Source organism: Phascolarctos cinereus, unplaced genomic scaffold, assembly GCF_003287225.1.
Source record: "Phascolarctos cinereus isolate Bilbo 61053 unplaced genomic scaffold, phaCin_HiC Scaffold_1;HRSCAF=81, whole genome shotgun sequence".
Lineage (NCBI taxonomy): Eukaryota > Metazoa > Chordata > Mammalia > Diprotodontia > Phascolarctidae > Phascolarctos > Phascolarctos cinereus.
In genome coordinates, this window is record NW_027555514.1 from 160,390,590 (window position 1) to 160,678,947 (window position 288,358).

Genomic DNA, 288,358 nt, shown 5'->3' on the forward strand with positions numbered 1-288,358 from the left:
CCAGGAAAACCTTAGGCACGACTTAGGGGCTGAGGCGACCCAAGAAGTGAAGGTGAGCATATAAGGTTTTTATACCACAATAGGTATGTCAGAACCAAGTCACCAGGAAATAGCTCAAAAACAGATGCAGCCTGATAAAGGAATTAGGTACTATAACCCTTAGGATATTAGGTACTATAACATAGGATAAGGCACATAAGGCTTGTATTGCCAGAATGCCTACTCCTCCATGATCTCTGCTGCTCTGGTCCTCTGGATCAGTGTTACCAAACTTACATAGAAATGGGGACCACTAAACCATATATAAGGATCCCTGTGGGGCACAAATTGACAGGAAACCACAGGTTTACATATTTCTTTTTTTTTTAATCATTAATACATCAATCAGATAGGAACTAAATTTTAATCTGATTTGGGCTGTACTCAAGAGTGTTGGTGTGTTCAACCCCTCTGCTCTGAACCACTACTCAGCCCTACAAGGGGACCCCATCGCTTCAGGTAAATATAAATCATTAGGACAGTGTACAGCTATCAGTTTGGCACAATCCCTCAGCACTAAATTAGCTATAAAAAATGAATATAAGTTCTGTCAGGATGTTAGGCACATATGGGAAAAGAACAAAATGAAAACATATTGACAAAACAGGACTCCCATCTATATGATGTTCATTTGATCTCTATTCCAAGTCCTCTTTGACTTGATTAGCACAGGATTGAAAACTGTAGGATATGAGGCATGTAGAAAGCTATTAGATCATCCAGTCCACTTTGGAAGACAGCATATAATTATTTGTTCCCTATAGAACTATGTCCTAGAAGTTTGTCTAATCCAATTCAAATGACTGCTGTTAAGAAGCTTGAACCACTTTTCTTGGGAGATTGTTCCCACTAAGTATACCTTAAATATCTGACAGGTTTTTTCCAGCCCTTCTATCCTAATTTGTCTTATTTTAATTCAATCCCATTACTCCTAGTTAGACCCTTTTCTCTTCCATTCCTTGTAGATAGTTATCATGTTCCCTTTTAGGCATAATTTAGCTATGCTCTACACATTAACTGGAGCAGACAGTATATGGTATAAATTACAGAAAACAGCGATGTGTGAAGACATTCTGTGGTGAATAAATTAAAGCATTAATTTCAGACATATCAAACTAACACTCTCTTAATTTGTGGTTCCTATAATTTTCAGACCAGTTTCCAGACCAGTTGCCAACTCTTCCTCATGGGAAAATTAAGTGGCGAGAAAAGAATAAAATAGATTCTTTCATTTTATAGAGCAGAGAGAACTTCAGCTCCTTTCAGGATAGATTAATTTTAAAGGGTCAAAGGTGATGGGGAAAGATACTTTAATTAATGCACCAGACTGTAAAGTTGGAAATCCTATGGACTATATACAGTTTTCACCACAAGGTGATTTTCTGAAATGGATTTTTCTTTTTTATCTGCAAAATTGGTAAATAGCATCTACTTACTTCACAGAGAGATTATGAGGATTAGTTAGATAAAAATCACTAAGTGACTAAAATTTCCACAAGATAATTAGTATATAAGTATATATGTGTGCATATATATACATATATGTTATATACATGTATGTATATGTATGTCTAAATGACAGAGTGAACCAAATAACAACATGAAAAATTTGGGAAATGTGAAAGGAAAAGATTGTTACTTCTTCCTCATTTTTGCTTCTTACTTATTAATAAAACAAATTATGACACCTAGGGAATCCCTTCTCACCCATAGGGTCCTCAGAAAAGGAACTCTTATTCAAGGTATTCTGTCTATTGTTCAAAAGCACCCACCGATGTGTCTACTTTTACTAGTCAACCAAAGGTCACAATTAATTCAAGGCCCAGATGACTGATGAAACAGCATAATATGGTAAGAATTCCCCCATGAACCTAGGGTATACTCTCCTACAAATAAACATATTGGTGAGAAGAGTAAATATTCAAAGGCATCATGCAGGTGGGCATATGTAGGGGATAAGTCCAGGGAATGCAAGGAAACATTTTACAGATGGTTCACATACTGTTATCTCTATCACAAATTCCACAAAGACATTATTGAACCAGGAAGAAGCTTTATTAATGAGGTGGTTAGGCCGGGCGTCCCACATGTGTGAGAGCACATGTGTCAACAGATGCACACCTTATTCCCTATTCCCCATTTGAATTTCCTTGCCCTGTTTTCCCATTGGCTGGGTACTATAAAGGTTACAGCCTATCCAAAGAGCCCTAATTTCCCCATGTGAGTCTCTGCCCCAACTACATCTCTTACTCCCCACAATTCGGCCACCCTGGCCCTTATTTAATTTTGCCCTTATTTGGGTATGCCCACATCCCCTCTGCCTGGGATATGGATGTGTTAATCTATGCCTAACCTGGTCAGTCCATTCACCCACCAATTCCACTTTTATGGCTTCCTTTGTTCAACTTCCACCCAGCCCCAAAGACTGCACCCCTGTGGAAATGAAAACCAGCCATTTCCCACGCTCCCTCCCAGTTCAAACTGACTCCAAAGCTGTCACATAGGACACAACCCTTGAATGAGTGATCTGCGGAAGCAACATCCCTAACTACATTTTTCACAATACACAAAAGGGCAACTCACTCCAACCCCAAAGGGCTGCTGTTGGTGTCTTCCAACGATGCCATCAAATTGTTCCCTCTTGAAGTTTCATTGTATCTCTGCTGTCCCCTACTGGGTGTCATATCTTTGCTAATCATCATCTCTTGTTTTGGGCTTCTCTGCTCTCTGCTGGGTATGTCCCTCCACTAGTCTCCTCCTTGATACCTACATTGTTCCTAACCAATCAATGAGAATTTATTAAATATTTACTATATGCCAGGCTCTATGCTAAGCACCAGGGATAAAAAGAAAAAGCAGGAAGAGTTCCTGCTCTAAAGGAGCTGACATTCTGATAGGGGAGTAAATATGTATATATACATATATATCTATGTGTGTGTGTGTGTGTATGTACATATATATATATATATATGTATATATATATATATACATATATACATATGTACACACACATATTGGATTTGTTCTGAGACTTAAAGAAAGCCAAGCATTTTACTAGTTGGAGGTTGGGAAGGAGAGCATATGGGGGAGTCAGAAAATCTATTGAAGCATGTGGCACTTGAACTAAACATAAAGGGAGTTCACAGTTCCAAGAGGGTAACACTTCAGACATGGGGGGAGAAAGGGTAACAGCCAATGCCATGTATAGGGACAAACAAGTAGGCCAATTTGGATGGAACAAAAAAGATAATGTAATATAATATAAGAAAGATAATACAGAAAAATGTGAAATTAGTCCAGAAAAATTGATTGGAATCAGGTTGTAAAGGGCTCTAAATGCCAATCCATCAATAAACACTGATTAAGCATCTACTATACGCCTAGCCCTGGAGATAACAAAAACAAAAAATGGAACAGCTCCCACTCACAGGGGATAAGCATTCTACTGGGGAAAGCAACATGAACACAATATAAGAACGTACAAAATAATTACAAGGGGATTTGGAGGTTGTGGAGCTTGTCAAGAAGGAGTGATATGATCAGGCCTGTCCTTGAGAAATATCAATTTGGTACCTGGGTGGAAGATAGGTTGCAGAGGAGTGAGTGTAGAAGCAAAGAAGTCAATTAGGAGGCCATTGCATTAGTCCAGGCAAAAGATGGATGCCCACTCTGGCTAAACCCTTGTGCCCTGGAGTGACATTGAGTAGAATTAACTTGAGCTGGGATTAAGGTGAGGTTTGATTTATTACCCCCCAATCAACAAATCTCAGCAGCTCTACCCCACAGTGCCCCAAAGCTGAGTGAATTAACTCTTCCAGGATAGAAGGTGGGGAGGGTCTCCCAAAATCCAAAGGTGATGAGAGAAGAGTGATGGCAGAGAAGATGGCTAGATGCCCATTCTGGTTAGACATTGGTAGTGGGACGGTTGAACGGGATGAAGTTTTATCTGGGATTAAGGTGAGGTTTGATTTCCAATCAAGGACTTAGAGATGGAAGAGAACTTTGAGGTCTCTTCTTCAACGTTCTCATTTTATAGATGAGGAAACTGAAGTCCAAAGAGATTAAGTGACTTGCCCAAGGTCAGGTAGCAAGTGGCATAGTCAGGATTTGAATTCAGGCCCTCTGACTCCAAATCCAACACTCTATTTCTATATTATCATCAAAGGACTTCAAAGTTCTTTGGTAATTTTTGCTATGAGCCCTTCAGATCTAAATTGTATCCTGCCCACAAACATATAACATGTAGAGGGGCTCTCCTGTACCTAAAAAATAAAAAAAAGTGATTAGTACAGTGCCTGCCATAGACTAAATAGGCTCTTAACAAATCTTTCCTTCCTTCTTTTCTTCCTACCTTCTTCTCATTAGTTAGCTTGGGGACTTTTTTTTTTTACTTTTCCTGGTCACTAAGTAAAGCATTAAAAAAAAAAGGGGTGGTTGTAATTATACCTATGTCTTACTGTCAAGGCTGAAACAAAACCTAGCACAGGCCCTGAGCACCATTCCTCACTCTGGTAGAGATGACAATGGACAGCTATACTTCATATGCTAAGGGGAGTGCTTTGGCTGCCCAACCGGCAGCACATTTTGCTGAGCTTAGCCCAGCCGAAGTGGGCAGAAGCAACATTTTTCTGGCACAGGCAGACATGTGGGTATGGCACTTGGGTCCAAGCGATGGCAGCATTCATGGCTGCACTTTAACTCCAGAACAGGGTGGAGGTGGGGAGCCAGCAGTGTGATACAGTGCGCAGACTCAGGCTGAGGCATAGTGGAGTCGCAATAGGCTCTATCATTGGGAGCCAGCACTCAGACACCAGCAAAGAGGAACAGTGCTCAGGCCCTGGAACAATGGGCAGTGTAGTTGGCCTCAGGGACAGTGGGCAGCAACAAAGACAGGTCCAGCACAGTCCTTTGCTAAATGTAATGTGAAACTACTGGAGCTCTTCTATATTGTTTCCAACATAGTTCCCAGTGATCTTTGGTTATCTCCTTTCCAAAGAGGGCTTAGGACCAAGGGATGATGCTATTGGAAAATGGTTTGTTTTCTGGCAACAGGGCAAAGCCTCTGGAATAAGGTGGACAATTCCTCAGGAGAAACATCTAAAGGGACAATGATTTTGGTATTTCCCTCTCCTTATGGGGCTCCCAGGAATATTGGTTGATGCGCTAGGGAGCACTTTGAATAGGTGGTGATGACAGGGTATGGGCCCAAGCTCAGACCTTTGTCCCTTACCCCAAAAAGAATTTGTCTATGGGATTCTCCTTGAATTCACCCACTTGGTCAAGAAAGTCTCTGGCTACTGGACTTTCCTATGCCCGATCTCCTAATTCTTTGTTACCCTTAATTGAGCCTAGCCCTCTATTGTCTATTACCTCCGGATGGCCCTGGATTACTTCCTACCCTTGACCCTATCTAGACCCCATTCTCAACCTCCTACTCACTCCCATCAAGATCCTCCCTAGACCCTTCCTTCAAGTCATCCCAGCCTACTGGCCTCCTCCATCAAAATCCTCCCTAGATCCCTCCCACAGTCTTTCTGTATATAAGGTCCATCTTGTCTCCATTAAAGGGCTTAGATTTTTACAATCTCGCCAATAGCTCACAAATGTTCAGATTCCTTAAGAGTCTGACCTGAAAGAAGGCTTGGGTCAAATTCATTCAAGCAGGACCCACATGTCATGATTTTGGAGTTCCAGTACCCCCTAAACCTTGGAACCTCAATAGTGATACAGGATAATCCTCAGTATTGATTATGGCCCTGGATCAGGCTTCATGTTTAATGACCTCATAGCTACCTTACTCAGATGACCTTGATTTAAGATGATTTGTGATTGTACTGAAAATGTCATAATCCACTCTGCGGCCTTGATGTTTTCTGGGGCTTCTTCTGCTGTCACTACTTTTCATTGGGAAACTCATTGTGAACTGCAAAGATCTGGCATCACCCACCACCTAGACCAGATCATTAACAAATGGGAGTCAATCCTTCCAAAGAAGGAAAGCAAAGTCTGGGATTTCTGGCTTTCATTCTTTTCTATATTCAGTTTCTTTTTTAGGAAGCTGCTATGTTCTTCATCTTTTTTTTTGTATCATTCTTCTGAGGTAGTTTTTCTTTTTCTCCTCCAGTGCTGCTATCTCACTTCTCAGACCCCTGAGGTTGGGTCACCCACTAACAGTTCTAAGGCCAAGTGGTTGAATGTCCTCTAGAAGATCTTTAGGACCTTGTCACCAAGGAGTGGGTTGTAGTAGGATCAGTATTTCCTAAGGTCCTGCCTAATAGGCTAAAATAGCTTTTCCTATATACCTACCCCCATTCAGTGTGAAAATGTGAAAAATGATTATGAATAACCAATATCTTGGGGAGGCTCAGAATTTCCCCTCCCCTTCTTCCAAAGTCCTGACTTTAAATTCAGTTTTTCTTCAGAAGGACGTTAATGATAATGAGATTGCAATGACTCTCCTTATTCTGGTCAGACTCCTCCCAATCTTGCAAAGAATTTAATCTAAGTAGGGAAACCCACAGTGTTCTACTCAAACTTGGGTGGAGACAGATTCTTTTGTCTAGACAGCCCAAGACTGGGTGTGGTCTGATATAGGGACATTTTCTCGGTCCAGGGGTGAAATGACGATGGAGTGACAACAGCCTCTGTTGGAAGGGTATATAAACTGTGTAGCCTAACCCCAAAAGTGAGCTCAGTTGCTGACTGAAGCTCCCATGTGCTGAGGTTTAGAGTTGGAAGAGCTGGTTCGGGTGTGAAAGAATTCACTTAGATATTCTCTGTAAACGCCTGGAGCTTTATTACATGAAAGCTTCATGGGCCTGAGATCAGCAAGGAGTTAAACAAAGATCCTGATATAGGAAAAACCCCAGGCTTATGTAGAAAGAAAGATATACAGCCTGTGGGATGATGGTGTAATTTTAGGGTTTCTTAAGGAGGTTGAAGTTTAGGGCTTCCTAGAGAAGGAAAAATTGTCATGACACTGGTTGGGGAAGATGAATGACAGGATAAGGAACACAGGATATGGGAGACAAAGGCAATTCTTCTGGTACAAGTTGTATGTCATTTCAAGATAAGAGGAAAAGGACTTGAGAAGCTCGCAAATTCCAGGATCTCAAGGTACAGGATGGGCTTCAGAATGAGCCTAAATTCCCTCAGGGGGCCTGGGAAAGTAACCCTTACCATTATTTTTAATCCTAGGGCACCCTTTGTACCCACACCACATGCATTCACATGCATGTCCGCCTGCTTTGAGAGAAATAAACGTGCATATAACCTAATTGTCGTTCTTAGACCTAACTCTGGAGGTTGACATCAGGAAAGGTTAATTTTTCCTTAAAAGGTATCGAAACCACTCTCATGATGTAATTTTTTTCCAGAGGGCTAAGGCTCAAATCACTGTGGTATTATACTTCTGGTCACCTAAGGACAAAAGCTAGCACAAGAGTTAGAACAACCCTCCTTTGATGACTTGCCTACAAAGCAGCATGGTCCATACATAGGTAGGGAAATTGCTGCTAACTAAATTAATGCTTTTATCCCCGCTAAATGCTAGTGCTAACTAAACTTTCTTTTGCTTATTATTAGACAGTCTACAAGTAGACATCTTTTTGTTCTAATCCTACACCTGAATCACCAGACTGGCCTGAGTCAATCTTGGACTATAATAACTTGGACTTTCTGACTTGGAGGTTTTCTTCTTTCCCTTTCCTACCCTGTCAGCTTTGGTGACTGTGGCACATGGCAGCAAGCTGGTATGCTTGCCTAGATAAGCCTATAGTATCTGACTGCCTCTTCAACTTTGTGTTTCTTTTCCAGAGCACAAACAAAAGAACAGGAATCCTGAAATGGCTATTTCTATCCTCTGTGGCAAACTCATGGGTTTGAGAGACTGGGAGTTCTTAGCTTTTTCAGATAGTAGAGGAAAGGCCTGGTGTGCTGTGGTCTACGGGGTCATAAAAAGTTGGACACAACAACATAGTTTTGAAGCCAGGAAGCCAAGTCTGAGAGAGGTGTAAAGTCTGGCCTGGGCCCCTCCACAAAATCAAGGCCACAGGAGGAAGTGATCAATGGGAGAAGGGAGAAGGTCTTACAAAAGGATATTCCAGGTTGAGAAGGCTGAAGAAATGGTTGGGTATTTCTAGAGCAGGAGGCCCTAAGCACAGAGGTTAAGTTTTAAGTCTTTGTCAATGCATGTTAGCAGTCTTTTGTGTTCTTTGCATTTCTCTTGTAATTGAGAGAATGACAGCTCTATAATTGATCTGCTTTGTACTTTCTGGGAGTACTTTTCTGGGAGGGACTCTAATAATCCCTTTCTGGTAGGCCACCTAAAAACTTTAAGTGATTTTGCCCTCAGGGCTCCAGGGTGGGATCATAATCAGAGAAAAAGAGGAAAAGGATGAACCATTTCCAGAGAGCCTGGACTACTGAAGTCTATGTGAATTCAGAACTGGGGACCCTTGACGGGAGGGGCGCTTTTGCTCCCTGGGCCACTAGATCTGTTACACTTGCAGTACCTTCCTTACAGAGATATTTTAAGTAAAGTACCTTGTAAACCTTTAAAACACTATACAAATATCTTTTAAAAATTCTAAGGTGGTAGTTGCCACGGATAAGTCAATTTTATAATACGTATCTCCAATAAGAAGGCAACTAGCTGGCTCAGTGGATAGAACACTTGGCCTGGAATCAGAAGGATCTGAGTTCAAATCCTGCCTCAGACACTTACTAGCTGTGTGACCCTGGGCAAGTCATTTAACTTCTGTTTGCCTTAATCCACTGGAGAAGGAAATAGTAAACCACCCTAGTATCTTTGCCAAGAAAACCTGGAGGACAGTATTGGTGTACTATGGTCCATAGGGTCATGAAGAGTTGAACACAATTGAACATACAATATTCAATAAATATAACCAACACTTTTTTTTTAAAAGCTAGCACGTGTACTAGGAAACCTGTCAAAAATTGAGTAACTGTTGGTAATATCTTACCTCTACTCATGCTTGGCCTTGACCTCCACCATGCCTTTCCTTTTTTCTATTTGGATAATTATTATTTCTCCCTCCCGCCCAAGGCTGATAATGTTGATTTAAAGAGAGTGAGTAGTGAGACTGTTTTTCACTTTTCCTCCTTCATCAAGAGTTCTGTTCTAATAACTACTATCTTCATTCCTCTGGGAGTCTGCAAGAACATGCTTTTGGAACGAACGAGCAAAAAGCCCCAAGACAGGACGGGGAAATAACAAAAGCTGTGCAGGTGAAGAAATCTGGAGGTGTTTCTTTTTTTATGTTTACCTTGGCAAGCACTTTCTCCCGTAGGCCACGAAGGGCTCCTAGAGTGAGGAGGCATGGCAATCTAATGGAATTTTCTGGATGGCCATATTGGCTGCAGCAGCCACGGCTGATGCTGATGTTACCCGAGGATCACGGGAAGAAAGCCATTGGTATTTCCCCAATCAACAGTACCCAAAGGACAAACAGCAACCAAACACTCAACAGTGCCTAGAGACACAGATGACTGACATCCTCCCACTGGGGGCAAATTGGTAGCAGAAGAGACTGGCAGATCCTGAAGTTCTTACTGGTTGGTGAAATGGATGGGAATAATAATTTATAATCCTCCCACACTTCCCTTTGGATTTCTTCAGTTTAATTCTGAAACCTGGAGTCTGGGTCCTGGGCATACACACACACCTTTCCTTAAATCTTTTCTAGAGCCTTTGGATGAAGGTAAAGGTTTTTGGATATACTTAAGATAGAAGGCTCCACTTTGGAAGCCTTAGTTTTGCTTTCCCTTTCATATAAAATAATATAAAATACGATTCTTACACATTCCCCTACCTCTAATGCCTTTTAGCAATGAGCAGGCATACATCAGTAGTCAATGTGAGTTTGTTGAGGTGATAATATGTTAAACATTCTACATTTGAAGTTTAGGCTTGTGTAACTACATGCATTTTGTAGTTAACCACTACATTTTACAAAATAACACTTTTTCTCAACTTATTTGGTTTCTAAGGTGATTTAAAAAATTATTTCAACGTGTCAAAACTGCTGATTTGTTCATATGTGTGTGTGTGTGTGTTTATCCCAGTGGTATATAAGCAAATATGTTTTTAGGAGAAAAAAAACCATACTAAATATATGAGAAGTAACATTATGTAGCAGAATAAGTTTTAGACCCTGGGTTTGAATCCTACCCTCAATACTTACTAGCTGTGTGCAAGTCACAAGGGCAAGTCACTTCTTTCTAAGCCTCTTTTCTTTCTTTCTTTATTTTAATTAATTAATGTTTAGTTTTCAACATTCACTTTTATAAGATTGAGCTCTAAATTCTTCCCCTCCCCAAGATGGCATGCAATCTGATACACATGATAATACAAACATATTAAAAATATTTCCACATTAGTCGTGTTGTGAAAGAAAAATCAGAACAAAAGGGAAAAACCACAAGAAAGAAGAGAGAGAAAATAGTATGCTTCGATCTGCATTCAGACTGCATAGTTCTTTCTCTGGATGTGGAGAGTATTTTCCATTATGAGTCTTTTGGAATTCTCTTAGATCAGTGCGTTGCTGAGAAGAGCTAAGTCTATCCAAATTGGTCACCTCACAATGTTACTGTTACTGAGTACACTTTTCTTGGCTTAGAGCTGTGCTATACTGACTTTTATCATAACTTGCATCAGTTGAATGCAATCTCCTTGAACGTGGGGTCTGTGTTTATTTTTGTAACCCCAGTACATGATGTCTGGCACGTAGAAGGCACTTAATAAATTCTGGTCAAATAAATGTCTGTAATTATGCAGACATTTTATTTCCTTTATTTTATTTTATATATTACTTTATTTACCAGTTCTTTACCTATAAATCCTATAGGAATGGAATTTGTTTCAAAGTTAAACGCTTTTTAAAAAATTAGCAAATATCTTAATCAAGGGTCACTAGCATTGTATTTTCTAGCTTGTTACCCTCACTTTATAGGTAAGGAAGCTGAAGGCCAGAAACCTGAAGGGACTTGCACATGGTCACACAGCTAGAAAATGTCAGAACCAGGTTTCAAATCCAGGCCTATACACTTCTTTTTTTAAAATCAATTAATTTTTTTAGTTTTCAATATTCACTTTTATAAGATTTTGAGTTTCAAATTTTTCCCCTCACTCTCCTCCCCACTCCCCAAGACATCATGCAATCTGATATAGGCTATACATATACAATCATAGTAAACATATTTCCACATTAATAATGTTGTGAAAGAACAATTAGAGCAAAAAGGAAAAACCACAAAAAAAGAAAAAGAAAAGAAAATAGTATGCTTCGATATGCATTCAGACTCCACAATTCTCTCTCTGGATATAGATAGCATTTTCCATCATAAGTCTTTTGGAATTGTCTTAGAAGAGCTGAGAAGAGCTACGTCTATCAAAGTTGGTCATCGTACAATGTTGCTTTTACTGTGTACAATCTTTTCCTGGTTCTGCTCACTTCATTTAGCATCAGTTCATGTAAGTCTTTCCAAGTTTTTCTGAAGTCTGCCTGCTCATCATTTCTTATAGAACAATAGTATTCCATTACATTCATATGCCACAACCTGTTCAGCCATTCCCCAACTGATGGGCAACTCTTTGATTTCTGATTCTTTGCCACCACAAAAAGAGCTGCTATGTTTTTGTACATGTGGGTCCTCTTCCCTTTTTTATGATCTCTTTGGGATATAGACCTAAACCTCTTTTCTTAAATGTAAAATATAAAACATTTTGTGGTTTTATAATATATATAGAATATATAACATTTATAATATAACAATATAAAATAATTATATACAATATCTCATTTGGTCTCAATCACAAAGGTTCTATGAGATAGATGCCAAAGAAGTTATCTCTTATAAATATTATTTAATAATCTATTGTGATTATAGATTATTATAATTTACAAATTGTATGATATATCATAACTTATAAATGATCACATTATAGTTTATAAGAGGTAACATCTATTTCACAAAATCCTTTGGGATTGGGGACCAAATGAGATAATGTATATAAAGCATTTTGGAATTCTTAATTTTAAAATATCAGTTATTATTACTATCTATAGTTAAAATTAAGCTAATTATATAAATGTTTTTGTCTATATAAGCTAAATAACAAGTTTATCTTTTTTTCCCACTAAGTTGGATGAATAGTAATTTTGGCAACATATAAACAAATAATTTTTCAGGTTCCTACTTTAGGTAATTCAATTCTTGAGCAGAGCACCTATATTAGTAACACACACACACACACACACACACACACACACACACACACACACACACACACACACAAACCTCTTAATAAATTAATGAGTAAAATGCTGTTGCCAGTGATGTCTGGGTAGTTTTGGGGTTTTTTTTTGGTTTCAAATGTTGCAAGCGAATCACAGATTCTTCAAGTTTGTATGGGACTTTAAAGAATATGTAGCCCAAGCTGTATGTGAGGAAGGATAAGTGATCATCAACTCTTTGCTTAAACATCTAAAGTGAGGGGCCCTTCTTCTATTTCCTGAGGCAACCCACTCCAATTTTGTTGTGATTGTCGTTCAGTTGTGTCTGACTCTTCCTGACCTCATTTGGGGTTTTCTTGTCAAAGATACTAGAGTGGTTTGCCATCTCCTTCTCTGGCTCATTTAACAGACGAAGAAACTGAGGCAAACAGGGTTAAGTGACTTGCACAGGGTCACAGAGCTACTAAGTGTCTGGGGCTGAATTTAAACTCAAGTCTTCCTGACTCTAGGCCTGGATAGAGTCTGCTGTGCCACCTAGCTGCTCCAATTCTAATTTTGGAGAGTTCTAGCTGTTAAGCAATTTTCCCCCAACATCAAGTTGAAACATTCTTCTTTGAATTTCTCCCCACAGTTCTTGTATCTGACCTCTGACATGAAACAGAACACGTCTAAGCCCTTCTGCATGAAAATCCTTCAAATATTTGAAGATACCTCTCCTGATCTCTTTCTTAGGCATAGGGCATAATTTCGATGTTGCCTTCCTCACTGTCTTCCTCTGGACAATCTCAGTCAATTATAATCGTTTATTAAGTGCTTACATGTGCCAGGCATGGTGCTAAAGCTTACGGGTACAAAGTAACCCAAAAACACTATTCCTGCCCTCAAGGAGCTCAGGTTTTAATGGGAGAGACAATGAGTCAGTAAGTAGGTCCATATGAAATACACACAGAGTAGATGGGAGGTAATCTGAGAGGGGTGGTCACTGGGGCAGTGAGAAGAGTCAAGGTATGGCAGAGGTCCAGAGGAAGAGCATACCCGGGCATGGAGGACAACCAGTGAAGAGGCAGGAGGAGAAAAATTGGGTTCTAGTAACATCAAGAATGCCAATGTCACTGGATTACAGAATACATTGAAGGGAGTAAAGTATTAGAAGACGGTAAAGGTGGGAAGTGGCTAGATTGTGAGAGGCTTTTAATGCCAAATAGATATTATATTCAATAATAGTAACAATAGTTAGCATTTACATGGAATTTTAAGATTTGTGAAGGTTTAATTCATTATCTCATTTGGTCCTCAAAACGACACTAGTATCACCACCATTTTGCATATGAGGAAGGGCAGAGTGGTTAAGTGACTTGTTGCCCCTCTCCTACAGACACACTTAATACAGCTGAAATGCATCTGAGGAGGCATCATTCACACTCAAGTCTTCCTAACTCAAGGTCCAATGCCAATAGAGAACCACTAGAGTTTACTGAATGGGTGTGGGGGAAGATGGGTGATAGGGAGAGAACAAACTACATCTTATCAATGTCCTTCCTAAAATATGGTTCCTAAAACTGACTACAATACCCCAGCCGTTGTCTGACCAGGGTGAAGTACAGAAGGACTATCAATACCTTATTCCCCAATACTATGCTTTTCTTAATGCAAGACAAAATGACATTAGTTGTCTTGGCCTTTATATTACACTATTGACTCATACTGAGCTTATAGTCATTAAAACCACCAGATCATTTTTAGACAAATTATCTAGCTATACTTCCTTTATTTTTTATTTGTGAAGTTGATTTCTGAACCCAACTATGACTTTATATTTATCCACATAACATTTTATCTTATTAGATTCAGCCTAATTTCTTAATAGATTCAGTTCTGTCCTGTCAATATTTTTTAAACCTTGTTCTGTTTTCCAGTAGGTTAATTATTCCTCCTAGTTTTATGCCCGCATATTTTATAAGCATGCCACCTATGGCTTCATCCAAATCATTGATAAAATGTTAAATAACAGAGCCAAACATAGATTTTTGGGGTACTGCACTAAAGACGTAGAACAAGTGATGACTACTGTGTATGTTCAGACATTGAAAAAACTCTGAATTCACCTAATTGTACTACTGTCTATCCCCATCTCTCCATATCTTTCACAAGAATCAAAACTTTTTGCTAAAATCTAGGCAAACTTTTACTGTTGAATTTGCCTTCATTTTTTGTCATTACACCCCAGCACTGTACTTGGAACATAGCAAGCACTTAATAAACTATTATTAATTGATTCTCCCCTGAATAGAAGAAACCAACCAAACAAAAACCAAAAAACTGAGAGCAAAAAACTTTCTTATTATCCTTAGTCTTATTCAGCCACACTTCGTTTTAAGCTTTTCTACTACACTATTCTTTTAGAACTACAGTTAACCCTTCCACATCGAGACATTACCCATCTTGGTTTCAATATATCACAGATTGGCATACAAAATTAAAAGGGAATTTTTCAGAAGGTGCAGAGAATACATGAAGGCCAGTGGACAACTTAACCCACATTTTACAATAAACCCATAAAAGAAAAAGTTGAGACTTCTTCCTTGGTATGAAGGGAAGGCCAAAAACATTTTACCTGGATTTTTCAGATCACTGGGGCGCTGGGTCCCTATCCCTAACTATGTGGAAAGGATAACTATACCACACTTTTTAGTCATCTTCTATTATCTGCCCTTGCCTCCATCTTCTTCATAGGACCACCAGGTGGAGGTGCTGAGCAAGGTTAGTCAAACAGTCAATCACCCCTTAGATTAAGGGGCCACCCTGGGCAAATGCTAGAGGCAAAAGCTTTCTTTTCAAATCCAATGATCAAAGAAATGGCTACTTTCTTGCTTATCAGCCTTAGGCTCACTTTACCAAGAGTATTTTTCTGGTGGATGGGGTTTCTCTGTTTATGTCTCTTTTTCGGTTTTTGTCTTTTTGTCTTTCTCTGCATCTATGTCTATGTGTCTCTTTTTCTGTGTCTCTGCCTCTTCCTGTCTTTCTCCCCTCTCTCCATTAATACTTTGTTCCATGGGATCCCATCTATTCTTTTTTTCTGTGAAATCTTCTTTTACCTGTGAAATTTGCTCTCCCCAAATCTAGGACGCATGTCAGATTATTCTCAGCTTTCCTTTTCTCTACCACAAATTATAAAATGAAACCGTTACTTCCCCCCCTCAAAGTTCTGATCATTGTCACCTCATCAACCAGATCCTCTTTATGGGTTGGAATCAGAACCAGAATATAATTTCCTTGTGTGTTTTTTTTTTCCACTTCTTGGAGGATAAAGTGATCATTAAAGAAAGGCAAGAAATTATTAGCTGCTCTGCTTTTGGCATGAAGAACTCCATCAGATGTCCAAATAACTGAAATTCCTAATTACTATTATACCATGCTTCTCTGCCAGGCTTTTGATCTGTTTTAATAAAAGATGGAGAGATTTGGGCTATGTGAGAACACAATTAGCAAGATTTGGAATTATTTGTGTCACCAGACACCACGTATTCCTCAATGGTTTGATGCAGACTTGGAAGGAGGTCTCCAGTAGAGTACCCTTGGATCTATACTTGGCCCTGAGCTATTTAACATTTGTATCACTGACTCAGATATAGGTAGAGATGGCATGTTTGTCAAAATCACAGATGAGAAAAAAGTGAGAATGTAGACTATTGGATGACAATATCAGTATCCAAAAAATCCTTGAAGAACTAGAGCACTGACTTGAATCTAGGAAGATAAAATTTAATGGGACTGAAGATAGTCTTATTCTTGAGTTAAAAAAAATCAAGTCTCAGTAATATCTATGACATCATATTTGCCTTCTTATATTAGGATCCTCTCATTAGTTAATCTCATTATCCATATTTTGTACATTTACGTATAGACACCTGAGGCCATTGAATTAATTATTAGTACTTTACTTCATTGGATTTTTCCTCCTGTAAACTTCTAGGTGTCATTAGACACCTAGATTTAGAAATGATCTCAGATACTTTCTAGCTATATGACCCTGGATAAGTCATTTAACTTATCTGACCCTCAGCTTCCTCATCTGTAAAATGTGGATAGCAAATATATACCAGGGTTGTTGTGAAGATCAATTGAGGTAATACATTGGGTACTTTGTATTTTTTTTTGGGGGGGGAGGCAATTGGGGTTAAGTGACTTGCCGAGGGTCACACAATTAGTATCATGTCTGAGGCCAGATTTGAACGAAGGTCCTTCTGACTCCTGGGCTGGTGCTCTATCCACTGCGCCATCTAGCTGCCCCTACTGGGCGCTTTGAAAATCTTATAACACTACATGAACATGAGTTACTACATGTACTACTTATTATTATCACATTGTACTTATTCTCTATGATATTTATCTTAGTGGATATACATAGGATTATTTTCTCCTTTTCCTTTTTCAGTTTAAAGTCCTTTTATTAAAATCATTATTTCCTGCCAAAACCAAAAGTGTATACATTAATTTTCTAAAAAGCATAGGGTATTATACAAAGTAATTTTTCAATAATTATTTGTTGATTTGATATGGATATTGACATGATCCAGAGTCTGTGGTCCACCTTTTCAGAATAACGTCCACAGACAATGTTTTTGAATAAGGTAGTCCCTTCCTGAGCCATATTCTAGTCCTGGGTCTCATGTCAGGCAAGAGATTCAAAGGAAATCCAACTGAATTATCCAAACCATTCCATCTGGCTTTTATTCTTAACTACACATATACTATTCTCTATGGTAAGTGGAATTCATATTCCCACTTGAACTTGAAGTGCTAATTTGTTAATAGCTTCCCTAGGGTTTTGCTAGGGTATGACAACTTCAATGATTTCATCATAGTTTAAGTGTAATAAAACCTCATTCTATATTCACAGGTATTAAAGTTCCTAAATGTTTTTTAGTTAGTCTGTTTCTCCGTTTTGTTTTGGTCAGAGATTTTAAAAACCTTTAGAAAGACAAAGTTGAGTACTAAGACTTCTGACTTTCAATTTAGGCTGGTCAGGAAGAAAATAGGGAGAGTAGAGGAGAAAAAGCACAGGAAAGACAAGAATAGATTTAGTAATGTATGGATTTGATTTGAAGGGTTGAAGATCTGATACTACACTCACAAACAAGACCTCCAAGAAGGGTGAATTCATTACATTCCAAGGTAATGTAAAGTAATTTTTGGATGGCTGTAATTATTAGGAATTTCATCCTTCTAATGAACCTAAATTTTCTTCTTTGAAATTCCTATCACTCTTAACTGCCCTCTTGAGCAAAACATAAATTGAGTACCTCTTCTATATGGCAGCCCTTTAAATACCTAAAGACTACTGTTTTGTCTTGCATATATTGTATCTTCTCCAGGCTAACCATCTCCAGGTTCTTTAGTCTACACCAAGTCTTGAATTTTCTTATCATACCGATTTCCCTTCTATGGATGGGCCCTAGCTTTGTCCTAGATTCCTAAAACATGGTGCTCAGAACCTGAAAACAATCCCCATACGTAGTCCAAGAACATTTCCTCTTCCACCTCAATCAGGCTGTGTCTGGTGCCTCCAAAGCTCTTCCTCTACGCTACCACTCTTAGAATCTTTAGTTGTTTAGTTGTTTCAGTCATGTCCGACTCTTCTGGTTTTCTTGGCAAAAGCTACTGGAGTAGTTTGCCATTTCTTTTTCCAGCTCATTTTACAGATGAGGAAACTGGGGTAAATAGAGTTAAGTGACACATAGCGGGTAAGTGTCTGAGGCCACATTTGAATTCATGAAGATGAGTCTTCCCGATTTCAAACTCAGTGCTCTATTCATTGACACCTAGTTGTTGCTTTTACAATCAAGTTCCCTTCAAGGTTTTGCTCAAGCACAACCTCCTAGAAGAGGTCATTCCTGATTCAACCAGGTGGTGCTCCTCCCAAAATAATTTATTTTATACATATTTTGTATTCATTTACCTGCGTAAGTATTGTTTTCCCCTAGTACTATAGAAACTTTGAAGGCAGGTATAATATTTTGTGTCTATATTCCTAGCACCCAGCACAGTACTTTCTACATAATAGATGCCTAATAAATGCTTTTTGAACTGAAATGGAAGTGTGGGGAGGATATAACCTCTCTTCATTCTAGTCTAGAGGCTGGCAACCTTCTTTTTTTATATCATAGTCCTATTGGCAGTCTGGTGAAGCCTGTTTTGAAAGCATAAAATAAAATACAAATGAAACCAATTATATTGAAATATAGTTACAAAATATTAAAAAGACAAGTTCACAGACTCCAGGTTTAGAACCCCTGTTCTACAAAATAAGCTTTTCTTAATGCAATTTCACATTCCATTAGCTTTTTTGGGGGGGGCACTATAAGCTTATATTGAGCTGGAAGTCCACTAAACCCCACAGCTCATTTTTATATGAATTATCTAGTCATACCTCTCCCTTCCTTTATTTGTACAGGTAATTTTTATTCCAAGTACAGAACTTCAGATTTATCCCAATTGTGAGAGGTTCTCTCACTTAAATAGCTCATGGAAATATGAGTATATGATGCCTACAGAATTCCTCTCCTGTATAAACTATCAAAAATGAACTAAGGAGGGGCAGCTAGGTGGTGAAATGGATAGAGCACCAGCTCTGGAGTCAGGAGGACCTGAATTCAAATGTGACCTCAGACGCTTGACACTAACTAGCTATGCAACCCTGGGCAAGTCACTTAACCCAGATTGCCTCACAAAACAAAACAAAAAAATGAATTAAGGTTAGTTTGGTAGGAGTTGTCATTTATTAACCCATAATGGCTTCTAATTGATCTCTGCTGTACTTCCTAAGTATTCACAAAACATGCCTTTAATAATGTGTTGGCGCCTGTTTGCTAAAAATCAGCCTACTGAAGTGCAGAGACAGCAATCACCAGTAGTCTGGCCACAGGACTAGCAATTCTGCTATGGTAATCCACTAAAGTAGGGAAGGAAGGACCTGAAACACAGGCAACTGTCAATCAGTGTAGAGCAGGTATCAAACACAAATCAACACTCCTGAGTGTCTAGAGGAGAACTAGATGAAAACAGAATCGGGAAATATTTAACAAAATAAATAAAAACACAATAGAACATAGATAACATTAAACGCGGTTTCCTATGTCAATATGCAACCAGCAGGGATCTTTTTATAAGCTTCTATATGAGTTTGACACCACTGGTATAGTCTCATTGGATAGGGTCCATGGTGTAAATACCATGATACTGCTATTCACCATGTCTTCCAATCCTCACTAGCCTTTAAGGTGACCAGGGATTTGTTATACCTGGTGTCCCCAAAGACTGAATGCAATTTTAAATTGCACCCAGCCTTTTAGGACATCTCGTATTGCAGCCCAACTATTCCTCCACCTAAAAGCCTCATACAAAATGACCATGGATCTAGAAGGCTCCTCAGAAGTCATCTGGTCTAACCCTTCCTTTTACAGAAGAGGAAACTGTGGTCCAAGGAGGTTCTGACTTCTCCCCACCAACCACTCTCTCCCCTCTCCTGTGTCTTTTTGGATGGTCTTTTTTCTTTAGATTGTGAGCTCACTGAGGGCAGGGATTATCTTTTTATGAATTGTGTCTGCAGTGCCTGACACGTAGTAGGCACTTAAAAAACATTTATAGGATTTATTAGATTGTATTGTCCAGTATCACACTGGGAATAAGGGACAGAGGTGGAATCTGAATACAGACTTTTTGACTCCACCTCCAGTGGTCTTAACCACCTGTACTGTTGTGGCTCTCATTCTAGTGCTGCACATCCCAAGAGCCATACAATTATTTTTCCCTCTCTCCCAGAGGGTGTTATGAAGAAGAAACAGTGTCCTTGATGTGCTCTGTGCTCCTTAGAGATGCCCTTAATAAGTCTAATGAAATGCTTATTGTTTATTCCTTTTATTTTGATATCATTTCGCCAGTCTTTTGCATTTGCCTTAGGGATTTCTTCCTTAAAGAGGCAACAGAATGCAGAACCCTCAGGGATGACAAGTTTTCTCAGGACGACCCTCAATCCACACGTGTTCTCTAAATTCCGGGGCCACCCCTACGAGACCTGTAGTCGATTTTCGGGGCTCAGTGTCAATGCTCTTCTCAATAGCGTTGGTTCATTTCATATGAAGTATTTGTGGACAGGAGAGTTTTCATCTAACAGCTGCTTAAAACAGGGGCTCCCTGGTTCAGGAATTTGAGAGTGGGAGGCGGTTTCGGGGTGGCAAGGCATACCACCCTCCCCGGGACTGAAGTAGATAAGAGGGGAGGACCCCACAAGACTTGGAGTCTCGAAGGAAAAAGAAAGAACAAGAAGGATCCTGCCCCTGGGGGGGAGGCTCCCCAGAGAGCTCCCAGGCGCGGGGGGTGGTGGTGGTGACCTGGGCAGCGCTCTCCAAAGCCGGGGGGAGGGAGCCCCGAGCTCTGACCGGGCGGCGGCGACGCGCAGGGGGGGGGAGCGGGGAGGGCGCGAGCGCGGGCCGAGAGCGCGAGCGCGCGGCGGCCGCGGCTCCCGGGAAGCCGCTCAGTCCGTCGGTCAGTCCGTGGGTCCGTCTGCTCGCGCGGCCTCCGCCTCCTCGGGATGGCGTGCGGCCGGGGGCCGAGCCCGGGGAGCGGCCGGCGGGCTCGGCTGGCTCCCTCAGCTCGGCCCCCAGGGGGATGGCGGAGGCGGGGAGGGGGGCGGCCCGGGGCGCCGGTGCGAGGGCCGGCTCCCCCCCAGCAGGTGGCACCGGGGTCCCAGGCAGCGCGGGCGCTCCCTCCTCCGCTCCTTCCCCTCCTTCCCTCCGCCCGCCCCGGCGGGGGGCAGGGGGGGGTGGCGAGCGCCTCTGACCCGGCTCCCCCAGCTCCCCCGCAGCAGCCGCCACCTCCTCCTCCGGGCCCGACCCGACCTACCGCCGCCGCCGCCACCTCCCCGGCCGCCCATCGCCGCCCTCGCGCCGCCGCCGCCTCGCGGGGAAGGAGCAGGAAAAAGCGCCCGGCGCCTGCCCGCCCCCTTCCCAGCCCTCTGCTCCCGGGGCCAGCCCCGAGCCAGACCCGGGCCAAGTCCGGCCCCAGCCGAAAGTTGTGGCGGAGGGCGACGGGGCCCGGGCTCGGCAGCTTCCTCGCCTTTTCTCCGGGCCGGGGGCCAGGGGTGCGGGGCTGGGGGGCGAGAGCAAAGTGGCAACTTGTCCCGGGGAATCCTCCAGCCCCGCCCACGCCCGGGTCCGAAAGCGCCCGGGGGGCCGGATTTATTTTGTTGGTTTAAATTATTCTTACAATTATCATTCCGGCTGATTTGAGAGACGGACCTTGGTCCTCCTGGCGGCTGCTGCTGAGGCCGGGTGACAAGAGCCGCCGCCGCCGCCTCCTCATCCACCTCCTCCTCCTCCTCCTCCTCCTCCTCCTCCTCCTCTCCCTCCCCCCGTTCCTCCCTCTCTGTCTCTCCTTCTCTCTCTCCCCTGCCACATTCCCTTCCTCCTTCCTTCTCCCGAGCACCATGGAGTTCTCCGAGAGGAAAAGAAGCAGGAAATCCCAAAGCTTTAAACTGGTGAACCAAGGTAAGAAGAGAAGAGAAAACAGAGAGGGAGAAAGAGAGAGAGAGGTGTGGGGACGGGCAAGGGGTCTTCTCCCGGGTGGGTGTCAGAGACCGGGAGAAGGGACTTTACCGGGGTGTAAACATCCCCCCAGCCGCTGGCGCTCTCCAAGCCTCTCTCGCCCCCTCCCTTGTCATTTCCCTCACCCTCTGTTGTTGTCAATGCAATTGTATGTTTTCAGGTCAGTAACTGTATCTTTAAAAAAGGTTTTTTATTTTTATTTTTTTTTAAAAGAACCCGCTCTAAAGCGGGGGCGTTTTGATGGGGGGGGGGCAATGTTGATGCTTGGCGGCGAGACCGCTGTACACAAAATAAAGTTGTATTGTGAAAGGGGGGGGGGGGGGAGGCAGGATGTTGTTGAACGTAAACAGCCCAAAAAGCAAATCAGGAAATTAGCAAACAATGACACTTAGGGAGCAGAGAGCCTTCTTGTGCATTCAACTACTGTGACCAGGTTTGGGAAGTGAGGTGTTTGCTATTCCATTTTAGTGGTGTACAGAAATCTGGACTAATGATTCCTGCCCTTACGGCCAAGTTCGGCCCGCCCCCCCCCCCCGCCCCAAATTGTGGTGTTTAATTTTTTTTTTCAATTGTGAGGAAAAACAATGATCATGCACAAGGAAAAATTGTTGCTGTCTAACTTGTTTGGAGGTATGATTGGTGTAGGAAAAGGTGTTTTAAAAAGAATTATGCATCTGGTAAAATCTATTTTTAAAAATTCCATTAAATCTCTCAATGATTTAACAAGTGTATATCTCAGCTGCTTGGGTTTAGGTTATTTAGAGGGGAGAGGGTAGTAGGACGGGGAAATGCTTTTCAGGATGAGTTACTTCTTAGAATCTTAATTTTTCTAATTTGGCTTAGAAAAGACAGAAGAATTAAAGCCCAGGGCAAAAATGTAAGATATATCTGTTAACTACCTTGTGTCTTGTTAAATTCAAAGCAGGTGATTAGTTCAGTGTAATGTTACATTTATATTTTAAGGGTTCAGAACATCTTTTTTCCTTAAGCCTTTTTGAATCAATCTTAAATTCAAACACAGAAACCCAGAACCAGTCTGTTTTTCCTCTGCTGTTTTATGGGCTATTAGGGGTGGGAGCAAACCAACTGTTTTAGCAATTTTTTAAAAGTCATCATATAGACTAATGAAAAGTAGAGGGCTATTTGCAAATAACAGAGTGTTTTCTAATTAAACCCCAGCTAAGCTAAATGTTAGTGTGGAGTAAATAAAGCCTACTTTCAGTTTGTTTGAAAATTCATTTGATTATATGTTTTCTTCTTCCCATGTAAACTGATTTAAATAGTTGAACAAGTGGATAGAATTTGGTGAGAGGGGTTTTCAGTCACTGTGCCTATTCAAAAGATTGGGTTCTTTTTGATTCTTTATAACTTTGCTCAACAGAGTCGATTGCTCGGTTACTTGAACTTTTAAAAGTTTCTCCATATATATATACATACATATGCATATATGTATATATATAAAACCTGCCTTCTTTTTTTTTGCTTGATCCATACAAGAATAATATGTTACTTTCGTTTTTCTAACCTCAGATAACTTATTACTGTATCTTGAAAATGAGAGTAGTTGTGTAGATATTGGTCTGTAATGTCCAAGGCCCCCAAAAGGCGTGAATGGAAAAAGAAACTTACATTTAAGGCAGATATTTAGGTGATCCCAATTTGTAGGAACTATATCAAAACCATATGAGCCTCTACAGAGAGGCTAGTGAAATACTGTATTTTTAAGTTGGACTGACATAGCAAGTTTCTAACAAATTCTGAGTCTGATTCTTTTCTCTACTGTGCAGGTGCATTTTCAGAAAATAAGCCACTGCATATTAAAGTGCAGTAGCTGAATGCAAAAGATACCTTTGTGTGAAAGATGAGACCCTGGCTTCCTTATTCAAATTCTACTCTGTTTAAAACAACAAATTAGTATTTTTCATATGGCCTTCCTTTTAGACTGCTTTTAATTCCCAGTATTTTTCAATATTAACTGTTAAAATCAAGTGTGTTGTAGCTAAATATTGGGAATTAATATTAATATGACCTATACAAATTTAGTTGTAAAGTTAAGTGTAAAAGACTTATATGACCTGGGATACAGCACACTTTCCCTCTTGATTATGAATTTACTTGCTGATGAGCTTTAGAAAAATATCTGGACTTTTATGTTGACATAACTTGTCAGTGAAAACTGACATAGGTCAGGTAAAGCTGTTCTCAAAAATCTGTGAAATATTTCTGTTTTGTACAGTTTCAGAAATACTGATAAAGTTCTTGGGTGCTGCTATAGAGTTCATATTCTGTGGTTAATTAGATTTTTCAAAATTATAATTACAAGTTAAACTGTAGAGTTTTAATACTATATGTAATAATAGTATTCAATGCCTTTTTGTATCTTTAATGTCATTAGAATTCTAATTTTTGGTTGTTTCTCTTCTAGACTATCACCATGAGATATATAAGGTTTCTGGCTTCAGCAATGATGTTAATGGAGAGGCCAAAGAGACACAACCCATTTTTTTAGGTAGGTTCTTATGTCGATTAATTTCTGAGCAAAACAGTGTGGCCATTTGCAATTAGGAAAAAAAAAAGGATTGTGCAAGAACGGGAAATGTCTGCCATTGCTTAATGTATGACATTCTTTTCAAGACCTTTTATTTTACAGATTGCCAATATATCCCTTATTAACATTGCTAAAAGTTGTAATTTCAGACATAAATGTTTATTAGTGTCTACACACAGTGCTAATTATCACTCACTCACAGAGCCAGATGCTGACTGTGCAGTTTTGTAGCTCTGTGCTCACCCCATTTACATTGCATATTTGCTGGCATGCTTCACTGGCAATAGTTTGTGTAATTGGGGTATTACATCTTTGACATCTGGATAACAGAAATTCAATTTCCAGGAAGCTGCTATTTGTTTGGTTTTGCTTCTGCCTTGGGTGGGATAGAGGATTAATGTGCTGTCATATTGTAATGTCCCTTCACCTCTGTAGCCTGGTTGCTAATCCTGCCATGACAAAATTAAATTAAATCTACAGTTTTAAAAGTTTGAGGAAAACAGAAGTATTGCTTGCTTAACTATCTCTTGATAGTACTAGTTATCACCGAGGGGCTCATCATTTCATGTGTTTTGTATTCATTTCAAGTGAACCATTTATTGAGTTCCAGTTATGTACAAGGGTATTACTGTAAGGATACATAACATGGCCCATCTTAAGAAGCTTTTGGCATACGAAGGGAAAATAAACATGTACACAATTATTATACAAATCAGTTATAACATTGTAGGTGAGGAATAAACAAAATACTAATAGAATTCAGAGGAGGGACACATAATGTCTGTCAGGCAAGTCATGGGAGTGGTGACATTTGAGATGAGCCTTGACAAAAGGGTAGGATTTCATTAAGTGGAGATAGAGGGATAGTACATTGCAGACATAAAGAATGGTACAAAGAAAGGTGGGAGAAGATAGGATGATATCAAGAATAGTGTGGAATCTAGTTTGGCGAAGGTATAAAAGTACCATACACAGGGGGCTAACGTGGGATAAGAGCAGAAAGGTAGAGTAGTTCAAAGGTTGGTGCAGAATTGAGGAAGGCCTTAAATGTCATGACAAGGAGTTTGGGCTTTGTTTGATAAGGAAGGTTATTGAAGGTTTTTGAGCAGGGAAGTAATTAAATAGAGCTGTGCATTAGAAAAATTAATTTGATGACAATGTGTAGGATGGATTTGAGTGGAGAAAAAACTGAGGCCAGTTTGTAAGTGTGCTGATGCTTTGGAGAGAGTATGAAGAGAGGTTGATGGCCATAGAAATGGAGGGGGAAAATGGGTTGGAGAGAGACTGTGGAGGAAAATTCCTAAAAGAACTGTAGGACTGGTTAGTTGAAGGATGGCAGAGATAAGCAAGAGAGAAAAAATGGTCAGAGATGACCGAGTTTTTGAATCTGGGTGACTGAGAAAATTGTTTTACTTTTAACAGAAATGGGAAAATTAGAAGAACAAGTTGTTGTTTTTTTTTAAATGATGGATTCGGTTTTATACCTGTAGAACTTGAGCTGCTAGTTGTACACGAAGTTGGAGGTGGCAAGTAGGTAGTGGGAAATGTGTGTCTTGAGGTCAGGGAAAAGATTAGCACTAGAAGTATGGATTTAGGAATTATCTATCTAGAAGTAATAGCTGAAGCATGAGAGTGAGTAAGAGTATGAAAAAAGAGGGGAGAGGAGGATGTAGGACAGAGTCAGAGGGAGATCTACATTTAGAGGAGGGAAGGAGCAGGAGAAGGAGGAAGGGAAGCTATGAAGAGATAGAAGAAGGAGAACAGCCAGAGAGGCAGGTGGAAAATCATTGAAACCAAGAGAAGAACTTCAAGAAAGTGAGGGTGGTCAATTGGGTTATATACTTCAGAGAGTTTTTGATCTGAGCTTTCCTCTTACCATCCTCATTCCCAGCTCACGTAAAGGACAAGTAGAACAAAAGCAGCATCTCTGACTGTCCTTCAAACAAGTAGAGCTGCATGACAGATGGGTAGGTAGGAAAAAAACATTTCCATTCTTCATTTTTCATCTTTGGTACAAATATTGTACCTGAAGATCTTAAAATTATTGTACATTGACTCGCAGATATTTTGTGGGTCCTAGTAATTTACACAATAATTGAGATTTTACATGGTAGCCTAAAGCAGTGGGGTAGAAAATAGAGTAGTCCTGGGCCATCAAAGTCTGTTTTAGGCTTTGCCTATTCTAGCTTTCATGTGCATGCAATGAATGTTATGGTCACAACGCTAAAAGAAAGGGCTAATGCAGAACAGTAAAGAAATAACATGTGGAAAGGAAGAAGTGAAAAAAAACTACTGGAAAGTATTACCACTTGAATTGGGGAGAGCAGATGGGTGAGTGACAACAAATGGAAGTCTAGAGTGCAAGCTAGGACTGGTTAGCAGGACTGCTGGATAGGCCCAGACTAGTTGGGACTAAGGTCAGCATGTAATTGAGCAAACCTTCCTTTCCAAAACAACAACACAACAACTTAAGGTAAGAGAGGATAGTTCTTGCTTAGGTAGCCTTTATTTTGTGTCCAAACACACAGACACAGACTTATGAAAAATCCCTGTATAAAAGGGTAGAAGAAATAGATGAAACCTATGTATAAAGAAGCAAGACCAGGTGGAGGACGTTTCAGTATTTCTTATATCACTAAACGTATATCAGTTATATCTCATTACCTTTTTGTCAGATATGCAATACCATCTTTAATTGGTGCTAATACAACTGAAATAGTTTATTCTGTTAAAGGAGGCAGTATTTCTATGGTGAACATAGCTATCAGTATCAGTTTACCTTTCTTAAAAGAACTACCTACCTGAGGTAAAAGTTTCAACCTCAAGAAATTTCAACCAGTTCACAATCAAATGAAATTTTGTGACCTACAATCAGAATATTTTTGGATTGTAGTTTTTTCAGTACCCCTAAATTTAAACAGTTGGAATTCTTTTTTAAGTACTGCCTTATTCAGTCTTTTGAAATGAAGGACTAGCTTTTTAGTGTAAAATCAACATTTATCATAAAAAAGGGAACATGATGTCCTTGATTTAGTTATTCTCCAAAGAAGTGGGCTTTTTTTCTGTGTACTTGGAAAATAGTAATGACACTGTCAAGTGCCTATTTATTTTGGGTATGACAGACTAGAGGCATATAGATTGAGGAGCATGAAGGATGCTAATGTAACCAGTCTATAGAATGAAATAAAATGAAAACTCTTAAAGATGACATCACTGATTTATTTTTTTACAGCCAGAACCCATGAAGATAAAGTACATGAAAAGAAAGATGAGTTTTAGAATGCATAATTGAAGTTATTGTTAAATAAGGCCTTTTCTGGCAAGGGCAAAAAGAGTTTATGCTTTTAGTAGTATCAAAGTATACTAGGTGACGTTTCTCAAAATCTTGCTTACTTTGAGGAAAGTAAGATGTGTTTCTCAAAGAATTTCTTGATTTTGTGGTACCTAGAGTAATAAAATAAGGTAGTAAAGGAAGAAGTGATTATAAAATTAATATTTCTAAAGCATCTGAGAGTAGTTATTGACAGCACCCACAGGTTCATTAAAAATTCTGTTGCTGATAAGAAAATACGTGCTTTCAGTTTATGTTGACACTTCTCAAAATATATATTTAAGTAGTATTTGCTATACAGTTTACTGAAGCATAGCTGTGACACTACTTAGCTTGGAATTCAGTGATCTCAAAAGGAGTTTATTATTAAAGGTACCAGAAGGACAGTTATAGCACTGTTATTCAATACTTAGAACTGAAACATGGACCCTCAACTTAATGTTATATGGGGCTCCATTTATGCCAGTTTGTAAGATAGTATACTTCACATTGATGAGATTGAAGTTTTTTTTAAAAAAACAGATTTGTTCCATGCTTTGGAAGAAGTTCTAAAATCAAATATACTTCCAAAAAATTGTATAAGCTGTTTACTAGCATCTTTCATGGAGAGGAAATTCAGTTAGTTTTCTTCCTGGATCAAATAAAACATTGTTTGGCCAAGTGTTTTGATGTTTTTCTTAAGTTTTGAACCATATTAGACCAGGGTAGTTCACTATGTAGACTTGCAAATTCTATGAATAGTTCCAACAATTTGAACACTCATGCAGAAAAGTTCTGTGAGAAAAGAGAAGTAGGAATCCAAAAGAAGTATGAAATATCTCCTGACCTCACGAAGCTTATAATCTAGTTGGGACCTATAGAAATTCAAGTAGCAATTAAAATAATGATATAAGGCAGGGCTGTTCTGTTGTTCCCTTTGTATCCAACTATTTGTGGGGGGTTTTTTTGGGATGCATCATGGAGTAGTTTGCCATTTTCCTTCTCCAGCTCATTTTACAGATAAAGAACTGAGGCAAACAGGATTAAGGGACTTGCCCAGGGTCATATAACTAAGTTAAGTGTCTGGGCCAGATTTGAACTTAAGAAGATAAGTCTTCCTGACTTCAGGCCCTGCACTCTGCCCATATGGCAAAGTATTCTGTGATTAATTAAGTACAATAGGTAAATGCCAAAATGAGTAATGTAGGCATTAAATTCTTTAGCAATTCAGAGAAAGGAAAGCAGAGTGATCTTATGGACTTCAAGGAAGAGATGAGATCCAAAATGGGCCATGAAAGATAGGACTCTCAAAGATAGGAAAGATAGGATGCCCATCAGATATTGGGGGAAATGGCTTAACAAGTTGTGGCATATGATTGTGATACAGTATTGTTGTGATATAGGAAATGATGAGGAGGATGGTTTCAGAAAAACCTGGGAAGGCTTATGTGAACTGATGCAAAGTGAAGTGAAACCAGGAGAACATTGAACACAGTAACAGCAATATTGAAACGATGATCAACTGTGAAAGACTTAGCTGTTCTGATCAAGACAGTGATCCAGGATAATTCTAAAGGATCCATGATGAAAAATGCTGTCAAGCTCCAGAGAGAGAACTGATGAAATTTGGAGTGCAAATTGAAGCATACTTACTATATTTTTCCTGTTGTTTTTTCCCTTTGGTGTGTGTTTTGTTTTGCAACATGGCTAAGATGGAAATATGTTTTGCATAAATAATTTCACATGTATAATCGATATATTACTTGCCGTCTCAAGGAGTTCGAAGGGGCATGTGGGAGGGAGAGAACTTGGAACTCAAAATTTTCAATTAGGAAATATTTAATGAAACAAATAAAATATGTTTAAAAATTAAAAAAGAAAGGTCAAATTTGAATAGGCATAGAGAAGGGGGAGGGAGATGGGAGGAGATGGTAAGAAGAGCATGGGCAGAAGCACAGGGGCCATGAACATGAGAAGCAGAATTATGTAGTGGAGAGACTTGGATGTAAATTCTGTCTATGATACTTCCTAGTTCTATTAACTGTGGATAAAACACTTAATTTCTCTAAGTCTCAGTTTTCTGATCTGTAAAATGGAGGTAAAAATAACTGATTCCTACTTCATGGTTCTATTGTAAGTACAAAATGAGATAATATGTATAAAAGTTCTTTGTAAGCCTTAAGGACCCATGTGAATTTCAGGTGGTGTTATTATAGTGTAACCTAGTGTCAAGGAAGAGAGATCCAGATTAAGTAGTAAAGAATGCTGAAACAAGTCTGTGGATATTTTAATGAGCCAACTAATACTACTTACAACAATGATGTAAACTCTAAATAGAATGTGTTCTTACACAGAATTTTAGTTTGGGTGTTTGATACTAGGCTAATACACTAAACAGCATAAAGTCTTGAAACTGTACTTACTGCCCAAACATTTGAAAATGTTTTGATTATTTATGCCACATTCAAGTCAAATGAGAGACATATAGATGGGTTTTAGAGACAATTAGAAAATTCTTTGTTGAGTCAAATTTTAGAGATTTTCTTGAGGAAACAGAGTTTTTATTTAATGATGAAGAGAAGCATCAAATGTTGCTATGCTAACCAAAGTACTTACATGACAACTAAAAAAATTGATGGCGGGAGGGTGGATTGTGACTAACACATTATTAATGTAGTTAAGAATCAATAACCATACTTTCTGTCTTTACTCTTCTGTCTCTTTTAGCTACCATCCTCTTTCTTTTAATGTTGTCTCCATTTCATTTTCTCTACATCTTTACTAATCAATTTTTACTTCATTAAATTTAGTTTCTATTTCTCCATCATATCTCTTACATACATTCTTTCCTTTCCCTTCTCACTTTTATGACCCTAGTTTATTAATACACTCTTGTAATCTTTTACCTAGATTATAATAATAACCTCCAAACTGTTCTCTCTACATCTAGACTTTTTCCTAGCTTATTCTTTTTTCATACTATTGTAAGATTGAGGTATAATCTCCTTAAAATACTAAATTATTCTCCTGGTCATTTCCTCCCCTTTAACCTCTAGGATAAAGCCCAGACTCCTTTTCCTGGCCTTTGAGGCCCTGTACATTCAGCCTCCAACCTACCTTACCAATCTTATCTTGAACTATTTCCTTATGACAACCTTCTCCCATAGTCAGAGGGTGATACACCAGATGAGAACAAATGCAAACATGTCCTGTGAACACACCTTGCCCTTTCTCATCTCTATGTCTGTTCTCAAACTATTTAATCCTGTTGATTCAATAATCATTTATAGTGCCTTCTGTGTTCCAGGCATTGTGTGTTAGTTCCTGGGGATAAAGACAAAAAAGAAACTGTCTGTGGCTTCAAGGAGCTTATATTCTGTTGGAGGCTGGGCAGGAAACAACATGTATAAACAAAGTCAGTAGAAAATAAATAGCTATTGTATGTTTGGAGGACACACATCAATATAAAAGGTAGTTTGTTAACCATAGAATGGGGGTTCCCCAGAACACCGTGGAAGGGAAAGATAGAGTAGGAAAGGGAAATGGGGAGGATGAGACTGAAAGACATTGGTATGAGAGCAGAGAACAGTGACCAGGAATGGGCGCTTTGGTCTGTCAGCTCACTATTTGCAATCAGAGGACTCTGAATGGAATGAGGTGATGGTAGATTTCTATGCTTTTCCTGGTAACAATGGTATTGTTGATTTGATTTCTTCTCCTGCCTCCCTGCCCCCACCTTTCTTATCCCTGTCTGTGAACATTCTTCCTAGTCTTGAGGACCAGCTCAAATCTTAACATACTTTATAAAGAACTTAATTCTAACCACAAGTTATTTTTTTTCCATCTCTGAATTCTTATAGCTTATCTCTCATTCATGTGGCACTTGCTATGGACTACTTTATGTTGCTTTTTTTTGTATGTACATATATATCTTGTTTCTTTAGCTAGATTTTAAACTGCTACAAGGCAAGAATTTAGGCTTCTGATTCTTTGTGTTGCCATTCTCTTCTGCCCCCAATTTGTTCTGAGTGTCTAGCATAGTATACGTGCTAAGTGCCCAAATAACTGTTAAGTGAATGAATAAATACATTTGTTTAGCTCTTGAAGAATCTAGTTATAAATTCATTCTTATCTCTATACAAATAGAGACTATTGAGATTTTGGAAACTTTAGTCAGATAAATTATGTTATGTTTTATTTAAGAAATCTTTTTGATCATCTAAATCAGAGTAGAAATTTGTTGACCTGAGAGAATTGCCCAGAAATGGAACAGATTAAAACAGTTTTTATCAAGAGGGATATGAAGGATATATAATCAGGAGGAAAATGCATATTTGAAGAATCAGAAATGAAAAAGTACATGGCCAGTACTTATTCAGAGTATGGCTATACATTTTAAAACATTATGGACTTTTAAAGTAGTGCTTATGACAATATTTACCTGACTTATAAACTGATTTTGACATTGTCTTGTACTCACTTGGCATCTGAAGAACAAGTTTTTCTAACTTAACTAGAGTAAAGGATATAAAAAGCATACCAAAGAAGATTTAGAGAATTTCATGCATATAAACAAAGTGTGGTTCACATGGGAATATAGATTTCATACACTGAAGAGAATATTATAATCATGCTTAAAATAAAATGAAATTATAACAATAGGATAGGCATCTCATAGTAAAACATTATGCAGAAATATGGAAAGTATCATATTAGTTGAGGGAAAGATTACCTGATTAGGAGTGTAAAAGAAATAGAGACACTATTTAACTAGAATGTATGGTTCAAATTTGATCTAAATTTAGAAGAATGAAATAGGCCATTTTGAAATAGCACCCACTGGTTTTTGACAGGTCTAAACTCTGCAAGCAATGACCTGATATGAAAATTTGCTTTGCCTGTTTATATATTTAATTGGATGCTTATAGTTAGCATATGATTGTATATTTTTCCATTCATCAGAAGTATATCTTTTTCTTCATTTCTTCACTTTGGGTGACAATTCTTTTTTATTAATAGTTGACCCGAAGTATAATATACCAAATTATAACATTGGGCCAGGCTAGTTTTCTGTTAGAACATGGTTTTAGTTTAACAAACATTTATCTTCTACTATAGTCATAACACACTGTGTTGAGTGAGACAGTCTTTAGGTAAGATACAATCCTTGGCATTTTGGGAATTATAGTCTAAGTCAAGGTTGTAACTTCAGTCTTTATGTAAGTCTTTTAGCTTTGGACAGAAATTCTCTCTTATTTTCTACAGATTACACATCTACTTCTAGTCAGCTGTCTTTCAACTACATAAAAGTAGGGGAACCAAGAGAATGAATATAAAGCATTATTGCAAATTCTTCACCATTACTAGCAAAAGAGATCAAAGGGTATATTTCTGTTGGTGGTTATAGTTATAGTTGATGGTTGATAGGTAGTAATTCCTGTGCAAAGACTCATATTATGGTATATTAGATTTAAAAATCATAGCTTAAAAATCATAAAGTAGTTAGATCAGATTCTTATTCAATATTCCTAATAACTAACACTTTTATAAATTAGAATAATTAAAATTGGTTTTCTTAGAATTACAGATTATCCTTTTGCAAATTTGTGGAAATATACTGTAAAGAATTTTAATTCTAGGGTTTTACAGTATTTTATACTTGAAAATCAGACTTTGCATTTGAAAGGTTAATGTAGAAAACTAATTATACTATCTGGTAACCAAATGTGTGATGAGACATTTGTCTTTGTAATTAACAGCAAGGAACTTTTATAGTTTCATAAAATCAAATGCTACATACAGTATTCTGTGTGCATTTGTTTAGAAGAGATGTCCAAACCAGAAATGTTTATAGATGATATAAAGTTGTGCTGAAATGTAATGCAGGTGTCTCTGCATCTTACAGCATTTCTCATTGTTGAAATGGAAGCCAGAAGATTAATAACTTTACTTTGTCATGATAAAATAAGTAATGTGTTCTTGGAACAGTAGTACAGTACATAAGTTACTCAGTAATTCCAAGAATTTATTCTGTTCCAGGAATAATATCCGTAACAATTTATTTTTACAGAAAAAGTTGATCTAACATAATAGACCATGAAATTGCTTGTATGTTTAATGGAATTATATCACAAATGTGACTTTATACCTCCACATAAATGTAAATGTAACAAAAAATGCAAGGTTAAGGCACAAACTTAAACCTAAAAAGTCAAGAAATGCAAAAGTTAAGGTTCTTTTGGTAGCATTAATTCATTCATATTGTTCATATATAATGTTTTCGATTACTAGTGGGACTTTAATGGGTAACTGGGTATGCATTGTGTGAAATATAAGTGAGTAAATGTTGTTATAAGAATGCATTTTTAGTAGTTTTGCACTTAAATTTTAACCTGATTTTATTTTAACAGCAATATAGCCTACTTTATAGAACCCTCAGCTAAGAGTTCTGTTCCTTCCAGAGTTGCTTTATCTTGAACCAGCTGTCTAAGTTTTCTCATTTGTTGGATTGGAGAAATATTCCCTGCCTTCTCTTTTTTGGAGGATTAATTAGAAGATTATGCTGTAGAATCTACAGACTTTTCTCAGGAAAGTGGAGTGGCATGAAGGCATATATGGCATTAAGGAACAGTCTACATATATTGAGGGAAAGGAAGATTTTCTCTGCACTCTATGTAGAAGTGTATGTCTCCTGTACCTCACTGGTAGTTTTTAGTGGTCTCCAGTATATTTCTTCACCCATGCTTAATATTTTCCCTTATTTTCTTAAAGCATATACTTTTATTGATACCTTTTGTCTTTATGTTGGAGTCGTTCCTAGAAAAAAACTCCCTTTCACCTCCCTTCCTATTGAACCTTCCCTTCTAAAAAAGAAACAGAAACAGCAGAAACACTTTTGACATCTGACAGTGTATACAACATTCTGCCCTGTCATTCCTTGTCCCTCTGCCCTGCTGAGAGAGATGTTTTATTTTCTATTCTCTGGGACCAACATTGGCTTTTCAGTTACTAAGAGTTTGGCTTCCTTTTTTGTGATTTTTTTCATTTATGTTGTTGTCATTGTATAGTTTGTTCTTTTGATTCTGCTTATTTTACTTTGTGCTGGTTCATACAAACCTTTCTGTAGTTCTCCAAATTTATCATATTTGTCCATTCTTGCAGCACAATAATGTTCCATAACATTTATACAACCTGCTTTTGTTCAGCCATTCCCCAACTGATTGGTTCCCACTTTGTTTCTAGTTGTTTGCTACAACAAAGTGCCATTATGCCTCATACTTTCTTGTGCAGTTTTCACTCTAGTTGCTGCCTCATGCCTAGTATTTCTAAATTTGTTGAAAATGTAATCATCTGCCATCAGATGTGCCCTTATACCCAAAGTCAGTAAAGTTCTTTTAACTTCTTGGAAGGAAGGCATTGTATAAGGAGACGTTACTTCTGTAGTAATCATCATTGATGTTTATATTGAATATGAAATTGTTATATGTGTACATATTTTATTGCTTAGATTTTTTTCATTCAGCATTCAATGAGTATCTACTATAGTAGGATTTAATAGTGATCTTTCATACTTTGCCACTAATAAAGATTTTTAAATAAACACTTCATTAAAGAAAGGAGAGTTTATACCTTTTTGTTGCTAATACTATTCTGAAAAAATTTTCTACACAGTCAGTTTAACAGGGAAGTAGTGTATCAAGTCGCATTGAGTTGTCTGTTACCAAGATAAAATGATAAAAATTATATCTTTTGTTAAATGAAAGCCTATTAGACACTACAAGAATATTGCAAAGGTAGTAGATGATATTTTTAATTCACTGCTGTCAGTAATTTTTCTATGATATCTATTGTCACTTCTTTGAAGATTTTTTTTCTACATGTTTCTATGAAATATTTGTGTAAGTTCTATTTCTTTTTCTTTCTGGCCTTTAATTACAAACTTTGTAGGTCTAAAAGTATTGACATGGTTTCTACTATAGGATGAAATGTATATACTTTGTTAGCATGGCAATATAAATCATGTTCATTTTAACAGATAATGTGAATATGCTAGCATACAGCAGATTCCTCCTAGGAAAGGTTTTATGTTTGGAGCAATCAAATAATTTTTATTTGCATTATTATAAAGAAGGTAGTTAGAATAAGTTATTTCATTGTTTTTATATTGTATCTTGATAGAACTATGGTTAGACTAATACCTGTAGATACTACCTACTACATGCAATAATATCTTTCTGAGAGCTATGCATTTTAATTGATTAGTCCAGCAGAACTCTGAGGGTTCTGTGCAGTATAAATAGGGGCTCCAAGCAAAATTTTTTGGCTTATTAGCTAGGGGCTGTTCCATTCAGCAGAGAAGCCTTCTTAGGTGAGAAGAGCTATCCAGCCTTTGGGTCCCTTTTCCCTCTCCATGCTCAGTTCCACCTTCCTTTCTAGATCCAAAGGGACTGTTGTTTTTGATGGGAAGAAGCAGACTAGGTGCCACAACCCCATCTCTTCTTTTTTTTATTTTCCTACCAACAGGTTTCTCTTCTCTCCAGCTTAATTGTAGCATAAGGCAATATATCTTCTCACCTAGATTGTAAGATCTTGGAGATCAGGGACCTTATCTTATATTTATTTGTATCTCGTGGAGCACCTAGCACTATGCTTTGCACATAGCTCAGTATTTGTTAAGTAAATAAATAAACTATCCAGATATTCTTTAAATCATTCGAAGTAGGACTTAAAATAGGAACCCGTATCACTTGACTACATTTGACTGTTTAGCTTTTTCTTACATGTGTTTTTTTTTTTACCACCACCAAAGGGCTCCTAATAGGTTCCAATTTTATTTGCCTCTAGATATCCCATATCTAGATATACAGTTTTTGAGTAAACCAGTCAAGTGACTCACTCCAGTTATGAGTCCCAGACTCATGTCACTTGTAAACATGACTTATACCTGAGGTTAGCAGTTGAGACCATGATAACATCTACATGTTGATATGGGTTTGAAATAAAGGTGCTAACCCCAGCTTTGTTATTTAGAGTAGTTTCCCTCATATATCACATAACTTTTCCCTTACTCTCATTAGTTAAGAAATTCAGGACTCGTGACAGGGCCCTACTTGGAACTCTTTCCTCACTTTACTGTTTTTTTTTTTCTTCCATCCTTAAAATTTAAAACTCTAGAGACTGGTATGTTAGGTGGACACCCAATGGCAGACTTAAGAAAATTGTGGGCTGGAGTTAGATAGGATGGACAGGCAAGGATGGGGAATGCTTGTATGAAAGAGAATTAGAATACTGGGGGGTCCTTTTTTTCCTTCTAACCCAGCCATATCTCTATCTTCTAGTTCTTTAATTCTTTTTTTTAAATTTATTTTGATTTATCAACAATCACTTCCATATGCTTTTGAGTTGAAAATTTTTCTCCCCCTTCCTCCCCAAGACGGTGCACAGTCTGATATAGGCTTTACATTTACATACCCATTAAACATATTTTCACATTAGTAAAGTTGTAAGTAAAAATTAAAACCAATAGGAGGAACCATCAGAAAGATGAAACAAAACTCAACAGAAGGTAAAAATAAGTGATAGCGATTCAACTTCCATAGTTCTTTCTTTGGATGTGGACAGCATTTTCCATCCCGAGGCCTCTGGAGATGTCTTAGATCCTCGTAATGCTGAGAAGGGTTCAGTTTAACAATCTTAGTCATTGCATAACATGGCTGTTATTGTGTACGAAGTCCTCTTGGTTCTGCTCACTTCATTCAGCATCAGACCATATAAGTCTTTCCAGGTTTTTCCGAAGTCAGCCTGTTCATCATTTCTTATAGCACAATAGTATTCCATTACATTCATATACCACAACTTGCTCAGCCGTTCCCCAATTGATGGGCATCCTCTCAATTTCCAATTCTTTGCCACCACCAAAAGAGCTGCTATGAATATTTTTGTACATGTGGGTCCTCTTCCCATTTGTTTGATCTCTTTGGGATATAGCCCTAGAAGTGCTATTGCTGGATCAAAGGGTATGCACGTTTTTGTAGCCCTTTGGGCATAGTTCCAAATTGTTCTCCAAAATGGTTGGATCATTTCACAACTCCACCAACAATGTATTAGTGTTCCAGTTTTCCCACATCTTCTCCAACATTTATCATTTTCCTGTTTTGTCATGTTGGCCAATCTGATAGGTGTGATGTGGTACCTTAGAGTTGTTTTGATTTGCATTTCTCTAATCAATAATGATTTAGAGCATTTTTTCATATGACTATAGATGGCTTTAATTTCTTCATCTGAGACTAGTTCTTTAATTCTGTGTAACAAACTAAGTGCCTTCTGTGTACAGAAAGCTATACTAAATCCTAGGGAAGATATAAACTTTGACTGAGACTTGGCACCTCCTATCATGTTAAGTTGGTAGATAGGAACATAGAAAGATAGCTATGATAATGGATCATGAAATGAGTGGCATCTATCTAGAATTTTAAGGCTTACTTAATGCTCTTATGTATATTATCTCATTTGATCCTCATAACAACTCTGTGAGGGAGTATAGTACTATGGATATTAGAATTATTTTGGAAGGAAACTGAGGTTTAGGTTAAATAATTGTTCATGATCATATAGCTAGTCAATGCTAGAGAAAGGATTGTGAACAGAGGTCTTCTTGAGAGTACCATGCTTTCTTCCATGACGCCAAACAGTCTCTCTGACTATAACTTTAAGGGATCTGTGATCTCACTCTAGTGGGCACTCTCCAACAATGTAGATTGTTAACCATCCATGCCTTACCATCCTGTGCAACTCTTGTCCATGTCTTTACATAATTCCACCTCAGGGTCCGTGCAACATGCTGAGGCCTTTATTAAAGTTCAATTGCTATTGTTTCATTATCAGCTTATGCAAAATATTACACCAGAGGTTCAAAAAGAATGCTATGAGATTTAATGGGAGAAATGCCATTATTGATTGGGAAGATTAGGGAAAGCTTCACAGAGGAAACTTCAGTCAAATGATGTTTAAACAGAAATAAACAGATAAAAAGATAAACAGAAATTTAAGTGGAGAAGTGGGGTTGAGGATAGTATTGTAGGCATGCAGAACATTGTGAACAGAAACATGGAGGTGGGAAACCATTACATCTGTGCAAGGGTCATTGAATAATTTAGGGAGGGTAGTATGACCAGAATTTTGTACATATGTAACAAAAACTGAGGAGATTCAATATTCAGTTTTAAATCAGAATTTGTGAATGGTCTCTAGATTCTAGGCATACCTTAGAGATGTCGTGGGTCATGGTAAAGTGAATCACGCTAATATTTTCGTTTTCAAATGCATGTAAAAGTCATGTTTACACTAAACTGTAGTCTGTCGTGCAATAGTATCATCTAAAATAACAATGCATATACCTTAATTTAAAAATGCTTTATTGCTAAAAAACGCTAACCTTCATTTGAGCCCTTCAGCTAGTTGTAATCTTTTGCTGGTGGAGGGTCTTGCCCTGATGTTGATAGCTGCTGACTGATCAGGATGGTGGTTGTTGAAGGTTGGGTGGCTGTGGCAGTTTCTTAAAATAAGACAACAATGAAGTTTGCCACATCGATTGATTCTTCCTTTCATGAAAGATTTCTCAATAGCATGCAATGCTGTTTGATAGCATTTTACCCATAATAGAACTTTTGAAATTGGAGTCAATCCTCCCAAATCCTGCCGTTGCTTTAGCAACTAAGTTTATGTCATATTCTTTAATATTTTTATGTCTTAGGGAACAGGGAGGCCCAAGGAGAAGGAAAGAGATGGAGGAATGACTGATTAGTGGTAGCAATCAGAACACACACAAAATTTATCAATTAAGTTTGCCATCTTATATGGGCATGGTTTGTGGCACCTCAAAACAATTACAGTAGTAAAACATCAATGATCATAGATCACCATAAAAGATATAACAATAATGAAAAAGTTTGAAATATTGTGACAATTACCAAATATCAACACATGCTGTTGGAAAAATGGCACCAATAGATTTGCTTAGTGAAGGATTGCCACAAATCTTCAATTTGTAAAAAAGCAAAACAAAACTGCATTATCTGTCAAGTGCAGTTAAGCAAAATGCAATAAAACAAGGTATACCTGTACTTGAGGAACTTTTTACATGGCCAGAAAGTTAGGATACTCTCAGATTGTGCAAAACCTTGAATGCCAGGCTGTGAAATTTGAACTTTACTTAGAAAGCATTGGAGAACAGGTGAAGAAATTAAAATAGAATAGTAATATGATCACACTTTTGCATTAGAGAGATTAATCTGGTAGTTGTGTTAAGGATTGCTAGGAGAGGGGGAAGAATGGAACTGAAAAGACAAGTTGGGAGTCTCATACATGTGGGTATAGGAAGGGCTTGTACTAGGGTAGTGGCATTGGAACTAGTTAGGGAGAGGGAATAGTTGTAAACAGTATTGTAGACGTAAACTCAGTTTAACTTAGTGAGTTATTATGTATAGGAGGTGAGGGAGAAGGAAATGTAAAAGATCATATACCAGGGGCAGCTAGGTGGTGCAGTGGATAGAGCACCGGCCCTGGAGTCAGCAGGACCTGAGTTCAGATGTGACCTCAGACACATAATACTCACTAGCTGTGTGACTCTGGGGGAGTCATTTAACCCCAATTGCCTCACCAAAAGGAAAAAAATGATCATATACCAGTTTCACATCTAAAGAATCGAATGAATGAACATTGATTCCACTAATAGAAATTGTTAGGTTTTTGAGGGGAAATCTTTAGACCATCTGTTTGTTTTGAGTAAGAGAAGATGATAGGTCTTTTGATATATGAAACATTTTTGGCATGTTATCGAAAAGTGCAAAGGTACAAAGATGGGAAGGAAGAACAATAAAGCAAATTTTATCTTCCCTAGAATGAGGTAAAAACATCACTTGACCAAACACTTGACATTTATTAGCTGTGTGACCCTGGGCAAGTCATTTAACTCCAATTGCCTTAAAAAAAAAGTAATCAGGAATCATTAGGAATTTTGAAGATGATAGTGATGTGATGAAACTTTTCTTTTCTTTTTTTGGCTAGGCAGTGGGGTTAAGTGACTTTCCCAGGGTCACACAGCTATAAGTGTATATATCTGAGGCCAGATTTGAACTCAGGTCCTTCTGAATCTAGGGCCAGTGCTGTATCCACTGCACCACCTACCTGCCCCTTGATGAATGTTTTGTAAAAGTTTCAAGTGAAAATGGCTTGTAAAACACATAAACAAAACTACATGTAGTATTGTTGGCACATGTGATTTCTGTAATGACTACGTATTATTCCCTGTGCCCTATTTAGTAAAACACAGTATCTGTTACCACCATCACCACCACAAAACAAAACAATAAACTATTAGCAACAACCACTGAATTAAAGTTTTGTGGGCAGCATATTTATTTTTATCTATTCCTCCAATTACAAAATTAAGCCTCCTTAATACGTCCCCAGTTTTCTTGTGAATGAGTTCTTATAGATCTTCTGCCTTCTCTCTAAACTTACTTTGCATCCCTGCCACTTAACTGAAACTTGGTCTTCCATTGATGATTTACATGCTTCAAGTTCTGTACAGTGGAAGTGTTACTTTTTCCTACTTGCCCAAACTGATGGATACGGGAGTTGTTATGATTCCTTATTAACCCCCTGCAGCTTCTAGACTATTGTTTAACCACCATCGCCTCAAACAGCTTCTTTTAAAAAAGTTATTATGAACTTGACAAATGTTAACAAACATCAGCATTTCTTTATCCAAAGAACAGAAAAAGAGGATTGTATATAACACTGTGAATCTCTCTTAGGGCATTTTTTCTTTCAAATGTGTATTAAATTTAACATAGTTCTAACAATGTCCCTCTTGTGTGTCACCTCTTATGAGAACTTTCTTCTGTTCTTTTATGTGTATTTTTCAAATACTTTATTGGTTCTCTCTCTCTCTCTCTCTCTCTCTCTCTCTCTCTCTCTCTCTCTCTCTCTCTCTCTCTCTCTCTTTCTCTCTCTCTCTTTCTTTCTCTCTTTCCCTCACTCACAGATAACTATCCTCTTTCCTCTCCCAATAATCCCTTTTTCCTCCCTCTCAAAAAAAGTCCGGCCTTATAACAAATAAGTCTAGGCAAGCATCACAAATCCATAGGTTGGCCATGCCTGGACCATGCCATTCTTCATTTCTGTGACATGATTTCTGTGCCAAGGGGTAGGATGAAGGATTCATCATCAGTCTTCCAGAGTTGTGTGATTGATCATTGAAATGATGATAGTTGAAGTTTTTCTCACTTGTTTTCCTTTACCATATCATAGTCATTGTGTACATTTTTTACTGGTTCTGGTTCCTTTGCTTTGCTGCACTTCATTCAAGTCCTCCTAAGTTTCTCTGATCTATATACCTTTCCTTTTTTCCTATGCTATAGTAATATTCATACATGATAAGTTGGTCAACCATTCCTAAGTTGTTAGGTACCCACTTTGTTTCTAGTTCTTTGCTACAATAGAAAGTACTGTTATAAATATTTCTGTGCATATGTGCCTTCTCCTTATCTCTTTGGAGTATATGCATAGTAGTGGTATTGCTGGGTTAAATGGTATGGAGTTTTGTAACTTTTGCGGTATAGTTCCAAATTGCTTTCCAGATTGGTTGAACTAATTCATAGCTCCATGATTAGTATGTTAATGAGTTTGTCCTTCCATAGCTTCTCTAACAATTGTCATTTTCCTTTTTTTTGGTCATATTTGTCAGTCAGATGGTATAAAATAGAAACTTGTCATTTTAATTTCCATTTCTCTTTTTTAAAATAGTGATTCATAGTATTTTTTCATATTGTTGTTAGTATGCATTTCTTCTTTTGAGAACTGGCAGATTCTTTGAACATTTTTATCTGTTCCTTTATCAATTTATGTGTTTTGGTTATCAGCCCTTATCAAAGAACTTTTCTACAAAGATCATTTCTCAGTTAACTATTTCCTTCTAATTCCAATGGCATGAATTTATTTTTTTGCAAAACTTTTTTCATTTTATGTAATCAGAATTGTCTATTTTATTATCCTTTAATCCCTTTTTTGGTCAAGAACTCTTCTTCTATCTGTAGTTGTGAAAGGCTTCTCCTTTGTTCCTCTAATTTGTTAATAATATGACCTTGTATATATATCTATATATATATATATGTATAGGTCATTTTTAGAACTGAAAATTATCGTGACTTATGGTATGAAATGTTGGTCTAAGCCTAAGTTTGTCTAGTCTTACCCTTGCAGTTGAAGTCCTTGGGTTTATTGAATGTTATTTTTATCTATGCTGTGCACTTAATCGGTTCTACTAATCACATTTACTTTTTTTTTTTGATTATTACTGAATGCTTCTCTTCTTAGAAAGTCCATCCTTGTCATTTTTATTTGCTAATGTCAGTAACATTCCCAAATCCTTCTCAGTGACTTCTGAATTTGGTTTACATTCCCTTTTCTCAGTCAGCAAGCATTTAAAAAACTACTTTGTGCTAGACACTGCATGGTAGGGGGGACACAAAGACAAAAATGAAACAGTCCCTATCTTCAAGGTGCTTGTATTCTATCAGAGGAGATGGTGTGCAAATCTTTATAAATATATGCAAATTAAATACAAGATAACTTTTGGAGGCAATACCAGCATTTGGGATAATAGAAAATGTAGGAAATGACATTTGAGTTGAGCTTTGAAAGACACTAGGGATTCTGAGATGTTGCAAGTGAGGATCAGATACATTCTAGGCCTAGGAAACAACCAGTACACAGGAGGAGGTAGGAGTGCTTGAGGAAGAAAAGTAAGGTTAGTTTGGCTAGATCATAGTGATTATGAAGGGAACTAATATATGATAAGCATGTAAAAATGGATTGGAGCCTACTTTACCAGTCTGTCCTGTCTTCATTACTTCCCCACCTAACCTGGAAGTTGTGGTCTACTATTTTAGATGTGTTATCCAATCTCAGATAGGCTCTTGCTAGGAGCCAGTTAGGTGGTACAGTGGATAGAAGCTGGATCTGGAATCAAAATCAGCTTCAGTTTTACTAGTTATGTGACTCTGGGGAAGCCTGCAGTCAGGAAAACCTGAGTTCAAATGTGTTCTCAGACACTATCCGTGTGACCCTGGACAAATCACCTAACCTCTGTCTACTTTGGTTTCCTCACCTGTTAAATGTGGGTAATAAAAGCACCTACCTCCCAGGATTGTTGTAAAGATCGAATGAGATGAGTATAAAGCACTTAGTAAAGTGCCTAATACATAGACACTTAATAATGCTTCTTTCCTTCCTTGCTGCCTGCCTACCTGCACTAAGGTAGGCCTTTTGTGGCCTCCATCATTGGTTCATCATCCTACTACCTGCAGAAGTTACTCCATACCTTCTCTTTTCCCAAGCTTCCAGTACTTCCCCCTTCCTGATCCCTTCTCTCAGTTGAGGACCTTGCTTCTTCCTTTACTGAGAAAATTCATGTCATGTGGCATGAACTCTTTCATCCCTTTCTCTTCATCTCAAAACCTCTTGACATATTCCTCCACTCTCTTTACCTTTCCTCCATTCTCTGAAAGAAAGGTGGCTCTTCTTGCAAATGCCAACATGTATCTCAGCCTGTAGCATCTTTTCTAACAAAATTGCAGTCTCAACCATTTCTTCTGTCTCTGGAATCTTGCATCTCTCATTGTTTACTGATTCTTTCCCTGTTGCCTTCAAACATGCCCAAGTTTCCCTTATCCTTAAAAATCCTGCATTAGACCCAACCCTTACCTTAAATTATTTTCTTACAGTATATCACTCCTTCCTTTTTCAGCCAAACTTCTTTTAAAAAATTATTTTTCACCCAGTTATATGTAAAACAATTTTTAAAAATTCATGATAAAACATTTTTGAGTTTCAAATTCTCTCCTTACCTTATCCCTTATATATGTACAGTCATACAAAACATGTTTCTGTGTTAGCTATGTTGCAAAAGAAAACACGGACAAAAAACCAAGAAAAATAAAGAAAGTAAAGAAAAAGTATGCTTCAGTAAGCATTCAGACTCCTTTAGTTCTTTTGCTGGAGATGGATAGCATTTTTGATCATGAGTCCTTTGAAATTGTCTTAGATCATTGTTTTGATGAGAATAGCTAAGTCATTCACAGTTCTTCATTGAACAATATTGCTGTTACTGTATACAGTGTTCTTCTGGTTCTGTTTGTTTCACTTGGCATCAGTTATATAAGTCTTTGTAGGTTTTTCTGAGAGCATCCAGCTCGTCGTTTATTATAGCACAGTAGTATTCCACAACTTGTATAGCCATCTCCCATTTGATGGACATCCCCTCAATTTCTAATTCTTTGTCACCATTAAAAGAGCTGCTATAAATATTTTTATACATGTAGGTCCTTTTCCTTTTTGTTTTTTATCTCTTTGGGATACAGATATAGTAGTGGTATTGTTTGGTAAAAGGGTATGCATGGTTTTATACCCTTTGGACATAGTTCCAGATTTCAGCCAGACTTATTGGGAAAAGTTGTCAACACTTGCTATGTCCATTTCCTGTCTTCTCCCTTGCTCCACAAACTTTTATAGTCTATTTTCTGACCTCATCACTTAATCTGAAACAGCTCTTCACCATTTCCAGAGGCCACTTATTTGCTAAATCTGATGGTCTTTTCTCATCCTCCCAACTGATCTGCTGATCAGATAGTTGACACTATTTGACTACTCTCCCGCTCTGGGTTTTCATGACAACCTTTTTTTTTCTGGTTCTCTCACTCATCTGACCACTCCTTTGTCTCCTTTGCTGGCCGATCATCTATATTACATTCTTTATTCTTGATATACCACAAGGTTGTGTCCAAGGTCTTCTTCCATCTTTATATGCTTTCTCAGTAACCTCATCGGCTCCCATTGGTTAAATCTTTATTCTCTTTGCAGATGATTCCCACATCTACATATTTAGCCCTAAGCTCTCCTCTCAGCTTCAGTCCAGCATCATCACTTCCTGTTGTACATTTCCAGCTTATATCCTAGAGACGTCTCAAACTTAACATGTCTGAAACTGAACTATTACCCCTTCTTCCCACCCCCACTCTCCAAATTCTCCACTCTCCTGAACTTCACTATTTCTGTTGAAGATACCATGATACTTCCAATCTCTCCTGAACCATACATATTCATTCTGTTATCAATTCTGTTATTATCCTCATTTTACAGTTGAGGTAACTAAGACAGATATCAATTGCTGGAGGAACAAAAGGAAGAAGAAGAGGGTTATCAAACATTGAATTATTATATGTGATTGCTTCTGTTTATTGTTTACCTGTCTATTCTATTGCTCAACTTTTCTATTTTAAAACAAATACTTCTTATGATTACTTCTGGTAATCATTCGTAGTGTTAGGCCCCTTTAATTTCCTTTGTTTGTGATTTCACTTGAGATTATTGATCTTTTATTACACTAGGTGCATTTTGTTAATATTTTGTCTAGTTCTGACCCTTTGTTAGTCTGGTATGACATGAAATCTGTGAATTAATTTAGTTTCATTTTTATTATATTGCTGTGGTCCAACCATAAGTACTGAATATCTCTCCAGTTATTTAAATCTTCTTTTATTTCCATCATCAACTTCATCACACCAGTATCATCATAGCTACCATTTAATACTTTAAATATGGTTTGCAAAGTAGTTTATATAAATAATTTCATTCAGTCTTCATAGCAATTATTATTGGTGTTATGAGGGCGTGTTGTTATTCTTTATGAAGGTGGTATTATTAATATCCCCATTTGACAGATGAGGATACTGAAGCTGAGAGAAGTTAAATGGCTTGACCAAGGTCATGTAGTTAATGAGTATCTGAAGGAAGATTTGAATTAGGTCTTTCTGACTCTAAGTCCAGTACTTTACTACAACATCTTGCAGCTGTAGAGAGTGTTTAGCAATTGTAATCATGTATGTAAGTCCAAGATATTTTACACATGTTGTAGTTATTTTTAGTGGGATTTCTTTTTCCATCTCCTCCTGCTAGATTTTGTTGTTAGTGTTCAAAAATGCTGACTTTTAAATGCAGCTCTACTGAAGCTACTAATTGTTTTGATTTTGTTGTTGTTGTTGTTATTGAATCTCTAGGCTATTTAGAATAAACTATCATATCATCTGAAAATAGAGATAATTTTTTACTCTTTGTTCATTCTCTCAGTTACTTGTGTGTGTGTGTGTGTTTATGTGTTTCTTATAGATTTGCCATAGATTTCTAGAACTATATCTGATAATATCCATGGCAGCTGGAAACCTTATTTTATCCCAGGTCTTATTGGAAAAGCTTCTAGTGTTTTCTCCATTATCAATAATGCTAGATCATGGTTTATCATATTAAGGAACAGTCTGTTTAGCCTTTAGCTTTTTCATGTTTTCTAATAGCTTCAAGTGTTATATTTTGCTTAGTTTTTTCTGCAATTATTGATGTAATGTTGTGATTCAGAAATTTTTTTCTCATTCTATTTATGGTCTAGCAGAACAGGTTATTTTCCTAATGTTGAAGCATCTTTAGTATAAATCCTTCCTGGGCATAGTAAATAATCTTTCGATTGTGTTGCTGTAATATCTTTGCTAATATTTTATTCATTATTTTTACATCAATATTCATTAGTGATCTTGGCCAATGGATTTCTTTCTCTTTTTTACCTCTCCATGGTTTTGGGTATTAGAATGACAGTTGTCTCTTAGCAGTTTGATAAAATGTCTTCTATCTTTTTTTCTTTTTGTAAAAATTGTGTAATATAGGAATTGATTGCTCTTTGAATATTTAATACAGTTAACTAATGATGCCCTCTGGGTCTTGGGATTTTTCTTGGGGGTTTATTTATGGATTGTTCAATTTCCATTTTTGAGATCGGGCTATTTAAATTCTTTATTTCTTGTTCTATAAGGCTAGGTATTTTGCATTTTTACAAATATTTATATGTTTTAGTTTAAATTTTCTGCCTTATTGCCATACAATGGGGAAAAGGGGTTGTATGACCATAGAGTTAGAACTAGAATTGATCTTAGAGACTTTCTGTTCTAGCCCCCTCATTTTACAAATGAGAAATTGAGTCAGAGAGGTCAAGTAACTCATTAGTGTCACAGAGGTAGTAACAGAGCTAGAATTTGAACCTTATTCCTGTCTCTAAATCCGTTATCTTTATGGTATACTACTCTTCTTATTTCTTCCTTATCATTATTAGTTACCCCTTTGCAAATTTGATTTTTATCTTCGTATTTTCATTTACATTGTAAATGTAAATTTAGAGTCTCAATTGAAAACTCCCCTTACTATTCTCATTGCATCAATTTTGTTTTTGCAAAAGCTCTTCGGTTTTCTATAATTTAAATATCTGATTTATATTTTCTAAATGCCTCTGTCCCTTTTTAAATTAAGAATTCTCAGTAACCAACAAACATTTATTAAGCATCTACTGAAGTACAAATACAAAGAATAAAATAATCTCTACTCTCAAAGAGCTTGCATTCTAATTTTTTTATTGCTCTAAATTAATTGAAGTCCTATCATTTTTATTCTACAGGGTAGCCCAGCCAAGAGCCATGAACATCTCACAAATTATTTAAGTTTTTCTTTAATGAATGTTTCATAATTGTATTTATATAAGTCTTGAGTAGACTGACTGCCAGATATTTTATGCATTCTGTACTCATTTAGAATGGGACTTCCCTTTCTATTCTTTTTTCTTGAGTTATTTTCTTGCTTTATGTTTAAAAAAAATTGTTGATTTGTATATGGATTTATTTTATATCTTGCTATTTTACTAAGGGTATTAATTATGTCACTTACTTTGCCAAATTTCTGAGGTTTTCTAAGTAAACTGTCATCTCATCAACAGATGGTGATTTTGTGCCTTCTTTGACTTGTTTTTGGCTTTAATTTCTTTTTCTTGTTCATATTGCTATCACTAGGATTCTAGAACTGTATCAAATAACAGTGAAGGAAAAGTTAATCCTTGCTTTACTCTTTTATTTAGTGTGAAAGCTTCTAGTGTTTCCTCATTGTGAATAATGTTGGTTGGTACCTTTCAAATCAGTAAGTTTGCTTGAAAGTTCCTCAGAACTAGGTTTTTTTTCTTTTTTAAATTTATTTTTATTCTGAACTTAAATGTCAAATAAAATAGCCATTTCCATATATAGAGTAGACCATAAAAAAGAGAATTATACAGGAAACTACAGACAATTATTATATACAGCTCACTTTTTAAAAAAATATATTATACATTCAGCCTATAGCTTCAGAGCTGTTTTATTTGTTTTTGTTTCTTTTGGGTTTTTCTTTTGATCTCTGCATTTTTAAGAAAGATACTTCAGACTTACTTTTCTTTTTTTCTCTTCTATTCTTATTCCCCTTTCTACCCAACCTCCCATTGGAAAAAAAAATAATTTTAACAGATATATGTAGTCAAGCAAGACAAATTTCCACATTTTCTGTGTCTGAAAGTGTATGACCTATTTTGCATCTCTTTGAGACTATCACCTCTCTCTCAAGAAATGGTTAACATGTTTGAAGCAGTCCTCTGGAATTATAGTTTGTCATTGAATTGATCAAGACTTTTAGAATTTTCTTTATAATTTTGTTGTTGTATAAATTGTTCTACCACTGCTTATTTTACTCTGTAATAGAGAGCCTCCCAAATTTCGCTGAAACTTTTGTTTCTATTTTGTCTTCTATTTTTTTGTCTTCTATTATGAGACAGTAATATTCAGTTACATTCATGTATCATAAGTTGTTGAGCCCTTCAACCCTCTTAGTTTTCAGTTTTTTTCTATTACAAAAAGAGCTGCTATAAATAATTCTGTGCAATATCAGTCCTTTTCTTCTTTCTTTGATCTCTTTGGGGTATAGGCTGAATAGTGGTACCTAAGAGCTACTTTTGTCACAGGGACCTTAAGGGTCAAATGCCTTTCATTATATTATTGATTTAGAGCTGGAAAGGACCCTGGTGATTGCTGAGCCCATCCCACTCATTTTTTTCAGCGAGAAAACTGAAGCCCAGAAAGGTGGTAACTTGTCCAAGGTCAGATAACTAGTAAGTAACCAAGCTAGGAGTGATTGTAGATGGAGCACTCTCCTCTGTACCATGTAGAAAACATTTTATAGCCAGTCAGTGAATATGGTTTATCTATGCAATCTTGAAGATTAAACTTCCCTGTAATAGTCAGGGAAAATGCTTAAGGCATAGTGCTTGTCTATGGTCTTGTTTGATATAATTCCTCTTGAAAATATCCCCATACTTACTTGGGCTGGTGATTATCATACTAATCCTATCAGTATTAACACTCTGTGAACTCAAGAGGCATATGTCCCATACTTACATTGACCATCTATCTCTTTGCATCTTCGTTGGTTTTTGTGACACTGCACTATTTTGGTCCTCCAATTCATAGGATCATTGGAGTTTACATTTAGAGCTAAAAGGGACCTCTGAGGCTATTTAATCCAACCACCTTACTTTATAAATGAGGAATTATTTTTCTTTGTATATCCAGAATTTTAGTATTAACCTACCAAGAACTTATTTCTGTTAACTTTTAAATTATTTTAATGGAAATATAGGAAAAAACACAATTGGAAAACTATTTTATGGAAAAAACTGTTCTATGGAAAACTCACACAGGTCCAGTCCATAAAAGAACTACAAATGACATAGATGCTCATTGATTGAAGAATGGTTGAACAAACTGTGATGCATGAATATGATGGAATGTTATTTTCTGTTAGAAATGATGAATATGAAGAATTCTAAGAAAGGAAAGACTTATATGAATTGATTCAGAATCAAATAAGCAGAGGCCCTTTGCCTGTGGCTAGTGATTGAGAAAAAGATCAGAGGCAGGTCTAAGATGCTGGGAGCAATGTCATTGTATCTCCTGGCTGTTGTCTTTCCTAGCCTTTTTAATATGAAAATGAGTTACTCTGAAGCCTCTTGTTTTTTAAAGAAGCAAATAAGCCTCACAACATTTTTACATTCTTTAAAAGGAGCAGAATGATCCCCTCATTTAAAAGAGGCTTACCTTTTCATTTCCTTGTTACAATTACTTGCCCTTTTCTTCCTGCAAATTTGACAAAGTTTGAAAGGGATGCACACTCACTTATATAAAAAACAGAAGAAGATAAAAAAAAGGATTGGGAAAATTGGGAGAGCAACAGGACAGAAATGAGTTTTGATTTACTTCTTATACATTCTACAGTGAAATCCAAATCAATGGACTAAGGAAAAACATAAAATCCTGCAGAAAAGAATAAATAGGCAAGGTTTTATTGTTTTTGCTTAAACTATCAGAAGAGGTTGAGGAATGTTCGATGTGGTGTTTGCTGTCTGATAACTCTAGAAGAAATGCCAGGAGCAGAATAGAGGTCTGTACACAGTGTTTGATACTGTCAGTCATGAGGGCTTATGAAAAACTGTGTCAAAATTTGGTTGTCTGGGGAAGTTCATCAGCGTTGTGTGTCAATTTCATGATAGCATGTTTGCCCGGATTCTGGAAAATGGACAATGCTCTCGTGCTTTCCCAGTCACCAGTGGAGTGAAACAAGGCTGTGTGTTTGCTCCCATGCTTTTTATTTATTTATTTTTTACTGTCTCAGTTTTTTTATTCTTTCTTTTTTTTATATAAATTTATTTATTTTTAGTTTTCAACATTTACTTCCACAAGATTTTGAATTCCAAATTTTCACCCCATCTTGCCACTCCCTCCCCTCAAGATGGCATGCATTCTGAATACCCCTTCCCCTAGTCTGCCCTCCCTTCTATCTCTCCCCTCCCTTCTCTTATCCCCTTCCCCTTCTATTTTCCTGTAGGGCAGGATAGATTTCTGTACCTCATTTCCTGTATTTCTTATTTCCCGGTTGCATGTGGAAACATTTTTTAAAAAATATGTGTTTTTAAAATTTTGGGTTCCAAATTTTCTCCCTTCCTCCCACCCCACCCACCCTCATTGAAAAGGCAAGCAACTCAGTACAGGCCATACATGTGCAGTTATGCAAAACACTTCCATAGTAGACATGTTGTGAAAAACTAACTCTGTTTCCCTTAAGCTCCCATGCTTTTTAGCATCATGTTTTCGGCCATGTCAGATGTTTCAATGAGGATGAATACAGCATCAAGGTCAACTACTGCACTCGTGGTAAATTCTTCCATTTGAAAAGGCTACAAGCCAAGACCAAAGTGGAGGGAGTGTTGGTGCATGATTTTCTGTCTGCAGATGATTGTGCACTCAATGCAGCTTCTGAAGCTGAGATGCAACAAAGTGTGGATCTACGTGTGCTAATTTTGACCTAACAATTAATACTGAGAAAACACAGGTGCTCTTCAGCCAGCAACACACGATCCATATGTGGGACCATCTGTTATAACAAATGGAAAAGTTTTGAATGCTGTGGATAAGTTCACTTACCTTGGTAGTGTACTTTCCAGGGATATACACATTGATGATGAGGTTGATGCACACGTTGTGAAAGCTGGCTCAGTGTTTGGGAGGCTCCAAAGAAAAGTATGGGAGAGAAGAGGTATTAGACCCGCTGCCAAACTGAAGGTCTACAGAGCCCTTGTGCTGACCTCATTGTTGTCTGCCTGTGAAACCTGGATACTATACCCGTGTCATGCCAGAAAACTGAATCACTTCCATTTGAATTGTCTTAGGAAGATTCTGAAGATCACCTGGCAGGATAAGATAAGAGACCCTGAGGTCCTTTCTTGAACCAAACTGCCAAGTATTCAAACTCTGCTTCGGAGACAACTCTGATGGGCTGGCCACATTGTTCTAATGCAAAACATACGCTTGCCAAAAAGACTGTTTTATGGAAAACTCACACAGGGCAAGCGTTCACGTGGTGTTCAGGAGAAGTGATACAAAGACATTTTCAAGGTCTCTCTTAAGAACTTTGAAATTGATTGTGTGACATGGGAGACACTGGCACAGGACTGCTCAGCGTGGTGTGCCCACATCATGCTCAGTGAGCAAAGCAGAATTGAAACAGCTCAAAGGAAACACAGGATGCGCAATTTAGAGAATCCATGCCGCAGAGTACTGGCTCTGGAGTCAGGAGGACCTGAATTAAAATCTGGCCTTAGACACTTGATACTTACTAGCTATGTGACCCTGGGCAAGTCACTTAATCCCAGTTGCCTCACCTAAATAAATAAATAATAATTAAAAAAGAAAAATAAGTAATCTAGAGAATCCATCCCAGATGTTCACACAGACTCTTTGTGCCCAACTAGTGGTAGAGTATTGCAAGCTCTTATTGGTCTGATCAGCCACAGTCAGACATAGTGAAACTTTACTCTAACATAGTGATGTCATTTTGGTCTTCTTCAGGAATGAAGGGCAACAACCAACCAACCTGTTAACTGCTGTCTATGTTTTCCAGTCTTCACAGCATCTTCCATCCCATCCTATATACTGTTGCCAGAGAGATCTTTCTAAAGCATAGCTTTAATGATATAGCTAGGAGCTCAGAAATCTTGAGTGGCTTTCCATTACCAAAAAACTAACGTCTGCCCATCTTAGTGTGATGTTAAAGTCACTGTTTGCACTGACCTCAATACACCTGAACAATTAGCTGAGACATGAGGAAATATCTGAGCTGAGCTCCCTCCTTAAATAGAAATTTTAGAGTTCATGGCTCCACCCCAGTCAGAGGGGCAGAAGGTAGTGATGAGGTTGAGTAGCAATTCGGATGAAGAGAGAAGATGGTTAGCCTTGACAAATGCTGCAGAGAGGTCATCATTAATTATCATTCTTATGTAACTAATATTATACTGAATACAATGTTATTAGTTTTATTAACAATAAGAGTGATAATAACTCATCTTTATATAATGCTTTAAGTTTTGTGTGTAATATAATAATCCTGTGAGGAGGTTCTGTTATCCTCATTTTACAGTGAGGAAACAGACTAAGAGCTAGTAAGTGTTTTAGGCAGGATTTGAACCCAGGTCTTCCTGATATCTGATTCCAAGTCCAGAACTCTACCCACTATAACATGAGGAGGACTGACAAAAGGAAATTAGCTTTGGCATTTAAAAGATCATTGGTAAACTTGGAGAGAGCAGTTTGTTGAGTGATGACAGAAGCCAGCTATCACCTTAGTTCAGGCTCTTATTGCCTCTCACCTAAATTACTTGACAGCCTCCTAATGGTGTCCCCACCTCAATTCACTGCTTGCTCTAGTCGTCTTACGTGGTGCTGCCAAAGTAATTTTCGTTAAGTTCTGACTGTGTGAATCCCCCAGTCAATCAACTCCAGTGGCTCTCTATTATAAAATATAAACTCCACTGTTTAGTTCTTAAATCTCTTCACAACCTGGCCCCAACCTGCCTTTTTAGCCTTATTTTACTTTATTCCTCCTCCCACACCCTGCATTCCATTTCTTTTTTCTGTTCCTTATACATGACACTAACAATCTACACACCTTTGCACTGACCAGCTTTCCCATTATGATTCAACTCAAGCATTGTCTTCATGAAGTCTTTTCTGATATTTGTGTTGATATTTGTCATTCTCAAATGATCTTGTATTGAATTGCTTGGTGTATATTTGTATTTATTAATTTTGTATTTATGCTGTGTAAATTTTTATCTCTCCCTGTTTCTCCCATTAGAATGTAAGCTCCTTGTGAGGAGGACTTGTTTCCTTCTTTGTAGATTCTATTTTGAAGGTATTAAGAAGGGAAAGAGAAAGGAGGTTAAAAGGCATGTAGTATTGGAAGAAGTGGAACTTGCTATTTCTCATAATTGCAAGAAGGAGGGTTTACAAATGTGGGGGGACCGGTGGGACTAGTGGGCATCAGATAAACCTCATGCTTGTCTAAAATGGACAAAGGTAATCATGCACATATATACACAAAGAGTTTGGTATAGAAATATATCAGACTCAATAGGGAAACCAGGAGAGATTGGGTGGGGGGAGGTGTTAAGGAAGATAATACTAATGGGAAGTAACAATTGGAAGCAAAATAAACTTTTCAATCCTTAAGGGGAAAGGAGAGAAGAACCAAAATCTAAGGGTAGGTACCTTAAATGGCCTTTTAGACACTTGGGGGAGCAAATTGTGGTGTGTAAGTGTATTGGAATATTATAGTACTGTAAGAAATGTCAAAAAAGATGGTTTTCATAGATTCCTGAGCAGTGTGAATTGATTCGAAGTGAAGTGAGATAAACCAGAGGAGCAGTTTATACAAGGATAGCAACTTTGTAAAGAAAAACAACCTTTAAAGACTTAAGAATGTTGACCAGTACATTGAACAACCACGTCTCCAGAGAACCTGTGATGATTTGCCCAGGGTCTTACAAAGAATTAATAGCAAAGTCAAACTTGAACTTATTCTTCAAGTTACTTTCCCGTCTGTGAACTTAAAAAAAGTCTATAATAAGTTTCCTTTGTATTTCCTATGTATTTTAATTTTATATGTTTATAAACATTATTCTGAAAAGGAGTCCATAGACTTCAACAAATTGTAAAAGGCTCTGTGACACCAAAAAAGGTTAAGAACCGTGCATGTTTAAGAACTCATGCTTAAGTTAAGAATTTATGCTGTTTCTGGGAGCTTCCAACCTCATGGGAGATAATATGAAAATATAAAAAATTAAATCACAAAAATTTAAATAATAGTTTTAGGAGGTAGCAGGAAAGATGATGACACACAGTGCTGTGATTATTAGTAGTAGTACTATCATTATTTTATTAGTGATTATAGAGATATTCATATGTGTTTGTGAGTTTATCTGTATTGGTGTAATAGCAACAATTCATCTTTTGGAAGTAGCTCTTTAATTTACTAGAAACCTACAAGTTTAACGTTGCTTCTGGTTTATAGGACAACAATATGAATGTAATGATATAATCAAAGAAGAATATACTCAAAAATAACTCTCCCTGAACAAATATCTTAAGTTGCAACTGATGATTTAAACTTTAGGCAGGCAGTAGTTTACAGAAATTCAAGATACACTTGTATCTTGATATAATACAATATCCCAAGCAAGGGTCTTTATAAAAGTAGCAAAAAATGTCTTACGTATAAGGTAGCCCTGTGGAGTGGATCAATAGGACAGAATTTTAATGAGGTTTGTTGCTGAAAAGAATCAAACCTTACTACAATTCTTTTCCTGTAACTTTCCCTGTCTCTTAGGTGTCCTGTCTAGACTTATGAGTGCCCACTTCTCTGGTGTCCTGTATCTCTTCAAAAGGAAAATGCTGAACTTCTCAGACTTCATTTTTAGTCTTGTGATTTTCACAGACAAAAGACGTCGATCTGTATATCTCAAGGCTTTCCTAATGTCAGTTGGCTCTTGGAATTCACAAGAATCCTTAGACTTCTTATCCAGACATAGCTGTACAGTCATACTTTCTTTTAGGATTCCTTTTTATATAAGAATTAGCTATTGGCAGCAAGAGATAGAAAGAGAAACTCCATTTAAAGTTGCTGTAGACATGAAACATTTGGGAGTCTATCTGCCAAAACAAACCCAGAAATTATATGAACACGATTACAAAGCACTTTTCACACAAATAAAGGCAGATCTAAACAATTGGAAAAACATCATTTACTTGTGGGTAGGCTGAGCTAATATAATAAAAATGACAATTCACCTAAATTACTTATTCAGTGCCATACCAATCAAGACTACCAAAAAATTATTTTATAGAGCTAGAAAAATTAACAAAATTCATCTGGAAGATAAAAAGTCCAGTATATCAAGGGAATTAATGAAAAAAAATTCTAGGGAAGGTGGCCTAGCCATACCAGATCTTAAGTTGTATTATAAAGCAGCAATCATTTAAAACTACTTGGTACTGGCTAAGAAATAGAGTGGTGGATCAGTGGAATAGGTTAGGTACGCAAGACACATAGTCAATGACTATAATAATCTATTGTTTCCTAACCCCAAAGACTCCAGCTCCTAGGATAAGGACTCAATATTTGACAAAACTGCTGAGAAAACTGGAAAAGAGTATGGTAGAAACTAGGCATAGACCAACATCTTACACTATATATCCAAATAAAGTCAAAATGGGTACATGATTTAGATAAAAAGGCCGATACTATAAGCAAACCGGGAGAGCAAAGAATAGTTTGCCTGTTAGATTTATGGAACGGAAGAATTTATGACCAAACTAGAGATAGAGAACATTATGAAATGCAAAATGGATAATTTTAATTACATTAGATTGAAAAGGTTTTGCACAAACAAAGCCAGTGCAAGGAAGATTAGGAAGGAAGCAGAAAACTGGGAAAGAATTTTTATAACCAGTATCTCTGATAAAGGCCTCGTTTCTAAAATATATACAGAACTGAGTCAAATTTATAAGAATACAAGTCATTCCCCAGTTGATAAATGGTCAAAGGATATGAACAGGCAGTTTCAAAGCTATCTATAGTCATATGAAAAAATACTCTAATCCACGATTGATTAGAGAAATGCAAATCAAAAGACTCTGAGGTACCGTATCACACCTGTCAAATTAGCTAACATGACAGAAAAGGAAAATGATAAATGTTGGAGATGATGTGGGAAAATTGGAACACAAATGCATATGCTGTTGGGGGAGTTGTGAACTGATTCAGCCTTTTTGGAGAGCAATTTGGAACTATGCCCAAAAGGCTGTAAAAATGTGCATACCCTTTGACCCAGCAATAGCACTTCTAGGTCAGTATCCCAAAGAGATCATACAAATGGGGAAAGGACCCACATGTATAAAAATATTTATAGCAGCTCTTTCTGTGGTGACAAAGAATTGGAAATTGAAGGATGCCCATCAGCTGGGGAATGGCTGAACAAGTTGTGGTATATGAATGTAATGGAATGCTATTGTGCTGTAAGAAATAATGAGCAGGCAGGCTTCAGAAAAACCTGGAAAGAGTTGTATGGACTGATGCTGAGTGACCTGAGCAGAACCAGGAGAATGTTATACACACTAACAGCTGTGTTGTGTGATGACTAACTTTGATAGACTTACCTTGTCTCAGCAATGCAGGGATCTAAGAAACTCCAAAAGACTCACGATGGAAAATGCTTTCCACATCCAGAAAAAGAACTATTGGTGTCTGAATGCAAATCACAGCGTATTATTTGTGCGCTCTCTCTCTCTCTCTCTCTCTCTTCTCTCTCTCTCTCTCTCTCTCTGTCTCTCTCTCTCTCTCTCTCTCTCTCTCTCTCTCTCTCTATATCTATATATATATATATATATATATATATATATATATATATCTTTTCTTTTTGTAATTTCTTCTTACTCTTGGTTTTTCCCATTGGTTCTAATTCTTCTTTACAACATGACTAACGTGAAAATAGGTTTAATATGAATGTAAATGTAGAGCCTATATTAGATTGCATGTAGTCTTGGGGTGGGGGGAGGGGAAAGATGGGGAGGAAATTTGGAACTCAAAAGCTTATGGAAGTGAATATTGAAAACTAAAAATAAATTAATTTAAAAAAAGGATTAGCTGTTGGCAAATTTTCCAGTGCTATGCTGAGGTTCAGACCCCTTTTCTTTTGGCTTGTATGTGTCAGGTAGGTTTGGGGAGTTGAAAAGGTTTATAATAATCTCATTTGGACCACTGATATGAGATGAGGAAAGAGAAGTGGTTGTCACTCTTTATAGGCCATCCCAGGACTCTTCATGGCCTCTGAAGGTAGAAGGATAAAAGCATTAGGGAAAGATCTGAAATGCTTTCATAGTTCCTGGAGCTAGAGAATGGCCAAACTGATTTCTCAAGGCTGAGAGATGTTAGTGGGCCCTGTGATGAAAATTACAGGTGTGTGCTCCTTCCATCTCTCATTTCTGAGAATACAGTCCTTCCTTACCTTCACTTATTAGAATCCTTAGCTTCTTTAAAACTGAACTCAAGACCATCTACATGAGGCCTTTTCTCATCTTTATAGTTGCTAGTGAAGCTTTTTCAAAATTGTCTTGTGTTATTTTTGTGAAAATTTTAATATTTTTTTCAGTTTACATGTAAAAACAATTTTTAATTTTTTTTTTTGATTTTGAGTTCCAAATTCTGTCCTTCCCTCCTTTCCCTCTCCCCTCCCTGAGGTGGTAAGAAGTTAGATATCAAAATAAATGTGAGTCATGCAAAACACATTTTCACATTAGTTGTATTGCAAAAGAAAACACAGTCCAAGAAACTCCAAGAAAAAGAAAGTTTTTTTAAAAAGTATGTTTAAATTTGCATTGAGACTCCATCAGTTTTTTCTCTGGTGGTGCATAGCATTTTTCATCATAAGCCACTTGGAATTGTCTTTGATTATTGTATTGCTGAGAATAGCTAAGTCATTCACAGTTAATCATACATTATTGCTCTTACTCTGTACAATGTTTTCCCGGTTCTACTCACTTCACTTTGCATTAGTTTATGTAAGTCTTACCAGGTTTTTATTAAAGTATCCTGCTTGTTATTTCTTTTAGTACAATAATATTCCATCAAAATATTATGCTACAACTTGTTCAGCCACTCTCCAAATAATGGACATCTCAATTTCCAATTCTTGGCCACCATAAAAAGAGCTGCTATAAATATTTTTGTACTTATAGATCCCTTTCTCTGGATACAGACATAGTGGTTTTAGTGCGTCAGAGGGTATGTAGTTTTATAGCCCTTTGGGCATGTTCCAAATTATTCTCCGGAATGGTTGGATCTGTTCACAACTCCACCAACAATGCATGAGTCTCCTAATTTTTCCGTATCATCTCAAACATTTGTCATTTTCCTTTTCTGTCATATTAGGCAATTTAATAGTTGTGAGGTGGTACCTCAGAGTTCTTTGAATTTGTATTTCTCTAATCAATAATGATTTAGAGCATTCTTTCAGATGACTAAATAGTTTTGATTTCTTCTTCTGAAAACTGCTTGTTCGTATCCTTTGTCCATTTATCAATTGGGGAATGACTTATATTCTTATAAGTTTGACTCAGTTCTTTATACATTTGAGAAATGAGGGTCTTTATCAGAGAAACTTGCTGTAAAATCCCCTCCCCTCCTAGTTTTCTGCTTTCCTTTTCATCTTGGCTGCGTTGGTTTTGTTTGTGCAAAATCTTTTTAATTTAGTGTAAACAAAATTATCTATTTTATATCCCATAATGCTCTCTACCTCTTGTTTGGTCATAAATTCTTCCCTTATCTGTAGATCTTATGGGTAAACTATTCCATATTCCCCTGATTTGCTCATGGTATCACCCTTTATGTCTAAATGATGTACCCATTTCGACCTTAGCTGGGTATATGGTGTGCAATGTTGGTCTGTAGTTTCTACCAAAGTGCTTTACAGTTTTCTCAGTGGTTTTGGTCAGATAGTGAATTCTTGTCCCAAAAGCTGGGATCTTTGAGTTTATCAAACACTAGATTGCTGTGGTCATTTGCTACTGTGTATTGTGTAGCTAATCTTTTCAGCTGATCCATCGTTCTATTTCTTAGCCAGTACCAGATTGTTTTTATGATTACTGCTTTGTACTGAGATATGGTAGGGTTAGGCCACCTTGCTTCGTATTTTTTCATTATTTCTCTTGATATTCTTGACTTTTTGTCCTTCCAGATGAATTTTTAAACTACTTTTTCCAGCTCTAAAAATAATAGTTTGGTAGTTCAATTGGTATGGCACTGAATAAGTAAATTAATTTAGGTAGAATTGTCATTTTTATTATATTAGCTTGGCCCACCTATGAGCAGTTAACATTTTTCCAGTTGTTTATATCTGACTTTTTTTGTGTGAAAAGTGTTTTATAATTATGTTAATGCAGTTCCTGGGTTTGTCTTGGCAGATAGACTCCCAAGTATTTTGTAATATCTTCAGTTATTTTAAACAGAATTTTTTTTTGTCACTTGTTGCAGCACTTTGTTGGCAGTATATAGAAATGCCATGATTTATGTGGATTTATTTTATATCTTTCAACTCTGCTGAAGTTGTTAATTATTTCAACTAGTTTTTCACTGATTCTCTAGGATTCTGTAAGCATACAATCATATAATCTGCAAAGAGTGATAGTTTTGTTTCTTCATTGTCTATTCTAATATCTTCAATTTCTTTTTCTTCTGTTATTGCTATAGCTAGCATTTCTAGTACAGTATTGAATAGTAGTGGTGAGAATGGACATCCTTGCTTCACCCCTGATCTTTTTGCAGTTTCTGGTTTATCCCCATTACAGATAATGCTTGCTGATGATTTTGCTTATCATTTAAGGAAAGCTTTATTTATTCCTGTGCTTTCTTTTGTTTTTAATAGGAATGACTGTGTTGTATTTTGTCAAAAGCTTTCTTTGTATCTATAGAGATAATCATATGATTTTTGTTGATTTTGTTATTGATATGGTTAATTATGCTGATAGTTTTCCTATTATTGAACCAATCCTGCATTCCTGGTATAAATCCCACCTGGTCATAGTGTATAATCTTTTTGATATATTGTAATCTCCTAGCTAATATCTTATTTAAATTCTTCACACCTCTTGTATTTATTTTAAAGTATATTCTGTAATTAATTTTGGTGTTGATGGAATTCTCCTCTTTCAATAGCATATACTCATATATTGCATGTACTTATATAATGGTTGCTACCATTTATATAGCAACTTAATATTTGCAGTAATATGATTTATATGTAAATATACATGACATATGTGCATAATCTAGAACATGTATATACATACATATGTATTAAATCTCATTTAAGTCTAATAAAAACCCTGTGAAATAGGTACCATTGTTATACTTGTTTTTCTCTTGGGCCGACTGAGACTGAGAAAGGTTAAATGACTTGCCCAGGCTCACACAGCTGGTAAATATCTGAGGCAGGATTCTAGCTCAGATCCTGTGGACTCCCTAGTCCAGTGCTGTATGTTTTTGCATATGTAGATAGTATAAGTTTTTTTTTTTTGTCTCTACTTTATAGATGAAGAAATTGATGCCCAGATTTATTTGAACAAAGTAACACAAGCTGAGACTCTAACCTAGGTACTCTGATTGCAAATATGATTCTATTAAATAGCTCTCAATAGGGGTTAGCATTCCCTAATGGTGTCATCATTTCTTTAAAATACTTTATAATTGCATGGTGCTTCATAATAACATCAAATAGCGTTTTGTAATTGCCTGTAGGGAATGTATAGCAGACTAATACCACATTTAAAAATCCTTTGAGTACAAAGCTTCTCTTAACAAAATTGATTTGGGTAAGAAGATGGTTGAGAGAAATTCTCATTTCCTTGCTAGTTGCAATGTAATTGAGAAAGAGTAAGCCCTGAAGTTTGGGTCAGGGGCCAGACTAGGCTGAGGGGAAAGCAGTACTTCAGAAGTTTGAATGAATCAGTCACCTAAGATTTGGGAACCTGTAGTTTTTCCATGTTCAAATATTCTAAAATCCTTTCATCTGAACATAATCTGTTGGCTTTTCACCTCCCACTCTGCCTTCCCTTATATAACCCTATTCTTTATCTGTACCTTGACTTCTAATCCCTTGACCCCTCAGTTCTCTCCTAGGCGATCACCCTTACATTAGCCACTCTCTCCTCTTCTCCCCATCTTGACTCCTTGGTGAACCAGTTCACCTTTATCCTCCTGTTTTGAATCCCTAGCCCCCTTATCGTATGGCCATTTGTATCCAGCCAAGCCTCAGCTTGGATCACTCCCACTATTCACTCCTACACAAGTGCTGCCGAATGAAGGTGGGGAAAATCATGCAACTGTTGTGATTGGATCACTATAAATTTATGTTACATAATCTCAAGTGGGCCCTCACTGCTTCAAGGAAGTCCTATAATACCTCTCTTATCTACTCACTATTCCACTCTCCACAGCAGCTCTTCAGTCCTTCCTCAGACCTTCTATGACTCCCCTTCCCTTCACTCTCTCAACTGAAAACCTTGCCTCACATTTTCAGGAAAAAAATAAGGCCATTTATCATGGCCTCCCTCATAATCTCCTTCATTGCCCTCTTCCTTATTTCCTATCACTCAGCAGGTGCCTTCCTCCACTATCTCCTCCTTCATCTTTAAGTGGCCTTACTCCTTACCAAGGCTAACCCCTCTTCTTGTTCAAGAAATCCCATTCCATCACATCTCTGTCGGATTGCCCCCTCTCTCATCCCCACATCTTTCACTTATTTCCTTTTTTTAAAAAATTTTATTAATTTATTTTTAGTTTTCAGCATTCAGTTCCATAAGCTTTTGAGTTTTAAATATTCTCCCCTTCATTCTCTACCTCCCTCCGCAAGACAATGTGCATAGGCTCTATATATTTTCACATTAGTCATGTTGTAAAAAAGAATTAGAACCAATAGGAGAACCACAAGAAAGAAGAAACAAAACAAGAAAAAAAAGAGCAAATTATATGCTTTAATCCATATTCAAACTTCATAGTTCTTTCTCTGGATATGGATAGCATTTTCCATCGTGAGACTTTTGGAGATGTCTTAGATCCTTGCATTGCTGAGAAGAGGTAAGTCTATCAAAGTTAGTCATCACACGACATGGCTGTTAGTGTGTACAATGTTCTCCTAGTTCTGTTCATGTCACTCAGCATCAGTCCATACAACTCTTTCCAGGTTTTTCTGAAGTCTGCTTGCTCATCATTTCTTATAGCACAATAGCATTCCATTACATTCATATACCACAACTTGTTCAGCCATTCCCCAACTGATGGGCATCCTCTCAATTTCCAATTCTTTGCCACCATAGAAAGAGCTGCTATAAATATTTTTGTACATGTGGGTCCTTTCCCCATTTGTATGATCTCTTTGGGATACTGACCTAGAAGAGGTATTGCTGGGTCAGAGTGTGCACATTTTTATAGCCCTTTGGGCACAGTTCCAAATTGCTCTTCAAAATGGTTGGATCAATTCACAACTCCACCAACAATTCATTAATGTTTCAGTTTTCCCACATCTTCTCCAACATTTATTGTCTTCATGTTTTGTCATGTTAGCCAACCTGATAGGTATGATATGGTACCTCAAAGCTGTTTTGATTTGCATTTCTCTTAACAATAGGGATTTAGAGCATTTTTTCATATCACTATAGATGGCTTTAATTTCTTCATCTGGGAACTGCCTGTTCATATCCTTTGACCATTATCAATTGGGAATCTTTCATTTATTTTCAGTCTCTCCCTTTGTATCAGCTCATTTCCTACTGCCTGCAAACATGCCATGTATCCCCATCCTGAAAAGAAACTCTTGCTTAATCAATCCTCACTATAGTCCTATATTTCTTAAACTTGAAAAGGTGAGCTGCAATAGGTACCTTTACTTTCTCTCCTCTCACATTTTCTTAACTCCTTACAGTCTGGCTTCTGACCTTATTATTCCACTAAACTGTTCTCGCCAAAGTTAGTGATGATCGCTTAGTTGCTAAATCTAATACCTTTTCTTGATCCTTATTCACCTTGACCTTTCTGCAGCCTTTAACACTATTGATCACTTTCTTCGATACTCTGTTCTGTCTAGGTTTTGGGGACACCAGTCTCTTTTGGTTGTCTTCATTCCTATCTGACTGCTTCCTCTTTGTCTTCTTTGCTCCTCTAGATCGCACCTTCTAATCATTGGTGTCCCTCCGGGTCCTCTTCTCTTCTTCCACCATGCTATGTCACTTGGTTATCTCATCAGCTCCTATGAGTTAAATTACCATCTGTACGCTGCTGATTCTGAAATCTACCTTTCTGTGCCAGTTTCTCTTCTGACTGCCAGTATTGCATCTCTAGCTTGCCTTTCAGAATTTCTAACTGGATGTCCACTACAAATCTTAAACTTAATATGTCCAAAACAGAACTCATTATCTTTCCCTATAAATCCTCTGCACAGCCTTTCTTACACTTACCCTGTCATGTGGAAGGCAACACCATCTTCCCAATCCCTCAGGCTTGTAGCATAGGAATCATCCTGGATTCTTCACTATCTCTCACTCCCCATATCCAAACTGTTGTTGAGGTCTGTTGATTTCATCTTCGCAACATCTCTCAAGTATACTTGAGTTTCTTCTCTGACATGGCTACCACTATACTGTAGGCTTTCATTACCTCACACCTGGATTATTGCAATAGCCTGTTGGTGGGTCTGTCTGTCTCAGTTCTCTCCCTACTCCAGCCCATCCTCTATTCAGACACTGAAGTGATATTCCTAAAACACAGGTCCAGTGGGTGGGAAGCTGTCTTAAGAGAGGCCTCTTTGTCCTTATCTAGGGAAACAACCCTTGGTGCTGTGGGTAAGGGAAAGAAGAGAGTGACCTTAAGGTTTCTTAAGGAGGAATCTCATTTTTTAAATCAATCCCAGTGTGTTCTTTATTATTTCTATCTCATTTACCAATTCATTAAATAATATTTATTAATTACCCTCTACAATGTATGGTTTTCTTTGCTAGTTATTAGGAGAAAATACAAAATATGATGTAGTCCCTGCCAGTGTGATAGAGTAGAAAGAGTTTTGTATGTGCTGTCAGAGCAGCTAGTTCTGCTGTTTGCTACCAGTGTGATGGTCAACCAGTCAGTTGATCTCTCTGGGCCTCAATTTCTTCACCAGTAAAATGTTGGTCCCTTCCAATTCTAAGTCTATGATCCCCAGGAACTTACAGATTGTTAAGATTTTTTACGATGAAAGTGTAGAACACATTTTTGTTAACAGAAGTGTTACTGATCCAAGCACTTCATAAAACATTACAAATGATGCAGTTCTTATCCAAAAAAATATTACCTCCTAATGATTATGAACTCTTTCTCCAGACACTTGCTAGGGGGTGGGTAAGGATGGAACAGGAAGCCTGGTTAGTATTGTCTATATGTATAAAGTAGTGAAGTGACCTAGCTAGGGTTAGAAAGCAAATGAGTGGCTATGGTGTGATTGGAAGGCTTTTATTATGCTGCCCACTCTCTCCATATTCTTCAACCTTATGCTTACTTAGCAGAAAACAAGGTGCTTTCTTACAAAGGACTTGGAAAATATTGATGAGATAAAGCAAGTTCAGGAAACCCTTTACCATGAGAAAAATCAGTCTCTTTCTCGTATAGCTAGGATGAAGTTAGTAGGTTTATTTTATGCATTATTTGTATCACTGTAACTAGCATCAGAAATCAGTAATTTCATGTGTGGGGGGAGGCAGAGGGAGTGCTTTCTTTTTTCTAATTTGCAGTGATAACTCTGGCTCTGTTTTCATTAGGAGATGAAAGCATGGAAATTAAAAAACAAATTACAGGGATGAGAAGATTACTGAATGACAGCACTGGAAGGATCTATCAGCGTGTTGGCAAAGAAGGAGAAAAACTAAAGGAAGAACCTCAGGATTTAGACTTAGTCTGGGCTCAAAGTTTGAATTCTTCCACTGAGGTCTCACAGAGCCTCCATCCTTCCCCCAGTGGTACATGGAATGAGTTGCCATCCCAACTTGGCCAATTCTCAGGCCAGTATGGAACCCGATCAAAAACTTTCCAGACTCAGTCCAAAACTACTGGAGGATCCAATGGTATGATCCTAATTTATGTTCTGATTTTCATTGTTAAGCTTTATGTTCTATGTGGTTTATTTGTTTGGGTTCAGTAGGGTAAACCCTTAATCATATTTTTAACTCACTTTAAGAATTAGGCATTGTTTACTTGACCAAACTATGTTACAAGTAGAGGTACTATCTTAAGAAATTAAGCTATTCATGATTCTAATCTGAAAAACATTTATTAACACCTAAAGGGTGTAAACCTTCTAGTCTGTAGGAGGTATCTGTCTGTCTGTCTGTCTGTCTGTCTGTCTGTCTGTCTGTCTGTCTGTCTCTCTCTCTCTCTCTCTCTCTCTCTCTCTCCTGTAATATAAGTAAAGGGTATTAGAGAAGTACAAAGTAAAACACTATATGCAAGATCCAAAGAGTTAAGTGATTTCTGATGGAGGTGTGTAAGTGGGTGTGTTCAGGAAGACTTCATGGGGTAGGTAGCATTTAGAGAATGGATGAGTAGGAATTCCATGGGCTAAAAGGCACATTCCAGGCATAGGGAGCAGAGTGAGCAAAGTCGGAAACCATTCCTTCACATGCATGATAGAAAATTGACCTTTGCTCTCAAAAGAGGCTTCCTAGTGAAGTGATGTATTTATATTTCCTTTTGCTTACTCCTTTATTTTTCTGTAACATCAGCGTAGAGTGTGCCAGTGATACTGAATTCATAGCCAAGAAAAGGACTTTATAACCCTTGATCCAAAGTGGCACCACAGCTTTAATCTTAGCCATCAGCTATGAATTTTTTACAGCTTAGCTTCATTAGCATTGAAAATAATTCACTTAAAGGAAAATTCACATAATTACAGTGTCAGTTTTTTTCATGGGAAGTTTTGAAAGAATGTATATGGGAAATAATAACTAGTATTTCTTCACATTTTGACATCCCATCCATTGATATATTTCCTGTTTTCCTTTATATAAATTATACATTGTTGAAGCCTTAATTTGTACAGGAAGAAGACAAATAAGAATATATTTGAAAGGAAAGTGCATTTTCAGTTTCTTTAGAGAATAAAGGTCCCAAAGATATTTTTCCTTTTGTGTTTTATTTTGCTAAATTCAGGTTTTGTACCTGGCTTTTTAGTATCCTTCATGAAAAAGAAAACCTTAATCTGTTCTTGCTATTTAAACATTTTTATGATGTTTCTATAATCTTCAGTAACTAGTTCACATGCAAGAAAACTACTATAAAGACACCTGCTGATGAGACAGCAAGGTTGTATTTGTATCTTCTCTTTCTTTCAGCTATTATACAAACCAGTACCAAATTCACATGCTGGCTTACTTCCAAGATGATTGGAGATGGCTCTTTAAAGATTCCTCCATAAAAATAAAAAGTCAGTTCCCTTTAAAATTAAAAAATGATTTATAATAAGTTGGAAAAGGTTGCCTTTGTCCTCTAAAATTGATAAAGAAAGTACCTAGGGACAGTGACTATATTAAATGACTGAGAATATTCTTCTATAAGATGATCCAAACTCTGTTGATATGAAGAATGATTTTTTTAAAAAATCCCAAAATATTCTTATGTATGAAGTTTGTAGGCCCTTTCCTTCATAATTGGAAAGCAAGATCCCATTTTCCAATTTGCAAACTTGATAGTGGATTTACATTAGTAATTTTGGTTATAGTTAATAGGAGTTAACACATAAATTTCTAATATACCAGTGTCAAAACATATTTTTTTAGCATTTATTGTATACATACTTTTATTAGATAGGTGTTGACTATTTATAGGTATATCGTTTAAGTCATATGTAGTTTTTAAGTCTTCACATGTCAGTTTGCTACAATTTTGAATCTTAGGTTTCCTGCTACTCAGAATTTAAAAGGCATTTCAAGAATATAGGAGTTTTACTATGGCCAGTTTTCTAAATGTATTCTTGGTCAGGAGAAGCTACATGGATTAAAATTTATATAAACTAAATTGTATTTAATATGTAAGGTGTCAGTCAGTAAAGGCCCAGGTGTTCTTACATACTCTGCTTTTGAGAATGGTGAGTATGAATAGGGACATCAGAAGGACTTTCATGGTAGAATGAATTGTGCAATTTTGCCACAATGGCTATGGGGCAAAGTTGTAGCCTATCAAGAAAGGGAATATGTGAAATGAAGGGGAATTAAGTGATGGGTGAAGGAAAGCTGGAGGAAAGATATGTAAAAATGTAGAACATCCTTTATCAAGTTGAGAGAGTACTATACACCTACATTCTTTCTCCCATACAGCTATGACTCGACCTTCCATATTCTCTCCTATCCTAGAACAAACTCTCAGCTTTTATTTTACCCACTGTTACTTGTATTGTGAAGCATTTTTCTTAGTATTCAAACTATTTTTGAGTAGTTAGATTCTCATTTAATTCTTAATATAAACCTTTATTGCATATACAACTACCAGTTCTTTGCAAGTCCATTCTTTCTTAGAGTCACTTTTTATGCATAATACAGTGAGAGTGTTTATAATGAATTTCTATGCTATTGTTATCTTAGATGAACTAGTCTGACAATAGAGAAGCCTGCTGTGAGGTTGCATTGTGTTCATACTTGCATGCAGTCTTTGCCAAACCACGAAGCAGCATGTATCTTACAATATGGAAGTCTGTATAATTGGATAAAATCAGACCCCAAAATTCAGGTTGTGAAAATTATTGGGTACATTTTCCTTAGGCATGGTTCCTTAATAATAGTATATGCATCAGAATCCTGTCAAGATACATTTTTTTCTCTCTTTAAATTTTATTTTTTGATTTGGAGTCTGTCATGTTTTTCTTTCATGCTTAGGAGAACTTCCAGCAGTGAATTCATCAATTGGATCAAACTGCTGTACTTGTAACTGCCAGTCAACCTTGCAGGCCATTCTTCAAGAACTCAAGACCATGAGAAAATTAATGCAGATTCAAGCAGGTACAAAGATAATGGCCTTAAACCTGGTTCTTTCAACATTTAATGCACATCTGACATCTTTAGGAACAGATGTTTATTGTGCCTTCTTTATTAATCCCTCCCACCTTGCTTGCTTATGGTGTTTCTTCATGTTATCAATTTTATTAGTTCTTTCTGCCTATGTAATCCATTCTTCCTTCAGCATATCAAAATTACTTTTTTTCTTTCTAACAATGTTCTTTTGTCTTTATTCACTGCATGTCATCCTGAATTCTTTAACTACTTCACAAGTATTAGTTTAATTGAATTTCTGAATATTTCTTCTAATGTATGTGATGTTATGTCTGTTTACTGTTGCAAACCAACAGTAAGTTTCATTCAAAGAAGGAAAGAGAAGGGGAAGCCTAGCTCATTACTTCTTGATATGCTTAGGTTCAGGGCTTTATATATTTCCTTCACCTAACATAATATCTGAAAATCAAGAGGGTTATCTGAAGCCATCTAAAACCTATACCCGTGTAGGAATTTTCTTCTACTTTTACTGTACCAGAAACCACTGTAGAAGTGTTCTATGCCAGGTAGTCTGTGAATGTCTACACTGCCCATAGAGAAGTCCCTTTGTTTTGCTACGTGTACGTAGCTGCCACCTAGAAAGCATGGGCTCTAGTGTGACTCCCAGTGGTACAAAGACATATAGGAAGAGATAAGTGAGGAAAAAATACTGGGCCTCATTGATCTTTCCTCTAATTATTGCTCATTTCATTGGCATCTAGTAGGTAGACATTGTGTTCCTGATGGTTCAGAGAAATTAATTTGTCTGTATTCTTTTTTGAGGTGACTCTTTGTTATAGTTCTTTGAGGCATTAAAAAGATGGGAGATTTGTATTTGGTCATAGAGCCTCATCAGTGGTGGAATTCTAGAGTTCCCAGGATTTTAGTTCTTAACTACATCAGTTATATTTCGCTTTCTTTACAATTAGAAAAAAACAGAATTACACTAGTTATAGAGAAATTAAAGACTTTCAACAAGTCATGAAATGTCTGTTTTGTCAAGGAAAAAACAGCCTCATATTAGCCCCAAGATGAAAAATGGAAGGAAAAAAAAAGGATGTAAAAGTATTGTACTACTATCATTTTAGAATTTTAGTACCAATTGGGGAAGGATTTTTTTTTGCTTGCTTATAGAAGAGTAAGATATTTCACGTTTTTTTTTCTGGCTAGTTAGCGAATTTTAATAAAATCCTAACATTTAGTGATGTGGATTTGATTCTAGAAGCTTATTGTTTAGCATACTAGGCACGCAATGTCATATGTACTGAATTCTACCTTTAAATGGGTAACATGCTCTATGAAAAGTAAAATGGTCATTTTTAGAGTATTTTGTTTTATTTTGGTTAAGGATAAGAATTTTACTCCATCTGTTCAGTTATAACATAATGATAATTGCAGAGACAGCATGGTAGGTAGAAAGTTGACTTGACCAGGAGTTTAAAAAATTGGGTTTAAATGCTGCCCTTGACACTTCCTGGCTGCATGACTTTGGACAAGTCACCTAACCTCCCTAAACCTCAGTTTCCTATTCTATAAAATGAAAACAGTAGTATTTGTACTACCTACCTCATAGGACTTTTGTGAGGAAAAAGCTCTGTAAACTTTAAAGTGATATATGGAAATTATCTCAATAACCTGGTACATAGTTAGTGTTTCCTGAAGTAGAGAGTTCATACAGAAATAACAATTACTTTTATAATTCATGTAGGATTTTTTCCTCAGAAAAAGCACTTTACTTGCATTTTAGTTTATAAAATTCTCATTTAAGGAAGCATGCACATGAAAATATAACAATGATTTTGATATTTCAACTCCTTGCTATTGAAATGACAAGCTACACAGTATAGTTCTTTAAATCCCTAAAACCTTTTTTACCCTAGCCGGAGACATGCCACCTTGTCACCATGTTTTCTTTTTTGATTCTTTAGAGATTAGGATGGTAAACTGTACACCAGAACTTCAGGATTTTATAATGCCACTGATCCTATAAGATCTAAGACAGAATTAATTGTTTCCATTTTCTTTAATTTAAAAAATTTAAAACTTTATATTGTATTATGCATTTGCTAAAGATGTTTTGCCTCTTAGACTTAAATTTATATTGTTTTTAAAAGTTCTAATTCTATTTCAAGAAAAAGATAAAGGACAGGAATCAGTATTAAGTTTGGGGGTAGGAGATTAAGCTATATCAAAAGAGGCAAAGTGAGCTGCAAAATTTGGACAATTCCTTAGCACTTCAAGTTAGAAAAATTTGTCCGTGAAGAATTCCCACAGCTAAAGCAAGAACAGTCTGAGGGACAGAGCAGGGCAGTGGAAAGAAAGCTACCCTGGGAGTCAGAGCACTGAGCTTCTTTTGCTACTTTATTCTGTATGACCGTGGTCAAGTCACCTCCCCTCTCTGGGCTTCATTTTTATCATCTGTAATGTGAAGGGATTGGACTCTGACTTTTAAGATCCTTTCCTGCTGTATATTTCTGTTCTTAACCATTGTGATAATTGTCTGAGTAACCCATTTCACTTGATGTATGTGGACATAGCAGAAATATCAAGATAAATTAGGTAGGCATTACTATAATCATGGTCAGCAATTTTTCTATTTCTATGCCTCATGTTGAGGATGAATCATTTTTTGATCATTGGACAAAAATGACAAAGTATAACAGGTTTCTTTTAGCTTAATAAGAATTCTTTAGACTTCATATCTTATGTTTATTTATGGATTTATTACAGGCATGCCCAGTAGTCACACTTAGCAATGTTTTGATGCTTGATGGTATAAATAATGATGTGTCTTTATGGCAGTTTTCATTAAAGGGTTCCAAAACGAGTTGCAAACTTTAATTATTTTTTCAGAGCAAACTTGTAAGGACTATAGTTGTTGTACTGTAATTCATCAAGTATTTATTCAGTATTAGTACTGTTTTACTTGTGTGGTGTCTTTCATTTTTGAATTTCAGAGTGTTTTATAGCTTGCATTAATTCACTTATTAGTCCATGAGATATGGAAACATTGTTCCCATTTTCCAGATACATAAGACTGAGGTGCAGAAAGATGAAACCATGTGGACAGAGCTATGAACATGGTGGATGCTTAGGAAATAATATGTTAATGTGTGAATGAATCTAATAAGTCAGTAACAGGTCCTGAATTTAGATTCTGCCTACATGCTCAGTGACAAACGTCACTTGTATTGTAAAATAATTCCAAACTCAGTGTTTTGCTCAGACTTACAAATCATATCTGCTAGTACAACAGCATAGAGTTACCACTTCAGTATCTTTACCAATCATGGAGCTGTGCAGAGAGCAACTGATTAGTTAAACAAAATGCTGCAGTTGAAGTGTTCATGGAATAATCATAATAATGATAGTAACAGTAACAACAACAACAGTAATAACTGAGAGCTAGTGCTTGAAGTTTTACAAATTGTTATACTCATGACAACCCCAAAACATGGATTGTACATATATTATTACCATCATTTTATCTTTGAGGAAACAGAGGCTCAGGAAAGTTGTGATTGGCCCATGATCTCATGGCTAGTAAATAGCAAAGCTATTACTCAAACCCAATTGTTTTGATTCCAGATTCACTGCTCTTTCCATTACATTGCATTGAGCATTTTTGCTGCAGAGTATGAACAATATATGCTAAAGCTAAATTCCTAGAGTGATTCTCTTATGTATTAGATAAATCTCATTTATAAAGATATATTTTAAAATATGATGCTTTTTAAAATACCTCATAACTGCCTCTTTCCTTGTAACTTATATAGTACTAGTAAATTCCACCTGTAATGTTTTGCTTGAAAACTAGTAGCAAGGTTTTTCTCCTAGATGGCCTATCTCATTTAAAACTTTCTTTGGCAGCATTCCAGAGCTTGTATTAGGTGACCACCAGATTTTTTTTTATTAGCTTTTGTGTCCAGCTCTAAGTTAATTTTGTATTTTATTCCCTTAATCCATGTTGCCAGGCCATATTTGAGGTCCTGATATGAAAGGGCTTCATTTTAGCATAAAATTTGTAAAATAGTAGGCAGCGTGATTAGAAGTTTTAAAATGAATTGGCAGGTTCCTTTACCGTACTTCTGTTTGTTTGTTTGCAGTTGGAAGTCAAAACAGACAACAGCCCCCAATTTCCCATCTATGCTCCCAGAGAACAGCTGTGTCCCGAAAAAGAAATAAAAAGAAAAAAGTACTCCCAAAGATCACTGAACCTATTCCTATGAATAAGAAGCCCAGTGTAATAGAGAATGAAAAGACAACAGTCACCTCTGAACAATCTGTTCTCCAAAAAGCTGAACGTATCCCTGCTGAGGAGAATCACGTTTTAGGATTTGGCATTGTTCTTGAATCACCATCTTCAGATGTAAGTTGATATTTAATACTATAGAATCTGTGGTTTAGCTTGAGATAAATTTGTAGTACTAACAAGTTTCCCTCACTAGCTAGTATAAAATACTCACTACATGGGGAGGAGTAAGAAGATAAGTTATTATACTTTTTAATGAAACAGGACAAATTATTGATATATTTGAAAGTGAGATGAAGGAAATAGAGATTGTAAGTAATTTTTTTCTTTGTTTGAAATGTTCCTTTCCTCATATTTTCTCTCTTAATAAAGTTTCTTTTCCTTAACCTTGAAGGAAAGAGGGTGATTTATTTGCTTTGTTGGTCAGGATAGTGACATCTAGGGGGGAAAAAAACTCCTTAGTAAAGAATCTGATCATTAATTTCTTTTATATTTTTAATTTTGAAGTGGCAGTTTTCAATTTTCCTTATCGTAGAGAACTAAAATAACATGATGAAATCCTTTTGTAGATGAGCATAAATGAACAGGACCATGTAGATAAGGTCTCACCTTTCCAGAAAAAACAAACTAATGATAAAAAGGAAAAATTGTGCCAAATCTATGTTATAGATACAAACTACATTGCTAATTAGGTTGCAGTTTCTTGCCATTTGTGTAATAAGAGGTTAATGTTCTTTGGAGGTTTTTCTGTCTTAATATTATAGCTAAAAATGTTGTTACAGTTGTTGATATTTGATGACTTGTAAGTATCCTACTGACCATATTTTTACTTAGCAGTTTAATAAGTTAGCCTCTTTAAAATATTTAATATTTATAATTGATATTCTATTTACAACACTTGTTCATACATTTGTGTATTCTGAATCACACATGCTATGCAAGCTTCTCAATTGAACAAGAATGAATAGTTTTTTACTATGAAATTATCAGGCTGTAGCCTAAGGATCTTGCTAAGAACTCCTACAAAGTTTAATAATGACCGTACATACTTTTAAAACATTTCAAAAATAACAATTTATTTCTTATCTAAAAATAATTTGCTCACTTGTCATCCTCAGACACCTTTTCAGTCACTGCACTGCTCACTGGTGTATTCGTTGTAGAAGCAGAAGTGAACGAGTGCCATTTTATATATGTTTTCAGCAAAGCCACTGGCTAAAGAAAGTCATCATCTGGTAACCAGTGACCTGGTGATGAGCTTCTATGCGTTTAGTTAGATTGGTTCTTAGATGGCAGATTTATAACCTGGTGCTGAGTCTAGATATGAAGCCTTTCCAGGCTGGTAGAAACCCTGACTTTTCACTCCGGTTGTAATAACCTTCGTGAATCAAATCATGCCACAGTGAGGTGTTGTATTATCATGGTAGTTCTAAGAATCACTCAGACCAGTTTTTAGACCATTGTTAATTTAATTTCTGATAGTATTCTTAGTACATAATGTCTGATCAGCAAGCAACAAGTTCTGAACAGTTTGTATTTTGACATTCTCACTACAAAAGAATGATAGCAGCTGAATGAATGTCTGGAGTTGATTTCATCATGGGGCCAAAGGCAACAAAAAACGGTTTTCATAAGACACTTTGGTCACCTCATCTTACACTTGTTCAATTTTTTGTATTTGTATTCCCAAAGCCTAGCATAGTGTGAGACACTTAATAGGTACCATTTTTATGATTGATTCATTGATTATTTATGTTTATTTTGAATATAATCGAACAGACCATCTTGAAGAGAGAGAAATGCAGCTTATACAGCAGTATACATTACAGAGGGGATAATGAAGTAGGGCATTTTTATGAAGAATTACCAAGTTAAGTCATTGTATGCTTTGATAACTTCATGACTTAAGTGTGAAAGTAGACATATAGGAAGCACCAAAAACTGTTTGGAAGTATGTGCTTTGTACACATATGTCTAGTCAAGAAATGAAAGAAGCCAAAGGCCTATAGACTGATCAAAAACCTCTGCCGAAGATGTCATGAATACTTTAAGAAGAAGAGTTAGAAGGTGTTGTATATAGAAGGAATTGATCGTCATAAAAAATGAAATTGATTATATTGTATTAGACAGGAAATAAGCAGTTATATACATAGCAATCATTTCAACTGTCTTTGTATAAGTAAGACCACTGACTAGTTGGAGAAGAAGTTTTAAGGAAAAAAAGGATCAAGCATACCATATACAATTGTTAGTAACTTCAGCCAGCTTGGTTTATCTAGGCTGTCATTAATGAGAATGAGAAATGAACAAAAGAAGACATTGTCTCTAACTTTATCATTTGCTAGAGACATTGACTAATGTAAAATAGTTGCTCCAACAAAAAAGCTGATAGAATTCAGAAACTTAATCAACTTGGTTTGCCAAGTGTATATAAGTATATGATACAAAGGAAAAAGAAAACCAATCCCTACCTTCAAAAAAGCTTACTTTTTGCAGAGGAATAAAACATACCTATAGAAAAGTACAAATACAATGTGATTTACAGATGAAGAGAATATAACAAATGAAGGCATCAAGGCAAGCTTCACAGAAGGGCATTTGAATTAAGTGTTGAAGGATGGTAAAGATTGAAAAGCAGACATGAGGAAACAGTGCATTTCAAGCAAGGGAGCCAGTCTTTAAGAAAGTACAGAAATGAGCAAAGCAATGTCCAATTTAGGCAGTGATAGTAATCCATTTTGGGTGAAATGTATTATACATATATGAAGGTGAATAATATGAAACAAATCAAGAAAGGTTTGTTAGAGCCATATTGTGGAGGATTTAGATGTCAGACAGTGATTTGTATTAAGTCATGAAGTTATCAAAGCATACAATGACTTAACTTGGTAATTTTCAGGAGAATGGCATGGTCACATCTGTGCTTTGGATAGTTGTTCGGGCAGTTCTATGGAAGATAGATTGGAAAAAGAAAGACCACAAGTAAAAACACAAGTGGAAAGCTATTGTGGTCCTTTTCAAAGGTGGTAACATCTAAACTAGCGTGGTAGATGTAGGAATAGAGAGAAGATAACAGATGCAAGGAATATTGTGAAAGTAAAACCCCTAGGATTGGGGAATGTTGGATTTGACAGTGAGATAGAGGGAATAATTAAGGACTCTGATTTTATGTCTTGAGTGACTGAGGGGTTGATGGTGTTCACAAAATAAATAGGAGATTTGTGAGGTTGGGTGAATTTAAGGGCAAAGATAATCAGTTCTTTTTTGATTATGTAGTTTGAGATGGTAATGGGATATCCAGGTAGTGTCCAGCATATAGGAGTAGAGTTTAGAAGAGAGATTTTGGCTGGATGAAAAGAGTGAGAAGTCAGCAATATAGAGATAATACTTGAGCCTTTGGAAACCATTGAGGTCATCAGGGAAGAGAGAGGGGAATCATCAGGAAGAGTGCTGGGGAATAATACTCATGTTTAGATGATGGGAGATAGATGATTTTGCAATAAAGAAGATTGAAAAGGACCAAGTATATACTCTGTCCTGGTTCTCATCCTACCCATCTGACCACTCTTTCGTACTCTCCTTTGCTGGGTCTTTGTCTAGGTCGTGCCTGGTAACAATGAATGTTCTGCAGGGCTCTAACTTGGGCCCTTTTCTCTCTACACTATTTGTCTTAGTGATCTCATCAGTTTCCATTGATTTAGTTATTGTCTCTATGCTGATGAATTTCAGATCTACTCACTGATCCTACACCTCTTTCCAAAACTGATAGTTCATTTACAGTTGCTTATTCAAAATCTCAAGCTGGATGTCCCATAGACATCTTAAATTCAACATGTCAAAAACCCTAATGCATTATCTTTCCTCCCACCCAATTTTTTTATCTTCCTACCTTCTCTATTAGTGTTGAAGGAACTACTGTTTTCCCAGGCTTTCTTAAAAATTAAGTGTCTTCCTTGATTCATTACTCTTTCTCACACCCCATGTACAATCTATTACCAAATCCTATTGATTTCACTTTCATAAATCTTTGATATGTGCACCTTTCTCTCCTCTGATACTACCACTACCCTGGTACAGGCCCTCATCACCTCACACCTAGACTATTAACGTAGCCTTCTGGTTGGTCTCCCTATCTTAAGTCTCTCCCTGCTACAATCCATCCTCCACTCAGCTGACAAATTGATCTTCCTAAAGTGCAAATCTGACCCCATCACCATTCTGCTCATCTCCATTCAGTACACTTCAGTGGTTCCCTCTCTCTTTCAGGATCAAATATATCATTTTCTACTTGGCTTTTAGTCCTTCATAACTTGGTCCTCTTATACCTTTCAAGTTTTCTTACCTCTTATGCTCCCCCATATACTCAGCAATCCACTGATACTGGCCTCCTGGCTGCATCTTCCACAAGACACTCCATTTCCAGACTCCAGACATTTTCACTGGTTGTTCTCCATGACTAGAATTTTCACCATCCCCATCTGTGCCTCCTGGCTTCCTTCAAGTCCCAGCTAAAATCTCACCTTCTGTAAGAATCCTTTCCAGATCACCCTTAATGTAGGGCCTTCTTTCTGTTATCTGCAGTTTGATCTCCAGCAATTTTTTAGAGTTTGTATTCATTACATTTATAACCACATTTTCTAAAGACATTCCTTGCTGAAAGATACTTATTTTCTTTCTTGTTCTTTACTACTACAAGAAGTTCGGTCATAAATATTATTGTACATATGGGTCCTTTCCCTTTATCCTTGATCTCCTTGAGATATGTACCTAATAGTAGTATTCTGGGTTAAAACTATGTAGTAACTTTAGGGGTTTTGTTATAAATTGTTGTCCATAATTTTGAATCAATTCACAGTTTTACCAGTAGTAAATTAATTTGCTTTTTCTCCCACAACTCTAAACACAATTACTATTTTCTTCTTGTGCCATCTTTGTCAATCTGACAAGTAGGGCATCAGAATTGTTTTAACTTATATTTCTCTAATTAGTAATGATTTGGAGCATTTTTCTTATATAATTGTTAATAGTTTGCATTTATGTGAGAACTACCTGTTCATATTCGTTGACCAGTTATCAATTAGGTATTGACGCTTGTTGTCATAGTTATATCAACTCTTTAATTATCTTGGGTATTAGACCGTTATCAGAGACATTTGCCTTAAATCAGAGATTTTTCCCAGTTGTTTTCCTTCTCCTTCTAGTTGCTGTCATTTTTGAGGAAGAAAAAAAAACTTCTCAATTTTACATAATAAATTTGTCCACTGTTTTATTATTGTATTTAAATTTTTCTACTTTATCTCTTATGATAAATTCTGTCCTTTTTATAGGTTAGAATTCTCCCTTAGCCATAGTTGTAAAAGATCTTTTCTTTACTTTTCTGTTTTTTATATGATCTTTTATATTAAAGTCACATATCTAATTGGAGTATATTGTTGTATTGATATAAGATATTGGTCTAAACCTAACGTGCTAGCCTGCTTTCCATTTTTCTCTCAAATTTTTGTTGAACAGGGATTCATACTTACCTATCTAGGTTTATGTTATTCCCAAATAGAATATGAGAATGCATAAATATCTTGAGGGCGGGTTTTTTTATTTTTGTCCTGCATAGTACAGTGCCTTACAAATTGTAGGCATTTAATGAAATGCTTATTTAATTGAATTCAAAGTTTTATTAATGCCTTTTGTTTTTTACTGGACGGACATTTCCATGTATTCTCTCTCTCACCCCAAAATAGAACTCTTCCATGTTTACAAAGAAAAACAATCAAGCCCACTAACTGATATTGTGATCCATATGTAGACAACCTTTGGTATTTATTTTCTGCCATGAGGGAGGGAAGTTTTATCATGTGTGGAATAATTTTTGGTCATTGCCTTAACCTGAGTTTGGCTTCCTTTTCATGTTTACATTACATTATTGTAATCCTGCCATTCTTATAGTAATGTGCCATGTTCTTTTGTATTAGTCCTCTATTTATATTCTTTTATAGTTTGGCACCAAATTACCTTTCTAGACTTACTTTATACTATTCTCCTTTACACCGGTCGTATTTCTGTTCCCACAACTTAGACATTATCTCTTGCCTTACTGCCTTTCCATAGGCTAGTTACCATGCCTGTATGTATTTTTTTTCCTCATTACTTCTACCTTGTAGAATCCATAAGCTCCTTCCGGACTCAACTCAGGTACCATCTTCTATAGGTGTCCCCTTCTTTTGTGGTCCCCTTAGTTGTTAATGCCCTGTCCCTCCTCAAATTGTCTTTCATTTGCTTTTCTGTTTATTTATTATATACCCTTGTAGAATTTCAGCTTCTTGAAGAGGGATTATTTGTCATTTTTGCCTTTTGAATTTGTGTTAATAAATGCCAAATTCCTCTTGAATTGAATAGTCTTGAATTGTTCTTTAGCTTACCTAGCTTCCATCTGATGATGTATTTGCCTTTTTATATCTAAGTTGGTTTTACATCTAGGTTCCCTGTCTAGCCATGTTCCTCCTTTTCCTACTCATCAGATTTATATCTCTTAAGAATTTCATCCTTGAAAATTTCTCAGAGATGACTTTCTCTGTAGCATTATAGACTGTGTGTAAGAGTTTACCCACCCTTTCCTTGAATCTTTTAATATGTGCTTTCCAAAAATCTCAAGTGCATGTTGACTACATCAAACTTTAGTCTCCTTTGTTATAGAAGCTTAAAATGACAGTAGTGGTTACTTCCCCTAAGGTTCCCATCGTTTCCAATCCAGCAGGTAGTTCTTTCTTATTGATTAGATTTAGATCCAGGGTAGCAGTTACCCTCACTACATTATTCTCCTATTGAAGACTTACATTGTCTCTGTCAAGCCAGTAAATTATTAGCTGCTCTGCTTTTGACAGAGAGAACACTCCAGAAGATGTCTAGATAATTGAAGTTCCTCAACACTATTATATTTTTTTGCCTTTATGCCAGGCTTGCGTTCTGTTTCTTGAATTCTTTATCTATTTTCTCTTTCTGTCCAGTTGGTCTGAATAGTAGTATTTACCAATACCATACATTCTTATTTCTCTTAATCTTCACCCAAATATTTTCCATCATGTTTTCTCCACTCTGGTTCTTTGGATTAAGTCATGTCAGGGAAAAGGAATAAGTATTTATTTAGCACTTACCAGGGGCCAGGCCCTGTGCTAAGTGCTTTACAAATATTATCTCATTTGATCCTCACAATAACCCTATGATATAGGGGCTAATTATTATCATCTCCGTTTTACAGTTGAGGCAATTGAGACAAACAGATTAAGTGACTTGCCTGTGGTCACATAGCAGTAAGTGTCTGAGGCTGCATTTTAATTCAGGTCTTCCTGATTCCAGGCTTAGTACTCTATTCAGTGGGCCACCTGGCTGCCTCTAGCTGCTAGTTGAGTATATCTTCTTAATATACTATTAGTTTTCTAAGTTCAATTTTTAAAAAATTTCCAATTCCAAACTCTTTCTTCCCCCCTCCCTTAACCGCTGAGAGGCAAGAAAAGTAGAAGCATTATAAATATTTATAGTCATGCAAAACAAATTTCTACATTAATCATGTGCCACCCCAGCCTCCAAAAAAAGAAAAAGAAAAAAATGGAAGGAAATATTCTTTATTCTGCACTCTGAACCCATTAGAGCTCTACGTGAAGGTGGGGAGGATGAAAAAAAAATAATATGCTTTTTTTTTTTTTGGTGAGGCAGTTGTCGGTTAAGTGACTTGTCCAGGGTCGTACAGCTAGTAAATATCAAGTGTCTGAGGCTGGATTTGAACTCAGTTCCTCTTGACTCTAGAGCCAGTGCTGTATCCACTGTACCACCTAGCTGCTCCCTTAATATGCTGTTCTTTTTGTTTGTTTGTTTTTGGTTTTGTTTTTTAGGCAGTTGGGGTTAAGTGACTTGCCCAGGGTCACACAGCTAGTAAAGTGTCAGGTCTGAAGTTGAATTTGAACGCAGGTCCTCCTGACTTCAGGGCCAGTGCTCTATCCACTGCACCACCTAGCTGCCCCTCCATCCCTCTAAATTTCAGTGATATCTGTGAGGCCTAATTTGTCTCTTGGCATTAAGAAATCTGGTTTACTTTGATTGTTACCCATACTTTTTGCATTTGCATATAGATATTTTTAACAATAGGTGTTATTTTGGGCTTCTTTCTTGGATTTTTATCTCTTTTGAATTTCTGGGCTTCTCTATTATTATTTTCCTAATCTTATATATTCTCTCTCTATAGTAAATAACTTCATAAATACATGTAAACAGTTTTCCCCTTCACTCTTTGTAGTTTATTTTTATTTTTTATTTGTGGTGTCACATATAGTCCTTTTTTCTGTTCTTTTTTATTTGGAAATGTTTATGTTCGTCCATTTCATAATAAAATTTTAAAAAAACATTAAAAAGAGATACTCCTACATAACATTTTTGCTACTAACCATTAGGTTAATGATAATACTGATACAAGCTATTTGGTAAATACTGCATAATAGCTTACAAACTGCTTTATGGTTTTGGCACCCAAAATAATGGAAGAGGAGGCAATTCTTTGTGAAAACATAGTATTAATTGTCAATTTCATATGGCACTCTTCAATTCTAGAAGAAATTTGGGTTTAAAGTTCTCTCAAAGGGAAAGAACTGGAATGACATACTGGTATTAAAAGGAGTAAAGATCTCAAACTCCTCTGCTATCTGGTTTACACAGTGGATTCCTGAGATGCCCTCATCTCAAGAGAATTGGAGAGAGTGGCATTCTAGTTATTGTTCAGTCATTCAGTCTGTCCAACTCTTTGTGACCTCGTGGACCATAGCACACCAGGCCCTTCTATCCTCCACTATCTCTCGAAGTCTGCCCAAGGATGTTTCCATGGTACCATCCATCTCACCGTCTGCCATCCCTTTTTCCTTTTTACTTCAATCTTTTCCAATATCAGGGTCTTTGCCAGTGAGTCTCATCTTCTCATAATATAGCAGGTATTTACGCTTCACCTTCAATATTTGACCTTCCAATGAATAGACTGAATTAATTTCTTTTAAGTATTGACTGATTTGATCTTGCTGTCCAAGGGACTCTCTAAAGTCTTCTCCAGCACCACAGTTTTGAAGTGTTGATTCTATGATGCTCAGCTTCCTTATAGTCCAACTCTCACAATCATACTTTGCTATGCGTACTATGCTTTAACTATATGGACCATTTTTGGCAATGTGATGTCTCTGCTTTTTAGTGTGCTGTCCAGATTGGCTGTAGCTTTCCTTCTGAGGAGTGAGCATCTTTTAATTTCATGGCTACAGTCACAGTCTTCAGTGATGTTTGAGCCCAAGAATATGAAATCTGACACTGCTTCCATTTCTTCTCCCTCTATTTGCCAGGAAGTGTTGGAATCAGTTGCCAAGACCTTCATTTTTTTGATGTTAAGCTTCAACCAGATTCTACACTCTTCTCTTTCACCTTCATCAAGAGGCTTCTTAATTCCTCTTCACTTTCTGTCATCATAGCGGTATTGTAAGCATCTCTGAGATTGTTGATATTTCTCCTGAGAACTTTAATTCCAGCTTTTGATTCATCCAACTTGGCATTTTGTATTAGGTACTCTGCATGTAAGTCAAATAAATAAGGTGATAATATACAGCCTCTTCTTACTCCTTTTCCAATCTGAAACCAATCACTTGTTCCGTGTTCGATTCTAACTGTTGCTTCTTGGTCTGCATACAGGTTCCTCAGGAGACAAATAGGATGATCTGGTACTCCATTCTCTTTGAGGACTTGCCACTTTTTGTTGTGATGCACACTGTCAGAGGCTTTGGTGTAGTCAATGAAGCAGAAGTAAATGTTTTTCTGGAACTCCCTTCCTTTCTCCATAATCCATTGAATGTTGTCAGTTTGGTCTCTTGTTCTTCTGCCTCTTCAAAACCCACCCTTGCTTTTCTGGTGATTCTCAGTTCACATCTTGCTGAAGCCCGCCTCGGAGAATCTTGAGCATGAAAGCTTGCAAGCCTCAGTGCCCACTTTGAAGTAGGGGCAAACAGTTTGTTGTTGTTCAATCACGTCTGACTCTTTGTAACTCCATGGACTTGTCTGGAGGGTTTTCTTGGCACACAAACTGGAGTGGGTTGCCATTTCTTTCTCCAGTGTGTTCTCATTTTACAGATTAGGGACTGAGGGGTTTTATGACTTGTCCAGGGTCACACAACTAGTAAGTGTCTAAGGCTAGATTTGAACTCAGATCTTCCCAGCTATACCCTGTCCACTGAGCCACCTTACCTGCCCTAAAAGCTTATTAATTAGGTTAACTGATAATCAATAAATGGATGTTCAGTGGTTTAGGTAACCAAAGACAAAACTATGAAGATCCCTGAATGCTTAAATACTTTTAGAAAAGGGGGTGGCCCTGACAGGTGAAAATCAACCCTGATTGGTAAACAATTATTGAGGGGGTAGACTTTCAAATGAGGAGGTGGGCTGAAAGCCTCCAGCTCCTCCTGCAGAGAATGTGTCCTGATTATGAGACTCAGCCACCTCCAGCAATCTGGACAAAAGAATCTGGTTTTCTCCTTCATGAGCTGGGTTACCCTAAACTCCAGTGGGGTGGAGGGGCTGCAAGCGCATTGACTTAATGCTTTAGGGCTGAAATTCACCTAGATTAGATTCTGTTTACACTCTAAATTGAAGTAAGGTCTCCTGGTTGGGTGGGGTCCCTCCCAAGATCGTGGAGCATGTACTGGGGAGGATTAGGCCGATCTTGTCTGTCAGTCTTGTCCTTTAAAGACTGGCAGAATGACCTACAGGGGCTGCTCCCTCAATGAGGAAATAGGAAAGAAAAACCTTAATCCTAATTTAACAATTGGTTATTAATATAATAGCAAAATAGTGACTTCTCTCAGAACCATACCACCTCAAACTATGGTGCTCTGTCTTCTCCCATGCTGTGGAGAAGCATTATTGTCCAGTTGAGTCAGATTTTTCATGACCCCATTTGGGGTTTTCTTGGCAAAGATACTAGAGTGGCTTGCCGTTTCCTTCTCCAGCTCATTTGACAGATGAGGAACTGAGGCAACCAGGGTTGAGTGCCTTGCCAGGAGTCACACAGCTAGTAAGTGTATAAGGCCAGATTTGAACTCAGGAAGCATTATAGTGCTCTCCTGTGATGCTTTTGAGGCTATCAACAAAGGATGAGGGGGCAGCTAGGTGGTGTAGTGGATGGAGCACCGGCCCTGAAGTCAGGAGTACCTGAATTCAAATCCAGCCTCAGACCAAACACTTGACACTAGCTGTGTGACCTTGGGCAAGTCACTTAACCCCAATTGCCTTAAAAAAGCCCCAAAACACCAAAGGATGAAATATGAGAGGGAAGAGAAGGGAAGGATACGGTAGCCATTGAATTACACACATACTCCAAATATTATTCTGTATTCTTCTCTGGACCTACTCACAGACCAGTTCAGGTCCTCAACATCTATCACCTAAACTATGGCAACAGGCTCTTAATTAGTCTCCCCCTTTCCAGTTTCTCCCTCTAGAACCAATCTGTCCCCCACAAAACTGCCAAGATAATCTAAACCATAGGTCTGATCATGACACTTCCCTGTTAATCTTTAGCAGAGTCTAGGATAAAACACAAATTCCTTAGTCAAGAGTATAAAGTCCTCCACAATCTGACCCTAGTCTACTTTAACAACTTTATCTCACATTATTTCACATCACTCACTTGTTTCAGTGAAATTGGACTTACCATTTCTCCCCTCTGTGAATTCTCACAAGTAATCACTGATGCCTAGAGTACACTCTTCCTGCATTTCCGCCTCAGAATCCTTTATCATCCTTCAGTGCTCAGTTCTCATCAGCTCCTTGAAGACTTGCCTGGACTCCTCAGTTTCCAGTGGTCTTTCCCTACTCAAATTACCTTGTATTTTTTTTTTTACTTTTTTTGTGTATATGCCCTTGTTAGACAGTAGACCTCTCTGTTATTAGTCATGTCAATAAATAGTCGTATCAGGTCTCCCTGCTGTTATTTGTGTCTTCTTTTTTGACTTTTACTGGATGAATCCTAATCTGCTGCTTCTTTAGGGTATCTAACTCTGCCCTTAACAAATAGCCTTGTAGCTATTATCTTGCTGTAAATATTTTGTGGCCCTTCTTCCTTTCCCTTCTCTGTCACAATCTCATGCCCTCCAGCCTGTGGACACTTACCAGTATTCCTTCTCTGCCCCTTCAGATTCTTCATGTTTTTGTTTTTATATTGAAGACCTTTGCTATTTTTAAAAGGAATACTCTACTCCACCTGACAACCTGGAAAGTGGAGAGGCAATCCACAAATTCCTTTACTTTTTTTTTTTTAAAGGAAGATTACCCTGCACTTGGAGCATAGACAGAAGTTACGTGACTATTTCAGAAAGGTAATTGTGCACTCTATTCAGGTCACTGCAAAATTTCTCCTCTCTGTACTTGCTAGAAATCCTCTCATTGCATTTCATCAGAATTTTTATGATTGTGTGACACTGAGTATATTATTTTTCCCTCCAAATGGCCCTACCATTCATTTTTTCATGATTGGAGCCTTGGTGCTATCTTTGGCTTTTTCCTCTCTTATTCCTCAAGTTTCCAAACTGTTGTAGGTAAAGTACTGTTGAATCTACTTCTATGTGTCTCCCAATCACTTTCTTACTCTGTGTTCCTACTGCTACTACTCTAGTACTGACTCTTTTCAATAGCATCCTAACAGGTCTTCCTAACTCTTTTTTCACTGTTCCATTTAATGCTCCTCTTATACTTAGCATCCTGTACATGATCTGGTCATAACACTTTTCAGCTCAAAAAATGGCACTGTAGTACCTACCAAGCAAAGTTTAGATTCCTTTCCTTGTCATGTGAGGGCCTCACCAATGCACTTAGGTATTATTTTGTATAGAAATTATTTGTTTGGGTGCCATATCCACCTACAAGACTACATAAACTCTCTGAGTAGGCAGAGACTACACTTTGTTTAAACTGTGTATCCATGGCAAAGCAGATAGGGAGCCAGCCTTGGAACCAGAAAGATCTGGGTTCAGGGTCTACTTCTGACATATTCTTTGTTACCCTGGGCAAGTCTCTTAAAACTCGATAATCTAGGCAGCCCTCTAAGACTATGTGTTGCAGACAAAATGCTGATCTGCACTGGTAGAAGTTTCCTAATTGTGAAGTTCCATATACCAATAATATCACAAACCTAGGTCCTTTATCTCTCTCTTAGCACCAAATAGAATGTACAGAGAATTTTATATACCTCTAAATAATTTGTATGATGGTAAAGGAGTGGTTCTGCTATTTAAAAAATCACCTAGAAATGCCTACATGTTGCTTTTTCTTGTTTTCACCAAGAATGCTCTCAGTGCATTCACTGACATATCATGAAGACTTTCTAAAAATGGAAAAACAGGCATGTGTTGATAGTTGTGGAAGTCTTTTTTTCTGAATATAACAAGTGTCCAATAGATGTTTGTTTACCAAACTGATCCATGTGAATAAAAAAAAATGCCTTTTCCATTAATCCACTAAGTACTGAATTAACCAACAAATATTAAGTACCTATTATGTGCCATACACTATCCGAGGGCCTCTTGAGATACAAAGGATAGAGATACAAAGAGTTAAATTCCTACACTCATAGAGCTTACATTTTAACAGGAGAGAAAACAAGTCCATATATAATTGTGTACAAAATAAATATAAAAATAATAAATACAAATAAATGCACAGTCATAAAATAAAGGTAGTTTGGGAAGATGGGAGTTAGCAGTTGGAGGATCACGAAGGCTTTATGTAGAACATGGTGCTTGAGTTGTATTTTGAAGGAAGAGAGTGATTCTTTAAGGCAGAAGTGAGGAAGGGGAGTGAATTTCAGGGATGAGAGACAGCCAGTGCAAGGGCACAGAGATGGGAGATGTCATGCTATCTGTGAGAAGTAAAGACTAGTTTAGCTTGACTGCAGAGTGTGAGACAAGGAGTAATGTCCAATTAAGCTAGCAAGATAGGATAGGGCCAGCTTGCAACGAGCTTTAAAAGCTAAACAGAAGAGCTTACATTTTATACTAGAAAAAAACAGGGATTTGGAATTGATTGAGTAGGAGAGTAACATGGTTAGATATGCACTTAAGGAAATCGCTTGGCAGCAGCCTTTAGGACGGATTACAGTGGTGACAAACTTGAGTCAGGGAAACCATTTAGGAGGTCATTGAAATAATCTAGGTGAATGGTGATAGAGACCTGAACTAAAAGGGTACCTGTGTGAGTACAGAGAATCGATCAGGTGTAAGAGATGTTGTGGAGTTAGAAATGACAAGATTTGGCAACTGATGGTATATGTGAGGTTAGGGGAGGCTTACTGCTTGGCAGGGTCGGAAGACAAGTAAAGCTGAATTCAAGTGCAGTGTTGAACAGGGAGATAAAATGTCCTCCTTATGATCCAAACAAATGAAAGATTTGCCTGGATTCCCCTACCTTTGTGATATTGGGCAGCTCATTTAACTTTTCTGGTCCTCTGTTTCTTCATCTGTAAAATAAGTGTGAATAGATAAGATGGTCTCCAAGTTTCTTTTCAGCTCTAAATCCTAAAATTACCTATGAATGAGGGTGAGTGAGGGTGAACCTATGTGGCTTTTATAATATTTAAATGAATTGTTATTATTCACCATTTTGATTTATCAGTATCCTTTCTTACATATGGAAAGGGCCTTTTAGATATTCATGAAATATTTAGAGTAAAATAGAATTTGCTGGCTATTATATTTACCATATAAAAGTTTCAGCATTCAGATTTTATTTATGTCCCATACATGAAGAATTTGCCTATTGCTTCTTTACTTCCTGATTATTATTTACTAACAAGCTATTACATTTGGTAGAGTACGTTGAGCATTATCTGTGAAAGCTCAGTTAGGCACTGATTATCTTTGATTGGAAAATCACTTGCTCCTAAAGAAAAGCAGAAATAAATCAGTATTTTATCTCCAAATTATGTAATTAATATACAGATTGATTCGTGTTTTCAACAGAAAAAAATATCTAAACTAAAATAAATAAATGAAAGCATTAAATAAATGCTTACTATGTACAAAGTGCTATGCTAAGCACTGGGGATATAAGTAGAGACAGAACCTGCTTTCAAGGATCTTATCTACTAAAGGGAGAGATAACTCTTGTGGCTATAAGTCACGTGAAAAGATCCCATGGTCCTTAGGGTGCATTGGTAAAGGAGACGGTAATGCCTGTTAAATGTCGTTTTACTGATTAAAAAATTATATCTGTTTTTGATGTTGAACTATTTGACAATCCCAAGGACCTTGATGGAAAGAATTTTCTTTTTGGATCTTTGGTAGCTGTAGCTGTAGCACTTGGAGAAGCACTTATCTTGACACAGGGATTGCTTGCTAGATTGATAGCTACACTCATGAAAAACATATTTTAAAAATAATAACATTAGGTAGTTAGTTCTGTAATTGCAATGGGGAATTCTGTCTGTAGCTCTTATTAGCATTAGTAGAAATTTCCTGTTTTGTTCCTTAAGAAGTAATAGGAAATGAAATCCCTTGGTTGGAAACATGTGCCCATTAAAGCCCAGGTATGTAGATGCAATGCTTTCTCAACTTATTGTCCTCTAGCTATAAGCCTTCTCAAATCAAGAGGAGCTTCCAAGCAGGAAACAAAAATATACTGAAGAAAACTTTTCAGGGAGTGTCTTGAGCAAGAAAGTAGGGAAGGCATGTAGGATTGGGTGTTTGGGAAACTGGGCTCCCAAAAACATACCCGATGGTGGGGCATTATAGCCAGAGCTGGAAGAGGGCATCAAAGGAATAAAAATGTATTTCAGTGAAAAAGGATCCTAGAGTGTTTGGGGGAAAATTTTAGTTTTGGGAGGACATCTAAGAAGTATTCCACAACTTATCAGTAACTGTTTATTGTTGTCCCACCATCACCTCTAATTCAACTTGTCTGAACAGTTCCCCATCTCCCAAAGCCAGCTTCTCCTCCTGATTCTGTGTTTCTTACTAATCCTATCATCTTCACCAACTTCTGACGCCAGATAATTTTCCTAGTCTCTTAGGCATAGAACTTTGGCATCAACATTGATTCTTTGCTCTGTCTTGTCCATTACTTCCACTCAGTAACCAAATTTTGTTATATGTACCTTCTCAAAATCTTTCTCATAAGTATTCTCTTTTTTTGATTTTTTGTTTCATAAATTATAGGCTTTTATTACTTTCTACCAGGACTGTTGTAATCTATTAATTTGTTTCCCTTCCTCTAGTCTCTTCTCACTGTAATATATCACTTACAGTTCCTTTATTAATTTTCCTAAAATAGTCATCTTATTTGTGCTGCTGAAAAATATTCAATGGTTCTCCATTATCTAGAGGCATTGTAGTGTAATAGAAAGAACACTGAACTGAGTCGAAAGACCTTTCCCTTAGACAAGTTTTCTTAACTTCTCTGAGACTCAGTTTTTGCTTAGATAACATGACCTACTTATTTCACAAAATTGTGAGAATCAAAGCTTGTGAAAGTGCTTTGAAAACCAAGCTGCTATAAAAAGTGTAAGATAGTAGTATTGTTATTACATAATAACCTCCACAGTCCTGGAATTCAAGGCAGTATACAACTTGGTTCCAACTACCTTTTCTACCTTTTCTACTTCCTCCCTAAGTTGTGCTAGCCAGATTGATATGCTCACTCTCCCATCATTTTACTCATTTCTTCTTCTGTGCCTTTCATCTTATTGTTCCCTCTACCCAATATGTCCATATTTTCCTGTTCATTAAGTTCTAGCTTAACTCTTACTTACTACATATAATTCTCTAACAATTGAAACCCATGGTGAGCTCATCTTCTTAAGAAACTTGTAGTACTATTTTCTGTACCACTTATTTGGTATCATGCTATTTCTTGTAATATTATTTTTATATAAATATACACAAATACACATATATACATACATAAATGTATGTACACATGTATATATGCATGTGTGTATATACATGAATACATACTTGTGTGTATAAATATATATACACACATATATACACATCACATTTGTGTGTTTATCTATATGTGCACACACTTAAATCTTATATTAAGAAAAAAGCACTCTGCATAGGTGAGGTCAGTCTTCATTACAGCTGTAGGGTTGTGTAGAATAAATGGATCAACCAGAACTCGATGAAATTAAGTAAGGCTTCTTAAATATGAATTGAAGCAGGATTTTGGAAGGGAAGGATAGATTTAATGGAGGTGAATTGAGAACATTTCAGACAAAAGGAATGGCATATATGAAGGTTTGGAAAGAAGTAGAAAATGGCTCACTTGCTTTACTGTAAATGTACTAAAATTCTATAATTCATGAAGTAGTTTTCACAGAAGTAAATAAGAAGTCATTCTAGACTCTGCAGAAATAATGGAGCTTTTAAGTTCTTTATCAGAGTATCGCCTCTACACATACTGCTGCAAAACCTCATGACAGCATGAAGATGGCCCTAGGTTTATCATGTTGTATTAGGGAGTGTAGGCTGGCCATTGGTAGATGAATCCTTTGGCCATAGAGATCCATAAAACAAAGAAAAATAAAAAGTAACCTTCAGTTTTGTGTGTTTTTTCTTTCACTTCTGTTATGACAGTGGAATGTTCTGCTTCCTCACCTCTGCCTCTTTGTCTCCTTGGCTTCAAGACTCAGCTCAAATCCCAACTTATTCAAGGGTCTTCTCCTCTCCCTTCACCCCCCATCCCCAGTTGCTAGTGCCTGTAGCTTATCTTCACTTTACTCAGTATAATCTCTTGCATGTATCTAGTTATTTTCATGTTTATCTCTCTCTTTAGAATGACAAATTCTTCAGGGCAGGGACTGCTTTTGCCTCTCTTTGTATTCCTAGTTGATTTGCACTACACCTGACACATAGTTGCTTAATAAATGCTTGCTGACTGACTGACTAACTGGTAGAAAGAAGGAAAAGGAGACAGTAGTTGTTAATAATCACAGATTTTCATTTATAAACATTAAATTAATAGTATTCTAAATGTGGGATTCTTGTCCAGTGACTAGCTAGTATGTGCCTTACAGGAGAAAATAAATCATATCAATCTTATAATTTTCTCTAAATGAATCCAGAAAACAAAAGGAAATTATATCCAAATGGAAGGATGGCATGCAGTTTCTTCTTGGAGAGACAGTTAAAAAAATAGGTGAAGATGATTTTATCATGCATCCAAAGGCAAAGAAATGCAATATTTTCATGGTATAGTTAACTCATATTGAAATGCTTATGATTAGCATTTGCAATAAGAACCCTGTGAAAGTACTTTCAACTTATCAATTTATTTTGAGAAGGATAGCAAAGTAGACAAATTATGAGAACTTGATAAACATACATACAAGTGCATGTACTTTGATGCAAGGATGAAAATAGGTGAAGTTGGTGAAAAATATATTGAAAAATATGAGAAGGCATGTAACTAGGGAAAATTCTTTGCAGCAATTTCTTCTAATAAAGGTCTAATTTCTAAGCTATCTAAGGAAATAATTCAAACATAAAAATAAAGACCATTTTCCAATTAATAAATGGTCAAATGATATAAAGTTTTCAGAAGAATTACAAGCTATACTAGCCATAGGAAAAAGTACTCCAAATCTCTGCTAATTAGAGAAATGCAAATTAAAGCAACCCTGTGGTTCTACCTCATACCCATCAGATTGAGACAATTGACAAAAAAAGAGCATGAGAAAGGCTGGAGGGACTTTAGGAAAACAGGTCCTGTGAACTGGACCAGCCATTTGGGAAAGCAATTTAGAACTATACCTGAATATTACTAAACTGTACATAATACCCTTTGATCCAGCAGTATAACTGCCAGATCCATACCCTAAAGGGATCAAAGAAAGAGGAAAAGGACTCAAGTGTACCAAACTATTTATGGTAGCTCTCAGTGGCTAAGAACTAGAAACAAAGGAGATGATCATCATTTGAGGAATGGCTTAAATTGCGGCATATAGATTTAATGGAATGGCATAATAGCATTATGCCATAAGAACTTATGAAAGGTGTGGGTTCAGGGAGACTTGGAAGACTTTTATAAATAAAAACTCTTATTTCCCCACAAATCCATCCTTCTTCCAAACTTTTCTGTTACTGTTGAGGGCACCACCATCCTTCTCATCATCTGAGTTCACAGTTTTGATGTGATCTTCATTTCTCTCTTACTCAACTCAATACCCAGTCAGTTGCCAAATCTCTTTTTGGTGTCCACTACATCTCTTATATATGTTCCTTTCTTTCCACTCACAGCTATCAGGCTAATTCAAGCCCTGATAGATGAGCTGTCACCTGCACTATTGTAATAGCCCCCAGTTTGGTTTCTCAGTTTGGTTTTTGGTTTGCCCATTCCAATCCATACTCCATGTAACCACCAAAGTAATTTGCTTTTTTTGTTTTTTGGTGTTTTTTAGGCAATTGGGGTTAAATGACTTGCCCAGAGTCACACGGCTAGTAAGTGTCAAGTGGTTGGTCTGAGGCCAGATTTGAACTCAGGTCCTTCTGACTTCAATGCCAGTGCTCTATCCACTGCACCACCTCGCTGTCCCCAAAGTAATTTTCTTAAAGTGCATGTTTCACTGTGTCACACACACACACACACACACACACACACACACACACACACACACACATTTATTCAACTCCAATGCCTCCCTATTATGTCTGTGTTTATGTATTAATTCCTCTGTTTGGTTCTTACATTTCCATTCTTTCATGTTACTTCTCCTTCATGTACTCTGTAGTCCAACAATATTGTTCTCCTTGTTCTTCTTTATAGGGGACCCCATCTCCCCTCTCTGTACCTTTGCATTTGCCATCCCCCATTCCTAGTGTCCCTCTCTATCTCTGCCTATTGGAATCTCCAGTTTCCTTCAAATCTCAGATCAAGCACTACCTTCTTTTCAAAGCATTTCCCACTAATGCCACTAGTTGCTAATGCCCTCCTCAAAACTACCTTTCATTCAGTTTATGTATGTTCTGAGTATACGTTTTGTCTCCCCTGTTAGAATATAAGCTTCTTGAGGGCAGAAATTGTTCTGCTTTTCTCTTCATGTCTCCAGTGATTAAGAATTAGAATAGGACTTTAGTGGATGCTAACATAAATATCAAACTCAATATAAGACTTAGTTACGCATTCAGTTCAATAAACACAAACAACATAGTGAAGTCTATCAAATTTGACAGTAAAAGAGCATAGTTTCCTTATAATTCTTGAGCTCATAAAAACTTATACGAACTGATTCAGAATCAAGTAAGCAGAACCAGGAGAACTATTTACACTGAACAATGATGTTATAAAGACAGCTTTAAAGACTTAAGAACTCTGATTTATGCAGTAACCATCTAAGATTCCAGAGGATAAATAATGATTCAGACTCAATTTCTGATAGAGAGGTGCTAAACACAAGATTTAGAATTAGACATACATTATTGGACATGGCCAGTGTGGGAATTTGCTTGACTGTGCATATTTGTCACAAGGGTTTTGTTTTTCTTTTTCTTTTTTTTTTTTCCAGTGGGAGAGAGGAGGGAAGGAGAAAAGAAATGCTTATGATTTTAAAAAAGTAAAATAAATTTAAAAAAATAAAAAGTAATTTTTGAGCTGTATGATATTTTAAATGAAATTACTGTTAGGGAAAAGACATAGTTAAAGTAATAGAAGTTGCCCTTTTTTTCCATGTAGTACCGTTTAATTAGCATGTGGGATGCCTACCTATGTGTAAGGTGTTAAAGAAGGTACAGTTCTTTTTCAGTAGGTTTACAACCTAGTTTTAATTATTTTAAAAAATATCTTAATTATGAATTCCAAACGAATTTCCTGTTACCTCTTAAAATATTACATAGTTGGGTGATTTGTAAGTTTACTATATTTAGACAATATAGTAAAAATCAATTTAAGTATCTTTAACTTAAAATAAGCCCTAGTCCAGTCTTGACATTTACCAATTAGTCGTTAATTTGAGAGGAAAAAAATTTTTTAAATTGTCGAAAGTTTCTGTTGACCTAACATGCAAAGATAATTTTCTTGGGCCAAAGTCTGCCGCATCCTCCATAAAGGTCATTTTTTTCCCTATTCTTGAATACTTACATTGGTCAGTGAGATCAACGTGGGTATTTCCTTCATCCATGCAGAACACAATTCATTCATGCCTTTTCATCCCATGTAATTCTTGTCTGTGTCCTCCCATAAATATTCCACAAGGGGCCCAACTATTAGGTGAATGTCTTCCTCTCTAGACATTGCCATTAAGCATGTCCATTGGTTATCCTGGAAAGGGGCATATGGATCAAGAATTGTTGATATATTCTTGCTCATTTTTTTTGCTATTAATAAGGTCCAAGGTTTGAAGGTTTAGGGTTTAAAAGGTTTAGTATTTTTGTCAAGGGGCAGCTGAGTGGTACAGTGGATAGACAGAGTGCTGGATGTAGAGTCAGGAAGACCTGAGTTCACATCTGCACTCAGACACTTAACTTGCTTTATGACCATGGGCAAGTCACTTAACCCGGTTTGCCTCATTTTCCTCACATGTAAACTGAGCTGGAGAAGTAAATGGCAAACCGCTCTAGTATCTTTGCCAAGAAAACCTCAGATGGGGTCATGAAGAGTTGGATGTGACTGAAATGACTGAACAACAATATTTTTGTCAAGCCTTTACTGTATCCTCATTCTCTTTCCCACCATATCTCTCTTCCAGACTGTTTCATTACCGTCAAGGGCACCACCATTCTCCTAGTCACCCAGACTTACAACTTCAATGTCATCTGTCAAATTTTGTTGTTTCTTTCTTCACAGCAGTTTTCATATGCCTCCCCTTCTTTCCAGTCACATAGATAGCACCCTAGTACAGTCCTTGACTACCTCTCATCTATGCCATTGCCGTAGTCTTCTACTTGGTCTTCCTGATTTGCGTCTTTCCCTGCTCCAATTCATCTTCCAAAGTTATTTTCCTGAAACACAGATGTCCATCTTGTGATTGTGCTTTTGTACCAAATGTCATCTATGCTTGAAGTGCTCTCCCTCCTCACTTCTTCATCCTAGCTTCCCTGGCTTTCTTCAAGACTCAGCTTAAATCCTACTTTCTATAGAAGGCCTTTTCTAGTTCCCCGAATCTCTTCGTGCTGCCAGTATTCTTCTATTACCTTCCATTTCCACTGTATGTATCTTGAATTACGTAGTTATTTACACAGTCTCCCCCATTAGAATGTGAAATTCCTGCTAGCAGAGAGTCTGTTTTTTCCTCTTTCCATCTCCAGCACTTAGCACACTGATTGGCACATAATAGGTACTTAATGAATTCTTGTTGACTTACTGATTATGGACAAGTCATTTTACCTCTCAGTGTTCCAGGCAAATCTCTAAGGTTGCAAAGGAGTTTCTGCATTTTAGAAATCATTTGAGAAATCAAAGGTCCAGACCAAAACCTAAACAAACTAAAATTCCTTAGGAAATGGTGATTAGCCTGTGTCAAAGTCCATACTTTTATCTATTTCCCATTTTTTAGCATCAAGAACCTAGTAAATCAGGTTGCATTTGCCCAAATTATATTACATATCTTCTCTTTTTTAAATCTTTCTAATTTGGTATTGATTTTGATCTTTTCCTCCAACAAAGTGATAGTCTGACTGTATGCATACTGTTGATTTTGAAGCAACTACTCCGTCAATAACCAGTTTTCTCCTGTTTATTAGAATAGAATTAATTTCATTTTTGTGATATTATTTTGTGTTTGTCATGCCTGGTGTTTCCCAGTTCTCTTCTCAATATAGGTTATATAGGTGGTAGACTTCAGGATAGTCTATAAGCCTATTCTTTGTTTCTTTCTTGTTTCTTATTTTTGAGTCAAATTTTACAACATTTTTTTAAACTTTCTCCCCTATAACAATCTTTCCGTTGAAGTTACTGTGTATTAGGGTATATATATATTTCTTAATCGTAGAGTCTTAGTGACTTCTTCATAGAATTTTATTATTTCCTTATCTTTTTAACAGCACAGAAACTAGTGCTTATCATGAATACCAAATAACTTGTGATGTTTCTTGTTGCCCATGACTGATAAATAATAATTCCTCTATTTGCTACTCTATGGAGAATCTATCAGTATTCCTTCCATTTAGCTATAACTTTCTTTTATTTTTTTTATTTCATTTCTAGTGAGAATTTCAAGACTTATACTATTCAGTTCCTCTAATAGATGAGTTCTTCATTTTTGCGACCTTGACCCCTCTGGCAATCTAGGGAAGTCTATGGACCCCTTCTGAGAATAATGTTACTAAATGCATAAAATAAAATACATAAGATTATAAAGGAAAGCAGTTGTTTTGAAATAGTTACCAAAATATTTTAAAATCTAGTTAATGGTACCAGATCAAGAACCCCTGTTCTTCTGGTATAATGTTACTGTTCAAAGATGTCACACTTAGAATACTAGCAGCTAAGTTAATGCTTATAGATGATGGCCATCATCATCATCATCATCATCATCATCATCATCACCTTTATATAGTACCTATTATGTGTCAGGCACTATATTAAACACCTTATAAATATTATATCATTTAATCCTCACAACAACCCTAGGAAGTAGACGAAATAATCACCCCCATCTTGTAGTTGAAGAAACTGAGGCAAAAAAAGATTAAGTGACTTGCTCAGGGTCACAGAGTTAGCAAATGTCTGGGTTTGTGTTTAAACTCGGGTCTTCCTGACTCCAGAGATGATCTTTCTACCACTCTAACAGTATAGAAGCAGAAGGGGATTGAGGGCCATTTTGTTTCATGGACTGCCATGGCCCAAAAATTCACTACTCAGTAGCCAGGCATGACTCTCCATATTTTGCTAAGCTAATCTTTGGAAAATAGACATAGGCTGTTTGCTACAATTGTACTTGAAACCTCATAGGGCCTGCCAGAACATTCTGTGATGTCATTGGTAGTCTTCAAAAACAAAACACAAACAACAACAAGCCTTTGAGAGCCCATGTTCAGCTTCATACTCCAATATAGTCTTGAAGTAGGGCTTTATGGATAATTTTTTTCCTTGTAGACAAAGAATTCCAAAGATATGACTTTTTAAAGACTTCTTTTTTTTTGTTTCACTTCTAATATGAAGCAAAGATATGCCACTTGGGGGGCAAATAAATAAGATTTATTTATTAAAAAAGATTTAAAAGCATAGTAATTTACACTTAAAGTCTACCAAGCAATGGTTTTCACATGGTTCCGTGGCAGAAAGTTTCTGCAATACCCCTTTTTACATAAACCGCCCAAATCTCAACTGTTTTCCAATTTCTCATATATTTTATACTAATACACTAACACAATTTGGAACTGGCAGTGGGAGTGGCACACTGACACATACTTGTTGTGGAGCCCAAATCACTTAAATTCATGGTGCTCTAGGCCAATCTGCATTTGTAGAAGACATTTCTTAATTCAGGAGTTCCTCTTTGATGAAAGCCAAGTCAGTACCCATCCCTGTTCCTCTCCACAAAATCTTGATATTCCTTATGCAAATAAGGGTTTTCCAGAAGAATATCCTAATCCTAGCAACATATTACCTTTTATAATACTGACTGTACAGTTGTGTCTGTCTAAATGGAAGTCTTCAATATCAAAACTGGCTTAATTTCTCATAATTTTCTTCACATTCTCGAGTCTCAAATCTCTAGGCCCCTACAACTAACATTTAGAGTAATTTATTTAATTTTTCAGTGAAGAGATAAGGAATGGAGGTATTGAGGGGTGATTAACAAGAGGATATTTACCTCTGTCTCTTAGTACTTCTGTCTCTTGCTATTGCTGAACATGGATCTGACATTTAGCATCACAAAAATTACACAAATATGAAATAAGGAAGAGATCACTAGATGGCAAGTCACGTGAAAAAGATCTGGGGTTTTAGTTGACTCAAAAATGCATTATGGCCACCCAAAATAGCTAGGACGATCTTAGATAGCATTAAGCATGACAGTGTTCCGAAGAACGTATTAGTTCTGCCTTCTAACAGTGGGATTATTTTTTTTGTTTTGATGACTTTTGGAGTACTGTAAGTAATTATGGAAGTGACCTCAGAGGCTACCTAGTACCTTCTATATTATAGACAAGTGGTTATTCAGCCTTTCTTTGAGGACCTCCAGTGATGGGAAATCACTGTTTTGTTAGGCTGCCTTTTCCATTTTGGATTAGCTGTTAGGATGATTTTCCCTATATCACACTTAAACTTTCCTCTTCACAATTTCTACCTACTATTTCTAACTGTAAGAGATGACTATCATTTCCTGCTCATCTTCACCATCCTCTGGCCATGTCTTTCCTTCTTCAGGCTGTACTCTGTCTGCACTGGTCTGACCGCATCTTTATTCTTGTGTTCAGTTATGGCTGCCACACTTTAGGCAGAACTTTAATAAATTGGGGTCAGACCAGAATGTGAACAAGGTGGAGACTATGGCGTTATAAGCAGCATCTAAAGGAACTAGGGATGTTTAGCTTGGCCAAAAAAAAAAAAAAACCTTAGCAGGAACTTGGTAGCCATCTTAATTTATTTGAGGGGTTTTAGAGGAGAGTTTTATTGATCTACAATTCTGCAATAACAATAGTAATAAAAAATTTAAGAATAATAACTTATTTAAGTAACACATACTGTGTGCTAGGCATTGTGCTAAGTGTTTTATAAGTGTCATCTCATTTGATCCTTCAAACAGTCTTGGGAGGTAAGTGCTATTATTATTCCCATTTTACAGATGAGGAAACTGAGGGAAACAGAGTATAAGTGACTTAACCCAGAGTCACACAGATATCATGTGTCTGAGGCCAGCTTTGAATTGTACTATCTAGCCACTGTGCCATCTAGCTGCTTCTAAGAACTAGGAACAATTAGCGGAAGTTACAGAAAGGCAAATTTGAGCTTTATAAAGGGGGAAAAAAACTCTAGTCATCAGAACTGTCAAAAAATAAAGTGGGTTTCCTTAAGAGAGAGTGGGTTCCAGTTCCCAGTGGGGTCTTCAAACAGGAACTAATATATCACTTGTTAGTAATATTGTAGTAGAGATTCGTTTTTAAGTGTGATTCAGATGAAATAACCTTCCAATTCTGAATCTATGTGATGATAATGTTCATTCAGGTAAGAAACCCTAACATCTAATGAACTCTTTCTGAGGTACCTTAGGATCAGGTAAGTCATTTCTTCTGAGTCTGATAGAACATCTCCGAAATAATTTTTTATTCTTCTAGTTAGAAGAGAAAGTAGGTGCCCCCTACCTTATAAGAGGACCTATGTAGTAGAAGCAGTATTCTGATCATAATAACTCTTTTGTCTAAAAAGACCCCAACATTTTGTTTTAGAAACTTCAACAGAAGTCAGGGATGGTAGGAGTTAGGGATAAATCTGTTATGAGGTTCCTTTCCTTGACTGCTCATATGGCCTATAACAACTCAGAAAGTAACCTTGACTCTTTACATTTCTATTTAGAACAGTTAAAGCAATGCCTGACTTCAACTCAACTCAATAACAATTCATTAAGCTCCTATGTAAGCCCTAGCACCTATGCTAGGGCTCTGGGGATACAAAGATGAAAAATAATGCGGGTCATGTCTTCAAAGAACTTAAAATCTAATTAAAATCTTTAAAAACCTTAAAATACAACAGAAATACAAATAAGTACAATACAAGGAATAGTTTAATGGGGCAGAGGAGAGACTTTCAGACTTAAAAGTGCACAGAATATTTTATAGTAAAAGCTCTAATGAAGAGCCTGTTTAAATGAAGCATTTTTCTTTTTGATTTTGGAAGTTGTCATTTTTAAAATGTAAATTGATTTATATCTTCAAAGTTACGGTAGGCTAGCCCTAGTTATATTTCAACATATTCAAGTTTGAAACAATCATAATAGGTTTTTGTAATATAGTTTTTTAGCATGTTTATTTCATAGTGTCATAGAATTATAAAGACAATCTTAGTAAGCCATTTTAAGACAGCTCTAATAATTAAAAATAAAGATGCTTTTTAAAGCATTTAGCTTTTTAATTTGGAGTATAAATGGTTGTGCAAATCAAACTAGAAATATTTGTATGCAGAAACTTGGGATGAATCATATGTATATGTATGGGCATTTCAATAAATAGCAATGTTTTGTGATGTACAAATGTTCAAATAGAATATGAGATAATGAGATAAATATACTTTTTAATACAATATTCATGTTCTTTTGGTAGCCAGAAGTGCAACTTGCTGAAGGCTTTGATGTGTTTATGCCTAAATCTCAGCTGGACTCTATATTGTCAAACTACACTCGCTCAGGAAGTCTTCTCTTTAGAAAGTTGGTGTGTGCATTTTTTGATGACAAGACTTTGGCAAACTCGTTGCCCAATGGAAAGAGGAAAAGAGGACTCAATGACAACCGGAAAGGACTAGACCAAAATATTGTGGGTGCAATTAAAGGTTGGTCTGCATCATTTCATTTAATGGGTTTTTTGTTCAGTTGCTCAGTTTTATTTTTATTATTCAATAAGATTTAGCTGGAAAAAAAGATAAATTAAATGCAATAATAGTAAATTAGTTCCAAAAACTAAAAATTTTAATCGACAAGGTATTTACTTATGAACATTGTCACTCATGACTTTAAACACAATCGCTAGAGCTGGCTATTTGCTTGGTGAATTTGTCTGTTAATATATGTTAAGAGTCAAATGGAACAACTGCAGCACCAAGAAGGAAGAGAAAAGTGTGTGTGTGTGTGTGTGTGTGTGTGTGTGTGTAACTTGGCACTTTCAGTAAGGATTGATTTAATACACCACATAATTACTAATTGTGAACTTAATTTTTTTAAAAAAACCTTTATTTTCATAGATCTTTCATTTGTTTTTAAGAATTAAAGCTGTGACATATTCTTAAAAAGTAGTTGAAATTAAATATAATAAACTCAGGACACAAAAATTCTTTTCCCCAGGTTAATGCTACTTAGGAATGTTTAAGCTTAGTTATTAGGCTATGAAATAGCGCTTTGCACTCTTGTTTGTTTCTGACCTGTATTGCAGCCTCATTGTTCATGACAAGTATCTTAGCACATGCACAGAAAAACATGGGTCCTTTTGCCTTAAGTAATTTCTTGAACATATAGCTATGTTCTGTTGTCTTAATTATGGAGAAGCATGCTTCTGATGAATTTACAGAATGTACTCAAATGCATTATAAGCATGTAGCCAGCCATAGCCAATTCCTTAGCTCAAATGCATTGGCCAACTTAGAAATGTATCCAGTAGCAAGGATCTGCTGAAGGTAATCATCAAGCACTAGGTTTAAATATTTAAATGTTGTTTGAGAAAAAATCATAATCTAATTCTTAAGTAGGAGAAAAACCCATGAAAATGAAATTTTGGTTAAGGTATTAATTAAAAAGAGAATAATTTATAAAAAACATTTATTTTCATTGTTCTTCTGAGCCAGATGTCCCTGGAATGGAACTACAGGTGTATACACATATGCACATGTGTGTATAAATATTATATATGTGTTTATATAGCTGTAGTTCCTTTCCATGGACACATGGCACAGGTATTCTGTCTGTATAACACACATAATGAAGGATATACATTTATATATTCTTTCCTCTCCAGTCATCTTGCAAAATAAATTAATTTCATAGCAATAAAAGGATATGTGGAAATTGACTGTTAATTTTGCAAAGTAGAAGACGCTTCTCAATAGAGTTAGTAAGTGCCAGATGCCCAGTGTGTCTCTGCTATAGCTTCCTTTGTTTATTGCTGAAACTGAAACCTTTATTAATACATAACTTCTTATTCTCCATCAGAATTTTTTTTTTTTGCTCAATGTGACAGCTAAGTTGTAGTTAATATGACAAGCTGCAGAGATGACACAGTCTGTTCCATTTCAGGACAGGGTGATATTGTCTGAAGTGACACTGAAAATAGGGTTTTACTATCTGAAAAATGGTCAGTGATGTAACTATAGTTTGCTGAAGGAAAGATGGGCCCCATTTCAATTTAATTTGGTTGGTATCTCCTAAAAACTTTGCAGTCAAATCTGAAGATGCTTCTTGTTGCTGAAGCTTTTAGATACACTGAATAGTAGCCAGAAATTGTTTTAATTTTCCTTTTTTTTTCAGGACAGTATATTAACATTATTAAAGAGATTGGAAATTAGGAACCATAAATGATCATGGCCCATTTTAAAAGCAACATTTGAGATATCCTAATAATGGATAGTGGATGAAATTTGTCATTGCAAGTAGACAGATACAGGTTTGTTTTCTCATCCATTTTAGATTGAATATTGGACATTAAGCAAGTGTTTGGAAAAGGTACATTATAAAAGGAATATCAGATGTGCCTTGATTCTCTCAACTTCCCACTCCCTGGCTAGAGATTAGAATAACCTCAGGACATTCATCCTTGATGGTATTTATCACAGTGAAGTGTTAAGGCAGTTGTCTAGATAATTCAGACTTGAGAAACAATTGACCCAAAATATTCAAGTAATGGAAATAAATGTAGTTTTTATTTGAATTATCCTGATGATATCCTTAAAGCCCACTCAGGTTGGTAGATACAGCCTCAGTAAACCTAATTCATAAGGTACACTAATTATTGTTCCAGTTTGTTCTTCAATAATTCCCTATGCCTCAGCTTTTACACCATGATAGTAATATTTCTCTCCTCTACTCAGTTTATCTTAAAGGTTTTTTTAAACAACTTTCTTTACAATATTGGTAAGATCTACCAGCTAATAAATACTGATAAACATTTTGTAAAAACAACAACAACAACAATAAAACCGGTATATACAAATGTTCATCCTGTTCTCCTAACACTTGTCTAAATGTCGTGTCCATCTCATATAGCTCTTATTAACTTAAGGTTGATTAACCCATATATCATAAGGTGTGTTTTTTTTTAAAGTTCATTTATGCAAAGCTTTTGTGATTATTCTTAGAGATAGCAGATATTAGTAGGGGAAAAGAAGAAAGTTTATTCTTCAACTCAAGTCTGCTATATCAGATAGGTTATGAGAGTTTAGTGGAAGTTTAGTGGGTTTTTTCCTTCTGTTTATGTAAGCCCGCCATTCTGTCACAAGTCTCCTGTATCATTATTATTACCATTTGACATATGATTTCAAAAGATTTTATAAACACCTAAAAACAGAAATTCCATACAACATCCTTCAGAGCAAAAAGCAATATTATTATAACCCTTTGTAGCATACTGAAACTGAAGAACACAAAAGAGTCCCTAGAGACTGACACATCATAGCACAAATCAGTAATACAACAAACAATGGGGCTTGGAGGAATTTTAATTCTGTACATAAACTATAGTGAGACAGAAGTCTGAATTAGTAACTGTCTTAGAATGCATATAATTTGTGACACAAGTTGGTTAGAAAGGTAATTGTATTACTAGTATTGGTTATTAATAATCCCAATTACTGATAATATTTTAAGAATTTAAATTCTTTGTATCTTAAATTTTTTCTTCTATTTTATGCTACATAATAAATTTTGGTAAAGCATTAAATATGCATTTAGAATATTGATCAAGATAATGATTGGTAAAGGAACCCTTAATCAGTCATCCTCACCTGTGTTCTTTGCAGTTTAACTTTGGGAAAGAGATAATCATTTCATAATTAATTCATCACATAACAATTATACTTACTTTCTTCTCTCTATAAAATCTTTATGAGATTGATCTACAGATGTGTCAAAAGATATCCTTGATGAAAATATGAGGAGCTATAGAAAAGCTTATACAAAATACAGCAGGCATCATACAGTTACTCGTATTTACAGTTGACTCAAAGGCACAGAAAATAAAATACCACTGCTTTTATTTTTTGCTGATCATAAGAATATTGACTCATTAGAGTAAAACATACCTTTAAATGTTCTCTGAAAAGGTGTTTCATGTATATATTAAGATATAAAAATTCCTTGATAAATAAAACAACAAAAATAATTAATTTTGTTTGGCAACCCTCTGATTATCCATATCAAGTGAGGCATGAAACAGGGTGATGGATATTTGCCAAAAGTATTTGCCTAGGTTATGGAGGATGTCCATCACAGAATCCAAATGAAAGAGGCATTCATTCTCTCTGAAGTTAAACTCCTCCAGTTGCTATTTGTGGTTGATATACTGATTTTTATCAGCCTTAGAATACTATGAATAGCATCCTGAATGAGATCAACAGCCACTCAAAAGAATTTTGCCTAACATTTTACACAGGAAAAATGCCTGTTGTCCAGGCTATGATACATAGATGACTGGACATCCCGTTAAGCTAGCCTATCAGTACATACATCTTGGACAAAGAATATAGGTATACAGTGTGTTGTACCTATATAGAAAAGGAGGAAGAAAGAGGATTGGAAATTGTGTATTTTTTTTCGAGAATCTTAGCTGCATGCAGCCATGTTGACTTTGGTCCTTACCATAGTCTTTGACTCTGACCTATTCAGAATGCATGCTCCTTGAGCAGTACTGAAATAGTCTCCATGGTACATTTATTCCAGGTTCTTTTCTTTTTAGAGATGTTAGCAAGAAAACAGTTTGCTGTGGCTATGCTCTGGGCGTCTATTTTAGTGTGATCATGGGGGAATAACAGGGTGTGATTGACTACCAGAGCAAAGATTACTTTGAATTCAACTTGTTCTTTTGCAGTTTGAGTTTGCCATCTTGAAAAGCAACTCAGGCAGCCAGTGTTTTTTTCAGTTGATATTTGCCTTATTGAATTTCCCTTGCAGATTACTTCTAAACCACTTCAGCGTGGAAGAAATTAGAAGAAATAACAAAAATAATTTTTATACAATGAAAAACATTGTTTCCAAAGTAATAATAAAATATATAGACAGGAAGAAACAATTTTGTATTAAAAACCTCAGGAAAAAAGGATGATGTCAAAAAATCTTCATGGAATTGCCACAAATTTATAAGAATAAGAACTATTTTTCAGTAAATAAGTGGTCAACAAATATAAATATACAGTTCTTAAAAGAAGGAACGTAAGTGATCAGCTGCTTAATGCTGTAAATAAAAGAGTAGGACAAAAGGATGAATTAGTAGCTGTTTTAAAAGGTTTATAATTTGGGACAGAAAGTGTCCAGAAGGTAATTGTAATTATTATCAGTATTACTCATAATGATAATAATAGACAAATAGATGTTTTAGTGGGTAGAACATTGAATTTGAAGTCAGAGACCTGAATTGGAATCCTGCTTTTAGACATTTACCAGTTGTATAACTCTAAGCAAGTCACTCAACCTTCAAGTGAAATAATAAATGTAAAACACATTGTAAACCTCAAAACACTGTAAAATGATGGCTATTGTTATCATTATTTACATTAGAACAATTAGAGAAATATAAGTTAAAACAACTCTGAGGTAGTATCTTATACCCATTCAACTGACCGAGATGATAAAATATAGTGGTAATGAGTATATGAGAAAACCATTTTGAAAAGCAGCATGGAGGGGCAGCTAGGTGGCACAGTGGATAGAGTACTGGCCCCAAAGTCAGGAGGACCTGAGTTCAAATCCAGCCTCAGACCAAACATTTGACACTTACTAGCTGTGTGACCCTGGGCAAGTCATTTAACCCAAATTGCCCCAAACCAAAAAACAAACAAACGAAAAGCAGCATGGAGTTATACAGTCAGCTCAAAATTCATGTTTTTGACCCAATGGTCTTATTTTGGATTTACCCTAACGAGTCACAAGAAGGTAAGACTTACAGGTACAAAAAACATTATAGCATTATTTATGTTTCTTTTTTGCTTTTTTTGCTAGGCGGTGGGGTTAAGTGACTCGCCCAGGGTTACACAGCTGGTAAGTGTTAAGTGTCTGAGGCCAGGTTGAACTCAGGTTCTCCTGACTCCAGGGCCAGTGCTCAATCTGTAGCATTATTTATAACAGCAAAAAAACCTGAAAACGAACTACATGCCTACTGATTGGGAAATGGATAAATAAGTTGTAGTATATGAATTTAATGAAAAATTATTTCACTGTGAGAAATTATGAAAATGAAAACAAATGAAGAATACAAAATACAAATGTTGGAAGATTTAAATGAAACAATTTAGAATGACAAAAGCAATATTTGAGTGGCTGCCATGTGGAAGAGGGATTAAATTTGTTCTGCCCCAAAGGGCAGAATTAAAAGCAGTAGGGAAATCATGTAATCCATGCTCCAATATCCCAAGCACTAGGCTTACATAGAAAGAGTTAGTCATGGGGTCTTCCCTTCACATCAGTCTTTCTTTGCATCATTTCCCCTTCAACTTAAAGTTGCCTCTAGGAAATCTCAGAATGTAAGTTAACTATAGTTCATCTGGGCCTTGAAACATGTGAGTAAATTGGTTCCCATCCAAAGCAACAATATCATGTACGGGACATTTTTTTTTATCACCCCTCTGAAAATATAGAAACACATGAAGACCTGATAGTAGCTGATAAAGAACCCAGTTCAACTCATAGTTCTGTTGCTCTCTTAGACCTCTTTTTTTTTTTACAAAAAATGAAGATAAGAGCAAAAGCCTGACTGCAACCGACCTACTTTTTTGTTGTGCCAACATAGTAGAGGCCCTTCCCCCAAAACCTTTCCCTTCACAGTCTTATCCAACAAATTAATTCTTAATCCATCCATACTGAGCTTAAAATGAGTCAAATAGTTATATCCATAGCACTTCTTTGGGAGATAAAATTGAAGTCCTAAAGATTCACTTCCCGATAAATTCATCATCCCCTAATCAGCCTCCTCTAAAAAAAATTTAGGCTTGATATATGGAAATATTTCCTGACAATTAGAGGTATCAGGGAGCAGAATGGGCTGCTTCTAGGAGTCATGGGATTCCTCCTTACTGGAGGTCTTCAAGCTAAGACATGTTAGTTGGCTATATTGTAGAGTGAATTCTTGTTCAGTTGTGAGTTGGATTAGGAGGGCTTTCAAGTCCTTTCCAACTTTGAGATTATGTGAGTCTAGAACAAAACATTTTAATACCAGTATTTTTCCAGTGATGCTATGTGGCTGAGAACTAGCAATGACTTGTATACCAGAAACACTAGGAGATATCAAAGGGATATATAGTCACATATATATTCATATATTCATAAATATATAAATATATATATATATATATATATATATATATATATTCAAATCCACACATATATTCATAGATTAGCTGTTCATGTAGTGAGACCAGTGTATAACAGATGAATAGCCCAAGTACTGGTATGCATTGTAATGTCCTAAGATCTAAGGGAAGGGTCTCCATGTTAATTGATACAGCTGTAAAAGATTTAATGGACATAGGCACACAGGATAAGAAGCCATGTATGGATTGTAATATGCCCTTTTGGAAAGAGTTGTTCAGCCAGTTAGTTGTGTCTGACTCTTGGTGACCTCTTGAACCATAGTATGCCAGTGCTATCCATGGGGTTTTCTTAGTAAAGATACTGTAGTGGTTTGCCATTTCCTTCTCCAGTGGATTAAAGCAAGCCTTTGTTGCCTGTTTTAACACAGGTTAAATGACTTGCCCAGGGTCACATAGCTAGTAAGTGTTTAAGGCAGGATTTGAACTCAGGTCTTCCCGACTTCAAGCCCAGCACTCTATCCACTGAGCTATCAGCTGCCTCTTTGGAAAGAGTACCCATGTTAATTTCATTATGGATCTATTGAAGTAAAATATAATTATAAGTTCATGATAAGTTACTTCTTGCTAGGGTTAAGCTACGTAGGGAAGAGGATTACATCATACTATAACTCAAGATTTTTACCTGAAGGTAAAACCAAATATTGTGATTTGATTTTGGAACATAATTGGTAACCCATAACCAGATTAGAATATTTCATTTATGTGTTTACTCCTTACATAATGGATTACTTCATTCTGTACCTACTATGCTCTGTAGACTATGCAATTATCTAAAAAGATAGATAGATAGATAGATAGATAGATAGATAGATAGATAGATAGAATGTACAGTGACTATCTGAATGCTCTACAGTAAATTTATTTTTCCTGTGATCTAGGTAATGATTTTAATTTGGACTAATAATAATTATATTTAGGAAATTTTATCATTGCATTTTGTTAGTGGTGGAAATCCAACTGTATTGGATTAACCCTATTCTTGGATCCTGTGACATTTAAAGAAAATTACAAGTGAATCAGAGAGCACTGGTTAACTACTTTTATTCACTGAAATAAGATACACAAACATCTTGGCTTTCTTGGGGAGATGCTAGCACCGATGGTCTGCTTAGATAGCAATAACAGATCAGAACATCCTCTTGGAGGGAACACTTCTTGGTGGTACTCCAAGAAATGAACTATGATTCCTGCAAGATTAAGAAAACTGGATGTATTTGGCTTATACCCTGCCTTGAGATTTGCTAAAATGGGCAATTAAAGCCTCAGACCTCTGGATATGTTATGATCTTATCCCACTGTGTTCATATGTTTGTGTGTGTGTATGTGTGTCTATCTTCCATGAAGTATTTAAAAATTCACATGGACTCTTTGTTTTCACTTTTTGATTTGTTATACTTATCATTCTTTTTCTAGAATTTGTTTAAGAAGATTGAATGGCTACTTCTTTATAACAAGAATAGAAATGGCGCAAATTTTAAAATTTGATCCTGTAGGCTGTTTTAGTTCATCACATTTGGAAAATAACATGTAATTTGATATTTCTGATTTCTGTTATTTCTTGCTGTTAAATTATATGTATTCTCATAATAATCTCAGCTAGGGGGATGGTAGAGATGTGAGCTCAGATTTGGTACCTCTTCCTTGTTGATCCTTAAACTACATAATCATACAAGCCCTAAAAGGAATGTATTACTTCTAGAAGCAAAATGAGTTGTCTTAATGTTTAGAATTCCATCTTATAATGTCCCTTGGTAAGCTTGTTGTTACAATATTGTTGAATTTGTTCCAAATTCACTTTGGAATGAGCAAAAGCAGTCCTAATGTTTCGTGTGGCCATTTGGCTTTTGGTTTATGTCAAGCATATTCAAAATGGATTTCTAGTTAAGTAATGTATGAGCCATGCCCATTTATTGTATACAATGAATATGGGGATAGATCTTACCTTGGGTAACGGAGAACACAAACGGCAATCATCAACCTGAGGTGACTACATACAGAAAGGAGTTGACAATCTCAGCCATCTTCTTGGCAAATTGACACAGACAACTGAATATTTATATGTTTTAAAGATGTCTATAAACAGTAATAAGAGATCAACCTAGTGTTTTACAGTTAGGTATGTAGGTATTTTTATTAAAAGCTTTAGTTTGATCATAAATAATTAGGTAGCATAGAACTGTAAACTATATAAGTGTTAGGTGCAACTAAAAATGAAAGAACAGTCTTCACGATGTAGAGTATAAAAAGCATTGTTTTTTATTTATTAGTCCACTAGAAGTACTAAAAATTTAGTGATAAAATTAAAAATTATGAACAACTCATTTTTTTTGAAAATTCTTTAGTTGACAAATTGCTTTAATGGTTATTCTTGTTACTTAGTGCAAATATTCCCTATTATCACATGACTTCTTAATCCATCAATACATCTTTCTCTATATATATTTACATGATGTTCGTCACCATAGTACCAGGCCTTGGGTAACTACCTCAACAGAATGTGAGAGCTTATTTTTTTATTTAGAACAATGCTGTGGATTAGACTCTCTTTTCTGATTAGTGTTGTTAAAGGTCAGAGCAATAACTTTTGAGTTTTTTCCTACATTTATTTAATAAAGACAAGGCCATGGTCACTGAGGTGACAGCCAAGCGTGTGGTTCTGCCACTGCTATTATCACTACCTACTGTCTACCCTGCATAGCCATAGATGAATATTGTGAGGTGTATATTGATATGTTGATCTGATATGGATGAGAAGGTGTCACACACAAACAAACAGATCTTGCCATCCATTTTCAGTAATGCATTTGGATTTTTTTTTTAAATAGCAGATGTTAAAGGAGAGAAGGGGACCTTCTCAGGTGCAGCAAAGCTCATTTTGGTCCTGTAAGAGTTATTGTCACATTAGCTCATCTTGAGATTAATTTGATACCTCATGGATGGAATATTACGACTCGAAAGCTATGAGGTACTAAAGCAAAAAAAAAAAGAAAAGAAAAGGTAGAGTAGAATATTGAGCTAAAGCCAAAAATAAAATTTAGTAGGGGGAGAAATATAGATAGATATATGTATGTGTACACACACACATATATATATATATACATATATGTGTATGTGTGTACAGATATATACATATGTGTGTAAATATATGTGTATGTGTGTAAAGTTTTAGAGCTGGAAGGGTTCTCATAAGCCCTGTAGCCCAATCTCCTCATTTTACAGACGAAGGAACTGAGGTCCAGTGAAGTTAAGTTGTTTGTTGAGAGTCTTGTACTTGGGTTAAAAAACATCAGCACCATACATATAAGATGGGACAGACATGACTAGACAGTAATCTGTCTGGAAAAGATCTGGGAGACTGCAATGGACTTCAAGTTCAGTTTGAACCAGCAGTATAATATGGCATCCAAGAAAGCTAATTGCACGGTTAGGCAACATTAAGAAACTTTTAAGCTAGGATGAGGGGGGTGATAATTCCACTACACTCTTCCTTGTTTAGACCACATCCCAAATGGTGTATTCAGTTTGGGTTGCCCTATTTTAGGAACAACATTAATAGCCTAGAGAGTCTCTAGAGGAAGGCTACCAGGGTAGTAAAGCAGATCAGGTGAGGATCTTTTGAAGGAAATTAAGATGGTTAGCTTGGAGAAGAGACCACTTGAGAGGCTTTTGCAGTGGCAAGAGGTGTTCAGGGCCTGCACTAGGACATGGATAGAGAGAAAGGGGTAGATATGAAAGATGTGGAGGTAGCACTAACAAGACTTGGCAGCTGATTGAAAGTAGGGGATGAGCAAGATTAAAGAATCAAGCATGGACTTAGGCTGTGAATCAGACTGACTATAAATACATTGGTTCCTCAGAAGGAAATAGGAAAGTTTAGAAGAAAGGCAAGTTTAAAGGAAGTGATAATGAGTTCTGCTATGGACATGTTGAGTTTGAGGTGCCTATGGGACATCCAGATGGAAACATCCAGTGGAGTTATTATTGATGTAGTACTGGAGCTCAGGACAGAGGTTGGTGCTGGATATATTGATTTGTAGGTAACGTATTTAATCTGCATAGAGATAGCGATTGAACCCATTGGATCTGATGATCACTCAAAGAAGGTATAATGAGAAAAGAGAAAAGGAACTAAGATGGCTCTTGAAGACCTGTATGGTTAGGTATAAGTACATAAAAAAGCAGACTGAGGAGTGGTCTTACTGGTTGGAGAACCAGTAGTGAATAGTGTCACCAAATCAAGAGGAGAAAATATTCAGGAGGTAGTTAATCAACAATGTTGTAAGGTACAGAGAAGCTAAGACATATGAGGAATGGGAAGAGAGTGTCAGATTTAGCACTTAAGAGGTTGTTGGTAACTTTGGGGAGAGCAGTTTCATTTTAGTTATATGGCTGAAAACCAACTTGAAGGCATTGAAAAATAAATGGAAGGCGAAGAAGTGGCAGCAAGAAGTCGAGGTCGCCTTCTAGCAGTATGGCTGTAAAAAGGCATAATAGAATGAGGGAGCCGAAGGATCAAGCAAGGTTGTTTTAAGAATGAGAGTCTCTGAGAGGCCAGGTACACTAGTGAGCCATTGGTGGAGCTGTGAATTGGTCCAGCCATTCTAGAAAGCAATTTTAAATGGTATATAAAAAGTCACTAAACTTCTGGATGTCCTTTCATCCAGCAATATGACCACTAGGCATGTAATAATATATTCAAAAAAAGATTAGAGAAAGAGGAAGAGGACCCTTACGTATAAAAATATGTATAGCAGTGCTTTGCGTGGTAGCAAAGAACTGAAAACAAAATGTGGTACCCACCGTTTAGGAAATGGCTAAATGAATTATGGCATGTGAATAAAATGGAATATTATTGCATCTAAGAAATGACAAAAGACATAGATTCAGAGAAATTGGGGAATATTTATATGAATTAGATGAAGAGTGAAATGAGGGAAACTAGAATAGTTTATTAATTTTGAAAGACTTAAGAACTCTGATTAATGCAGTGCACACTCTTGACTCCAGAAGTCTAATGAGGAATCTTGTTTCCCATCCATTGGCAGAAGGATGGACAAGATATGCAGAATGACATGTATATTTTCAGACATGCCTAAAATATATATGTATGTATGTGTATATATATACATATATGTATATATAATTTTTTTTTCTTGATTACACTTATCTGCTATAAATGAGATTTTTTTATTTGGAGGTGGGATATGACTGAGAGTGGAGCTAGGTAATCATAGTAGTGAGGCAAAATTGAAGAAAAGGAACATAAACATATTTTTACAAATACACAAAAAAGAGCAAATGTAAGCTTAAAGGGGACAAATAGAGTACCATATTAAATTAAAAATATAATTTTAACAAGCCATATGGGATAGAGATTCATGATTTTATATGTAGTACTCTTTCTGTTCATTTTATATTGAAATAATCATGTTTGTTCATATTTGTCAAGTTTATAATGAAAAAGACAACTTTTTAAAAAGTGATGAGCTTCTTTACAAGCATCAAGGGCAACCCCAGTAAGTTAGGAAAAATTGGATATGTGAGAGTGAACAGTGATGATCAAAGGGGCATGTGCCCAGAGCAAATAGCAGGGTATAGGATAAAGAGCATGAACAGATCAGTAGAAAAGAAAACAACTTTAAGGAGTTTTGATGTGTACAGTAAAGGAGAAGGGAGAATTTGTGATGGATGCTCTTTTCTCAATAAAATGCAAAGCAACTCCTTCTACTAAGAAGGTGTGATAACGGGAGAAGATAGAAGGCTTGAGGAAAGAGAAATTTTGGAATTGCTGTTTACTAGAGTGTAAGAGAGTATCAATCAGGGGATGAAAACATTACCATGAAATAGTGAGGACCCCTTTGAGATTATATAATAAAAATTTGTAGTGAACCCATTTAGCATAGATGGGTGACTGTTCAGTGATACTCAGCCCCCAGCAAAAAAGAGCAGAGAAGGAATATGGTAGGGACAAGCAGGGATAGGGTTTAGCAAGATTTGAGAAGTGATAGAACAAAGGGACAAGACATTCAGAGGCAGGGAATGGTATGTAGTAACTTTTATTATGCTCAAATAGATTTGTTAATTTTTGTTAGGCTCACATGGATCTGCTATCTCATCAATTTGAGGGTTCCCTCCAGTGATGAAGATCACAATCTATCCATGCCTGCCCACTCTCTTGTCTGTGTTCTCCTATAAGTTTGCCACAAGGGTTTACCCAACATACTGGATGCCTTATTTTTCTCCTGACACAGCAAAGGTATCAGTAGAGTAGGCTTTTTCCTTCCAAACGTACATTTTTTTGATGACATATTTTTACTCCTTTTCTTCCAAGTTACACATCAGTTACATGTTACAAGCTTCTTCTTATCTATCATGTACCTTTCCATTGCCCTCTTGTGATATTCCTTTTTAATTCTTCAGAGGCTGGTATTCCATGTTTCACTGCCATAAATCAGTATCAGTAGAATGCGGGTATTAAAAAGATGGGCCTTTGTTTCCATAGGAAATTTATGGTCATTAGAGGAACGTTGCAATTATCAGAAAACAGTCTAGCCTGTTCCCTTTCTTTTGTTCAGCTCCAAGTCAGATCCATCCATCTGTATGGATATATGTGTGTGTGTGTGTGTGTGTGTGTATACACACACACACACACACACACACACACACACACACACACAGAGATAGATTTTTCTCTGAAAATGAATGTTGAAATTTGGACAATAAACATTCTTCAGTCCACTCGGTCTTTCCTGCGTGGACTTTCATGCCGAACACATTTGAGTGGTTACATATCCCTTAGAGAAGGCTCAGCAAAATTATAGGGCTTATTGCAATCAACTTAATATAATTCACAAACAGGAGCTTTAGGGAAATTTCACTATCCACAGAGAAACACTCTTCAACTTGGACTTTGCACTAGATTTCCTTTATCATAGTGGTCAGCACCTTTGTGGAGCAAACATCTCCATTTTATGCCTTTTGTAGAAGCAGCTTGGTAGCATAATGGATAGAGTACTGGGTCTAGACTCTAGAAGACTAGAATTAAAATCGTTCTGATTTGTTAGCTCTGTGACCCCGGGCAAGTCACTTAACTTCTGTCTGCCTCAGTTTCCTCAATTATAAAATGAGGATAATAATAGGACCTACCTCACAGTGTTAATGAGTTCCAAATGAGATAAAATTTGTGAAGCGCTTAGCACAATGACCGCAGATAGTTGGTGCTACATAAATACTTATTACCTTCCCTTTTTTCCTTCCTTTTGATTATGTCTTGCAAGGAATCTTGAATGATTTTAGTGTATGTACTAGAGACACCTTGTTAGAAAAGAGCCTTTATACTTATTTGATTTTAATGAAGGGGAAGAGGAAGTGGGTTGGGGGGGGATGGTGATAGTGTTGTCCCTGTGAAGAAAGAAAAGAGAGTTATTAAAGCATTTAAAAGAAAACACACAGAAAATGTACGGAAAAGGAAGTTTAGAAGGAAACACAAACAAACCAGACCATTTTAAAAAGTAAGAGTTTGAATTAGTTATGTACTTTTAAAAACCTATTTGTACATAATGGAGGTTCATATTTCATATACAGTCATCTTTTTCTGATCACTTTGTATTTACAAATACAAAGTGTGTTCAAGAGCTGAAGAAAAGAAGAAAAGAACCCTTAGTATAGTATTTTGCTCTAGTAAATCAAATCCCTTTTTATTATTAAACAGTAAGCACAATGGGATCTTATCTTCTCTACATCTTTTAGTTAATCACAAAATAGTAAAGATTTAGGTTCTGCAAACTTCTGGTCGAGATAGCTGCTTGAATACAGGCAAATAGCCTTCCCAGCTCTCATATACTTAGTCCAGCAAAAACCTGAAAATTGTACCAGACAAAATAATGATCAAGAAATCCATTGAGAAACTATAGTTATTACTTATTCTACCCCAGAACTGAAAAAAAGTACCTAGAAGCCCATGGTTATTAGGAAAGGGGGCTCACCAGAAAAGCCAGTGCCAATGCAGGCAGAAACCTGTTAACATGACAAGAGACAAGCTTTAAACACCAGTAGCCTACAAGGTTCTGTATCCTGAGGCAGCAAAAGAAGACTTCCCTGTGAAAACTCCAGAATGGTCAGAAACCCACATTGTAGCTGTTGGAAGGCACCAGAAGCAGCAGAGCTTAAACATCAGGAGCTTCAAGGTCCCTAGCACTGTCAAAAGATGCCATGAAAGCATCAGAGCACTCTAAAGGTCTAGTGTTGTGAACCTTAAAGATTCAAGGGAGCCCAATTCCAGGAGAGAATAAAATCTACATAGGTACAGATTGTTTTTTTAACTAATGTTCACTATGTGTCTTTGAATTGCCCTTGAATGATCTGTGATTTAAAATTATTTTAAACCCAAAATCGCTCTGGCTTTCATTGATTGGCCAATAGTTTGTCCTAGGGCAAGCCCTACATGGTCGTCATTTGGGCCCTGATTGGCTCAGAATGAATGTAAATAGCAGTCGTTTCTGTTTTGGCTAGAAACTCTGAGGTCTTCCTCTCCCAGATCTATTTTTTTTAAGAGGTCATTCTTTGCCTCATTTCTCTTTAAGCACTGAATGGGCTTTGGCTCAATCAAACTGAGACCTGTTGAAGACCTTAGCTTGAAAGGGCCAAGGTCCCCCAGTGCATCCTGGGCCATCTCCAGTTGTCCTGATCTTTATCTGGCCACTGGAACCAAATGGCTCCAGAGGAGAAACCAAGGCTGGTAATTTTGTACAACGCTCCCTCACTTAAATCCAATTCACTTGCATGTCATGGCATCACCTCTCTGATGTCATGGGCCTCTTTGAGAACAAAGGACAAACAGCAGCAACAGCAGCAAATCCAGGAGATGAAGGTCAGCACATGAACCCGAGTAACCAGGCTGAGACCAAGCAGGACTGACCACACCATCTAAAAGTGTAGCAAGGGATAGAGCCTGGTCCTGACACAAAACTCCCATTCAGAAACTATGACTAGAAAGATGAGTATCCCAAAGAAGATCCAGATCACTATAAATGATAACAATAATAGTCGCAGAAATAATTAAAAAATCAAACCCAGGAGAGTAACTCCATAACAACTGCTGAAACTCAAAGCAAAATGGATTAAAAAAAACTATAGGAGAAGCTAAAAGAAGTGAACCAAGAGATAAAATGTGAAATGAAGTCTCTAAAGGAAAATTTAAAAAATAAATAGCTTAAAACAGAAAGTCATAAACCTTATCCAAGTAATAGACTCCCTGAAGATTGGAATGTACAGAAATCAATGACTCCACGAGACAGCAAGAAATATTAGAACAAAATTAAAAGATTGAAAAAAATAGGGGAAAAAGGTATCTCTTATAAAAACAACTGACACAGAAAAGGAGAGACAAAAGGTCTTGATACTATATTTCAAGAAATCAAAAGTGAAAACTGCCCAGATCTATTCAACCTTGAGGGCAAAGTGAAGATAGAAAAAAATCTACCAATTATCTACTGAAAGGTACCCCAAAAGGAAAAATCCCAGGAATGTTGTTGCCAAAATCCAGAGCTTCCTTATCAAAGAAAAATTGTTATAAAACTCTTGGAGTAGAATAACTTAACTGGAAAGCTGAATATAATCCTGTAAAGGGAAAAATGGATTTTTAATGGAACAAATAATTTTCAAATGTTTCTGAATTCTGAGCAGAGTAGGAACTTTAAAATGTAGACGCAGAAGTCAAGAAAAATATAGAAAAGGTAAATTTATTTGAGCAATTAGAACGGGGTGTACAATGAAGCAGAGTTAACATTCTAATAAACCAGTATCCTTTCAGAACCTTAATTGTCTCAAAGGGTATTGAAGGTATTAAATAAGAAAAACAAAAGGATCTTAGTTTGGATTGGTTCTGTTCTGAGGGTTTTAGAGGGAAGAGAAAGGAGGGTAGAGGAAGGAATATACTAATGGAAAAAGGAAGAAGAGAAGGATGGAATTAATCATTTCTCTTAATTGGGGAATTCAAGAAGAAAAGTATACAGACATGAAGGAAGAGCTAAGGAGAGTGGACCTTAGATAAAACTTAGTCTTGTCTGAAACATGTGAAGGAAGTTTGAACTCAGAAGGAGATCTGAAATACATGAAAATCAATAGGGAAACAGCAGGGAAGGAAAGTAAGGTTAAGGAGGGAGAATAATCCAGGGGAGAGATAGCCAAAATCAAAGCAACTTCTTGATGCTGAAGGTGGGATTAAAAGGGGAAAAAGAAAAATATCAAGAAACTAAAGGGCAAGTGCTCACGCATTGAGGAATGGCTGAAGTAGTGTTTGAATGTCATGGAATATTATTTTCCTGTAAGAAATAACAAGAGACCCAGAGAATCCTGGGTAGGGTGAATTGATGCAGAATGAAGTGAGTAGGAGAACAGTTTATACACAGAGACATGGTGAAGAAAAGCATCTTTGAAAGATTTAAGAACTCTCATCAAATCAATGAGGACTCATGAAATATATTAGTCAGCTCTTAACAGTGAGGTGATGGACTCAAGGTGCAGAAAAACAAACATTTGTGGGAAATGGCTTTATTTTGCTTGACTGTGATTATTTGTCACAAGGGTTGTTTTTTCATTTTTATTTGGAGGAAGAGTTTGTGGGGAAGGGGAAGAATTAACAGTAGTGTTATGAAAAATAAAAAGGCCATTGAAGTACTGTTTATTAATGTATGGAAAGAAGTACAAATAAGAGGACAGTGTTAAAGGTAATATGTTGAATTTATTATATATATTTTTAAAAACAAGAAGTATGAAATGGTTTCATATACAATCCTTTTGTGTTTTGCTGTGTATAAAATGTCCTTTTTTGGTGTTTATGTTTAGAATTTTAAAAAATAATTTTAAAAAAACTTGTAAAGATATGGTTCATTGTTGAATACTTCTTGCAAAAGCCTAACTGTTCCTGCTATCTTTATCAAGGCTGTACCTGATTCATGAATCAAGATGATGCTTATAACATTTTTGTATATGTGAGAGAGTAGGCATATAGATAGTAATCTTTGATCTTCTCTTAGGTGTCCTTTTTGGTATTAATAAGGTTCAGTATTTTTCTCTGTCATCTCTTTTCTCCACCTTAAGATATCTTGCGTATTGTTCTTACAGAGCTTTCATAACTTTATCTCCGCTAGCAAGGATCTCCCCTATCTATTCTTGGTTCTGGAAGTGAGGTGCCTAGGTTCTCGACACTTTCTTTATAGTCATACATCTCTTTAATGACATCTTTCATGTCACTTTTACATACCTCCTCTTTGTTGTACATTGTAGCCTACTCATGACCTCAGTGTGTTTTTCCGTTGCCCTTTGGGTGACCTACCAGCTTAAATTTTTTATTTAAAGGCAATTGCGATTAAGTGACTTGCCCAGGGTCACACAGCTAGTAAGTGTCAAGTGTTTGGTCGGAGGTCAGATTTGAACTCAGGTTCTCCTGACTTCAGGGCCAGTGCTCTATCCACTGTGCCACCTAGCTGCCCCTTAATTCTTTATAGACTGTTATTCTATATCCCATATCTATATTACATTAACAGAAATTTGAGGTTATTAAAAGCATGGTTTCACAAAAGCAATAAAGCCTGATACCTTCTTCCTGTTTAGTTTTGGGCCAAACCCAGTATCCGGCCATACAATTTGTCCAAAATACAGGCATATGTGGATAAGCTCTATGGATTTTTTTTATCCAATTGCATATTATAGTCCACTCAATAGATATTCTTAGTCTACTTGATGTTTTTTAAAATTTGGAATAATGAACTCTTTTGACTGATAATAAAATTTATTTAGGAGAGTGTAACATTTCATGTCTCAGTGTAATCAACACATTGTTAACTGCAAAGAGGAATCACCTGGATAACTTTTCTTCTCTAAGGAATCCCTGGTCCTTTTGGATTTGTGTGGGACATCTGCCAATGTAATGGCAAACACCTTTGGCAGATATGTCCCTCAATTTTAAGTCCTTGGTATTTGTAAAAAAAAAAGTCATCTCCATTATTGTATCTTTAAAGGAATCTTGTGAGTTTGACATATCAATCAGCAAGCGTTTATTAAGTGCCTTCTATGTACCATGCACTGTACTGGGCATTGAGGATACAAATACAGTAAATGAAACAAACTCTACTTACAAGGAACTTACCACTAAAGACAGTTTGCTGGAGGAGAGCTTTTCAAACAGAATTTTCCTGAACTGAATGAATTTTTTTAATAGTAAGCCAATAAGTACAATGGGCTCTTGTATTCTCTGTGTCTTTCAGTGAATTGTGTGTCTGCAAAGATGTGGCTTTGTATAGATTATTCCTTTGTAAAAGCCAGCCTGTCCTCTTCTTAAACCTTCAGTGCCTCAATGGATGTATAGATGATTTTTATTGCATAACATGACCCAGTAATTATTGCTGTTTTCTTGGTTGCCCTTTTTTTGATAACAATGAAGTCCAGAATCTGTTTGAAGATTTTGATATGCTTCTTTCTCGTGCCTTTGAAACTGCTTCCTCAGCACCTACAAAACTGTGCCACTCATGATGCATGCCTTCTCTGCATGTTGTTCTAATTTAACTGCTCTTCCCATCTTTGTTTTCTTTAGCACCATATCTCTTTCCTCATGTAGGACATCAAGAGCTATAATCTTAGACTACAAATTGGGTAGCTCCTGTCACAAGTGGAAAAAAAAAGAGTTTGTTATATAAATCTTTACAGATTTTTTCCATTTTTGTTCTAGTTCATCGTTAAATGCCCAGAAGATGACCTACATCACCGGTTTTTCCGTAAACTTGTTTGTTCTCCCCCTGCTTTTCATAAGGTGATATGAGGTTTAATAAGGTGATAACTTTGTCTTCTACTATCCTCCTCCATAAGATTTCACAAACAAGGTTAGATTGTATACTGGTATTGTCTGGTTGCGATAACCTTCTGCTTTGCAAGGAAATCAAGTGTTTGACTCAGGCAGTTTCAAAGATCTTTTCATCTTCGCTTTGTGGGAATTGGTTTAGTTAAACTTCCTCAGAAAATTGTTATAGTCTGTTGTCTATTCTTTTATTCATTTCTCAATTTTTTTTGCACTGCTTGCTCAGGTAAGTCAAGGAAGAGTTCAATTGGATGCCATATCGTCTGATTTTTATTCTTCTAATTGGTTATTGATTTTATTTTTATTTGAACAAGTTATTGTCCTGATTGTACAAAGACATTTAATTCAGAAATTACTCCCACATCTGTAACTAGCAATTTCCTGTGTATTAAAATAAAGTCAGGGGGGCAGCTAGATGGCACAGTGGATAAAGCACCAGCCCTGAAGTCAGGAGGACCTGAGTTCACATCCAGCCTCAGACCAAACACTTGACACTTACTAGCTGTGTGACCCTGGGCAAGTCACTTAACCCAAATTGCCTAAGGGGAAGAAAAAAACAAAACAAAAAACAAAGGTAGTAAAATATAGTCAGCTTTATTTTTGTGATGTAATTTCCATATTCACCATATCTAGTACCTCCAGACTCTCTTATCAAAGAAAGTATTCTTTGAGAAAATATAGATGTGAGGCTTCAGTACAGTCTCTATAGCTTTTTACCGCTCTCATTTCTTAAACCTGAACCATATTTTTAACCAAAACTTTCATTTTGCTCCATCTTTCTGTTGACATAACTGAATATTAAAGTATAGGTTGATTTAATTTGGAGGATTTTACCAAGGTTGTTTTTGTTTTTTGGTAGTATTGCTCTACCGTCCTTACCCTTTGCAACAGCTAGTTTTGGTAGTATTTTTGAAATTCTTATCATGAATGCAAGATGACAAGATAACCAGTAAGAACAACAAGGTTCTTATTGCCTTTAAACACATGATAAAACCAGCACCTTTGTTTCGTTTCTCCAAGGACAGCTGTGAACCATCATTCCATTTAGCTTAAACTTCTTTTGTCTTCTGGTTTCATTTATAGCAAGAATGTCAAGATTGAGATTATTCGTTTCCTCTATTACTCTACCTACTTGTTACTCACAGGACAAAGACCTCCTATTTAGCATAGCAAACCTTGAGTTTATGTTCACATACTTCTTAAGACCTATGCGATTCTTTTTTCTTTCTTTTTTTGCCATTGTCAATAAGGAAGCAGAATGGGAAGAAATACATTTTGTATTTTTCTTTGTTTCATGGGTTGCCATGGTCACAGTCAAAGAATTTATCATCAGATAGTCAATATCTCCAGGTGATGAGGCTCTCTATGATTATTGAGACTTGTCTTTGAAAAGTAGACATAGTGTTTACTGGGACTCTGATGATTTCAGCCTTCTATATAAGCTGATCAGATTTACATTCTGCTGGCATGGACTTTGGATTATAGCCACACCGTAGTATGACATTGTGATGTTAGTTGGTGCTAGCTTTTCTCCTGACTCTCTTGAATAAAGTAATCATAGCATATTAACATATAGTTTACTAGCTTTTTACACCCCCCCCTTAATTCTAAGCCATATTTTTTAAAATTTCCTTTGCGATACACACTTGTAAGTCATCAAAAATTGAAGTATATCTTGATTTAATTTGGAGGGTCTTAAAAAGAGTTCTGTCTCAGATTTCTCAGCTATCCTCTACAACAGAAGTTGGCACATAAACTAAAATTATAAATGGTTACCATAAATACTATAATAAGATGTGTCCAACTTGAAAGTATTTCATTGTTTCCCTTCATTCCTAAACATTGTTTTTCTGAAGACTTACTCCATCACTCCTTATTGATACTCAGATACTCAATTTGACTTGTGATCTCAGCAGTTTTGGAGCTCCCTTCAACAATGTAGATCCCATCTACACCTGCTTATACTATGTGCCTCTTGTTCTTATCCTCCCATAAATTTGGCGTAAGGGGTATATCCCATGCTGGAGGCCTTCCTCATTTTCTCTTGACATTGCAAGGATATCACTGCAGTATTCTGACTGACTGTCGTCCTTCAGTCTGGTCAAATGACCAGCCTATCTCCTCTTCCTCTTATACAATTCCTTGATGAAATGTTTTACTCCTGATTCTCAGAGTTCCTAATAGGCTAAATGTTATAGCCTATTCACATCATCATGAGCCTCTCTAGTGCCCTCTGTGATATTTATCTTTAATTCTTCAGAGGCCATTTCTATGTCTCACTGCCATATAACAGCATTAGTATTTTTTTTAAATAGGTCTTTGCTTTTGGTGGAAGTTTGGAGTCAGTAAAGGAGTTTTGCAATTTCCCAAAGATAGTCTAAATGGCTGTGTTCCTCATTTTACTCTAGTTCTAATTCACCGTTTAATCTGTCCTGTCCATTCCAGCTTTATGATTGGTGGTCAAGCTGCATAATATTCTTAAAACTTTTTGTTATCATGGACCCCTTTGTCAGTCTGGTAAAGCCCACAGGCTCTTTCTCAGGATACGACCCTGTAAAACAGCATTTTGTTGTACAGAATCAAGTTAATTTTTTGCTGCCAAATAGTAAGAACAATAGGAGCTTTTATTTTCTATATCTCAAAATTAATTGTGAAATGGTATGTTGAATATCACACATGAAAGTCTGCCTTTTCCCTACCAATATACCCCTCTTGAGAATGTTTTCAATTTGTGTATAACTAACTTCCACAAAAATTTTGTATAGATAGAGATTTGGCATAAAGATTGGCAGTTAATGATATGTTCTTTCAGTCTGTGTTTTTTAGCATTACCATAGGATCTTAGGATCATGGATTTAGAGCTGAAGGGGATCTTACAGGCCCATTTTGTAGATGAGAAAATGGAGGCTTAGAAAAATTGAAGTGACCTGCCCACCGTATTGCATAGTTATTAAATATCAGAGGCAAGATTTAACACCTAGTCTTCTTAACTCCATAATGAACGTTCTGTCTAGGATGCCACACAGTTTTCATAAAATCCAGTTTTTTTTCCATGCCTTTGGCATATTTCCTTTTTTTAGTTACCTTGTATGGTGATTCTTCAATGCTCTCCCAATTGTATTTCTTCTGTCATAGATATCCTTCTCATACATTTGTTCTAGTCACTTAATCAGGACACATTTATTAATTACTCAATATGTGCCAGGCAGTGTGTTAAGTGCTACACATCCACACACAATATATGGTTCTTGCCCTAAAAGAGCTTACATTCTAATGATGGAGACAACATTCTAACAACATCGTACGTGTGTGTGCATGTGCGTGTGTGTGTGTGTGTGTGTGTGTGTGTGTGTGTGTGTGTGTGTATTCTGTGTAAATGGGAGGTAATATCAGAAGGAGGGCAGTGTAGGTGTATACAAGGCAGGGTGAAGCAAAGATGGAGAGGGGATGGAAAGGCTTCATGCAGAAGATGGGATTTGAACTGATTCTCAAGGGAAACCTGGGAAGCCAAGAAATGGAGGTCAGAGACTTAACATCATCTGCCATTGTTTACACATTATTTTATTTTAGTTATGCTAATTAATATGAGAAGCAGCATGACATAGTAGATAAAGAGTCAGCCTTGGAGTCAGGAAGACCTGGATTTGAATTCCTCCTCATTCCAAAGATACAGACAAGTTTTTTAACCTCAGTGCTCCAGGTAACTCTAAGACTATTCATTGTAGAACAGTTGCCAGTCTGCATTGGTAGAGGGAGTTTCCGTTTGCCAATTAAATTGCACATATGAATTTTTTTTTAAATGAGTACAATATATGGGAAGACCAAATAAAAATTTTATACCAGAAGACCTTGTTATAATGTAGTTGGGTGGATTAGGGATGAGACACAGAATTACATTGAGTTTATCAAATTAGCTTATTGTTAATCTTGAATGGTTTGGGAGAGATACAGAGTAAGATAGTTTAGATATAGAAGTGAAATGTAGGTGGCTAGCCCCACCAATAACTAGGTTGCTAAGATAATATGTGTGTGTCTGTGTATGTAGGTGGGAGTGGAGATGGAGTGAAGAGCCTGTGCCCTTCGCACTTCTTTTTCTATTTTTTTTTTGGCCTTCCCACTTCTAAAGCTGATGATTATTGGTATTAATGGAGTCAACACATAGGCTCTCACTAGTTACAGATGGGGCTTAAATGTCTCCTTCAACAACCAAGAGTCTAATTAGAAGCAAATCAGTAAACCAATTAGCATTTTAAAGCACCTGTTATATACTAGGCACTGTGCTAGGCATTAGGCATACAAAGAAAAAAGAAGCAGGCTTATCCCTCAAGGAGATTACATTCTAGGAAAAAACAGCATGTAGTCATTTCTGCTATAATAGTCTGTAATGGGGTGGGGGGGGTGTGTATGTGTACACATATGCGTAAGCTATCATTTTTGTTAATGATGGAAGTGGAAGATAGGTTGCAGGAAGCTAAGGGAAGAATGAATGGTGAAGCAACAGGTATAAACAGTTTATTGGACAAGTTTGCTGGTAGAAGAAAGAAAGAGTATTAATTAGCATTAATTAAAGGGTTTCATTTTGTTTTTAAGACAGTTCGGTGATAATTTGAAGACAAAAGTGAATTATAATATAGAAAGAAATATTCAGGATTTTAGAGAAGGGAGAAAATCACGTGAGAACAAGAAGATCTGTTGTGACGTAGTATGCACTATTAGAAAAAAACTGGGCTGGGACTCATAAATCTGAAATCTAGATATATTTTTACCACTGTCTGTCTAAATAACCTTGTATAAGTTTCTCTTTTTTTCCCTTTTTGGTGAGACAGTTGGGGTTAACTTATACAAGTTTCTTGATCTTTTTAGACCTCACTTTACTCATCTGTAAATTAAAGTTAATACCTTTGAAACCGACCTACCTCACAAGGTAAGGGGTTAAATTGCATATCACCAAGAAAAGTGCTATTCAAATGCAAGGTCATATCATGAATGTTAATGGTAATGATAATCATCAATTTTTATTTTATTGTTAGGGATATTAATTCTGTAGGTTCATATGACAAGAGCAATAAATTTTTAGTTCCTTTGTATGGTTAGGGGATGAAGAAAAGAGCTATAATACCTCCAAGGAACTGATGATGGTAGCAACATTGGGAGCAAACATTGATGGGGGCTTCATGAAAGCCCTTGCTTAGATGTTATTCCATTTGCCAGGTAATCTCTCATCTGCAAATAGGGGAGTTTAATCTCTGGGTATAAGTGTTACTTTTAGTGCTTCTTGACTATAACTTACAAGACTATAAACTCTATGAGGTGAAGGTGTCACTTAATAAATACTTGTTAACTAATGTTGAATAAAGAGGATTGGGATCAGGAGCAGAAGAAAACATTTGAACATTCTATATACAAGGTTTGATATTTGAAGATTGTACTCCAGGTGTTACATTCATTGAAGGCTTTGGTCTTTACAACACATGCATCTTGATTTATTACAAAATAAACTTCTATATGACACGAAAACAGAAATTTCCTCATGTAAAAATACATTCATTTATAAAATGTAATATTAAAAAGTATCCATTGTGCTCTAGACAAATGCTGTCCTTCCTTTCCATAGTCCTACAATTCCTACTGGATTTTCTCAAGTTTTCTATTCTGTATGTTTCTGGGTTTTTTAAATTTTCACTTTTTTACTTTAATCGTTATTTTATTTTCATCTAGGGCAAGGTCTACAAACTTTTTTTTAATCATACATCCCTATCAATAAAAATTTTTGAGCATGACCCTCTATATGTATATTATTTACAAATGATACACTACTATACTAATAATTATGTAGATTATATAATTTACACAAAAACAAAACTTAAAAAACAATGAGATGAATAATATTCAATCCTAAAGTGAATAGAGAACTGTAAGATTTACTGAGTAGGGAAGTGACATGGTCAGTCATTCACCAAGCATTTATTCCATTTTTACTACATGTCGGGCACTGTGCTAAGTACTGGAGATACAAGTAAAGGGGAAAGTAGCCTCTGCCCTCAAGGAGCTTACAGCTGGGGAGACAACATGAAAATAAATACATGCAGACAAGGTATGTACAGGATAGGTTAGAGGTAACCTCGAAGGGAGGACTCTCACAGCTGGAGGGGCTGGGATAAGCCTTCTGTGGAGGGGAGCCATGGATTGGAAAAGGAGAGAATGGCATTCCAGACAGGAGGGAGAGCCAATGCAAAGGCACAGAGATAGGCACAGAGTGTAATGTTCAAGGAACGGGAAGTAAGTCAGTATGTCTGGGTCATAGAGTTTGTGGAAAGGAGTAAATGTGAAAAGACTGAAAAGGTAGTAAGTGGTCTGGTTGTGAAAATCTTTAAATGCCAAACAAAGCACTGTCTTTTTGATCCTGGAGGTAATAGAGAAGCACTGGGATTTATTGAATATATATGGGGGTGGGGGGTGACATGGTCATACACTTAATGAAAATCCCTTTGTGATTGTTAGCCCTATGTTAGTTGCCTTGCGTTATGTGGAAAAGGGATTGTTCTCTTTGATCGTAGATAGCAGAACCAGGAGCAGTGAATGGAACAAGACCATTATGATTGCCGTCCTCTGGATGCTACTCTCCATCCTCTCAGGGCCCTTTTTAAAATATGGTCCCTAGAACTGAACATAGTACATACATTTGATGTGTGTGATTATAGAGGAGCTTCTAAAATGTTTCAGGTTTTCTGTAATGAACATAATGTAATCTGCCAAGAGGAGTATTTGGAAGACTTCACAGTATGGAAACTCTCTTCCATTCAGACTCTGTGCTAGACATCCTCCTGAACCACAAACACCTTTGATGAGCCTTTGTCATACTGCTATAAAACCTTGCTAGGCTGCCTAAACCCTCAGAGTGATCTATGTTATTAAATCTTTCAAGGCATCTTGTATGCTTTTGAAATGTTAATGTGAGATGCTTGTGTGGGAAGAGAGCCTGTGAGGTGGCATCTTGTGTTACCAGATCAAATAGTTGATAACCAGTAAGCAAAATTTGGTTGCCCAGAGAAGTTCATCAGTATTGTATGTTAGTTTCATGATGGCAAGCTCGCATGGGTTCTGGATAATGGATGATGCTCTCATGCTTTCCCAATCGCCGGTGGAATGAAGCAGGGCTGGGTACTTGCTCCCATGCTTTTTAGCATGATGTTTTCAGCAGTGTTGTCAGCCAACTTCCATGAGGATGAAAATGGCATCAAAGTCAGTTACTGCACTGATGGTAGAGTATTTTAACTTGAAAAGGCTGCAAGCCAAGACCAAAGTGGAGGGAGAGTTGATTTGGGACTATTTGTTAGCCGATGATTGTGTACTCAATGCAGCCTCTGAAGCTGAGATACAGCAAAGTGTGGATCAATTCTTTGCTGCTTGTGCTAGTTTTGGCCTAATAATTAACACCAAGAAAACACAGGTTCTCCACCATCTGTATGTGCAACCATCAGTTTCATCAAATAGAGAAATACTGAATGCTGTGGATAAGTTCACTTAACTTGGCAGTGTACTTTCCAGGGATGTACACGTGGATGATGAGTTTGACACCTGCATTGCCAGAGCTGGCTCAATGTTTAGGAGGCTCTGAAGGAAAGTGTAGGAGAGAAGAGGTATTAGATTGCCTACTAAACTGAAAATCTACAGAGCTGACCTCATTGTTACATGCCTATGAAAGCTGGACAGTATACCAGCACCATGCCAGAAATCTGAATCACTTACATTTGAATTGTCTTAGGAAGATTCTGAAGATCACCTGACAAGATAAAGTACTGGACACTAAGGTCCTCTCTAAACCGCCAAACATTGAAACTCTGCTGCAGAGAGTGCAACTCTGGTGGGCTGGCCACATTGTTCAGATGCCAAACTCATGTTAGCTTAAAAGACTGTTTTATGGAGAACTAACACAAGGCAAGCACTCACATGAAGGTCAGAAGAAGTGGTATAAGAATACTCTCAAGGTCTCCTGGAAGAACTTTGGAATTGATTGTGCAACGTGGGAGACACTGGCACAGGGCTGCCTAGTATGGTATGCCTGCATGTATGAGCAAAGCAGAGTTGCTTTAGCTCAAAAGAAATCTGAGATGTGCAAATTAGAGACATCTCCGTTCCAGATGTTCATGCGCACTGTTTGTGCCTGACCTGTGGTAGGGCCTTCTGAGCACCTATTGGTCTGATCAGCCCCAGTCAGACACACTGTACCTTGACCCTAACATAGTGAGTCATTTTGGCCCTCTTCAGGAGCAAAGGACAACAACCAGCCGGCCAATAAGTGGACTTTTTTATATTATCCGTACCTTTCAGTCAGTTGTGTGACTAGAAAAGTGGTCTGTGTAGGATATCATTTGCTAAAAGCCTGCTTTCTCCTTTCATATGCCTTCAACTAGGATACTTCATATGAATGTGTATATTAGTCCCATAAAGGTTTTGTATAGATGAGAAAATAATTAACCCACCCAACTGTTAGTGCCTTCCTCTCCATAGTTAGAGAAATGTACCTTGTTCAGGTAAAGTTTGAGCTAGATAAGCTCTGAATTCCCCTCCAACATGAAATCCAAGCATTCTAAAGGAAGTGGGATTGAAGCTGCCAAAAGAGGACCCATTTCTGTCTTGTTTCTTACCTCCATACTATCCTTCTTCTGGTGTACAGGATTGCCTAATGTAATATTAATTATAATAATTATATCTAACATTTATATATTACTTTAAGGTTTGAAAAGTGCTTCATAAGCACCTTATGGTGGTTTATATGGTGACTTCTCAAGATTTTATTTCCGATTTTGGGGGACGAGGAGCTAGGCAATGGGGGTAAGTGCTCATGGTCATACACCTAGTATGTGTCAAATATCTGAGGCCAGATTTGAACTCAGGTCCTCCTGATTCCAGAGCTGGTTCTCTATTCACTGAACCACCTAGCTGCCCCAATTTTATTTCCAATTTGTAAAAAATAGTGGATTTGGAGTTAGATATCCCAGGTTTGTAATCTGGTTTTTTCACTTTCCACTTTTGTGGCTGTAAACAAGTGATTTAACTTCTTTGGGACTCAGTTTCCTCACCTGTAAAAATAGGTTTTTGGACTAAGTGATCTCTTAAGGTCCTTCCCAGCTCTAAAGTCTCTGCTCAAATGCTTTTATCAGCATACTCTGATTTTAATTTCTACCTAGTTAGTTAGTTATCCCCATTGTCAATTCACATTTTACCCACATTGAGATTGTTTTCTAGCATACCTTTAGCACAACACCAAGTAGTATGAAGCTAGCTCACTTGTTCTGCTTATTTGATAACTCAGGTGAAGAATTCTCCCTCAGAACTGTTTGATATGATACTTGAATTGCTAAACTTTTCCTGTCTGACCAAAAGTTAAAATGCTGTCACCTTGGCAATTGTTTTCATCAATTTAGTAAGTGTTTCATCTTAGTTATGGTTGTTCATGTGAGACAGACAGGGTAGTCCCTGTTCTTCAAGTATATTTGTTGAAATTAATTTTAAAAACCTCCAACCAAATTCCATGTAGTATTCTGCTTCCTAATTCAATTAGTGAGAAAAATCAGCATTGAAAGCCCCTTACTCTGTCCTGAAGAGACTACTAGTCAAGGAGTATGGCCAGTCATGTCAGACGTACCACGTCAGCCATTCTGTGTAACAGACTTCACCAAAGATTATATGAACTGCCACATCACCACAGTGGGTTCTGCTCATCCACCATTAGTTTGTTTTCATGTTTACATATTTGTGGGAGATTATTGAAATGAATATAAACATCAAGGAAAAGTTATTATTCATATATAGATCAAAATTAAAATCTGTTGTTTCTCTGGTTAACAAGCTTTTTCTTAGGACATCAAATTATGTTAAAGATAGTGGGAGCTTTTGCTCTTTTATCTAGTATTATTGTTGGCCTTATTCCAGTTCTTCAGGTTATTTGGAGTTGTTTAAAATTAGCCTTTGTTTCTCTATAATAGTATTGAAATAGAAAGGGGAGGTAAATTCAGTTAATGACCTATTGCATTCTGAGGACAAATGCAAATTGTTCTACTATGATTTTTAATGACCTACTATTAACATAGTCAGAACACAGTGCATTAATGCAGTACTTCTTTTCACATCATTACTCCTAATGGAACTGTTACAGGCGTAATAACTTGACCTTTTGCTATAATTTCAAATGCTAAGGATATCTTTGCTTATTCAATACTTCTATTCACATGGCATATTGAGTCATTCAAATCAATATAATGGAAATCTTTTGGTCTTGTTCTTAGGGCTCATCTGTATGAGTGTAATGGAAGGTGGGATATAGTCTTTAGTAGATAGATAGTTGAATGTCTCTTTGAAGTTAGAATGAAATTCATGATCTAGAATGTCAATAATATGCAGTATAGGCATTTTTGTGATGCTGTGTTTCTAAGGATCTCAAACAAAAAGCCTAGGAGGTAGTTTTTGCCCTGTCCTCTTTCTATTGAAACTATGTAAGACTTAACCGAGAAGAGAAAATAAAGACTAACTAGGAATTTCTAAAACTAGGCTTTCTAAAAGAGTCTTAGTGGTTGTATTCAAGGTGTGATTAGAAATACCAGGTTTGAAGCAGTTCATGGTGGCTGTGCTGGTGAAGACATTCTATGATCTTAATCCAGTTTTCATAAACTTAATCTTGAATACAGATAGCATCCAGAAGTTGCTGTATTTTAGGGATATTAAGGGGTAGGGTGGGGAAGGAGTTAATTTTGACTCCACTAATTTAAAAAAAATTGTGTGTTTGGAGAAGCAAGGAAGGATATTTACTTACATAAGAGAAAAAAATGTTTTCAAGCACATAAATTATCCACAAACAAGCAATAAGTTAAATATCCATTTTCTCTATTTATCAATTTAACTAAGTCTGCAGAAATTCTTTTTGGCTGCACTTTGATTAGTATGTTGTTACTATGTAGACTTAAAAGTAATAAAACTTTATTTTCACTACTCCAAGTTATCATGATCATTTCCTTCATGAAGTCTTTTATAATTTTGACATGTAGACCCTATCTGTCTCTACTTTAGAAAGAAAGGTTTACAGTTTGGTGCACCTACTAACTCACTACCCAGTCCTTAGCCCTTGCAGTCTAGCTTCCATACTCACTACTCTACTGAAACAGAAAACTTTAAAAAAGATAGCATCAACAAAACTAAGCAACACAGCAACTGAGTATGACAGTGTATGAAATGTTCTACAGCCCTGCCCTCCCACCTCCATCCCTGGCACAGGTAAAATGTATAAGACTTAGCAATTAAGTGGATATGAGACAAGAGAGGAGCCATGTAATACTAATGTTTCAAACAACTAAGACAGTGGTACCATTGACAGAAGAGTAGGTTTGATAGGAAAGATATTAAGTTAAGTTATAATGTGAAGGTAGAGATGTCTTATAGGCAGTTGAAGGTTTCAGCCTCAAGTTCAGGTGGGAGTTTGGGTGCTGGAAATAGAGACTTGGTTCTCATGTATGGAGAGGTAACATGGAAGCCATGGGGTTGAGTAAAATTGGCCAAGGAAAAGAATATAATGCAGGGGTTCTTAACCGTCTGTTATGTGATGGACCCCATTTGGCAGTCTGGTTAAACCTATGGCTCCCTCTTAGAATGTTTTTAAATACATAAAATAACACAAAGAAAACCAATTCTATTGGAATACAATTATCAAAATATTTTTTAATAAACAACCAAGTTTATAGGCTCCAGGTTAAGAGCCTCTAGTATACTGGAAGCATTTCCAGTAAGATTGGGGGTGTAACAATGATATCCATTATCACCACTGTTGTTCAATATCATACCGAAAATATTAGCTTTAGCAATAAGAGAAGAAAAAGAAATTGAAGGTGTTAGAATAGTCAAAGAAGAAACAAACCCTATCACTCTTTGCAGATGATATGATGATATACATAGAGAATCCTAGACTCTAGAATCAAGTAAAAAACTACTTGAAATAATAAGCAACTTTAGTGAAGTTGTAGGCTATAAAATAAACCCACATAAATCATTGGCATTATATATACATATTATACATATTTTATATATTACCACAGCCCAACTGCAAGAGATAGAGAAATTCCATTTAAAGTTACTGTAGACATTATAAAATATTTAGGAGTCTACCTCCCGAAACAAACCCAGGAACTCTATGAACACAATTACAAAACTTTTCGCACAAATAAAGTCAGATCTGAGTAATTGGGAAAACATCAGTTGCTCATGGGTAGGCTGAGCTAATATAATAAAAATGACAATTCTACCTAAGCTAATTTACTTATTCAGTGCCATACCAGTCAAACTACCAAAAAATTATTTTTTAGAACTAGAAAAAATAATAAGATTCATTTAGAATAACAAAAGGCAGAATATCAAGGGAACTAACAAAAGAAATGCAGGGGAAGTTGGCCTAGCCATACCAGATCTTAAATTGTATTATAAAGCAGCAATCATCAAAACTACTTGGTACTGGCTAAGAAATGGAGTGGTAGATCAGTGGAATAAGTTAGGTATGCAAGACACAGTAGTCAGTGACTATAGTAATCTACCAATTGATAAACCCAAAGACCCCAGCTTCTGGGATAAGAACTCACTCTTTGACAAAAACTGCTGGGAAAACTGGGAAAGAGTATGGCAGAAACTAGGCACAGACCGAAATCTCATACCATATTCCAAAATAAAGTCAAAATGGGTTCATGATTTACATATAAAGGCTGATACTATAAGCAAACTGGGAGAGCAAGGAATGCTTTACCTATCGGATTTATGGAAAACAGAAGAATCCCATGACCAAACAGGAGACAGAGAACAATACAAAATGCAAAATGGATAATTTTGATTATATTAAATTGAAAAGTTTTTACACAAACAAAGCCAATGCAACTAAGATTAGGATGGAAGTAGAAAACTGGGAAAGAATTTTACAGCCAGTGTCTCTGATAAGGGCCTCATTTCTAAAATATATAGAAAATTAAGTCAAATTTATAAGAATACAAGTTGTTCCCCAGTTGATAAATGGTCAAAGGATATGAACAGGCAGTTCTCAGATGAAGAAATTGAAGCCATCTATAGTTACATGAAAAAATGCTCTAAATCACTATTGATTAGAGAAATGCAAATCAAAACAAATCACATCTATCAGATTGGCCAGCATGACAAAACAGGAAAATAATAAATGTTGGAGAAGATGTGGAAAAATTGGAACACTAATGCATTGTTACTGGAGTTGTGAACTGATCCAACCATTTTGGAGAGCAATTTGGAACTATGCCCAAAGGGCTATAAAAATGTGCATACCCTTTGACCTAGCAATAGCACTTCTATGGCTGTATCCCAAAGAGATCATTCATACAAATAGGAAGAGGACCCACATGTACGAAAATATTTACTGCACCTCTTTTTTGTCATGGCAAAGAATTGGAAATTGAGGGGATGCCCATCAATTGAGGAATGACTGACCAGACTGTGGTATATGAATGTAATGGAATACTATTGTGCTATAAGAAATGATAAGCAGGCAAACTTCAGAAAAAACTGGAAGGACTTGTATGGACTGATGTTGAATGAAGTGAGCAGAACCAGGAGAATGTTGTACACAATAACAGCCACATTGTGCAATGACTAATGTTGATAGACTTAGCCCTTCTCAGCAATGCAAAGATCTAAGACATCTCCAAAGGTCTCATGATGGAAAATGCTATCCACATCCAAAGGAAGAACTATGGAGTTTGAATGCAGATTAAAGCATACTGTTTGCTATTTTTTTTTCTGTTGTTTCTTGTTTCCTCTTTCTGGTGGTTCCTCCTATTGGTTCTAATTCTTCTTTACAACATGACTAATGTGAAAATATGTTTAATAGGAATGTATATGTATAGCTAAATCAGATTGCGCCCTGTCTTGGGGAAGGAGGTGGGGAGGGAGGGGGAGAAAAATTTAAGACTGAAAAGCTTATGGAAGTGATTGTTGATAAATCAAAATAAATTAAGAAAAAAAAAAGAAAAGGAACCCCTAGTATAAAGAAAGAAGAAAAGAGGGCTGAAGACAGAACCTTGAGAAACACCCACATTAAGTAGTCAGGAAACTCATGATAAAACATGCTCTTCACTCCCAGATAGAAAAGCTGATGAATTCAGAGTGCAGATTGAAGCATATTTTATTTTCTTTCTCCTTTTTTCTTTTCTTCTTCCTTCCTTTCTTTCACAGAGCTCACATGAAAATTTCTTTTTCATGATTATCCACATTTGTAAAGGGTTTTATTTTTCTTGCCTTCTCAGTGGTTGATGGAGGAGGGAAAGGAGGGAGGAAGAGAATTTGGAACTGCAAATAAAATTGATTTTTTTAAAAAAAGCCAAAAAAGGATAAGGAGAAAATGGAACATTGAGAAAGGTAGGAGAACCAGGAGAATGTGATGTCAACTCCAAGATGAAGTCTAGAAGAAGGGGGTAGTGAATGGTGGTTAATGATAAAGAGAAATCAAGGAAGATAAGGGCCAAAAAAAGGCCATTGGATTTGGCAGTTAAAAGGTTATGGGTATAGATAAGTGGTCAAAGGATATGAATAAACATTTCTCAAAAGAAGAATAGTAAATTATTAATAACCATATGAAAGAATGTATGGTGAGAGACAAATCAAAGCAACCCTAAGGTTTTACCTCACACCTAACAAATTGGCAAAAATAACAAAAGATGGAAATAGTTAATTTTGGAGGGGTTGTAGAAAGATAGTCACACTAATTCAGTGTTGGTGGAGCTGTGACTTAGTACAGTCGTTCTAGAAAGCAATTTAGAATTGTGCAAATAAGCTGCCTAAAATGTTCATACCCCATGACCCAGAGATTCCATTAACACCCAGGTAGGTCACTGAGAAAAAGAAATGCTCCATATATGTAAAAATATGATCACTTTTTCTGGTAGAAAAGCACTAGAAACAAAGTAAATGCTCACCAGTTGGAGAATCGCTGAACAAATGGCGGTACATGAATGTTTTGGAATTACTTTGTTGTAACAAATTACAAACATGATAAGTACAGAGAAACTTTGAAAGACTTACATGCGTAGTTGCATAGTGAATTACTCAGAGCCAAGACAACAGCCTACACAATGGCTATAGCAATGTAAATGGAAAGGACAACTATAAAACAACAAAAAATGTATGATGAAAAATTACAAAAAAAAAGGTTGGCTTCCAAAAAAAGAAGACATCCCCATACACATACTCTATTCTAGCGGGGTGTGTTGTGGGGGGGTAGGAAGAGTTCATGAGTGCACAACATTGCATATAACATCAGAATTTTTCCATGTATTAATACTGCTAAATTATTTCCCTTTTTTTTTTCCTTTTCCTTTTCTAAAAGCCTTTTTTATATGGGATGATTTTCTGGGAGGGGGGAGAGGGGAATACAAGGAGGAATCTAGTAATATAAAACAAAAGATGTCAATAAAAATCTGTTTTAAAAAAGATCATTGGTGGCCTCAGAGCATTTTTGAAGAGTTGTGAAGTTAAGAGCTAGATAAGAAGGGGCTAAAGAAGAGTAGGAGATATAGACAACTTTTCCAAGAAATTTGGCTGTGATTGATAGCTGGATCGGTTAGAAAGGTCAAGAAAAGGTATTTTGTTGTTTTTTGATTTAGGGTTGCAGAGACCTGAGCTTATTTGTACTTATATGGGAAGTACCACATGGAGAGGAAGAGATTGAAAATGTATTTAGAAGAGAAGATTGTGAAATAAGATCCTGGATGAGATGGGAGGAAATAGGATTATGGACACAGGTAGAATTTCACAACATCCTGCATAGAGTACGTGATGTTTGTGAGGAAATAAATGAGTACAAGAAGCAGATCACAGCAGGCATCTAGGTGGTGCAGTGGATAGAGCACTGGCCCTGGAGTCAGGAGGACCTGAGTTCAAATGCAGCCTCAGACACATAACACTCACTAGTTATGTGACTCTGGACAAGTCACTTAACCCCAAATGCCCTGCCCAAAAAAAAAAAAAAAGGCAGATCACAAGCATAGATAGCATAGTAGTGATTGATGGGAAACTTAATTCATCTGAATTTCTGTTAGAGCTTTCTCAACTCTACCAAAAGCAGCTAATAATTTATATTGCTTTGTATTAATGATAATTTCATCCTTCAAAAGGTGGTGTAACCAATGAAGGAAATTATCATAATGGAACTGTTTCACAAGTCAGACACTGTCTTCTTCAAGTTTTCGTTGCGCTACTTTCTTCCGATTCTCCTACTTTGTCTAATTACTTCTTCATCTCCTTTGCTCAACTTTGTTCTTTTTTCTTTTTCTTTTCTTTTTCTTTCTTTCTTTTTTTTTTGTGTGTGTGAGGCAATTGGGATTAAATGACTTGCCCAGGGTCACAGAACTAGTATGTGTCAAATGTCTGAAGCCAGATTTGAGCTCAGGTCCTTCTGACTCCAAGGCTGGTTCTCTATTCACTGTACCACTTAGCTGCCCCACCCCCTTTTTTTTGGTGACTTGCCCATAGTCACACAGCTAGTGAGAGTTATGTGTCTGAGGCCAGATTTGAACTCAGGTCCTCCTGACCCCAGGGCCAGTGCTCTATCAACTTTGCCACCTATTTGCCCCTCAACTTTCAAACCATGTTGTGCCCAGTAACCATGGGAGTCTGCCAAGGCTCTTTTCTGGTCTTGATGCTGTTCCCTTGGTAATCTCATCAGCTCCCATGGAGTCAGTTGTCATCTCAATGCAGGTGATCTTCAGATCTACTTTTCTGAACCCTAACTTTTCTCCTGACTTCTAAGTCTCCCAGGTGCCTGTTGGACATCTCATACCGTATGTTCAGTAGACATATTAAGCGTGGTTCTTTAATCTTAAATTCAATATGTGCAAATCAATCTTTTCCCCAAAACCCTTCTTACTCTTCTATTACTATCAAAGGCATCACCATCTTCCTAGTCACCCAGGTTCACACCCTAGCTGCCACTTTTGACTCCTTATTCTCTCTCACCCTCATACCCAATCAGCTGTCAAATCCTGTTGATTCTACCTTCAAAACACATCTCCTGTATGCCCCCCTTTTCTCCTCTGAGACTGCCACTTCCCTGATGGAAGCCTTCATCACTTCATGTCTGAACTCTTACAATAGCCTTCTGGTTAGTAACCCTACCCCAAGTCTCTCCCAACTCCGGTCTTCTTTCACTGTGCTATCAAAGTGATCTCGAAGTACATGGCTGTCCAGGTTACACCCTGTCCAAACTCTCCAATCAGTAAATTCCAGTGGCTGCCTATTACCTCCAGGATCAAATATAAAATCCTCTCTTTTACTTTTAAAGCCCATCATAACTTAGCTTCCTTCTACTTTTCCAGTCTATTTACACCTTACTCCTCCCTCCATGTGTTTTATAGCCCAGTAACACTGGTGTCCTTGCTATCCATCATTCCTGGAATGCTCTCCCTCCTTATCTCTGCCTGTAGACTTCCCTGCCTTCCTTCAAGTGCCAGCTGTAATTCTGTCTTCAGCAGGAAGCCCTTCCTAATCCCTCTTATTTCTAGTGCCTTTCATAGCTTATTTGGTACATAGTACTTTACATATTATCTTCCCCATTAGACCATGAGCTCCTTGAGAGCAAGGACTATTTTTGCCTTTCTTTGTGTCTCCAGTATTAGTACCTGGCACACAATTGTTTTTCAGTCATGTCTGACTCTTCATGACCCCATTTGGGGTATTCTTGCCAAAGATACTGGAGTGATCTGCCGTTTTCTTCTCCAGTTTGTTGACTGACCGACTGACCACTGGAGTGGGATTTTTAGGAGCCTTCGGTAAATTAACCACTAGTTCCAACTTAAGAGTTTGCAAGAGGGGCAGCTAGGTTGCACAGTGGATAAAATACCTGTCCTGGAGTCAGGAGCACCTGAGTTCAAATCCAGCCTCAGACACATGATACTCACTAGCTGTGTGACCCTGGGAAAGTCACTTAGCCCTTGCCCTGCCCCCCCCAAAAAAAGTCTGTGAGAGAGGAGAGCTTAGGGTTTTAACATACATCTTAGATTTCAAGAGAACAGATTTCAAGGTATCCAGAGAAAAAACAGGATCTCTTGGATTAAAAGTGCACTGGAGAAATCAGCTTAGAAAAGATGAGAAGCTGTCAAGGATGAATTTTTTTGAGAAGCCGTTCTGATGATTAGGTAAAAGGAAGTTGTCAAAGAGAATATTATGGATCAACAGGGAAATTGTCAACGTGTAAATTTTTTGAAGGCATATACAGAAAATAGAAGCAAGGTCAGATAACAGTGTAAATACAAAATTATGACATGGTCCTGTAAAACTAGTGTCAGGAACACAAAAGTTCAGAATGACCTGAGGGAAGCAAAGATCACTAAAAATGGCAGAAGGTATGGGAGGGCTTTTGTTTTTAACTATGTTGGGAGAAAGAATGAGGTTAAAAAAGGGGATAGGACCATTCAGGGTAGGTGAGACTATGATAGTGGACAGTGGAGAATACAGAACTGCTGAACTCTTAAGTTTCCTTCTCTTTTGTCTGGCCCCTAAAACAAAATATTATCTGGCCTTGGAAGCACAGGGGAAAAATTGCTCCTTGGGAGCTGATACCCAAGTTATGTAGGGAGATAAAGAACGTTTCATTGTCCTTGATGAATTCGTGATGAACTGCACTCCAAAAAGAACTGCCTGATGTGATTTCTGAACCATAGCAATTGATCTTAAAAATGGTCACCTGTGTGTGGAAATGGTCACCTGTGTGTGGAATGCATTCCATCTTCACTCTTGAAGAATCCATAGCTTCCTTTAGAGCACAGCTTACATGCTTCCCGTTAGACAAGGCTTTTCCCAATTCCATTTCACACCCCCTAACTTGTTAGCATTCTTTTGCTCTTGAAGTGACTGTATTTGTGCCTGTGGAGTGTCCTCCATTTAGAATGTAAGCTTCTAGCGTGCACAGCCTGTTTAGTTTTGACTTTGTATTCCTGCTGCCTGCCGCAGTACCTTGCATAGGTTCATATTAAGCACTTAATAAATAATTGTTGAATTGAATTTTGTATTGTGGAGAATGGGAGAGGTGTATCATAGGATTGGTGGACAAGGTCCTGATTTTTAAAAAGAGAAGAAGAAAGAAGATTTTGTTGATCAGAGTTGCTAAGTCTTTCAGAGTTGATTGTCCTTACAATACTATTGTTATATAAATTGTTCTCCTGGTTGTAATGACCTGTTCTTGATGAAGCCATGTTGTTTCTTTGTGAGCTTGACTTTAATACCTAAAAAAATTATGAAATAGGTTATTAAAGGGATGATTATTGGATATGTAGAAAAGAAAGGCATCACAGAGGACCAACACAGTGACCCACCATGATTCTAGAGGACTTGTGATGAAACCTGGTCCCTGACTCCAGACAAAAGTAACAGTCTCAGAGTGCAGAATTGAAGCATATATTCTTTTCTTTTCTTTTGGACATGGCTAATTCAAGAAATTGTTTTGCATGACCGTACATATTTGTAGTGGGCTTTGTTTTTCTCACCTTCTCAGTGGGTAGCTGAGGAAAAGGGGAAGAATTTGGAGCTAAAAATAAAATAAAATTGGGTGAAAAAAGAACAGATGATGACCGGCAGGCCTAATTTCTTTTTTGACGGTCACATCAGGAGAGTGCTGAGGATATAGTTTGGGCAAAGATTTTATTGGGGAAAGTCCTTCGTGCTAGTGACACTAATATAGTTAGGTAGCTTCAGAATTGGTTGATTGTACAGACCCAAAGACTACTCGTTAATGGTTCAATGGCAGCTTGGAAGAAGAATTTTAGAGATCTGTGCATATCTCTGTACCATTGAGTATTTTAGTCAGTAACCTGAATAAAGGTATAGAGAGCATATTTATAAAAAATGGCAGATTACAGAAAGATTTCCAGCAGAGGGATAGCTAAACATGGCAAAGGAAAGAGTCAGGATCCCAAAAGATCGCATCTCAACTAGTACATATATTAGGTCAAATACAGTAAGATGAAATTCGATAAGGATAAAAGTAAAATCTTATACTTGGGCTCAAAAATCAACTGTACAGCTACCAGGTAGAGGCATGGCTAGATAACGTTCTGAGGAAAGTATAAGGATTTCATAAGTTCCTTAGCAGTTGACAATGTGTAATCAAGGATAAGAAAGCTAACAATCAAGAAAGCTTATGCAGCTTGTGGAAAAATAATATCTGTCTCTCAGAAACTGTCTTCCTTCAAGGCTTAGTTCAGATGCCACCTCTTCTATTAATTCTTCCATGACATCACCATTTAGTGATATTTACCTCTTCAGATTACCTTGGATTATATGTAGTTAAATTACCTTGGATTTAATATGTAGTTAAATAACATCATATTCCCCTCATTCCATCTAGGAGAAGAGAAACTATTTTGTCTTTTAATCTTCAACTTCTGTCACAGTACCTTCTTCTAGTAGAAACTTAATAAATTTGTATTGATTGATAATAACATAAAATTTTTGAGTTAGTGCCTTTTGGTGTTATACCTTTTATACCTTATCTTGTATACCCATATCACTCTTCTACTTGTTGAAAACTTGCAGAAGAATCCACCTTGTATAAAGAATAATGAATAAGATCTCTGTCTGTAGGGAACATAATCACAAATAAGAAAGCTAACACAAGTTAGACAGCTAATATTGTTCCAGCATAAAATAAAGCCGATGAAAAATTGTAGCTCAAGTATGTGAAGTTTTAATTTGATATGACAAGAATAAGGAAACCAAAAGCTAAGATTAAAAAAAAAAGTGTAACTCAACATTGCAATATGGAGATATCGTATAGTGAAATAATTTATACAAAGCAAAGTTTTAGCTCTGTGAGGGGGAAGGTTTATAGGAGAGTATACAGTGTTCCTGGATACATAAATAAGAGCATAGTTAGAAGCTACATATGAACCAGAAAGTGCCATGGACATACTGTAACAACAAGATCATGACACATAATCACTGGGACACTCAGAGTACACTTCAAAATGCTGGGTGATTTGTGATTTCTTCTGCTACTACCAGGAAGCTCTTAGACTCATACCTGCTTTGATCATTGAAATTGTATAAGACACCAATGAGGGTAACCAGAAAAAAAAATAGTTCATGCTACAAAACTGAATGTGTAGCTAAGAGAACATAGCTGTTGATTTTGGAAGGGAAAGCAATCTTTTTTATAAACTAAAATTATCATCCTTTTGTAACCCAAGTATAGTAGTTCAACAAAGTGCTACTTTTTGACCCAGTGAACATTAGCTTGAAAAGACCAACTTAAGAACCCCTCAGAAGTAGAGTATAAGGCAAAAATGTCACCAACAGATCCTTTAGCTTTGGTAGCGCTACTACATGCTGCTATAATCTGAGAATTGTCTTTCGAGGCTTTTATCTTATACGATTCTCTGTAGTTTCTATCTTGCTTGATTGGACAGCTCTTTCCTAGAAGCTAGTACAATAAGATGCCAAAGGGTGACTCAAAAATAGATTTGGAACTTTTGTATGTCTGGCATCCAGTAGTAAGATTTTTAAAAGCTACACCTTATAACACAATTACATTTTCATTTAATCTGAGTGATGATTGAATTGGTATGATGTCACCATAAGAATAGTATCATGGAGATTTTTTTTGCATAATTTTATTGAGACTGTCCTGCCAAGATTCCATTTGTACTGGAATGACACTTGAATTCATCCCCATATCATAGATGCTGAATTAATGAAATGACACTATCCTTCTGGTAATTTTGCCAAGCAGTCTGTCTGTCTTACCCTTTTTTGTTCATGGTGCCATTTTCTATAGGACAGGTATCTAACAGATACTTAGGACACTTGCATAATAGAACTTTTCCATGTCAGTTACTTAATGCTTGCCACTAGTTCTACTGAAACAAAGGCAAGTTTGGCCAGAAGTTCATTCTTTTCCAACTTTGCCAAAGAGATACTGTAGATCCATATGGACAATGCCAGCTGCAGCGCTAAACAGAATTCATGTCTGTTATTGATATATCTTTAAAAACTTTTAACCACACACCTTCATATATCTTCCTTGCCATGAAATTTAACATTTTTTATATTTCCTTTCAGTCTTCACAGAAAAATACTGCACTGCAAACCATGTGGATAAACTTCCTGGCCCAAGAGACTGGGTACAGATTCTACAGGATCAAATTAAACTGGCCCAGAAGAAGGTTAAAAAGAGGCTCAGGTATGCACAGACTTCAGAGAAGCAATTTAAAAAATTTTTTTATTAATTTATTTTTAGTTTTCAACATTTACTTTTATAAGATTTTGAGTTTTAAATTTTCCCCTCCTTCCCCAAGACAGCATGAACTCTGATGTAGGCTATACATGTATGATCATATTAAACATATTTCTATGTTAGTCATGTTGTAAAAGAAGAATCAGAACAAAAGGGAAAAGCTATGAGAAAGGAAAAACAAAAAACAACAAAAGAAAGAGAAAATAGTATATATACTTTGATCTGCATTTGACTCCAGAGTTCTTTCTCTGGATATGGATAGCATTTTCCGTCATGAGTCTTTTGGAATTGTCTTAGATCATTGCTTTGCTCAGAAGATCTAAGTCCAGCTAAGTCCAGCAAAGTCAGTCATCACACAGTGTTGCTCTTACTGTGCACAGTGTTCTGGTTCTGATCACTTCACTCAGCGTCAAGTGTTTCTAGGTTTTTCTGAAGTCTGCCTGCTCATCATTTCTTAGTATTCCATTCCATTCATATACCATGACTTGTTCAGCCATTCCCTAGTTGGTGGACATCTCCTCCATTTCCAGTTCCTTGCCACCACAAAAAGAGCTGGTATAAATATTTTTGTATAGGGGGAAGCTAGGTGGCACAGTGGATAGAGCCCTGGCCTTGGAGACAGGAGGACCTGAGTTCAAATCTGGCCTCAGACACTTGATACTTGTTAGTTGTGTGACCCTGGGCAAGTCACTTAACCCTGATTGCCTCACCAAAAAGCAAAAAGAAAATAAATAACTTTTTTTTCCGTACATGTGGGTCCTTTGGGGAAGCAATTTCTTAAATTTACTATGCTAAAGTTGAGCCTTTGGATCAGTCAGTCAACAAACATTTATTATGCACTATCTGCGAGATATTGGACTGGACTCAGAGGCAAAAGTGAATCAGCCCTTGCCTTCAAGGACGCTACATCCTTTGAGGGAGTTAACACATAGAAAACAGGTCTAGAACAAGGGGGTTTTTGAGAGAAACACATTAAAAAGTGGGGCAGGGGTTAGGAAAGACTTCACGTGGAAGGTGCAGCTTGAGCTGAATCTTAGAGAAAATTATTTCATGAGATCTTATTTTTAATTGCTTTTTATGAGGTTTTTTTTTTTTAAGGCAATTGGGGTTAAGTGACTTGCCCAGGATCACATAGCTAGTAAGTGTCAAGTGTTTGGTCTAAGGCCGGATTTGAACTCAGGTTCTCCTGACTTCAGGGCTAGTGCTCTATCCATTGTGCAACCTAGCTGCCCCTTAATTGCTTTTTAAACATAAAAATGTAATACTAAGACATGGGGGGTTCTGTGGGGGGGGGGAGGGAGGTGATGGGAGTCCAGACATGAATGAGTTCATTAGCATAGGAAACTCCTACTGAGGAAAAGCCCCTCTAACCACTTCAATTCTGCAAGTGCTGAGCAACTTTTAGTCTTAGAGAGTTGCCTGGGACCCTGAGAGGTAAGTGATTTCCCCAGTGTCACCTAGCCAGCTTGTGTCAAAGGTAGGTCCCAGACCTAGGTCTTCATGACTTCTCTATCTACCAGGCTCCTTGCACTATGATGATTAGATATAGAAGAGGAGCAACCTAAAACCAGAAATGAGGCAAATCACGTGTGTAATACAACTGAACAGTCAGGATCCATATCCCATACGTTCTATAGAGGCAAATGAATGCAGTAGAAGCGTAAGGAGCTCTCCATTTGATAGAGGTTGGACAAGTCAGAAAGATGAGGTCAGCCAGCGCTGGGCTGGGCTTAAAACTGGTGTGCAACCACACAGCCCTTGAATATGACACACCACTCAGCCCTTCATCCTGGTCTGCGCCTGAAACCCAGACCTTGCCTTTTACCAGTGCTCCCTCACCTTTAACTTTGCTATGGATTTGACTCTGGTCCAGTGCAATCTCCTTGAGGTCAAGAACGGTTTCATTTCTGTCTATGTCTTTCCAGTGCCTAGTACAATACTGATCTAAAATGGGGCTTAATAAATGCTTGTTGAATGATTTTCTAAGTGTATTTGAGTGGTCTTTTAAGACAAATATATCAGCATAGTGTGCTCTTTGTTTTATGTATAAAAGTCTTGTTTCAATGAATTTTTAATTCTTGAGATAGTAAAAATCATGTTAAGCTATTTGCTTTTAATATTATGATCAGTGTTGTCTATCAGTCTTATTTGTGGTTTAATGAGCTTTACTTGTAAAAATTAGCCTCTTTTAAAATTCTTATTTACTTCTATTTGCCTGTCATTTTTTCTCTGGGTCTGCATGGACTTAGAAGGGATGTATTAGTTGCTTAAAGTAGAAAAAAAAAAAGAAGTGATTTAACTCAAAACACCATAATTTTTTCTGGTTCACATGCTGTCCCCAAAATTATTCTTGAAGGGATATTGAACATTTAGTAAGTATACTTAGTATGCTTACAGTGTGATAGTGAGATATCTTATAAGATGCCAACCAAAAAAAAATGTGAAGAGGGAAAGGTGACCTGTCCTTTTCCTGAGGACTTTTCTAAGAGGTTCATCAATACAAAAACTTCAGCAATGGCCATGCTACAAACCTCAGAGGATTTTTAATGTGAAATCTCCTTTAAGGTTTTATTCCACTATAATGGAATGTTTTAAATGGGATGTTTTAAAAATAGGCATTAGGTGATTGGTATACTTTTAAATTTTTGAGAAATCTTTATTTCCCGTTCTCTGCCCAGACCTCAGAAATGATCTAGCCCAACTCATACTTTATAGAATCTCCTTAATGACATACTTAACACATGGTCATCCAGATTTTGCTTGAAGACTTGTAAGGAGAAACCTGCTGCATACTGAGTCAACCCATTTCACTTTTGGATAGTTGTAATTGTTTGCAAGTTTTTCCATCTAGCAAAATGACATTTTTCTTTGTAATTTTTACCCATTGCTCCTGAGACCAAGCAGAAGTCTTAATTCCTCTGGGGCCAAGGAAAGTAAATTTAATTGGTTCAGCACTGTCGTTTTGTTAGGTATTTTGTCCCTTCAGCTCTTAGGCCCCAAAGCAGATTTCCAGTAATAAGTCAGCATAACTTGCTGGGTTCAGAAGAAAAAATGGCATCTATCAGTGATAACAGGTAATAATCAGAGCTAAGTTGGTACTATGATTGACTAAATTCTTCCCAGAAATCCCTGTGTTTGTATAGCAAACTACTAGAAAATTAGCATTTTCTTCATTTTTTTTATAATTGTATGAGAACCTAGTGAATGACCAAAAACTATTTTTCTTAGTGAGAGGCAATTGCATTTTGCTTGGGGGAAAAAGGAATCTCAAATGTGTAAGTTCAGAAAATAAACTCAGATTTTACATTGTTACCATGAAGAGATACCTAGGTTCATTCACAAAAGGAGAAAAAAAGTAAAGTTTAACAAAAGGAACAGACATATATAACATTGTAAACCAGAAATGATCCATCAGGCCTTCTGGTTCTAGTTACACAAAAATAAAGCAAAACAAAAAAATGAAAACTATATGACCTAAGATGGCCAATTAACTCCTATGCCTCATTTTCTTCCTTTACAATACAGTGTAAGGTTAATATCTGCCCCAACCTGCCTCCTTCACAGGAGCAGAATAAGGGAAATGGAAAAATATGTGATCTATTGGAGCTCCTCAGGAGATAAGTGCTATATCAATCCAGAATGCTGCTATTGCTAATTTAACTTAAATGCTGCAGAGACCACCTAGAGAGGGACAAGAGAGTATATTGTGTTAAAAAGCACCTGCCTCTAGCCGTGGAAAGCTGTTAGCAGTCTCTAAAGTGTTTGAAGAATATTAGTTTCAAGGCAAATCTTTGATGGTAGAGGTTATAAAGTAAGGCGATATATTGGAGTAGAATATTCTTTAGAGACAGGAACGGCCTTGCTGTCAATGGGAGATATGGTTGAAATAATAAACTTTGTTTTAAATATTTAGCACACTTTTGAGATGTCTTAGATTATTTGGCATCATCTCTTGGAATTCCTGTAGAGTTCCCCATTAAATTCCCCCTGTATAGTATTATATAGGTCCTATGTTTTAGCTTCTATATACCCTCTCCAAAAAAGATCAGTATTCCCATTCCCATGCTCTTAAGCAAAAGGAAAAAAAAAAGCTTAGGAGAGGAGGATTAGCTAGGGAGCACTTTTGTTAGTATCTCAGTGATCTTATTAATAATAAGCATGCTCTTGCTACCCCAAACAATTAGTCTTTCATCCATTATATATCCCTGTCCCTATGGAATGGGCCTCAAATTGAAAAACCATTCTCTCCCTTCCCCACTGCTATCTGCCCCTCACCCCCACCCCATACAGAGAATTAAACCTGTCGTGTGCTCAGGACACCAAGTTCTGACTCTACCATCAGCTAATTTGTAATCAGGGAGCTTTTAACCTTTGATCCCTGACATAGTTTGATTTACCTATATATTTTTGATCTCCATCTGCACACTCAGCCATACTGAAAGGGGGAATGTTCTATTTGTGTGTCTACTGTTTTAAAAAAGGAAAGGAGAGGAGAAGAGGCAGCTAAAATACATAAAGGTATAGGCCAGTTGTTACCAGGGTTGGTGCCTGATCCTAGGCCCTGTGTCCAGCTGTGTCAGAGCCATGGCACTTTTGAAACTGGGCAGCAGAACTGGGTGCCTGTGTGCTCACCAGAAAAGCACCATGATTAGAACCCCCCGAAATGGCTTATTAACAGAAAGGGTGTAAGGTTTTTGTCCCCCATCATTCTTGTTCCTTATTCTCCTCAAAAGGAGCCAGTGTGATATCTCTTGAAATGGGAACATCACCCCTGTAAACGCCATTTTATTTCCTTTGAATTTGTCAGGAATATTTTCAGAAAGCCCCAACAGATACCTGGAGGATTAGGCCCTAAGTATTGTTTTCCTTCTACTTTCCCTCATGAGTATTTTCAATTTGAATGATAATATAATCACTATATCATCCATTCTCCACAACTTCAACCTCATTTATCATGTTTGGCTCAGTTCCTGGAATTAGATACAGACTCTGACTGGGCAAGCTAATCAACAGACTGCTTAAGAAAGCCCACACTGATTCAAGAAGGGGGAAAAAACCTTCCCCTGCACAGACTTTGAAAGGTTGTTATCCTAATCCAAATAGAAATTCATTTGGGGCTCTCATCATGTGTAATATATTTTTTCTGTAACTGGAATGATTCCTTTCCTGGTGTGGATTTTTTTTTTTATCATTTTCATTAGATTATTACCTCAGATCTGAGATCACAATTTTTTTATTTGTGTTAGATCTGAGAGTAAAGCTGTCACTGCTATTAAATTTTTATTGGCCTTGTTCAATCTTTTCCAAATTTCACAACTTGACTGTCACCAGGGAAGAAAGACTATGAGATTGTTGTTACAAACAGATGTTATAATTAAATTTAAATAACACAATCATGTTCTTCAGCCATGACACTTGGTCCCAATTCATGCAACCAGCATATCTTAATTTTCTTTTTCTTTTTTCATTGTTATATGCCCTCCATTCTTAAGAGTATACTTACTAAAACACATAATTGCATAGGGTTATTGTTGGAAGGATTGGTGATTCTGAATTACAAAGGGAAAAGATCGCTAAAAACTGATTTTTGTAATTCTGTGCCTAACTGAAAAGGCTCCATATATGCATATTCCAGGAAGTAAATAACTATTTCTAAGGTTTATTGTGTTTTAGTTGACACATAAAGTCACAAATGTGATAAATGTTTGGGCTTTTACTGCTGCCTCACAAAAATATTTTAAGGTTCTGGTCTACAGAGAAAAATTAACTCCACATTCAATACACTTGTTTTAGCATTTGCTCCTCTTCCCTTATCTTTCAGTCACTCATCCACTAATGTTTCTTAAGTACCCCACATTACTATCTTTACTCCTTTTCTTCTTATTCTTATTTCATTCTTTGGGATAATTCCATCCCTTAGTAATAACTAACATTTATATAGAGTTTACCATATTGCTAGGTACTGTGCTAAGCACTTTATAATTATTATCTTATTTGATCTTCACAACAACTGTGAGAGGTAGATGCTGTTAACTATCATCCCCATTTTACAGATAAGGAAACTGGCAGACAGAGGATAGAAGACTTACCCGTGCTCACACAGCTACAAAATATCTGAGCTGAATTTGAACTCACACCTTCCTGACTGCACACTCAGTGCTCTGCCCACTGGGCCCCCCTAGCTGCTGCTCGCTATATGTTAGTGTGCAGTGAGGGGGCAAATGTCCAGTAAAGTTAAAGCTACATCAAGTGGTGGATAAAGTATTAAGATACTGAACTAGAGAAAACCATTATCCTTTTTCCCGCCAATGTCTAAGTCAAGGTTGTTTAAAGGCAGTAAAGATGTAACATTAATTTGGTTTTACATCAACCCAGTTGTTACTTGAAGGTTGTATGGTGCAGTGTATAGAGTGCTGGACTTAGGAAAACCTGGGATCAAACCCTGTCTCAGACACTTATTAGTTGTGTGACCTTGGGTAAGTCACTTAAGGAATCAGTGTCTTACTCTCCTCATTTGTATGGACTCAATGAACTCCAAGTTTCTTATAGCTCCAAATTCATGATCCTGTGATCTGTTACAGATGCCATTTGACTGGCCTCCTGGGGTAGTCCTCTTAAATGCACCTGCATGAGCAGTGAAGTCTTTGTAAATCAGAAGGAAAGGGGCTTCAGTAGGAGATTGTAGGCAGGAATTACTTGAATCGGTGCATGGAAGATATGACAGAAATTATCAAAATGGCTGATGTGCAGTTTTTTTGAACTATTCAAAGCAGAATGGCAAAAAGTTCCAAACTTAGGAATTTTGTTTTGTGTACCTTAGTGTTTCTCTAGAACTGTAGGCTTCCTGGAAACTCTAAGCAAGATGAGATACCTGTAAATCAGGGATGGGAAATAGTTTTTATTTTCAAACTGCAGGTAGAAAGAATCCTTTGAAGATTAGTTGAAATTTTTAAATTTCTTTATAATTCAGCCAAACATGTATTAAACATCAATATGTGGAGGACACCACTAAATGCTAAATGTACAAAGTACTTACAATCTGGTAGCGAGAGATATTGCATGTACGTAGATAACTATGATACGAGTTAGAAATGTTTTATTGCATAGGAGAGGGTAAACTGGCATAAGAGGTTCAATAAAGAAATGACAGCTTCTCTCTGGAGCAATTAAGGAAGTAATCCCCTGTGCATTGGAATTTAAAGGAAGAAGATCTCAGTCAGTAGATTGGAGAATGTTATCCACTGTCTAGCATAATTTTGGTTTTCATGAGAATTTATTCTTTCACTAGTTATTAGCATACCATGTTAGAGTGCATTAGCAGAGTTAGCATGAGTATACACTAAGGCAGAAGGGTAAAGACTAAAAGGGTAAGTTGGAACCAGATTGTAGAGGACGTTGAATTCCAGGGTAAGGATATAGAAATTAACTGAATGTTGTTATCAGGTAGACTGCACTAAAAATTAAAATGTTCAGTCATTCCTCTTATAAAGTAAAGCTTTATTTGCCAGAATTTTTTCTTGAGGATGGCAAGTGAAATTCAGCCCTCTAACCTGTCCACTGACACATTTTAACTGTCCCAATTTTGGGGATTCCATGTAAACCATCTGTGGCACATCTTCCTTAGACCACCAAAGGTCTATTTAGGTTTTATTTATTACATTTTGAGCCTTGTACCCACATGGGCTAATTTGAATTAGTTTGAACACTTCTGAGTACTAGATTCACTCCACCGAAATATCCAAATAAGGTAACAAATTTTGGTAAGAGAGAGAGACAGTGTGTGTGTGTGTGTGTGTGTGTGTGTGTGTGTGTGTGTGTGTGTGTGTGTAATGTGCCTATATATATATATATATTATACTTACATATATATGCACTTATGCATGCATAAACATATGTATCATTTGGTGTACATATACTGTATTTATATGTATGTATGTATGTATGTATATAAAGGCTTAGTTTTTACTTCAGAATGTTAGCGTGAAGATCACCTTCAAGGACCAAATAATAATTGACATTCATATAGTGCTTTAAAGTTTGTAGAAGACTTTAAATACTTCATCTCATTTGAACTTCATGATAGCACTGTGAGGTAGGTTCAACAGGTACCCAGTTTTACAGATGAGGAAATACAGGATCAGAGAGAGCAAATGACTTGCATATGTTAACACAGCTAATCAGTGTGTCAGATGCAGAATATGAATCCGAGTCTTCTTGACTTCATGCAGTATTCCAAGCTGCCTCACTGCATGGCAGAATGGTGGATTGACTTCATACCTTGAAATTTATGATGCTTTGAGTAGGGTAGATGTTTGCGTTGATAGGAGCAGGTCTGTTTGTTTTTAATCAGGGTATCTGTTCCTGTTTACACTGTTGTTTAAAGGAAAACAATATCAAATAACTTTTGTATTGAGCAGATTCTTAAAAGTTGTTTAGCATTTATTCACTAAATTAAAATCTCTTTTGTAATTTATTGTCAGAAAATTACTTTGTTTCAATCCTAACATAACCTATTGTATTGGAGCAAACCCAACTAAAGAAAGAAGGTGAAAACTATTATGTGTATTGCGGCTTTCTAATTGCATTACTGTATTCAGTAAAATGAATGTGTTCCTTGAAACTAATGAGATTTGTGTTTTATGTTTGTAACCAGCAGAGGTAGCTGACTGTGATGAAAAACTGGACAGCATTTCTATACCACCAACAGGTAAAATACATTTACATTTTGATCACCTGCTGGAAAATGTAGTGCAAAAATATTTGAATGGAAAATGTTTTTAATATTAGCAATGTAGGTGCTTGAGCCTACTGATTTTATAAAAGCCCCCTTGTTATCAGAGATTCTGAATGTCCTGTGTCCAGGGAGTTTTTTCACATTAGCTATAAAAAAGCATGAAAATCTGACAGTTTTTTGTCTTACTCTGATGGATACTTATAAAGCCACAAAAGAACAAATTTGATATTCTACAGGCCAGAAATGGGCTTTTGCTTTCACCCCCAAAACCTTGATATTTTTTAAACCTAAAATCATCTCTTTTTGGAAAGATGACTTCCATTGTATCTGTGATTAGTCCATATCTATACAATAGCCATAAAATGGTTCTAAAGAATAAATTGTTGCTAGACACATGGTAGATGTTCAATAAATATTACTTTTTGATCAGTAAATTTAATGTGCCAATTGATATGACATGGATGGTAGTTTCTTTAATAGCACAACTGAATTAGTCCATCCTTTGTGAATTGCCTCTGTTCCCCATTTGTACAACTAAAACCCCTTGGCATCATCCTTCTTCATCTTTTTCATTGCTTCAGTCTCTGAGGAAAAGGTAGTTCTTCCCATTGCAAAGGCCGTCTCTTCTACTCGTGCCTTTGTTCCCATCACCTCCCATCTACTCTGGAAGTTTGTCCTTCTCTCTCTCTCTCTCTCTCTCTCTCTCTCTCTCTCTCTCTCTCTCTTCTCTCTGTCTCTGTCTCTCTCTCTCTCTCTCTCTCTCTCTTTCTGTCTCTGTCACACACACACACACGGTTCTAATCTTTACTCTCTCTTTATCTATTCACAATCTTTACTTATATGCTTAGATAGGCATTGTGGTACAGTAAATATAGTTGGTGCGGCACTTGGAGTCAGGAGAGGGTATGGGTTCAAATTCTGCCTCTGGCATTTATTACCTGTGTGACCATGAGGAATTCTCTTAATCGCCCTAAACATATTTCCTTATCTGCAAAATTAGAATTACTAACACTCATAGAACCCACCCCAACTGCATTGTTACAGAGTTAAAATGAGATAGTGTGTATAAAGTGCTTTATAAACTTTAAAGTGCTATGTAAAATGTCAGTTATTATTATTATTTGCTCCTTCCTTGATGCCCAAAAACATATTCAGATCTCCTGCATCCTAATGAAGAGGTTGATACGTAGTTGGCCTGATAAACTCAATGAATTACAGGGTGTGATGACCCTTTAGGGAGAACTTTAATTCCATCTCCATTTAAAGGATGTAGGACATGCCCAGTGATAACTTGTTGAAAGAATTTGGCAACTTCTATTGGTGTGTGACTTGTGACACCTCTTCAGGCTTCATCAGTTGGGGGTGATTTAGTTAGCTTGAAATATTTTTGATCAGAACAGTTAATCCTTTTGTGCAGACCCCACAAGTTGGGCCCATTTAAAGGCTGGCCCTTTTTGGCCTGTTTTCAGAGAGTTCTAACTGGGAATAGAACCAAGAGTATGTTTGAGTCAAAGGATAGGTGATGAGGAAGCATGCCCACAGCCTCTCTCCTGAGAGCCAGCAATGGCTGCTTTGGGAAGGAGGCACGTGGAAGCTGCATGTCTTCTTACTAGTGTGACTTGAGGGGAGAATCCCTAGACGCTAAGGTCATAGCCTCCGTTGAATATGTACCCAACTACTTTAGTCCTCCAGGCTTATACAGGCCTGCTCTTGGAGGCAGCCATCCACTTAAAAAAAATCTACATCTTTGGTTCATTTGTTTCCAATTTTCTTTAGGAACCTTAGAAAATGGCTGAAATATATTTCATGAGTAGGTTTCCATAGATGAAGGTGAAAAGGTCCCCCAGCTCCCATAAAAGGTTTTAAGTTAACAGTGAAAAATGCAGATAAGGCATGATGGACTCACAGTAGCCCATGAACAATACAGTTTTTCCTCTTTCTGAGTCTCTTTTTTCTCCCCAGAGCCCTAGTCTCCCAGACTTATAGTACAACCTGATTTGAAGTCTCCTTACAATGGAAACAGTTGTGTTTGCTAGAGAGCTACCCATCAACATTCATTCTAGTACAGAGATTCTTAACCTGGGGCCCATGAACTTGATTTTTATTGTTGTTTTGTTTTATTTTGATAACTGTGTTTCAATATGTTTAGTTTCCTTTTTAATCCTATGTATTTTTATGCATTTAAAAAAATTCTTCTGAGAAAGCGTCCATAAGCTTCACCAGACTTCCCAAAAGGCCTATGACACAGAAAAGGTTCAGAACTCCTCATCTGATGAATCATGTGTTTGCTCTAGGGATGCAGATTTATGGTACTACCCTATGGGCTTGGACTCCCCTAGAAAAAAAAATTTGGGTTTTTTGAAAAGCTAATTCCCTTCTCATCAGCCAACGTTGGCTGAATATCTTCCTGTAATAATAGAAGGCACAGTCCAGGTCTGTGTTCACCCATACCGTGACTCAGCCCTTTGCTGTTCCCCCAGCTTCAGGGCCACATGCTCAGTCCTTTTCTCTCTAAAGACTGGTGTTGTCTAGCTATTCCCCCTTCTCTCTGTAGAAGAATGGGTTCTAGAATATTCAAATCTGGAATTGCTAAAGAGACAAACATGAGATTTATGCTGCCAAGAAACTCTCCATTCTCTCTCTCTAGAAATCTGTGTCACCTCCCTCAGTCATTTAACATTTATTAAGTGCCTACTGTATGCCAGGCACTGTGCTGAATACTGTACTTAAGCTAACTCATGAAGAACTTGACATTCTCCAGGAAATCAACACTCAGTCGAGGAGGGTTCAGGAATTTCTACCCCTTATCCATCTAGTTCTCCCCAAGGTCTCAATATCTTGGACTTAGGGGTTACACTGCTGCTTTCCATAGCTGAAGTTAAGTTCTAAGAGTCCAAGAACTTTTTTCTTGGGCCTCCTGAGTGAGAGCATGTGTGGCTGCAGTTGCCTCTGGCACAAGGCAACTAGCTCATTTCTACTTCTGGAAAGAAGACTACATGTCCATCTCCTACTCCTACTTCTACCAGAATCCAGACCTGCTTTTTGTTATAATTTCTGAATCTCTACAGAAAGGAGCAAAAATTGCAACTTGACCCCATTTTAGAGGCTTAGCTCAAAGGGGGGTGACTGAATCACAGTAGGCCAAGCTAGCTAAATATTCCCCAATTGATGAGTTGTCCCTTCCTACTCCTTCCTCCTCCCACAGAAGCTTGTCTCCCATACATCTCTTTCTTTTCACAGCCAAATTTTTACACTCATTGCCTCTGATTTCCTCACCTCCTATTCACTTCTTATAATTCCTCATAATTGGGCTTCCAACCCCACCACTCAACTGAAATTTCTCCTTACAAAATTTACAGAGATCTACTATTTGCTAAGTCCAATAGCTTCATCTCAGTCCTCAGCTTTCCAGCTTTTTCTGTAGCTTTTAACTACTATGGCATTAACACCATGGCATTAATCTTCTGGCTCTCCTACTTGGCCAACTATCCTTTTTTAGTCACTTCAGCTAGTTATGTCCCAGGCTTTGTCCTGAGCCAGCCATCTTATTTTTTTGTACCTCTTTTCTTGGTGATGCCTTCCACTCTGATGGATTTAGTTGTCATTTCTATACAGGTAATTCCCATATCTGCCTATTTAGGTCTTATCTCTCTCCACATCAACAGTTACCTGTTGGGTATCTCTACCTAGACAAGCCTTTCAAATTCAGGTTTTACAAAAGAGAACTCATTATCTTTTCCCCTAAATGCACTTCCTTCATTCCTAACATCCATATTTTTGTGGAGAACAGCAGCATTCTTCCTATTTAAGGAGTTATTTTTCACTGTTCTGTCTTCCTTACCCTCCCCCACTCCCCATTCCAGTCATTTGTCAAGTCTCCAGTTCAGCCCCTGTAACATTTCTCCCATCTCTTCCCTTCTCTTCCCTTCTCTTTATTCATGGAGGCACATCCTAACAAGACCTTTATCACCTCTTTTCTGTCCTATGCAACAGCTTCCTAGTGGTTCTCCAGTTTCTGATCTATCTTCTCCCCTATTCATCATCCCCAGATGCCAAAATACTATCTTAGACTAAGATCTGACCTGTCACTGGCTATTTTTCCTCAAGGATAAAATATAAAGGTCTCTGGCTCTGAAAGCCCTGTACAAACTGGCTGCCTTTTCAGATTTATTTCACATTCTTCTTCATGTATTCGACACCTAGCCGTGGGGACCTCCTTGCTGTTCTCTGTATACAGTCTCTCATCACTGACCTCCAGGACATAAGCATGCCATGTCTGGTGGCTAATTCCTAGAATCCCTAGCTTCCTTCAAGTTCGACTTAGCTAAGTTGCCATATATGCATGAGGTGTTCTCTGATGCTAACCCCACTTGTGTGTTAGTGCTCTCCCCTCTGCCTCCAGGAGATTGTGAGTTCCTTGAGGGCGGGGACTGTTTTTAATATTGTATTTGTATCTCCAGAACTTTGTAGAGTTCCTTTCATAAAAATAGTAGGTGCCTAATAAATGTACATTGAATTGAATGCGGGTTAGACCCGTTGTTTCATTCCAGTGTCACTACTCAATTCATTTTCATGTATTAGTAACGAGAATAATATGCTAGTTTTTAATCATGTTCCTTCTTTCACACATCCTGAGATAATCTTAAAAGAGAGTTTCTATTCACTCTAGATGAGACTTAATGCTAAGACTGACTCTATGATAGACAAAAAGAAAGATGAAAAGTAGTTCTGGAACAACAGCAATGTCCTAAGTTGTCTAGTAAGCATCTTAGTTGTCTTGTTTTCAGACTGGTCTAAATTAAACATATTCTGAGCTTTAGAGGTAAAACATGCCATCTTCACCTTGTAGGTTCTTTTCCCTCAAAAAAGAAAAAAAAAGAAACTGAGAGGGAGGTTAAGGGTTCTTATGACTGCCTTAATCACAATATATACTTATTATTCTTTTCCTTAGAATTTCAACAGAGCAAAAGCAAAATGTACAGGCCATCAGCTAGTGATCAAATCACGCCTATCTTTATATATTACATAAAACAGCTCTGTATATTAAGCAGCACTTGCCAATTTTGTGCCATCTCATGGAAGAAAACATTTGAAGCATTATAAGAACGATTTTTCTACAATAAAAAAGGGTAGTTTTTTCAATAAAGACTTACAGGATTATTTTTCCTTTGCCAGACATCAGAACACATGCAACTGAAAATACAGAAAAACAAAAAACAGTTTTATACTAATCACTCATTAAAAATTGTTAAACTCCAACACAAAGTTATTCTTAGTTTGGATGAATATGGGGATGATTACTGAAGCTACGGAATGAAGGAGCTCTTAAGGGAATAAAAACTACAGCAGGCGATCCAAGCCAACAGTTAGCATGGCGTGGCAGATAGAACCCTAGATTTTGAGTCAGGGAACCAGATTTAAATTTCGTCTCAGACATTTAACTAACTCTGTCATTGTGGGCAAGATATTTAATTTCTTGGAGCCTCAGTTTTGTCATCTGTCAAATAGGACTAAAATATTTACACTACCTAATTTACTGGTTTGTTATTAGGAGATTACTTTTTCCACAGCCTAAAGCACAATATAAATGCAAGCTGTTAACAAATAACTAAATGTGAGTCATTATTATTAAATATGGTGAGATGACTGATAGAGAAAAATATAAAACAAGCCGTATCTCCACAGCCGAGGCAAAATATTAAAACGATTATCCGTATAATTGCAGTAAAAATAATTCCTTAACAAAGAAGTACAGGAAGTTGAACTAACTAGATAAGAGGTCTGTTCATTGCATAATTATCTAATTCTCTACTTTTCTTTGCCTGTGTAGACCCAGGTTCAGTCACATCTATGTGTAAGATATTTCTGCCCACCAGAGCTATCAGGGTAGTGAAAAGTAATTTGGAAGCTGAAAAGAATTTATGAAGTAAAAAGGAACAGCCCATCTCTAATGTTTAAGATATGGCTTCTATATCTGAGGAAAGGGGGCTTTGTAGGATCATTCATTCATTCAACAAATATATTGAATACATAGCACTATATGACAACTATCCTAGTACAGGGGGGATACAAGAATAAGACATAATCCATGTCCTCAAGAAACTTAGATCGTAGTGGTGGTGATGAAGCGTTTGCATAAGGAAAAGACAAAGGATGTTAATGTATAGCAAGAGAGGTCCAAAATGCCATGTTATTTCACCACAAGGAGAGATTATTTGTGACTGGACAGAGAGGAGATGAGTAGGGATTCAGGAAGGCTTCAGTGAGAGTCCATTTGGGCTTGTTTTAATAACTGCCATCCACACTCATGATCTTTCCTATAAAAAGCATTATTTCCAGTTGCTAACTTTTGTTACTAAAATTAAAAGCACAGTTAACAACACTATTCCTCAAAGAAGAATGTGGACAGGTTCTGACACGACCTAACCAATAAAGTGTTCCTAAGAATGCCTTGTGTCTATTGTAGAAAATAACCATAAGTAACAGAAGTTACTTTTTTATTTCTTGCCTGTGTTTTAGGTAATATTTTTGAAACCAGGACAGAGAAGATGGAAGACATAGAACCAGATTTCACTGCCTAGACTTTCATTTCTGTGGTGTTTCGTTAGCAAATGTAACTCTGTTTAGAGATTTCTCTAAGATCTGTGTAGACATTTCAGGTTACTGCACCATGTGGATGTTCTATAAAGTTTTACCTTCAACTTTGAATTGTTTTCACATATTTTCTCTCTAACATGGACAATCAAGCCATCAAATTGTTTCAAGGTCCTTCATCATCTTTAGAATTGATTTGTTACTCTGAAAGTCCCATATATTATCCAGTTAGTTTGGTATACATTGTAATAAGAACAGTTCTCTCTCTCTCTGTGTCTCTCTTTTTTTCCCCCTTCATCTCCTCCAAGTGATTGTGCACAGTGTAATGCTGCATATTTATTTTAGCTTAAGTTATGTAGATATAGAGTACAGATAAAGAAGACTGGCAATTCTCCTACGCTGAGAGCGCCCTGCTGAAAGCCAAAATAAACTTGACCTCCATTGGCTTAGAAGATAAAGTTTTCTTTTGGGGACTGGATAGCTCTTATCTATCAGAACAAGCTAGCTCTGTTATCAGTGGAACTAAAGTGAGACTTTGGAACAGATTAAGTGCTAATAATGTCTCTGTTCTTGGGAATGAGAAATCTTTTGAGCAATAGCTAGTATTTGTGAGGTCTAGGCTCTGTCTACATGATAGAAAGGTAGCTGATCAGAAATTGAAAATTTTAGTCAATCTTTATAATTAGCCTTCCAAAAAACCAACACACAACAATTTCTTCATGGACTTGTTTTTAAACTGAGTTGCACTCATCAGATATTTGGACATCATGTGGACTCCGCCTTAGCCACGAAGACACTTAGTGAAATAGTGTGTTTTGTTTGATTTTTAGTATTGGTATGCAGCCAATTTAAGCAAACTCAAAATATTAAAATCTGGATTTATAGGAAAATATAAATTGGCAGATGGTTATTCACTTTACAAAAGTATTTATTGCAGGATTTCTTGAGATAACAAGCTAATGCATTTTAAACAGATTTGACTCACAAAAAGTGAGCTTATTTATTTATACATAACTTCTCAGAAACACATCTATTACATAAAGCAAAATAAAATTGGAAATAAGTGCCACTTCTGGCACTTAGACCAATCAGGAGAGCTGAAAATTAACCTTAATTTTTAAGGTGTGGACACTGCACTTCATCAGTAGTTATGTTGATAATATATTTCACCAACATTTGTTTCATAGAATCATAGAATGTTCAATTCAACAAAAATTTATTAAGCACTTACTATGTGATAGAAATTGTGCTGGAGACACAAAAGCAAAAAGGAGGCAGCCTCTGACTTCAAGGAGCTTGCCAGTGGTAATCTGGGAAGAGCTGCAGATATCATCTAATCTGAGCCCTTCTTTTTCTGAGTCATTGAACTGAAGCCAGAGAGGCAGGTCCCATAAATGATTAGCGGCAGAGCCCAGCTGGAACCCAGGTGTCCTGATTCCTGTTCCATTGTGCTTTCTACTAGGCCACACTGCAAAATTAAAGTGAGATAAGAGGAAAACTCATAGATAAATTACTATTCCATTCTGATCATCAGCCAGTGAACTAATGTGAGTACTAAGGGTAACTATAAAGTAATGAGACTGGTTTTTCCTGTATAGCTTATGGAATCAATCTTACTACTTTACAGTCACACCTTAAATATTTGTGGGGGGTTTTCATAGGATGAGATGATCCAGAGAAGCTGTTTTTGACACATGTTTTAGTTTTCCTTTTAAATTTCAGGCATAAGCTTATTTTCTCAAATTGATTTTTTTTAACCAGACAGTCTAATTGAAGAGCTAGAAACAAGGGCTTTTGTTTTTCTGTGACATATATTTTGAAATTTTGTCTTCTGTCTCTCAGAAGGAAATAGTTCTCAATGGAATCTAAGAGATAAATTGGTGACCTTTCAACTCCATTAAAATATAATGAATATGTTGCTAGTGAAGGTGAAAATGGTTGCTTTTGAACCATGGAATCTGTTAAATGTATACCATGAACCTTCCAAACTATTTCCTTCTGAAGCTGTAGTGATCATTTGTACTATGGCTTGGAATTTTCAGCACTTCAGGAGGAGTGGGGGTTATTGTAACCCAAAAATAATTTCAATGAATCCACAAATGGGAGTTACATTTTGCAAAACTGCAACAGTGAAATAATGTTTTGTAAATTTAAATTGTTTTTGTGTTTACCTACTGTGACTACTGTTCAAACTTTATTCAGAAATCTTTTATAGGCTTTATTCGCTAAGAAAAATCATTCCATATCTATGGATAATGTCTCAATCTTATGTACATATGTTTTATTAATATGTAAATATTTAGATATTTTTAAATTACAATGTTCTTTAAAACAAATTCAACAAAGGACTAGTTGTGAAAATGGTGTATAACATTGTGTTGTGATATCAATTCCTGAGAAGCTCCTTATGTCCGTTCTGAAAGAAAACAATAAATTACTTTAATTGAACATGCATATTTCTTGCTTATGTACCAGATTCCTGTATGTATGAAAAAGAGTTAAAGCTGCCTGTTAATTAAAAGGTATTTATTAGTACTTTTGTAATTTTGTGCAAGAAGTTGTGTTTCCTTGTGGAGCTGATGGAAAAATATATAGATTGCCTCCAAAATAAGATTCTTCAGATGTTGGAAAATAACAGACTCTGCCTGCCTGTTAGATCAATGACTATATCAAGTCCCACAATAACACTTGAGCATTAAGTGCTGATATGCTTGAAGCCTAATTTTAAATGAATTAGGTGGCTTTATAATCCTCACTTAAAAGGTTAAGCTCTGCTTCTATGGAAACAACACATCAGAAGGCCAAACCAATCTTCTGTAATGCAAAGTAGTTAAAACATAATGGCTGTGTGCTCCACTGAACACAGGAGGGCGCTACCCAGTCCTACGCAGCTCACCATCCCCTTTACCACCAGTACTTTCCCCTTTCCACAATTTAGAGCCCTTCCTCTGCACCTTGATTTGAAGGGCCCCTCCCTAGAGTAAGGCCTAAGGGACTAAAGCTAAATAAGAACTTCCCCTCCTACCTCGCCAGTGAAAAGGGAGCAAGGCCAGTTGATGGCATGGAAAAGATTAGTCAGCACCCAAGGGCTGGCCAGCTACCAGCTACCACTTTCATACCGACCCCACCAACTACCTCTCCCTTCATTTCCTCTTTAGGGTGGCAGTCTTTATGTGAATTTCAGCCAGACGTGGATGTGGGAAGAAGAAACAGGTAGACACTGTGGTGTACATTGGATCTAACAAACCCTTAGGAATGGCCCTGTCCGTCATGCAGCTGTGGTACTGTATCTGTGACACCACCCCTCAAGGGCATAGAGCCAGTGATGAGGGAAAATCTATATCTACCTGAAGCAAAGGAACAGAGAGATAATTGTCTCAGGAGCCTCTCCAAAAGACAAAGCCGTAAGTGAAGAAAGAAATACTAAGTGGACCCTTTTACCTTGGGCCCTTTTTGATCCCAAAGGGAAACATGGGAATGTGTTTCACTGAAATTTATTTCATTCAGTTTAATCCCACCCAACCTTCGAGAATATTGCGAATTAAAGATCCCTTCATGACTAGTAGATTAGAGCCACCTGCTGAAGGGAACCAGCAACAGATTCAGCCGTTTGGTTAAAATGTTGGATCAGCTTCTCGTCTCTCACATTGCACTACTAGTAATACTCCAAGGAGCTTGTGCAGTTAATTGTGTCTCCTTGTGTAGCTAAGGAGAAACACAGATTGCCACCAAAACAAAATTCTTTAAATGTCAGAAACTGTTGGGCAAACTATTAAATTATCAGGCTACCATGCTGAGATGTTTCTCCCTGCCCAATAATGAATGATAAAATCCCTACTACCTGGCTCTCCACGTTCTTTTACTTATGCACACACCCCTGTCAGTAAAAAACTTTGAACATACCCTCCATATAGATTGTGTCCCAAAAGTCTTAGTGCAATTAAACTCCACACCCTGTGCATTTAAAAAATTACATACATCATTACTTTAATAGCACATCGCATACATTGTATATTTACAAAGTGTACAGATTATGTAAAAAGAAATAATATTTTCAAATATTTTATTAAAAAGCAGTACCAAAACCCTTTTTTCTCTCACAAAAATATATGTGTGTATATATATATATACATATATATATATATATATATGTATATATATGTATATATATGTATATATATACATATATATACATATATATACATATATATATGTGTATATATATAGTATTTTAAGTGACAGTGACGTCTTTGAATATGTTTCATTATTTCTGAAAAAATTCTTGTGTGTGTCTTAGGGGGTAAGAAGGATTCACAAATAATAATTGCTAGTAATTATTCAATTTGATCAATGTGAAACATTGTAAAATCAACCATTGTGAAACAAGTAGATTTCCTTTTTTTCAAGCTACTTTTTTAAAAAATCAAATGTTATATGATCAAAAAATGGGTCATAATAGCCAATAAACATAACAGCAAGAGTCATGTTTTTGTGTATACACATTCACTACATACAAAACAAAAACAATAAGAAAATTGACTTTAAGCCATAAGTTTCCCAAAAATCCTTCCCTCTTTTTTTTTTAACCTAGTACTGCATAATGGATGGTAACTTAATTTCCTATTCGTATTTTGGTTTGTTTTCATATGAGTATGCAGAATAGCAAGAAGAACAGTCTGGCCGAAATGTAAAGTGCAAGAAAGTGACTGCTATATAAGTGTGAAAAAATAGAATGGATAAACTGTGAAGGGCTTTAAATACCAAATAGGGAACTTATGTTTGATCCTAGAATCAATAGGAAGCCACTGGAGTTTAATGAGTAGGGGGACAATATGGTCAGTCTTGCACTTAAGGAAAATCACTTTGGCAGCAGTTTGGAGAATGTATTATTGTAGAGGGGAGACACTTAAGTCAGGGTGATCCATCAGGAAACTTGCAGTAGTTCAGGTGAAAGATGATGAAAGCCTGGATTAGGATGGTAGTTGGGGGCTTGGAGCAGAGAAGGAGACAGGTTTAAGAGTAGAGAGATGAGGACAGCACCAAGGTTCAAAACCTGGTAGAGTAGAAGGATGGTAGTACCCTCAACAGAATAGGGATGAGTTTGGGGAAATAGTAGTGTAATGAGATCTGGAATGCAGATTGAAAACTATCCATATCTGCCCATCCTCTGCCACTGGGTCCCACCTAAACCAAAAGGTGGCGGGTTGGAGGGGAGGAGAGGTGGCAGAGCTCGTACTAGTCATTGTCCCAGAGCACCAACCCCTGAGCTGGTTCCTTTCTTTCCACCAGAACAAAAGGAGTTTTTCCTGACTGTCTCACGCAAGAGCCAGGGCAGGGGATTGTGGAGGCAATGGGGATATCAATAATCAGAAAAAGAGGAGGAGGCAGCAGGAGTAATGACTTTCTCAAGAGAAGCAGCCCTAGTGGGAGGCAACAACATAGCAACATTGTACTCCTTATCTGCACCTGCTTAACTCCATTTATGGTCCCATAGCAAGCATGTGTTAGTTCCTAACAGCCAACCCTCTGAAATCATGGGAAACTTATGTTGGCAGGTCAACCAAGAGGATGCCAACACAAGGTGAGTATATGGTCGCAATAATGATTCAAAGTAATGTTTTAGAATTACATTTCAAAGCTTCAAGGGAGATGTATGTGAACTTCTTCATGGGGATATTCCCTCCATCTGTACAGATCACAAACCATTCGCATCTTTGAACCCAAAGTTCCCTCATATTTACTCCATAGAGGCTCTGCCAGATGTACTTGTTGTATTGCATTAGGTCATTTTACATTTGCATCTGTAACAGGCAGGTCTGATTTGGACCATGGGGTCTCATATTTGTTTAGGTATATTAGAACAAAATGAGACTCTCATTGGTCATTCAGCAGTTAACAAAAGATTTACTTAGTAGTAGCATAGGAAGGATATTCAACAAGGTACTGGAACATCTAGTTTGGATCAGTGGGGGTGCAGGGGACATCTCACCTCCAAAGTGAATGGTCTGGTCAGCAGGACAGAGTGTGGTGACTCACAACATTATATGATAAATGCACTAGATAGGGGGCAGCTAGGTGGCACGGTGGAAAGAACACTGGCCTTGGAGTCAGGAGGACCAGAGTTCAAATCCAACCTCAGATTCATAACACTCACTAGCTATGTGACCTTGGGCAAGTCACTTAACCCCAGTTGCCTCACAAAAAAAATAAATAAATGCACTAGACAAGTGAAAGAAATAAAGTGCTATGTGAGATACATCTTCAGTGCCAGTTCTAGATATACAGCACGTACTGATTTGTTAATTTGAGGTACTGACCATTTAGCTTCCATATGATCGTCTGCACAAGAGGCATTTTCATCTGTTTGGATTTTTTTTTTCCTATATGGATTTTTAAGCTTACCCCTTTGGAGCTATAACTGGTGGCTCAAAACTAAGTTTACATGGATTAGATTCAGTCTTGAAAAGGAAAAGGGTGATTCTCACAATCTCTTTGGCTCTTGACCCCTTCCCCCTTGGAATATCAGAATTTATCTAGGTGGATTGTCTGTTAGAGGTCTTTGATCCCAACCCTTCATGTTATAGATGAAGAAAGAACCTGAGGCCCAGAGCAGTTTAATGGCTTGCTTAGGATCACACAGCTATGTAAGGTGGTACATGAACACAAGTCTTCCTTATCATGACTTACAGACTCCCATCTTCTCTTCAAAACTTAGCCTACAGGAAACACATCCTTATTCTCCCCAGGTGCTAGTAACCTCCGCCAGAATATCGTGCCCCCTAGCTGTGGATGAAGCGCAAGGTTTGACCCAGGCCCTCTTCTCTCCCGTACTCTCTCTTTTGGTGACCTAATCAACTTCCTTGGGTTTAACTGTCCTATTTATGCAGGTGATTCTACATATCCAGCCTCAGTCTCTCTACTGAACTTCATTCTCTTATGATCAGCGGCCCATTTCACTTCTCAGACTGACTGTCCCATTGGCCTCTCAAACTCAACGCGTCCAAAACAGCTCACTAACTTTCCTCCCAAACCTCCCAGTTTCTGTTGAGGATACAAGCCATACAGATTTATAATCTCAGCATCGTTGTTCACTCCTCGCTCTTTCTCACCCCACGTATTTAATCAGTTGCCAAAACGTGCTATTTCTGTTTCTGAAACTTCTCTTACATGTGACCTTTTCTCACTACTCCAGCATCCATAATCTTAACTTAGATCTCTTCATCTCTTGCCTGAACCATGCAATGTCCTCCTAATCAGTTGACCTGTCTTGCCTTTCACCATTCACAATATATACACCACATAGCTGCCAAAGTGGTTTTCCTTACTAAGATCACCCTCAAGGAGTTCAGTCCATTTAGCAGAAATGCCATTCCCTATGAATGGCCCAGCCACAGGACAGCCTGCTTGGCTAACTCCAGCAAAACCTATGCCCAGTGGCCAATCATCGACTTTGTCAAGTCCAGGTCTGCACTGGAACCATCTAGGTGCCTTAGCAACTTGCTTTGTCCAGCTCAGCAAGGCCATTCCCCACAGCCAACTGATTGAAATGAGACAGAAAGCCAGGACTCCAGAGCTATGAATTGTCCTGGCCATGTGGGTTCCCTACTTGTTCCCTACTACAATTGCCATTGTAATGTAAGCATGGATCCAGTCTTTCTCCTGTGGATTCTGTGTATATTAGAAGACTGCACCTCAGAATTTTGGGGGAAATGCTCAGTAACCACTGTTCTTATTATGCTGTTTGAGTGAATGCCTGTGTCACTGGCTGTTAAGAAGATTGAAGCACGGCAATCCTTTTACACCTCTCTATCCCTTCTTAAATCTCCCATAGCTTCCCTTCCTCTACCTTCTCAATTTCATACGTCACTAAGAAATTAGGGAGCATTCACTGAGAGCTCTCTTCTGCCTTCCTCCTCATCCACCATCACTCATGCCTTCTGCCTTCTCTTCCTTCACCATGTCTCACATGGCAAGGTGGCCCTTCTCCCCTCTACATGCACAAGTGATCTAATTTCTTCCTTTCTCCTCCCACAGATATCTCCCCTCTATCATCCCCACTCTCACTAATCATTTCTCCCTATCTGCTAGCTGCTTCCCTACTGCCTATAAAGAGAGTTGTTTCTCCCTCATCCTAGAAAAACAAACAGAAAAAAACCCTTGCCCAGTCTTTACATTCCTGCTAGAACTAGATATAGCTCTGTATCTCCTGTTTCATGACTAAACTCCTTGAGGCCAGCTACAATGAGTGCCTCTACTTCCTTTCCTCTCACTCTGCAGTCTGACTTCTAACATCATCATTCAACTGAAACAGGTCTCTCCAAAGTTACCAGTGATCTCCTAAAAGCCCAATCTAATGACCTTTTCTCCAGTCTCATCCATCTTGACCTCTCTGCAGTCTTGGACACTGCCAATCACCCTCTCCTCCTTGGTAATGTTTTCTCTCTAGGCTTTCAAGAGACTGCTCTCTCTCTGTTCTCCTGCCTGTCTGACCACTCATCTATCTCTTTTGCTGGATCTTCATCCATGTCATACCCATTAACCATGGGTATCCCTCCAGGCTCTTTCCTGAGTCATCTTTGCTTCTTTCTCTATGCCATTTCTCTTGGTTACCTCTTCAGTTCCCAATTATTATCTTGATGTAGATGATTCTCATATTTCTTTATCCAGTTGTACTGGAATTATGTAACTACAGTCTAGTACCCTGAAATACCCATCAGACATTTCAAACTCAATAATTGATGGTCAATTAATATTTCTTAAGCACCTATTGTGTGCCAGGCACTGTGTTGGAGATACAAATATGAAAAAAAGAGAGAGAGTTCCTAAAGAAAGCTGAAAAGATGGGAATGGAAGGGGGAAGGTATCCAGCCAGGGGCAGAGGGATGGTGGAGAAGTCAAAGATGATCAAAATGAGCACAGCCAGGTGGGAAATGAAATGTCTGAGATGTCAGTCCTGTTCCCTCTCCTTCTGACTCCAACCTCCCATCAGAGGGGCAGAGAGTACCAATGAGGTATGAGGAATAAGGCTGATTGGATCTTGCAAGATGAGATTCCCCAGCAATAGGTTTACTGGGAGCATTGTGGAGAAAGTATAGAATGAGTGCAGTTGAGTGGAAAAAGAAAAGACATCTGGCTACATCAAACTGAATGTGCCATTGACACTTCCAGCTTAGCATATCCCAAACTGAACTCATCTTTCTCCCCTAAACCCTCCTCTCTTCCTGACTTCCTTAATACTGTTGAGAGTACCACCATCCTTCCTGTCATCCAAGTATCATTCTCAACTCTTCACTTTTTCACCTTTTCCTATCCAATCTGTTGCTATGGCCTGTCAATTTTCCCTTCACAGTATCTCTTACACATACCTTTCCCTCCTCTGACACTAACACCAGTCTGGTGCAGGCCCTCATCGGCTTACCTCTAGATGATTGCAGTAGCCTGCTGATTGGTCTCCTTGCCTCCCATGTCTCCCCGATCCAGTCCGTCTTCCACTCGGCTGTCAGATTTCTCTTCCCAAAGATCAGGTCTGACAGTGTCATGCCACCCTTCCCCCCACCTCCCCAAATTCCAGTGGCTCTCTCTTCCCTCCAGGATCCAATATAAAATCTTCTGTTTGGCTTTTAAAGCCCTTCGTCACCTGACCCCCCCCACCTTTCCTGTCTTTTTACACCTTGCTCTCCTCCATGTGACATTGGCTTCCTTTCTTGTTCCTCCCACACGACATTCCATCTCCTGAATTCATGCATTTTCCCTGGCTGTCCCCTATAATGCTCCATTATCTCCCATGTCTCTCCCTCTCCTGGCCTTCTTGGCTTCCTTCAAGCCTTAGCTAAAATTCCACCTTGTACAGAAGCCTTTCCTGATCCCCCATAACACTAGTGCCTTCCCTTTTGAGATTGTCTTCAAAATACAGATACAGAGAGATGTAGTTATATCTTATTTCTATATAGTTGTATAGTTGTGTGTATGTGTGTGTGTGTGTGTGTGTATGATCATTATCTCACACATTGGTCTATGAGCACTTTGAGAACACAGACTGTTTCTACCTTCTTTGCACTCCCCACACTTAGTATAGCATCTGGAACATAGTGGGCACTTAATAAATGTATACTGATTTGAGAAGCACACAGTAAGAGTTCATGAGCAAGGTGTATGTATAGCCCAGTGTGTGTGTGTGTGTGTGCACGTACGTGCATGCACACATGTGTATGTATGTATGTATGTATGTATGTATGTATGTATGTATGTATGTATAGCCAAGGTGTGTGAACTGACTTTAAGTCAAGGAGTCCTCTTTAACGTGGTGGGGCTAGACGAGTTTACAATTTAGCAAGGAGCCCACCTGGTTAAGGGGCAAACTCCTTAACGAGACACAACAGAGATTCTTGAGGGCCTTACTCAAATTCCCCTGAGCATACATTCTTCAAAGGATCTTGGATTTCATTTCTCTGGGGCTTGATACAAATGATGTCAACAAGAATTTAGTAATTAATTAAATTTATTAAACTTGATAAGCGCCAAGCACTATGTTAAGCACTGGGCATACAAAGAGAGGCAGTGAGACAGTCCCTGCCACCAAGAAGCTTACATTCTAATGCACAGTATCATCCTATAACCAGGAATATGTTGAGTGCCTTGTCATCTGTATGAAATCCCTCTTCCATTTGGACCCTGCCAAAAAAAAAAAAAAAACAACCACGCGCACATACACATGCACATACATAATAATAGCTAACATTTATAAAGTACTTCAAAGCTTGCCAGTCACTTTGCTTATATTATTTCATTAATTCCTCATAATAACACTGTGACAAAGCTGCTCTTGTCCCTGTTTAATAGAAGAAACTGGCCCACAAAAACTAAGCAACTTGCCTGAGGTCACAAGAGGTATCAGAGGCAGGATTAGAACCCAGGTCCTCCTGATTCCAACTCCAGCACTCCTTCTACTGTCTCATATTCAAAGAAGAAAGAAAGGAAATCACATTTATTAAGCAGCTACTATGTGCTAGGCATAGTGCTAATCACTTGTATTTTTTCATTAGGTCTTCATAACAAATCCTCTGAGGTAGATGTTATTATTATCCCCATTTTACAGTGGAGGAAACTGAGGCAGACAGATATTAAGTTATTTACACAAGGTTACACAGCTAGTAAGTATCTGAGGTCATATTTAAACTCAAGTCTTCCTGACTCCAGGTTCAGCTCTCTATCCATTGTGCCACCTAGCTGGCGCTGACAATGTCAGATACCTTTTGTATGCCTTGCTAGACATTGAAAATCAGAATTATCTCTGTGTTATTTATCAAGGAATATATATATATATATATATATATATGTATGTATGTATCTATTCTCTCTGTGTGTATGTACACACACACACACACAACTCAAATGTAGTCCTTTTGAAAATTTCTGAAGTAACAGACATTACCTCATTATTCATTAGAGAATAGACATTATCATACAGATTTGGAGTAGAGTTAGCATGAATGATCGTAGGATGAGTCAAAATGGTTTATCTATATTCACAGCCAAGCAAAGTACCAGAGAGTATAGACAGATAGATATTCAGTCAGAGATAGAATTTCATGTGGCCCTTCACACCCCCTCCCTCCCGTGGGGTACCACGCCATGGTTCAGTGGGATGTCTACTCTGGTTAAAGGCCCAGAGCCATTAGGGTCTCAGATTTACATAGAGTTTTCAGAGCAAGGGCCAGCCTTGGCACCTGCCATGTTCCCAGTGGAGGGATGGGGGTCAAGGAATGTGCACCAGTAGCAAAAAGTATTCTCTAAAGATTAACCAGGATGGCATCATTTTATCTATGCCATAGAGTGGGGAATGGGGAAGCCCTCAGGATGCAGGCCACATCAGCAAGCTTGGGGAGAGTTCCAACAGCTGTTCTAACTGGAACTGGTTAAGCAGAATGTATACCAGCATTGGCTTAGGAGAGGAGGCCATAAACTCCTCTAGCTATTTAGAAATAGATCCTCTTTCCCATTTTAATGACACAGAAATGAAGGGCCTCATAATAAAACTAAGGAGAATCTAGAAGTTCCTACTTCTAGATAAAAATTAGTAGCATGATATCCCTACCTCCAGATGTTTCTGATCCAAATACAATGGTTATTCTTGGTTGAAAGGATTTTTCCCATTTGTTTTCATTTCTATTTTATTTGTAAAAACTGATAAACTTGGAGAGTTTTTTAAATCTAAACTTGGAGACAAAAACTACTTTTGATGACTCTTTTAAAATGCACTAATCCTAATAGCAAAGATGATACAAGGCGTTAAGTTAAAGAGCTAATTTAGGAACCAGCTCTCTCAAATTCTAATCTTGTATGGTCTCCAACATGATGCTTTAATTCACAAAGCACAGCACACTTATTATGAATATGGAGTGAAAATCAATTTTACAGATCAGGCTGAACACCCTGAAATGCTTCGATGAAGATGGCGGGTGAGTCTTGGTGAGGCAAGCACTTTGGGCAGGGAAGAGAGAAAAGAGGGCGTTTGATAGCCTGCTCTGGGCATCAGGGAACCAAATCTGGATGTGAGGTACTCGACCTCCATGCTTTTGCAGAGATAGTGCCCACTGACTGAAATTCTCACTTTTCTCACCTCTCTGCCTTAATTCTTAATCCTTAGCTTCCTTAAAATCACATCTCAGGGACCACCTCCTACCAAAAACCTTTCCCAATTCCCCTTACTTGTTCATGCTGAAATTACTTTGTATGTATTTGCTTGCACTCATTATAGTTTCTCCCCAGTAGAAAGTAAGCTTAATGGAGCTGGAAGGGGTCTTAAAGGTCATTGAGACCGCAATCCCCTCTCCCATTTTACAGCCAAAGAAACTGAGGCACAAAGTGGTCAAGTGACTTTTCTAAGATGGCACAACTAGTAAATAGAGGAGGCAGGATTTGATCTCAGTTTTTCCTGACTCTGAGCCCAGCACTCTACCAAACATGTCACCAACCCTACTAGAGGATATACTTCTTAATAGGACTGCCTGTTTTTTCTCTTTGATTCCCTAACACATAACATAGTTTCTTGCACATAGAAAGTATTTATTAAATGTTTGTCAAATGAACTTGTTGGATTGAACTATTTCTAATCAACTGATACTTAAACTTCACTTTTTTCTTCTCTTGCTTCACAAGAGAAAACTGCAATGGTTACTATAATGATTGTACCTTATATACTGAGATATTTCAGTTGAGTTGAAACAAACTAACTTCGTCTAAGTCTAATCACATAATTTAATTCAACAAACATTTATTGAATAACATCTCTAGTAGAGCACTGGCCCTGGAGTCAGGAGGACCCGAGTTCAAATGTGGCCTCAGACACTTGACACTTATTAGCTGTGTGACCCTGGGCAAGTCACTTAATCCCAAGTATCTCGATAAAACAAAAACAAAAACAAAAACAAAACAACTTCTATAGACGAGGTATTCTTTTAAGCACCATGGAAGATAATAAAGCTTAGATAAGATTGCTCGTGCCCTCAGGGAGTTTACAGTCAAATAGGGGAACTAGGTAAAAAATAAAATACATAGGGACAGCTAGGTGGCACAGTGGATACAGCACCAGACCTGGACTTAGGCAGACCTGAGTTCAAATCCAGCCTCAGACACTTAGGAGCTGTGTGACCCTAAGCAAGTCACTGTGTCATCCTGAGACACACGAGTCTGTGTCTCAGTTTCCTCATCTGTAAAATGGGGGTAATAATAGCACCTACCTTTCAGGGTGGTCGTAAAGATCAAATGAGATAATGATTGTGAAGTGTTTAGCACAGTGCCTGGCACATAGTAGACACTGTACCAATGCTAGCTATCATTATCATGATTACTATTACAATATAGCATTGTATGATAAGTGCACTAGGCAGTTGCAAAACAGAGTGTTTTATGAGCCCTGAAGAGAAAGCTCATTTCCATGTAGGAGGAGGATCAGGATGGCATCAGCCTTGGCTTTCACAGTGTAACCACTAGGTACGTGCTTATGTATAGCAAAGGGGGAGAGGTCCAGAGTAAGTCTGCAGAGTAAAACTGAAAGTAAAAACTACTTGCTCTTATTCTCCCAGCAGATAAAGGGTCAAAGTTTTAGCCTCAGGGACCTGCCCTCATTGCTCTTAGCATAACCAGCCTGGAAGTTCCAACAAGTTCACTTTTCTAAGGGAAAGTGAAAGTCTGAGTTCCCAGTTTTAAGATTCTCCTTGCTGGGGAAAGCTCTACAATCATTCATAAAAGTAAACAAGAGCTCATTAGGTCCTAAGGGATCAATATAGCCTCCCCAGGTTGGATTAGCTCATACATCAACACATACATGCGTACATGCCCTCTACACTTGTTCGTGAACAAGCAAGTCAAGTGGGGAGTTAGATAGAGACAATTCAGGTTTTCCGTATTCCTAACATAGGCATCTGCAATCTTACCAGAGCTTCAGCCACGAAGAGAAGAGGCCATGATTAAGCATTGTCTGACTCCTGGGTAACCATCCTTGTCTTCTCTTCTTGTCCCCATGATTCTGGGAAAGGAAGCTATGACCAATCCAGCCATTGTTACTGCCATGCTGCTCCCAATGGCTTCTCTGCCATCTCAGCCTCAGGTTCGTTCCCACTGCCCTAAGCCTTTGCAGGCTTGCCAACTCTCATAAGATCCATTCCCCAAATTGTGCAGGACTTCTGTTGATATGCTAAAGTGTATTTCCCAGGGGACTATGGAAGCAAGTGTCTATCCTCTCTACAACAGGATGAGTAGAAATTAACAGAAGGAAGGGAGGACATGCACAAAGATAGGTGGGAGTATGTGGGACATATTAAATGGGTAGAAGACTGTCTAGTTTGAAGCTTAGAGTGCTCTGAGGATTAATATGAGAAGCTGGGATAGTGTAATGGAAAACAATAACAACAATACCGTGACTTAGAGTCAACCTGGGCTTAAATCCCAATTCTTCTACTTATTATCTGAGTGACCTTGCCAGTGTTCTCTTACTCCCTGACACTGTGACTTAGACCTTGCTCCAGTGACACTGGCCCCTTGGCTGTTCCACAAACAAGACTCTCTATCTCTCAGCTCCATGCATTTTTTTGTGGCTGTCCCCAATGCCTGGAATATTCTCTGTCTTCTGCCCTAACTTCTAATCTTCCTAGCTTCCTGTAAATCCCAATTAAAATCCCACCTGCTTCAGGGAAGCCTTCCCTATCCCCTCTTAATTCTAGTGTCTTCCCTCTGCTAATTATTTCCTGTTAATCCTATGTATAGTTTGCACATAGATATATATTTGTTTGCCTATTGTCTCCCCCATTAGATTGTAAGCTCCTTAAGGGAAGGGATTGTCTTTTGCCTGTTTTATATCTTTAGCATAGTGCCTGACACTAGTAAGTATTTCATGAATGTTTGTTGATTGATTGAAGTCACTTAATCTCTTAATTGACCACCAGTTTTCACATTTGTAAAGTAAGAGGAGTATGTGTGGATGAAATAACCTGTAGGGTTTCTTCTATCTCTAAATCTACGGTTTTATAAAACTAAAAAGATAGGCTATATAGTGCCTTTGCATTCCATAAAAAAGGAACTTGAACTTTATTTGGTCTGGTCATGCAAATTACTTGGGACAAATGCTAATTTTGATATGCTTTCATTTTGTGAAAGTAGTGGACAAGTATGTGGGATTCTGACACAAATCTGACTTTAAAAGTCTGACCTTTACAAGGTGAAATTGAGTTGAACTGGTTTCTCCACTGTTAATTAGTTCTCAGTCAGCAAATTGCTGGATTTAATGCTGTGTATGTGTTACACTTCTTGTATTTTTAATTCTGTGGTTTTTTTTAAAGAATGGATATTACTCCAAGGAAATATGCAAAAGTTATAATAAGAATCACAACTTTTAATATGACTATTAGAAAGATTGCAGAACATCCAGATCACATGACCAAGATAGAGAACTAGACATTTTCTCTGATTCTCATGACCTCTCAAATCTCTCCAAAATAAGAATTATATTCAAGAAATGGAGCAATTTCACCTGTCTCCTTGGTCTAAGACACCAGAAACCCTAACCAGGTAACAATATGATGAATTAACATTAGAGAAGGCTAATCCCTACTCCCAGATGTGCTCATTCAGCACATTCCCTGTCACGACTCTCCATTCAGCAGGGCTGCAGAGGCCTATCTATAGGCTTTAACAGAGCTCAACTCTATTCCACACCTCTCCATTCACCATGGAAAGCCAAAAGTCAAAAGCTTGCTCTGCTTGGGAAGGGAAGAGGGAAACAGGTCATGCTGTAACAATGCTCAGCCAGAGAACTGAAGAACAGAGGGAACTGGGGCAAGGGTCCAGAGTCTGAGTAAGGCTCCACCAGGCCTGAAGGAAAAGACAGTGGCATCAAGCTGTGGCCAGTTCTGTCTCCCCTTAGGGCCCAAGACCAAGGCTAGTGAAAAGCAAATTCCTTATTGTGTGAATAGGCTGGAACAGCATTGAAGTTCAGACCCAAGGGAAGCCACTATCAAGTGGGAAGGAGTCAGAAAGTGATCAAGAAGAGATTATTAAAAAAAAGACTAAACTTATATATTTATATTTTATATAACTATTTTATATTATCATATATAAATGATATATAAAATTATATGACTCAGAGCACAAGCAGCTAAATCAACAGGGAAGATAGTAATAGCAGAAGGAAATATGGTCTCCAGACCATCTAAAGAAGTACAGACATCTTTGAATAAATATTACAAGACAAAGGAAAATGAAATAATACCTGAGGAAGCAGAAGACCCATGGATTTCCAAGAAAGCACATAACTTCAGTAAGATGTTCCTAAAAGGTTCAAGAGAGAAACAAGAATCATGAAAGCAGTATTTATGGCTTCCACAATAGAAATAATCACCAAAATTAAAATGGTGGCAAATCTTATCAAAGAAACAAAAGAAGAGTGCACTGGTGCACCAGGAGGTGCACTGGATAGAGCACTGGTCCTGGAGTCAAGAGGGCCTGAGTTCAAATCCAGCCTTAGACACTTATTAGGTAGCCCCAGTTGCCTCAAAAAACAAAGAAACAAAAGAGAGATCAAATGATTGGGAGTGCAAAAACATAGAAGTTAAGGACAATCTGGAAGAAGAGAAGCAAAAAACAATCTTTTTTTTAAAAGCATGATTTCTGTACTTAGAAAATATATTGATCTTGAGGTCGGGATGCATGGAGACAACTTGTGAATTATAGTTCTCCCAAAAGAACACAAATCAAAAAACCTGAATAACATAATGCAAGAAATAACACAAGAAAATTGTCTAGAATTTCTGAACATAGGAAATGAAATGCCAGTCAAAAGAATCCATAAATTACCTCCAAAACAATACCCTTTGCTGCAAACTCCAAAACACATAGCCTCTTCTCAGGCTACTAGACCACCACCACCTTGTCCACCATCTCCGCTCAGACCCCGATGGAGATAACTGAGGACCCTGAATCATAGAGCTTAGGAATAACAGCAGTCCCCTCCACACCACCAGAACTGCTTCCAACTCAGCCTCCACAGCTATATTGAGGGGAGAAATCACTGGGGAAATAGGACCTACCACCCTCAGCATCACCAGCAACAAGTGCTGAACAACTGCCCCCAACAAGTAGCTAGGTACAGAATCACCAGAAGGATGTCCCAGAACTACTTGGAGCTCAGCCTTTACAGTCATCATCTGGGAAATCATCTTCTTTGGAGAAGGGGCCAGACATCCCCACATAACTGGCAACCAATTGCCACATAGAAATCCAATTAGCTAAAGCAACCGGGGGGGGGGGAGAAAGAGAGAGAGAGAGAAAGAGAGAGAGAGAGAGAGAGAGAGAGAGAGAGAGAGAGAGAGAGAGAGAGAGAGAGAGAGAGAGAGAATGAATCTATCCTCTCACACCCTGATGGAGACAGTCTGAATCCAAGAGCCTTGAAAATAGCCCAGTGCCCTGAGACATAATCCTGGGAAGTAATTGCTGTGGAAATTCCATCTGGCAATTGCCTTGTGGGTACTACAGCCACATAACCTCTGCAGACTCAGAAGGGAAAAGATCCTGCCACCAAGAGATTTTTCCATCTGACTTGCAGCAGAAACCTTCCATAAGTGCTGTCTACCCTATTAGAACCTGAGCTCTTTGAGAACAGAGATTGTCTTACTTATGTATTTGTATCTTCAGCACTTAGCACAATGGTTTGCACTCGGTCAGTGCTTAACAAATGCTTTATTTGTTCATTCATTCATTGTGATTAGGTTGAATAATTCCAGTGACAAATAATAAATTCTGCAAGCAATCTAAAGAAAGACCTTAAAATATAAAGAAAGGGAAAATGAAATAGCATAAGACTATTCTATATCCACCGCAAACCACAGAAGGGAATAGGATAATGTGACATACCCTGAAAACCTGAGCCTAATCATCAATGGGAAAAATATGGATGTTCATCTAAAAAGAGGCATTTGAACCATTCTTACAAACAAAACCAGTTCTGAGCAAATTATTTGCTTTACAAACATCCTGGAAAGATTGAAACAGCTGTTGGGATGGGGAAGTCAAGCAATTCAAGGGTCATTCAAACCTACAATGAAAGAGGATTAGTCTCTCTGAAGTATAAAGCAAAGAGCAATTGGAAATGGAAACCAATGTCATGAAATGACGAACTATTGTTGTAAAACATGACCTCATTAATCATCAAATAAAAAGTAAAGACTTTTAGAGAAGACTTGGAAGCTAGAAGGGTTGCTATTGATTCTTCTATTGTGTGATGTAGACTTCTTCAAGTTGAAAGAACCCCAAGAACACCAGGAGGAAATAGCTGCTAAGTCTTGTTATGAAGAAAAAAAAACACTTGTCATGGACAAGGCAGTGTAAAGACTGGAGTACCAAAGACTGGGAAAAGGTGTTTTTTAACTGATAAAACCCATTTTTTTTTCATTCAAGACTACAGGAAAACCATTGCCCAAAAGGTCCCGGTGAGTCTAAAAGATCTGGGCATCTTCATCATACTGTGAAACATCACCCTAAAATTTTTTGAGGAATGTTTTACTTCCATTGATTTTGGAAGTCTTGTATCCTTTGAGTGAGGTCTAATAAATATATTGATATACTAAGAAGCAGAATTCTTGCAGGATTACAGAAATTCATTAAATGGAGATGGAATGCATTAAGAATAATAGCTAGCACTTATATAACACTTGAAAGTTTGTAAAAACACTTTATAAATACCTCATTTGATCTTCACAACAATCCTGAAAGGTAGGTGTTATTTTATCCTCATTTTGCAGATGAGGAAACTGAGGCAGACAGAGGTTAAGTGACTTGCCCAGGGTCACACAGTTAGTAATGTCTAAGGCCAGATTTGAACTTAGGTCTTCCTGATTCCAGGTCCAGTGCTCTATCAACTATGCCACCTAGATACCTAGACATAATACATACATATACACATACACACATACATACATACATTATCTATCTATCTATCTATCTATCTATCTATCTATCTATCTGTTTAGCTATATACATACATATATATATATTTATATACATATGTATGTATGTATATAAATATGTATATATCCAAGAGGTGGAATTGAGCTGGCTTTAGTGGTTTGGGAATTTGACTGATTTAAATTTCACCAAAAACCTATGGCTTAGGGGTGGCTAGGTGGCACAATGGATAGAGCACCAGCCCTAGAGTTAAGAGGACCTGAGTTCAAATTTGGCCTCAGACACTTGACACTTCCTAGCTGGATGACCCGGGCAAGTCACTTAACCCCAATTGCCTCACAAAAACAAACAAACAAACAAACAAAAACATGCTTACAATTAAAGTTAGATTTGGAAAAAAGATATACTTAATATCCAATATGATGAAAGTTTGGTTTTGTGATGAAGAATTAAAGATATGGATCAAAATTTTGTGAACACAATGACAAATCATGTAAAACAAGTGATTGGAACAAAAGAAGGACACATTGCAAATCGAAAGTTTTTAAAGATATGAAAACCCCAATATGCCAACTCCCTCCACTAATCTACAATTGGTCTATAACTTAGAGAATTGCCTATGTCTCTGAGATACTATATAATTTTCCCAGAGTCACACAACTAAAATATCAAGGCAGGATCTGTATCTATGGCTTCCTCATTACTAAGCCAGTGAGTGAGTGATGAATGAGTGAGTGAGTGAATGAATGAAAAAGCATTTATTAAGCACTTACTGTGTGCCAGACACTGTGATAATCACCGATGGTACAAATTGTCTCCATAGCATGTAGAATGAATTGGAGAGGACAGAGAATGGATGGAGGAAGATCTTGTAGGAAGCTATTCTAATAGTGCACGTAGTTGGAAATGAAAGCTTATATTAAAATGGTGATAGTAGAAGATGAGAAAAGGGGATGAATCCAAAAGCAGAAATGGAATCAATGGGACTTGGTAACTAATTGAATATAAGAGAGGAGGGAGAAATAAGAATCAAAGATGGCCAGAGAAGATGGTGTCCAGTGTTCCAGGTTGAGTTTATAATGTCACCACTAAGGTGTCACTAATTGGAGATACTGTCAAGTGATGAGAAGTTTTCTATAAAAGGAGGAAGACATAGAAAGTAATAAATCATAAGTAATAGGTATCCAATAATAGCTCCAAAAGAAGCATGCTTCTCACTTCTTGAAAAAGAGGTGATGGCAAAATGAGACATACATTTTCCTACACAACCAATAAAACACAAATTTGTTTTGTTTGCCTAATGTGTTACAAGTGAGGACTTTTATTTGGGGGGGGTGGAGGAACAGTTGTGCGAGAAAGTGGCAGAGTGGTGATAGTAATGCAAAAAAAAGGAAAGATTGTAATATCATGGATTTAGAGCTAGAAGGGAACCATTCCTCTCATTTTATAAGTGAGGAAACCAAGTGCCTAGAGATGTTAAGTCTGGGGTCACATAACTAGTGTTTGAGTCAGGATTTGAGCCCAGGGCTTCCTGACTCCATGTCCAATGAGTGCTTTCTCCACTACATCATGTTACCTCTCAAAAAAGAGCGTCTTTGAAACGTTTGTAATGTACACAGAAGAAAACAGAAGGAGATCCAGAAGGGGACACAAACAGGAAAACATTGGTACTACCATGTTGGCTTACACACACACACACACACACACACACATTTAAAAACAAGCTGTTATGTAACAAATTCACAGTTTCATATGTAATCCTCTTTTCTGGGTTTTTAATATGGAAATGTTTATTTTTGGTGATAATTTTCTAGTCTATAATTTTTTAAAGTTATAGAATCTGAGTATAGCCATCAAGTATAGAGAATGTCTATACCAGTAGTCCTAGCAGCATGGCTGATCAATTGATAAATGAGCAGATTCAGGAATTCAAAAAAGCCTTTTCACTATTTGACAAGAATGGAGGTGGTATTATCATAGTATAGGTATTGGGGGCTGTAATAGGGTCACTTGGGCAGAACTCCATAGAAGTCAAATTACAGGCTATGATTAATGAAGTACATTCGAATGATAATGTGACAATTGACTTTCCAGAATTTCTGATGATGATGTTGGTGGTGGTGGTGGTGGTGGTGGTGGTGGCAGTGGTGGTGGCAGCAGCAGGAAAAATGAAAGATACAAACAGTGAAGAAAAAATTAGAGAAGCATTTCATTTATTTGATAAGGATGGCAGTAGTTATATTAGTGAATTTTGACATGTAATGACAAACCTTGGAAGGAAGTTAGCAGATGCTAAAGAGGTTGATGAAATGATCAGGAAAACAGATATTGATTATAATGGTCCTAAAAACGACAAAAAGTTTGCAAAAATGATGACAGCAAAGTGAAGACTTTATACAGAATGTGTTAAAATGTCTTATACAAATTATTTATTTGCTTTTTCTTTGTAGCATATCTGTAAATGGTCCCTCCTCCTCTTTCTCCTTCTGTCCCCAGCATCAAAAGCATATGCAAGTATAGGCATTAGGACTTCATTCCTCCATGTTTTTCTTCCTTTTATCTTACTGTCAGCATTCTGAAACTTTACTTTGGAAAACTGATCTGGTAACATGTTGCAGGTGGCATTCTCTGAATATATCTAAGCCCTTCTGAACATCTAAACTTAGATGGAATTGATCAAATGAGGGAACATCTAGATTATGTTTTTTTAAAAAAAAGGAATCATTTTCTTCAGGAGCTAGCTGTCAGCATGTTGCTGTTGAAGTGTGGAACTGTAAATCTGTGCGCACTAGGGACAGTCAACAATAGGTACTTAAAGTTGTACCATTGCAAAACAGGTACATTATCCAGATACTTATATTCTCATCCTAGAAAACCATACTCATGCCAGAAAACATATTATTTTGTTGCTTGCATTTTATTTTTAATTTTTTTTAAAAAACTTTGTTTAGCCACTTAGTAAAAAAAGAACTTTGCTCATGGTACAGTTTGCCTCAAATCTCTATTCTGTTGCATATTTGTTTTCCAATTTAAAAAAATTACAGTAAAAATATTATACCATAGAGTGCTTCAGGAGTGGGTTGGATTCAGGGACCTCAGAGGTCCCTTCCAGCTCTGAATGTCTGCAATGCAACATTACAAATATGAGAGAAAAGGCAAAGAGTGAAGTCACTGACAAAATACTGGGTCAGAAGAACGGGCAGGTTTTAGGGCTTTTTCTTCTTCCTTGCACCACTGCCCCTTCATATCCAAATAGTTACCAAGTCTTGTTGATTCTACCTCCACAGTCCATCCCTTCTGTCCACTCAGATGGCTGCCACCCTAGTTCAAGCCTCATCTCATGTCCAGACTATCACAATAACCTCTTAATTAGTTTCTCTGCTTAGGGCTGCTCGTAACAATTGGAATGAGGGTTCCTTGAGTTCAAGGAGTTTAGAAATGAGGGAGAAAATAATAAATTTCTCCAATCTGTTTCAATTCCTTCATTTTGTGGCAAATCCTTCTCCAAATGAGCGTTCATAACTCAGTAACCCTGGTTCCACATTAGGGAAAGAAAAAAAAAGTCCTCACAAAAGACTTATGAATCCACAGGAGATTTATTAAAGTGTATTCTTTACAGCCAGCTGGGGCCTCCCAAGGCATGGAGATAGCAATGGCTTGCTGTAAATCCTCTAAATAAACCCAGATCCAAATTAGGTAATGATGTGACATCTCCAAAGATGGCTTCAATTTTCCCTTTTGCATAGAAATTCCATCTCTGATTTCTATTAGAGATGCTCCCTCCTTTTGGGAGGGTTCCAGGGTAGTGAATGGTGGAGCAAGGTGTTATCTCCTACCTCTATTTGCAGATCTATGCTTTGGATCTTGGAGAGAAGTAATTTATCGAAGAAGATAAAAGTCTGAGACAGTAATTAACTGATTTCCTCAAGGTTCACTAACAAGAACCTGGAGGGGCTCATCTGTGACACCAAGTGTGTTGGGGATGTTTTGGTCAACCTGACCCAAGTCTCTCCCTGCTATACTTCATCTTCCAATCAATTGTCAGTGTTCTTTCTAAAGTGCTTGTGAAACCTGGATAGTATTCCATGCTAGGAAACTGAGTTGCTTCCATTTGAATTGTCTAAGGAAGATTCTAAAGATCACCTGGCAGGATAAGGTACCAGACACAGGTCCTTTCTCAAGCTGAACTGCCAAGCATTCAAACTCTACTGCAGAGAGGGCAACTCAGATGGGCTGGCCACACTGTTTGAATGACAAATGTACACTTGTCTAAAAGATTATCTTATGGAGAATTCACACAAGGCACGTGCTCACATGGTGGTCAGAAGAAGTAATACAAGAACACTCTCAAGGTCTCTCTGAAGAACTTTGGTGTCAGTTGTGAGACATGGGAGATACTGGCACAGGACTGCCCAGCATGGCATGCCTGCAACAAAGAAATGCTGTGCTCTATGAGCAAAGCAGAATTGTTTTAGTTCAAAAGAAACCTGAGATGGACAAATTTAGAGACACTTCCACTCCAAATGTTCACATGGGCTATTTGTGCCCAACCTGTGGTAGAGCCTTCTGAGCTTCCATTGGTCTGATCAGCCACAGTCTGATACAATGTACCTTGACTGCAACAGAGAGATGTCATTTTGGTCTTCTTCAAGAATAAAGGACAACCACCACCAAAAGTGCAGTTCTGACTATGTCACTCCCTTCTGTCCCCCAGTAAACCTCAGTGGCTCCCTATTTCTTCTAGGGTTGTCTGTTCGGTGTTCAAAGACCTTCATATCCTGCTTCTCCTACATTTCCAGTCTTCCTCTCCCTTATGATCCACCAACCTGACATCCTCTGTGATCAGTGTCATAGGCTTCCTTACTGTTCCTCTTATAAGATACTCCATCTCCTGATTCTGGGCATTTTCATTGGCTGCTTCCCTTGCATGGAATGCCCTCTCTATTCATCTCCACCTCCTGGCTTCCCTGGCTTCTTTCAAGACCTAGCTAAAATCTTCTCCAGGAAGCCTTTACCAATTCCCCTTAACTCTAGTGCCTTCCCTCTATTAATTAGTGACAATTTATCCTGTACCTAACTCCTTTGTACACAGTTGTTTGCATGTTGTCTCTCCCAACAGACTATGAGATATTTAAGAATAGGGACTGTCTTTTGCCTTTCTTTGTATCCCTAGCAATTAACACCATGCCTGGCACCTAGTAGGTTGTTCAGGGTCACACAGGTAGTGTCTTGAAGTGGAACTTGAACTTAGTTATTAACTCCCAGTCAGTCCACTGTGCTATCCACTAAGCCATTCTGCCTTCATTGCGCTACCATTCAAATATGTTTCTCTTGTCTCCAGTGTTAAATTCTAAGTTCCTCCAGGACAAAGACTACATCTACCATTTCCTTCGTATCATCCCACAGGGCCTAATATAATGGTTTATATGGAGTGGACCCTCCATAAATGCCTGACTACCTGACAGCTGGCTCTTAGGTTTGGAAGACTGTAGACTTCATACAAAATGACTGGTCTAACCATGAGACAAAGATGCTTTATAATTGGGGACAGGTTCAGACCACCCAAGGTGGTGTCATTCACATGAAAAATGCTAAGGGACTGCAGGACATATCCCAAATCACCATTGTACAGCTATAGGTCAAGAAGATGAACAGACTCTGAACTAGTGGGTCAGCAAAAAAAAGACTTTTGATTGAACATAGAGAACCCCTGTAATATGCATGTTCATAGCAAGTAAATGCAGCTGTTGGGATTTCCTCCATAAAATCAAGTCCTACAACACAGGTATCTGAAGTATGCAGATATTCTCAGCCAAAGCTTCAGCTCCCAATTCCTTGTCACTTGGATAATGTGTTCATGTAACCTATTTACAGGACTCTAGAGATTACTGCTTTACTTTGGGGGGAAAATCATTCTACAGCTTAGCAGGAAAAGGATATCCTCTCCGTAACTTGAAAGGAAACTGGAGACAGTGCTTTATAAAAAATGTATTAGTTGCAAGACGAGAAGAAACCCATCTGAGGTATAAGTGCATTTGACACATGAGTTCAGAAGAAAATGCTGTCTGAGCTGTGGGGATTTGGCGGAGACAGGATTGGGAGGGGGATGGAGGAAAGGTAAAGGAGAATACCTATGAAAAATAAAATAAAACAAAAACAATCAGTGGGTAGAGAGTTGTAACAAAGCAGAGCTCAGAATGTAACTGTTTTCATGTTGGAATTGTAGTCATTTTTGTCCCCATTTCCATGTGCACTTACTTATATGAGCAGCTTTTACTAATTATGTGTGTATATATTTTATACACACACACACACACACACACACACACACACACACTTATAGACTCTCAGATGCAGAAGGAACAGCAGAGGCCTTATAGTCCAATATGTACCTGAATGAGAACCTTCCCTATACCATCTCTAACAAGTGGTCATCCAGTATTTGCTTGAAGACTTCCAGAGCTGTGGAACTCACTAGCTCCTAAAACAGGCCATTCCACTTTTTGTTGACTTTAATTGTTAGGAAGTTTGTCCTTAAACTGAACTTAAATTTACCACTCTAGAGCTTCCACCCATCACTCCTAGCTCTGCCTTCCAGGGACACATAGAAAAAGTTCAACTTCTCTTCCACCTGAGAGCCTTTGGAATACTTTCAGACAACCATCAAGTTCCCTCCAAGTCCTCTCTTCCTGGCTCTCTGGCTTCCTGGGTTTCAAAAGCATGCCTCTCTACTGCTGGCTTATCCTGGAACTTCCCTCAGTTCTGGGGACCTCCTTTCCCTGGAGCAGCCTATCACCTTTGCCACGTACCGTCTTGGATATTCCTCTGCAAGGTCTGGACCCCATTTTCCCATTGATGAGTTCCTCCTGGAGAAGGGCCCTGCCCAGTCTTCTTTCATCCTCCTCCCAGCCATGTTCCTGACATCCTGGAGTTCAGAACCATGCCCCTGCACCAGTAACCTTCCTTCTCTATTCCCTGTCTTCTTTTCAGCCCCCTCTTGAATGTCAAATTGCCCTGTTAGAATGTAAGCTCTCTGAGGGCAAGGTTTCGATTTCTTTTTGCTTGTATTTGTATCCCCAGCATTTAGCACAATACCAGGCATAGTGAGTGCTTAATAAATGCTATTTCCTGTTCCTTCTCCAGATTAAACGTTCTCAGTTCCTTCAACCAGTCCTCAGATGTTAGGATTTTGAGCTCCTTCTTCACCCTAATTGCCCCCTTTTATAGGCTCTCCAGCTTGTCCATTTCCTTTCCTAATATGGTGTCCAGACCTGAACACAATTAGGTATGGTTATCTTTAGGGGAGGCAGAGCCTAGGAGGGGGTGTACTCTGGGCATAATGGATGACCATTATAAGAGTATGAAGGTAGGAGATGGAGCGCTACATGTGAGGAGCAGAGAGCAGGCTAATGCTGCTGCACCATACAGCATGTGAAGGAGAGTAATGTAGAAGGTGTTTGGTTTTTTTGGAAGCAATCAGGGTTAAGTGACTTGCCCAGGGTCACACAGCTAGTAAGTGTCTGAAGGCTGCATTTGAGCTCAGGTTCTCCTGACTCCAGGGTTGGTGCTCGATCCATTACGCCACCATTTGTCCCAGCAATGTAGAATGTAGATAGAAAGTTAGTTTGGGGGGCAGCTGGGTGGTGCCGTGGATCGAGCACCAGCCCTGGAGTCAGGAGGACCTGAGTTCAAATTCAACCTCAGACATTTGACTCTTGCTAGCTGTGTGACCCTGGGCAAGTCACTTAACCCCAATTGCCTCACATAAATAAAAATAAAATTAAAAAGAAAGAAAGTTAGTTTGGAACCAAGTTGTGAAAGGCTTTAAAAGTCAAAGACTTCATATTTTATCCTAGAAACAGTAAAGAACCACTGGAGTTAATTGAGTAGGGGGGATGATATGGTCAGCTCTGGATTTAAGGAAAATTCACTTTGGCAGCTGGGTGGAAGGTAGATGAGAGTGGGGAAGGTGGGAAGACCAACCAGGAAGCCAGCTGCAATACTCCAGGTGAGAGGTGATGTGGGCCTACACTAGGGTGCTGACTGTCATTAGCCATACTTATGGAAGGAATATTTTGAATAATCCAAAATAGCAAATGATCAGTAAACGATTTTCTCTGGAATGTGTTTTTGTGCCTAAATTTGCAGATGGCTCTCACTCTCTCTCTCATATTCTGGGAATTCACTGCTATTAAAAAAAAATGGGGCCAACAAGTTAAGATCCAAATGAAGAAGGAGAAAGAAAGGAGGGAACTAGTCAGTTTGCTCAGTCATGATCATGATTTGGTCATAGGCAGATGAACTTCTGGAGGCGTTTAGTCCTTGCCTAAAAATGTGGAAGTTGCTCATGGTGTTGAGGAGCTTGAGTGACCCAGAAAGGAGCATCATGACTGTTGTCCATGATAGAGCTGCATTTCTGATGTGTCAGCTGAAACGTCGAACAGTTCATCTCTGAGAAAGGGTGTTAGTGACTGGATCACTGCTCTGCTAAAAACAACAACAAAACTGTTGTTATGGTTGTTCAGTCTTGTTTGACTCTTCGTGACCTCATGACCTTGTGGACCATACTGTCCCTGGAATTTTCTTGGCAACGATACTAGAGTGGTTTACCTTTTCCTTTTCCAGTGGATTTAAGCAAATAGAGATTTAAGTGACTTGCCTGGGGTCACACAGCTAGTGTCTGAGGTGACATTTGAATTCACATCTTCCTGCCTCTAGGCCTAGTGTTCTATCCCTTCAGCTACCTGGCTGCCTCTAACAAAACTCCACATGGCTCTATATTGCAATTTTTTATATTTGTTAATTTTTTTTGGGGGGTAATTGGTGTTAAGTGACTTGCCCAGGGTCATACAGCTAAGTAAGTGTCTGAGGTCAGATTTGAACTCAGGTCCTCCTGACTCCAGGGCTGGTGCTCTATCCACTGTGCCATCTAGCTGCCCCTTTTATTACAATTTCTAAACTGTAGGTTTATCAGATAATCTTTTATATTCTTTGAGTTCTGTTTCTGGGTTCTGTATTCTGTTTCTTCTGTCTCTCTCTAATACCAAAGCTTTTTTTAAAAAATTGTTTTATAATACATTTTGATATCTGATAAAGAGGTAGACTTTGAGTCAGGAAGACCTGGGTTTAAATTCTGCCTCATACACTGGCTAGCCATGTGACCCTGGATGAGTCACTTAACCTTGTTTGCCTGAGTTTCTTCATCTGTAAAATGAGCTGGAGAAGGAAATAGCAAACCACTCCAGTATCTTTGCTGAAAAAGCCACAAATGGGGTCACAGAGAGTTGGACATGACTGAACAGCAACGACCAAATTAAGTGCATTGGCCTTAAAGGCCTGTAAGATTCCTCCCTCCTCTAAATATGTGATCCTATAATCCTCATTTTTCTTTTTTTGTAGTTCTGTATACTTTCGTTCATGAATTTTCCCATGAGAATTTTATTATGACATTAATTCTATGGCATTTTAATTGATATTTCATTAAACCTCTACGTCATTTTGGGATATATTGTCATTTTCATTATATTTGCTTGACCTAACCATGAGCAGATTCTTTCTCCATTTTCTTATGTCCCTTTTTCTAGATCACATCTTAGGCTTTATCATAGTCTATTTTGTATCATATTTATTTGTGTGACTATAGACACCCTCCCCCACTCTCCCCTCTCTGCCTGCCAGGTAGATTATGAGCACCTTGAGAGCAGGAAGTATATCATGTTTTGTCTTTTCATCCTCAGAACCTAACACAGCACCTTGCTTATAGTAGGCACTTCATGAATATCTGTAGTGTGGAATTGAATTATTTCCCACTTTCAGATGGGAAAACTGAGGCCCAGAGATATTCACCCAGAATCTAGATGACCACCTCTAAGGGATGCTGCAGATGAGAAAGGAATATGGAGCTAGAACTCTTGAAAGTAGGAGTAAGAATGTGGGAACCATATACCACCTGAGATGGAGTCCGACATTTTTAAAAGTAACTGCTTCCCCCCAATATTTTAAAAAATGACTGGCTACTTCCCAAGTGGGGAAATAGATGGAAATTTGAAACAAATTACTTCTCTTTCTCCCAACACTTCCCCCACCTGTTCCCTAAATAGGAAATATTTTTGGAGTCTATTTTTTGGAACTCTGATGTTGTGAATTACTACATACCACTGATGTACCCTTAACTGGTCCAGACCTAAAAGAACTCCTGCTTTGAATAGAATCCTTACAGAGAGGAAGAAGTAAGGCTGTGCTTAAGTTTTTTGTTGGTTGATTTGGGAGGACAGGAGGGGTATAGGTAGGAAGCTATGGTTTCTGCAAGCTTTGGGTCTCAAATTTATTGTGCTCTGTCATTTGCAAAAACACACCCCCTCCCCCAGTCATCTCATTGGTTACTAAAACCTGGGTGAAGGTGATTATCTTCATGTAGTGGAAAGAGCCGTGAACTAGAGGTCAAGATCATAGGCTCATAGGATTTCAAGCTGGAAGGGCCCTCGGAGACCATCTGATTGGCCTAAGGTCATACAGAATATAAGTGTAAGAAGCAAGATTTGAGCTCAAGTCCCTTGATTTCAAATTTAGCATGTTTTCCACTTCATTTGGGTTTGGGTTTCAGGCCTGACGTTTACTGACCATGTGCTCTGAACCAGAGCTAGCAGGGAGTGAATGGGCTCCAACCATTCCAGCTGCCAAGTCTTGGGCAGGATTCCCCCTCTTGAGATGAATGCTTCCTACTTCAGTTCCTGTCAGGGACCTGCGTGGTTGCTCTCTACTGCCCCAGGCTGCCCTCATTACAGGCTGTCAGTTAATCCATTTCTTGGGCTGTCTTCTCATGCTGGTGAAGCAACTGCCCCCCACAACTGTTCATCCAGGGGACTCTACTTCTACTCCAGACTTCTAGACTCAGTAGGGCCAATTAGAGCCGAGGAGTGGGGGACCACGGGTACCTCAGCAGCAGCTACCTTTGTCTCCCTCCATCCTATCACTAGCCCTCCTTGACTTCTAGCCTCTACTGCCCTCTACTTCCACTGTACCCTTTGAACCCCCTCTTCTATTATATGTTACAGTAGAAATATCGCTGGACTTAGAAGACTCGAGTTCTAATCCTGTCTTTGTCACTTACTGCCTGCGCAACATTTTATTCCATGGGCCCCAAGGCTCTTGTCTGTAAGGACAGAATTGGACTAAATCACCTCTGGGCCTCTTTCTAGCTGCAGATCAGTGATCCTCTAGATCTAAGATCTAGAGAACCCTTCCTCTTATGTTCTTCTTTCTTTGGGTGCTGACTGGAACCTTGCTGTCTCTTGGCTTTCTCTTCAAGGTTGCCTGCTCCTTTTCTCACCATCCCGGACTGATGCACAGGACCAGAAGAGGAGTTGCCCACTCACCCTCCTCAGTGATATCTTCAGACCTTTTTTCTGCCCCCAGCATCCAGCACCCAGCATCATACTTCTCCCCATCCTGTTACTGTCATCTTGTGGGTCCCTCCTTCTCAATAAATTCAGTACCTGCCTCACAGCTTGATCTCTTCAGATTCCCTAGTGAGTACTTTATCATCCTCAACTCCCAAGACCTCTGTGATCTCCAGTCTACTTAAAACCACAATGAAGAGACACATCCTCAGGGAATTTACCCCAGGTATCAGAATTCCTTGTCCTGACGTTGGATTTCACATCTGGAACCTCAGTTCCTCCAGGACCTTGGTCAGGACCTTCAAATCCAGCCTCTGACATTCACTAGTTAAGTCATTTAACCTCTGTCTCGCTGTCTCTCTTTCACATATGCACATGCACACACGCTCAGACATACACACACACACACACACACACACACACACACACACAGAGTGTGGGGTGGGTGAAGATATTCAGATAATAGTTTTCAAAAAATATCCACATACCCACCCCAGCCCAGAAAGCTCTGCCATGTGTGGTGGAGGCTGACTTAATATTCTAGCCTTTCTGCTTCTTATGTAACAACTGAGGCATGGAAGCAGCACAGACCGATAACCATTAGGTTGCTCAGTGGCTAATGATGCATGCCTGAATTGTTGCACCAGGCAAGGTGAAGAGGATTAGCAAGATGGTGGGTTATCCTGGGCATTCCTACCATTTTGTGAATCAACCAAAACAGTCGTTTACAAAGGAACAACACAGGGAACAAATACCAGGTAGGAGAGCCAGTAAAATATTCTTTTTCAGAGAGCTACCGAGAGAGATCATCTATAAGAGAGAATCCCAATCTACAGAGAAGGGAGGATGGGGGTGGGAAACAGACAAGTGGGAATTCTGAGTTTCTCATTCTAGGTCAGCTATTTTGTTTAGAGAAGTCGGATAGCAACCAGCTAACTCCTAAGGGAACATGATAGCTGTCCTCAAATATTTGAAGGGCCGTCATGTGGAAGAGGGATTAGCCATTTTCTGTAGCTCTGGAGGGCAGAGCAAGTATCACCAGTGAAAGTTAGAAGGAAGCAGATTCTGAGTCACTGTAATGAAAAGCTTGTAACAATTAGAACAATCTGGAAAACGGACTTGGCTACTTTCTGAGGTAGTGAGTTGCCCATCACTAGAAGTATCCAAACAGAGGCTGGACAACCACCTGTGAAAGATATGATTGACAAGATTCATGCTTGAAATACTAGATGCCCTCTTAAAACCCTAAAAATTGGGGAAGCTAGGGGGCATAGTGGATAGAGCACTGGCCCTGGATTCAGGAAGACCTGAGTTCAAATCCAATCTCAGACACGTAACACTAGCTGTGTGACCCTGGGCAGTTCACTTTATCCCATTGCCTAGCAAAAAACCCCTCCCAAAACCCCAAAACCTCTAAAAGTCTATAATTGGAGTGTCTGAGAGAATTGAAGACAATAAAAAGAAATATTGTCACTTTCCTCAGTGAATGTATGTAGCTCATATTTATATAGAGCTTTATCAATATGATCTCATTTGGTCCTCACATCAACCCTGGGAGGCAGATGCTATTGATATCTATATTTTATAGATGAGCAAACTGAGAGTTTAAGTGATTTGCCTGGGGTTACACAGCTAGTAAATGTCTGAGACTAGATTTGAACTCAGGGCTTCCTGACTCTAGGCTGAGTGTTTTAGCCACTACCTAGCTGCCTATATACTCATCTTCTCCCCTCCTCATTCTTCTCATTCAGTTGTTGGTTTTCTGTGCTTATGTAGGAAAGCGGCGATATAGATAAGATTCCCCTCCCCGCAAAAATTCATGTTTGTATCTGATGCTTGGTTAATATGAGTGTGTCTGAAAATTTCAGAATTTACAGCACATCAGGGAGAGAAATAATGAAGACTTGCTCTCAAGGCCTAACAGACAAGGAGCTGAAAAGTTCTGTTTTCTCCATGGTGCTCTCTGCTCTAGCGTCAATGCTTAGGATCCTTGTAAAATACCACCTTAAGAGAAGCCCTGCCTCTTCTTTAAACTCACTGACTCTACACTTTCCCAACTGTCTAATTACATATCATTTCTGGTTTTCAATTCAATTCAGAAAACCTGTATTAAGTACCTGCTATATTCAAAGCACTCCAGGCACTGGAGTTATAAAGATGAGCTTCATGATTGAATGAAGTGGTTAAAAAGTATACATTACTTATTTTGTGCCAGGAATTGTGCTGAACCCTAGGAATACAAATTCAAAAGTGAGACAATTTCTTCCTTCCAGTCCCTTCTTTTCTAATAAGGAGATACAATACCCAAAAAGAAGTGGTAAAACAAACAAACAAACAAAAACTTATGTAATTCCTGTCCTCGGGGAGCTTGTACTCCCATAGAGGAGCTAGGACAATGTGCAGTGTATCCACCATTACAGAGTCTGGATGCTTACGTATGGAGATTAAAACAGCCAATCCAAACTCTAGAAGTAAGGCTGACACCCTCTTAACCTCGTCCCCATATCCCTACCTATTGTAAAAAGAGATCAACGTCTACCAACTCTTTCCTTTCCCGTCCAGTGAGTGAATACTGCTGAGCAGGGGCCCAAAAGAACTACTTCAATAAGCTTTTCCATGTGTTATCTGCATTTCCTCCCACTGCAAAAAAAGAAAACCTTTCAAGATGATTTTTCACAAGTAGGTCAGGTGTGATTTATCATACTCTGAACGCTAACAAATCCTGGGGATACAAAACCTATAGCACATGTATAAATAATTTAGCTCAGCTGTGTAAACATTGATTCAATGCCTTTTCAAAAAAATGAACAACCTTGTTTACTGAGTTGTGGCACATCTCTCTCTCTCTCTCTCTCTCTCTCTCTCTCTCTCTCTCTCTCTCTCTCTCTCTCTCTCTCTCTCTCTCTCTCTCTCTCTCTCTCTTCCTCTCCCCCCTGTCCCTCTCTGTCTCTATCTCTGTCTGTCTGTCTCCATCTGTCTGTCTCTTTGTCTCTGTGTCTCTGTCTCTTTCTCTCTGTCTCTGTCTCCCTTTCTCTGTCTCTCTCCCTCTCCTCCCCAACTCATCAGCGCCAATAAGGACTTGCTACAAGAATGATCAGTACCAAGAAAGGCTTTGAAATCCCAGAATTGTGATGACGAGTGCATTTTCAGTTTTGCTTAGAAATGGGATTTCTTTTCCCCTCAACGTCCCTTGTTTCCTGCTGCCTTTTGCATTCAAAAACACAGTGTCTTCTTATGGTTTCTAAAGACAGAACCAAATTCGTTTTTAAATGGCCAATTTCAGCTTATGTCTAAGGCCTGTGAACAAAGAGGTATATGAATGAGATTTGAATAAAGCATATTGTTAGACTCAAATAGATTCAGCAGATTGAAACCTTTTGTCCTATATCTCATAAAGTAAGTAGTATTGCTCTTATAAGAAAACCCTATATATTTTTTGCTACTTTGAAAAAAAAAACCTTGTCTCTTCTCGTTGATTTACCCTCTGGGTCATCTGCCATAAAAAGTACTTAGGTTTTTTTTTTTTTAATGTATCACCTTGTTAAATATGAATTAAGGGCTTATAACACCTGGAGAGATAAGCAGATGTTATTTTTATTATCTTCATTTCATAGATCAGCTCACTTCTCAGCCTATTCATGCTTAGATCAGGTGTTGGCAAAGTTAGTGCCTTGCCCTAGGTCAAACAGAAAACAGGAGAAGCAACACTGAGGTTAGAACCCAGGTTTCCTAGTTGCCAGGCTAGGGACCCATCGGTTTATAGGATTTAGAGGAAGGAGGCACCTCAGACAGAGTATACTGGTAAATGTTTAACAACCGGAAGGGGAATGGGGGAATGTACCCACTGACCTTATTTTAAGTTTAACTTGCATTATAACATTTTCTCTTTCACTTTATTGAGTCTAAACAGTCAATAAAACAATAAATCAAGCTCCAGTTTGTAGATTTGAGCTGACTCCAGCACACGCCTCATCTCGGAAGTCAGAGAGTCTACTCTCAGAGGCTTCAAATGACTTGCACAGGGTCATACAAGGAAGTAACCGAAGTGGAATTAAAGCCCAGGTCTTCAGACTCCAAATCCAGGCCTCCTTTTCACAACTGCTAGAATCCACTGCCTCCAAACAATATGCCATGGAAAAAAAATTTCTTGACACCAAAATCCTTGAAACTGTTTAATGGTTCAGCTTCAGAAACCTATATGACTTTCTCAATAGATGTGACACTAAAGAAGATGCATCACCATCTACTTTGTCATTTTACCCTAGGGACTGCTAGGTCTTTCTGATGGACTTGCAGTTAAAGTTTTCTATATGTGTTGTCTTCCATATTAGAATGTGAGCTCTTCAGGGATTGAAACTCATTTTCCTCTTTGCACCCTCAACGCTTCGCAATAGTAAGTGCTTACCAAATGCTTTTGCATTCATTCATTCACTCATTCACTCATTCATTCATTCATTCATTCATTCATTCACATTCACTAAGGCTCTGCAACCCAGGAATCATGGAGACTGTGGATGGCCTCATTCACACCAAATATTGGATCTCTATGTGACCCCATCTAATATTCAAGTCATTTTTCACTAAAAGTTGAGGAATAATCCAAAAACTGAACTTGAACAATTCCTCCAAGCCTCCTCTCCCATCAAATCTTGGATTAGGGCTGCAAAAAGAGAAGGTAGATAGTCTGGTCTTGAGTTTCAGTTTGTCACCTTTCCCATTTCCAAATCTCCACTTTCACCTTGCTGAGAAAAGTTGCTTTTTCGTCCAAGCCCTGAGGTTTCTTCATGCCCAACTCATCTAGTTTGGCTATAAATTAAGCTAAAGAGTAAAAGCCGTCCTTTGTTACTAGCCCAAAACACATGGCTCCATGGCTCTTTCCCTATTCCTGCCTTTTCCTCAGGGGTGGGACAACACAATCAGGGGCTCTATGTCTTGAAAGAGGCAGTTCTTTGGAGAGAAATTCCTTTCTCCCTCACAGCTGGGGAAAAGGCTTATATTTTTCTTTCCAGGTAGATGTTGGGAGTTAGACAGTAGAAAGAGAGCCAGAGTAAGAGTCAGAGATAAGGGTTGAGTCATAGGATTTAAAGATGGAAGGGATCTTAGGGATCACTTAATTCATCCCCTTCATTTTACCAATGAGGAAACTGAGGCCCCAAGAAATTAGGCACTGTTTCAACGTCATATAGGGAGCAAACCTCAGAACCAGAATTCAATCTCAGGTCTTCTGAGTCTAAATCTACTGCACTTTCTACCATATCACATTGCCTCATGTTCTACAGCTACCTATCCATTCGACCTTGGGCATATCACTTCATTCTGTGCCTCAGTTTCCTCGTTTATATGATGAAAAAGGAGTTGGCCTAGATGGTTCCTAAGGTCCTTTCCAGCTCTATTAATCTATGAAACACTGGCTCTGGGCAAGCCACTTCATGTTTCTGGGCCTCAGTTTCCTCATCTGTAAAAGGAAGGAGTTGCATTAAATGTCCACAAAAGTCCCTTCTGGTTCTGTGATCCAGCAAATTCTCATGAGCTAATCACCATCTGTAATCTATCCCTGCCCCAACCTAGCAGCTGTTGGGTTCAATTTAAGATTTCTGTCTCTGGAAGCTCATGACTGCATTGTCACTATGCACAGGGACTGAATTTTCATGGTGCTCTATATGCTCTTAATTGATATGAGGTACCCAGGGGCCAGGCATAACTAACTGACTAAGGAGACATAAAACTAGATGGAAAGGCAATGAGCCAAAGAAACGCAAGAAGGCTATTCCAGCTGGCAGAAGCTAGTGAGGAGAAGGTTCTTAACCTAGCAGGCATGTGGAATGGTGGGGTGTCTAATACAATCGATTCCAAAATATCCCCTGCCCAACCTAGGTGCTGCAATGCCTAAAATCCCATTAATAATTCATTCCTCTGGGTTCCACATTAAACACAAACGAACCTTAGTGTTTTTTCAGGTTATTACTGGGCAAGAGGAATACAGCAGGATGCCTGGTGTTGGGCAAACAAGTCATGAGATTGGCAGTGGGGGAGAGGTCTTAGAAGGAGAGATAAGGGTCAGGGAAAACAAGCTCTCCCACATCACTTTCCACTTGGCAAAGCCGTGGAAGCGTGGTTGGCTGAAAGGAGAGATTGGCACCTTCCCTCTGTAGAGTTGTCAGGATATATGGGCGTCCGCCTGGTGTAGTTCAGTTTTTGTGTCCCCACACATGCAGGGGAGTGAAGCTCATCGGAGGTACAGAGAAAATAGGAACATACCCTCCCCCCCATCACTCATCAGTCCTGTGCTGGCTTGTCTACAGTCTGGCCACCTGCCCTGAGCAATAGGTTCTAGACCTAAAAATAAATAAATCAAGGAATATTTGCATATGCAATTGTATTAGTCCAACAGGCTTCTAGCTGCTACCTGCTCTTGTCCCAGACCTAGATCAAAGCCTACAAGTTGAATCCCGGGGAAGATAGATGTAAGAAATTAAGGAGAAGCTCTCAGCTTAAGCTGGCTTAGGTAACCGAGCTGCCTAGATGACACTTTTAATTTTCTCTAGCCTGTCATTTAATCCGTCATAGCCATTGCTTGCAGCTACCGTTAACTCAGTTCTCCATTATCCAGGCTGAAGTCTGAACAGATTGGCAAAGAAAAGAGGTAAGCCCATATAGAATAAGAAAAGAATGCTAGAGCAAAAGTCAAGATTAAATGAGATAATGTTAGGTAGCTGGTTAGTACAGTGCAGAGCGCTGGGCTTAGATTCAAGAAGATCTGAGTTCAAATGTGCCCTCAGATATTTCCTAGCTATGTGGCTAGGCAAGTCACTTAATCTCTGTTTGCCTCAGTTTCCTCAACAGTAAAATGGGGATAATAGCAGCATCTACCTTGCAGGGTAGTTGTTTGGATCAAATGAGATCATGTTTATAAAGTGCTTGGCACATAGTGGGAGCTTTATAAATGCTCATTCCCTCCTCCCCTTCCTCTTCATAAAGTTAAAGATGGGTAGGATCTTAGAAGTCATCCAATCCAACTTCTTCATCTCACAAATGAAGTCCAAGATCTCACAGATAAGTAGTTGAAAAAGGTTTTGAACTCAAATCCTCTAACTCCCCCACCCCCCAGGTCTCAGCCCACTTTCCAGTGTACTAAGCATGGTCTGAGCAAAGCCCCAGGGTCTTAGTTTACTCACTTTTCCATTTATAGCAGGGATTCTTAGCCTATTTTGGTATCATAGATCTCTTTGTCAGTCTGGTGGAGCCCATTGCCCCCTTCTCAGAATAAATGCATAAAAGAAAATACAAAGGATTACAAAGGAAACCAATTATATTGAAATGCCATTACAAAGATATTTTTTTTAAAAAGTCCTGAAACCCAGGTTAAGAACCCCTGGTTACAGATTATATCCTGGTAGTAGGATATAAGCAACTTGAGTACAAGGACTACCTTTTTGTCTCATTCTTATGTCCCCAGAACAGAATATAGTGTCTTGTATGTAGTAGGTGCTTCATAAATGCCTGTTGGACTGGTACATTTGAGCTGGTCCGATAAGGATCATAACAACATAAACAATTCTATGTTCCTATCTCATTCCAGTCAAGAAATTTAACTGTGCCTCCTATTACAATCCTTCCCTCATCTCACCTCCAATGCATTCATACCAACATGGCACACTTAGGTGTTCAAAGAAGGAGCAAAAAGAATAGCTCTTGAGTTTCATCTCCATCCCTTCCCTATTCTTTTTCTAGCCTTGTCTCTGACTTGGGACATAGTCAGAAAAAGGTGAAGGAAATAAGCACATTAAACATTCAGCCCTAAAGAACTGTGAGTCAACTCTAATATCCCTCAGGATGTTAGGCTCAATAAAACTGTCTTTTTGCTAGGGCTTAGCCAGGAAGAGAGTTTACTTGTCTAAATCACTGCTTGGCTTTCAAGGACCTCCATCATCTGACCCCATTTTATCTATCTACCTACCCAAATTCTTCTCCAACTATGGGAAACAGACACCTTTCTTTCTAGTTAGCCTGGTCTCCTCATTGTCCCCTTGGGGCAGCTTTACTCATGCTATTCTTTTCCCTTATAATTCCCTCTCCACCTTTTCTACTACAATTTTACTACTACTACTACTACTACTACTACTACTACTACTACTACTACTACTACTACTACTACTACTACTACTACTGAAATCCACTTCCACCAAAAAGTCTTCCTAGACAACTCCAGTCCACAGTGATCTCTCCTTTCTCTGAACAGAAAGGAAGCGTGACGCAGTGGCTAGAGCAATAGCTTTAGAGTCAGGAAGACCTGGGTTGAAATATTTTCTTCAACTGTGTGATACTGGCCAAGTCATTTGACTTCTTGCTTTTCTCACTCATAAAATGAGGGGGTTGGACTGAATGTCCTCTAATGTGCTTCCTAGCTTTAACTCTACAATCCTATGAATTCCTACTGGATTTGCCATCAGTTTGGGGAAGCTTAATTTTCCTATTATGAGCGCTTCTTGTGCCTACCCAACTAAACCACAGACTCCTTTTTTTTTCCTTCTTTTGAGGCAATCAGGGTTAAGTGACTTTGCCCAGGGTCGCACAGCTAGTAAGTGTCTAAGGTTGGATTTGAATTCAGGTCCTCCTGACGTCAGGTCCAGTGCTCTATATAAACTCTTGAGGGCATGGATCATGTCATGTTTCTACCTGTTCAAATCCTGCTTCAGACTCTTACCAACTGTGTGGCTCTGGGCAAGTCACTTAACCTCTGTTTGCCTCCGTTTCCCCATCTGTAAAACAGGGATCATAATAGCACTCCCTTCCCAGCACTGTTGTAAGGCTCCAGTGAGATAATAATTGTAAAGTGCTTAGCACAGCACCTGGCCCGTAGTAAGTGCAATAGGGCAGGCACAGTATCTTAGCTACACTTTGTATCTCCCCTGTGCTCAGCACAATGCTGTGTCCACAGTAGGACTTTTCATTCGACCTTCAACTTGTTCAACAAGCCCTTAATGTTTTTTGTTATCAGCCAGGCAAGCAGAAGAGGCTGTTTGTCTGGGACTGGGGAAAAGAAGTGCCAGGTCTGTAATTGTGCTTTCCTCTGTTGGCTTCTGTCTTATGTTGTTTACCTTGATATACTAACAATGTGTCTGTGACCAGTTGTTGACTGGCTTTCCTCCCTTGGGGTGAAACGCGAGGATTCAGAAAGTTGTGCCTGGTGCTTCCTGGGCTCTGGCACTTCTAATCTTCTTAATTGAAATTGATTAGTTACTGAATGGCATCAGGACTGAGGTTCTGCATGTGGACAGTTTTTGCCCCTTTTTTTTTACTTTTTTCTTTTTTTAAACCCAATTGACACTCTGCAGTCTCTAGTCTCTTCCTCTGAAAACACTGGCCCCGTTGCTTCCTAGATGCAGATCCAGAAAACACACAGATACCTAAATGGCCTGGGAAATCAAAGGCCCAGATAAAAATAAAGTGGAAAATATTCTTGTCCTGTATCGGCTTAAAATTATACAAAAGCCCAGACAAAACTCTGTTACCAGTGAAAGATTTAATCAACCAGTAAAGAGGTGGAGGAGGGGGAAGAGAACAGGGAAGAAGGGATGCTCTTAAAGCCCAGAAGATGAAGGGGGTGGACCACTAACATATCTAAGAACCAGCAGCAGAAAGATAAGAGAATGAAAGTGAAGAGCTTCCTTAAGCCAAAGCTGAAGTGAACACTGGGAGAATTGTTAAAAAGCAAAGGCTTCGGCCACATCCCCCACCTATACCAGGAGCCCCCCAGAGCTGGGGGGGAGTTACAGACCTGGAGCTGGGTTACAAACCTGTTTGACAGCTAACAGTCTCTTGGTAAGGACTTCAACCCAGCCCCTTACTTGCCAAACAGGTTTGCAATCTCTAGCCATGTCCCTCTCAAAGATCCTTCTCTGCTCACTGACTGGTCATTTTGGCTGGCCTGCTGACTGATTGTGTTGTGTCCTGGGTTCAAAGGCAGCAATGCCATGGTGCAACTGTATATCCCGAGCTCTGGATGATGCCTCAGTGTCTCAGATGAAGAAGAAGAAGACAGAAAGTGTGTACCAAGGCAACAAGAACAGACATTAACAGCTGGGACATGTGAGGTTGGGGGTGAGGAGTGAGGATGTGCATCGTACAGGCTTACTAAAGTTAAATCATCATCCTCATGAGCTATAGAAGCATCCCAATAATACTTTGCAAAAGCTCTTCTTTTGGTACCCTGAGAATGGGGCCACAGTTTCTAAAAACAGGGATCTAGTACCATTTGGTGCTAATCTCAGAGCCTGAAACCACCTGTCTTTAAACAGAAACAAGAGAGAGGAGCTTCAAGGTAAGAGAAGTTTTTATGCTCCCAAGACAATGTAGTGTAACAGAGAAGTTCTCCACCTGGAATCCACTGACCCCAAGGAGGTTGAGAATAGATATCATAGGGGACTGTGACTTTGTTCAGCAAAAAAAAACCCAAAAAACTATCTTCATTGACTTTTGGTTTCCTCTGTAATTCTATATATTTTATGTATATAAAAACATTATTCTGGATGGGACCCATAAGTTTCACCAGACTATGAAAGGGGTGCATGTAAAAAGTTAAGAAGCCCTGGTATAATGGAAAGTGTGCTGGTGGTCTAGAAATCAGAAGACCTTAGTTCAAATCTGGTCTCATTGACTGCTGGCCTCATGATCACTTACAAGTAAATGAGATTAGAGGCATCTGAGCCAAGTAAGGGTCCTGAGCAAGTCTCTTCAATGCTCTGGTGCTCAGTTTACTTATCTATAAAATGGGGATAATAACACTCATGTAATACACATTAGAAAAATATTGAGAAAAAAAGTGCTTTGTAAACCTTAGATGTCAGTTATTATTATTGATTATCATTATTATTATTATTACATTTATGTGAGATGATGATGGTGGTGGTAATGATGATGATGGTGGTGGTGGTGGTGGTGGTGATTACTTCCTTGGTACCAGAGAAATTACATAATTCATATTCACCAAGAAGAAGGAATTCAACTTATCTCAATATGAAAGGGATGGGAAATTAGCTAAAGGTAACCTTTTTCATTTTTGGCTAGACCTCTGATTTCATCAGCATTAGGAATTCCCAGGAGGGAAGCTGCCTCCATCAATGTAGATGGATCACTAATCTGTAAAGTGTAGTCTCAGAAAGTTGCCTGGGTGCAAGTTAATGTACTTGTCCATGGTAATAATGGCTAGGATGTATCAGGAACAGGTCTTGAAACCAGGTCTTCCCAACTCCAAGGCTGGCCTTCTATCTATTATGTCATGCTGCCTCTCAACGTAATTATTTCCAACTTTTGTTAGTCCTCTATCTGCAGTCAAAGGGAGATAGTCAAATGTGAGCTGCTTCGTGGAGATGTGGTGTGTGCACTAGGTACTAACTATATAGGGTTGATAGATGCTCCACTTCTGGAATTTGCAATTGGCTTTTTAGGAGAGAATAAATATTTACCGCAAGACTTGGGCTCTTTGGCAACATATAATAAAAGGACTTAATAGCCTGGAGTCACACATTCTAGAGACTCTGTCTCCCTCCTTCTCCCTCTCCCAGTCCTGAGCAATGCTGGGAGTATCAGAGATAAAACACAGACATCATTTGCCTTTGTGTAGTACAAAGTACTACACAAAATTCCCAAGTCTCTGGTGTTTCTTTGATGCACTTATACATATCAAGAAGTCTACATTCACTCTCTCTCCTCTGTCTAGTCAATATACTAGACCCAGGTCACATTTATAGAACCATTTTATATCAGACTGCTACAGAGTTATGGACCAGATGTTGGAGGGCCATCCATGAAAAGTCCTGATCCTTCTAGGTGGTAGTCACTGAAAGGCAGAAGTTAGGACAAATGAAGAAAACTGGTACGTTGGGCTACCGGTAGCCTTAGGGCATAGGATGCTTGTACCAAGGAGTTGGATTCTCTGTTATTTTCAGTCTTTTGTACAAAAAAAAAATTGGAGATTTCAAATCATTGTGTTTCAGGCAAAGTATCTGTATGACACATCTCATCATAAAATGCCTCACTGACCCAGCACCACTGCCAAGGTCCTCCAATAGCACACATAAATCAATGGACCAAAAATCAGACCCTGATCCCTTATTAGCAACACAATTCAATCCTATGCTGAAACAGTAACCAGCAATACACCGGCCTGGAATAGGCTACACACAATTCAAACCATGAAGAAAGATGGGACAGGTCATGTAGAGATGGTATCCTTCGGGTGATGCAGCCCTTTCTTTCTTTTTATTTGCTGGATTTTGATTTTTATTTTTTAAAAAAATATTCTTCCAATTACATGTAAAATTTTTTAACATTCATTTCCCTAAAATTCTGAGTTTCAAATTCTCTCCTTTCCTCCCTTCCATCCCCCCTCACTGAGAAAACAAGCAATTTGATATAGGTTATACATGTGCAGTCATGCAAAACATATTTCCATATTAGTCATGTTATGAAAGAAAACAGACAAAAAAAACAAGAAAAATGAAGAAAGTAAAAAATAAAAAAGTATGCTTCCATCTGCATTCAGACTCCATCAGTTCTTTCTCTGGAGATGGATAGCATCTTCATCATGAGTCCTTCAGAATTGTCCTAGATCGCTGTATTACTGAGAATGGCTAAGTCATTCACAATTCATCATCATACAGTATTGCTGCTACTGTGTACAGAATTCTAGTTCTCACTTCGCATCAGTTCATGTAAATCTTTCTGGGTTTCTCTGAAAGCATCCTACTCATCATTTCTTATAACATGATAATATTCCATCACAATTATATGCCACAGTTTGTTCAGCCATTCCTTAATTGATGTACATCCCATCAATTTCCAATTCTTAGCCATCACAAAAAGACCTGCTATAAATATTTTTGTACAAATAGGTCCTTTTCCCTTTAAAAAAAAATCTCTTTGAGATACAGACCTAATGGTAGTATTGCTGGGTCAAAGTTTTATAGCCTTTTGGGCATAGTTCCAAATTGCTCTCCCAAATGGTTGGATTAGTTCACAACTCCACCAAAAGTGCATTAGTGTCCCAGTTTTCCCACATCCACTCCAACGTTTGTCATTTTTCTTTTCTGTCATATTAACCAATCTGATAGGTGTGAGGTGGTACCTCGAGAGTTGTTTTAATATGCATTTCTCTTATCAATAGTGATTTAGAGCATTTTTTCATATGACTATTGTTAGCTTTGATTTCTTCTTCTAAAAAGTGCCCATTCGTATTCTTTGACCATTTATCAATTGAGGAATTATTCACATTCTTATAAATTTGACTCAGTTCCCTATATATTTGAGAAATAAGGCCTTTATTAGAGAAACCTGTTGTAAAAATTTCCCTCCATTTTTCTGCTTTCCTTCTAATCTTGGCTGCATTGATTTTGTTTGTGCAAATCCTTTTTAATTTAATGTAATCAAAATCATTCATTTTGCATCCTATAATGTTCTCTGTCTTTTGTCTGGTCATAAATTCTTACCTTACCCATAGATCTGAAGGGTAAACTATTCCATGTTTCCCTAGTTTGCTTATGGTTTCACCCTTTATGTCTAAATCATGTACTCATTCTGACCTTGTCTTGGTATGTGGTGTGATATGTTAGCCTATACCTAGTTTCTGCCAAACTGCTTTCCAGCTTTCCCAGGGGTTTTTGTCAGATGGTTCTTAGATCTTTGGATTTATCAAACACTAGATTACTCTGGTCATTTACTAACTGTGTATTGTGTACCTAATATATTCCACTGATCTGCCACTCTGTTTCTTAGCCAGTACCATATTGTTTTGATGATTATTGCTTTGTAATAATACAGTTTGACATCTGGTATAGCTAAGCCACCGCTTTCAAATTTTTTTCATTGATTCCTTTGATATTCTTGACCTTTTGTTCTTTCAGATGAGTTTTATTATTTTTTCTACCTCTATAACATAATTTTTTTCTGTAGTTTGATTGGTATGGCACCCAGTAAATAAATTAATTTAGGTAGAATTGTCATTTTTATTATATTGGCTTATCCTACCCATGAGCAATTAATATTTTTCCAATTGTTTAGATCTGACTTTATTTGTGTAAAAAATGTTTGTAATTGTGCTCATGTAGCTGTGGGTTGGTGCAACCCTCTCTTTGCCAGTATTTAGCCTTTGTATAATAAGTCAGTTGAGAAGCATGAAGTCAAAACCAAGCAGAGCTGCTGATGGAGAATGGAGAGTGTATGGAAAGTTTGTTAAGGTCAAAGCTCTCTGAGTTTATTGCTCTACCCTCTAAGCCTCCAATCAGAGGGGAGAGGCGACTGAGGGAGTTGAGAAGATGTTGAATATCAAAAATTGAATCAACCAGCATAAATATAACTATAACTTAAATAAAGGCAAATAAATACAGAGCAATTAAATACAAGGGAATTTGGGAGGGAGGGTACTCCTAGTAGCTTGAGAGATCAGAAAAGGCTTCATGATGGTGCTTGAGCTGCATCTTGATGGAAGAGAGGCATTCTGTAAGGTGGAATCCAGGAGAAACTTGAGTACTAATGCTTAGCTTTGTGCCAGGCATTGTTTTAAGTGCCTCTACAAATGCAAATACAAAAGCCAGTCCCCATTCTCAAGGAACTTCCATTCTAATGGGAGAGAAAGCACACATAGGGAAACAGCGGCTGGAAAGGGAATGAGAAGTTACAGGAGAGGTGAGTGGAACAGTAGGGCAGTTTGTTGATGCACCCTTTCCTGAAGAAATTGTAGTGTTGATTTGATTATTTTGTTGGGAATTAGGGGAGGGGGCATGGAGGTATAAATGTATGTCGAAGAGCAAAGATGGTGACCAGGGAAAAGAAGTATGATCTGAGGGAGTTTGGAGCTAGATGGAAAAAAGGAAATCTATGTGGGAAGTACTATGCTAAGTGCTTTACAAATAATATTTCATTTGATGCATACAAACAAACTATAATCAGGATAAATTGGAGATAATTAACAGAAGGCAGGCACTAACGTTAACAGGGAACAGAGAGAGCTGCTTGTAAGAAGGTACTATTTTAGCTAGAACTTGAAAGAAACCAGGTAAGCCAGGAGGCAGAGATGAGGAATGAAAGAATTCCAGATCCAGGGGACAGTCAGTGAAAATGCCTTGGGGTTGGAAGATGGCATGTCTCAGTGTGGGGAAAAGGCCAGTTTCACTGTATCACAGTCTGTGGAGGAGACTGGAAAGGTAAGAAAGAGCCAGGTTACAAACGGTTTTGAATGCAAATAGACAGCTTTGTATTTGATCCTGGAGGTGATAGGAAGCCACTGGAGTTTATTGAATAGAGCTTACATAAAGTTTTATATACATCCTCACTTGATCCTTTCAACAGCCGTATAAGGTAGATAGTCAAGGCATTATCATTTCCATTTTACAGATGAGAAAATTGAGGCATAGCAAAGATCATGCAGCTAGTGAGTGACAGTCAAGATTCAAAACCAGGTCTTCTGACTTCAAATCCAGTGCTCTAACAGACCAGTATTCTGTAGTAACACCCCTGTTCCAAATAATGTCAGGGAACACCTGCAGAAATACTAACCTGAAAAAGACAGGAGTCATCTGTTGATTCCCTTATCTTTCATGTCATTATTGCTCTCAATTGGCTTTCAACTAACATATGTTTTTAAATAAAACTTTTCACTTATTTCACGCTAAAGAATGAGCTAGCTGACAGGTTTAAGACACTTCCAGGGAATATTTACACTTTAAAAGATGGGCCCCTGCCCATTTGCCATTCCCAGAAGCACCACAGGGCTGAGTCTCTCCTGCTCAGATGTCTCACACCTTCTTACATGATAAATATCAGCAGACACTTCTACAATGTTCTCATATTTGCAAAGCATTTCCTCTGGGCTTGGTCTCCCAACTTGCATTGGTTCTGGAAGGTTGGGTCCCCAAGAGGCAACTGCTACCTCGGTTTCTAGAGCTAGACTTGTGGTTTTTCTCCTAATAAGGAGTCTGTGAGCCCCTAAGAGTATGCTTTCCATTAGCAATCAACAAGTCGATTCAATTTGCTCTTTAGAAAAGACATTTACTCAAGCAACATAGTAAAAAGTAAAAATAGTATTCCTCCAAAGCTTGAGGTGCACCTTCTCCCAAATATCCAGACGGGGAAGAATGACGTAGGATTAAATTACAATGGCAAAGTACAATGGCACATGTAACCAAGGCAGCTCACAACTTTGGAACTACTGGGCCTTAAGATCTTTTCTCTTTCCAGATAGTCCTCAAGAAGTTTACCGTGGGGCAGGGATTCCCGGGTCCGTAATGTTCAGTTGTTCTGCTGTTCAGCTGGCTTGCTCTTCAAAGAGCATGGATATATTGGGCCAAGCGGGTCACTTCTAACAGGGCTTAGCATCTCTGCTGCACAGGTCAATATGGTGAACTCCCTGGGATCAATCTTTGATTAGCAGCTGCTGTCTCTAAAGTCTCAGGTGTGAGTAGGCATTACTGTATTCTTTTCTGCTGGAATGATTGGTGCTCTTTTAGAAGGGGATGAAACCCTTAGAGTGGGTTAGCAGAAGACTCTGCCTGTCTACCATAGGACCTCAGCTCTGAGATTTGTCCCTGGCATAAGGTGGGAAAAATAGAGCTTCTCTTACATGGCCGTTCTTCCTGATTCAAAGCTGGGATCCTCCAGTAAGGGATCCCGCCCAGGTTTATAGTGACCCTCCTAGATACATTTCCCACTCCTTTGCTTAAGACCCAACTGTAATCCGGGCAATGTAACTAGATAGTCCCCATAAGCAATTTAGGGGCAAGTTTACTGTCTCTGTACTCTTTTTCACTTGCAGTTTTACTGTTCCAAGACTCAGACCCTTCTAAGGTGAGGGTTTTTATATATATATATATATATATATATATACCTTATTTTTTATTTTTCATTGTCTCTGTCTTGGCAGCTTCCAGCTTCAAATGGAAGTCTAAATGGGCCACACCCTTCCATGTAAAATAAGAAGAGTACTTTTTACTTTCCAGCTCTAAGTATAGTACCCTAGAATTAAACCAAATGATTACCTTTTCAACAGCCATTGACTACAACGTGGAATTTCTGGAAAGGAGATAGGTGGGCCTAGAGGGTAAACAAAAGAGGCCCCGTGAACAATTATGGGAAGACAGTGTGCCCAGTGAAGGATGGGGATTAGAAGCATTCATTGCTAAGCTTGACAACATTCACTCCCTAACCTTTTGAGAGCAAGCAAATCGTTGCCCAGTCTGTGCCTCAGTTGTCCATTCTGTTTAATAACCTTTTAGGAGGGTAGAGTAAGATAATCTACATGAAAGAACTCCCGGGAAGAAAAGGGCTCTGTAGAAGTACTAGTAGTGCTAAGTAGTAGTACTCTGTACTACTAATTCTTATTATGCCCCTTACTGCTCAAGGATTCAGCAAGTCCCCATCCCCCACCCCACTGCCAGTTATGGCCCCTATTAGGTCAGTGGTCAGACTAATCTGTTTATGAGCCAGCTTGATGCCGCACTCCAGAATGATTGTTCCCCTGGCCTATTTTAAAGCAGAAAGCCATCAGGCAGGCTTCAAATGTAGCTAGCTACAGGTGGTATAATTACACTCCTTTTCTATGAGATACAATAGGAGGTGGGGCAAGTCGACATCACACTACCTAGACAAAAAACAAAAATAGATTGCTTTTACCCCCTTTATCAGAAAATACATAAGGAAAATCAGCCACAGCCACAGCCCATGTTTATTATGGTAATCTCTGAATGCTGATGAGCCACTAAAGCTGCCCAATAGAGGAGGTGTTTTGTGAGAGCCTGAGCTTAACTCTTTCTCCTTTTTGAGATGTTAAATTGTGGCACATATCAATAATCCTTGGTTCTATAAACAGGCCCAGGACAAGCAGACCTTCACATGACAGTGCTTTATTGCTAACAAGCCACCCCAGGCAAAACGCAATCCTAGAAATTAACAGCTGCCCAGAATTGTAGTCAGCACAGAGGAACTAAACTCTAGCAGGAACGTTAAAAGGAATTAAACACTGATATTACATCACAGCAACCCCCTGTAGAGCACAACTCTTTGCCTTCCTGGGCAGGTTGTAATAAACATGTGCTAATCCCTACAATGTTCTAAGATAAAGCTTCTATCCTTATTGTATAATCCTGCAGACCTGAATTTATACACACAAAGGCTCAAATGGATCTGTGATCTCATCAATATGGGTTTTCCCTCCAGTGATACAATAGGCACTTAATAAATGCTTATGCCTATTGAATGATTGACTCTGTCAATGAGCATGTATTAAGCACCTCCTCTATGCCAGACATTGTGCAAAGTGCTGGGGTCAGGGTGGGGTTGTTACAAAGAGGTAAAAGACAGTCCCTGCCCTCAAAGAGCTCACAATCTAATGAGGGAGAAAACAAGTAAACAAATATATATAAGCAAGCTATAGATAGGACAAATAGGAAATAATTGACAGAGGAAAAGCACCAGAATTAAGAGGGATGAGTAAAGGTTTCCTGTAAAAGATGGGATTTTAGTTGGGACTTGTCCCATCCTTACCCATCAATCTTGTGCAACTCCTGCCCCCACCAAGTTCTCCCATAACCTCAGTGTGGTGGCTCCACCAAATGGGTCAAAGACCTTCCTCATGAAGAAAGTGAGTGAACCTGCATACTCTTCAGAATCAGGAAGACTCCTAACCAGTGGTATGGAGGTAGCTCCTATCAGCTCAAGAGCCCATTGATAAATTTTCAGTGTGAATATTTACAGGTCAGAAATCAGCAAACACTAAAATCAAGGCTTGATTCATTGTTTTGCTGATTGTCTAGACTTAAGGAAGTGATGGAGAAAATGTTAATAATGCAGATCATGTTGTGAGTACATTTATCTTTCTCAGAGAGCTAGATGTTAAATATTTACCAATACAACCCTGCTTCTATATATCATCCCCTGTTAACATGATAGAAAATTGTGAACTCTGACTTCTTCCAGTGCTCGTATCTTCCAGTATGGAAAAAATCCAGGCCTCTAAAGCTATAGAGGCATCCTGGTAAAATGGATGGAGATGTGAATTGAAGTACTGCCTCTTACACATACTGGCTGTGTGACCCTGGGTAAGTCGTTAACTTCTCAGTGCCCTAAGCAAGTGACCTGCATAAATAGAAGACTTTTCCTCTTCCAGGAGTTCCCATACCCATGAAATTTCAGGTCCAGTCCAGGGCATGCCCGTTTAAGAAACTGTTCACAATACAATTTTTTGGTAAGGGGAAAGTAGGGTGGGGAGAGTGAGGTGGCCAGAGGTAGCCCCATCTGTTGCTGACCATCATAGATAATCTGACGTATCTGCTCAATTCCTAGTGAGGGAGACATTATCATTGAGTTACCTTTTCATATCTGGGAAAAGTTTAGTATAGTCTATTAAGAAAGTGATACCTCAATTTGTTGCAGGACTAAGCGTGAAATTGAGGGCAGCTTGGTGTAGGGGCACTGGGCTTAGAATCAGGAAGACTTATCTTCATATGTTCAAATCCAGCCTCAGATACTTTCTAGCTGTGTGAACCTAGGCAAGTCACTTACCCCTGTTTGCCTCAGTTTCCTCATCTGTAAAACAAGCTGGAGAAGAAAATGGCAAACTGCTCCAATATCTTTGCCAAGGACACCCCAAATGGGATCATGAAGAGTTGGACATGACAGAAACAACTGAACAACAGCAACAACAACAACAAAAAAAAACATGAAATCCTATAGCTCGGAGCAAAAGGAAACTCCAAAGGAGGGGAGGGAAGGTGGGAGAGTGCTGTCCATGAGGCAGTATGGTTCATTGGGAATGAACCTAGATTTGGCATTTCTGCCCTTTGACTTCTCTGGCTTCCTTCAAATCCCACCTTCTATAGGAAGCCTTTTTTGATTCCCTCTAAGGTTGGTGCCTTCCCTCTGTTGATTGTTTCCAATTTATCCAGTGTATAGAGATCATTCATACAGAGTTATTAACATGTTGTCTCCCCGATTAGACTATGAGGTCCTCGATGACAGGGACTGGTTTTTTACCTTTCTTTGGATCCCTACCTCTTGGCAGAGTCCCTAACCATAAAATGAGCTTAATAAATGTTTGCTGACTGATTGGTTCAAATCCCAACCCTGATGATTTGCTTGCCCGTGTGATGTTAAGCAAATTTCTTATCTTCCCTGGACTCAGTTTCCTCATATATAAAATGAGGGGATTGGAATAGCTGACCTGTAAAGAATCTTTCATCTCTAGATCAATGATTTGTTTCTTTTTTCCTTTTCTTTTCTTTTCTTTTTTTTGAGTTAGGTGACTTGCCCAAGGTCACACAACTAAGTAAGTGTCTGAGGTCAGATTTGAGCTCAAATCCTTTTGGCTCCAGGTCCGGTGCTCTATCCACTGAGCTACCTAGCTGTCCCAATGTTATGATTTGTGAGGCTGCTCAATGAACCTGCTCCTGGAGATTCTTTATACATTCAGAAGGCACTGGGTTGGAAACAGGCTTTCAGAGAAGAAAATTTCTTAATGATGGTAGCTTGTTTTAGGAAATATGTACTCTCTTCAGAGAGTAAAAAGATTAGAAAAGGAATTTTCATGTTCCATCTTACCCCTCCACCCCCTACCTCACACTCCCGACCCATTGACACCTTATGTCCAGGAAGAGTTGTGGAGATTGCTGAGCGTCCTGGAGAAAGACTTGGCCCAGTCAGTCAGCAAGCATCAGATGCCTGTGCTAAGACTTGAGACGAGGCCAGGAGACAGGCAGCCGCACTAGTGCAAGACATTACCACTGTGGAAGCTGGTCCCATCTGGTGACAACTGAGCGACCGTTGTGGCAGAGGAAGGCGTAGCAGACAGAATGAGACCAGGTTATTCCTGCAGAGGCACTATGCCAATGAAAAGCAATGCAGTAGACCTCCAGATGAAAGAATCCTCCATCCAGGAACTGAAGGTGCTTTTGTGGACTCCACATGATATGATATTTTAGGATTCTGGGATGCTGGAACTTAACCACTGTGTAATATCCAGAGATTCAGGAACCTAGGTGGCATGGAGAGATAGAGAGCTAGGCCTGGAGTCAGGAAGATCTGCATTCAAGTGTGTATGGCCTCAGATACTTCCTAGCTGTGTGACCCTGGGCAAGTCACTTAACCTCTGCCTGCTTCAGTTTCCTCCGCTATAAAATAGGGATAATAATAGCACCTACCTCCCAGGGTTGTTGTGAGGATCAAATGAAATAATATTTGTAACGTGCTTAGCAAGGTAGCCCTGTCACAGAGTAGACACTTAATAAATGCTTGTTCCCTTCTCCCTTCCCTTTATAACATCATAGATTTAGAGCTAGGAAAGAGCTTAGGGGTGATCTCATTCAACCCCTTCATTTTATGTTTTTTTCACAAGTTTTGTTTTTACATTTACAAACATTTCCAGATTATCTCAATTGTGTGAGAGGTCTCTCCTGACAAAGTAAAACAAGCAAAACTAAGAATACAGTGACCTCATCTGAGAGTGTATGCAACATTTCATGACTGTAGGTACCCCTAACCTCTCTATTTTTAAAGCATTTTTTAAAATTTTGACAGAGATCTATTTTCCTACCCTCTATCCCATTAAAACAAAGAGAAAAGAACAACAAATTCCTTGTGATAAATATGCATAATAAAGCAAAACAAATGTCCTTTGAGGTGAATATGAAAATATATATGCATATGCATATATATATCTATGTCTGTGTCTTTGTCTATGTCTCATTCTACTCCCTAAATCCATCACCTCTCTATTAGATGAGGGATAGCATATTTATTATTGGTCCTCTGGAATCATCAGCATTCCTATAGCTTTCAAAGTTGTCTCTCTGGTAGTGGCGGTGTCATTGTAAAACCTCCTAGTTTTGCTCATTTCATTATTTAAATCACTTTATAAAAGTCTTTTTTTTCTTTTATAACACATGTTATAGTATAAATTTTTTTTTCTGGTTCTGCTCACTTCACTCTGTATCCATTCACTTAAGTCTTTCCCTTTTTCTTTGAAATCATCTATTTCCTCATTTCTTACAGCACAGTAGTATTCTGTCACATTCAAAGCAGGAAATTGAGACCCATAGGGATGATATTATTCACTTAAGTTCACACAGGTAATAAGTGGAATTGCAGGAATTCCTACCCAATCTGCTGATTCCAAATTTGGGACTCTTCTATTAAACTCTACTGCCTTCCACATGGTTTTGCAGTTTTTTGTGGTTTTATTTTTTAAACAAAATTAGTACTACATTCTTCCATTCTTTGCAGGAGTAGAGGAGTATGGATGTAAAACATCCATATACTACCAGACTTATTTTATGTATTACTCTTGGTGAACTGGCTTTTGTTTTATTTTGTTCTGTTTTGTAAGCTAGGTATAGAAGAGGAAGGGATATATTTGAAAATGAAGGTGATATAAAAACAAAAGATATCAATAAAATTAAAAAAATAAAGTTAGTGCTTCTCTAATATCAACAGTATAGTGGAGTTCTGGGTGGGAACAAAAGTCAATGAAAGCGTGTCATCCTTAAAAGCAAAGCCAAACACTTCATGTCATGGATATCCCTGTGACTCAAGATTTACACAGACTCTATGTCAGATGTGCAATCCCACCATTTCGCTCTGTGAAAAGGGCAGAAGAAAATGGGAAGAAAAAAAATGAAGAAAGCAAAATATGTTGGAGATAAGGACTCGAGTAGTCTCCCAGTGTCCACTGCCACCTTGGTCCCTTTAGGGTGCCCCAAAGACCCAAAGGCTTTCATGAATAAAAGGACTCAATGAACCTTCACACAAGGCCGTTTAACTTAATCATCCCAACTACGTATCTCCACATTTTTCCAATGAATAATACTAACAGTTATCGCCACTATATTTTAACATATTGAAAATATTTAAAAACCCCAAAGTCCACAAATATGTTCACCAACCCAGCTTTCACTGGTGTCATTCACAAGTCATATGCACAAGCTGCTGTGCCCTCTCACCTGTTCCCTTCTTTGGCACACATCCATGAAAAAAAGACATAATGACCCACTGTATAATCCTTTAGTTTACATGAATATCAGCCAACATTACAGAGTAAACATAACCGCATGAAGAATCAGAGGGAGGCAAATTCAAGTGAGCAATTTTTACTAGTCCAGTTCTATGCAAATATTTACCAGCTGGCCCCAAATTTTGAGACATCACGCACCAGTGCTCGCAATATTTACATTATTGGGTTATCACTGTCACACAGGAGCACCACCAATGTGCATAGTGCTCAGGGCATCTTACAGTTATACTCTGAAATTCACCTCAAACCCAAGCAGGTCATAAAAATAACAGAGAAATGAAATATTTTTCAGAAAAGAAGCAAGACAAATTGGTGTTACTGTCTAGGGCCAAGCAGTACTGAGTACATTTCCATCATCTTTAAGAATTCTGAGGAATACATGAATTTCAGGCTAGAAGTCTGCAGTAATTTCTTTAGCAAAAATAGAGGTAGGAGTTTCATCGGTGTAAAATATTGCATGTGAGGTCTGATTTTTCCAATGTATTAATTCATATTGCTGAATTTTTAATCTTCCTTTTTTTTCTTTGCTTTAAAAAATTCTTTGTTATAAAAGACAGATCTCTGGGAGGGGAGAAGGAGAAAATGGAAGGATATGGGGGAAACACAGATAATATAAAAACAAAAAAATTCAGATTTATTCTTAAAAATTCTTTAACAAAAACATTAATTATTCCTTTCTAATAAATTTGATAGGAGACAGGAAGCTATCAAGAATTTTAAATAATTAAAGCCAGGTTAGTTTGCTCTGAACAAGGTGAATTTAAGAGTCATAGATTTCTGAGATGATAGGGGCAACACAGGTCATTGGGATATCTAAAAGCAGGATACTATGGAAACTATCCAGGATAAAAATTAATCTATCTTTTTTTATTAAGACCTTCAGAATTTTTTTTAATTCCATAGGTTTTTTAAAATAAGAGGTAATTACATTATATATAAGGGTGTGTGTGTGTGTGTGTGTGTGTGTGTGTGTGTATATCTGTGATGCATTCCTACCACGAAACCAAAACAATTCCAACAAGCACACATATTTCAGTTTCTGTTTTTCCAGCCTTATCTCAACTACTCTCATCCCTGATAATAATGATTAATAATAATAATAGCTAATCTTTATGTAGTGCTTTAAGGTTTGTAAAATGCTTTACAAATATTTTCTCCAAGGCAGACAAGGTTTGTGACTTACCCGAAGTCATACAACCAACTAGTAAATGTCTGAATTTGAACTCAGATCTTCCTGACTCCAGGTTCAGCAGTCTACTCAGTGCCCCACCTAGCTGCCTCTACATAGTAGCACATTCCCTACCCTTCTCCCTATCTATCTTTGTTCCTGTATTCCCCTACCCTCCCCCCTTTTTTGGCTAGGCAATGGGGTTAAGTGACTTGCCCAGGGTCACACAGCTAGTGTCAAGTGTCTGAGGCTGGATTTGAACTCAGGTCCTCCTGATTCCAGAGCCAGTGCTCTATCTACTGTGCCACCTAGTTACCCTTATTCTTCTCTTTTCCTGGAATGTCCTTACTACCTCTCTGCTGGCTGAATTCCAATTCATTATTTAAATACTAATTCAAAGACCACCCCCTCCAGGAAGCATTCTCCAATCCCCACAATCCCTGGACCTCAGACTGTCCTTTGCACATCTTTTGTGCATTTATTATCACTATGTATTATGGTAATTGGTGTATCAGCAGGAACTATAAATATTTCTCTCTATAGGGCACAGGAAAGTGCATGTCTTCCTCTACTCTCTCCTGGGTGCTCTGGAAAGCAGCTTCATTCAAATAATCCCACCCTTCTGTCCTAGGAGGAATGATAGAGGAATGAGAAACAATTAAGGAGAGAACAAAGCTTAACCCTTTAGCGGTCTGAGGAAGCTTATGGACTCCTACTCAGAATAATGTTATTAAAACCATAAAATTATATGTGTGCTTAATATAAATGCATATTATATATGTACACACACACACACAGCGTGTGTGTGTGTGTGTGTCCAGTCTCACAGAAAGGGAGGAGCATTTTAATAGTAGTATTATTATGAAAACAGCTCTGGCCTCAAGGACCTCCTGAAAGGGTGTTGGGGATCCTAAGGTGTCCTTAGACTGCATTTTGAGAACTGCTGAGATAGAGCATACACACACACACACACACACACACACACACACACGTTAAGAATTCCTACTCTAGACTTATGGGAGGCACCCTAATCAGGTACTGGGCAAATGATGATATCAGACTATAAACTTCACCAGGAGCAAATATAAAAAGGAGAACAGAAACCTGGACAGAAGTGTGATGGAAAAATTGGTTCTTGGTATCTGGTTCTGCTTCAGTGAGGCCTAAGATTATGAAAACATATGTACAAGGAAATGGAGGCACACTGGTCTGGAAGGCCATTTTGATCTCTAAATGCACTCTGCCAAGACACATGCTTAATTAACCTGGGGTCCATGGACCCTACCTGAAGGGCTTTTCCTCTGTGAGGCTGTGATGGAGACATGGTTCCTTGGGAAAGGGAAGGAGTGATGCCATCTTCTGGGAAATGAAGAGAAGCTCAGGAGGAATGAGCTACAAGTAGAGAGCAACAGTTCTCAAACTTTTTGGTGTCAGGACCCCTTTACCTTTTTAAAAATTATTGATGATCCCAAAGATTTTTTGTCTATAGGGGTTATAACATCTATCAAGATTTACCATGCAAGAAATTGAAACTGATAAAAATTTAAATATGTATTTATTAATTCATCTTAAAATAATAATAAACCTATTTTTGTTAACAAATAACATTTTAATGAAAAATTACTGTATTTTCCAAAACAAAAAAAGTTCAGTGAGAAGAGTAGCGTGGTTTTATATATTTTGGCAAATCTCTTTAATGTTTGACTTAATAGAAGACAGCCAGATCCCATATCTGCTTCTTTCTACATTCAGTCTGTTTTGATGTGTTGTTTTGGTTGAAGCATATGAAGAAAATCCCGGCCTCACACAAATATGTTGTTGGAAAAAAGAGAAGCACTTTAATAGACAAATAATGTCTAAGAATTATAACAAAAATAGTTTTGACCTCCTGGACCTCCTGAAGGGGTTTTGGGAAACTTCAGGAGTCCTTGGACCACGTTTTGAATGCTGCTGAAGCAGAGCAATACTTAGAGTCAAAGAAATAATGGATGAGATCATCATAGGATCATAGATACAGAGTTAGAAGCGCTAACTGGGAGAAATCCTCCCCGATGCCTGGGTTGGAGTACCACACACAGGCAGCACGCTAAGTGGTGGAACCCAAACGGACCTGTGGTAAAGGTTGCTCACTGGCAGGTGTTTCTATTTTCTCTGGGCTTTCAAATTAGCTTTCTTTGTGTTCTTTGACCTATAACTAAAGCTGTTCACTCTTTCAGCTCTGTGAACCAGTAGGTTTGCGAGTGGAGAATTGGTGGCACCAAACTGGGTGGTGTCGGGCAGGAAATTCCCAGATTAGCTGACTGAAGGCAAGAAGTGAAAGAAATGCTCCAAGGTATATACAAATTTTTCACCTCCTCTGAGTCACTGAGTTGCCATTGAGTCAAGGATTACATGTATCCCACAATTAGACTGAAGTTCTGCAAGGACAAGGGATGTTTTTTATTTGTTTGAAAGTATTTCTCCATCAGCACTTTCCACACTGTTATTCACATGAAAAAGATTTAATAACTGTTTAACTGGATTTGATTTCATATAAACCCAAAAGGCAGCTAGGTGGCACAGATGGATAGAATGCTGGGCCTGAAGTAAAGAAGACTCATCTTCATAAGTTCAAATTTGGCCTCAGACACTTATTAGCTGTGTGACCCTGGGCAAGTCACTTAACCCCATTTGCCTCAGTCCCTCATCTGGAGAAGGAAATGGCAAACTACTCCAGTATCTCTGCCAAGAAAACCCCAAATGGGGTCATGAAGAGTCAGACACTACTGAAAAACAATAACAAACAACCCCCCCAATAAATTCAAATATCTTTTCTCTTATTTTTCCCTCCTCTTTTCCACTGTGTGTAATTTAGCCATTTAACCACTTCCTTTCCTAACTCTTTTATGTTGTTATATTCTTTATTTTTGTATATTATTTTATTTTCAGTTATAAATTCTTCCCTCCCTCCACCTCCTTTCCTACCCATTTACATGGTAAGAAATATGATACCCATCATATAAAACATTTTTCTGCATTAGCCAAGCTCTGGGAGAGAGGGAAGCAAGAAAAATAAAGGAAAAAAATATTCTTCAATCTGCATTCTGAGTCCAACAGTTTTTAATCTGCAGGTAGATAACACTTTTCACCATGAGTTCTTTGGCATTCTACTGTATCATTGTATTGACCAGAGTTACTAAGTCTTTCTCAGTTGATTATCTTTACAGTATTGCTGTTACTATATATATTGTTCTGTTGGTTCTGTTCACTTTACTTCGCATCAGTTCTTATAAGTTTTCCCAGGTTTGTTACAATCTTTAGCATTTCAGCTATCCTAGAAAATTTTCATGCTGCAATCATGATTCCTCATTCTTCCTTTTCTGCTCTTAAAAAAAAAACAACAAACCAACCATAAATTCTTCCTTTAGAGCAGAAATATGGTGTACTAGAAAGAATACTATACTTTAGAGTCAGGAGAGATCTGGGTTTGAATCCTGATTCCCCGGTTTACTGGCTGTGACCATGGATAAGTCACTTACTATCTTTGGCCTTGGTTTCCTCATCTGTAGAATGGAAATTATAATTTATGCACTACAAATCTTACAGGGTTATTGTGAAGGAAGCACTGCAAACTTTAAAGCATATGTAAACCAAAATCATTATTATCATTATCATTAGCCATAGCTTGTCCACTCCCTCTTTCCCATAACATTTAATAATTGGCTTCAATAGTATTTCATTAAGATACACTGAAAAAAACCAGATATTGCTGTGTCTCCTCCCTAGACCCTTTTTTGGGAGGGTGCTATTCAGAGTACTTATTCCTCCTCTGGAATTTTATGTTTTCACCAGCAACTTTTAATATGAAAGGCTTGACATGAAATCTCTTCTTTGCCCTAATCCTCCCATTTCCTACTGAACCATAATGATCTTTTCAATGTCTTCATCCTCCAATCCATTAATTTCTATTTTATGGCTTTAGGCCTCCTTTCATAGGTTGCCAAAAAGTCTGTACCTATAAAATATAAAGTGATGGATTACTTATTGTAGGAAATGGAATGTTAGAGATTGGTCTAAAGATCCACACTAAAAAAACGAAGTAAGTAAAACAACACAAATTGATCCAGATCATGACATGTAGCTGAATGGGTGACTCATCAAATTAATCCACCAATATTTGTATCACAGACAAGTGCTTCAGATGGATAAGAAGTACAGCCCATAATTGAATAGAAGGAGGAGACTAAACTGCACTCTGCATTTGGGAAACCGGATATTGTTTTCAATGGTGCCTAACTCTGTGGTGCTTCAGAAGAGATTTCCTTATTGCCACTATTTCAATGCATCCCCAACATTGCGATGAGTACTTCTTCCTCTGGTGCAGATTGCAACCTTTTCACACCTTTTCAACCCATGTCCATGCATAAGTCCTCCATAGAGGATTTACTCAATGCACTATAAGCTTTTCTTTAGGAGGTTTTTTTTTTTTGGCTATGATATTTAGGCTGTTCATTTGTTGTCCCTTGCTCCCATTATGTGACAAGTCCATGGCTCTTTCCAGACATACATGTCACAAATAATGTTTTATGTAACTCCTAGTGAAACCATGTGCATGCAAATCATCATTGGTAATACACTACAGCTTAGTTAACACCAACCGTGATTTTCTTCATTGTCTTTTGGGTCATCTGCCATTTTGACTCTTTGAATATCATGGTATTTCATGGTTCATGTCCACATAACATCACTGGAAGGATCTTGGCTGGGATCATTAAAAATACTATTCAATTTCTCACATGATGTCTAATTTATTTTAGAACCTCCTGACACATGTAGGGACAATACTTACTTCATTGAAGTTCACTAATGTGTATGAAAAAAACAACTACACCTCAGCCCTCCATAATCATTGAGCATCCAATATCTTCTGGGTGCCTCATTTTGGGATGAGATAAAGGAAATGGCACTGAGTGTGAGTCTAGGCAGGCCCCCAGAGATCCAATTACCAGGTATTTACTGACCTAGGTCCATAACCTAAACTCTCTGCTCCTTCTACTACATGCTCATTGGTGTGTGGAAAGAGAAGAGGTTGACATCACTTTCTGTCATTGCAGGACATACTTCAATATCTTCCTCCCCTTATAGCTATAATTTGGAATGTGGAGAGGAAAACCCCCTTCCCCTGCTATCCAGGTCCATAAATAGGATGGGGTGAGCTATACACTGTCATCCTTCCTAGCAGTGACCTAGAGACCTCCTCGAGTCTTTCTTTCCTCCCATTCATGTTCTGGGATATCTCCTTGTGTCCTGAGATCAGTAATCTCTTCATCTGGGTCTTTTGACTCCCCTCCCTGACACCCGCATTTACCTTTGAAAGCTGATTTTAGAATGGCTTTTGTGTGTCTTTCTCCATAGCACATTTTGTGGTACTTGCCTTACTGGCCATAATTGCTAGTCGGGGCTCTGCTGCTACCATTTCCTGCTCTATCATTCTAATCCAGTTCATCCCTATCCTCTTTTACTTTCCTCTTTAATTGTGCCCTCTGAAACCCCATTCTACTACTAACAAACTTGCTTTCATCCTAGATTTCTTCTCCCTCTTTCCATCATCTTGTTCTTAAGGAAAGTTGTCTTATTATAATACACTTCATTTCTTGCCACTCTCTTTAGCACTGGCTTACTCTTCTGTCATGGCACCCAACACACTAGGTCAGGTGGTGGATTAGGTACGTCCCTTTCTCCTCAAGTGACCCTCTAGATTACCTTCCGTTAGCATTAAATCAGCAATTTTCCCTCTTTTGAGATTCTCTCTGTCAGTATCACCTTGTTTAGAACCTTGTTTACTCACCTATTGGCTTCCAAAAAATTTTCCCTACTTTCTCATTTCTTTCCAAATTTAACTCATAGTTTTCCTCTCTACCCCAACCTCTGGCTCACACATGGCAACTTCAGTGTACACAGCGATGTTTCCTAATACACCCTGGCCTCTCAATTCATCAACCTCTTACATTTCCCTAATTTACATCTTAACCCCATCTCATTTCCTTCCCTACCCCAAGAGATAGTCATAATTTAGTTCTCATCATCACTCACAACTAGGCTATATCCATTGCCCTGAAGTCTGAAACTCCCCGTCGTTGATAGTAACCTCTTGTCCTTCACTTTCTCTCTCTTCCTCATTCCTCTTAAATCTATTCTTCCTTCTTACTATGACCTACAGTCCTCCTATCTGCCAATCTGTCAGCTCTGTTTTGACCTCCCTCCATAGTCTCAATCCTACCATTCATGTTTTCTGTTCCTACCTGAATGCTGCCTCAGGACCTGGGCTAGCATGAATTTATAATATAAATGGCATTTAGATAGTGTTTTTAGGTTTGCAAAGTATTTTATGTGTTTTATTCCATTTGATCCTTATAACAACCTTATATGGTGTGCTGGTGGTAGTTGTGGGTTGTTTGATTAGCTGATGTGGTTGGAAATGGTTGATTTGGTGTAGTATGTGTTAGTTGGTTGCTTAGTTTGAGTTGATATGGTTGTGGTTGTGTTAGTTTTTTGATTTCATATGGCAGTGTGGTGTGTAGGTTGTTTGGGGTATGAGGTTGGTTAAGGTAGTTAACATTTTGTGACTATGTTGTTTGAGAGCTGATAGATTTGTATGGCTGAGGTTTTATGTAATTTGGTGTGCCATGGTTTGATGGTATGTGTTGGTAGGTTGGTATAGTTGGGGTGTTTTCTTTAAAGTAGTATGCTTGATAAGTGTGTATATGGAATGGTTGGTGTGGTTTATGGTGTATTTGGAGGTGATAAGGTTGGTTTGTTTGATGTGGTATGGTTTGGTGGTGGTGTGTATGGGCTGGTAGTTTGGTATGTATGATGGTTAGTTTGGTATGGTGGGGATTCGTTGGAGTGGTATGGCTTCTCCCACATATGGAACAGAATAAAAGCCCTAGGGCGCATGCGCGTTAAAAATCACAACAGCTGTGAATAGGTTATCTCTGGGAAAGTGAGCCCCATGATGCAAACAAGCCTCCTAGGTTATGGCAAGGATGAGGAACATGAGTCCCTAGCAGTAGACAGAGCAGTAGCTGCTGGGCAAATGAATGGGAGTTCTTAAGCCAATCTGAGAGCTACAGGACTGTGCCGGGAAAATGGCAGAGGCAGCAATGGTGAAAAGTCCAAAAAGAGCATTGGCCAAGAGCCAGGATAGAGCTAGCAGAGGGCAGACCAAAGGAGTGACAACAACAGAGAGGAAGAAGAGTCTACTGCCTCTCAGCTAACTCCATCACCTGCAATAGCAGTTCAGGAATCAGGGACTTAAGTAATTAGTGTCATTGTGAGACTGAACCCTTTGGGAGCAGGGCAGAGGAGGGGTAGCATGCGGTAAGGTGTGGTATCACTGCTCTCTTGTGAATTAGACTAAGATAATTATCCTTTCTCCATTCTTTTTGTGGGCCTTAATGAATCAGTTCTATGTTTCATGCCCTGTTAGTCTGGACTGCTTGCAGGGGGATAGTGGGGAGAGAAGAAGGCTCAAGTCCAATTCTGATGTGCTGGGGAGGGGGTGGGGGAAGAAACCTGGGTGGGGACATAAGACACAGAATAATAATTATAAAACATCACCCAGAGCTTTGTAACAAGCCTCAGGTTATAAACACAGCACTTTGAATTCCAAGAAATACTCTTGCCCAAAGAATCAGAACTTTGTTTTTTCTCTTCTTACCATGCCCCCAGAGCCCCAGGGTGTTTCTGGGCAGCTAGATAGCCAAGTGGGCGGAGCATTGGACTTTGAGTCAGGAAGACCTGAGTTCAAATCCAGCCTTAGATACTTACTATCTGTATGAGCCTGGACAAGTCACTTATGCTCTTTCTGCCTTAATTTCCTCATCTGTAAAATAGAGATGAAACAGTACCTACCTCCCAGGGTTGTTGTGAGGATCAAATGAGATAATAATTGTAAAGCACTTAGCACAGAGCCTGGCACACCATAAGCATTATATAAATGTTAGTTATCATCATCATCATTATTATTATTATTGAAAGGAGGGTCAGCATAAAGGGAAAGTTTTCTTTAACCCCATGCTTCCCTCTTACTTTATAGTGCAGAAGCAGCACAGTTACTTTAATGCAAAGTGTGCTGCAGCCTGAGATAACAAGATGCCTGTGTTTGTGAGACCACCAGCAAGTTAGTTAACCTCTCTGAGATTTAGTTTTCCTTATCCATAAAAAGGGAGCAATGCCTGTAGACCCTTACCTCTCAGAATTGTTATGGCATGACTCATCTAGAGCTCTTTACAAAGCTTCGAGTACCTTATGTGAGTCAGTCATTACTCTTAAAATGAGCTCGTCCCCCTCTCTGTGAGCATCTCAGACTCTCCCAGCTGAGTTTTCTCCCCTTCTGTAGCAGTTCAAGACCCTTCAGTTTGCACAACCTTGTCCAAGGCCCAGACAGATCATTAGATTTGCCACAGCTGAAACAAAGTCTGTTTCATGCCAAGTATTCCTACAGTGACCAGGGCTCCTGGCTGGCTCCTTGTGGCAGCCAAGCTTTGGCCTTTTTCACTCATTCTCTAACTTCTCTGATCTCCGGTACAAGTTTGGCCCCGTTACTGCTCCTCTAATGTACCACTCAATTGTACTGTCGGGTCTATTAGCTTGGCTAAATTGTAAAATCCCACAGGCTCTGCTTACTACCCTTGAGATCACTGCTTAAACTTCTCCTAAAAATCTCAGTCAACATGGCCTCCTCTGTAGCTCATGGCCCAGAAGCTCCTTAATATATTCAGTTAACAGCTTATCTTAATCTCAACATCAACAGTATGTTGATCAACACTCAAGCTGTATGTACCCAAGAATTACTAGGACTTCAGCTTTGAAAACCAGCTAGTTTCCTAACAAGAAATCACCCCCTTCCATTAGTGATATCGTCCAATCAAAAGCCACCATCTCTCCACCCTACTTCCATCACTTCCCCCTCTAGTTTCTCAGCGACCAAAAAATTCACCTGATGAGTGGCAAAGGTGTGAGGTTGCTTTTTGTTGTTGTTGTTTTAATCATCATCTATTTTTTCTTAGTTTTAAAAATAGATTTTATTTTCATTTCCATCAACAATTTAAAGTATTCAAATATATGAACGAGAACAAAAGAAATTATTTAAAAGTATGAGAAAATGAAACAAAAGATGATTATAAATGTTTATGCATGTAATTATGCTTCCTTTATTTGTTGATTGTTAAAAGAAGCAAAAGACATATATATATATATTAACTTTGCTAATGTAACCCAAGTCCCAAAGCCTATTAATTTCAGACTCTCTTCTCATTGGTGGAGAGATACAAAATGCAAACATGCCTTTGTGTGAGGAGCCAGTGAAGGTGGCAAAAATGACAGAGAGGAGAGATTCAGTCCCTTGACTTTGAGACTCTCCAGTCTCTTTGTGTCCTGCAGTTACTTTGGGAGCTTCGGAAGAGAAGATGAACAGTGCCAACTTCAGGCTGCTGAAGGAAGAATAAGATTTGAGGAAGAGCCACCATGAGAGGAGCTAGCAGTCTCCATCATATCCCAGGCTTACAGTACTAGATACTTCTGGCAATTTCCCTTTTGCGTGAGATCTGGGGCTCTTCTCTTGGTTGAATTGCATTACCTCCCTTCCAGTGGGAGAGTTCCTTCATTCTGTATTGTCTGGTATATATTCTCCTGTGTATACCTTCTCTGATTTCTGTTTCGCTATAGATTTAGATAATGGACTTCTTTGCTATTTGCTATGTGTGTTCATTGTTAAAATTAGTATAGTGTGTGGTAGGAAGGGAGTCAAGCCTCAGATATGAGCTTAGGTCCTCCTTTACCCATTAATGAACAATGATCAGAAGTTTACCTTGAACCTGAAAAACATATACTCTAGACTAATAGTATTTAAGTGAACAGATAGATGTAATTCTAGCCTGGTACCCCCTACTCTTTGAGGAGAGCAGAATGACCAAGCTTCTGGCCCCAACCTTCTGCTTATGTTCCTGGCGGGAATTAAAGTCTCTCTTGGAGAAAAGTCAGGAGAGAAGAGGCTACAGATGTCTATTCTACCTCCCTCCATGCTACGTGCTGGGGACAGCCAAGTTACACCAAGGTCGTAATAAAAATTGTTCTATACATTTAGGATTTTGGTTCTGCTTCTACACTGCATCAATTCACATGTCTTCCCTTATTTCTTTGAATTCTTCATGTTCATCATTTATTACAATACAGTATTCTATTATATTCATATACAATAATTTATTCAGTCATTCCACAGGCATCAAGCACATAGTTTGTTTCCATTTTTTTTTCACTATTATAAATAATATTGCTAGGAATATCTTTGTAGAGATAGGTCATTTCAACCAGTCAATCCATCAATCAACAAGTGTTTATTAAGCACTTATATTCCAGACACTGCATTAAGCTCTGAGGATAAAAAGAAGGCAAATACGTTATATGCCCTCAAGGAATGTAATTCTAATGGGACATACAGAATAAGGTAATGTAATGTAATACAGAGCCATACAGAATAAATGAAGGTGATCTAACATCGGGAGGCATTAGCAGTGAAGAGTATGAGGAAAAGCCTTCTGCAGGAGGTAGGATTTAATCTCAGTTTTGAAGGAAGCCTGGTAACCTAAAGGACAGAGGTACAAGAGCAGAACCCAGGAATGAGGGACAGCCAGTAAAAAAGTAGTGGGTATGCAGTGTCCTGTGTTAGGAACTGCAAATAGGCCAGGACAACTAGATCATTGTTTGTGGAAGAGAGTAAAGTATAAAAGATTGGAGAGATAGAAAGAGGTGAGGCTGTAAAGTGCTTTAAATGCCAGACAGAAAAATTTATATGTATGTTATGTGTGTGTGTATGTGTGTGTGTGTGTATACACACACACACACATACACACACACACACATGTTCCTGGACACAATAGGGAATCACTGGAACTCATTGGCAAGATGTGTAGGAGCTGTGACATGGTCAGATTTATGCTTTAGGAAAATCTCCTTGGCAGTTGAGTGGAGGATGGATTGTGGGGCGGGGGAAGAGGCACTTGAGGTGGAAAGACTAATTAGATCCAAAGTAATCCAAAGGACAGGTGATGAGGGTCATAACTTGGGTTATGCAATGCTGTCTTTTGGAGCCTTTAGTTGTTTTTAATGGGTTCCAAGGGACAGGGATGATTTTTATTTAACTTAGTTGTTTTTTTTTCCCTGTTCAGTATCCGGTGAATTAACTCGGTGAAATACCCCATGCAAGGGGCAGGAGAGCGGGAAAGGCGTTATCTATAAGATCATAGATTTAGAACTGGTACGAGGACCTTAGAGTCCAACTTCCTCATTTTTACAGATGATGAATCTGAGACTGAGAGAGGTTAAGTGATTTGCCCAGGAACACACAGCTAGTAAGTGTCTGTGGCAGAACTGGAACTCAGAGCTTCCTGACTCCAAGATCAGTACCCCATCCACTATATTGCAGTAGCCCTAGATGATTCTACTGTGTCACCTAATAAGAATAGCTAACATTAATTTGTGCTTCAAGGCTTGAAAAGTACTTTACATATATTATCTCACTTTGTCCTCACAATTACCCTGGAAGGCAGGTACTACTATTATCCCCACTTTGGAGATGAGTTAACTGAAGCAGACAGAGGTTTAATGACTTGCCCAGGGTCATACAGCTAAATAAGCATCAGAGGCAGGATTTCATCTCCACTCTTCCTAACTCTTAAGTCCAGGACTTTATCTACTACACCACCTGGCTGCCACGGCGATGCCACCTAGCTTGATGATGATGGCTGTTTAGGAGCAAATAAAAAATTCTCTGTTGGCTTTTAAAGCACTTCATAACCTAGCTCCTTCCTAACTTTCCAGTCTTCTTAGACCTTACTCCTCTACATTTACCGTGATTCAGTGACACTTTGCTGTTCCTTACACAAGTAACTCCATCTCCCAAATCTGGGCATTCTCAGTGGCTGTCCCCCAATCCTGGAATGGTCTCCGTCTCCATCTCCCCTTTCTGACTTCCCTGGCTTCCTTCAAATCCCAGGTTAGGTTTCACCTTCTTCAAGAAGCTTTCCCAGTTCACCTTAATCTTAGTTCCTTCTCAACTTAATTCCTCTGAAATTATCTCCATTTTATGTTGTATATATCTTATTTGCACGTAATTGTTTGTATGTATTAGACTATGAGCTTCTTGAAAGCAAGGACTGTTTTTGCCTTTTTTTCTTTTTTTGGTATCTTCAGCACCGAGTGTAGAACCTAGCACATAGTAGGTGTTTGATAAGTGCTTGTTGTCATGACTTTATTCTTTACATTTTTGAAAGTCATGACTTTAGAGTAAGAGTTGTGTTATTTTTAAATAACTATGCTTAAGTGTTCCTTTTCATGGTAAGAGAATTTTGAAAAAAAAAAAGATAAATTTTCAATTGGCCAGTTCTCATGTGTCAGGGTCTTCACAGCTGAAAGCCTTTTCATACTTGATGCAGTTGTTGAGACAAGTTACATTGGTGGCTGCCCAGAAACACATATTTCTCAAAAAAAAAAAGACATTATCTTTTTTTTTCCCCAAAACTCTCAGAAACCCTTCTGGTATGCAGCCATAGTAACAGACTGATCTTACCATGAAAAGGAGCACCTAAGCATAGTTATTTAAACATAATCCAACTCCTACCCTTCTTTCTTTGTCTCTTTTTCACTTTGTTCCTGTCTTCATCTCTTTCCAATATGTCTACTTACTAATTCTGGGTCTTGGGCCATGTTTACTGAGGTTTCCCTCCCTCCTCACTCTATCCCATACCACTTCAGCCACTTTGAAATCACAAATGCTTTTTCAGCAAGAGGAAGCTTGGAGCTGTCCATAAGGAGCCAGGCTACCAACTCACATTTTCTTTTCCTTTTCTGCCAGATCTATGGCTAGGGATTTTAGGAAATGTTGCATCATCCTCCAATAAAATTAGTGCATGAATTTTTGAAGGTACAACAAGAACCTGTTTAAAGTTTCCTCTGTTTAAAGAATTATTATTTTGTTTGAGATACAGAAAAAAAAAGTCTTGGGAAGGACTAGGTCTAGAATCATGGCTTGTAAAAATATGAAGAGTAAAGTCATGACAGCAAGCACTTATTAAGGACACAGATGTTGCATACAGTAGATGATATATAATATACAATGGCCATGTATAGTATATTTACACACAACAGACCTTACACGAACTTTCTTATTTGTGTGCTATTCTTCTCAGAATTCGGTATGCTGCCCTGTGTTGGTGGAAACCTCATGGTGGTTGTTGTCTTTCATTCTCAGAGAGGACCAAAAATGACATCACTGTGTTAGGGTTAATGTACTGTGCATCTGACTGTGAGCTCAGAACGCTTGACACAAATAGTACAGGCACAAATAGTACACATGAACATTTGGAGTAGAGATGTCTCTAAATTTGTGCATCTCACGTTTCTTTTGAGCTACTGCAATTCTGCTGTGCTCATAGAACACAGTGCCTTCTTTGATGTGTACATTCCATGCTGGGTGGTCCTGTGCAAGTGTCTCTCATGTCTCACAGGCTATTCCAAAGTTCTTCAGAGAGACCTTGAGTGTCCTTGTCTTGCTTATTCTGACCTCAATGTGAGAACTTGCCTTGTGTGAATTCTTCATAAAATCATCTTTAGGTAAATATGTATTTGGCATTTGAACAATGTGACCATCCCATCAGAGTTGTGCTCTCTGCAGTAGAATTTGAATGCTTGGCAGTTTAAAAAGGACCTCACTGTCCAGTACCTTATCTTGCCAGGTGATCTTCAGAATCTTCCTAAGACAATTCAAATAGAAGAGATTCAGTTTCCTGGCATGGCACTGGTATACTCTCCAGGTTTTGCAGGCATACAACAATGAGGTCAGCCCAATGGCTGTATAGATTTTCAGTTTGGTAAAGTCTAATGCTGCTTTTCTCCCACACTTTCCTTCAGAGCTTCCCAAACACTGAGCTAGCTCTGGCAATGTGTGTGTCAACCTCATCATCTATGTGTACCTTTAACTTATCTACAGCATTCAACATTTCTCCATTTGCTGTAACCAATGGTTCCATATATGGATGGTGTGGTGCTGGCTGGTGAGAACCCATGTTTTCTTGGTGTTAATTGTTAGGCCAAAATTAGCACAAGCAGCAGAGAATTGATCCATATTTTGTTGCATCTCAGCCTCAGATTCCACATTGAGTGCACAACCATCTGTGAACAAAAAGTCCCACACAAATTCTTCCTGCACTTTAATCTTGGCTTGTAGCCTTTTCAAGTTAAATAATTTATTGTCAGCGCAGTAGTTGACTTTGATGCCATTTTTGTCTTCACTAAAGGCATCTGACAACATTGCTGAAAACATCATGTTAAAAAGCATGGGAGCAAGCACCCAGCCCTGTTTCACTCTATTGGCGACTGGGAAAGCATAAGAACTTCGTTAATTATCCAGGAGCCTATGAAAGCATGTCATTGTGAAACTGATGAACAATACTGATTAATTCCTCTGGGCAACTGAATTTTGACATAATGTTCCACACACCCTAATGACTGACAGTCTCAGAGGCTTTGATCAGATTAATGGTCATTGTGTACAAACTTCTGTTCTGCTCCTGACATTTCTCCTGGGTTGTCGGACAGCAAACACCATGTCAACTATTCTTTGGCCCTTTCTGAAGCCATGCTGGCTCTTGGGTAGATGACCATCTTCCACGTGAAGGATCAGCCTATTAAGGAGGACTCTGGAAAGAATCTTGCCAGCAATGACTAAGAAGACTATTCCATCCCCACCCCACTGTGATTGTCACAAGACAATCTGTTTCCTTGACTTTTATAGAGGTGGATAAGGGAGGCTTCCTCTTGCCATATAACCCAGAAAATTTTAGTTAGCTTTTGTGTGCACAGTGGACCCCCTACCTTATAAGTCTCAGGTGGAATAGAATCAGCACCAAGTGCTTTGCCACATCAGAGGAGCCTAATGGCATTCAAAATCTCTTCTTTAGTTGGAAGTTCAGCTAGAGAGGGATTGACTTCAACCTGAGGTATACAGTCAATGGCTTCAGCATTGGTTGATTATGGTCTTTTGAGAACATTATGGAAACACTCAGCCCATCTCTCCAGGATCATGTCCTTATCACTAATTAATGTGGCTCCGTCAGCATTGAGTAGTTGAGATGCACCATATATCTTTGGCCCATATATAGCCTTCAGGGCATCATAAAAGCACATTGGATTGTTACTATCAGTGTAAACTAAATTTCATATGCCTTACTGAGCCCCAAATCCTGCATCTCTCTAAGCTTCACTTGCATTTTACTTTTGATGGAATGAAATGCTGCCTTCTTAGAGGCAGATGAACTATCCTGCTGGTAAACCCTGTGTAGTTCTCATTTTTCATTTAGAAGCTTCTGAATTTCCTTATCATTTTCATCACACCAATCTTAGTGTTTCCAAGTGTTCTGACCCGGATGAGTAAATGCAGTGCTGCACACCAAATCTCTAAGAACTTCTCACTCCTTTTCTGCTCCACCATTGCCAACCATGTGTTGGCCCAGCTTTCCCTCCAAGTTAGCAATGAACTGTTCCCACTCAGAGAAGTCTTCTAATCTGTTTACATTGTCTTCTGGTAGTCATCTTGCTTTGGAGCTGCTGCTTTCATTGAATGCAAATGTTTAGCTTGGAGAGGATAAGTCTATGAGCAGTCCAGCACTCTGCATCACACATGCCTTCATAACTCTCAGATCCTATCTGTCTTTTCTCCTTACAGTGATATAATCTATTAAATGCCAATGTCTGCTGTGAGGGTGCATCCACTATTATGTTTAGGTAAATGAAAGGCAGTGTTGGTGATGAGAAGGTCATGAGATGCACAAGTCTGCAGTAGTAAGTGCTGTTGCTGTTTCCAACTCCATTCCTCCAAGGACTTCCTGCCACGTCTGGTAGTCTGTGCCTACTCTTGCAATAATGTCACCCAGAATTATAAGTGTGTCCTCTTTTGGTACATTGATGAGGGGTCTCCAGGTCTTAAAATTTTTCTTTGACCTCAAATTCATCATAGTGGGAGCATATGCACTGATGATGGTGTTGTGGTGCTTTCCTACAAATAGCAATTGCATTGTTATGAGCCTGTCATTCATTCCTTTTGGTAGGCATACAAGTTTGTGAAGTAGATTAGTTTTGATTACAAAACCTATACCAGCTTTACTATGCTCCCCTTCATTGTGGCCACTCCAGAATAACAGGTATTCAAGTCTGACTTTGGTAAGCTGGCCTTCATTTGTCAACCTTGTTTCACTTAGGGCTGCTATTTGGATGTGATACCTGCTGAGTTCTCTCAGAACAAGAGCTGTTTGTCTTTCAAGTCTTCTGGATTTTATATTGTCCGTAAGCGTGTGCACATTCCATGTACTGATGGTGAATGGAATCATCTTTGCAAAATTTTTTGTACATTTTGTGTTTTGACCACAGGAGAGGATCCCTGCATGCCACAGTAAGCAGGCCAGGGTTGGGTGAAGCAGACAATTTTTAGGGCACCTTTTCTAGCCCCAGCCTTGCACCAGAAGGTGAGAAATACAATCCTTAAAAAGGCTGCTCAGACATTCAGGGGACTGCCAAATCCCACTGCTATTTCAGTCCAGTGAGAAGAGCACCCTGTGGCCTGGATCACCCATGTGCAGGGTTGTGACCTGCTACTTCATCACTTGCCTTTCACCACAGGACTTGAGGTAGGTAAAAATGGTAAAATGGTATGGGTGATGTCTTTTGATTTGTGCGTAAATTGGATTTAAGGGATGTAGAGTTGCACAAAGTCATTGACCTCACTGTCTCTTCCAGAGCCTTTGGAGTCTAATGGCAAGACAAAAATCAAGATGACTGGTGATGGCTCACGATGCAGTGGATGACCTTGCTGTCTTTGATGTCTTACCAATCTCTAAGCACTCCATAGCACCTGCTTCAGCCGCCTTCATGGCCATTGGAACAAATTGTTCTTGTCCGCCCATTCTACCAGGGAAGTGCTCACATCCTAACTCACCGAAGGATTTGAGACCCCTTGATTACCCTCAACCTGGTTTAGCCCATCTGCTCAAATGGTTTGCTAGGGTATGGTGACTCTGCATGCCACAGCTTCTTGGAGCCACAGGTGAATAAGGTAGACACCAGAGGTAGAAAGCAGTCCTGGAAAGGGCTCAACAGCCCTCACACCAGAGGGCTAATCTGCTAATTTTCCCTGAACACACCCTACACCATTTTAGAAATCTATATGCTATATGGGTGACATCCTCGCTCATTCTTCCTGGGGCAGCCTATGTTAGTTAGTCATTGGTCATACTTCTGCTGTTAGCTGCTGCCATTTCTGAAGGCTTTTTATCCTCTGTGAAGGAAGAGCTGTCTGGGTACACTGGCCAAAGACTAAGTTCTGTGTCTGTGTATGAATAAGGGCAGTTGGGACTATCTGCTGCCTCTATGGGGCCAAATGCCATAAATGCTTCAAGTGGCCTCCAACAATGGAGTATCAAGAAGAAAGGAGGCTGTCTGCATATAAAGTTCCGATCCTCTATCAGAAAAAGGTCTCCTATAGGTCAAGGGAGTTCTCATAGTCTTCTCCTTCCTCAGACAATAGTTCCAGTTTTTTTTCTTCTTCAGGATCTTGGCCATGATCATTCCCATGTGGACCTTCATCTTCAGCCAGATGTCAGGCTATATCTAGTGGATAGGGTCTTCATGGGGATGGATTTTTTTTTTCTTTTTTTTTGGGGGGTGGTTGCTTTTTGGTGAGCCAATTGGGATTAAGTGACTTGCCCAGGGTCACACAGCTAGTAAGTGTCAAGTGTCTGAGGTCAGATTTGAACTCAGGTCCTCCTGACTCCAAGGCCAGAGCTTTACCCACTGTGCCACTTAGCTGCCCTGAGGATGGATTTCTTGATTCTCCTCTATTCTGTTTAATTAATAGTCTTATTAATAATCTTGTAGAAAACAAGTGGTTGAGATGCATCATCTTTGTAGGGCCTTGACTATTTTCTGAGGCTTTGTTTGAAACTCATCTATATGGTATGGGGCAATTCCACCTTGTGTTTTCCAAGGACACCAATATTTCATAGCAGGATTTTATTCCATGGCTTGAAGTTCCTGGCAAATTCAATCATGTGCCACATATTTGTCCATGCTCTACTACTCTGAAGCGAAGGTAGGTCTTTCTTGGCTATTTTTTCAGTCATGTGAAATGCTGGTCAGGGCTCCCTAGACTTCCTCTATCCTTTTATATTCCAAAGTACAGCTCAATAGAGCTAAGCTTCTCACCTAAGCAGCAATATTCAGGTTAAATTCCATATCAATAATATTTCATTACATTAATATACCACTGTTTGGTCAGGCAACCTCTGCTCATTGGGATTATATTTTGTTTTCAGCTTTTTGTAATTACAAATAATGGTGCTATGAAGGAAGGTCAGAAGGAAACAAACAAACAGGACAGTTTTGAAAGTGACATGATTAATATATCATACACATAAAATGAAAAATGAGTTGTACATAATAAAAACTTACAGTTTCATGTACAATTCTCTTTATTGTTCTACTTTGAATATGGAAATGCTCATTTTATTTGATGTTATAAAGTTCAGAATAAAAATAAAGTTTAAAAAATAATGCTGCCATAAATATTTTGTACCCATGGATCTTTCATTGTTATCATTAACCTCTATGAAGTAAACTTATTACTAAGGCCTCTGGGTTAAAGGCTATGAACACTACCCCAGCATGATAAACAAGGTATGCTGGAGTAGTGAACAGAGCATTACATTTGAAATCAAGATGTGTTCAGATTTCACCTCAGACATTTATTATCTCTGTTACCTTGGGTAAATCACTTAAGTTCTCTATGTCTCAGTTTCCTTATCCATAAAATGAGAATATTTCATTCAATGGCCTCTAAGTTCTCTTCCAGCCCTAAATCTATGATCCTAAGTATTCTAATAATATATCAGCTTGGGGGTAGCAGTATTCTAGATTTCTTAATTGCAGCCAATTCAGATACTTCTTTGAGAAATTTGATCTTAAGATCTTGACCTTGATGACACTGATGACAAAAATGAGGATGGTTGACATTTAGGGAGCACTTTTAAATTTGAAAAAAAACCGTACATACTCATCTCATTTGGTCAGAATTGCAAAAATGGCAGAGAAGCCATATTGGGAAAGTAACTTCCCTAATAATATTTTGGTTATCATGAAAATTCTGATTCTGTGTTGGGAAGGCTTGTGTATGAATGTTAAAGTTATCAGTCTAACTAAGATATTGCTCATTTTGTCCAAATCCATTCTGAGGTCAAGAAGTCCACATGCATAAGGCACATGGGTTTCTATTGCTTATGTTCTAAATAAACAGCTCATTTTAGAAGTATTTTCTCTTTGAACACATTAAGTACTAATGTTATACTTCTGATATATGACAGCAGACATTTGGGGGGCAGTAGAATCTGTTCTCCACCAGATCCATGTTTTCCTCTCAGCCTAGCTATCCAAAATCATGTATTGAGTGGTGCTTTGGACATCACTAACTGTCTTCTTACACTTCTAATGATATTTACAATAATTTGTCTTCAGGTGGGGTAGGCCCAAATATTTGATGATTACTTTGCTTTTTTCTTGGGCAGCATCACAACTCATCTTCATCCTTTTGGTAAACCTACTGCCATTCATCCCTGTCTGACATCAGTACAGAAGATTGCTCACATTTACTTCCCCCCTTCCCCCAGTGGTACACTGTTTGAGGGAAATGCAAGCTTTTCTTCTCCACTTTCCAGTGGCAGAGTCCTTGCTCCGTTTAAGTAAAAAATCAACTTCATATTCAGTTCACTATAGTTTGTGCTACCTGGGACCTTTAGGACAGGACTTAACGCATCCACAGTTCTTCTTCCTGAGTTATACTGAATGTGGAACTCATAGTTGACCAAGTCAGCTACCTATCTCTAGCACAAACAAAACCAATGCAGCCAAGATTAGAAAGAAAGCCAGAAACTAGGAAAAAATGTTAACAGCAAGTTACTCTGATAAAGGTCTTATTTCTTAAATATATAGAGTTAGAATACATGTCAATGAGTTGTCATTTCTCTACACCTAAAATCATGCTTTGTACACATAGACTTGCCACTTTTCTTTCTTTTTTATGTTCTAATGGCTTTTATTTATTTTTTAAAATAAATGTATTATTTATTTACTTTTAACATTTCTTTCTTTAAATTTTTGAGTTCTGAATTCTCATTCTTCCTCCAGTCCCTTCCACATCAATTATACAGGTGAAATCATGTAAAACATATTTCCATATTAGCAATGTTATAAAAAAAAAGGCAAGAAAATAATGAAAGTGAAAAAATTATACTTTAATCTGCCTTGGACCATTGTCTTGATCAGAGTAGCTAAATCTTTTACAGGTGATCACTGTTACACTATTGCTATCAACTGTACACAATGTTCTCCTGGTTCTGCTCAGTTCACTTTGCATCAGTTCATATAAGTCTTCCTAGGTTTTTCTGAAAGTATCCTGCTCATTGTTTCTTATAACACAATAGTATTCCATCACAATCAAATACCACAACTTTTTCAGCCATTCCCCAATTGATGGACATCCTTTCAATTTCCAACTCTTTACCACTACAAAAAAAGTGCTATAAATATTTTTGTACATACTTAGGTCTTTTTCCTCTTTCTTTGATCTCTTTGGGACACAAACCTAGTAGTGGTATTTCTAGATGAAAGGGTAAGCATAGTTTTACAATCCTTTAGGCATAATTCCAAATTATTCTCCAGAGTGGTTAGACCACTTTATAACACTACTAACATGCATTAGTGTACCAATTTTTCCATATTCCCTCCAGCATTTGTCATTTACCTTTTCTGTCATGTTAATCAATCTGAAAGGTATGAGGTGGTATCACAGAGTTGTTTTAATTTGCGTTTCTCTAATCAAATGGTTTAGAGCATTTTTATATGACTAGTGATAGCTTTGATTTCTTCTTCTGAAAACTGACTATTCATATCCTTTGATCATTTATGAATTGGGGAATGCCTCATATTCTTATAAAGTTGACTCTATATATTTAAGAAATAAGACCTTTATCAGAATAACTTGCTGTAAACATTTTTTCCTAGTTTCTGACTTTCCTTCTAATCTTGGCTGCATTGGTTTTGTTTGTGAAAAACCTTTTAAATTTCATGTAATTGAAATCATCCATTTTACTTTCCATGATCTTTATCTCTTGTTTGGTCATAAATTCATTTCTTATCCATAGATCTGACAAGTAAAATTTTCCGTGATCCCCTAATTTGCTTATAATATCACCCTTTATGTCTAAAGCATGTACCCATTTTGACCTTATCTTGGTATATGGTGTGACATATTGGTTTATACCTAACTGCTTTCCAGTTTTCCCAGCAATTTTTGTCAGTTGGTGATTTCTTGTTCCCAAAGCTTTGATCTTTGGGTTTATAAAATGCTAGATTGCTATGGTTATTTACTACTATGTATTATGTACCTAATCTATTCCACTGATCAATCACTCTTTTTCTTAGCCAATACCAGATTGTTTTGAAGATTACTACTTGAAATCTGGTACTGCTAGACTGCCTTCCTTTACTTTTTTTTTCATTGATTGCCTTGATGTTCTTGACCTTTTGGTCTCTGATGAATTCTGTTATTATTTTTTTTAGCTCTATAAAATATTTTTTTGTAATTGGATTGGTATGGCACTGAATAACTAAATTAATTAAGGTAGAATTGTCATTTTTGTTATATTAGCTTGTCCCACCTATGACTAATTAATATTTCTCTAGTTCTTAATATCCGTGTTTGTGTTTTGTGATTGTGATTCATATAGTTCCTGGGTTTGTCTTGACAGGTAGACTTCCAAATATTTTATATTGTCTGCAGTTATTTTAAATGGAATTTCTCTTTTTATCTCTTCCTGCTGGACTTTGTTGGTAATGTATAGACATGCTGGTGATTTATGTGAGCTTATTTTATATCCTGAAACTTTAATAAAGTTGTTAATCATTTCAACTCATTTTTAGTTGATTCTCTAGGATCCCCTAAGTATACCATCATATTATCTGCAAGAGTGATTTTCCTCCATTGGCTATTTTTGTTTCTTCAATTTCTTTTTATTGTCTTATTGCTGTAGTTAGCATTTCTAATACAATATTGAATATTAGTGACAATAATGGAAATCCTTGCATAACCCTTGATCTTATTGGGAAGGCTTCTAATTTATCCACATTACAGATAATGCTTGCTCTTGGTTTTAGACAGATACTACTTACCACTTTAAGGATTTATTCCTATGCTTTATAGTATTTTTTCCTAAGAATGAGTGCTGTATTTTGTTAAAAGCTTTTTAATGTATCAGTTGAGATAATGATATGATTTTTGTTGTTTTTGACTTAGTACTTTTCAGTGTTATTCCACTCCAAGGTTTTGAAGACTTTAAACATGTAAATGGAAATATGAACTTCATCACCTGTAAGTCCCTAGCTGGCAAAGCTGGGCTTTGTGCAGTTGTTATTTTTCTGGTGACTAAAAGATTATTGGAAATATATATGGAATGGAAATATAGCTTTATGGAGGTTATAACATTATCAACAATAATCGGAACGTAGGATATGGCATAAAACCTCATCCATGACGTATATGATCAGAAAAAAAGATGAGTTCAATATATAACAAAAGCAAGAAAAAACAGATAGAAAGCCTAAGTGTCACATTGACAGCTATCAAATATTAAAAGATCCAGAAGAAAGCCTTCAGTTACTCTATGAAGGATTTATTATAGCACATAGACAAACATTATATAATATGAAAAGGCATGGCTGGATAAGTAGTAGCACCAGCTCAGGGATTATCCAAACTAATAAGATAACAAAGTCATTAAAGTAGCAAAAAAATTTTATGTGAAATCCAAGCTCATGTTTCTTCTTCTTCTTGCAATTTACATTTTCAGCTATACCCTATGTTGGTAAATTTGCTCAGAAATTCAGTCAAAGACCATTTGGGAAAGTAAACAGTGTAAATATTGCCACCTCTAGGAAGAAAATGTTTTTGTTTTACTGGATAAATAAAAAAAAATTATTTTACTGTGATCTGGATAAGGAAAAAAGAAAAGAAAGAAATTATGATATAATCCATACAGTGTTTCTTCCTCATATAGTACCATTCTAATGTTTTCTTATTGTCACAGTAAATCCTTAGCTCTCTGAAACTTTCAGAGAGTACATTTTACGAACTATAAGACAGTGATCTTGACTTTTATTCCTGGTAAAATTCCAGAACATATTATTACGTGGATGTCTAGTAATATATAGAAAGAAAAGCAGTGGTCACTAAGATCCAGAATGACTTCATCAAAATTGAGTCACATCAGATTGATCTCCTTTCCTCTGGTAGACACGGAAGAAGCTATAAATATTGTGTACCTAAATTTCATTGCATTTGACAAATTTTCTTGATCTAGGCTAGTAAATTAGTCAGAGAGATGTCAACTAGACAATAGTACCGGTAGGTGGTTTGGAGATGATTAAATGATGAGACCCTAAGTTAATGGGTTCATTTCAACTTTGAAGAAGATTTCTTGTACAGTAGACTGGAGTTCTGCCCTTAGCTTTGTACCATTTCTATCAATGATTTGGATGAAAGCATGCTTATCAAATTTGTAGATAACACAAAGCAGGGAAGGCTAGTTAACACACTGGATGACATAGCCAGAATCCAAAAATATCTCAATAGCCTAGAAAAATGGGTTGAATTTCATTGGAAAAATGTAAACTTCTGTATTTGGGTTAAAAATCAACTTTACAAATTCAGGATGAAGGAGGCATGACTTAGATGGCAGTCTGTCTGAAAAAAAAAATTGAAAGTTTTAGGGGACTGCAAACTCATTAAGAGTCAAAAATGCCTTCAGAAGACTGATGCTAAAGCATGCTTCCCCTTCCTGGCAGAGAGGTAATGGACTAGAAGTTCCCAAAGAGACATACATTTGCAGACATAGTTAGTGTGTTGGTCAGTTTACTTGACTGTGCTTATTTGTTACAAGAAAGGCTTCTATTTTCAGTAGAATTAGGGGAAAGGCTTAGGGAGTGTTAGTAGTGCAAGGTAAAAAGAAGAAAGAAAAGAGCATCTATGGAACCCCTTTAAAGATACACAGAAAAGAACAGAAGAGTGTTCAGAAAAGGAAATAGATGAGCAGAATAATTTCGTTACTATCATGTTAAATTTAATATGAATTTTAAAAACCATAGGTTACAGAAGTTGTTTCCTTTATAATCTTCCTTCCTATAAAATGTTTATGTTTGGTATGTTCATAATAAAATGAAAACAAATTAAGAGTTAACAGTGGAATATGGCAGCCAAAAAATATATGTAATTTTAGGCTGCATTGAGAGTCATAGTATTAGGACAAGGAAGTGCTGCTGTACTTTGCTTTGGTCAAGGTTCTAGGTGCCATATTTCTTAAAGACATTAATAAGCAGGAAAGCCTTCAGACTAAAGTGACAAGGATGCCCAGATCATGCCAGTAAGGACTGGCTGATTGATGCTTAAGGATTGTTGACTGACTGATTGATTGATTGATTGAATGAAATGGAAATGTTTAAGCTGGAGAAGAAAGCAAATGAAGGTAGGGTTGTGGATTTCGATACAATTCAATTCAATTCAATAAGCATTTACTGAAATGTATAGCATGCTATCTACTGGGAATTTAAAGATAAAAAAATAGTCCCCTGTCCTTGAAGAGTTATTATATCTTACAGAGTAAAAATAACACTTACATATATGTATGGAGAGAGTGAGTGAGGCCCCACGTGTTGTGATGGACCCAAGTATGGCAAGATGTATGTTCCCAAGTATGGGAAACGTTCATTCCTGCCAAGAAGGGAAGAAAGAGGTTAGGGCCAGAGGCCACTCTACTATCCTCAGAGAGAAGGTTTTTAGAGTTAGAAGTATATCTGTCTGCTCCTTTAAGTGTTATTTGTCTTGGGCATAGGATCAAGTTAGAGCTAACTTCTTGTTGCTTTGTTCATTTCTGGAGGTAAAGGAGACCTCAGGCTCTATATCCAAAGCTTCACCACTTTCCCACCAAATACCAGTTCCTTGGTGAACACATAAGGTTAATAGCAAAGAAGCCCATTTATCCAAATCAGAGCAAAGCAGAAATCAGAGAAGGTATTTATAGGAGAATATATGTACTAGACAATACAGAGTGAAGAAGCTCTCCTATTAGGGGGGAGATAACTCAGCTCAACCAAGAGAGAGCCCTGGATCTCACCCAAGGGGAAATTCACCATAGTCTCTAATGTAGCAAGTTGGGGGTAGGGACATAATGTAGGCTGCCAGCTCCTCTCATGTCTTACCAGAGTCTTTTCCTTCAGCAATCTGAGGCTGAGTTATCCTCTTCCATCTTCTCTCTCAAAATTGGAAGTCAGGAGCACTCAAAGCGACTCAGTGTCTGAAGAATCACAAAGAAGACTTAAAGTTTGGAGAGTCCTAAAGGGGACTGGTCCTGAAGGGGACTGGCAAAGGCTGGAGCTATATTGCCTCTTGCCAGCTCTATCCTACTCCTTACATAGGGTAGGGCCCTCATCTCCACCAATAAGGAGAGAGTACCATACCAATGGGCTTTGAGACAGGGGTTACATCTGTATATGTATGTATAAAATGTATAGAGCAACAAAAAAATTGTTATGGACGAAGTAAAACAGTAACAGCTAGAACAACTAGGTAAGTAAGCAAAGTTGTCTTTAGGAGGCAGAATTTGAGCTGTGTTTGAAATGAAGCTAGAGATTCTGTCAAATAGAGGTAAAGGATTCAAGTATTCAGACAACCCATGCAAAAACCTAAAGTAGGAGATAGAATTTCATGTATGAGGAACAAGAAATAGTGAGTGTATGGATGGGAGTAATGTGTAAGTTTGGGAAAATATATTGGCGATAGATTGTAAGGGGCTTTAAATGCCAGACAGAATAGTTTAAATTTTATTGTAGCTACATAGTGTAACATTTTGAGCAAGGGAGTGACATAGTCAAGCATCCTTTAGGAATATCAGTTTGGCAGCAATATGGAGGATGTATTAGAGAGGGGAGTGCAGTAATCCAGATGAGAAATAATAAGGGCTAGAACTAGGAGAGTGGCTATGTGAATAGAAAGAAGGGGATAGATGTGAGCTATATTGTGGAGAAGAAATTTGTAGGACTTGTCAACTAATTGAATATGGGGTGGAGGTGATGAGGAGGGAAAAGTTGAGGATAGTTTCAAGATCATGAACCTGAATGATGACAAGGATGGGCTGGGGTTTGGCAAAAATAGAAAAGTTAGGAAAAGGCATGGGTTTTGGTGAGAAAATAATGAGTTCTGTTTTGGACAGGTTGAGTTTGAGGTACCTATGGAACATCCAGTTGGAAATGTCCATCAGGCAGATGGTGATGCATTAAAGGTACAACTAGCAACTGTTACAACAGAGAGCACATTACTCATTACTTTAGGACTCATCATCATAGGTATGATTATTGAGGCAATGTAAGCTGATGAAATCACAGAGAGGGGACATATAGAGAGAAGAGAGATAAGTTCACAATGGTTATCTTCAAGTATTTGAGGGGCTATTTTATGGAAGAAGGGTTAGAATTGGTCTGTTTGGCCCTACAGAGCAGAACTAGAAAAACTGGGTAGAAATTACAAGAAATCCAGATTCCAATTCAATATAAGGAACAATTTCCTAATAATTAGAGCTATCTGAGAGTAGAAAGTAGAGTAATTCCCATGTCATTCAAAGTCTTTAAGTCAAGACTGGCTGTCCACTTGTTATGAATGTTGTGAAAGGAATTCTGAATCAGGTAAAGGTTAGACTAGAAACTTGGGACCACATAGGTAGAAAATAGCAGAGCCAGGATTTGAACTTACATTCTCTGGCTCCAAATCTATCATCCTTTCCATTTTATGGTGCTGCATCTGTAGGTAAAAACGATACCTATATGTACTTTGAACTACTATGCTATTATTTCTACCTTCAAAAATTATTATTGCATAAATAGGATGGTGACTTGAAGCAGAGTGACACAGAGACAGAGAGCTGGTCTTTCAGTTTAGAAGCCCTGGGTACAAGTCCTGCTTCTGACACCCACTAGCTATGTGACCCTGATTAAGTCACTGAGCCTTCCCGTGCACTCGGGCAACTCCCTAAGACTATAAGGTGCAGAGATGGTACCAATATGCATTGGTATAGAAAGTTCCTCTCAACCGTGATGAAATCACAGACTCTGTGAAAGAACATCCTGAAGGAAAAAACCAAAGGTAGAAAGAAAAACTCTTCAACTGTGGCTGTTGTCTAGCTTCAACTTTTCATTGTCCACAGTGAGAGCCAAATGAAAAAAGTCAGAGCTGTCTAGAAGCTGACATCGTTTTCTCAGACTCTGGCAAACAAAAACTGTATCAAAGGACTGGGTAAATTAGAGAAAACAGGAGCAGTGACAAAGCAAATGCAAAAGACATCAAAGTAATATGTTACTTGTGCTCATTTTAGGAAATGTACTGACTCAAACAGATGTGAAGAAATAGCACAGCAAGTATGAAAAAAGGTGGTGGGGGGAGGAATCATGATAGAAAATGGCAAAGTCTAGAATACTGACTGCTTGGAGGGGTTGGGGAAGGCAGGTAAAAGAAGAGAGAGGAGGTAATTAGAAATGAATGGAATGACCTAACTGACACACTGAGATCATTAGATCACTGAATTCAAAATATTAATAAGATGAAAATGGGCCTAGGTTTGACATGAAAAATATATAGGCTAAAAGGAAGTGCCAGTGAGCTTTTCCTTGGAATTAGTCTGTAATAAAGGGCCTAGCAACAACTGTACCTCAGCCTTTGAATGAACTGAGACAAACCTTCTCCCATTCTTTGATAAGGACCCACCCGTGAAACTAAATTACCACCAAATCCATTGGTGTGGGTGGTCCATGTTAGTGTTCTGTCTTTTGTTGCAAGCTCATAAAGGGCAGATACTGTCTCTATTTAATTTACTTTGTAGAGGGATCAAGTCCATGTAAGTGCTTAATACATGTTTTTGATGATGGTAACAAAATGTAACGTGACATATAAAATAATGAACTAACATCAATGTGATGCGGTAGGCTTCTGACTCTTTCTTTTTTAAACATTATCTTTTTTAAAAGTTATCTATGCTTATTGCCTCCCCTTTCCCACCTCCCACTCACTTCTAGACCCCTTTCAAACTGGCTTGCATTCCCACCATTCAACTGATACAACTCTCTCCAAGGTCATTGAAGAATGATTTATTTATTGGTAAATTCAATGGCCCTTTCTTAGTCCTTCTTGACCTCTCTGAAGTGTTGGGCACTTCTGAGAGCCTGCTTCTTCTGTATATTTTCTCATCTCTGGGTTTTTATGATATTGATCCCTCATGGAATCTCTTTCCAATATTTTAAGCAGTCTTTCACAGTCTTCTTTACTGAATTATTATCCATGCCTTGATGATGAACGGCTCTAACTGACTTCTGTCCTGGGCCCTCTTCTCTTCATTTGGCTAGGTCAGAGGTTCTTACTCTGGGTTCCATGGAACCTTAATGAAGTCATGGATAGATTTCAGGAGATCTTTGGGAGAGAAAAAAAATTGCATTTTATTCCAACATAATTGGTTTCTTTTATAATCCTCTTTATAATGTGTATAATCCTGTGTAGAATTCTCCATTATTCTGAGGAAGGATCCATAGGTTTCACCAGACTGCCAAAGTGGGGAGAGGAGTCCATGACAGATACAAAAAGTTAAGAAGCCCAGCTCTAGGTTATCTCATCAGCTTCCAGGGATTCAATTGTTATCTCTCTTTAGATGACTCTCAAATCTTCACACCTTGTCTTCCTTTCCCTCTTGAGCTCCAGTCCAGCATAACCAACTGTCTGCTGGGTATCTACTTTTATGTCTTATAAGCATCTTAAACTCAGTATCAAAACAGAATTCATTATACATCATACTAAAACCACCCTTTCTTTTAACTTCTCATTAAACACCATTCTTCTACCCAAGCTCAAAAACTTAGAACGAGGATTCTTAATGTGGGATCCACAGGGGTCCATGGCTAGATTCCAAAGGGTCTATGACCTTGGATGGGAAAAAGTGGCATCTTAATTTTCCACCAACATCTAACTGAAATTTAGTATTTCCTTTAATTATACATGTAGGCAGTGAACCAAAGTAGAACTGTCAGTACCCGTAACTTTGTCATCAATGAAAATCACAGATATTTTCATATTACATTACAGTTGTTACAGAAGTCTCAAAATATTATTTATGCACATCACTACTTCAAAGTTAGGATAGCTCTGGAGTCACTACAAGATGGCATGTGATAGCAGTTCTCATGTCTACAGACTATATTTCAATATAATTAGGTTCCTTTGTAATCCTCTGTATTTTCTTTTATGCATTTAAAAACATTATTTTGAGAGGGGACTTCACCAAATTGCCAGAGGGGTGCATGACATCAACAAAATTAAGTGCCCCTACTCTGCAATACCCTCGACAAGTGCCCTTCATTTAAAAACCTATATCAAAGGGGAACCCACCCACTCCCAAGGCAGATTCCAAAAGTGTTATTACTTATGATAGCTCTCATAATTAGAAAGTTCTTCTTTACATCGAACCAGAATCTACTTTTCCCATTGTGGCTATTCAGCACTTTGGGACCAAAAGGAACAAGTCTAATCCCTAGTAGGCAGCTAGGTGATTTAGTGGAGATTGAGTTGGGTTTAGGGTCAAAAGTCCTGAATTCAAATCCAGCCACAGGCACTTAAGTAGCTGTATATCCTGGGACAAGTCATTTAACCTCTCTGTGCCTGAATTCCATAATTTGTTTTTTTAAAAAATGGCAGGGAAGGGGGGAATAATAGTGCCTCCTTCCCAAGGTTATTGTGAGGATAAAATGAGATATTTGTAAAGTACCTTGCCAAATGTTAAGTGCTATATAGATGCTAGCTATTATCTCTCTTCCACCCAACTGCACCCTTGCCTTGGGACTCTCTAGGCTCAAACTGATTTCATTTTACTGTCCTGCCCCCTTATCTATTACTGCATGGCAATGACTTTAACCTTTGGATTGACTTACCCATTGTTCTCTGATCCCTTAAATGGACATTTATGCTACATTTATGCTAGCCCCAATTTTTTCTTGCCTAACTTTTTCTTGTCTATTGACAATCTTTCATTCTCTTGCATAAGCTGGTCCTCTTCCCATCTTCAGTTAGGTGAGCACCTCAGCTTGATTTTGAATATAGAAAAGGATTTCAATAGGAAGACAATGAGGGCATAGGGCAGTCTGTTACAAATGAATAAACAGCTCAAGATGAAGTCTGGGATCACAGTGCTGAGAACAGGAAGGTTGAAATGTAGTGTTTGAAGGAGAGTAGTATGAAATAAGTCTGGAAAGGCAGGCCAGAGCTAGATTATCAAGGGCCTTGAATTTCAGGATAGGGAGTTTGTATCTTATTTGGTAGACAATGAGGAGCCACTGAATATTTTTGAATAGTGCAGTGATGTCATCACACCTATACATTTTGAAAGCTTACTTTGGCAATGGTATAAAGGGTAGATAGAGATTGAGGAGGCAAGAAGACCAATAAATAGTTATTATAGTAGCCTAGGTGAAAGGTAGGACAGTTAGGTGGCCTTTACTCATCTTCATGAGTTAAAAATCTGACCTCAGACACTTATAAGCTGTGTGACTCTGGGCAAGTCACTTAACCTTGTTTGCTTCAGTTTCCTCATCTGTAAAATGAGCTGGAGAAATAAATGGCAAATACCTCCAGTATCTTTGCCAGGAAAACCCCAAATGGGGTCATGAAGAGCCAGACACAACTGAAAAATGACTGAACAACAGTATACCTAATCTATTCCATTGATCCATTGCTCTATTTCTTAGCCAGTACCAGATTGCTTTGATGACTACCACTTTGTAATACAGTTTGAAATTTGGTACTGCTTCCTTTACATTTCTTTTTCATTGATTGCATTGATATTCTTGACCTTTTGTTCTTTTGTTCCAGATGATTTTTAAATGATTTTTTCCTAGCTCTATAAAATAATTCTTAGATAGTTTGATTGGTATGCCACTAAATAAGTAAATTAATTTAGGTAGAATTGTCATTTTTATCATATTGGCTTAGCCCACCCATGAGCAATGAATATTTCTCTAGTTACTTAGATTTGTCTTTATTTGTGTGAGAAGTATTTTGTAATTGTGTTTATATAGTCACTGGGTTTGTCTTGGCAGGTAGACTCCCAAGTATTTTATAATGCCTGCAGTTATTTTAAATGGAATTTCTCTTTCTATCTCTTGCTGCTGGACTTTGTTGGTAATATATAGACTTGCTGGTGATTTATGTGGCTTATTTTATATCCTGCAACTTTGCCTACATTATTAATTGTTCCAACTATTTTTAGTTATTCTCTAGGATTCTCAAAGTAAACCATCATATAATCTGCAAAGAGTGATAGTTTTGTTTTCTCATTGCCTATTTTTATTCCTCTAATTTCTTTCTCTTGCCATAGCTAGCATGTGTAATACAATATTGAATGATAGTGGTGATAATGAACATCCTTGCTTCCCCTATCAGGGGCCCATTCTCAATATACACTAGACAATGCTTTTTCCCACAGAAATATTATTGTAACACTCTTTCTCACTACTTCCAAAGCTTTCACTAATACTCAGAAGTTTGAGTCTCCAGAGGATGTCTACTACAACCACTACTCTCAATGTTGTTGGAGTAATGCTGAGGGGATCCATCTCTACTACTACTTCTTATAAGCTCCCATCAGTTTATGTCCTACTGATTATCAACCTAGTAGCCTCACTCAGTTTTTAGCTAAGGTATTTACTGAGATGGTATAGCAAAAACAATAGTTACAAAAATATCCTCTCTAAACCTTGAGGCACTCTTGCCTTGCATACACAAGGGCCCTGGGTAAGGTGGGTTGAAATTTAAAGTACAGTAGCAGTAAGGCACACAGAGAACACATGTGGCAAAGGAGTATCTCACAGCTCCTTGTTACTGGAAGTTCTTTTCTTCCTCCATGGAATTCTTATGAAATTACCCTTTTATATGTAAAAGCTCTGCTGGGCCGTAAGGACCAGTATTTTTGTTGGGTTCACAGCTAACCTGCCAAGTCTTACTCTCTAAAGTTGTTGCCATCCTTAGGTGTCTATCCTTATACATCTATCTGTCTGCAGGTACTTCCTCTATCATCAGCCAATACTACTCTAGTGGCCATTACTACCACCTTCAGTTGCCAGTGGGACCTCTTATGTGACCTCTGGACCTCCTGAACTCATGTGGTCATCTAGTTGGGAGGGGGAAGATGGGGGTAAGGGAGAAGGTGAGAGAGAGGGAAGGAGGGAGGCAGAGGAGGAATATATTAAAGATCTAAAGCTGGAAGGGACATCAAAGGACATCCAATCCAACCCCCTGACTTTACAAATTGGATTGCCTACTGCCCTAACTTTTTTCTTGTCTATTGACAATCTTTCATTCTCTTGCATAAGCTGGTCCTCTTCACATCTTCAGTTAGGTGAGCACCTCAGCTTGAGGAAACTCAGGTCCAAGAGTTTAAATGACTTGCCCAAGGTAAGCACAAGTAGCATCAAAGGTAGAATTTGAACCATTTGACTCCCAAACTAGAGCTCTTTCTATTGTCATCATGTTGCTTCTAATATTCACTAAATAAAAATCACAAATCCATAGGATAGCAAGGAATGTTTGATTTTTTTTTTCATTTTACAGATAGATAAAATTAAATCAGAATGGGTGAAACTTAGCATCTAAAGAGAGAGGTCAAGTTTTTCCTATTATCTTTGACTCATTATGCCACCACTTAGGGAATTCTGGGGAAACACTCTCAAACAAAGCTTAGGAATGATTCATGTGGAGTTTCCCAACAGAGATTAGCAGGGTCTCTTCTACAAAGGTACTCTATGTACAATATAGATCAGTTATAGTACAGATATTTATTTTCTCCACTAACAAAGACATACTTAATATACAAAAGACTCATAAGCTCACAATGACAAAACATTTAAAATATGGAATAGTAAATCATAGCTCCTATTATACTCTCCTGGGAGACTGATAGTGAAAACATGAAATTCTTTGTGGGACTGCTCAACAGGTATTTCACTTTCACTTTGCCTCTGAGCAACTTCTTCTAGCAAGCCAGGGCATGGCTTGGGATCATTTTCATAGCAGTGGTATTCTTCTTGAAGAAAAGCCAAAGGAGAGCTGTCAAATTCCTAAGTCATACATTCAAAACAGAGGAAGAAGAGAGGGAGAGAATAAGTTATCTCTCCCTTTAAAGGGAGATGTGCCCCTGGTTTAGCAGATCATAGGACAATTGTGTGTTTGGTGGGGGAGGGGGTCCCCTCAATTATTATCATTACCTAGGACTATCCCAAGGAGACTGTGGAATTCCCATACTGAGAGCTCAACACACACACACACACACATATACAAGCAAACAAAAAAAAACAAACCCAACATCGTCTAGTTTTTTTAAAATCCCATTTAAAAAAAGATAAGAAAACATCCTAACAACTATCAAATTATAAGAGTTTTCTCTGTGACTATCCACAATATTATAGTATGGATGAACTGGTCAACAGGGGCCAGTCCGTTGAGCATGTGCAGATATCCTCTATCTGGTTCCAATCCACAACATGTAAACTTGGGCAGAGTCTACTCCTAGATTGTACTTTGTGATCATGAAGTCTTATTGGATTTTGAGCCAGAGGAGACAGCTCTGGAGCTTGTAATGGGAAATAATAAGTTCCTTAATTGGCTACTAAACTGGAATTGGTGTGTATACAAAAGGAGCAACCTGTACCTCCATTTCTCTTTTCTTCTTCACAGCAATTGAAGTAGGATTAGTTTGAGCTGTCTCTAGAGAGCTGGGAAGGGAAGGCATCGGTCCTATTCCTCTTCCATTAAGGCCAAGAACATGCAGCCACCCATATCTCTTTGTATTTGTTCTTTACTGAGCTTTGGAGCAAATATCCTCCTGAGTTGGAAGTGTTTAGACAACTTTGTGAATTCCTAAAGGTCCAATGATCCTGGGAGGTCTGAGAAATCATAGATACAGTGTCCCCAGAGTAGCAGTGGCTGATGTCAGGGGAAGCAGCTTCACTGGGAATTTGGAGACATACTAAGGACAGATGGCTATAAAAGGGAAGTCACCAGAGGATGGTGGAAGCTACAGAGAGCAGACACCTCTTGTGGCAAAGAGAAGTGCCAGTTTTAGAATTAAGAACAAAAACTGTCCTTGGAAGAGTGACCTGCCCAGTAAAGAGTTATGCCCAAGGGGAGCTGCATGAGGGCTGTATGAAAACAAAGCAAGGCAAAGAGTATTTATTAATGCTTTTCCAATTCACATGCTGTGTGAGGCACTTTGCTAAATGCTGGAGATACAAATACAATCAAAAAGAAAGATAGCCCTTGCCTTCAAGGATCTTGTAGCTTATAGGAGAAAATACCACATGAAAGGGAGCTGAAAATCTAGGGGGTTGGGAAAAGGTAGATTAAGGTGCTCTGTATGGAGGCATAGTTTTGAAGTCTAGAAATTCAGGAGCAAATCCAGGAAAAGAGTGAAGGTTGGCCAGCCTGGGCCTCTCTACAAAAATGGAGGCCTCAGTAAACACACCAACGGGAGACAGGGGTGGGCCTTATGGAAGGATATTCCAGGCCACGGGGGTAGTTGGATATTCCAGGGTGAGGAGACCTCAAGAAATGAGTGGAGTTCCAGGTTGTGACAGCAGCTTGATCATGGTTTTGAAGTTCAGAAGGCAAAGAGCAGATCCAGGAGAGGAGGGTATGGAAGGGACCCAGGAGAAGGTTTGAGTTCTATGAATATGGGAGTAATTCTCAGGAACCTGGATCTCTTTCACCACCATTCCCGGCATCTCTGTATCTGCTCCCCAACCTAACTTCCTCAGAGCTTCCCCTTGCCCTCCATCTTTCTAAGTCCTCTGTTCTTTTCACTTTGCCCTTGCTTCTGAGATTGCCAACAGTAATAATGTTATAAATAGGTCACCAAAAGCCTACTTTAACCACAAGGTGTATGTGGTTTGTTTTTGCAAATATGCAGCATGGGTTAAATAGATTTCTGTGGGCTAGTCTGTAAACCTAACCACCATTAATAACATTACTTCTATGTGGAAATGTGTTTTATGTGCCAAAACAACTGACAAGCCAGAACTCTAACTGTGTGCAAATTAGGAACTTCCTGCATCTTTCTTTAGTTTGGTTTTGTTTCTTGTTGTATCAACTTTTTTTTTTTAAACTAGACTCATGATTCCATGGGTGTAGGGAATTCCCAATGAGGAAAGTCCCTCTACCAATGCAGATTAAAAACTACTCTGCAACTTCTTATCTCAGCTGTTTAGGGGCACTTAAAGAGCTGTTTGGGTGCACAGAGACTTTAAGAAGCCCAGGGTTACCTGACTAGGATGCATTGGAGATGGGACCTGAAGCTAGCCCTTCCTGATTTTGAAGCCAAGCTGCTTCCATTGTAGCTGTTAGATAATAATATTCCACCCTGGTGAAAAAGGATCAGTTGCAAACCCAGGGACTGAACATTAAGCTAGGACTTCAAGAATTGAGTCCAACAAAATCTTAGAACTTTTGTAAAAAATACACAACTTATACCCTGCAACACTAGATTTCTGAGCCTTCATCCTTTTCAGATCATTACCTATAGTTTGGATCAAAAGATCTAAAGAAAACATATAGCTCAATCCCCTCAGTTTACAGATGAGAAAACTGAGGTACAAAGAGATGAAGGGATTTTCCCAAGGTCGCTTAGCTATTTAGTTACAGAGCTAAGATCTAAATCTAGGTCTGACTTCAAATCACATAACCTTTCCACTATACCAAGCCACCTCTGTAGTACTGGGAAGTAGGAATTACTTGGAGGGAATGAAATTCTGTGGGGCTGAAAGCTTTGGACAAACTATTTTAACATCTATCACCTCTGCAAAACTGTCCCTGTTGTATATGTCAGTGGTGAAAGCTAAACTTGTATGTCTATTCATTATGTAGCATGTGGAAGCCTCCAGCACCAGCCTAGCTGACCGCTAAGGTGAGGAGGGAGCTCTGAGGGTAAATGCAGAGTCCCTGAGAAAGGAACCTCCCTGATCTCTGTAGAGGAGGAGAGGATGGATGGAGATGGAGTAAACCTGCAAAATTGATTTGCAATTCCTGGACTGTCTTGGAAGTGTTTACCAGAGCTATTTTTAGGTAGCCATGTTACCAATTAGACTTCTCAGACAAAAGAAATGCCAAAGGCCCAGCAGTGGAAACTCTAGGTCTGTAACTAGGAAAAAATGTTTTTATTTGGACAGAGAAAGTATGAAGCATTCATTTATGAAGCAAAGTTAAACTTGGCCTCCATGGGGAGGAAGAGGTTGTGGAAACTGCTCATTTGGATTTAATTTAGATATGCACAAGGTCCGTGGTTAGTCATGAATCATATTCCAAACTGAGGCACTTGAGAGTTCCACACATGCAAATTCTCAACTCTGGGCAAGTCTGGGATATTTGAGCACAATGAATAAACAAGTTGGAAAACTCTCATTCAAAAGAGCTTTCTAGCCCAGGTTATAGTCATTTTAAAGAGATCCAGAATGGGGCCAATAATGACTTTTTTTTTCACCTGGGACAAATATAGTTGAACTCTAGGTGGGTGGAGTGGGGGAGGGAGGCCAGTACAACAGAGTGCAGAGGAGTCTGACTGAGTGCTGAGAGGGACCAGTCTGGTCCTGTTTCCCATGGGGTTTGGGAGAGAAGGAGGGTCCAGGAGAGGGTTATAACAGCAAAAAGACTCACACAGCAGCCCAAACCAGTAGAGAATTGTGAGAGTACCTAATTATGCTATTATCTAATTTATTTTACTATTATCTTATATATTGTCTAATTTTAAATTGTACTATTATCTAGCTATATTTCTGTCTATCTTATCTACAAGGATAGCATGATAGATTTTGTCAAATATTTTGCTAAAATCTAGGTAAACTATATCCATGGCATCTCCCCCCTCAATATGTCAGCCTAGCAGCTTATCACGAAAGGACAGTAATTTGTCATGATGTTCTTGATGAAGTCACACTGATTTTTTTTGTGATTGTTGTTGTTCAGTTGTTTTCAATTGTGTCTGACTTTTCACAATGTCATTTGGGGTTTTCTTGGCAAAGATACTGGAGTGGTTTGCCATTTCCTTCAGCTCATTTTACAGAGGAGCAAACTGAGGCCCACAAGTTAAGTGACTTGCCCAGGGTCACACAGCTAGTAAGTGTCTGAGAACAGATTTGAACTCAGGAAGATGAATCTTCCTGATCCCAAGCCTGGCACTATGTTTACTAATGTTTACTAATCATTCTTCTAATAAATTCTAGAGTCTTGTCAGGAAATGAGTCAAGCTAATTAACCTATAGCTTGAAGTCTTTCTCTTCCATTCTGTATATCAGGATATTTGCTTTTCTCCAGTTCTGTGGTACCACTTGCATTTTCCACAACCACCTTAAGAACTGCACTGTCTTTTGCCTTTCTTTGTGTGTCCAGTACTCAGCACAGTGCTTGGCATATAGTAGTTGTTTAATAAATATTTATTGACTTATGTTTAGTGATTGATCACTGACAATAGCTAAGCAATCACATTTGTCAATATGTCTGCCACATATGCCATATGGCAGACTGGATAAATAGCAGAGAGAGCTGGCCTCAGAATCCTGAAGATATAGGTTCATCTCCTTCCTCTGACACATACTAGCTGTATGACCCTGGGTAAGTCATCTGAGACTATACATTGTGGCCCAGGTGCTGATCTGCATTAGTAGATGGAGTTCTTTATATCATTGATCTGCACATAAGGGAAATCACTTTGTCACTTATGTGAAAGATGGCTAGAGTGGGGAATGATGAGGCAGAGAGATCAATCAGGAGACCACAGCAATATTCTGGGTAAGAATTGATGAGGGCCTGAACTACTGTACTAACTGCATGAATAGAGACAAGGAGCAAGGTTTGAGGGTATTGTGGAGGTAGAGATAGCAAGATTTGGCAACTGATTAGATAAAAGGGTTGAGGGAGAGTAAGAAATCTAGAATAATGCCAAGGTTATGAACATGGACAAAAGGATGTACTTTCAACAGAAACAGGTAAGTTTAGAAGAGGAGAAGGTTTGAGGGAAAAGGTAATGAGTTTGGTTTAAACATGATGAGTTTGAGGTATCTCCAGGACATCCAGCTGGAAATGACTAATAGGCAGTTGGTAATATGAGACTGAAGTTCAGGGAAGAGACTGGGGGTGGATATTTACATTTGTGAGTTATCTGCACAGAGATGATAATTAAACCCATGGAAGCTGGTGAGGTTACCAAGGGAGAGTGTGTAGAGAGAGAAGAAAGTCTAAGACAAAGATTTGGAGGACACCCAGAATTAGGGTCATGTTATATGTGCTGAACCAGTAAAAGAGTAATCAGAAGGATAGGTAGTCAAGAGGGCATATTGTCACAAGAGAATATTGAGGAGAAAAGTTCTGTTCAATAATGTCAAGTGTTGAAGATAGGTCAAGTAGGATGGGGAATGTGAAAAGACCATCAGATTTGGCAATTAGATCATTGGTGGCTTTGGAGAGAGTAGTTTCAAGTTGAGTGATGAGGTCAGAAGCCAGATTACGAAGGGTTGTGGAGTGTATGTGAGGAAATGAAATGGAGGTAATGAATGTAGACAGCTTTTTCTAGAAGTTTAGCTGAGAATAGGCAAATGGATAAAGGATGATACTTTGAGAGGATGGTAAAAATCTAGTGCTAGTTAAGGATGGAAGAGAGTTGGCCTTGTTTGAAGGCACATAAAGGAACCAATAGAGAGAAGTGAAAGATTAGAGAGATGAAATGACTTAGGGAGCAATTAAACAGATGTGGCTCCAGTATATATGTGACACTAATAAGTGAACAAAAAGATACATACAGCAAAGTAATGAAACAGAAACAACTTGGAAATGTGCTGTGTCATGTTGTATCATATATATGAGTATGTGCTAATATGCAATTGCATACATAGCATATATTACATGGGGTAAGCACTAGTACTGATGTCTGAGAACATGTAATCACTTCTGCTTCTCTTGTAACATCATAAATTGGTCTGGCTATGGGTCACAAGGTTCTAGCTCTTTTTTTTTTTTTAGTGCTACACTGACGTTCCTGTACCAATAACTGAGAGGACTAACAGTATGGGCCCATTATCATTATCATCAGATGGGCCTGCATTCCTAAACTTGTACTCATTGAGTACAAGTTATCAGTGCGCTCAAGCTTTTTACAGATTATCTTTGTATTCTAGAGGCTTTTTTTTTCTACAGTAGACTTTCAAGACAAGAATGATGTTGCCTCTGGGTTCTGCCCTCCCCCCACTTCTGATCTGTGTTCTTCCTGAGTTTTAGGGAAGGTAGCTGGGTTACAGTATTTGGTATCTTCTCTTGAAACATCATCTTCTAAGCTACTTTCTAGTTCTTTGCACATCAGGAAGGTGGTCTCTTCTTAGAGTCCATTTGTCTTTCATCAACTCTTCCCATTCTTATTTATTTAAAAAAAAGTTTTATTGATGTGTTTTGTTTTTACATCACATACATTTTTAGATTACTCCCATTTTGTAAGAGGCCTTGCAACAGAGTAAAACAGTTAAGTAAACTGTTATTACAGTACCTTCATTTGAAAGTTTAGGCAACATTTGACACCTGCAGAACCCTTCATGACTCTCTATTAAAAAAATTAAACAGAAATGTATTTTCTCTCATTCTTTCTCTCTTCCCACCCTTCAACCCCATTGAAAAAGAAAAGAAAAAACAAATGTCTTATAACAAATATAGTAAAGCATAGTAAAGCAAAAACAAAAATTCTCCAATGACTATGTACAAAAATATGTCTCATTCCTCATCCTAAATTCATGACCTCTCTGTAATGGATAGCACAAAAAAGGCTGCTGTCAATGAGCTTACAGTCTATTAGAGTACACAACATGCAGACAGCCATGTACAATCAAAAACCAAGATGGCAGGGTGAAAGAAGTGACTTGCTTGAGCTCTCCTCCAAATCCCTCCAAATACTCATAAAAAATGGCTCTAAACAAATTCTAAAGCAGCAGAACCCACAAAAAGACAGAGTGAAAGAAATTTCCAGCCCAAGACAACCTGGATGATTGATCAGAAAGGTGTATCGCGCCGGGCCGGGAACACAGCGCAGCGCGGCGTGGGCGTGCAGGCTGCCCTGAACCTGGAGCAGGACTTAGAGGACTGAGTCCTGGGCAGCTGTGGAGGTTTCCAGACTCCTCAATCCATGAATGCCAAAGACAATTTAGAGGGTCAGTGGGAAAAATCTGTTTCTGTCGGTGCTGAGACAGGAAGATGGGGTTTCAGCTCTATTCCCCAAGAGTGTGGCCCTGGGGGGGTCAGCTGCTTCCCGAGCTTCCAGCCCACAGACTGAGGGGGAATCCAGTGGCTGATCAGAGAGGGACTGCAGGGATCTCTTTGCCAGTGCTGAGGCAGGAATCTCTTGCTTTGCCCGTGTTTGGATCTGGGTCACAGTTCTGGGTGGCGGTGCTGGGGTGAGGAGGAACGCTGGCGTGGTGGAGCTTGTAGTGGCTGTGGAGAGGAACCCTTCCTCACAGTTACAGGACAGAAAGGAATACTTGTGGTCACAGGCCAGGAAAGGAGTAAACACCTCGCCCCTTATCATACCACCTTGGAAGAACTGAAAATTTACAGGTCCCTACAAGTATCTCTGAAAACAGCTGTACAAACCCCTGAAGCTTGGGACAGTACATTCTCCACATTGGAAGCAGACTCTTACCTTAACAAAGAGTTTAAAACTCAAGTAATTGGCTGGGATCATGAGCAAGCAGCACAAAAAGAGTCAGACTATAGAATCTTACTTTGGTGAAAAAGATCAAAATATACAACCAGAAGAAGACAACAAAGTCAAAGCTCCTACATCCAAAGCCTCCAAGAAAAATATGAATCAGTCCCAGGCCTTGGAAGAGCTCAAAAGGGATTTTGAGAAGCAAGTAAGCGAAGTAGAGGAAAAACTGAGAGTGAGATGCAAGGAAATCATGAAAAACAAGTGAACAGCTTGCTAAAGGAGACCCCAAAAAATACTGAAGAAAATAACACCTTAAAAAATAGCCTAACCCAAATGGCAAAAGAGGTCCAAAAAGCCAATGAGGAGAAATGCCCTAAAAAGAAAAATTGGCCAAATGGAAAAGGAAGTCCAAAAGCTTACTGAAGAAAATACTTCCTTAAAAATTAGAATAGAGCAATTGGAAGATAGTGACTTTATGAGAAATCAAGACACAGTAGAACAAATCCAAAAGAATGAAAAATTAGAAAACAATGTGAAATATCTCATTGGAAAAACAACTGACCTGGAAAATAGATCCAGGAGAGAGAATTTAAAAATTATTGGACTATCTGAAAGCCATGATCAAAAAAAGAGCCTAGACATCATCTTTCAAGAAATTATCAAGGAAAACTGCCCTGATATATTAGAACCAGAGGGCAAAATAGAAATTGAAAGAATCCACAGATCTCCTCCTGAAAGAGATCCCCAAAGGAAAACTCCTAGGAATATTAAGCCAAATTCCAGAGTTCCCAGGTCAAGGAGAAAATATTACAAGCTGCCAGAAGGAAACAATTCAAGTACTGTGGAAACACAATCAGGATAACACAAGATTTAGCAGCTTCTACATTAAAGGACCAGGGCATGGAATATAATATTCTGGAGGGCAAAGGAGATAGGATTACAACCAAGAATCACCTACCCAGCAAAACTGAGTATAATCCTTCAGGGAAAAAATGGTCATTCAGTGAAATAGAGGACTTTCAAGCATTCTTGATGAAAAGACCAGAGCTGAATAGAAAATTTGACTTTCAAATACAGGACTCAAGTGGAACATGAAGAGGTAAACAGGAAAGAGAAATCATAAGAGACTTATTAAGATTGAACTGTTTACATTCCTGCATGGAAAGATGATATTTATAACTCATGAGACCTTTGTCAGTATTAGGGTAGTTGGAGGAAAAAAATTATATGTATGTATATGTAGATAGATAGATAGAGGGCACAGGGTGAGTTGAAGATTAAGGGGTCATATCTGGAGAATAAAATTAAGGGATGAGAGAGGATTATACTTGGAGAAGAAGAAAGGGAGAGGTAGAATGGGGTAAATTATCTCACAAAAAAAAACAGAAAAGAAAAGTCTCTTACAGTGGAGGGGAAACGGGGAAGGTGAGAGGGAATGAATGAATCTTATTCTCATAGGATTTGGCTTAAGGAGGAATAACATACACATTCAATTGGGTATGGAAATCTGTCTTACCCTACAGGAAAATAGGGGGAGAAGGGGACAAGAGAGCAGGGGGATGATAGAGAGGAGGGCAGATTGGGAAAGGGGTAATCAGAAGTAAATACTTCTGAGGAGGGACAGGGTCAAAAGAAAGAATAGAATAAATGGGAGGGCAGGATAGGATTAAGGGAAATAGAGTTAGTTTTTTACAACATGTCTACTATGGACATGTTTTGCATAACTGCACATGTACAACCTATATTGAGTTGCTTGCCTTTTCAGTGAGGGTGGGTGGGGAGGGAGGAAGAGAGAAAATTTGAAACCTAAAGTTTTAAAAACATATGTTTAAAAAAATGTTTTCACATGCTACTGGGAAATAAGAAATACAGGAAATGGGGTACAGAAGTCTATCCTGCCCTACAGGAAAATAGAAGGGGAAGGGGATAAGAGAAGGGGAGAGAGATAGAAGAGAGGACAGACTAGGGGAAGGGATATTCAGAATGCATGCCATCTTGGGGTGGGGGGAGGGGGAAGATGGGATGAAAATTTGGAATTCAAAAACTTGTGGGAGTGAATGTTGAAAACTAAAAATAAATAAATTTGTATTTAAAAAAAAGAAAAGAAAAGAAAGTAGATAGTACTTCTCCAAAGGGCCATCAATTCAGAGATTACCAGACCACCTCACTACTCACTATTTCACATCCCTGAGGTACCATAAAAACAGTTTAATTTGACAAGTATTAAGTACTCATTATGCATAAGATACTGTCCTTTGGAGATACAAAAGCAAGAGCAAAACGATATATACTGTTAATGCTAGTTCAGCATTGAGGCACTACTGCAGGGCCTATAAGGGCTGGAGTGTTATACCACTCCCTCTTCTATACCCAGGTAGTCCAGTCCTGGAAAGCCTCCTCTCTTGAGAAGTGGGGCTTCCATTTTTCACATTCATTGGATTATTAAATCCCTCACTGTCCTAGGGATGATTTTAATTATAGTAAATTAGATCATAGTTCAAAAGTCTAGTGATTTTCCAAAAGGGGGGAAGTAAAAAATATACTCAATATACAATATGAAATGGGTATGGGATAGATAATTTATTCCTACACACAGAAAGAAAAAATTAACCATATTTATAGACTATATTAACAGGATTCAGTGACAGCTTATAATTACTATTAACAGTAGGTTGGGAAGATAACATTTAAACATGGAAAGCAGTGTGTGGGACTGCTGATTAGGCATTTTAGTTTTCACCTTGGTTCTGTACTATCACTCTACTCCAAACCCATCCTTCTCTGAACTTTGCACCCAGCTACTTCTCTAACCAATCATTCTAGGAAATGCAACTGCAGTTGTTCTAGTGAGTTCTGCCACAACCACACTCATAGAATTTCTGACCTTTTGGACTCATAAGGTTGCTTCCAAGCCTGGACACATTTATCTGAAGGTTGTTGTTTGATCACTCAGGAAAGGAAACAAAAGATGCAGAGGCCCCAAGTGTAAACTCACCTAGTTAAGAGTAATGATCAGGTTGTTATATCCTTCTTTTCCCACTCTTCAATATTCCCATCATGCAGCCATAGAGAGGGCTGGCTACTCCCTTCATGTATAACCAATAAGTAATCAGTCCTTCCAGCTTAGATAGGCAAAGAATTACTTTCTGAGGTTGCAAGCTCCTAATCAATAAATCATGTGGAGCCAGAAGCAGGCCCTAAAGTTCTCATATGGTCAACTAGAACCAGTGAGGGCAGCTCTGATCATTCTCTATTATGGGAAGTAGAGGAAAGGAATTACTATACCAGTAATAACATAGTAATAATTATAATTATTAGTAATAATTATAACATAATCATTATATTATTACAAATATAATTATAATATAATAATAATAATACTTTCACAAATGTGATTTCATGGAGTCCTCACAACAACCCTATGATATAGCTTGAGTAAATATTAAGCCCATTTTACAGCTGAGAATACAGAGTATTAGAGAGATTACATTTCCCCTAGTTTTCACAGTTCCTCCATGGCAGGGCCTGAAGTTGAATCCAAGTCTTTCTGATTCAGGTGCAGTTATCTTTCTTCTGAGCACTGTCCTTCAGGTGTTTACAAGAAACAAAAAGACCCAAACACCATCATAAGCTACTCAGAGAAAAGCGTGTATGTCAATCAGAGAACATTTCTGACTAGAGTCCAAAGTGGCTAGATGAAGGAAGCCCTAAACAAAATTGTGAAGTAGTCGAAGTTCACTTTTGTGTCCCAGAATCTTTATTTTCTGCTTACTCCTCCTTTCTGTCTTAGATTCTACTCCTGAAAAACCACCTCCTTTTAGGCACAGGCTGACTGGCTCTCTTCCTTCCCCTCCCTCTCCATAAAACCTGCTCTCATGAAAGGAACAGGTATTGTTCACATATTATAAATGTAAGTCAACCTACTTGTCTCTCCTGGAACTTTTGCAGTTAAGTCTTATCTCTATGACATAAAAGGCTTTGTCCTCTGCTAAATATATTTCAGGAATCAGTGACACAGATATTGTGAGAAACAGCAGCTACAAGCCTTGGACCACCAAGCAGAGTCAGACTGGCCCTTCTTGGACTTCCATGAGCACTGGATATCATAAATGGAATTGCAGATTGGGGCTTCCCTCAGCCCTACCTCCCTCCATGGCCATAGACTTCATTTTATTTTATTAAGATTTTTTTTGGGGGGGATAGGGAACCCCTGATGGGGAACTCCTTCTGTGCATGCAGATGACAACTGTTATACAATGTTACAGACTTAGTCACCTGGATTCATTTGAGCTAAATACCTTGCCCAGGGTCTCACAGCCAGTATATGGCTGAGACAGAATTTGAACCCAGGTCTTTCGGATTCTCTGTCTGCTGTGCCATATCGCCTCTCATGTTGATGCATGCCATGAAGAAGTAGCATGGTTTTGGGTAGTGGTGTCAAATTCCAATAGATATGGGGACTACTAATCTGTATGGAAGTATTCCTATGGGCTCCATAGCACTTAGTTTTTAAATGTAATGTTATCTATGTTTTGTTGTAGTTTTATTTATTCTGTTAAGTATTTGGGGCTAACCACAGGCTATGTGTTTGACACTTTTGGTATAGTGGATCAAATGATGGACTGGAAGTCAGGAAGACCTGGGTTCAAACTCTGCCTCAGCTACTTACTAGCTATGTGACCTCATCTGTGAAAGGATTGGGTTAAACTCAATGAGCTCTAAAGTCTTCCCAGCTGTAAATCTATATGATATGACATCATATGATATGATGTTATAGGATACGATATAATTGTGTGTGTGTGTGTGTGTGTGTGTGTGTGTGTGTGTGTGTGAAGGTAGCATGTTGTAATAGAGATCCAACCTTGGAGTCAGGATGACCTGGAACCAACACATAGTGGCTTTGTGACCCTGGGAAAACCATTTGATCTCTTCCTGCTCAAGGCAATTCTCTAAGAATATAAATTGTACCACCTTACAAGGAATTTCCTCTTAGTTTCCTAGACCTAAGAAATGGTGAAATCAGGTCCAGATACACAGATACACACACATACATATACATGTATGTATTAATTGTGTGTGTGTAAAACATAAATGTTTGCTTTACTATTGATAAATCTTCACCCTCTCTCCCTTTCAATAAGCATTATTTCTTCCCCAAGCAGAGCTCACTCTTCATCTTCTTGGCTTTCAAATTGCTCTATAGCTATTGCCATCTTGTGGCATTTGTGATCTGCTGCGGTTTGCCTTATCTAACCATGGTGGGAAAATGATTCAAAAACTAACAAATACATCTTTTAAAATGTTAATGTAAAGGAATAGAGGAGAAGCTGCTAAAGGAACATTGGCATAAATCCAATTTTTAAAATGTTGTTTAACTTTCAGAAATGGCTAAATATTTAGCAAGTAGAGTCCGGGGAAGGGGTTTTTCCTATCTCTGTTTTTAAGTGAAAAATAAAATAAAACAAAAATCACTAACATTGGTACCAACAACAACACACACCTCCCAGTATTTCAAATTCCAGTGTTTATTAGCTTTTTTTCTTTCTTCTGGTTTCTACTTGAACTCCTTAGTCCTCTAATCTACCCCTTCAATGGCAAGGCAGATGTCAGGACAGCCTCAGACATGTTATCATCACCTGTGAGAATAGCTGTATGCCAAGCAAAACTGGAAGATCCAGAATGAGCATGGAAAATTAATCTTTCTGTCTTCTCACTGGGGCTGCTCAAGGACTTATCCATCAGAGAACAAGTCTTTCCTCAATCCTATGGAAGCTATGGGTTCTAACAAAAAAAAATGGTCTTGTATACCTGTGACAATTTTCAAAGAAACTCAAAAAATTTCTGAAACACAATCACTTGTACATGTTATTTTTTCTGGCTGATTCACATCCAATTATACAAATTTTAAAACCTTTCTTTAAAATGTAAACATTGTGTCCTCCTCTTCTTGACATCTCCTAAAATCTTCTTCAACATTTGGGATTGTTGACTTATGAAAGCAACAAAACCCCAAACTGGGTTCAGTCAGCCTTCAGAATTTAGCATAGCAAGAGGGAGCAGCATTGTTATCCCCATCTGAAGACTGAACACAGAGCAGTCAATTTACATGTTACATGATAGAAGATGTGGATGGAATGGAATAAGCATTTATATAGCACCTACTTTGTGCCAGGCACTTTGCTAAACACTTTGCAAATATTATCTCATTTAAGCAGCCTCAGATGCTTCTTAGCTGTGTGGCCCTGGGCAAGTCACTTAATTTCTATCTATCTCAGTTTTCAACTGTAAATTAGGATAATAATAGCACCTACCTCACAGGGTTGTTATGAGGTAATAATAATAATAATAATAATAATAATAATAATAATAATAATAATAATAATGGCACAGTGGCTAGCACATAGTATGAATTACATAAATGTTTGTCCCCTTCCCTTCCCTGATCCTCTGTCAGGTAGCTGTTATTATTATCCCCATTTTACAATTGAAGAAATTGAGGCAGACAGCAGTTGTAACTTGCTCAGAGTTACATAGCTAACAAGTATCTGAGGCCAGGTTTGAACTCAAGTCTTCTTGACTACAGATCTAACAGTCTATCCATGATACCACCTAGCAATGCCAAGAAAGAAAACCATAAGCCCTGACACCCTAATTTCTACATCTGACCTGATTGACAGCTTTAAACAGCATCTTCTGAGCTGTACATCATAAATAAACAATGAGAGGGCTGGGTGTTCTGCAAGCTCCCTTCTCTAAAATCTACAAGCTAACGAAAGTTATAGAAATAGATAATCATCCCACTAGAACAGGGACAAAGCTAGCTCAGTACTTAGGCACTTTGGGACTGACAAAGCCTCTACCTGCTTCCCACAATGTGTGACTCCACTGAAGGACTAAATCATTTTGGAAATAATGAAGCAATTATTGGCCACTGTGCAGGAAGAGCCGGTGACTTGAGTGACCTCTCTGTTGTTTCTTCTCTCCCCTGTTGCATAGTGTGAAAGTCTCCTTCAAACCAATGATGAAGAGGTAGAGATCAGGCGTGGTTTGCTCTTACTCTTCGCCAATCATATGTTGACTACACCACATGGCAGCTAGAGCAGAGGGATTCAACTAAATGAGAAAGCCTGGAATTCTAACTCTTCAGTTTTGTGTTTCTTTGCCTGATTATAGGTGATCAAACAGCAATCCTGAGATGGAACATGCAATATCAGAAGCAGTTTCCTGAGTTCCAGAGGTTGGTTAATCCTGCATCCATCAGTTAAAGCTAAGTATTGGTGAGGGGGTTTCTGTAGCAAAAAAGATGACAAGAGGCTGAGCCAAGTCCCATCTTGGTTTTCCAGAAGACTGTAGACCTATAGCTATTTGGACAGTATAAAGATGAAGTGATCAAACAATCAGTAAGCATTTATTAAGTGCCTACTATGTGCTGAGTGCTGTGCCAAGCGCTGGGGACACAAAAACAGGCAAAAGATAGTCCCTGCCCTCAAGGAGTTTACAATCTAATGAGATGTAACAATGTCTACTCAGCAGTCCTATAAACTTTCATGTTCCTATGTTTTTCTAACTCTTCCCACAGAGTAAATAGTGGTTAGTACTATCACTTATTTAGCTTAAGTTTCTTTTAATCTTGTGCTGAGTATAATAGAAGTTATAAGTTCCTAAAATCTGTTTTAAGTCTTTTTGGTATTGGTAAGAATGTTTTGTGTATTTCATTTCTTTTATATGTAGGAAATTGAAGACCTATTCCTTACCTGAATTATATTATACATTGAATGTTTTCTTCTTCCCTCTTTGGGGAGATCCTAGATATGAACCAAGTATAAGCCTTAAGTATTTTCCTCCTTGGAAGCAGGAGTGGTGGTATAATGAACTAAAATGTTCAAGAAAAGGAATCTGACCCTTCTTTTATGTGGTCAGACTTTCCAGTAATGAATATGCATCCAGAGCAGAGAGAACTCTGAGTAGAAGGAGAGAGCTCCAGTTCCTTGATTGTTAGACTACCTTTCCCAGGTTTTCCCCTCCAAACCTAAGCTCTTAAATCCTACCAGATGCCCCAGGACTTTCAAGAGACAAATTTTTTTTAGCTTCTTTTGTTCTTTCTGTAAGAAGAAAATCAGTTCTTTAGAAGTTAGGCCAGCCTGAGGAGGAAAAAAAAAACCAACAAAAAACGTGAAGCACTAAATTGAGGAGGAAGTTACAGTAATTTAACCACATCCAGCAAAAATAAGGTTGTTTTTTTAAATACATATAAGTGAATTTTCTAAGTAACTGAAGCTTATCCTTAAGGCACCAAACATTTATTTTAACTATTCCCTAAAGAGATCTGTTGAAGGAAGTGGCAATGTTAAGCCTAGAGAAGAAAAGACTTAGGAAGATGGATATCTGTCATCAAGTATTTGGAGGGTTGTCACACAGAAGAGGGATTAGATTTGTTTGATTTAGTCCCAAAGGGCAAAACTGGAAACAATGGAAAAAATTGAAATAGAAATTTTGACAAAGAAAAATTTCCTTAAAGAATTACCCCAAAGTAGAATGGGCTATCTTAGGAGTTCTTTAAGCTAAAGTTAACCACTTCAACAAGTCAAGACAACAACCATGTATTAAGTACCTACTATGTGTCATGCATTGTACTAAGCACCAGGGATAAAAAAGAAAGGCAAAAAATAGTCTCTGCTCTCAAGGAGCTCACAGTGTAATGCGGAGACAACATGCAAACTATGTACAAACCAAAAATACACATGGGATAAATTAGGTGTTCTCTCAGAGAAGGTATTAAGATTAAGAAAGTTGGGAAAGACTTCTTGCAAAAGGCGGGACTTTAGTTTACACTTGAAGGAAGCCAGGAGAGCCAAGAGGCAGAGGTGAGAAAGGAGAGAATTCCAAGCATGAAGGACAGCTGGTGAAAATGCATGGACTTGAGAGATGAAGTGTCTTGAGTGAGGAATAAACAACAGCAAAAGGAAATTATTGTCATTGTATCACAGAATAGAGTAGATGGAAGAGAGTAAAGTGTAAAAAGAGGTAGCAGGGGCCAGGTTATGAAGGCCTTTAAAAGCCAAACAGAAGATTCCCAATCTGATTTTAGAGGTAGTAGGGAGACAGTGGAGTTTGCTGAGCAGGAGATAATATGATCAGACTTGTGCTTTAGGAAAAGCATTACAAAAAAAAAAAAGGAAAAGCTTTTTAATAACTGAGTGAAGAGATCATTTTGATAGTTGAGAAAGCAGAATAGGTAGAATAGGCAAGGCGACCAACTTTGCAATAATCCAGATATGAGGTAATGAAGGACTGCACCAGGGTGATGGCAATGTCAGAGGAGAGAAGAGGGATGTATGTAAGAGATGGTGTGAAGACAAAATTGACAGGACTTGGCACTGAGTGAATATGGGGGATAAGAGAGAGTGAGGAGTTAAGGATAACATCTGGGTTCTTCTCCCCATAATCAAAAGCTACCTGACCAGTGACCCAATTCCTTAGGGAACTCTGGACTCAGGTGTCTGCCCAGTGGGGAAAGTAACCTCAAACTAATTTATGTGAAAGAATTAATGACTAAGAGGAATCTGGCTTATGTGACTGACAAGATGGATAACTAGACATTTTCTCCAACCCCCTTGACCTCTTAAACTTCTCCAAAACCAGAAATTATGTGCCAAAGATAAAGGAACTTCAGCTGCCTCCATAATCTAGGACACTTGACAGTTAAAAAAAAAACCAAACAACCCAACGTGAACTGATACCTACACTGAACTCATGTAGCATTTCCTCCCCACCGCCCATCATGTCACTGGTAGTGAGGCTTCACTAGCTCACCCAAGGATCCAACCTATGGACTTGCAGCAAAACTCAACTTCACATCCTAGTGCCCCCTCCCTCTTTCCAATGCCATGGAGGTCCATGCTGCAGGCTGTGGATGCTTTCTAGGGCCTCAGTAGCATTCTGTGCTGCAAAAGATATCTGCAAGAAAGTAGAGAAACAGAGAGAAAGGGGCAGAACATGTGTCTGGGCTTGTAATAGAGCTCAGCCCCACATCCCACCTTACCCTCCTCTTAGAGCCTCAGAGACTCAAAATCCAAACAGCAGAAATCACCTCCAGCTGCAGTGGCACCAGTTTAACGTTTCTCTGAACCTGCCAGGCCAGGGAATCAAGAAACAGAGGACACTGGTGTGTGTGTGTGTGTGTGTGTGTGTGTGTGTGTGTGTGTGTGTGTGTGTGTGTGTGTCTGTAGGGGGAGAATGAAGGGGGGTGGTAGTTATGATGATGGCAGTGCAGGGCTATGCAGTCTGCTAAGCCTGAGGTAAAAAGCCCAGCATCCTGTAGGTCCCGGTTCTGTTCCTCCAAAAGTAATTTGGGGAAGAGACCTAGGCTAGTGAATTGTGAATTGCCCAGCATGGAAATAGATTGGAATGCTTTGAGATCCAGCCTCCAGGGAAATCCTCATTAGGGAGAAGGGAGTCAGAAAGTTAAAAAAAAAAAAGGGGGGGAAAGACGGAAATTACCAGTGTCAGGAGAAAAACTCTAAGACCTTGAACACAAGCAGAAAAAAAAAATCATCAGAGAAAACATTAAAAGCAGAAGGAAATGTGGCCTCCAGATCTAGAGGTAGCTAGGTGGCACAGTGGATAGAGAGCCAAGACTGGAGTCAGGAAGAGCTGACTTCAAATTTGGCCTCAGACACTTAGTAGCTAAGTGACACTCTGCAAGTAACTTAACCTCTTGGTTGCTTCAGTTTCCTCATCTGTAAAATGGGGGTAATAATAGTACCTATCTCCTGGGTGTTAGAAGGATCAAATGAGATAACTGTCAAGTGCTTAACACAGTATCTAACATATAGTAAGCACTATTTAAATATTAGCTATTATAAGCTATTAGTTAGTAAACAAGTTCAGGTATCTATGAATAAATAAATACTGCAAAACAAAGGAAAATGATCCAACACTTGATAAGACAGAGGAGCCTGTGGAATTTGAGGACAAAAAGGAACCACAAGATGCTCTTCCAGAGTGGTTTAAAAGAGAAATGAGAATGATGAGAGCAGAATTTATGGCTTGCACAACAAAATGAACGGCAGAATAAAAAGCTTGCATCTGTTATGGCAAGTCTCACCAAAGAAACAAAAGAGAGGATAATTGGTTGAGAATGTAAATACACAGAGGTGAAGGACAATACAAAATAAAATAATAATATTAAAAGAAAATAATGTGGGGCAGCTAGGTGGCACAGTGGATAGAGCACTGGCCCTGAAGTCAGGAGGACCTGAGTTCAAATCTGGTCTCAGACCAAACACTTGACACTTACTAGCTGTGTGACCTTGGGGCAAGTCCCTTAACCCCAATTGCCTAAAAATAAATAATAATAATGCTTTCTACCCAAGTAAATCATACCAATCTCAAAGACAGGTTGCATAGAGAAAACCTAAGGATTGTACATTTCCCAGGAGAACATGACAAGTCAAAAAACTTCAACACTATAACACAAGAAATAATACAAGAAAAAAATGCCTCAAACTCATGAACACAGAAAATGAAATACCAATTGAAAGAATTCATAGATTGCCTCCAGAAAAAGCCCAAGGCTGCAAATTCCAAGACATATAGTGGTTAAATCAAACAATTTAATTATGAAACAATAAGTTCTATAAGCAACGAGAAGAAAAACTTTCAAACAGAAAGGAAGAGAAAGTCAGATAACACAAGACTATTCTGTACCCACAAGAAAACACAGGAGAGAATGGAAACAGTGGAGCTGAGGAAGAAGCCCAGGGTGACCTACCCTGAAAATCTGAGCTTAACCATAAAAGAAAAAAAGATGGACATTCAATAATAAAGAGGCATTTGAAATGTTCTTAGAAAGAAAACCAGACCTGAAGAGATTATTTGCTTCTTCAACACCCCAGACAACAGAAATGTAGGACGGCTAAATGAATAATCGCCAGTTGTCTTGTGCCTCACTTAAATCCAATTTGCTCACAAGTCAAAACGTCACACTCATCATGTCATTGTTCCTTTTCAAAAGGGAAGGACAAACAACAACAACAGTAGGCAAAGATAGTAATAGCAACAGAGTGACAGCAGAAAGATCAGTAATAGCCTTTTTTTTTCCTAAAAATATACACGAAGATAGGAGTGAATGTGGAAATCAGGTGGAGAGGTAACAGTGGTAAGGTGGGGCTGGAGCATTATGGACAGAACCTTGCAATACTCTGCCTACAGGTGAATCTTTTTTTTTGTGGGACTAAATTATAAAATGAGAGGGTGCATGAAAGGGGGGAGGGGAGGAAGGGAATAGAGGAGAGTATGTGATTTTCCTGGGTCAGATGGAGGGCTAGTAATGAGAGAAAGGAGACTCTGATAGTCTCTCAGGAAGTGAAGAGTCTGGAGGAAAAGCCAGTGAGGAAGAATGAGAAAGAATTAAAAAGGAGGAGGGGAAAGAAGGGAGGCCTTGTTTTGGTAGTAAGAGGAGATGTCACTGGAGAATACTCCTATGAGTGAGGAGAGATGTTCTGTGAAGTAAGATAAGAACTTTGGGGATTTGGTACTTGAAAAGACCATTCATTCTACCTCAGAAGGTGAGGAGTTAGAATTCCTAGGGGCAACTGGAACCTAGGGGAGTGGGAAGAAATTTTTAAGGACATGGGGGTGAGTTAGGGTCCTACTACAGGAGAGAGTGAGGCATGATGGAAAAGGGAAAACCGAGATCAAACTCTACATGGCATGAAAGGAAGAGAGCCAGTGGGCATAGTGCCATCTTAAAAAAGATCCAGTTGAAGTAACTAAAGAGACATGATGCTGTGTTTATGGAAGGGGCAAGGGGGGAATCATAACTTGAAAAAATCATTATTAGGAAAATATAAACCTAACTTTCATAACTTTAAATGTGAATGGATTAAACAGTCCAATAAAAATGAAAGAGTAACACTGGATAAGAAAACAAAACCCTACAATCTGTTACTTACAAGAAACTCATTTAAAAAAATAAAAAAGACATACACAAAACAAAACTGAGAGGATAGGAAGAAATTTTACTATGCATCAAATAAATCCAAAATCCATGCTATCAGACAAAACAAAAACAAATAAACATTCAAAAAAAATAAAAAGAGATAATGAAGGAAACTATATTTCACTGAAAGGAGCCATAGACAACAAACCAATACATGTAGTAAATTTATATATTCTAAGTACCTTGACATCCAAATTCATAAAAGAATCTAACTGAGCTACAAGAAGACATAGACAGTAACACAATAGTGAAAGGAGACTTCAATAATCCTTTTTCAGTTTTGAATAAATACAATAGAAAAATAAACAAAAGGGGAAATATGGAACTGAACAAACTGCTGGAAAAACTAGAACTAAAAGACTTCTGGTATCTTCTAAATAGGATTGCAAAAGAATACATATATATATATATATATATATATATATATATATATATATATGTATATACACACACACATACTATATATGTATATATATACTATATATATGTATATAATATATACTATATATGTATATATATAATATATATATTCTCAGCACCACTTGAAACTTTTACAAAAATTGACCATGCATTAGGACACAGAGACATTGAAAACAAATGTTAAAAAGGCAATAATAGTAAGCACATCTTTGATAAGCCGTAGTGTAATAAAAATAATCATTGGTTCAGGGACCAAAAACAAAAGACAGAGGCTTAAATGAAGACTTAACAATAAAATCCTAAATAACAGAGCAAATTATGGAAAAAATTAATAATTATGTGAAATAAAATAATGATGAAATAACATACCAAGATTTGGGGAATGCAGCTAAAGCAGTCCTCAAAGAATTAATGATTGATCAGTCTTCATATACTACCCAAGCCTGGCCTTGGGCAAAACTGTTGCAGGGGTAATTTTCTCTGTTCTCTGCCCCCCACACTTTCTTCCTTTCAATAATCGTCCCCTAACCTGTCAGTTGTCCTCAGAAGCTCTTCCTCTAATCTGCTAGGAAAGGACCTGTCTTCAGTTGTTTACACCCAAATGTTAATGTAAGGGGCCTCTCCTACCCTTTTTGAGGGCAGGGACTGTTTCACTTTTGTCTTTGTATCCTAAGGACTTACTTCAACAATTAATAAACAGTTGTTGATTGACTGACTGTCTTATTTACATTTTTAAACCTTTTCTCTAACTGTATAATGAAAACCTCTGTCTCTATTAAAGGAATTTCAAGTATAATGGGTTGGGGTGGGAGGGGGTAGTCTCAAAGGTCTCTCTCTCATAAATAACTCTCTCATAAAAGGAACTGGAGAAAGAATAGGACCAACCTTTTTTATTTTGAGTCTGAGTGTACACAAAACCACCAACACAGTCTCAAAAGTGTCTTCTCACCTAAACTTTGGTATCACCGGCTACTGCAATTTGTCTGTTGATGGCCCGACAATGCAATGGGAGAATTTGAAAAAAAAATGCTTCTTTTGTAACTCTGCTCTCAGCCATGGAGGCTCCTGACACATAGTAGGCACTTAATTAATGCTTGACTTGAGTAGAGCCATAACCAGCAATTTTGTTTGCTAGGGCTTCAAGCAAGTAGCCAGAAACACACCTTCAAATTAACTTTTACAGACAAATTTATGTGGGGGTAGAAGGGAAAGAGAAGGACAGTCCCTGGAACACCCATGGCTAGACCAGGTCCTTGCTCCTTGAGAGTAGGGACTATTTTTTAACCATTGTCTTTGTATTCCCAGAATAATGACACATTGTGGGCACTTAATAAATGTTTTCTGATCGATTGAAGATGGACCATTGGTACACTTCCACATGCTGAAGAGATAGAGATTCCAAGACACCATAAGGTTATTTTCAGGGAGGCTGGGTAGACTTCCTGAGGAGGGTGGGGAGACCCAGTAAAGGAAGAGCTCTATTTGAGTATGGCCACTGACCAGTTGAAGTGACCTATCCAGGAACTTCGTATTTGAACTGATAATTTTTGCTAATTTCTTTCTAAGTTACTATGGGAACACAAGTGCCCTCAGCACCCTCTAAATATCAGTGTCCTAAAAAGCCCCAGCCATTTGACCCTGACCCATTTCTAATTTTCAGACTAAGGATAACTAGGGAAAGTATAACTTTCAAAGCACTCTATAGATGAAAAAAGAGGGTGCACATTTCACTTTATAGTCAAGAACCTCAGGTATGGAAATGTTTAAGTACTGTAAAGGCAAACAATTTTGAAAGATTTAAGAACTCTGACCAATACTATGAAGAACCATGACTCTAGAGAACAGGTGATAAGGGCTGCTACCCATACCTGGATGTGGCTAGTGAGGGAATATGTTTTGCTTGATTATATTTGTTTTAAAGATTTTGGTTATCTATATTTTTAATGCGTAGGGAGGCAAAAAGGAGAGAAAATACATGTTTGTTGAAAAAAAGTTATAAAAAAAGTTAAAACTTTAATCAAATTTTTCAAAGTGAACTAGAACAAAGAATAGAATGTGGACTAACTCCAGCATCCTAGAGCTTAAAAGATTTCATATATAATTCTTTGCACATAGTAAGTGCTTAATAAATGTTGTGTTCCTCCATTCATACCTTACCTAAAGGCCTATGAAGCATGAGCAGAATCTACAAATTAATTTTTCATAGTCCATGCCCTCCTGAAGGAGTTGAGACAGGACACAAATGTGGCTTTACCTTTAGAGAAGGTGACAAAAAAAAAACCTCTTAGGAGATTGTCTTTAAATTGACATTCTCCAAATGACCTACTTGTTATGACTTCTTGTTTATCTTAGTGCCCTAAGGAGCCTGACATCTGGAAGAGGTACTTTGTCTAGTGGTACCTAGGTACCAGGGCACCATGGGAGGTATAGGTATTTTTCGAAAAGCATCATCCCTCAACTAGTTAAAAGCTTTAAAACAGACCAACCTAGGTTCCAATGTTGCATCTTAGTCATTTATTACCCTCGGTTTGCTGGGCTCACTAAATACAATCACTGTTCGTTAAGTTACAGGCAGGTGCAATGAGCAGGGTTACCTGAGCTTTGGGCAGGTTTGGGGGGATAGCAGATCTCCTTCTTGTGGCTGCAGCCAGACTGCTGGGGCTGCACCTGGAGGACATTCCACAGCTGCCAACATTGACCAGACCGTAAGCCCAGCATAGTTTATTAGCTGGTTCAGCAGTAGGTGTTAAAGGAAGAGTGGGTGTGTTGAGGATTCCCCAGCTGCCCATTCCATTATGTTGTTATACACATAACTAACAGAGAATTGGAATCCTGTGAAAATCTGCAGCTGCTCAAGGCACAGTTTTAGAGCTTTTTCTAATGACTTCTTCCCAAGTGTTTGTTACCTGAGGAATCTTAAGTTTCTTTCTTTTTGACATAATCATATAACTTGAAAGAATAGTCAATGGTAGAACCACCTGCCACTTGCCCCTCCATGACTTTCCCCACAATGCACACATACACACACCCAATCCAGTGTTAGGGCAGGTAAAAGGGGCAGGGAGGAAATATCTCAATGAAAACCAGGCAGAAAATGACAAGAAGTAGCACAAGCCTCATCTCTTCCTGTGTTACTTTAACATCAAATTCCAAACTGTTACCAAGAGCTCCAGAAAGTAAAGCCTATCTGCAATTTAAAAAGTGGTCTTCCTCAGAATGATGTTGTCCTGTATTTATTTTTATCTTGGAGGTTTCTGGATCACATTTATCCCGTGGTTCTAGGTTATTCTCCACTAATGGTAAGAGAGAGTTAGAAGAAACTTCAGAGGTTATTTCATCCCCCTCAGGTTACCTTCTATCTCCTCTGTATGACTCTTATAAGACCCAGTTTTGTCCATTTTGTCTACCTCCATTAATATATAAGCTGCTTGAGAACAGGGACTGTTTTTGCTTTTTCTTTGAATCTCCAGTGTTTAGTGTTGTCTCTTAACATGTAGTAAGTGTTTAAAATTTTAATGTTTTCTATTTGATTGACTGAGGCCCAGGAGTTTAAGTGACTTGCTGAAGCTCACAAAGAATAATGGGACCAGGATTCAAACCCAGGGACTATGAAAGAACCCTGTCCTTCATCATGAGATAGAGGTGACTTTGCTTTTTAAAGCCTATGTCCACAAGCTCTGATAGATCCTTCATTGGAATACAAGCCTGCTGATAAACCATAAGCCATCTACCAAGGACAAGTTTAATTCACTTCAGAGAGGCCCGTCATTAGAAGGTTACCCACTAATATTTTTTTTAAGGCTACAGGAACTCAAGGAAACCATTTACTAAGGCATGAAGAGATCATGAGCTGCCTCAGTTACAGGAGGTTCCACATCATCTGAATTGTGGATCCATTCAGTATTTAATTATAAGTACCAGTCAATAAAGTATGCTTTGGAGAGAGAGAGAGAGAGAGAGAGAGAGAGAGAGAGAGAGAGAGAGAGAGAGAGAGAGAGAGAGAGAGAGAGAGAGAGAGCGCTGGCTCAATTAACCTGGGATACTGACCTCTAACAACATTTTGGTTTTGAGGTATTATATTCTTCCCACAATTCTACAATCCTTCTGTTTCGTGATGACAGGGACACAAAATAAACCTAGTGTGTTTATTCGACAGCCAAATCAACCTTGAAAAATAAAATAAAAAGAGATTTGGGTCAGGAAAGTGAGGCTGAATAAAAATACTTTCACAAGCTCAGCTATATGACTATAATTGCAAATATGCAAAACATCTGGATTTGACTGATCTGTGAGGCCGACACCAACACTTCCTCAGTCTGACGTTCTGCTTACCGACTAGGAGCTGGTCCTTTGGTTTCTATAGTGAATCAAAAATAATGGAATCATCTGCTTCTTGTGAACTTCACTTATGCCGTAAGCAATGAAAATGTTTTCACTTGGCTTACATATTTTCCAGTTATTTACAATTCTTCTATCCTTGTTAGTTAGAGTCTCAATGGGTCAAAATTGGGTGATAGAATAGAATTTTGGTTGTTTCAGAGAATTTAGAAGTTTAGAGAAATCAAGAGATGGACTAGCTGCCATTTGATTAAATACTGTTAACATAATAATAATAGCCGGCATTTATAGAGGACTTTAAAATTTGTGGAATGCTTCACATATGCTATCTCATTTGATCTTCCTAACAACTCAGTGAGTTAGGTGCTGTTATTATCCCTATTTTACAGATGATGAAACAGGCATGCCCAGGGTCACCCAGCTAGTAAGTGTCTGAGGCAGGATTCAAATTCAGGTCTTCCCAACTCCAAGTCCAACACTTGGCCCACTGTGTTCACCTTACTGCCTCAAATTCAGCATGACATAGTAGATAGACAGCTGACTTCTGAGCCAGGAAAACCGGGGTTCCATTCCCACCTGTAACACATACTGGCAATACATTTAACCACTTGGTGACCCAGATAACTCTCCAAAAATATAAATTCAGAGGTGTATGCAACTTATAACTGGCATAGAGAATGTCAATATGTAATTGTTAATAATAGCTCTCTTTGTCAATTTGTCATTGTAATTATAATTTAGTTTAGTAACTATAATTTAGTTCTCTATGTCAACTTATAATTGACATAGAGAACTAAAAAAGGTCAAATACTGAAACTGAAGCTGAAATACTTTGGCCATGTAATGAGAAGACAGGATTCATGGGAAAAGCCCTTGATGCTGGGAAAGATTGAAGGCAAAAGGAGAAAGGGATGACAGAGTATGAGATGGATAGATGGTGTCATGGAAACAATGAACATGAACTTGGACAGACTTCTAGGGATAGTGGAAGATAGAAGAGCCTGGCATGCTATGGTCCAAGGGGTCATGAAGAGTTGGACATTACTGAACAACAACAAGAGAACTGAGAGGTGAGAAAATACACCTTTTAATTTCCTCACCTTTTAGTTCTCTATGTCAGTGAAATCACAGTTCTGGTTCTAACTAGGAAACGAAAACTTCCTCTAACAGGAAAACTAAAAATTCAGTGAGGATACCTCATTTTCCTTCTTACCCCAAAGAATTCCATGATCTCATATCTTATAAAAATTCTCCTTCATCTTTACATGCCACCTCATCTTGGAAAGGATAAATACCACATAGATCTTACTGAGCAAAGTCCTGGGAAAATGTTATACATTCCAGCAGCTCCCAAAAGATGTGCTAAGGGGAGTGGCAACGAAGCACATGAATCACTACCAAATCGGACCAGCCATATCCGTTTCTAGTTCAGATAAGAAAAGCTATGTTGCAATATCCCTACTCAATTTAATTGGAAAAAAGGCTAAACCATTGAACGGACATCAAAATAAAAGAACTCAAAATCCCCAAAGCTAGATTAGGGCCTTATATAGAGTGTCGTATGTGTACTTGTAATAAGTGGGTTTTCTTAATCAGTTAATAAGCATTTACCAAACCCCATCCATGTGACAGGTACTGTGTATAGGGATAAGGACAAGACCTGTGATTTCTTTGATATAGGAAACTCCCAGTAAGGAAACTCCCTCTATCAAGGCAAGTTGACAGCTCCTCTGCATCTTATAGACTTAGAGAGGGCACTAAAAAGTTCAGTGGCTTTGCAGGTAGTACCTGACCCCTGCTCTTCCTAATTTGTAGGCTACCTCTCATACTGGGCCCTAGTGATATGAAAACAAAAATGAAAAGGTCTCTGCCCTCAAGTAGCTTACATTCTAACAGGGTACATAGTATATAAATAAGTACATATGAAATAGATACATGGTCATTGGTGGTGGGAAAACATTGCACAGAGGGGCATGGGAGAATCAGGTGAAGCTTCATGTAAAAAGCAACATGTGAGTTGAGTTTTGAAGGAAACTATTGTTTCTAAGAGGAGAGATGGAATTGCATTACAGGGTTGGGACAGCTTGTTCAAAGATGTGGAGGCAGGACGTGGAGCATCATGAATGAGGAAAAAGGAAGCCAGTTGGGCTCAAAATGTCAGAAGCCATGCAGCATTGTGTTCTCAGCAGCATGTTTAACTTGCAATCCAAGGAGGAAGAAGTGGGTTACATGTTTCCAAAACTCTCCTTTTAAGTTTCTGTCAATGTAATTTTTTCTAGACTTTCTCCTTAACTTATCTGACCACTATGCTTCTCCATTTGCTGTGTATGCTGACCATGAGCACTTGACCAGTATGGGATTTTTCTTCATCTATGAAAGGAACAATTTGAACTAAAGTCACATTTCCTAAGATGTGTTCTACAGAATCCTGGTGCTCCACATAACATGAAAAGTGTGTCATGAGAAAGTTTAGCTTCTAGTGACATTTCTTCTTTAAGACATTAAGACATTGCATGTGAAATTATATCTATAAAAAACACTTTAAGGATTTGGGGTTTCATCATTATGGGTACTGTCAAAGATCAGAGAGCCTCTGTGACTCACTGAAGATCTCTGAGAGTTGCTGGGGCGAAAATATTCATCACCCTGCAACTAGCTCGTTGACAGGTCTCTCCAATATTAGCTAGGCTGCTACTCATACAACAGACATAGAGTATATCAGGAGGACAGGATGCCAAGCCTTTCCAATTGACAAAACTTACAAGAGTTTGGGCTACAATGATATAACCTTCAGAAATCCAGAGCCGCCTTTACATAATGTTGAGCAAATGAATGGAGGATGTTGTGTCAAAAATGCTTATTAGGTCAGGGTTATTTTTGTGTGTGTGATTGCATACTTAATGATAGAGATTTGCTTCCTGTGTGTCCTAAGTATATTCCATATCCCCAGAACACCTCAAACAAATGAAGGCACACATGTACAATCCCTGCTTACTGGTGAGCTGAGGCTGGTAGAATGCTGGAGCTCAGGAGTTCTGAGATGCAGTAGTACTAAAGCCAATTAAATGTCTATGGTAATCCTAATGCCAATAGGGTGAGCCTTCAGGAGTGGTAGGGGGAAAGGAGGACCAGACTCTCAAAGGAAGGGTGAACCAGCCCAGGTCAAAAATAAGCAAGTTAAAGTTTCCAGAAGTTAAATGCCTTGCTCAGGGTCACACAGTTAGTAAGCCTCTGAGATGGAATTTGGAATCATCTTATCTGTAAAATGAAGGAGTTGGACTCAACAGCCTCTAAGGTCCCTACTAGTTCTAATTCTATGATCCTATGATCTCAAGGAAGAGAGAACTACTTCCGGTGGCAGCCCATTACACCTGTGGATAACTAATCTTGAGGACGATTTTTCCTGACTTCACCTCTTAATTTGTGTCTTTGCAAATTCTACTCACTGTTCCCAGTTCTGTCCTCTGGAACCAAGATCAGAAAAGGTTACATATGAAACTGTGAATTTCTGTTACATATAGATTTTTTTAAAAAGTGAATATTACGTTTAACAAGGTAGAAGCAAAATTGTCTTGTGTGTGCCCCCTTCTGAATCTCTTTCATTTTCTTCTGTGGTTTTATTTTTAATGGGCTAGCCCAAGGATCCACAACTGAAGTTCTAGAGGCATGGTCTTGTCTAGTTGGTGCTGTGAGTTTTGTTAGGATGGTGACTGGACCTCTGGGAAAGAAGGAAGGAAAAGACATTCACCAGAACGTGAGGCTATAGCTATTCTTTTGCTAACTGAATTCAGATGCAAGTCCCTTTCCCCCCCCCATTCTTTATATGCCTTTTAATAAACTGGCTTTAATAATTACTGTTAGCCCTAACACTAAGCAAAGGGTCTGAAGGCCTCTAGTGGAAAGCCAGAAAGGAGCCAACTTTAAATGTTCCCAGGGTTTCAATGGGTGGGGGCAAGATGAGTCATAGAGTTATTAAGAAATTTTCAAGATTGAACTCAGTTTATATGAGCTGTGGGCTTTGGTTTGTAATTGGGTTAAAAAAATCAATTTCATAGATATGTGCTGGGGGGATGCATAGCTAGACAACAGTGTCTGTGAAAATGATTTGGGAGTTTTAGAAGACTTCATACTCAATACTGGTCAACAGCATAATATGGCATCCAAAATAAAGCAAACGCTACTCTCAGCATTGTGTCTAGAATAAGCTTTACTCTCTCCCCTGGTCTCACATATCTCAAGTACTTTGTTTAGTTCTAAGAACTGCATCTTAGAAAGGACACAAATGAAGCATATCCAGAAAAGGGCAACCAGGAGAGTGAAAGACTGGAGAGCATGCCCTATGAAAATGAGTGGAAAGAATTGATGGTATTTAACTTGGAGACAAAAAGGTTTATGGTGGTGGTGGTGGTGGGAACTGATTGTCTTCTGATATTTGAAAGGCTACCATTTAGAAGAGAGAAAGGATTTATTTGTTCTCGTTGGCCTCAGAAAGAATAATTCAGGGCACTGGGTAGAAATTATAGGGGCTTGATGTAGGGGGAAACTTCTTGACAATTGAAGAATCTAAGAGTGGAATAGGCTGCTTTGGGGGGAGGGGGTTCTCCTTACTGCAGGTCTTCAAACAAAGGCTGGCTGACCACATTAGCAGTTTTGTAGAAGGGATTCTTTGCCAGGCATGGCTTGGACTAGATAAGTCCTGAAGTGCTTTCCAACTCTTTAGCTTCTAAGATTCTGTGTAGACCTATAGAAAACCCCTGGCTATTCAGTGGATAGAAACTAAATCTAAAGCTGGCCATCTTTCTGCCTGCTACTTTCCTGCTAGAGGTTTCAGGGTACAGAGGACATATAAGTGGCAATGCTCTTAGCTCCCTAACGCCCCTGCCTTCCTAAAGGCCACAAACAATGTTAACAGTGCTTAGTTTTCCTTGGGCCAAGGATTTAGGACACAGGCCAAAATACTCCCAAGATAATTTCTCTAATGATTAGAATAGAAGGACAGAGCAACCAGAAGTGGCCACAATTCACCACAAAAGTGTTTGGACTATCTGGCCAAGTGGCTAAGATGATTATGATGCCTCAGAAATAATAAACAAAGATGTCACCCACATAACACTTAAATATGCACTGTCACAAAGCAGCATCTTGTGTGCATTCTGCCAAAAATAACCCATAAATGAATAGAGTGCATATAAGGTCTACTATATGTGGAATTACTCTATGCCCACATTATTTCCCTATCTCACTCCTTACAGAAGTTATCCAAATCTTCTCTTCCCTTTTCAAACATCCTAAATCTACTCATCCCTCTCTCTCAGCTAAAAATCTTGCCTCTTATTTTATTAAGAAAATTGAGGCTACATGACGTAAACTCTCTTCTCTCCTCTTCACCTCTAAACCCCTTGACATCATCTCTCACTCTCTTCTTTTTCCCCAGTCTCTGACAAAGATGGCTTTTCTCTTTGCCAAGGCCAATCCCTTCTTATATGTGTTCTTGATCCCATTTCTTCCTCTCTTCTCCAGCTGAGAAAATCCTTGATCATCCCCTCTTGTTCTTTTATTTTCAACCCCTCCTGATCTACTGGTACTTTTAGAATTGCCTTCAAAAGTGCCCAAGTCTCCTCATTCTTATTAAAAAAAGAAAAAAACTCTTCTAATAGGCTTTCAAGCTATCATTGTATGTCTCTTCTCTCTTGTTCGGCCAAATTCCTTGATAAAGCTGTCTATGTTCACTGGCTCCACTTCCTCTCCTTTTATTGAGGTTTAGGGGTGCTGTGACCCCAAAATAGCAATACAGGTCCTGCCCAAATGAATTCAACCCAAACCTTCTTTCAACCAAAAACAAAGTTTATTAAAGATCTGCCATATTGGCCAGACTCTTAAGAAATAAGAACATTTGTGATGCTCAGTATTGACAAGCTGGATAGATTGAATCTGAGCCATGGGCCAGATTGAGTCTCAGCACCTTAATGGACACAAGATTGATCTTGTATACAGAAAGACTGTGGGAGGGATTTAGGAGTGGCAGAGTAATTTAGGGTAACTGGAGGAGGGGTCTGGGAGAAGGGGTCTAGGGAGGATCTTGATGAGAATGACTAGGAGCAGAATGGGGTCTAGATAGGATCCAGGGGCCATCCCAAGGCAATGGAGGACTGGGCTAGATTAAGGGTAACAGAGAATTGGGAGATTGGGTGTAGGAGGATGAAAGGCCAGTTGATAAGGTTATAGCCTAAAGTGAATTCTAGAGACTTACTTGATCAAGTGGGAAAATTCAAAGAGAGTTCATGGTGGAGGTTTCCAGAGCCTGTACCCCCTCATTCCCTGCTCAAACAAATGGGACCCAAATAGGGTGAAGGGGCAAAGGTCTCAGCTTGGGCTCCTACCCCATCACTCTCACTCACTCCTTGACCTTTTACAATCTGGCTTTTGACTTCATCACTTAACTGAAACTGCTCTCTCTGAAGTTAACATCATAAACAAATTAGAGGAACAAGGAAGAAATGACCTTTCAAATCTATAAATAGAGGAAGAGTTTATGATCAAACTAGGGAGAGACAGGATCACCAAATATAAAATGGACAGTTTTGATTTCAGAAAAATTAAAAATATTTTACTCATTTCATACAGCTAAGATTAAAAGGAAAACAATTTACTTGGCAGGAGTGGGGTGGGGGTGGGGGTGTCACTCCAGAATCTTTGCCGCAAGTTTTTCTGAGAAGGGTATCATTTCTAAGATATATATTGGTGATTCAAATCTATAAGAACAAGAACCATTCCTCAATTGATATAAAGGATATGAAGGTTGAAGCATATGAACAGGCAGTTCTCAAAAGAAGAAATCCAAGCTACCTATAGCCATGTGAAGAAAAAAGCTCCAAATCACTAATAATTAGGGAAATGCAAATAGAAGTAACTCTACAATTCTTCCTCAGAACCCATAAGCCACAACTGCTCTGGACCCAACTTTATCACTTGGATATGAAGGGCTATATTGGCAAAGCAGACCAAAAAAAAAAAAGTGAAAATGTTGTAGGCTATAGGAAAACAGGCATATTAGCATACTTTTGAAGGTAGTAGAGTTATGAATTAATTGGTCCAGTCATTCTGAAAAGCAATTAGGAATTTTGCCCCAAAAGTTATTATACTGTCCAATGACCTTTCAAGAAAACATTTTCGATATCTTCTTTACATCCCAATAGTTTCAGTATCCCTCCCCCTGCCTCTCCCAGAGAGCCATCCTATATAATAAATTGTATTTTTAAACACAAAAAGAGAGGGAAAAAATTCAAATGTGATCAATACATTGAAAATGTCCGTGAATATGTGCAGTGTACAATACTTGTGGGCCTTCCATCTCTGCAAGGGTTTGGAGTGGCAATGTTTTCACATCTCTTCTTTTGAGCTACATGTATTTCTGATAATTTTGCAACATTCACTTTTGATTTTTTTGTAGTTGTTCTTTCCATTTAGATTGTTGCAGTTATTGTGTATATCATTTTCTATGTTTCAAATACTTTTTGTATATAAGGGGAAAAGTAATGAGGATTATTTTGCCCACTTCACTCTCCCAGGGCACAATTTGGCAAGGGAAAAGTGGGATTTTTCTCATCTACCTTCTCTCACTCTAGATTTAACAAAGCAAAACCCTAGGCAACTTGAATAATCCCATACTGTTGTCCTCAGGGAGATTTTCAGAAGATTTGAGAGAGAATTAGGAAGAACTCAAAGTTTCTAGATCTAGGCCAATGAGGAATGCTCATTCGGGCAAAGGATACACTACCTCATTAGGCTGTACTCTGACCATCTTCCTGCTATTTAGTGAGAGATCCTCCTCATGCTCAGCTTTCCAATCAATCAATAAATAAGTATGTATTAAGGGTCTGCTACTACTAGGCACTGTGCTAGGCATCAAGGATGCAAGTACAAAGAATGCAGCAATTCCTACTTGAAAAGTGCATATATTCTAATGGAGGAGGCAAATACATATAAAGTTATATTATAAATAAAGTTAATAAATACAAATATATCCAAAATAGTTAAATACAAGGTAGTGTGGTAGGGAGGCAGAGGGGCGCTACAGCTAGTTCCTACTTGCTCCCGAGAGGAAATTGTTCAATTTTCAGTGTGAGCATTTACACCTCAGAAATTGGCAAACACTACAAATCAGAGCTTGATTTATTATTTAGTCAATTTCTAGACTTAGGAAATTGGTGATGAAAATGCTAATAATACAGACTGAACTTCAAAGTGTGCTGTAATCACATTTTCCCCCCAGAGAGCCTGTTAAACATTTAACCAGCATATCCCTAGAGGGAAGACATTGTAAGTTGGCAGGATTTGGAAGAGTTTTATACCAAAGATGATGAATAGAGATTAAATCAACACTACCATTCATAGAAAGAATCTGTCAATCAATTATTCTATGACCCTACTGTTTCTGTGACTTCCCAGATCAAAACATTCCCTCCCTGCCACCACTCCCCTATATATTATCTTTCTCTATTAGAATGTAAGATCCTTATAGACAGAAACTGTCTTGCTTTTTGTTTTTGAATCCTCAGTACTCTGCATCATGCCAGGCAAGTAGTGAACCCTTAATAAATATTTTTTGTTGTTGTTCATTTATGCCCAGGTGCTTGAGGAAAAGAAAATATCAGGCTTTGGAGTCAGTACCTTTCAACCTGGGACCATGACTAAAACTTTCTGAGTTTTTTTTTTGTTGTTGACTATTCCACAACCAGCTGTCATTCTGGCACTTCTTCATTTTCAGACCGAGCCCAATAATATATTTCCTCCTTTATTCTTTGAAACTTCAAATTTCCTTTTTGGAACAATATAGCTTTCAAAATCCATATGCATCTCATGTGATTCACATAATAAGTGTGCTTTGCCCTCAAGGATTTCCTTGTATATTTTTTCTTCCAGTTGGGTATTTAAACTGCATGCTCATTTGCCTTTGTTTACCGGTTTTCCATATTTTAATCTTTTTCTGAGTAAAGGTGCTAAAAAGGGTTGGCCAAAGGCAGTCAAGGTTTTGCCTGGCTGCCAGTAAGGTAACCTGGACTTTTCCGCAGTTCTTCTCCAAAGCAAAGAGAGGAAATGCAGCAGTCTGCTACCCAGGGAAGCTTTGACCTAGTGTTCTGGCTTTCTGGGAACTGGTCCCACTTACTCTGTGTAGGTCTTATAATATCATTACATTTGCTATTTGCTCCATTCAGAAATCTGAAAGAAAAGGTAGGAACCTGAAAATTCACTCAACATCCCCCTTGTTGAAGTTTAGAGGTTTATGGGTGCTGGGACCCCAAAATCACCACACATGGGTCCTGTCTGAATGAATTCAACCAAAGCCTTTCAGCCAAAGACAAGATTTATTATTTAGTCAATATGTAGCCTTAGGAAATTGATAATGAAAATGCTAATAATACAGATTAAATTTAAATGTGTGCTGTGATCACATTTTTCCCCTAGGCCATATTGGCCAAACTCTTAAGCAATCTATGCATTTGTATGGCAAATGCAAACAGGCCAGATTTTAAGAATCCTAGCACCTTAATGGAGACAAGATGGACCTTATATAAAGACTGTGGGAGGGATCTAGGAGTGGCCAAGTAGTTTGAGGTGACTGGAGGAGGGGTCTCAGGAGGGCTGGGAGGTAGAATGGGGTCTAGATAGAATCAAAGGTGGGAAGTGGCCTGGGAAATCAGAACAGAATTGGGAGATTGGGTTTAGACACAATGAAAGGCTAATTAAGTGGATTACAGCCTCAGGGAAATGCCAGGGATTTAGGAAAGTCCAGGGATTTTCCTTTTGGGGATCCAGATCCCAAAGATATGGTCTTTTCCCTTTAGGGGTTCAGATCCCATCCCCTTCACCTCTCATCCAAAACTGTATATTGACTGTTCTCAGTTTTTAATGAGGGTAAATGTTCTTAAAAACAAAAACTCATAACAGTTCTTGGCACATAGAAGGCACTTAATAAACACATGTGGACTTACAGACTGAGTCAGACCAGAAAACCTGGAAGTACAATGACAAATAATTAAAGTCCCTACCCTCAAGAAGTTTACATTCTACTAAGGTGAGGAACAACATGAGCACAGGTAAGTATATACAAATTCATAAATTTTTACCAAAAATAAATATTTAAGGTAATTTGTGGAGGCACTAGAGGCTATGGGAAATGGAATGGTGTCATGTAGGAAGTAGGTTTTGAGCTAAGTCTTGAAGGAATCAATTAATCAATAAGCATTTATTAAGCACTATCCACCATAGCAGGCTCTGTGCTAAGTGCTGGGATACAAAGAACGGCCAAAAGAAAGCCCCTTATCTCAAAGAGCTCACAGTCTAATAGGAGAAGTAACATGCACAAACAAGCTATATTCAGGATAAATAGGAAATAATTAATGGAAGTGATGGGGATGTGATCTGAACCCCTAAAAGGAAAAGACTATGTCTTTGGGATCTGGACCCCAGAAAGGAAAAATCCTGGACTTTCCCACCTGGCCAAAGCTCTGGCTTTCACCTGAGTCTATAATTCTATCAACTGGCCTTTCAATCTCCCAATTCTGTTCCGTTACCTCCCAATTGTCCCAGGCCACTTCCCACCCTTAATCTTATCTGGACTCCCTTCTCCCTTGGCCACATGGTCCAGTTCCCTGGCATTCTGTTCACCCCAACTTCCTGGACACTCCCATCTAGATCCTCCTTAGACCCCTCCTTTAGTCACCCCAAACTACTTAGCCACTCCTAGATCCCTCCCACAGTCTTTCTGTATATAAGGTCTATCTTGTCTCTACTAAGGTGCTCAGATTCTTAAAATCTAGCCCAGGGCTCACATTCTTAAAATCTGGCCCACTTGCATTAGTGATGCTAATGCTTAGATTCCTTAAGAGTCTGCCCAATATGACAATGGTCTAATGAACTTTGTCTTTGGCTGAAAGAAGGCTTGGGTTGAATTCTTTCAGACAGGACCTGTGTGTTTTGATTTTGGGGTCTCAGCACCCCTAAACCTCAATAGAGGGAGACATTAGAATGAAGGTGGATCAGGAATGGCTTTTACGGAATGGAAGGGATTTTATCTGGGACTTGAAGGGAGGCAAAAGGCAGAGGTGAGAAGGGAGAATATTTCAAGCATGGGGGAATACCAGTGAAAATGCCAAGAGTCTGGAGAGAGAGTTTCTTGTTAGAGGAACAGTAAGGGGGCCAATGTCACTGGATGAGAGATTATGTTGAGGATAAGAGCATAAGAAGACTGGAAAGGTAGGAGGGGGCAAGGTTGTGAAGGACTTTGAATGCCAAATAGAGGATTTTATATTTGATCCTGGAGAGGATAAGGAGCCACTGGAATTTACTGAATAGAGAAATGATACAGTGAGCTTTGTGCTTTAGGAAGATTAATTTGATAGCTGAGTGGAAGATGAGTGGGACAGAGAGAAATGAAACAAAGAGACACACCAGCAGAAAATGAGGGATTGTAGAAGACAAGGGTGAGAAGGGTGTACATTAGAAACATAGAGGAGTGCCTTGAAAAGGCACAGAGACGGGGTAAGCTGTCACATGTGAGGATAACAAGAAGGCCAGTTTGGTTAGACTGGAGAGGGGGGCTTTTTTTCTTTCGTTTTGCTGTTTGCCACCTCTTTATTTCTTTTATAACATCAGTGTGGCGGAATGAAGACCTGAAAGTTGATTGCACGTGAAAGCTAGCTCTCAGAGACACACATATGGGGTGAATAACCCAACAAAAAGAGCAGTGTATTTGTTGAATACTACTTCTAGTGTTCCATAGAGTATATACACCTCTTTCCACATTAGGCCTTTGCAGATCTACTGTGTGTATCTTTTCTTCCAGGGCTCACTTCTGTACATCATTGCCCATTTCATTACAATACAGAAAATTCCTAGGAAGTAATAAGCTAGCAATAGCAATCTTTTGCCCAAATCAACTAGCAATGAGTTGTTTATTGTTCAGTTGTGTCCAACTCTCCATGACCCCCATTTGGGGTTTTCTTGGCAGAGATACTGGCGTGGTTTGGCATTTCCTTCTCCAGTTCATTTTTCAGATGAGGAAACTGAGGCCAACAGGGTAAGTGACTTGCCCAGGATCACACAGCTAGTAGTAAGTGTCTGAGGCAGATTTGAATTCAGGAAGATGAGTCTCCCTGATTCCAGAGCTGGCACTCTATGCACTATGGCGCCATCTAGCTGCCCCTAGCAGTGAGTAGCAAGGGCCAACTGCAACTGATATCTGCAAATGATGTCTTATACTATTTACCTTACCTTAAGGGTTGTCATGAGGATCTGGTTAAGGTGAAAATCTTAAAGTGCTAGATGCATATCAGTTATTATTTTTTTTCTCTCTCTCTGTCTCTGTCTCTCTTTGTCTCTGTCTCTCTGTCTCTGTCTCTCTGTCTCTCTCTGTCTCTCTCCAGATATATATCTATATCTATATCTATATATCTATCTATCTATCTATATATATATATATATATATATATATATATATATATCCTTAAAACTTTAACAGATTCTTCCACCTTCATGGCTTGTTTTCATTTCCTTTCCTTGACAATCTCATTCTTCATTTACTTGTATTGACAGCAAACCTTTCTACAGCTTCATATTCATCATGCTTTAGAGCTTGGATCTATCTCTGTCACCAGCACATGCTCTGATGAGTCTTGATATATTGTTTGTTCACTGCGACAGCTTTCAGTCTGGCATATTTTTTCTCATCGAGGTCTTTTTTTTCTATATGTACAAGAAGACTACACAAATCTATTTGTCTAATATTTAGTCATCTTTGTCTTCTGACTATTATTAATATTGCTTTGAAAAAAACCAACTGTGATTTCATCAGTATAGCTGCTTCCTCCCCCAGCCCAGATTGCAAGGCTTCTGTGATTGAGTAGATAGATAGTTGTGTGAATGGCTGTGGCTTTCTCTACCCTCTCTCCTTCAATTTGGCAGTAAGGGCTGACCTTCCTATTTAAAAACAGAGTGGAACTGAGCAGCAGAGCTGGTCCTTGAGTGACAGACCCATGCTCCATTACTCAAAGTCTTTCCAATATGGGAAGATCTGTCAGAACTTAGGGTGAGCCACATCCTGTTCAGAAGCATCAGTTGGGACAGTTCTGATGGGGAGGATGATTTTCCTTACATAAGGTCTAAAATTGCCTGTTTTGTAATTTCCACCAAGACTGAGGTAAAAAAAATATAGCTTTGTCTTTAAATTAGAATAATAATAATTAGGTAACATAGACTTCCCTGGTCCCCACTGCCTGAAGACCTTATATGTTCCATTTGCACTCCCACTCCCACTTCTCTGATACCCTTATGGGGCTGAGGGTGGCTAAGCTCCCTGCCAATGGCTCTAATGCCCACCAATAGAGTTGTCTCCATTGTAGGGATGGGTCCCCTAGCACCCTAGTTCCATTTAGCCACCAAGATGTATTAATTTTTTACAAAGAAATATATATTTTAACAGATATAATCCTAAATATCCAAATTTGTTACCCAATATGTGAGACTTAATCCCTCCCTCCTCTCCATCTCTTGTATCTCAGTTTTCGAGAAAGACGATTAGGGTCATAATTTAGGTCAGTTCCTAGAGAACAGTCTCAAATTCCAAGTGCAAAACCCCCTTTGGGGCCAGTCCCAGGTACCCTGGCTTCTCAGGGCTTCCCTGTGGGGCAAGGTAGCTGCATCATCCTGCCCAGAATACTGGTTGCATGGTTACCATGACTCAAATTCCTGGGTCCAATAGTTCTGGTAGGGATCGCTGGCAGCGTCTGAGACTGAGGGGAAAAAAAACTGAGGTAAAACAGAGGGAAAGGAAGGGAAGGAAGTCCCTCTTCTCTCACCAGTTCAGGTCATGGTACCTGTGCTGTTTACTCTCTGGATGACAGGAAAGTATGCAAAGGAAAAAACTCAAACCAATAACTGTCTCAGTCTACCCAGTTTTAGCCTGTTCTTGTTACACAGTCAAAGGAGGCTCCCTCTACCCAGCTGGTAAGGGCTGAAGAATGCCTTAGGAGATCTAGGCATGCCCAGGACAGGCCTCTCAGGGTGTCTTATAGCAGGTGATCTGAGCAGGTTCTCCCCGTTACACTTAAGGTATCTGCATCACAATGTTGTTTTCTAAGTGCTACCTACCACCTCCCTGTCTGGAACTTTCTCCTCATCTCTGCCTCTTCCCAGCTTCCCTTACCTCCTTCGAATCCCAGCTAAAATCCTACCTTTTACAGAAAGTCTTTCCCAATCCCTCTTAATTCAAGTGCCTTCCCTTTATTGGTTATTTCCAATTTATCCAGTATATAGTTTGTTTGTACATGTTGTTTTCATATTGTCTCCTCCACTAGACTGTGAGTTCCTTGAGAGCAGGGATTGTTTTTTGTCTTTCTTTGACTCCCCACAACTTAGGTTAGGGTGTGGCATATAGTGGGTGCTTAATAAATGTTTATTGACTGACAAAAACACTAAAAAGAAATGTGTGCTAATATTACATAATATTAATAAGTGAATATTATTAATAAGAGCACATGGAGATTTTTTTAATGGGTACTTTAGGAGGATAGTCCACCCACTGGCCCTCCAAATTTACTCTGTACGTGTTGTCCTTCTATCTCTCCCAAATGTGGCTGTTAATATGCTTAGAAGATAGTGACTCTGAAATCCTGTTCTGTCTTGTTGAATACCTCTGCTTGACCCAGGCTCACTTGATAACACAACCATCTTGCTTTACTTACAAGTTCCACTATTTCTCTTTCTCTGCAAAATTCCCCTGACATTTCATCATGGTATGAAGATGACCTTGGGCTCATTGTGGAAATAGTATTGGACTTAGAGGCAAAGGACTTGGGTTCCAATCCTACCTGCATCACTTACTATCTATGTGACCTTGAACAATTGAACAAATCATGTAACCTTTCAGTGCCTCAGTTTCCTCATCTGTCAAATGAGGAGGTTGGACTAACTAACATTTGAAGTCCTTTCCAGGTCCAAATCTATGATGTTATGAACCTTGAAAGAGATACCAACATAGAACAATCTTTAGCAAGCGCTAAAAAGCTGGAAAGGCTCTGAACCCTGGCCTAGCAAGGGATGCTCTGAGTATCATGACTTGGATAGCATTGCTCTTTTCTGGTTCTTCTGTCTGTCAACTTCTCAGTTACTTTTGCTGGCTCCTCTTCCAATTTCTAAGAGAGGCAACATAATTTAGTGGACAGGCACTCAGACTTTAACTAGCTATGAGGATCTGGGAAGTCACTTAACCTCTCTCTGCCTCAATTTCCTCGTCTATTAAATGTGAGAGGGTGAACATAATTCAGCTAGGTAGCATGATAGATAGAAAACTGAGCCTGGAGCCCAGAAGACTGAAATCCAATTTGGCCTTAGACACCAGTGGTGTGACCCTGGGCAAGTCATTCTGCCTCAGTTTCTTCAATAAAGATAAAATGAAGATAACGAAGATAAATGAGGATAATATAAAATGAAGATGATAATAATGGAGTCACTGTGAAGATAAAATGAGATACTTGTAAAGGGTTTAACACAGAGTAGGCACTTAATAAATGCTCATCCCTCCTCCCTACCTCAATGGCTTCTAAAGTATATTTTAGCTTTGCATCTGAGATCCCACTCCCTTATCATGGGAGTACCCCAGTATTCTGCCCAGGGTTCTCTTCATAATTTTCTCTGCCTTCTCCTGGTGATTTCCTTATCTCCTATTATTTATCAACTTACCAACTATCATCTCTATGTGGATGACTCCAGATTTTAACGTTCATCCTTCATTTCACTTCTGAGCTCCAGTTTCATTTCTCTTGCAGTATCCTCAGCCACAGCCTAAGAGAGTCAGCATGACTTAGTGGAGAGGGCATCAGACTTGGAATGAGGAATCAGTGGATTCCAACCACACCTCAGATACCTCATCAATAACTGCCCATTATACATCTTCCCCTGGCTGTCCCACAGGCATATCAAACTCAACATGTCAAAGCAGAACTCATTATCTTGAACCCTAAGCCCAATCTTCCCCTTCATTTCTCAATTTCTAACAAGAACACCATCTTCCAGTCACTCGGGTTCATCACCTTGGAGTCATCTTCAACACTTCATTTTCCTCTTACCTCCTCTATTCAATCAGTTGCCTAGTCTGGCCGTTTCTACTTTCAAATGTTTTTCACATCTATTCTCTTCTCTTACCTCATAAACTATTGCAATAGCCTCCTACTGTCCCTATACGAAGCTTCTCTCCTCTCTATACAGTCTTCCACATAGCTGCCATATGCCTAAAGCTTGGGTCTAACAACGTTGCACCCCTGCCCAAGAAGCTTTAGATTTACATTAACACCTATCATGCACTCCATGACCAGCCACAATGTCTACTTGTTGTCACTCCATATCCTACTACTGTGAATTTTCTGGCCTCGTGGCTTCAGGTTCCCCACTCCT

The 288,358-nt window shown here is 38.2% G+C and overlaps 1 protein-coding gene and 1 pseudogene across 1 annotated transcript; both read left to right on the forward strand.

Moving 5' to 3' along the window:
* Positions 1-21,595: 21,595 nt before the first annotated feature.
* Positions 21,596-160,578, forward strand: BEND7 (BEN domain containing 7). Its single transcript, XM_020999695.2, is given in 10 exon segments — positions 21,596-21,841; positions 24,324-24,407; positions 65,937-66,239; positions 69,042-69,164; positions 73,301-73,563; positions 100,710-100,935; positions 142,628-142,722; positions 142,724-142,748; positions 151,459-151,509; positions 158,056-160,578. Coding segments are annotated over 10 exon segments (1,293 nt in total). The 5' UTR covers positions 21,596-21,780; the 3' UTR covers positions 158,118-160,578.
* An 18,899-nt stretch (positions 160,579-179,477) lies between these two features.
* Positions 179,478-179,972, forward strand: LOC110217346 (calmodulin pseudogene; annotated as a pseudogene).
* Positions 179,973-288,358: the final 108,386 nt, after the last annotated feature.